The 260,166-nt window shown below is 39.0% G+C and overlaps 1 protein-coding gene across 1 annotated transcript; it reads right to left on the minus strand.

Annotated features, from left to right (window-relative positions):
• Nucleotides 1-24,017: 24,017 nt before the first annotated feature.
• On the minus strand, nt 24,018-152,122 carry MET (MET proto-oncogene, receptor tyrosine kinase). Its single transcript, XM_060156814.1, has 21 exons — nt 152,005-152,122; nt 117,099-118,315; nt 82,567-82,758; nt 72,001-72,135; nt 70,824-70,997; nt 65,599-65,759; nt 63,529-63,631; nt 63,281-63,417; nt 62,442-62,603; nt 61,577-61,676; nt 57,782-58,000; nt 50,612-50,758; nt 48,402-48,558; nt 48,064-48,204; nt 44,811-45,041; nt 42,808-42,888; nt 39,950-40,131; nt 36,888-36,997; nt 35,514-35,679; nt 26,357-26,493; nt 24,018-26,251 (listed from the first exon to the last, which is right to left on the minus strand). The coding sequence occupies exons 2-21, from the start codon at nt 118,299-118,301 to the stop codon at nt 26,041-26,043; spliced, it is 4,149 nt and encodes a 1,382-aa protein (XP_060012797.1). The 5' UTR covers nt 118,302-118,315; nt 152,005-152,122; the 3' UTR covers nt 24,018-26,040.
• Nucleotides 152,123-260,166: the final 108,044 nt, after the last annotated feature.

Genomic DNA, 260,166 nt, shown 5'->3' on the forward strand with positions numbered 1-260,166 from the left:
TGCTCTTGATAACCATGTCAAAATCTATTCTGTGTATTTAGGTCTTCTGCCCATTTTTAAACTGGATTGTTTTTTTTTTGATATTGAGCTCCATGAGCTGTTTGTATATTTTGGAGATTAATCCTTTGTCTGTTGTTTCATTTGCAAATATTTTCTCCCATTCTGAGGGTTGTCTTTTTGTCTTGTTTGTGGTTTCCTTTGCTGTGCAAAAGCTTAATTAAGTCCCATTTGTTTATTTTTGTTTTTATTTCTGTTACTGTAGGAGGTGGGTCAAAAAAGATCTTGCTGTGGTTTATGTCAAAGAGTGTTTTTCCTATGTTTTCCTTTAAGAGTTTTATAGTGTCTGGTTTTACATTTAGGTCTTTAATCCATTTGGAGTTTATTTTTGTGTATGGTGTTAGGTAGTGTTCTAATTTCATTCTTTTACATGTAGCTGTTCAGTTTTCCCAGCACCACTTATTGAAGAGGCTGTCTTTTCTCCATTGCATGTTCTTGCCTCCTTTGTCATAAATTAGGTGACTATATGTGTGTCGGTTTATCTCTGGGAATTCTATCCTGTACTATTGATCTATATTTCTGTTTTTGTGACAGTACCATACTGTCTTGATTACTGTAGCTTTGTGGTATAGTTTGAAGTCAGGGAGCCTGATTCCTCCAACTCTGTTTTTCTTTCTCAAGATTGCTTTGGCTATTCATGGTCTTTTGTGTTTCTGTATGAATTGTAAAATTTTTTGTTCTAATTCTGTGAAGAATGCCATTGGTAGTTTGATAGGCATTGCATTGACTCTGTAGATTGCTTTGGGTTGTATAGTCATTTTCACAATATCTTCCAATCTAAGAATATGGTATATTTACCCATCTATTTATGTCATCTTTGATTTCTTTCATCAGTGTTTTATAGTTTTCTGAGTACAAATGGAAGACCTAAATAGACATTTCACCAAGGAAGACATATAGATGGCCAAGAGGCACATGAAAAGATGCTCAACCTCACTAATTATTAGAGAAATACAAATCAAAACTACAATGAGGTATCACCTCACGCCAGTCAGAATGGCCATTATCAAAACATCTAGAAACAATAAATGCTGGAAAGGGTGGGGTGAAAAGGATACCCTCCTGCACTGTTGGTGGGAATGTAAACTGATACAACCACTATGGAAAACAGTATGGAACCTCCTTAAAAAACTAATAATACAACTATCATATGACCCAGCAATCCCACTACTGGGCATATACCCTGAGAAAACCATAATTCAAAAAGAGACATGTACCACTATGTTCATTGCAGCACTCTTTACAATAGCCAGGACATGGAACCAACGTAAATGTCCACTGACAGATGAATGGATAAAGAATGTGGCACATATACACAATGGAATATTACTCAGCCATAAAAAGAAACAAAATTGAGTTATTTGTAGTGAGGTGAATGGACCTAGAGTCTGTCATACAGAGTGAAGTAAGTCAGAAAGAGAAAAACAAATACCGTATGCTAACGCATATCTATGGAATCTTAAAAAAAAAAAAAAAGAGGTACTGATGAACCTAGTTGCAGGGCAAGAATAAAAACGTAGACATAGAGAATGGACTTGAGGATGCAGGATGGAAGGGGGAAGCTGGGGCAAAGTGAGAGTAGCATGGACATACACACACTACCGAATGTAAAATAGTTAGCTAGTGGGAAGCAGCAGCATAGCACAGGGAGATCAACTCGGTGCTTTGCAATGACCTAGAGGGGTCGTATAGGGAGGGTGGGAGGGAGGCTCAAGAGGGAGGGGATATGGGGACATATGTATGCATACGGCTGACTCACTTTTGTGTACAACAGAAACTAACACAGTATTGTGAAGCAATTATACTCCAATAAAGATCTATTAAAATAAAATAAAATAAAAATAAAAACCATGGCAACAGCAAAAAAATCTATTCTGTGTCTGGCAAAGAGACTCTATTTAATAATTTTTTGCTGGTCAGCCTTTAGTCTCTCCGTTTACACTGCCATTTATTTCTACCTCAAGTGTGTTTGGTCTTCAGTTGCCCATTCTAATGTGTCTACCATTTTAATCTGCAGTCCGCTGCATGTTGGGTCTATTCCATCCTGGTGTAGTAAGTACAGGCAGTTCTGTGTTCATGTTGTTTCTTATGTTTCCATAAGCAAAACATTTCATTACTGTGGGTTTCCCTTCTAGTTCTGACATTTTAGGAGGAGTTCTTGATTTTTTAAGGTTTTCTCACACTTTTAATGAAAAAGCAAATGTAGGGTGGTCTCATTCAGTCAGGTCCCATGTAAGGCATTATAAATGAAGCCTACTCCAAGCTAGGAACCCTATATTTGCTTTTAATCTTTGATGCTTTTGCAGGTCATTAACTTACGAGTTCTCACTTTGTCACTGCAAGATAAGCATAAAACAAAGACTGCTTTTCTTTGGAGACTGAGAATCATCTTGAGCCCCAGAGACTCTTAAGGCTTAATCTGTAAAAATTAATCAACAGAAACCTCAATTAAATACGGTTGGGAGACCAGAGGGGGTGCTCCCGCGCCCTGCAATGATAGTAAAGCCCTGCTGGTAGAAGAAAGACTCTTCTTCCCTGGAAAGACTCAGCCAATGAAACAGCACAGACTCTTGGTTTACAATAGTCCTCCCAACTTCCTTTTCCCCCCTATAAAAGAGTTCTTCCCTTACCCTGCAGGAACCTGCCTGTGGCTTGCCATGCCTCCAGACCCCAAATTGGGATTCTCTACTGATCCCAAATAAACTCCTCTTTGCTGAGAAATATCTGGCACTCTGTTTCAGGTCAACAAACCGTAACTCTTATCAGGGTGTCCTTTAGGAAGCCATTGCTCTGGTTCTTTCACATGCAAGTTTTCATCACATCTGCTATGTAAAAACTGAGGCCTGCTTTAGTCAAAAGTAGAATGAATTTTGCCTCCAGTTGTTCTTCCTTTTTCAGCCTTCCTTTTCTACCAGCAACTTCTTACCCCTTTTACCTCTTGAGAGCTGGTTTCTCTTTGAAAATCTGACAAACTAACACAGCCAACAGAGTAATCAGAATTAATTTTCACATGGGATAAATCTTCCTAGGTGCTTTTTAACAAGGATTTTAATAAATATAATATGCTAACTTTAATGGTAGGAAGAACAGGCCTTAAGGGGTAGGGAAGATTATTTTCTGTTTTGTTTTGAGCAGGAGAGACCTCATGGTACAGTTTAGATGTACATCTTATATTAGGTTTTCAGATATTTTTAGAGGATAAAAGTAGAAAAAAGAGGCTTGTATTTATAGTGTGCTTTTCCAGTTAACACTGACTGTCCAGTGCAATGGTTCTAGCATTTTCAGGCTCCACCAAAAGAACATCAAGCATCTCCCTTCCTTTTGGTGTCTGCTCGGTTGCTCTGTATTTCCAAGGACTATTAGAAGAATAGTCTAATAGTCGGTTCAGGAATTCCAAAACAACCCAGAGCTCGGTGTACTCGGTTCAGGAATTCCAAAACAACCCAGAACTCTCATAATAAGCAGAGTGCTGGCTATTTTTTCAATCAAAGCAAGAATAAGATGCGTGCAAAATAAAAGACTTTGTTAGCTGGCTATTTTCAAAGTGGCAAACGGAGGGGAGAGGCACTGTGCTGACAAACAGTTCTCAAAACTGTGTGATTTCCAAGTCTTGGAGCTTCGATCAAAATTATTAAGCGGGTTTTCAGAATATATAATTTCTATTTTTCCATCATTCCTTTCTGGTAAATACTGAAGAGTAATAGTGTATGACATCTTTTATTGATGCTTTTTAAATGATGATTTGGAAACACAACTTATTTTTTATAATGCATGTTTGTTGGGTTGTTGAATGCATTTATTTTTAGCTTCTTCGTTTTTCTCTATCAGCAAATGTTTATTAGTGACATTTTATAGCATTCCAGGACGAGTGCTAGAGGTGCAAAGATAAAACATAGTTTCAGACCTCAAGGATTTCACAATACTGTATCAAGATAATAAATAATTATCATATTGCTTGAAAAGTAAAATAACAAAAGTATGTGTATGTTAAAGAGGCCACATAGGACAAAAGGACCAATGTGGATTTGGTAGACTGGAGAAGATTTTGCAGAAGAGGAGATCCTTGAGTTGGGTATTAAAGGCAGATCATGAGTTTAACATACAGATGAGAAGTGTATAGGCCGGTGGAAGGCATTTCCAGAAGGAGGAATAGTCTGTACCAGAGCAAAAAGGCGGAATTTGGAAGCCATTTGAAAGTCATTTTGGAATGGTTGGAGCACAGGAGCATCTGTTAACTGTGATGCACACAGAAGGCAGGGGCCCAATCGCAGAGGACCTTACTAAGGAATCTAAGAAAACGTGGAAATTCTGAAGGCTGTTATCTGAAATTTGTGTATTAGAAAAATTGGATATTGGATTTAAGAATGATGAAACTGGAGGGAGATAGAACAATTAGGAGACTATAATGTTAAGGTAAATAATGATGAGATCCTGAGGTTAGGCAGTAGACATGTGTGGGGGAAGACAAGACAGAAATAAGAGATGTTTAAGAGACAGAATTTAACAACTAGTTGGGCCTTGGGAAAGAGAAGAAAAGGCATTTAGGTAAAGCAGAAGGAATGGGTTAAGTAGCAAAAACTGAATCAAGAGAGGATGATATTCCATAATACCTGAATCTCAGCTTTGTTCATGGGTAGAGCAATAACAACTACTGTTCACTCATTCATTCACTCATTTGACATATTTTTGGGAGTCTGTTGTATGTCAGCCTCTGTCTAGGTTCTAAGGGTATAGAGATGAATAAGGGAGATCTATCATTGCTTTCCTGGAGTCTATAATCTAGTGGAGGGGAGACAGATATAATACAGAAGTAAACATATAGATAAACAAGATAATTTCAAATGCCTATAAATAATAAAAGAAAATAAAGCAGGGTCATGTGATAGCGCATGACTGATGGGGTGAGTGCTATTTTGGACTGGGTGATCACGGAAGGTCTCTCTGAGAATGATGAGAAAGGACCAGACATGAAAATATCTGAGGCAGAGAGTTCTAGGCAGAGAAAAAAACTAGGGCAAGACGCTGATGGGGAAACAAGCTTCGAGGAAAGAAGGAAGGCTGGTGAGGCGGGAGAGTAGTGTGCTACAGGGGGTGAGTGGAATGAGAGGGGTTGGAGAGGAAGCTGAGGCTCAATCATGTAAGCCTTCATGAATCATGGTAAACAACTCAGGCTTCATTCTAAGTGCAACAGAAATCCATTGAAAGATTTTAGACGTGAAAGTGATGTGACATGATTTATTTATTTATAAAAATAAATTTATTTTATTTATTTGTTTTTGGCTGTGTTGGGTCTTTGTTGCTGCACGCGGGCTTTCTCTAGCTGTGGCAAGTAGGGGCTACTCTTCGTTGTGGTGCGCGGGCTTCTCACTGCCATGGCTTCTCTTGTTGCAGAGCATGGGCTCTAGGCGAGTGGGCTTCAGTAGTTGTGGCACGTGGGCTCAGTAGTTGTGGCTCGTGGGCTAAGTTGCTCTGTGGCATGTGGGATCTTCCCAGACCAGGGCTCAAACCCATGTTCCCTGCATTGGCAGGCAGATTCTTAACCACTGTGCCGCCAGGGAAGTCCCATGACATGATTTATGTTTTCAAAAGTTCATTCTGGATGCCATGATTGTAGTGGAATCTTGGAGACCATTTGAGCAGTAGTCCAGTAAAGCAGTGATGGGGTCTTGGGGTTTGGCAGCACAGATGAAACAGTCTGTGGATATATTTTGGAAATAGAGTTGATAGTGTGTGCTGGAAGGTAGGACTTTGGTGGAGTACCATTGGGTGGATGATAACACCATTTTACTAAGATGGCAGAAGACTTGAGGAGTGGGGGAGGTCAAGAGTTCTACTTTTTATCTGTTAAACTTGAGGTGCTTATCACATGAAGATGTCAAGGAGGTGCTGAATGTATTACTTTGGAGTTCAGGGGAAGATGGAAATTTGGGAGTGTATAGATGTATTTAAAACAATAGGAGTGGATAACATTACTTTGGAGAGAGTGAGGCCACAAAAGAAAAACGTTTCTAGGACTGAACCTGAGATATTGAGTTTGAGCTGGGAAAAGGATCCAGCAAAGGAGACTGAGAAGGAGCTTTCCATGATATATATATAGGCAGGAAACCAGAATGGTATGGTGTCACTGAAGCCAAGAGAAGACAGTTAATCAATGAGGGAGAAGTGATCACCTGGGTCAAATGCTGCAGAGAAGGGGTGCAAAACTGAGGACAGATTTAACACCACTGATGATTAGACAAGAGGAGATCCAGTGGAATTGTAGGGATGGGAAACTTGATTGGAGTCAAGGAGAGAAATGAGGTATGAAAGTAGAAGTGGTGTCTTTCAAGACATTTTACGGTGCAGTGAAGGTAAAGGAATTTAATGTTGCCACTATTCGCTGAGCACCATCCTGTGCTAGGCATGTTTTGCATATATTATCTGTAATTTTCACAACAACTCTACCAGGTAGGTATTTTAATTTTCATTGTTTAGATAATCAAGCAGAAGATGAAAAGAACAAGAAACCTTCTTAAAGCCACATAACTTGGTGATGAGAGAGCAGGAGTTCAAGCCCAGGTCCGTCTTGGTCCAAGTTCTATCTCATTCCAGTTCGTCATATCCCCACCAGAGTAGCAGATCACTCCATAGGCATAATTTTCCAGAACCTAAGAAATCCCTCTCAATTTCTGGCCCAAAATATTCTTCCTGAAAATTACAATGCTCCTGAAATTTCACTAATAGGGATTTTAAAAATCCATTCTTGATAGTTTTCAGGCTTGTAATTGATTAAAATGTCAACAACCAAAGGAAAACTAATATGCAACAGCTTAATGTGGATTCCTATGGTTTTAAGTACTGTCAAGACATCCCAACTTTTTTTTCTTCAACCTAGAACTTTCCTTTGTGCTCTGGGTTCACACTTCCAACTTGACATTTGATTGCCTTACAGGCATTTAAAAATCAACGTATCCCAAATGGTAGTCTTGACTTCCAGAACCCCTCTTCCAATTCCCCACAAAGCAAGTAAATAGTGAGACAGTCCTTTCAGTTGTTTATTGCAGAAACCTCGTAGTCATCTTCTAATTCTCTTTCCTTATCCCTCTCATCAGATCCATCAGGTTATGCCGGTTCTGCCTTTAAGGGAGACCTTAAATCTGTCTTCCCTTGTCCATCTTCAGGATCCCACCTTTACTTCTACTACACCATCCAAGATGGGTCTCTCCTACTCTATCTTCTCACTTATTGCTATTAATTTCCTTCTAGCACTTATGCTGTGCTCTTATCATTTGGTTTAATTTTTTGTTTACTGGTTTATCTTTTGTTTATATCTCTCCTCTAGAATGTAAATTCCATAAGGACAGGGACTTCATTTCAATTACATTGTATTCCCATTGTTTATCATGATTAGCACAATGCTAGGCACATGGTAGATGCTCAACAAATATATTAGTACTTGAATGAAAAGATGGATGAATAAATAATTTCCATGTGGTTGGCAGGGACTCAAGGTAAGGAAATAGCCCCAGCCACCTGTGGTTGGAAAAAAAATGTGGCAAAACCCATGGTCATCAAATTCAGGCTCTCCAGTGGTTTTGAGGCACAGAAGCAAATGGGGTTGGCTCCCTGCCAGTGGCACACTTTCCTTCTCCCTCTCCTGAGTGAGCTGTACATTACTCTTCTCTGACATGGCAGTAATACAAACAACAGCTTATTGTTTGGTAGTTCACAAAGCACATGCAGGTATGTTACTTTCATAACCTGCGAGATGGGGACTAGATTTTACAGATGCGAAGATTGAAGAATAAGAGAATATGTCATAGGCTTGCTAAGAGCTGAAACCAGTGTTGGGCCTGCATCTCTGATTCTGGGTCTCCTATGCATTCCACATGCTACACTTATATTTTCTATCTACAGGACATCATCCCCACCTTCAAAGTACAGCAATCTTGCAAGGTCAATGCCAGGTGATCTTGCCTAACTATAAACCCTTCTGTTGAAAAGGGACATCTACTTTAGAATTTTACCTAGGATGCATCTTGCTCATTTCTAAAAACTAGGAAAGAAACCGAAAACTGTAATGATTTATAACTTACTGAGATTTTTACATACAATGATCTCAGTCCTCAAAATGACCTAGGGAAATAGGTAGAATAGGTTTATTATCCTCATGTTCCAGATAAGTTATCTGAATCTTAGGAAGGAAAGGGCTCAGGGTTACCCATTTACAGAACACTGATTAAAAGCATGGATTCTTGGAGGAACCCTGCCTGTTTGATTCCTAGTTCAACTATTTATTAGCTATGCAATCTTGGGCAGGTTCCATAACTCTCTGTGCCCAAGTTTCCTCATCTATAAAACAGGGCTAATAATAGTATGTACCTCATCAGGTTATTGTGAGGATTATATCTGTTAATCCATGCAAAGCATTTTGTGTAGTGTCTGGCACACAGTAAGCTCTCAATAAACACTGGCTATTAAAAAGTAACTGAGCCAGGCCTTGGCCCTATTTGTCTGGCTCCAATTCTAGTGGTCTTCCTATCATTCAAGTTAGTCCGCATCTTAGAAAAACAAGTCGAAATAGATTTCTTTTGAAATGCTCTTTTCGGGAGCATCTGAGCCAAAGATGTTTTGTTTAGATTTTTACTTAACTCGTGACTGGATTGCGGAGTAGTGATAAGAACTTAATGTGGGTACATCTTATGAAATCACTGCATAGAATGTAATTTGGCAGAGGGTATGCTGAGGATCCTAATATAAACATAAAGAGTTCTTCTTTTTCATTTTAATTTTCTTCTCCAGATTTTCAGATCTGGAGCAAATGTGCCATGTCTTTTCGTAATGAAACATGCTCGGATTTACTGGGTGTCAAAAGAGAAAACTTCTCTTTCAACTTCAAATATTTAACACAATATTAGAGGATGCCCCAACTATTTATTACTTTTCTGTGTGTTTAGGGCTGCATCTTAGAAGAATAAAAGGCTGGCACATTAGATTATACATTATATATGAGAATATTTTTTGCAGCATCGTTTCTAATACTAAACAAAACAAAACAAAAAACCTGGAAACAACCTGAATGCCCAGGAGGAAGGATACGATTAAGTGAATTTAGAAACACCCATTCTAAAGAATATTAGGCAATAAAAAAGACTGAGCTATGTACTAGAGGAATACCTGTGATATATTGCTAAGTGAAAATAAATCATGTTGCAGATTATGTACATAGAATGATCCTATTTTTGTTTAAAACTTCTAAAATCAACATATATGTATATTTTTCAGTAAGTATGAGAAGCATGAAGGTATGAAAGTGACAGTATCTATTGGAACAGGGTAGTACTGGAGAGGATTGCTAGAATCTGCAGGAATGCTACTTTTTAAAAAACTACATCTGACATTATTTTACACACAGGAAGCATACATTACTTATGTAATAAAAAGTCTAACAAGAACAAATTTAAAAAATGGTTTTCTTTAGCAGTGGCCAACTTACACATTCACTCTCCTGAAGCCCACCGAGGAAACATTGATTAGATGCCCAGAGGCACCCAGCAGTGAAGCTGTCTATCCTGTTTAGAAATCAAACCTCTGACCCTGGTCTCAATAGTATGAAGCTCCAAATGAATTAATACCCCCTGTTTATACATAATCATAGCAAATTGTAAAAATATACACTGATACAGGATCACACCTGTCCTTAATTAAGCATGAGTTAATTGTTAGCCTCTCAATTCATAAAAGTTATGATACTTGAATTTCAGTATATTGTGAAGCTAGAACTATAAAATCTCAACCTCAGGTATAATAAATGTAATTGCCTTTTTTCCGCTGATTTACCGGTGTTCTTTAAAATTTGTGTTTGATGTCATTTAAGCCATATCTGCTATTGTCACAACCGACTATAGGTTTCAAATTAGTAAAGTCTTTGAAATATGACTCTGCTCAGTAGAAAGGAATCTGCAGCACTTAGCATAAAGGTTATAATCTTTGGCCTTTCTGTGGCAAGATTTACAACTGTGACCTTAGGCTCTACACTCTTTTGGAGTGTAGTCACTTTAAGTTACCAGTGATGATTGCTTTGAGTTACTAGGTCAGTGTGAATTGCCTAATATAATGTCAGATTCGTGCTTGCCAAGGGCTGGGCAGTATTAGGGACATGAAACAAAGTGAATTTTAATGTCTGTAGAAGGCAGTGCTCTGATATACGAGCGGCATCAGTAACAGTGAATTTCCACGGCAGGAGACTTTTAACACCAGTTCTTAACCTCTTCCATGCTACTCATTCTTTAATTCATGAAATATTATGAGTTCACTTTTAATTAGGTGAAAAAGTCTGAAACTACCCAGTTAAAGAGATGAAAAGAAAGAGTTAAAAGCTAGCTCTATCTTAGAGCCAACCTTTTCCCAGTATGATAAAAAGAGAGAGTTGTATAAGGGCTGATGCAAAGCTGCAAACAGTGCCCTCCAATTCCGTTAACGCACCACTACCTAGAAGTTGAACTTAAGCCTTCGTCCCGCCGCAGTTCTAAAATGAGTACTTTGTTTAAAATTCAGAACTATATCTGGATGACAAGCAATAAAGGCGGTGGAAGAATTTGCTTTTTAGTAGTCAGACTTTGCCTAGTTTTTAACAGGAAGTCACGCACAGTATCTGAAACCAGACCTTTCTTTGATACACTGCACTTAAATATGTTACAAACACTAGATGGCACTCTAGGGTCACTTTTCTAGCGTCTTCCTCCAGTACCAAGTTCCTTCAACCTTAATTCCCTCCTTTAAAAAGAGCAAACATGCTATTTAAACAAAGGTCCCTGTAGTTGCTCTGTAGTTCTGTTTTTATATTTATAGTCATGTAATCAATATGTTGGAAGAGTAATTAATTTTTAACCTCAGTCCACGGGGAGATCAAATGTTAGTGGAGTTAATGGATGGAACAGACTTCATTATTCTAAAGTAACACTAATGATAAGGCAGGGAAGAAAGTGGAGGGTTGTAAACAATTGTGTCATCAAACACCATCATAAAGCAACAGTGCAATGTGAGCACTGGGTGCTGACCTATTGTCACTCTCCATCAGTGCAGCTGTAGTTTCCACTTTAGTTAACTAGACAAAATTGAAATCGTCTCCTAATAGAGCTTTTAAAATATTTCCTTTTCCAATCAATGCTGTTGGAGTTATTATTCCAAATAACAGTTCTGATTTTGTTGCCCCTCTGTTTTGAAAGCATTTTGTCATTCCCCATTCCCTAACACCTTAAGGTGATATGAAAGGCCTTTGATGATTTGAGTCCTCTGTGCTCCTGGAGCATACACCCTAGCTGCAGGAGAGCCATGTGAGCCTTCAGCCACAATATTTTTCCAGTGCTATGTGCCTGACTGCGTATTATGTTCTTCCAAGAGAGGTAACAACCGAGTGCCGCTTCTGTACTGCATCATATCTGTGGGCACGGAGGGTTCTGGATGGGCTCGTTCACAGGACAGGAGTGGGGTGGCACGGCCAGAGATGAGAGGCTGGAAGCCAAAAAGGACAACACCCACACTCTCTTATCCTGATTGTATCCTCCCATCACCCAACCCCACCTTGGAATTTCCAAACACTTCCCAGAATCATGAGAGAATAAGAAATATTGTTATGTTGCAGGCAGTGGAGGCTTACAGTCAACCAGGCACCAAGGCCTATTATCAATAGACATATTATTATGTCTTCCCAAATATTATTATGGTCAAATGAATCTCTCTTGTTCCTTAACCATTCTTGTACTTTGCTGACTTCTTTGCTGATATGACTCTCTCCATTTGGAATATCCTTTTCAGGTCTATCCATCTGGGCCTAATTCACATGCATCTTCTTTTACAAAATCTTCTTTAGCCCCTTCTAGCATAATGAATTGCATTCTATCTGAACTCTCAGATTTCTTAAGTTATATGCCTATTACAGTAATCTATTGCAGTTAGGATTTCTGTCCTTATTTTTCTTTTCTAATAAAATTGTAAATTATATGAGAATTTGTAAATCTTTGTATCTCCTACACTGTTTAACCAAGTGCCTCATACAACGCTGACAGTCCATAAATGTTGAATTTACTGAAATTAGGTAGAATAAAACTGGATCAAAGGACCCAGGGTGGATGGCTGTGTCTTTTTCTTGGATTAATCATTAAAAGAGGATGATGAAATGGTTTATTCCATAAAAAACACTGGTTGATACTGGTCTTGTAGACACACTGTGTAAGAAACTATTAGTTACCTATCAACATCCATTCTCCCCTTATTCCTTAACAGAATTCTGGTTTTTAGCTGGGCCATTGCTGTGAAAAAATAAAGGACAACATTTCCCAGCCACCCCTTGCATCTAGCTGTAGCTCTAAGGCTACATTCTGGCTGAATGTAGCAGGAGAACAGTTTTGAGGCCTTTCAGGGATGTTCTTAAAGAATGCTGATTCACATGGACATAGAGAACAGACTGGTGGTTGCCAAGGGGTAGGGGGTGGGGGAAGGATGGAGTGAAAGACTGAGGTTAGCAGACGTAAGCTTTTATATATAGAATGGATAAACAACAAGGTCCTACTGTACAGCACATAGAACTATATTCAATATCCTATGATAAACCATAATGGAAAAAAATATAAAAAAAGAATGTGTATATATACGTGTGTATAACTGAATCACTTTGCTGTACAGCAGTAATTAACACAACATTGTATATCAACTATATTTCAATTAAAAAAAAGAATGCTGATTCTGAAACTCAGGAAGCCATTTGCACCACAAAGGAGACCTTGAGGATAGAAGCCATGCATGGGGATGGCAGAGCAGAAAGACTAGAGCCTGGGTCCCTGACAACATCTTGCAGCCTCCATCCCAGTCCTCCACTACCTGTCTCCCAACCTGTTTTGTGTAAAAGAAGGAAACTCTTTTCTCATTTAAGCCACATTGTTTTGGGATTTTCTGAACCTAATCCTGATGCACAGAATCTAGATTAATTGTGGACCATTACTTTTTTTGTTTTCGGAGATTTTCTCTAAGTATGATAATGATCGTATAAATTTATCATCTAAGTATGAGCAGGAGTTGAGGTGCTCAAAGTGAACACGTAGATGCAGGATGCACAATTTTCCATTTCAAAATGAAAGAAGACAAGCTTGAATATAATTTGTTAATTATATCTGGATGGTGGGAGTGGGTGTGCAGGGAGAGGGTTAAACAAAATGGAAGAAATTAACAATTGTTGAGGGTCTTTACCAGCTAGTAGCAAAACATACATACTTTTATTTAATCTTTCCAGATGATAACTTTGCATTTCATGATGAGGTAACTCCTTCTCAAAGTCCCTGACCTCTAAACACTGTAGTGCCCTGAGGTTCCATCCTTGGCCCTCTCTAGCTTCCATCCCTAGATGACCTCATCTGGTTCCATAGCTTTATACCACCAAATGTTGATGTTTTTGCCTCTCCAGGCTTTAGACCTACATATTCAAATGTCTACTTGGCATTTCCACTTTTTTGTCTAAAAGGCATCTGAAACTGACTTTTCTGAAGTAGAACTCTTGATCTGACCTGTGACTCTCCCCGCTTTCTCTCTCAGTAAGAGGGGACACCACGCTTCCAGTTGCCTAAGCCAGAAATACAGGAATCATCTTTGATCATTCCCTTTCCCTCCTTACCCACATATAATTCATGAACACGGTGCATTCATTTTATCTTTAAAATGCATCTCGGACTTCCCTGGTGGAGCAGTGGTTAAGAATCCGCCTGCCAATGCAGGGGACACGGGTTCGAGCCCTGGTCCAGGAAGATCCTACATGCCACGGAGCAACTAACCCCGTGCGCCACAACTACTGAGCCTGTGCTCTAGAGCCCACGAGCCACAACTACTGAAGCCCATGCACCTACAACCCGTGCTCCGCAACAAGAGAAACCACTGCAATGAGAAGCCCGCGCACCGCAACGAAGAGTAGCCCCTGCTCACCGCAACTAGAGAAAGCCTGCGCAGCAACAAAGTCCCAACACAGCCAAAAATAAATAATTTTATATTTAAAAAAATGCTTCTCAAATCTATCCACTTAGCTCTACTTCCAATCCCTCTATCCAACTTCAAGCCTGCCCTTATCTCATGCCTGGCGTTATTCAATGGGCTCCTGCTTCTCTTGCATTGCTACAATCTATTTTCACTCTGCAGCCAGACTAACCTATTAAAAATAAATCATGTCCTCTCTTGCTTAACACCCCTCAGTAACTTCCCATTGCTGTTAGGATAGAAATCTAAGTGGTTCTTGCTTACATTTCTAACTCTGCCTCATACCATGCTTCCCCTTCAACATATTACTGCCGTGCAGGTTGGTTTCCGGGGTCTTCAACAGGCAAAGCCCTCTTCTTCTCCAGAAGCGGACTCTGTACAGGTGTCCTCCCTGCCTTGACTGCTCCGCACCAGCTGTTCACACTGTGGGTTCCTCTTCATCTTCAGGTCTTAGCTCATGTTTTGATTTCTTAGAGAGGCCTTTCCTGATCCCCCTGTGCCAAATAGTCATTTTAATCTTCATTTTATTATCCTATTTGTTCCTTTTGTAGCACTTATAACAATTTGAAATTAACTTTTGTATATCTATCTCTGTGTATCTATCTATCTATCTATCCATCCATCACCTATCTGTCTATCTATCTATCTACCTATCTCTATCATCTTTCTTTCTCTCTACTTTGGGATAAAGGCCCTATGGGGGCCACAGTCTGTCTAGTATACCCTCTGCTGCATCTTTCCTTCTTAGAACAGTGTGTGTTATGTAGAAGGCTCTCAATAACATGTTAAAATGGAATAAGTGGACAACCATATTTGTTTACAGGCAAATGGTGAGTAGATGGCAGAGCTGGGATGGGAACCTGGCTCTTTCTTGCTTTCAACCCTTATTTATTCATTACAAGATCTTCCTATCAGCCAACCAGGACTCAAGAGTTCTTCTCTCTGGGCTTCCTTGGTGGCACAGTGGTTAAGAATCCACCTGCCAATGCAGAAGACACGAGTTCGAGTCCTGGCCCTGGAAGATCCCACGTGCCGCGGAGCAGCTGGGCCCATGTGCCACAACTACTGAGCCCACGTGCCACAACTACTGAAGCCTGCACGCCTAGAGCCCATGCTCCGCAACAAGAGAAGCTGCGACGGTGAGAAGCCCACACACCACAACGAAGAGTAGCCCCCACTCACCGCAACTAGAGAAAGCCCGCGCACAGCAACGAAGATCCAACACAGCCAAAAATAAATAAATAAATAAATTTATTAAAAAAAGAGTTCTTCTCTGAGCAAGACTATTTTATTAAAGCAAGGACTATTTTAGCTAAATATACTGAAGAACTGCAGTAATAATTTGGATAACTGTGTTTACTCTATATGATTTTACCTAAATATCACAGGTGCTTTACTTTTATATTTTATTTGAATTATTTAAATAACTGCCTCAACTCTCATTTTTCTTTGCTATCATTTATTATTCTTTCTATGTATGAAGAACCATTTCCTTTTAAAAATAATGTTGTCCATACCCTTATGAACTGGTTAATTTTCTTTCCAACATTTTCTTTTGGGCTGTGTAGATATGACCTAACAGTCACCACAATAATGCTGTTATTTCAAAGGGTAAAGACCTTTTTTTCTTATAAAAAATAGAATGCGAAAAAAAAAAAACCCACCTCATATAGTGTGAGAATGCCTGTTTTTCTTGGTCATATTTCATTTCCTTAGCAAGACTATTTTCTTCTGCTTTCCATTGTCAGCAGACAAAAAAGATACAATTAAATCAAGGAAACCTGGCAGAGCCGATTTTGGAAAATAAAGTGAATTCATTTTCTGATTTGAACAAAGAGCAATTTATTATGTTGGAAAAACACTGCCGTGATGAGATTCAAACTCAATGTGTCTCATGTTAGCTCAGGACACCACTTCAGATCTGCATTTGTGTTTATCTTTGAGAAGGGGCAGTGATTTCACCCCAAACTTTAAACTCCGAAGAGGACGTAGAGTTGTTTAAGGGTCAGCAAGCAATTAGCACCCAGAACCTTTGAGCGGAGGCTGGGGCCAGATTTGCAGCCTTCTCCAGTCCTGAGCTGTTTGATTCTAGGCACAGATTTCTGCAAACAACTCCAGCCATTCTGTTGGAGCAAATGAAGCACTAGGGTTGGTTAGAGGGAATTTTATGAATCAGATGAGTTCTAAAATATATTTAAAATTGAAAATATATTTTAATGAATCTAATAACCATAATAATACCATGTATTTGTATAAAACATTATATCATTTAATATTAACAACCAGCATTGTGAGGTATAATTATCTTCATTCTTTATAGACAGGAAAAGTGCAACTTGAAAAATTAAGGGACGTTGAGAGTCACACAGATAGTAAAGTCAGCTGGGACTAGACTAGGACCCTGTTCCTAGTGTCACGCTGGTATTACTAAAAAGGATGAAGAAAACTAGCGTCTGTTTTCATAACTTTTTCCTTCACATATTTCTAGATTGTGCCAAACTTTGGACCTGTTTGATGGTAATTTTATTCTACCACCTTCCATGTAGAATCTTTTTGTGGAGAAAGGCAGGTAATTAATAATAATAATGAAGATGATAGTAAAAATCAAGGTCCCCATAAATATTACTGCCACTTCATTAAAGTTTTGAATGTATCATTTCATTTAATCCTCACACAATCTTATGAGGAAGCCAGTTTGTATTTTCATTTTACAGATGTGGAACTGAGGCTTAGGGGGGTTAAACAACTAGTCCAAATCACGTCACTAGTAAGTGGTGGAAATGATGAAAACTTAGAGTGTCTGATTCCAAAGTGTGTCCACCTAAGCTCTACGCTATAGCACTTCTATCCAGAATAAGGGGGTGGGGGTGGGGGCTTGCCAGGTCAGTGGGCCCTGAATTATGACTGGATTAAGTCAGTAATATGATGTCAGCCGATTCAGGTTTCCACATGCGGCCCCTTATGAAACGGACAAAATTAGGCTGGGCATGCTCCTGCCAAAAGGACAGTTGGAGTGAAGCAAAGTAACCTGCTACAGTAAACAGCCCATCTCTGTGGTGTATGTTTACCACGTGTAAATACAGTTCCACTCAGTTAAAAGTTGTCAGCTGAAATTCTGAAATAACCCTCACAGAATGCTGCTTATCAGGAATGGGTGTTTTATTTTTATTACCTAAGCTGAAACCTTTATAACTTCCAAGGAGTCTAGTTTTGAATATTGCAAAAGAGAACTAGAATTTTAGAAAAATGTAATGTTTTGTTGATTTTTTTTAGTATGTTGATTCTGCTCTGTTAAATGGAAATAAATAAGTAAATCTGTTCTTTAATTATTTTTATTAAGAGAAAATCATTGAAATCTATTTAAATAAAGATTGAGAAAATATTTAGAGAACATCAGTTTGAAGGGAAACCAAATTATCAGCCAGCTAGGGAGTGGGGGGAGCATGGTCCAAATAGCTCAGTCTAGCCCTCTTTACTAAAATCAGAAGGGGGATTTCAGTGGAATTTCAAAGTCACAGAGGTTGAGAGACAGTTTCCTTGACTGGGGAGATTATGCTGAGTAGTAGTTTGGTCAGTAAAATGGAGGCTTGTGAAGGATGTTCTGAAGTGTCTGGCTTAGTTTTAGAACTAATGCAGGGTGGAAATTTCTGGAAGAATATACATGAAAGTGTTAACATCAGTTACACTTAGGGAGTGAGAATGGAGCGTGTGGGAGAGTGGTCAGAGGATATTTCCTGTCCATTTTGTATGTTTCTGTCCAATTAAAATTTTTTTCCATGAGGATATATTTTGTAATAAAAATAAACAAAACAAAACGAGACATAGCAACATAAAGACTTGATGCAGGGAATGTCTAGGAATGGGCATAGGTTTTCAAGCAGGAAAATGACATAGTCAGATATATAATTTTGGCAGCTGGTTTTAGATTATAAGAGTCAGTATGGAGAGGGCAGAATAAGGAGGTCAGTTGTTAGAATAACCTTGGAATAAGATGTTGAGTAATGACTTCTAAGCCAACTATAATTTGGAGGCAATATTCTAAAGCCCACATGTGGAGGATCCACATTTTCTTCACATCAGAGTAGTTAAAATAAAATGATTCAAAGTAATCATAATTTAAAATTTGATATGCTTGCACTAGAGGGAGTTACATTTTTATTAAGAGCTTAAATCTCTGTCAGTATAACAATCCTTAAGCAAACATATCCTCAGAGTAAAAGTAGGAGATAGATGTATGAAAAAAAAATATAAAGGATATATTACAATTGAATAGAAAAAATGAATAAGAGCAGCACATGACTCATTAACTTTTTTTTTCCCTGTGAATCAGGCAGGCTCGATGGTGGCAGCTCTGTTTTTTTACTTTGTCATTATAAGCATTCGTTTACTAAACTAACAGCATTTTATCAAGCAAGACTAATTCCTGAGAGCATTACCTTAGCCCATTAGCTTCCAGACAGTCATTAATTCCTATGACATGTCTTGGGATGAGATCATTATTATTATCATTATTGTTTTATCAATTAAGTTCATTTTCAGAAAAAGTACCTATGTAGTTTTAACAGTGGGTATTTTGTTTCTGAAACATGTTTTTATAGTATCTTTGTGATAGTGATTTCTTGCTTTACCCATGTGTTTCCATAGATCTTTTGGCTACCACTGAAGCTAGTTTAAATTCATTACATTTAATTCTCATAACCTAACAAAAAATCAGAAACAGGTTTGCAAAAGTATCCTGATAGGATATTTGGGTTTCTCTGTATTTTTCTTTATTGGTACTTCTGAAGTAATCTCTAAAGGTGATCATGTGCCTGACTTCAGAAGTGTGGGACAGGATTTCACAAAGGCTCTGAATTTGGCATTTCTTGTTTACAAGAATTGTTGCCACTGATGAATATGGTGGTTGTTTAGTCACAGTTCTGTGGAAGGGAAGGCCCTGCTTGACTATAATGGAAAGAGCAGATGTCACCGTAACAGTGGCAAACATCAAAGTGATGGCTTGGGTTGGCAGACAGCAGTCTGTCCATTACCACTTTCCAACACTTCTAGAATTAGAGACAGAAAGAAAACTCATAAAACAACTGTGAAAAGTATAAACAACCAAGAAAGGTAAAGGAAAATGAGATGAAATATGGTGCTTAAAAATTCCAGGCTGCCCAATAAAAGCAGGAACTGATGTTACAGACCCCATGGACCATGATGGGGAACACAAATGGTTTGGGGAGTCAGTGAAAAACGGTTCTGACATGTTTGGATGCCAAAGATTTTTAAAGTTGATCTCTTTTGGCTTGGTAAGATTTTATGCATTTTTGTCGTTCCAGCCCAGAGGTCTAAGGATTAGTGGACGTTTCTGCCAGCCTGGAACTCGTGTGGTGGAAAAAAATGTACCCATGTGACAGTGAAAGAGTGAACACATAAAGACAAAAGGCTTCTTTTCAAGAAAAGGATAAAAATTAATTATCATTGTAATCTGGGACCAGTGCTTCAAAATAATGTTAAATTAGTAGTTTACTTAAATTAAAAATTTCCGTTTGTGTATCCTAAATATGGCCATTTTCATCTCAGAGTTGCTTCCTTAATGCTAACTAGTTTTTGTGGAATGCTTAACCAGGTAGGATTTAACTGCCCAGGAGAGTGGGACTTGAGCCCTATTCTAAATTGAGTTATATGGAGAACTAGCTCTTTGTTAAAAAAATAATAAAGGATTAGGAGCTATTTGGATGATTGATGCTACTTTTATATGGAAATAATGAACTAATTAATTCCTATCCGTTTTTTAAAAAAACCTATACCTTTAGTGATAAGAGGGAAAACACACTCATCAGAGTAGCTCAGAAGCATGCAATGGAAAAAAGGGTGAAGACAGAAGTACCTTCTGTTTCTAGCATTAGTTAAATATTTGCCTTGATGCCAACACAGTACTAGTTGGATGACAGGATAGTACGTTCTATTAATGATGGGCTTTTCATTATCGTAGATATGCTTTTGCAATTTTCCTAGATTTCTGCTCTAGGGTCACATGGTAAGTCAATAGTAGTTATAAACCTCTCAGCATTGTGATCAATACCTTTGGCTGACGTAATCTAGACCTCTGGTGTAATTTACAACAAAGGACAGTTTGGGCGAGCCTCTATTTTATTACTTTCAATTCACCAACTGAAATATTTCACTGGTTTATGACTGGAGTTATTTCCAAGTTTTGATAGATAGGGAATTGAGATAGTCCTGAAGAAAAATGTCAGGTATGAAGAAGAAAAACACTTTATGGAATTAAAAGCAATAAGCATTTCTTCCTTTGGGGCATAATGTCTGCATACCTTTCTCCTGAAATTGTCTAAAGCACCACGAGAGTGCATTCTACGTGTCTGCATAGTCAGCTATGTATGTCTAGTCATCCAGATGGATTATATTAACGAAGTATTCCTTATCTCCCAAACACACTCCATATAACATATAACACCATATAACAATACTGTACTTAGTCTACTTTTCCTGAGTTTGAATAATCATTAACCACCCATTTGAGCAAAGCAAGGAACAGTAATACTCTCAGTAATACTCAGTAATTCTCAGAATTGGGATTCCTGTCCTTGTGCCTTCCTGCAACTTTCCTATAATTTAGACAGGTTGTTCTTTTCCATGTCTGTTGTGAATTCTATGTCTGAAGGCTAAACAAGAAAAAAGGAAATTAGTCATTGGAGAAGTGATTAAAGGACTAATAGAGAGTTTGGAGAAACAAGAAGGGATAGAGGTAGTCTTTGGGTGATCGGCACTAAGAGGAAAGGTGCCACCATCTTGTCATTGTTTTGTCATGCTTCTCAGCCCCCACCTGTACTGTCGTATCAATATTCAAGGACGAGGTAGAATCACAGCTTTATTTCCACTGTATAAAGCTGGTATGACATGACGGATGGGGTAAGAATTTGTATTTAAACATCTGTAAGGTTCCTTTCAGGCTTCATTTCCCTTTCATCAACTGCAGGCTACATTTACACGGGCTTTTACTGAAGATAATAATAATATCACAATTACTGAGCAACTATGGTATCCAGGTGACTATACACACTATTTTTTAATCTTCGTACAACTTTGTGCAGTAAGTAGGACTAACCTACATGACAGACAAAGAAACTTAGGTTGAGAGAGGTTCAGTATTTTGCTCAAGATAAGTCAGAGCTTGATCTATTTGCTTTACTAAGAAGCTTCACTTGGTATGTTTAAACTGTGATACCCGCCTTGATTTCAAACTATTTTACAAAGCTATAGTAATCAAAACAGTATGGTATTGGCATAAACCTGTCACATAGATCAATGGAACAGAACAGAAATCCCAGAAGTAAACCCACGCGTATATGGTTGGTTAATTTTCAACAGAGGCACCAAGGATATACATGGAGAAAGGATAGTCTTTTCAATCAGTGGTGCTGGGAAAACTGGACAGGCACATACAAAAGAATGAAACTGAACCACTATGTTACGCCATTCACAAAAATCAACCCAAAATGGATTAAAGACTTGAATGTAAGACCTGAAAACGTAGAACTCCTAGAAGAAAACATAGGTAGTAAGCTCCTTGACATAAGTCTTGGTAATAATTTTTTGAGTCTGGCACCAAAAGCAAAGGCACCAAAAGCAAAAATAAAAAGTGGGACTATATAAAACTTAAAAGCTTCTGCACAGCAAAGGAAACCACCAACAAAAGGGAAAGTCAAACTACTGAATAGGGGAAAATACCTGCAAATCATACATCTGATAATGAATTATATCCAAAATATACAAAGAACTCATACAACTCAGTATCAAAATAACAATCCAGTTAAAAAGTAGGCAGATCTGAATATACATTTTTCCAAAGAAGACATATAGATGGTCAACAGGTACATGAAAAGATGCTCAACATCACCAATCATTAGAGAAATGCAAATCAAAACCACAATGACGTGTCAGCTCACACCTGTTCGGATGGCTATTATCAAAAAGACAAGGGGAAAAAAAAGGCAAGAGGTAACAAATAATGGTGAGGATGTGGAGAAAAAGGAACCCTTGTTCCCTACTGGGAATGTAAATTGGTGCAAACACTATGGAAAACAGTATGGGGGTTCCTCAAAAAATTAAAAATTAGAACTACCATACAATCCAGCTATTCCACTTTCGGACATTTATGCGGAGAAAATGAAAATTCTAACTCAAAAAGATATATGCACTCCCATCTTAGCATTATTTACAACAGCCAAGACATGGAAACAATCTAAGTGTCCATTGGTGGATGAATGGATAAAGAAAATTATATGTATATATATAAATCAGCCATAAAAAAGAAGGAAATCTTGCCATTTGCCACAACATGGATGGACCTCCATGACATTATGCTAAGTAAAATAAGTCAGACAGAAAAAGACATATGATCTCACTTATATATGGACTCTAAAAAAACCCCCCTAAATCCCAAAACCAAACCACAAATAAAACCCCAGAAAAAGAGCTCATAGATACGGAAAACAGATTGGCGGTAGCCAAAGGGGATGAGGGGGTGAGAGAAATAGGTCAAGGGGTCAAAAACTACAAACTTCCAATTATAAACTGTGAAGCCCCTTCTAGATGGTTTACAGATCTAAGAAAATGCACAGTTCTAATATTCACTAACTGTGTAATACTGTTTGTCTCTTCAATTAAATTCCTTGGAGGGGGAGAGACTGTTTATTTGTAAATCTCCATTACCTAGTACAATGCCTGACATATGCAGATGCTCACTACGTATTAGTGGAATTAAATTAAATACTAATTAATTTCTTTTACATAATGTTAACTTGTTTCCTGAACTAAACTGGGTAAATTAACAATGCAAGACGTCAGCAATTAAACATTTAATGTGCTTGTACAGGTTTTGTATCCTTTCACCATATTTCTTTAAGGATGCAATCTCCTGTGTAGGTCAGAGAGAGCAAAAATATAATTGATGCCTACACTGTGGAGTGAAAAATCCTGTGGTAATTAAAAATACAGAGCATCAAGCAAAACTTTGTAAAGGGATATCTTTTTATCCCTCTCTCCCTAGAAAGATTCCCTTCCACCCCCCATGTCAGTGATTCACCAAACATCATGGGAGCTACCTAGGTAACTCTGTATCTGTGGTGGCTTAAAGTGATTGACTGAAGACAAGAAAATCCTGTTTCAGTAGAGCACTGTTTGATGACATGCTAAAAAAGTGACAGACACTTGGGATATAAAGATGACAAGTTCTTGTCCTTCTGGGCATGGGGTCTGATTGAAGTTCCTCTGGAAATGCATCTCCTGGAGGGGAGGGAGTTTGACTGGGTACAGGTGTTAAATTCTCTTTCACTAAATAATCAGCCCCCACAAAGTAGTGCCTACTTTGTAGGCACTAGTTTAAACTCAGACCTTTTTTTTAAAAAAAATTTCAGACTGCCCCAAAGCGTAGATGACTGAAATTTCACCTTTGAATCCCTTTACCATTACAAGAATATTCATGGATATAACCTGAAGGTAGTTGCTCTAGTCCCTGGGGGCACCTGAAGAGTGGGAACCTGTGTAGATGAAAAGAGTAGTTTTAAGGGGGTAAGAAGGTCTCTCTCCTCCAACACCCAACTAGCTATCTCTGTGCCAACTGTGGGGTTACAGCTCCATTGTCATGTCTTCTGGTCCAAGGATGCACCTTGCTGGAGAAGAGGATCAAGCTGAAGTAGGGGCCGGGTGCTCCAGCGGTTGAAAGGTTGTCAGGGAAATGTTAGGTAATTCAGCAGCGCAGGGGAAACCACCCTTAGAGAGACAGACTTCCTGAGAATCAAGGATGCAAATTCTTTTAGATGTCTATGCATTAACTTGACTAACACTCTCATAAATGGATGAGTCGGTATAGTCAGGTGAAATCAATCTTAGGCTTCCTCTGTCATTATGTAAATGGAGTAGGCAATCAGGCATGACTAGCAAAAACCAACTCAGTATACAAGATGATACATCACTTTAATTGTACGATTTATCAGAACAACAACTATTAACATACAAAGTACCATTCAGCTCAACTGCAGGTATAGGCAGTGACAAGTATCTAATTCTTCGAAGAATCACTTAACTCCCACAATCTGTCCAGACACATTAACCTAAGGACACGTTTATAAATAGCAAACATGATTTTCACATTGTAGCTTTCTCAAGCATATATACAGGTGTGCAGTCTTGTTGATGGGTTGATTACATAAGCACTATTCTCGATGTATTCATTCTCTTGACATCGGTGGAGACAGTTATTTCTTTCTGCAGAGTGGATTTTTTCTTCCTCATCCATCATTTACAATATTCTGTGAATCAGTATTACTCTTTACACTTCTGAAATAGTAATATTTGAATTGAAGTATCACTGCAGTACAATTCCTTGTGTCTTCTGATAAGTTCCACCATTGTCAAAGAGCTTTTGGTTGTAATCACTCTCTCTAGCAACAAGAGCTCAACTCTACTATTGGGTTTTAGCATAACACACCCTCTTTATAGCTTGCTGTGTTAACCCTTGGCTTCAAGTCCTGATGATGTAATGAGGGTGGGGTGTACTGGCAGTCAGTACATTTCCTTATCACTATTTACAGCCATTTAAAACCATGCTGTTATTAATCCAAGTCCGACATACCTTTTCTGAAATGTTCACAGTGCAGTATTTTTGTGGCCTAACAAAAGTTTTTTTACATCATTAAAAATAAACCTTTTTATAAAAATATAATACTTTAAATGTTTACATCGACAAAACCAGTTAGAGTATACTGTGCCACATGCATTATACAGTAGTAAGCACAAAATCCCACAGAACAAAACATCACAAAAGTCCTGACCAGAGTAACTGTTCATCCAGGTGAAATGGCCAGAACTTTCAATTGCCTTTTTTTTTTCCCCTAAAATATGTTTTGCTTAACACAAAACATGTCCTAATGCAAAACTAGACTCCTCCTGATTTTATTGTCTCCAATTGTTTGTGGGGTGGAAGGCTGCCACCTGAGAAAGAGGCTAATATTCCCAGTCCATCAATTCTTTCTCGGCTCTACTTATGAGCCATGATTGGAACCAATAAAGTTTTAGTCAGATGTATTTTGCTTTAAAAACATGCTGAGTTACCTTTAAAAACATTTATCATCACAAATTACTTGTTTCATTTTCAGAGTCATCATTAAAAAAAAGAAAACAGACAAAACTTCTAAATGTCCACATCCAGATCAGAAAGGCATCATTCTCAAACAGTTGATTTTTAAATGACAAATATTTCACTGTGACTAAGCTATTTTATGAAAGCCTTAACGTTGTCTATGTACATATGTAAATATTCCTACTAATTTATAAACACATTTCATGTCCTGCTGTTTTGAAATGTTGACCGTGTTGTCTATGGATAGTTCTCCAATAAAAGGAATGTGTAGACAAAAATTTAAAAGGGAATGTTTACCTAATGGGCAAATGACAACACCAGTAATAAAAAAATGTGCTGTTCATACAACACATAAAAGTTATTTGAAACGCTTTAAGTCTAAATGAGTGGCCTGGTCCCAGGGCTGCCATGTCTTTCCTGGACATGATCACTTCTTTTGAATTTTCTGTGATCAAGAAGCCCTCAAAATGCATTGCTTCAGTTCCCCATATGAAATCAGGTGGGATCCCGATTTTTAAAAATTTCAACCCAGCATTCAGGTTTTGGCCTGAATGTGACAGGAGCGTCATCACAGTTGCAGGATTGCTGTTGGTCACTGGCCTGTGGGACCAAGCTTCTGGCTCCAATGCTTTGTCAGATGAGAAATTCCGTAGAATCCAGTCATTTTAAATAACAATATAAGGTCCTATAATAGTGCAATTTTGGCAAAAGCAAATAATACCTGGTGGCCTTTCAGTGGCCAGGCAGTGAAAAAAATATTGGACAAACTGTGGACTGTTGTTTGGACAGTTCAGTAATGCTTCTCAGAAGGGGGCTGGCGGTACACGTGCCTCCATCCATCATGTATCCCCCTCGCCATCAGCATTATCTTGTGATGACAACAGAGAAGGATATGGAGCGACACATTTGACATTCACGTATGTAGCGTTCACATGGACATAGTGTTCCCCAATGAAAGTAGAGAATATCGCTGATATCCTGGAGACCAGTTCAGAAAAGGATGGGCGCAGTTCAGCTTTAGGGTGCCAGCATTTCAGCATCACTTCATACCTGTTTCAGAAAGGAAACAATGCTGTAAGGACTCTGAAGGCAAGTATTTCTGTAAAAGAAAAGAACGTAAGAGCTACAGAAGATCCTGTTGGAATTCTTACTTACAAGGGATCTGGGCAGTATTCAGGTTGTAGGAGCCTTCTGCCTTGCAACAAATATACTGTTATATCAAAGGTGTTGACATCAGGATAAGGTGGTGCTCCTCTTGTCATCAGTTCCCAGAGGAGCACGCCAAAGGACCACTGGTCAAACAAGGGAAGGGAGAATCCAGGTGAGGGAAGGGTGACCACACAAGTATGAAAGGTGATCAGCAGGTCTTCATAACTAAACTTGGTTTAGTGTATTTAATACTATTGCTGTTTTGGGCAAAATCTTCCTTAAAGGCAATCAGTAAGCTACATAATTATGACTCGTTTAAACCAGAATTGGATAAAGTTTAGGTTACAAGTAAATGTAAAGTTTTCAAAGTCCACATGATGATTAACATTTCATCAGTAGTTTGTAGAGTGCATTTTCCAAGTTCTCTCTTACAGGGTCAAAGCATTAAAACGTTTCTATCCTTCTTTTTTATAATAGCTTCACTACAATTTTAGATTATTAGTAAAAAAGAAAAGACAAGGCTTCCAAAATTTAAATGCGTGGGATTTCCAAATGAATGTAAATACTCCTTAAGAAATGTAACCATATCTAAAAGTTAATGCTAAAAGAGAAGGTCTAAGTCAGTAAAAGTAAAAATCCATATTAAAAATCAGAAGTAATAAAACTGTTAGGCATCAAGGCTCTCAACTGAAAATGAATTTCAATAAAATATATTTTGAAAATGTTAAAGGAGGAAATTAATATAAAACAGCTGTAACAGTACTTTACAGGATGATCACAAGGCCACAGAGAGGTTGACTGATTTGCTAAAAATTCCCCAATAAATCTGAATTCACACAGGGATGAACATTTAAGAGTTCTTGACTCTTGGGTCTTGCTTGGTCTACTAAACTTCACTAAGTATGCAATTTCTTGATTTAGAGCACTCTCCTTGGAATAGATCAGGTCATACATATTATCTCGCCCTGGACATGTGCCAAGGTGAGAATGACACAATGAGAGTAAGTCAGCACGTGTGGGTCACCGAGGACCAAGGAAATCAGTTCTCCCCTAGCAACACTTCCAGGACACTCACAGACCAAGAAGCACATGGCGGCAGGAATGAGGCACTGAGAAAAAAGAAGCTAGGAGGGCAAAGAGAATACAGATCAGACATGCAGAGCAGGAAAACATAACACTGAGAAGCAAGTGTAGCTCATAACTCTCAGCAAGAAGGAGAATAAAGCTTGTGTTTCTGAAAGAAAGAAACCAGGTAGACACTGTGGTTGCCGATACAAATCTCTATTAATGACTTTTTCCCTTTGCCCGAGTGTAAGAACCCTTTAAGTCACTGACTTCCTTGATCCAAATAGAGAAAACAAACTCCTTCCCAGGTGGGCACTAGATAACTTTGCCCTTCAAAGTCAAAGTTTCCAATGCCTAAAAATCTTATGAGTCACTTCTGACAGCTTCATTGTGTTAACCTTCAAGTTCCAGAATTTGCATTAGAATTTAAATCAATTTAACAAGTATCTACTGATCCTTGATGATGCACAAGTAGGTCACTGTTCAAGTTACTGGATAGGCCCCAAGGCTGATTTAACAGGGTTAAGAGTATTATGCAATTAACTGTCACATAGAACAATAAGATCTAATAACTGATACAGAGCAATTATAGAAAAGGGGTACAAATGTTGTGAAAAGGCAAAGGGATAATAGTGGGGTACTGAGAAAGGCTTTAGGAAGAAAGTGACAGTATAGCGGGTCTTGAGGAACAGGGAGAATATGTTAAATAGATACGTGTATTGTAAGGGCAGAAACAGTGTTCTGGATGGAGGGAGTGGGCCCAGGGGTAAGAGTACTTGTGTGTTTTTTTGAACCATAAGGACAACAGGTCACTCTTGATGTGTGGAGTAGATGAAGGGACGATGGATAGATAAGGTTGAAAGGGGACCATGTTTTTGAATGTTGAACGTGGGTTAAACTGAAAGAGATGGGATGTGACTGGGGTCGAGCTCCAGGAGATTGCATCTGTAAACACTCTGCTTTAGACAAATAGGGGAAGCCCATCCACAACATGGAGACCAGTTAGGAGGTTTCTGAACAGGAGTAGGTGAGGGCTGCTACTGTTTACTGGCAACACAGAACCTTATGAGACTGAACTCCTGAATTAGAGTGGTGGGAAAGAGTACGTGTCATCGAATGAGCCTGCCATGGGTGGGTGTCATGCCCTTTAAAAAAAAGATTGTCTTATTTAATCTTTATCAACAACCCTGTAATGTAATCAGTTTTGTAGATGTTTTAAGGATGAAGAAACCAAAGTTCTGAGAGGCTGATAACTGGTGTGTGATCAGGTTTCCCTAACCAACAGCCTAAGCTATAGGACGCCTGGAGGCAAATTTGCAAAAAAGGGGAAAGAGTTGGATAAGTTTATAAGGAATGATAGGGCTTGGACAATAACTGGGTATCAGAGGAGTGTTGGAGGAATCATGGGACAGAAGAGGTGAGAGGGAGGCAGTTTCCATGAACAGTCTGCATTCCAAACTCCCCATAACGGCTTGGACCGCCAGGCTTGTAGCGGGGAGGGGCAGTGAAGGAGAAGAATGATGCTGACCAAGAAGAGAGAGGCTGATGGGGGCCAGGAGAGGGAAGGGGAGAGAGAGACAAAGAGAGGGGGTGGTGTACAATACCTGCGCGTTGAGAAAGATGGGCACAACATTGTAAAGCAACTATACGCCAATAAAAATTAATCAAAAAAGAGGAAAAAAAAAGAATGATGGAAACAAGTCAGTTTAAGCTTCAAGACAGGAGAGCGCTGCCATTCTTGCTTATTGTGTGAATGGTCAAGTCTTTCTGAATATCTGAGCACCAGCAGTGAGCTCACCTGAAGAATCTCTGCCTCACTTTATCAAAGGTGATGCTCAAAGCAGTTATTAGAGGTGAGAGATTGTTATAAGCTATAAAAAGTGATAGAAAGGCACACTGCTGAGGCAATCAAGGAATAGACACAGCCAAATTTGAGCAGTCGAGAGTAGGTAAATTGAGATACAACACAATTTATAAAAAAGCACAACTGATTAAAAAATGGATAAATTGATAATATTTAACAACTGGTAAATTGATAACATTTTCAATAAAATTTAAAACTTCTGCTCTTTGAAAGATACCATTAAAAAAGTGAAAGGCAAGCCAAAGACTAGAAAAATATATTGGTAAAAACACATATCTGATAACATGTACCTGTATCCAGAATATATAAAGAACTCTCAACAGTAAAATAACAAACAACCCAATTTAAAAAACACCAGAAAATAAATTCTGAAACTTAAAAAATGGGGAAAAGACTTGAGTAGACGTTTCACAAAAGGTGGAATAAGGATGGCAAATAAGCACATGAAGAGATGTTTAACATCATTAGTTATTTGGGAAATACAGATTAAAAAGAAAATTAGACGCCACTACAATCTATTAGAATGGCTAAAATCCCACAAACTGAAAATGGTAAATGCTGGTGAGGATGCTGAACAACTAGAACTCTTATATATTATTGTTAGGGATATAAAATGATACTGGCACTGTGGAACAGTTGGCAGCTTCTCATAAAGTTAAACATACACTTAACTTACAACCCAGTAATCTTACTTCTAGATATCTACTCAAAAGAAATAAAAATTATGTTCACATGAAAACCTTTAAGCAAATGTTAGAGCAGTTATACTTATGTATAAGCAATTGCCTAAAACAGGGAAGAACTCAAATGTCCTTCAAGCAGTGAATGGATAAACACAATGTGGGACATCTGCACAATGGAATACTACTTAGGAATAAAAAGGAGTGAATTATTCTGCTATGGAAAAGAGTATTCAAAAAATTAAAAATAAAATTACCATATGATCCAGCAAGCCTACTTCTGGGTATATATATTCAGAGGAAATTAAATCAGTATCTAGAAAAGATATTTGCACACCCATGTTCACAGCAACATTATTCATAGTAGCCAAGAGACAGAAGCAATCTAAATGTCCATAGACAGATAAACGGATGAAGAAAATGTGGTATATACATACAATGGAGTATTATTTAGCCTTAAAAAAGGAAATCCTGTCATATGCTACAACATGGATGAAACTTGAGGACGTTATACTAAGTGAAATAAACCAGTTACAAAAATACAAATACTGTATGATTTCACTTATAATGAGGTATCTAAAGTAGTCAAACTGTTAGAAACAGAAAGGAGAATGGTGGTTGCCAGAGAGGCTGGGGGGAGGGGGAAATATGGAGTTGTTCAGTGGATACAGAGTTTCAGTTTTGCAAGATGAAGTTCTAGAGATCAGTTGCACAGCAATATGCATATAGTTAACACTACTGTACTGTACCTTAAAAATGGTTAAGATGGTCAATTTTATGTTTTTGCCACAATGAAAAAAGGAATAACTACTGATACATTGATACTACTGATACCTCTCAAACACATTATGCTACGTGAAGGAGACAGACTCATATTTACTGTATGATTCCATTTATATGACATTCTAGAAAAGTTAAAACTATAGAGACAGAAAACAGACCAGTGGTTTCCAGGTCTTAGCATTAGGGCAGGGGTTGAATACAAAGAGGCACAGGAAATTTTCCGGGATGATGAAACTGTTTCATATCCTCGTTGTTGTGGTGGTGAATATACAACTGTATGCAATCTTTAAAACTTAAAGAACTGCACAATAAAAAGGGTGAAGAATTGGTATGTTGCACAATGGTGATACCATTAATAGAAATAAAGAAGTGAGGCATTGACAGTTGGCAGGAAAGAATTTGACTTTGAACGTGGTAAATTTGTGTTGCTAATGAAGATATCTAGGAAGAGAGATTCAAAGGGGACCCTTGATGGGAATGGTTGAAATCGTTGAGAGAGGCTGACACCTGGGGACCAAAATCCTGGGGGAGAGTTGTGTGTAAGGCTGTGAGAGAAGAAAGAGAAGCTGTCAAGGTAAAGAAAACACAGCCTAAAAGCAGGAGGAAAACAAGATGGTACAGTGTCCCCCGAAACCAAAGAAGGAGGAAATTTCAAGAAGGGAGGAGTAGTTGACGATATTAAACACTGCAGAATGGTGAAGCAGGATGAAAATGCCAGTTGGTTGAACAACTGAGAAGTCAGTATTGACTTTAATGGAAGCATTTGTACTAAGTGTGAGACACTGTGTAATACTGGGTATGAATAACTGCACATATAGAGACATTCCAATTTTGTCGGAAAGGGCTTCAAGAGTATTCAGACTTTAGCTGAACTCCATCTGGGCATTTGCAAGACAGTAGACCTTTCTACAAACAGGCAAGTTTTTGCTTGTAGGTCTCAACATACATATGGTTTATTACATGCTTTTGGAAATGTTCCATGTCAACATTCAAAAGATTGTGCTGTCCTGGAAATGAAACTTTATGCAAATTTATCCATGCAATCAATAACCATTTTCCAAAGCAGCACTGTATGGATTACTCAGGTTCACCCTTTATGTAGTACAGTATAGTGTCTTTCAATAAGAGGGAGAAAGACATAGCACTTCGTATCTATAGAAGCCTGTGTAAATTTCTAGTCAAGTATCTGAGTGACAGCTGTTTTATAAGAAGTGCTAAACCTCCCTGCAGTGTGCGTGTATTTTTGTGGAGATAGTAGTGTGTGTACAGGGTTGTCAAAAAGCTCAGAATCCCAACTCTTGCCTTGAGCATCCAAAATTTCATCAGGCTTCTTTTGTTTTAATAACTTTGCTGAGGTATGATTTATATATCATAAAATTTGCCAATTTTAAGTGTACAGTCGAGGATGTTTAGCAAATTATATATAGTTGTGCAGCTATCATCACAATTCAGTTTTAGATCAATTACAACACCCCAGAAACTTCCCTCATGCCTGCTGGTAGTCAATCTTCGCTCCCACCTTCAGCCCCAGGCAACCGCTGATCTATTTTCTGTCTCAATCTTTTGCCTCTTTCTAGAAATTTCACATAAATGGAATCATTCAACGTGTAATATTTTGGGTCTGCCTTCTTTAACTTGATACAATGTTTCTGAGGTTTATCCATGATGTAGCATGCATCAGTGGTTCCTCTATGTTACTGAATAGTATTATTCTGTTGTATAGATATACCATGTTTTATATACCCATTCGCCAGTTGATGGACATTAAAATCGCTCCTGGTTTTTGGACATTATGAATAACACTACTGTGAGCATTCATGTGCAAGTCTTTGTGTGGGCATGTGTTTTCATGTGCTTATTAGCTAGCTCTTCATACATCTCCGTGGTAAATATCTATGTAATCTTTTGCCTATTTTTAAAAAATGGGTTATTTTGTCTTCTTATTGAGTTGTAAGAGCTGGTTCTGGCTCTTACCAGTAGTCAAGTCTGGATGAAATGTATGTTCTTTGAGGATGAGTTAATTCTCCCTACCTTATGCCTTCACTTGCCACCATCATTAATGTGTCCTCAAGCCTACCTCTCTAGCACCTGCTTTTTTCATCTTTTTCAGAGTCTTTTAGGATCAGAATCCCAGGCATTAAGCTCTAGCATGGGCTATCACATCCTCTTACCAATCTTATCCACCCTGAAGTCCCATTCCTCCACCTTGTCCTGTGATACACCTGCTCATTGAAAAGACTCCCAGTCACCCTCAACTTATTCTCTAATGACTCCCCCACTTCCTCAGGAACTGAAACTCTGCTTTCACTTAAAGACCACAACGTCTTTGAAACTCTTACCAGTAGAGGCCACACCTCTCTTTCTTGCTGACTCACAGGGAGGAGGCAGATGACTTCCCACCTCCTAACAATGCACTCAGATCCCGGTCCCCTATTATACCTTAAGAGCTGCCAACCCTTTCTCTTTTGCAATCTATGTCCTCCATTAACGTTATTTTCTCCCAATCTTGTTTGCTGATGTCACCAGTTAACACTTTTCCTGTTTTCAGTTGTTATACTCAAGGACTGAGACATTAACATTTTTCTAACTCCACATATCATAGTCCTCTTGACTTATTAAAGGCAAATAGAATATTCCATCCACCACCCAGGCTCCTCAGCACACTCTAGACCAAATCACTTAGGTCATTCAGCTTCCAAGACCTTTCTTGTGCACTGAGTAGCAGTGGACTCTGCTGACCATATCCCATTACTTCTTGAAACTTTCTCTTCCTCTGAGTCTCCCACCTCTCTCCTTTTCTCCCTTACTTCATGTATGTAGGTTCCTCTGAATAATTGTATTTGGACTTTCAAAAGCCTATTTCCAGCCTTGTCCCCTGCTATGGATTGAACTGTGTCCCCCCTTTCCAAATTCATATGTTAAGACTCCAACTCCCATTGTGATGGTATTTGGAGGTGGAGCCTTTGGGAGATAATTAGGTTTAGATGAGGTCATGAGGATGGGGTTAGTGCCCTTACAAGAACAGACACCCAAGAGCTTACTCTTGCTCTCTCCCTAGCATGAGGCACAGTGAAAAGGTGGCCATGTGTTTTCCTCACCAGAAGCTGACCACACTGGCACCCTGATTTCCCACTTTTACCCTCTAGAACTGCAAAAAATAAATGTCCATTGTTTAAGCCACCCAGTCTGTGATACTTTGTTATGGCAGCCCTAGTTGACTAAGACAACTAAAGAGTTTGTACAAGCTGCAGATCCACATTTCCAACTGCCTGACAGACACTTCGCCTGTATGTCCTACTCCCAAGTCAAACTCAATATGTTCAAGGTTCAATTGGTATTTTTCCTCCTAAACCGGCTTTTGCTCCTCTGTTTCACATACTTGTAATTGCACCAGTATATAACTTTGCTCAGCTTTGACTTTCAACAATTTCTTGCTAAATATTGTTGATTCTACCTCTGAGATGCCTTTCCTTCCAACTCTTTTCTGTTCTTACAATTTCTATATTATTTCAAATCCTACCTCTCACTTTGTCTTCCTGCATCTACTCCTCTCAAAACATCTTACAGAATGAAGAAAGGCTGTAGTGTAATCTGATTCACTTTAATGTTTCCACATGGCCAGAGAATAAATTCCAGACTCCCTAGTTTGCTTTCCAAGGATCTCTATGACCTACTATGAAAATATTTTTCTCAATTTAGTCTCACAAGTTCCCTTTGCGCCTTCTATTTTTGCTGAATCACTGCTGCTTACTGTTTCCTTAGAACTTTACAGATTTGTATACTTTCCTGCCCCTTTGCCTCACCTGGATTGGCATTTTTTCATTGTCCATCATTTCCATCCTCCTTTAAGGCCCATTTCAAGCACCACCTCCTCCACCAGGTGAAAGGGCAGTGTGGTAGATTTGGCTGCCCAGGTGAGTCTGCCCATGGTCTTGCCTACCCTCATAGCTCAGGTGCACGCCTTTAGAAGCTTGTTCTGTGACAGGAGGATGACCATTGCAGATAAAGGAGGGCACTTTTCTAGCTAGGCCCACACTGCTAGACGTGCCTCAGTTACAGCTTCTTCTGCCCTTGAGCTATGAGTGGCTGGACTAATCCCAGTCTACTTTGTGTGAGTTAGTGACGGATATGCCTTCCCATTCCTGCTGAGCAAAAGCTCCTGGAGGACAGAGTTCATACCTGGTTCAGCTCTGGGCTTCCCAAGGACTTAATGTGCTATTCTTCTGGACAAATGTTTCCGAATAAATGAATGAATTTATGGAAACATACTATGGGTACCTGTTAGACACTCAAGCCTGTTTTTACTTCCGAAGAAAACTGAAATTAGTGGTGCTGAAGGTATCTTTTTTTTTTTTTTTTTTTTTTAATTAACTTCCTGGGACTTCCCTGGTGGTGCGGTGGTTAAGAATCCCCCTGCCAATGCAGGGGACACATGTTCAAGCCCTGGCCCGGGAAGATCCCACATGCCGCGGAACAACTAAGCCTGTGAGCCACAACTACTGAGCCCACATGCCACAACTACTGAAGTCCGCGTGCCTAGAGCCCATGCTCCGCAACAAGAGAAGCCACCACAATGAGAGGCCCATGCACCACACCGAAGAGCGGCCCCTGCTCACAGCAACTAGAGAAAGCCTGAGTGCAACAACGAAGACCCAACGCAGCCAAAAATAGAAATAAATAAATTAATTAATAAAAAATTAAGTTCCCATAAAACTACTAAAAAAGTTAGGTATAAAAGTAAAAGAGGAGGTTGGGGTGATCAATACATTACCACATCTGACTTGGTGGTAAATTTCTGAGTTTGCAGGCTCTCTAAAGCCATCCACTTCACCGGCAGTTTTGCACCTGTTTTGTTGTGTACGCTATAGTATTCCTTATCATACACGTCTCTGGCAAGGCCAAAATCAGCAACTTTGACAGTGAATTTTTCATCCAGCCTACAGAAAGAACAAAAATTATTACTGGTGGCTGAAATAGAATAATTTACAGTGATGCTGAATCTCTAAAGATTAGAATAAGGGACTTCAGTATTTGAAATCCATAACTTCTGAAGGGAGGGCTTCATCTGGCCTGTTTTGACTAACACTAAATTACAATGGAATTCTTGAATAAAAATGCTTGACATTTACATTTTAAATTCAAGAGACCAAGGAAAGAGATTATAAATGATGCGGCATAAGAAAATCTTTTTTGCTTTCATGGAGATCTGGAGAAGTAGTAAAATTGGCTACCCTCCCAGCTTTCCTTGGTTGCTAAATCGAGTATGCCAACTGACTACCCAAAGCAATCACTAATTTTCACTTGCCAGCTTATTAGCAATACTTAGTTTTATGGGGGAGATATGAGAGGGGACTGTTATTTTCCTTTTTCATTCTCAGTGGGCTAGGCTAGTAAGTACAACTCTTATGTTCCGCCAGTGAGGTAATAGAGAAAAACGATACATAGTAAAGCATCTAGGAAAACAGCAAGGTTCAACAAAAATCAATTTCTTCTATCTGAGGCTATGTACCTTTTGTTTAAGCTGGCTTTTATGTTGTTACATTGACCAAAACCAAGGTAGGAAATTAATAGCACAGTTCTTTCATTCACAGGTACCATGAGCCATGAATCAGTGCCATGTAAGGGAAAGCACAAATCAACTACAAACTGTTGACTGTTGTATTATACAGCCCAGGCAGACAGACACAAATAAAGTTCTTTGTATATTCATTCCCAAATACCATTTTTGGTAGGGTTTCTGCAGGCTGACTTCAAATCCACTCTTGGGAAGTTACAATATGTTGGTATTTGTGTTACCAGCCCTCTCCTTTTCACTGCAAAATGCTGAAGATCAAATTCTCCCTCCCAAAAACTAATGCAGTGTGAAACCACAACACTGGGGGCTATGGGTGGGAAGGAAAAAGAAAAGCAAGAGCACACAACAGCTGTTTAAACCCCCTCTGGAGAATTCCTTTTAAATTCTGTTTGATAAAGCCTGAAAGCCCCACCTACATCCCCAGTGCTTACATATCGATTTAAAACTGTAACGGAACTAACGGACTTTTGCATGAGAAGAGAAAACATCCTCTCTAGCCTTGAACAGTGGAAAACAGATTCCTCCTTGTCACTTAATTTGGACTGCAGGCACAGAGATTCTTCTACTTACATACAGTTTCTTGCAGCCAAGTCTCTGTGGACAAACTTTTTGCTTGCAAGGTATTTCATGCCTTTGGCTACTTGAAGACCAAAGCCAATAAGATCTTTCACAGTGGGGTTCTGTAATCAAAGAGAATTGGAAACGCATAAACTAAGCATTTACTGTTCTAGCTATGAGCTCAGAATTATGAAATGTTTATAAGAATGACCTTGTTTCAAATAATAACTTGTGCCCTGTTGATAACAGCAATAATTTATTAAGTATCTGTTATTTACAAAGTACCAGGCTAGATGTCTTTATAAACTCTGGCTAATCCTTATATACTCACGTCTGTGATATGGGCTCCATTTTCCAGATGGGGAACTGGAGGTGTTTTAAAATGTAGGTTTTATTATTATTTAGGTGTGGTAAGGCCAGCAGATGGGAACAACTGCCATCGAAAAGGCTGTTACTCACAACTCCCAAGAGAAGGAGGCATGCCATGTCATACAAGGCCACTCAGGGAAGCACCAGGGTTGGTTAATAAGGAGGCAGAGGGAGCAAGGGGAAAACACAAGCAAGAGTCTGTATTGTGGTTTCTGTGGGAAGGAATGGGTGAAGCAGGCTTAGAATTGGCTGGTTTGAATAATTTCAGTGGGCTCTGGGGTATAGGGACTGTCCCTAGTAGTCTGGTACCTGGTCTTGAAGTGATCAGGGCAGGTGGATAATGTCCCAGAGTGTGAGAGCACTTTAAAGGAGGTGGCTGGGGTATGGGCTCTGGAGTGGTTGGTTTGGTGATGAAAGGCATGCTCTTTGAAGGTGAGTTGTTTAATACCTCTGGGAATTTGCTAGTCCTGGGAGGGGCAGTCTCTCCAGGGTCAGCATGTCCCCACAAGTCAGAGCATCAGAAATACACGGTTAATACAAGGATGTTCCCAGAAAAATACATCACCCCAAACCACTCAGATGCTAAGTTGTGGAGTTAGGGTTTTAACCTAAATCTGTTAGACTCCAAAGCCCACACTGTAGTGAAATCAATCACATCAGAAGCCCTCCTACTGGTACTGAAGCACCAGTGGCCTGGACCCACACAGAGAACAGGAAATCTCATTCTCCATAAGCTCAACACACAAAATTGGATGGACAGAGTAATGCCTTTAGTACCTATGAGAACTGTATCTGAAATCACATAGATGTCACTGTGGCTGATAGCCCTACTGGTGTCTGGCCATCAGGAACAGGATATCTCTTCTTCAGCAGCCACTGTGGAGTTTGTGAACTTAAGAGGCAGACAGTGGGGACTCTGAAAGGAGGGCTACAGCCCTCCTTAATGCATACAGCATGTGGAGGGGCCATTTCCTGTGTTTTAGGCTTCTTTAAGACATATCTGTTAGTGGTTGTAATAAGTATAGACTCCTTGGACTATAAAAATATAAAAGGCCATGATACTGTATAATAGGAAATCTCTATCATGCTTTAACCCTGGGGGAATAATACCTAGAGAAGATGGCATATCCAACCAGATGAACTCATCAGGGTAATGGCAAGAGTTAGAGTGGAAAAGTGGGTATGGTAAGGCCAAAGCTCTGTGCTTTGTAAGGTAAATTCATCTTATTTGCAAAAATTCACTGCTAGGGAATATTTTATTCTTTTGACTGAATGCAAAATATTTCTTTACTGTCCTAGAGCTTATTTCCTCCGAGAACCTGACCTCATGTTTATGAAGCTGTTGATCAAGAGTAAAGCTACTCCGTAACTCCCAAAGAGGCCTGATCACAGGAGCCAAGAAGCAGCCAGGGGCCATCTGTGACTTCAGTTCTGGAGACTCCTTCTTCCCTCCCTGGTCCTGGCCTGGCCATTGTTTGCTCAGCCTTTGGGAACCAGCATAAATGTCACTTAGAACCCTCATTTGCAAGCATCTAAGAACCTCTTTTGTAACCCTGAGCTCATTCATTCAACAAATATCTCCTGAGAGTCTATGTGCCAAACACTATTTTAGGTGTTACTGCTACAGCAGTGAACAAAATTAGCTACCCTCATGTGCTTGAATTCTAATGGGATGTGTGTGTATGTGTGTGTGTGTGTATACATATATTATTTATTTATTGCCTAGTAGAGCACTGTTCAATAGAAATATAATACAAGCCACATATGTAATTAAAATTTTTCTAATAGTCACATTAAAAAATTAAAAAGAAACAAGCAAAATTAATTTTCACAATATATTTTTCAACCCAGCACATCCCAAATATCATTTCAACATGTAATCATTATAAACAATTATTGATGAGATATTTTACTTTCTTTTTTTATACTAAATATTCAAAACCTGGGATGTATTCTATACTTACAGCACATCTCAGTTTGGACAAGCCACATTCACGTGTGCCTTGTGGCCACAGCATTGGATAACTCAGCCCTAGTGTATGATATGAGGGTAAGTGTGATGAAGAAAAACAAAGCAGGGGAGAGGAGCAAGAAAGAGGGCATGAGGGTGTGGTGGTCAGCTGCAACTTCAGACAGGTCAGGGAAGCTTCATTTTGAAGATGACATTACAGCAAAAAGCTGAAGTTGATGACTGAGATATGTGGATATTTTGGGAAAGAGTAGTCCAGGCAGAGAGAATAGCAAGTGCAAAGGTCCTGAGGTAGAAGAGTGGATGGCAAGCTTGAAAAATAGTAAGAGACCCATTTATAATTAATTTTCGATGTATTTCTTCCTTCTAAGGTTAAAACTCCTTGAAAGCTGAGGCTCATTCTGGCTCTACGTCTCCTGTGTGGTACATTTTCTGGCATATAGTAGGTACTCAAAGATGAGTACCTATCCAGCAGATGGTACAGCAAGGATGTTGCAGTGCAGGTAAGAATCACTGCCCCCAGGAGACCCTTCTAAGTATCACTATCTTCCTACTAGGATAGAGGATTTTGAGGAACCAGCAAATTGAAGTGGCCTCTGTCCATTTGAATGGTGCAAACATTTTATATGTGCTTCTTTGGCTAAAAGCTTTAAAAAAGGTTCAAAACAGGCACATTTTGGAAGACTCGCTGGCTTACAGCTAGTTCATGAATTAGTAAGTTTGGTAATATACTTACGTGAGTCTCATTTCTAATGAAATTTCGAAGATCCCCATGTTTCATGTATGGTAGGACCACCAGTGGAGACCCCTCACTTCGAAGGCAGATTCCCAAGAGCGAGAGAACATTGGGATGACTAAAATCTTTCATGATGATTCCCTCCGTCAGAAATTGGGAAACTTCTCCTATGTCAGTGATTCCTGAGAAAGCCAGCAGTGGAGACATTAACCTCATTACAGGGACAACGATTACTTTGTCAAGTTCAGAGAGGGAGAGCAATGGAAGGTAAAACCATTCGGCTACATCTTGCCCTGATGCCTTATCATCAGAGTGTTTCTTTACAATACTTCTGAGTGAATGATGTCACCTGTGCTGCACTTTTTTTTTTTTTTTAATTTTATTTTTGGCTGCGTTGGGTCTTCATTGATGCGCGAGGGCTTTCTCTAGTTTTGGCGAGGAGGGGCTGCTCTTCATTGCGGTGCACAGCCTTCTCATTGCAATGACTTTTCTTGTTGCGGAGAATGGGCTCTAGGTGTGCGGGCTTCAGTAGTTGTGGCATGTGGGCTCAGTAGTTGTGGTGCACGGGCTTAGTTGCTCCACAGCATGTGGGATCTTCCCGGACCAGGGCTCGAACCTGTGTCCCCTGCATTGGCAGGTGGATTCTTAACCACTGCACCACCAGGGAAGTCCCTGTGCTACACCTTTAAGTCACCACCTGTACCTGTTTTTGTAAGAGTCTAGCAATCTGTTTGTCTCATGCAGAACCATAGTTTGTCTCTTACAGAAAAAGGAGACAGAAGCAGGCCAGTCCATTTCTGTAGTGATTGTCTAGGGCAGGGGTTGGCAAACTTTTCTGTAAAGGGCCAGATAGTAAATATTTTTGGCTTTGTAAGCCTTATGGTCTCTGTTGCAAATACTCAACTCTTGCCATTGCAGCGCAAAAGCAGCCACAGACAATAGTGGCTGAGTCTCAATAAACTTTATTTATGAAAACAGGCAGCAGGCCATAGTTTTCCAATCCCTGGAGTAGGAGGATTTGAAGACCAAACGTTGTCTATGGTATCTAAGTAGACTATTTTGTTATAATAGTTTCTAATCATTTCCAGATAGAGATCCCGAGGGCCTGACAATAGTCAGCACTAATAAAGAGTTAACAACCTTTAATTTATTAATCTGATTAGTATCAGTGTCAGTGATGATATTCGTCTACAAATGCAATGCATTCCAAGACCTGGAAGTCCATCTGGACCAAACAGAGATCAGCACACACCAGGGACAGAGAAAGATTTGTTGGCATTAGGACTGTTCTGAGTACAACTGGCAGGGGTACTCTTTAGTGAGGCAAACTTATTGACAATTATACTTAATCCATCACAGTTTGTAGTTAGATTTCATATAAACTGTCCCTTTAATTACCTTGTGGTTAGCCTTTCAAAAAAATGAACCATACAGAACACTGCTCAGCATGGAGATTTATGTTTAAAAAAGCTGAAATATTTCTGGCAATAATGTATCTTGTAAGAAAACCTTTCACATGCGCATTGAATGCTTATTAATTCCAATATAAATCTGTAATATATCTTGTTAACATTTTTTCAGGCTGCCTCAAACTATGAGCAGAAATTTAGAAATGGGGGTAGAAAAGGCAAGCACACTGACCTGACATGTGAGACCTGTCAGCAAAGGTGGAGCCAGGAAAGCTCTAGTATGAGGAGTATATTGGGTTGTACAAGACAGTAATTTATGCCATAATTATGGCTCTGGGTCATTAATAAAGTCTTAGTTTATGTTTGGAAGCATTCCATGTTTCTTTTCTCTTTTTTTTAAAGCAAAGTTGAATAACATGCATACATGGGAGAGACCCAGGAAAACTGAGTAACTCCAGCATTCCCTGCTTCTTAGAAAGAGTATGCATTCCATTTTAAAAAGATTTTCTCAATAGCAGATAATATTAAAAAATATATGTCTAGCACTAAAAGAGGGTAAGTATCACTTGTTAAGGAAGTACATTTATGTGGAATACCTCATTCACCAAAAATGTGGATAAATGAGATATTACCACATTTACAATTTTTCAATTTTCTGCTGGCATATTTTTTTCCTGTTTTCTTATTTCATTTTTTATCTTTTTGATGGAAGTCATGGTTAAAAAATAATTATAGTAATGTCTCTGGGTAAAATGAGTCATTATTACTGTATGTGCCAACATGCTTCCCATAGTTTCCATAAATATCACTTGTAAAACAAATATTATAAGTCAAACATATTTAAATGATACTTAGGCTCATCCAAGAACCTCATTTCTCCTTCATTCTTACTTATGAGGGCTCTGAGGGATAATTTCTGAGGAAACATTTCAATAAGAATTTTAAAAAATAAATTTATTTATATATATATTTTTTTTAAATTTTTGGCTGCGTTGGGTCTTCGTTGCTGCATGCGGGCTTTCTCTAGTTGTGGCCAGTGGGGACTGCTCTTCATTGCGGTGCGCGGGCTTCTCATTGCGGTGGCTTCTCTTGTTGCGGAGCACGGGCTCTAGGCGCGCGGGCTTCAGTAGTTGTGGCTGCAGGCTTTAGAGCCCAGCCTCGGTAGTTGTGGCACACGGGCTTAGTTGCTCCACGGCATGTGGGATCTTCCCGGACCAGGGCTTGAACCCGTGTCCCCTGCATTGGCAGGCAGATTCTTAACCACTGCACCACCAGGGAAGTCCCATCAATAAGAATTTAGATCAAACGAATTTTCAGGATTAGATCCATAATTCCAGCAGCTGCTGATTTTTCCACAAGGGAAAGTGTAAATCAACGTTTTATTATGAACTATTTATTAGTTTGCAAACCACGAAAGTGTACTCCACTGTTAAATAAAATATAACTTACTATTCAAGGATTTCACAGCACAGTGAATTTTCTTATCATCGTTGTCCAACAAAGTCCCATGATATACACACCCGAAATGTCCTACATGAAAGAGGGAACTTGGTTAGTGCCACATTACTTTTAATTGTGCGATATTATTTATTAAGCTCTTCATGATCTTCATTTCTCTTTTTTTCCTACATGGAAAAAAAGTGCATTGTTTCTTATGCTTTTGATTAACAATACCACTATTTGTGTGTGTTTGTGAAATATGTATACGTAATTAATTTCACCCAAAGATACAAGCAATATGATTATTTAATACATGGCAAATATTTAGGTGATGTAACTGTTATTAAAGGTTAACATAATAAAATATTCAACCACAGTGGAACCACTGAAAACAGGAGTAACATCTGCCTCGTAAAAGAAACATTAGTTTTAAGGATCAAATAACATCTTTTAAATATGAAAAATGAAGTTTTACCCACATAAAGAAATACAATAAAATAAGCTCCCTATATTCCAATAAACTGAAATGAAATAAAAATGTCACCATTAGAAATAAGATTAGCATTACAGAATAAGGATTTCCCCCTTTAGTCACCAGTTAGTTTGTAATCCAGGTTGGCAGAAACTGAAAGGCAATCGCCCAAATGAAGCAAATTCACTCTGAGTCATTTCATCTAGTTCTCTGGTTTTAGCCACATCACTTTCCCAATGGTAGCCTTTCATCCAGTGGCAGTAATTTTCCCCAGAGGTGCCAAATGTCTGATAGCTGTGTAAGTCATTAAGTTGTCCAGCTGGCCAAGACCCCCTGAGTGCCTAGCATGTGAGTGTTGGGCATTAGTCTACTCTCTTGTAATGCAAAGATGACTAAATAAATGCTCTTGAGGGCTCATGTTCTACTGGGGAAAGCATATAAATAAATAATAGTTAATACTTATAGAATCATTCATGATTTTTACTTTATAAGAGAGATAATTGCCATTTTTAGCACCTTTCATGATAAAATACTAATTTTACAATATGTAGAATTAGAACATAATTAGTGAAGCCACACACTCTAAAACTGGTACAATTACTAGGATTTACAGGCTGGTAAAAGAACTATATATTACTCTGATGTGAAACACGTTTGTTAACAGCGAAGCTGCTACTTGGGAAGGGGAGCATGCTAAGGATTAAAATCTGGAGTATGCGATAGAGGAATGTGTTGATGCTTTCACAGGAAAATGGGAAGGCCTCGTGAACACAAAAGGCAAATTGTCCCATCAGCTTCTTCTGCATCATGCTGGCTGATGTCTCTGCTACCTCTTGCAGCGCACACTGAATAAAGAGGGATCAGAGGCCATTCAGTATTAAAGGTAAAAGCTTTTTAGAAAAAAAGGGAAGAGTGGAGTTCATTTCCTGGCTTCCGGTTGGTTTCTTTTCCTGCTCAATATTTCCTCAAATACTGTACACACTAGCTGTTATTGCTGCTCTGGCTGGCTTATTACAAATATTCATTCCTCTTTGTATAAAGAAATTGGAGTGCATTGTAGTGATGATGTATGTTGCTTCAGATCAAGGGAAGGCTATAAATTCCCTGTCTCCTGATGCTGTCCAGCAGTATACAAATTGCTATAAACCAGGACTTCATAGAGTTAGTCACTATTCTCAGGGTAGAGAAAGACTGGAAGGAGAGAGGAGTAAAAATATTGGAACTTAACAGAATGATTTTTAGAAGGAAGTAAAAGGCACGTTTCAAGAAATTATAGTTGTCATTATGAAAAAGGTGAGGGAGGAATGTGAGTTATTTCTAATACGTTTGGGAGATTATCAAGTTGTCTCCATGCACAGGGACAAATCCCCATGGATGTGATTTGCAGGGCTGTATGTCTGCAGAACAGAAATCAAGTGCACTTGTTATCACTGTTCTGTCAGTTGCTTTCACCATTGTCTAATTCCTAATCTGCAAAGGCAGAAGATAAAATGCTTACTGGAAAATCGTGTTTAACAAAAAGTTGAGTGGAAATACTTACCTCTTCCTATGACTTCATTGAAATGCACAATCAGGCTGCTTGGCCCAATCACTACGTGCTGAACTGCCTGGACCAGCTCTGGATTTAGAGCACTGAGGTCAATGTGGACAGTATTTTGCAGTAATGGACTGGATATATCAGAGTCCCCACTAGTTAGGATGGGGGATAGGTCTGTCAGAGGATACTGCACTTGTCTGCATGACCCATTCTGAGATGAGTTAGGAAACTGGTCTGCAAGATAAAGCAAAATTATTAGAAACAATAGTGAAACCTCACTTAGTGGGGCAGCAAACTGAATTAATAACAAAACCAAAGTTTAAATTTAAATTTAAAGAAATGATGGTTGTATCATTGAATGAGGCTAGGAAAAACCCTTACAAAGGAATTGGTTTAATAAAATTGGGAAAAGATACAGGTATGCGTGTGTGTGTTTAAAAAAAAAATTATTGATTCTCTTGTAAGAATATTAAGCAGTAACTTTGAAAGCTTGTTTTCCCTCTTCATTTCCTTAGACATTTCTCTTTTTAGGTATAGCAAAAACCCAAGCTTGAGATTTGTTTTTTAATATACTATATTCTTAAGAATGCAAAGCAGCAAAAATAGTAAGCAACTGCCTGGCTCCCACAAAAATCCAACTCAACTATAAGAAAATGAAAAAAGATGCCTTTTGAGAGACTAGTGTTTATTAATGGAATGAATTAGTATTGCTCAAAACCTATGTGGATTCCTGGTCAATGAAAAATATGTAAAATGAAATATTATATATCTATATCTCTCTATATAAATATACACCCATACACACAAACGACTAGAAATATGCAATGGCTAAAATTTCAGAACTGAAAGTTTTTCACATTTGTGGTAAGTTCTCCATACTGTGGTGATGGCAGCAGATCTAGTGTTATCACTCTTTAGAGAAAGCAGATTAGAATTGGGTTAGTGTGCCATTCTCATTGCTTACTTGAGGACACTTGGAAAGGGATCAGATCAGCATTCCTTGTAAATTGATCTTTATAACCAAAACGGTAAGAGCCTCAAGCAAGGTTCCCTTTTTCTAGGTGAATCTTTTCCATTTCAGGGGTAGGGAATTATGGGGCTGAGAATACATTTCTTAATGCCAGATAAGGCAAAAAAGCCACCAGTTGCTTCGCCCTTTCCAAAGGGAATGCATACATGTCAAGGAGAGGGCATTATACTGGCAGCAACTGACTTGAAGACTAACTAGGCTGGGTATTGAAATGTATTAGTATATAACACAGGGAGAGGGGAGAGGCTTATGAGGGGGTCCGCATTAGCACAAAAAGCTCTTTTGCAAAGGAGCAGGAAAATCAGAACTTAAGAGAGGATCATTAAAAAGAAAGTTGATGGTACCCTAAGTATTCCTAAGCCCACTTAAACATGTTTAGTATCTGCCACGTTGGAAGTTTGGTTAATACATCAATTTGGCCAGAGCAGTAAATTTCAACAGTGGTTCCAGAAAAGCTTTGGGACCACCTGTAGTTATAGTAATCACTAGCTGGAAATGAGACAGATGCAACCTTAAAAGAAGGATGTAGAACATCAGGGGAGTGCTTGAGATGTTGGATGGGTGAGGGAAGGAAGGAGCCCAGCTGGGTGTCTGTTCCTTTAATTCCAGAGTCAGGGTTTCCAAACCTTTCCTAGGGGATGGAAATGCGGATGAACCTCTGTAAACTCAGTTCCTTTGTCTTCACTTCTCAAACCTTTGCACCTAGAGATCAGGGTTCTAAATTTTCAGAGGTGCAGAGATTAAGGGAAACCCTTGATGAGGCACAGGAAAAAATCCTCTGGCATAGAAATTGTACTGACCTTTGGGCTAAGTTCAAACATGCACACAAACCAATTTAAACCATCAGTGTGTGATTCTGGTCTGACACACAGAGAATTCTAGGTCTGCATGAAAGACTGATAAGGATGCTGTCCCCACTGCACACAGAGAGAGAAGCTCTGTAGGTGCCACTTTATTAGGTGCTGGCTGTGCATTTCCTCATTATTCTATCTGGATAACTTTCTTTTGCCTATTTTATTTTTCCATATCTCCAAGGAGTAGGTTCAATGTAGGAAAGAGGATGAAACTCAAGTTTCTTAGCAATGATGACAGAGGTCTGGTGAGTAATGAGGTTGAAGGAAGATTAAATGTGCTTCTTTAAAAAAATTACTTGTGAATTCTAAAGATCTCAAATTAGAGCCATTAAATGTGAATATAAAATAATAAACAGATCTAAATTTCAAAACTATAAACTGGACTTGATTTGTCCACGTTGTTAAGGGCTTGGATTCTTAAAGGTAAAGGGAGTCACGTGGGAAAAGACAATATTAACAGTGTCTATAGAACATCTCTATAGAACTAACATAAACTTGAAAAAGTAAGAGGCAGTAAGTGTTGAAAAAGTTAAAATGGTAAGTGACTCATTGCTCTTGTACTTGTTTTGATGAGCAACTTCTAAGTTCTGCAGTATCCTCAACTGTCTGTGACTCATTTTATTTATCCACTGGTAAATATTCAACCAGGAAAATGCTTGTACTTGACTCACGTCCTGTAACTTCTAAAGATAATGGAGCAGATACAATACAGACATTTTGCTTTTACCAGGAGATTTTAAATAAAACAATGTGAAATGCTCTGGCTAATCTGACAATTATTAGGTCTAATGTTTTGCAAAACAGATGATGTTAACCCTCCCTTTTAAATAGCATAATTGAAGGTTTTTATTGGATAAGACTCAAAATATATTCAAGTCCTGGGATGCTGTGGGTAAAAAGCTGAGTACTAACAGTTCATTGAGAATCCTTCAAAGGAGGGCTAAAAGTATAATTTAAATGTTTGAGGATCCACGGGTAAAAAAATGTAGCTGTACTAACTTCTATTTCAATAAATATACGTTTCCTATCTTAACTCTTCCTGGGTTGTTAAAGAGAGCTTCACAATTTTTTAGCATTGCACTCAGATGATAAACACCTTATCTTTGCTCAAATGATTTTAAAATGAACCTTTTTGTGAGAACAGAGCTTAAAGACTCTAAAAATCTCATATAACATGTAAATGAGTTCATTTTAAAATAAGAGCTGTGTAACTCTGTGTCAAATTAAATACTTCTTTGGCCAAAGAAGAGGTGAATACTTCTTTTATATTTTTATAAAAATATAAAGGCAAAACCAAAAATAAACAACAATGCCACACAACCCACTGAGGTATATGTATAGGTATGTCTCAGAACAATAAACTGAAGTATACCTTCTGGAAAAGTAGCTCGGTAGTCTACAGATTCATTTGAAACCATTTCTGTAGTTGGGCTTACACTTCGGGCACTTACAAGCCTATCCAAATGAGGAGTGTGTACTCTTGCATCATAGCGAACTAATTCACTGCCCAGATCTTAAAACAGAAAGAGAGAAAGAGCTCGTTAAAGACTTGGCTATCATGGATCCCAGTAGTCTTTGACCCAGTGACCAGAACTCATGGGTTTTATGGATTGCATAAGACCGCACACATGAATCTGTGACAATTTTAAACTGTAACGACTGTATTCTTAAGGCAACTCCTTTAAAACAAACAATAACCAAAAAATGTACCTTTAATTTGCTTTCTCTTTTTCAGCCACAGGAAAAGCCCAAGTAATAATAAGAGTATTATTGATATTGAGACAACACCAACAATCAGTCCTGTGAAATTCTGATCTGGTTGAACTATCACTTTTCCAAGGACGGTTGAAGAAATTGCTTGCTTCCACTAAAAATGACAAATAAAAGTCAGAATTTAGTCATGATAGATACAAAATACACTACACAGTTGAATCACAGTCTCCCTGGGCTCAAAATACTACCTGGTTATTACCGTTCTAGAAGTAGCATAACTGCCTTCAGAGTATTAAGACATTCCTCAATTCTGTTTCAGTGTTCAAATAATTAGGGGCTACTAATCACTTAAGTACTTACATTATGCATAGCTGCTTGTACTTATAACTAGGTATTAGGGGGTAAAAAGATAAAAATCAGTCTCTGACCTTGAGGAACTGAAGTACGAAAGGGAAACAAATACAAAAATAAATGATTATAGTACGCTATGGTATGTACTGTAGAAGTATGAACATATAGTAAGAAAAAGAGACAACAGGACATTAATTCTGTCCTGGAGGGTAGGGTAGAGGACACAGGAGACTCCCCATAAGTAGTAATCATATTATTATTATGATGGGATAATAAAGTCTCAGAATATTTTTATTTCAGTTTTGATACATAGAAGTCTTTGACGTTCCTTCCAGCTCTAACATGGTATGATTTTTAGGATTTCTGGTCCTTTTAATTCCAAACTCTGATCTCATGATTCAGCCTTCTTTTTTTTTTTTTAATTAATTAATTAATTAATTTTAGTTTTTTTTGGCTGTGTTGGGTCTTCGTTTCTGTGTGAGGGCTTTCTCTTGTTGCGGCCAGCGGGGGCTACTCTTCATCGCGGTGTGCGGGCCTCTCACTGTTGCGGCCTCTCTTGTTGCGGAGCACAGGCTCCAGACGCGCAGGCTCAGTAGTTGTGGCTCGCGGGGCCAGTTGCTCCGTGGCATGTGGGATCTTCCCGGACCAGGGCTCGAACCCGTGTCCCCTGCATTGGCAGGCAGATTCTCAACCACTGCGCCACCAGGGAAGCCCCAGCCTTCTTTGATTTTTAACTTTTTTCATACATTCCCATTTCATAACTTTTTGGAAAACTTCAGGAACCCTTTAAAAATCACACATTCTTGGATAAACAAAATGTGGTATATCTATACAGTGGAATATTATTCAGCCTTATGTGGTGTATCTATACAGTGGAGTATTATTCAGCCTTAAAAAGGAATGAAGATCTGACACGTGCTACAACATGGATGAACCTTGAAAACTTGCTAAGTAGAATAAGCCAGACACAAAAGGACAAATATTATATGATTTCACTTATACGAAATGTCTAGAGTAGGCAAATTCATAAAGACAGAAAGTAGATTAGAGGTTACCAGGGGCTGGGGAAGAGGAGGGATTGTGACAGTACTATTGAATGGTTCCAGAGGTTCTGTTTAGGGTGATGAAAAAGTTTTGGAATTCGACAGTGGTGATGGTTGCACAACACTGTGAATGTAATTAATGCCACTGAGTTGTACACTAAAAAGTGATTGAAATGGCAAATTTTATATGTATTTTACCATAATTAAAAAAATAATGTAATATACCTAAAACCATTGAACTGTATACTTTAAATGTATAAACTGTATGGTATGTGAATTAATCTCAATAAAGCTGTTAAAAAAAAAAGAATGAAAAAAAAATCACTCACTCCGGTTCCCAGTTATATGATTTAGCTGTTTACATGAAAGAAGTTACTGTAAAATAGTTTAATTCTTATTTTACTTCATCCAGTGCATACGTATTCTTTTACTTATGGGTCTCTGCATTTGAGATCACTGTAGCAGGCAGTAGTTTGTTGGCTCTGGCCTCTTGGAGTGGTGAGAGGTGGGGAAAGGGCCCTATTGAATGTGTCCTTATCCCTCCTGAGAATTACAGAAAATTTCGGCAAGAACGTGGCATGATGGAGAGAAGCGTGTCCAGCAAGGACTTTTGAGGTCTACCCTTTGAAGCTTGGGAAGGAGACAGTGCAACAAAAACCTCACTATTTCTAAAATAACAACTAAGAAGCAAGGCTGAGATGATGAGCTAAAGCCAACAGACAAATGAGCTTTAATGATTTATGTCAAGCCTGCAAGTGACATAATTATGCTGGCATCTTTATTTACATCATGAGAGGAGAGCAGGAATCCCACCTCTATATTTAGTTCGCTGTTCAATTTCAGCAGGTCATTGGGGACCGTACATAAAACGGCTTCAGAAAGTGACTGTATATTCTCACAGCTCTTATTTCCAACTTTTAACACTTCACCTTTAACTGCTTCAGGGTCAATATCGTTTCCCTGGAAGAGAAAAAGAAAAAGGAGCTTGTTAACACTTCACAGTTTTGCAGGAATGCAAACAATTGTGAAGGAATATAAATATACTGCAAACACAGGCCATGTTGTTTACCAAGGCACATGATTTTCTGACACTCATTTTTTTTTTTTTTTTTTTTTGCGGTACGCGGGCCTCTCACTGTTGTGGCCTCTACCGTTGCGGAGCACAGGCTCCGAACTCGCAGGCTCAGCGGCCATGGCTCACGGGCCCAGCCGCTCCGCGGAATGCGGGATCTTCCCGGACCGGGACACGAACCCGCGTCTCCTGCATCGGCAGGCGGACTCTCAACCACTGCGCCACCAGGGAAGCCCATGATTACATTATTTTGAACAATTATATAGTTACATGAAGGCGTTAAAAACATTGTTCAATTTGACATATTTAGTTAATTGAAGTCACCATTAGGTATTTAAAATATCACTGTTTTGTTGAAGAAACCAATAATTAGCCTTGGTAAAGAAGTGGCACAATTTCTCATATGAAGACTTAATGAGTATGGCTATTTATTTATTATTTAAAAAATTTATTTATTTTATTTTTATTATTTATTTTTTGGCATTGGGTCTTCGTTGCTGCACGTGGGCTTTCTCTAGTTGCGGCGAGGGGGGCTCCTCTTTGTTGCGGTGGGCGGGCTTCTCACTGCGGTGGCTTCTCTTGTTGCAGAGCACGGGCTCTAGGTGAACGGTTTTCAGTAGTTGTGGCTCGCAGGTTCTAGAGCGCAGGCTCCGTACTTGTGGCGCACGGGCTTAGTTGCTCCACGGCATGTGGGATCTTCCCGAACCAGGGCTTGAACCTGCGTCCCCTGCATTGGCAGGCAGATTCTTAGCCACTGCACCACCAGGGAAGTCCAAGTATGGTTGTTTATTAAAAAGTCATTATTTTGAGGAGAGAGAGATATCAAAACTTATTAGCATTTTTCTTAGGGACAAAGAGCAGCCAGTAACAAATACAGTACTGCTACTTCGTTTCTCACTTTGTTTTACATGACCTTTAACACTTGGCAAACTAGTTTTACATACATTGTCTCATATGGATCTCGATACATTGCTAGGTCAAATATTATTCTCGGAAAAGAAGCTGGAAGAAAATACTTCTTTCTAACGTGAATTTGGAGTTAAAAAAAAAATGGATACAGACAAACTCTATCCTTACGATATTTCTAGAGGCAGTATGTGTACTCCATTGAACCAGGTCAGCCCCACAGGGCAAGTCAACGTAGAAGCACATAAATCTAATAAGTCACCTTGGGGCTTCAAATGACAACTTGTTGGTTAGGACTGAGGAGGGCTAAGGCATTGGCTCACATACTGGAGGAAATTCAGGGAATGACAAAGGAAAGAGATTAAAGAGCTGGAGGGCTTGATTTATGAGGGAATGACTAAAATGTATCTTGCTTGCTTAGATAATGATGAAGGCTGGGGGAAGGGATGAACATGCTGCGTTTACATTTCCAATACTCCTTTTAGGCTCAGGGCTCCCTAGGATGTTGCATAAAAGCTTATCTAAAACAAAAACAGGTCACAAAGCTGAACAACGAAACCCCTTTTCATTTGTGCCTACTAAGAAAGGCATAATAATTAGTGACTTACATAAGAAATTAATATCAGCTTTATATGTATAGTGATTATTTTATTTTTTTAAAATTTATCTTATTTATTTATTTTTGGCTGCGTTGGGTCTTTGTTGCTGCGCGAGGGCTTTCTCTAGTTGCAACGAGCGGGGGATAATCTTAGTTGCAGTGCACGTGCTTCTCATTGTGGTGGCTCCTCTTGTTGTGGAGCACGGGCTCTAGGCACGCAGGCTTCGGTAATTGTGGCGCACAGGCTTTGTTGCTCCGCGGCATGTGGGATCTTTCCGGTCCAGGGCTCGAACCCGTGTCCCCTATCTGGCAGGCGGATTCTTAACCACTGCACCACCAGGGAAGCCCTGTATAGTGATTATTTAAAAAATTTACAATCCAAGATATCAAAAAACTGATACTGGAAGCCCACTACTATATAACAGAGGGGACCGAATCAGGAAAAAAAAAAGGTATAGGCTAGTTTTTGTCATTTAAAATAAACATAGCTTTATTGAGCTGTGGAAAAAAATGTTTATGTTTAGAAATTTTATTATTTACTTTTTATTATTTAATATTAGCTATTATTAAATAGTAGAACATATTTACAAAATTGGATTAGTTCTTCAGTCATTAAAACAGTAATACATAGGTTTTTAAATAAAGCAAAATAAAAGGAGCTTTCTGGTCTTTAATCCCCTACACCCATAGAGCAATTTAGAGTTATTATTATCTCATTTTATCCTGCAAAGACACTTCCCTGAGGTAGGTATTATGGTCATTCCTGCTTTACACATTGAGAACTAAGGTTCAAGAAGGGACTTGGTCGTGAAGCAAATCAATTCCATTTAATACAAATCTACTTACCATCTACTACTGTGTGTTAGACAAAACTCTATAATATAAAGATGAGTAAGAATTTCTTCCCCTCACTGTAATGTTTAAATGAATATATTTCTAAAGTGAAAAACTGTTACTCCTCTGTCATATCAGGATGTCCCTTGTCCATTTCCTCTGAACTCTGGCCAGGTATGACATGTTTCTATCTAGGACTCAGGCCTGGGAACCCATGTCTGAGCTGGTTACAGAGCAGAGCAGATAGGAGTGGAAGTGGGTAGGATTTGAAAAATAGCATTATAACAGGCAGGGTCTTGCAAGTTTTCATGACTCCAGGGGGCCACCATGTTGAGTCTGGGCAAGTCAGTTAAGGCCATGGAGGGGATGGTAGCAGGACTCAGCCAGGCCACGGTCCAGGGAGGCTGGCAATAGAAAGTCAGTGAGGTGGGGTGGTGGTGGAGGGACATTTCCACTTTATCCAGAGGATATGAGCCCCCTCAGCTTGGGAACTAGGCCAAAGAACCATCACAGAAAGCTTTAAAACTAACTCCACAGGACATTAACAGGCATTTGGGGAAAAAAGTTCCCAGGTCTTTTGAGGAAAGCTGGATGAACCAAAATTAAATTGGTTTCTTCATTGGCTACTTGGGGCACTGGGAAACCACAGGTGCTGTCTATGTGCCCTGGAATATGGGTTTTTTTCCCCCACAGAATGCATATTAAAGTGTGTAGCACAGGGAAATACAGTTGACCCCTGAATAACGTGGGGGGTTAGGGGCACTGACCCCCGTGTAGTTGAAATACCACGTATAACTTCACAGTCAGCCCTCTGCATCTGAGGTTCTGTAACCACAGATTCAACCAACCATGGATCACATAGGACTATAGTATGTATTTATTGAAAAAAATCCGCGTATAGTGAACCTGCACAGTTCAAACCTGTGTTGTTCAAGGGTCAACTGTACTAGTTTATGAGCACCATCAATAAGAATAGGTCTTGACACTGGACCAAATGACCTCTAAGAAAACAGCCCTTCATTTCTACCCTGTCTGGAGACAGAACTGGCCTCACAGTGGTTGTGAATGGGTTTGGGCCTACAATTGCAGGTAGCTTAGTCAGAAGTGGGAGGAAGACAAAACTCTAGCTGGCTCTGGGCAGCAGGTAGACTGAGTTAGCTCAGAACTACTCTCCCTTCTAGATCCTTCTGATGCCCAGAAACTGACACGGGCCTCTAGCTGAGCTCTCAGCCTTTGATCTTATGCTCCTAGTATCGTAGCCTGAGCCCCTGTTCCCTGACTTAGATGATCTTCCTGCTGCTTTTCCTGTTTCAGCCAACTTCTCCAAACTGGACTTCTGAAGCATCTCTATTACCATGTATATCTGTATGCTCCAGAATAAGACGAAGCCCCAGGGCAATGTCAGGTAGTCCTAGTTCCAGCATTAAACACTGTGCTTCTCTAGTTTCCATAAAATATGATCATGAACAAAGAGTCATATAAGATAATTAGGAAAAAATTCAGGGTTTCTTTCAACAGAATTGACTTTTAGATATTTTTAGAGTTTAGAGCTATTTCACTTAAAGGATTGTACAGCTATCCATGTACCGTATGATAAAAAATTTCTCTATTATGAAAGGTATTTTGGTATTCATGAAATGAAAGTTAATATGAAAGCCTTTGTAATGTAGTAGAAAGAAGACCAAATTTGGAATCAAGAAATTTGAGTGTGAGCCCTAGTTATGCTGTTTGCTCCCTAGATGACCCAAAACAAATTACCTAATCTTTCTAAACATCTGTTTACTTATCTACAAATGGGGATGATTATCACTGACCTCCCAATCTCACAAGTCCACATGAGTCTCAAATGAAACAATATATGTCAAAGTACTGTGTTAACTAAAATTCCACACAAATGTGAGCTGTTGTTGACATGAACACCGTACCTTAATGTGTACTCCTAAAGAGATGTCTACTTCTTTTTTTTTTCCATAAATTTGTTTATTTTTTACTTTTGGTGGCATTGGGTCTTCGTTGCTGTGCACAGGCTTTTCTCTAGTTGCGGTGAGAGGGGGCTACTCTTTGTGGGGTGCGTGGGCTTCTCATTGCGGTGGCTTCTCTTGTTGTGGAGCATGGGCTCTAGGCGTAGGGGCTTCAGTAGTTGTGGCTCACGGGCTCTAGGCGCAGGGGCTTCAGTAGTTGTGGCTCGCGGGCTCTAGAGCGCAGCCTCAGTAGTTGTGGTGCACAGGCTTAATTGCTCCATGGAATGTGGGATCTTCCCGGACCAGGGCTCGAACCCGTGTCCTCTGCATTGGCAGGCAGGTTCTTAACCACTGCGCCACCAGGGAAGTCCCGAGATGTCTACTTCTGATGGCCACTGTCCACAGCTGGTCCCTAAGCCTTGGATATAAACTGCCTCCCACATTAATGGGGTTTCTGATTAGTCCTGAGGAATGACTGATCCCCGATCTCTATTATGTTCTCTTGATCCAAATTTGGCTGACCCTCTTGGCCATGGTGTAATCATTACACCAACTATTGACTAAGCCAATTCTCACAACTAGGGCTGGAAACTATCGCAGTCTCTTTTTAGCCAAGGAATTCTTGTATGCATGGCTGCTTGAGGAGCACGAACTCTTCCTGGCAACAAGAAGCAAATCTCACTCTAAACACAATTCTCTCCATAGTGTTTTCACTGATGGAACGCAAACATACTTCACATTCATGTTTTGAATGGTAATTGAACAAGCACAACATGAAATAAAATGACACCCTTTCTTTTGATAAAAAACAGTTCACTGCTTGTCCAGAAGAGGCTTTTTCTTTTCTTTTCTCTTGCTTTATGTTTCTTTGTTTCTGCCCTCAGAGAGGCAGAGGTTTTAATGTGATCAACTTTAGAAATTGATAAAGGGTTAAATTGCTGTCACACAAAGATTCTCTTATACTAGATTTCTTCTTACACATACGTAAAATGGAATATGGGAGAAGACTGAATCATGACACCAAAATAGTCCCCCAAAACTGTTCCTTTTTTCCCCAGATTGCCACTCTGTGACATGACAGGTGCTAGACCCTTGTTAGAGAAAAGAGTCATTCTGTATATAGGCAAGAAAAGAAAGTCTCTTGTGTCTGTTTCCAGACGCCTCTTGGGCCAGGTTGGGAACAGCATTGAAAGGCTGAGGATTATGTCAAATCATACTTTTCTTGGTCCAACAATTTTGTAGGACATTGAATAATGGGTATGTAATTTACAGAAAAAGGAGTTTTCTCCTCCATATAAGACTGCTTGAAAGGGTAGATAAAGAACCATTCTTCTCTAATCCTTCCATCATAGATACAGGAACAGAAAAATAGAGTTTATCTGGGTGTAAAAATATTTGCAAATAAACCTTTGTTTTCATCAAGAAAAATCAAATGGAATCTTTCAAATGGCAAACACAGTAATTGTTGAAAGCAAAAGGTCACACTAGATTAATTTTATTGAAAAAAAAAAGAAGTGATAAAAGCTCTTTCTCCCTTTCTAAAACTAATTAAAGAAGCAGATGAAAGAACTCTGCTATGGTAAACATGCTGTTCGTTGAAGCAGGCTTCCATTTAATTTCACGCTGGGCTTGCTTAATTATTGTACAAAACACAGTTGCGAGGTTAGTAAACTTGTATGAGTACGAACGTGTGCATGGGTTTGGCTGTAGATAAAATCTTGTTGAAAAAGCAGAAAAATTTTAGTAGAAACATATTCTTACTTAGATGGAGATGGTCTTTGGGAATTTATATTACATCTAAACAAGGACTATCGTATTACTTTGTGTTTGTTCATATTTGCATTCAGGCTATCTTTCAGGGGGAAAATCCTGCATGCCTAAAACATCATGTTGAAGCATAAATATTTTGTTGTTTCTAGAGACTGGGGCTACAGATAATTAAAGTTTTGATCATTTTGCCTCTTTTATTACTATTTGAAGTAAAAGTGACTGAAGCAACATAAAAGAGTTGTATTCTAGTCTTTGTTTTGCCACGATTTGATCACTTGTCAAACCACTTAACCTCTCTGGGTTTTAGTATTCTTTGTTTGCAACAGGCTGGGTTAGAAAACATGATTTGCTATTGTCCAATCAAATTATATTTAGAAGCTAATATATTTCTGAGGTAGAGGAAATCCAGCTCCATTTATAAATCAGCTTAGAGATAACCACACCCAGATACAAAATTCCAAATTAGAAGGAAGTACAGAACTACAATTGATGCGTTTACTTTCATGACTCTTACCTTTTATCTTATAATGAGCACATTTAGGTGTCCAGGGAAATATATAACGTTGGCAGAATAATACATCATAGGCAACTTTAATGGATTTGTGTCTCACATTTACTACTTTTTAATATATACACAAGAAAGAGTTTTTAAATGCTTCATTAAAAAGCAGTTCGTGATTATACATACCTTTTAGTCTTATGTCAAAAAGATTTGTTTCTCAGAGCTTAGATATTTGCCGATGTAGTAGAAGATAATGACCAAGTACAATTTTATTCACATAGCTATGAAGTCAATTAGGTGCAAGTTGATGATTTGAGAGATGATTTTAAGCATTTCTTACCTTAATTTCCAGTACATTTTTACTGCCTATTGAGATCATCACTGGCTTTTCAAAAGGCTTAAACACAGGATTATGTACATAAATGAGATCAAAGTATTTGGAATGGATCCCATCTAACATGAAAAAGGCTTTGGTTTTCAGGGGGAGTTGTAGGTTCAGCTGTTGTAGTGAAGGAGTTGTACAGCAGATTATCTCCGAATTAGAGCGATGCTGACATGCCTATAGTAAAACACAATTATCCACTGTAAACAGAACATAGCTTGACAACATCAATAGCAACTTTCACATTTCACTGTTTCAGACAATCAATTGAACATGTACAATTTTGAAAAAAATCTCCATTTAACTTCCTAATGTTGAAGAACACATTTCTGGAAACATGACAGATGTGATTCTCTAAACAACACGGCCTTTTTTTTTTTTTTTAACATCTTTATTGGAGTATAATTGCTCTACAATGGTGAGTTAGTTTCTGCTTTATAACAAAGTGAATCAGCTATATGTATACATATATCCCCATATCCCCTCCCTTTCGAGCCTCCCTCCTACCCTCCCTATCCCATCCCTCTAGGTGATCACAAAGCACCGAGCTGATCTCTCTGTGCTATGCAGCAGCTTCCCACGAGCTATCTATTTTACATTTGGTAGTGTATACAGGTCACCATATTAGTGTGTTTTAGGCTATCAATTACTGAGTGCCAGGTCCTGTGCAAAACACTTTAGTACAAGGTTGGTCTCATTTGATTCTCACAATAATCCTATGAGGTAGGTGCTACGATTACACACATAATTACAGATGAAGAAACTGAGCTTTGCAAGCTGATGTCATCAGACCAGGTCACACAGCTCTGAGTGGCAAAGCAGGGAACATAAATCCTAGGCCGCTGACCCTAAAATTCACATAACTCCCACACTGGATGGCTTCTCGCTCACTTTGTATTCTCTACTGATAAATCTTTTCCTATGCTATTTTACAAAGGCTCTGTTATTATTATTTCATGCCCTTTCATCTCTCATTTCAAATCTTCCTCTTTGTAATTCTGATTTATAGAAGTTTGGAAAATGTGGTTTCCTCTTGATTGTGCTTAGACTAAACCACCAACACAAAGTGGCACATTTAAGGTTAAATGTTTGCATTTTTTCCCCCAAGGAAAAGACAAACAAGCAACAACATCCCTCATATTTCCTTTTCTTTGACAAGTAGAGTTGGAGATAAAAAAATTACTTATGCCCACAATAGAAAAAGGACTCAGGATATACATAAAAAGCACAAACAAAATTGGATATTTGATATTTTCTTTTAAAAATAATTTTAAAAATTATCCTACATTAAAAAATGTGTGCTATAAGCAGATAAAGAAAACTGATAAATAGATATAATATGAATAAAATATTTCTTAGTTTTGTATCGAATCCATATTATAATGCTAAAAGCTATTTATTCTATCATCTTGAAAAAAAGGAAATGAACAATTTTACTGCTATTACGGTAATTCTCTACGTAACAAGACATTTGAAAACTATACAATAAACTGCTGGCTTCTGGGACATAATGCATATTAACAAATTAATATGCATTTTGTTAAGAAGGTGATTAGTATTTTTATTTTAAAATATTTGAGTTCGTTAGGCTTAAAAATTATTGTGGCTGGATTGGTATATCTAAGTCAAACCTGACCAAGAGTTTTTCTCTGTTAAATAATGAATAGGTTCAATTCATCATGGTCAGCTTCAAATTCTATAAGAAGCAGGGAACATGGAAGGAACACACGTCTCTTTAAGAGGTTTTTCACAAACAATAGTCAAATAGACCCACTGAATTTTTCATTCCTGTCCAATTTGAATGCATTGTTCTATTGTACTAATATGTTTGTGGCTAAAATAAGAGAAGTTTACATTTCCAGATATGTAAACAGATAAGATTTAAATCTTCTACCATTGTTTGAATCTTCCTTGGCACATCTAGGAGGTTTTAATAACTCTTTGATTACAAATGAATGAATGATGCCATATGTCATCATAATGCTGGTGAGGAAGAAGGAAGAAAACTTAGCCATTATTTCAATAACGCAGGCTCGGTGTGAATTAGATAAACTAATAAGTTCTCAGATTTCTACTTTAAAAAGTCACATGCCAACACCAAAGAGGGTTACTGTTATTTTTATAGGTTAATGAAAAATTGCTATGCCTGGCTGTGGAGAACCGATGTCCTTTAAATTAATAGCGGCGGTATTCTAACTTTGTTTGTGGCCATGTGCAGGGATTGGTTTCAAAGCTCTCTACTTCATACGGTGACTCCCTGGAGTACAGTCTCTCAGAAATATTATAAAAATCTAATAATACTCTTTAGAGGTGATGCAATGTGGCTGATTGAGAAGGTCAAGAAAAATCTCATTTGAGATGACCTTATTGTTTGGTGATTTGGCTTGACATTTTTAGCCCCAAATTGGTTTTTGTAATTAAAGCACACTGTGGTCTTAGCCTTCACAAAATATTGGATGGGAATCTAAAAGGAAGTGCTGTAATTCAATCTATTGCCTCCCCAGTTAAGCCCCTGCTTGAGAGGGGGCACTTAGAACTTTCATTCTAAGTTGTGTGTACAAGTCCAACTAGATTATGGATATTTTATATCAAAGAAAAACAACAAAAATATGAAATCTTTGTAAATAACTCCAAACTTCCTAAGGTCTGAAGTAAAACTACCATTTTAATGTGATGTCCCAAAATTGTTAGAGCACAAAATAGGTCAATCACTTTTAAGGAGGAATTCAGTTAAATTCTGATTGACCTTGCAAATAAAAGAAAAAAGGTGGAGAAATACCAAACAATGTACACAATCTAGGACATAAATATTCTAATGGTCTTTCTCATTATTTGATAACGTGCTAACCAAGGCACAAGAGGAATGGTAAGAAGCAGGGATGTGTAAGAAAACAGTACCACTTAGGAAGACAAGGATGTACCACTTAGGAAGACAAGGATGTACCACTTAGGAAGACAAGGATGTACCTTGTACCACTTAGGAAGACAAGGATGCTGTGGCAAGGTTAGAGGCTTTACCCAAGGGTTTTATTAGAGCAAAAGGGTTGATGTTCTATGGGATATTAAAAAAGGGGGGGATAGGGAAATGCAATGGCCTGAATGATTGCATCCTCCCCAAATTCATATGTTGGAAGCCTAATCCCCAGTGTGACTGTATTTGGAGATGGGGCCTTTGGGAGGTAAGTAGGTCATGAGAGTGAAGTTCTCATGATGGAGTTAGTGCCCTCATAAGAAGAGACACAAGAGATCTTGCTGCCTCTTTCTTTCACCTCCATGTGGGGATACAATGAGAAGATAATCATCTGCAAACCAGGAAGCAGGCCCTCCCCAGACAGCCAGATCTGCTGGCACCCTGGTCTTGGACTTACCAGCCTTCAGAACTGTGAGAAATAAATGTTTGTTGTGTAAGCCACCCAGTCTACGGTATTTTTGTTATAGCAGCCTGAACTGACTAAGACAGGGAATGACGTGGTTTGCCCTTGTACTGACTGTCTTTAAAAAACACTGCCTCAAGTTGATAATCATTATTTGTGTCTAAATATTATGTGTGTGTGTGTGTGTGTGTGTTTTATAATGTTAGCCTGAGACTAGATAATTTTAGTTGTTGAATAAAAAATACTATTTGACCCATGCTGCAAGGAAGATAACTAGCAAACATTAGAGGCAAAACTGAAATGTCTCTGCTACCCTGAAAGCTGGTGGCAGAAGCAGAGATGCTGAGCTCTAAGCACAACTATCACTCAGAGGACTTACCACTGTAAAGTTCCTTCCTGCTTCGTGCACATTTATTACCATCCTCAGGATACTAACTGAATTCAGGTTTTTTCCAACACCTGTTATTGTGCTCCCACCACTGGCAAAATAAAATAGAAAAATAGCAATATTGAGAGGTTCTTTCTCTATCAAGTATTTTAAGAGAGAAATTAAATTAAATCACACGTAGTGACTGCAAGTTATAGCCACAGCCAAAGTCAAATGAAAGTTCAGTGGTAGTTTTTCTTTGGCAATAACTTATTTAACTTGAAAATGTTTTAAAAATTCATATTTCATAAGCTGAAGAAATGCATTTGTCTTTTTATTCACAAAATATGCAAAAGAAATATTTTTTCCTGTCTGAAAAAAATACAAAGGAAAAATGAACTTAACTGTTGTTGCTAGACTGATAGAATTAACAGAAACAAGGCAGACTGAATTGGATCCAATGAGATATTGATTCAGAGGGAGTCTGGTATAGGGAAAAGCTGTGTGTAAAGTAGGCAGGGCAAAAATACACTGAAGAATGAAGAGAAAAAGGTGATTCCACTTTTAGGCACTAAGGTTAGTATAGAATTAAAATGTACATAATATAAGTGCATAAATATCAAAACTATGATGTCCAGTTAAACTGTTTTAATGAAATCTATTTAGAATAGGATAAAATGGCATGAACTAGCACTGATAAGGTCAAATTGTACTCAGAGCCTGAATGTAGTTTTCACTCCCGAATTGGAAAGGTAGCCTTCAAAAAAAATGCAACAGTATCAAATCCAGAGATAAAACTGTCTTCCTTTTGACTATTCGACAGCCAGTCATCCTCATGTTCATTATTTTCTTATACCCATCAGAAGCTTTTACTTACCTAACAAAAGATTTGGTGGGATGTATTTCATAGACAATGGGGTCTTCCCGGTAAATGAAGCTGTTCATCTCTCGGTTGGCTAAGTCAATTTTCAATTTAATAGGAAACTCAGTTGGAGTGCTTTGGGCTGGGGTATAACATTCGAGAATACTATCTGAAACACTGAACAAAAAAATTAAGAAAATGGACCTTTGCTATTAGAGACACACATATATTAGAATTATATACATAAATCAAAAGGGTATCAGTCAGTGGCTCCTAAGTGGGAATTTTCTGATGTGGTCTAGAAAAAAACTCTTTCTAATCTAGAAATTGTAGTCAATTTACAATTGACTGGATCCCAAACTTAGGTCATCCTTGACTTAGAAATATTTGGGATTTTAAGCAATTTTAAAGTATCCTTTTGGCACTTGATTAAACTGAGCTCTCCCAAATCTAAGAAGCAGAAACATAACTTCCTAATCCAATCTCCCTCATGCTTCTCACCTCCCCAAAGTGATCTGATCTAATTGTAAATCTTGATGGAAATGTTTATCTTAATTTATTGCCAATTACCAGAATCTCACAGCTTATAGCATAGGTGGGATACTAAGCATAACAATAAAGAAGGTGGATGGGAAGACAAAACTTAAAAGTGGAATTAATAAACCATAAGGGAAGGGTAGAAAAATCAGCAAAAAGGAGTAGATGGATTTGGGAAGGAGAAAGTTTTGTAAGATGGAGAGTAAATAATAAACATCTTGATTTTTCGTCACAAAAGAAGAACAATCTTTTCTTGATTTGTTAGGTATACATATTAATCCGTCTTGACTGATGCAACACAAAATAAACTACAACACCTTTTTAAAGTACATGTTTTTCCACCAATTGAAATGTGTCTAGAATTTCCACTGTTTAGGTGCTTTCCAGTTAATGTAAGTAAAGTGCCACCAGTTTTAGGACCATAACTTGGAGAAATACTTGTTATTATAGGATCCTGAATGAGAGATAGAAACAAAACAAAATAACTTGTTAATTTTATAACTCTAAGTAGATTAAGTAATAATTAAATATCCTAGTTCATGAGAAAATTAATGCCTAGACTTACCACATAGGAAAATGTACTATAATGTACGGTCCCTCGACTGTTTGAAATAACTATGGACATATTGAAATGTTCATTCATTGCAGGACCAACTGTGCATTTCAACCTGAAAAAACAAAGTTTTATATGTTATAAATCCAAAGGCATTTTCTGGGTTGGCTGTTTTATATTATGGGCCATTATCTCTAAACAGTGAGCTGACTACTCTAAATAGCAAGCAGAGTTTACAGGTAAGCATTAGAATTGAAAATTGTATAATTCTGTTTCTGTACTATTATGCTAAACTTTATACTGACTGTCTTGTATTATTCATACAGACAAAACAGGAAATGTTAAACCTCATCAATGCAGACCTCACCAATTGAAAAGTTCATTATAATATAATAATATACAATTATAGGCACAATGTTTGGCATACTTAAGATGGAGAAATGGTGCTTCAACAGCATATGAAACAATGGGCTGATTACAACTAAGCAGAATCTCTTCTTTAAATTATGTCAAAAGATACATTTCGGGCTTCCCTGGTGGTGCAGTGGTTGAGAGTCCGCCTGCCGATGCAGGGGACACGGGTTCGTGCCCCGGTCTGGGAAGATCCCACATGCTGTGGAGCGGCTGGGCCCGTAGGCTGTGGCTGCTGAGCCTGCGCGTCTGGGGCCTGTGCTCCGCAACGGGAGAGGCCACAACAGTGAGAGGCCCGCGTACCGCAAAAAAAAAAAAAAAAAAAAGATACATTTCTGGGTTACACGTGTTTATTTAAGTTACTTAAAAAATGATGAAATTGTGATAGGCTTTCCACAGAATTATTTTTGAATTAGTAATCTTATTATAATCCTAAAAAGTATAAATATAATTTGTTTTATTAAATAACTTTTTAAAAAAATTTTATTTTTTTATATAGCAGGTTCTTATTAGTTATCCATTTTATACATATTAGTGTATACATGTCAATCCCAATCTCCCAATTCATCCCACCACCACCACCTCCCCTGCCACTTTCCCCCGCTTGGTGTCCATACATTTGTTCTCTACATCTGTGTCTCTATTTCTGCCCTGCAAACAAAAGAGGATGAATTATGTTTCACTTTTACAGGCTCTAATTTACAATGCAATGAGCAAGAACTTACAGGGGGGATTTCTAGAATGAATTTGTTTTGCCATTAAGCTAAACAAGTGTGACATTATTTGATGTTTTGCCCTCTGTAAAATGAGTAGATTTAGATCTTTGTATAACCCTGAAAGGAATTCTACTAGGTATAAAATAACCACTTGAAAGAATAGGTTCAACTATAAAACTTTAAATGTTTGGTTGTTGTTACTACATAACTAAAAATTTCTGGGTTCTCTGTTCATTATGGGATTCAGATCCTATAGAAGTTACATGTAGAATACAGTAGAACAGGAACAGGTCTTGAATCATGAGAGCTGAGTTTGAAGGCCTGTTCAGCTCTTACCCTCTGGATTACCTCTGCTAATCTACACTCCACCTTTCTGAACATCTTTGTAAAATAGGGATAACATTGCTATTTCCCAAGATTTGGGAATGGTTATATGAGATACACTCCCTCCATTACAGTGCCAATAAATATCAGGTAAATATAAATTTAAACTCATCATAAACAACAAGTCTCAAAAGTGTGATTCAGCTGCTTCATTACATTTCTGAGGTTTAGAAAGTGAATTTAGAAGAGAGGGTCCATATTGAGTGGTTTCTGATTTTTATAGAAAAAGCTGTTTGAGACTCTCTTTATTTGAAGACTTTAAAGATGGAACGACCCCAAACAGTGCTATTCTTTCAAATCTACTCAATTTCTCAAGAGTTGTTACAAAAATACTTCAAAAACTCCCAGATGCTAGATTCTTCTTTTCTTCACCTGAGTAATGTCACCTTTCTTCTTCCGTAATCCTGGTGAGTAAACAGTTTTAAAAACAAAACAAATCCTCAAGGGGAGTGATGGGCCAAGACCCTTTTTAACTCAAGAGAAAGACATTTGGGGAGAGTCTTACAAGATTCATTCAAAGACAAAACCTGTTTTCCAAGCACACCCTGGCTAAGCGATTTCATGTCCTTACATGTTTATCGTGCTCTCACTTAAGGTCAAGGTGCAGCTCTCATTTCCAAGGAGAACTTTGGTTTTCTTCAAGTCAAATTTATTATTCCTCTTGAATCCAAAGTCCCAGCCACATATGGTCAGCGTTGTCCCTCCTTCAAGGGGGGCACTAGTTGGGAAAACCTATGAGGACAATATAGAACTTAAAAAAAACCAGTATATTATTATCTTTCATAGGTGTGGAAAACAAAGAAACAAACAAACAAAATATGTATACTCAAAGAGTCTGAAATCCTTCCCTTCTCCCATTATCTAAAAAAAATGAATTTTCACTATAGGAAAAAGGGTCACAAATTTTAGAGAATCTGGAACAAACATTAAAACTATCTGACAGGCTGATGAAGCAAGCTGTTTTCAGGAGATGCAGAGATGGGAAGGAGAGCAGATTCAGCCTGGGTGGGGATGAAGGGCCCTCTTGGGCATAGACACACTTTGGGCCCAGACTTTTACATGCTTATAACCCCTTCATGGGCCTTCAGATTGAACTCTGATCAAAACTCTTTTACAGGCCCTAGAAGCCAAGCCCTAATATATGCCTTGGTCTGTATGCCAGGTGGGTGTGTGCTACATTCATGTTGCTATGGTATTCCCCACCCAGAGGAGAAAGTCACACAGTAAAAATACCTCTTTCTGCACCCAGTGTTTTCATAGCTGCATTTATCAGCTATCATAATATCAACCACATTTATGATATTCAATACATATCTGCCATTCATTCATTCACTCACTGTAAATCATCTACTGCAGGCCAGGTATCAACAAATGAATAAGTGAACCCATTCCTTTATACTTAATTCACATTTATTACTAATCTGCCACTTTTATTTTTTCTTTAAATATGGTCACTATTTGATATATACCAGCTGGTTAGTTGACAAACTAAATGATGTAATATTTAATATATTCAATATATTATTTCTATTAGAAGTAGATAAAAACAGAATTGGAGAGAGCCCCACATGAGATCTGTATTGTAGCAATGTTTCTAATTATCTCCCTTGGCATCACCGTACATCTCATTTCTAGGACTGACTTTTTTTCCTCAGGCTCAGTATTAAATGAGTAATAGGTTCCTTTTATTATTGCAGGCTTATCTTTGGTGTATTAAAAGTAAAACCTGGGCCTCCTGGGTGGCGCAGTGGTTAAAGAATCCGCCTGCCAATGCAGGGGACACGGGTTCGAGCCCTGGTCCGGGAAGATCCCACATGCCGCAGAGCAACTAAGCCCGTGCTGCACAACTGCTGTGCCTGCGCTCTAGAGCCCGTGAGCCACAACTACTGAGCCCATGCGCCACAATTACTGAAGCCCGCGCGCCTAGAGCCCGTGCTCCGCAACAAGAGAAGCCACTGCAGTGAGAAGTCCGCGCACCCCAACAAAGAGGAGCCCCGCTCACGGCAACTAGAGAAAGCCCGCGCACAGCAACGAAGACCCAACACAGCCCCCCCCCAAAAAAGTAAAACTTGAATTCATTAATAAAAATTTGGCAACTGTGATATAAGATCGCATTAGGCTCTTATGAAGTCTATACAACAACTATTCTTAGGCTAAAACTATTAAAACAAAACAAGTTTCTATGTTAAAAATAAGCTTCTCCTCAGCAGCAGCTTTGTGACAATTGAGAAAGGAAATGCTCTTTTGGGGGGACATATTGTAAATTGTGCTGTAAAGTACAATGGTGGGAAAACACAGCACCGCTACAGAGGCAACTCAAAAGCCAGTAAAGGTATCTGCTAAAGACAAGTTAGTGAAAGTGTAAAAGTGATTCTTTTACAATTTAGAAGAGCTTTTAGCAAAATACAAATTTGCAAACATTCCCTTCCCTCCCAAGTAAATGACCACAAACCAAAGTCACACCCTTGTTGCCAAACCCCTTCAAAAGTCTTAGCTTAATGCCCTTACAATAGCTATTTTACCCATGAAATCCATTACACAGTTGTGCCTTTCATGAAAACTTACTTCGCCCCTGTCTAGCCAAATGAGAACTGCTAGAAAAAAAATATCTGTTTATTATTATGTTAGAAATCCAGGAGGAGGAAAAAAAGACATCTAACCCTCCAGGACTCTCTTCAGCCTGAGGCAGTCACACAGCTGCTGTTTCCTCTTTTAATGAGGAGTCTTGCCCACTGAAAAGAGCCCAAGGCTGATGTTGGCCTGATCCCCCTGTCTGGATTCCCCCCTTTCTATGTAAAAATTGAAGTCTGTCACTCCACATTCATCATCACTTTCTATATATAAGGCAAAGCGATTGGGTGATGATTTCAGAAAAGACACGGAGAGTTGTTTGGTTGGTGTGCTGGCAACAGAAAGAGATACTATAAAACCTCTGCTAGATCATCAGGATTTGAAAAGCCAGCTCTACTTAGCTTTCCTCTCCTGGCTGAAGTATTAGAGGGGGGCATCTGAGCTTTTCTGCCTTAGCTTATGGGGTAACGTTCACTCTTCCAGGGGAAAAGGAAGGATGCAGTCTTGGACTACACACCCTTGGACAGAACCAACAATGCGCTGGCAAACTCTGAGTTATCCTGAGGGTAGAGAAACTCTGTGAGAAGGAAATGAGTGTCCGGCATAAAGCCACAGAGGCTGTGTCTGGATATGGTAGAGCTAACCACAAAAGTAGCTACTGTCCTTTCACAGGTGAAAATGATTTAAATGATCATATTTTCAAAACCCATTAGGATATACATAAGAAACTTAAAACAACACCACTACCACCAAAAACTTTGGAAAATTAAAATTTGTCTCTTCAGTAAATGTCACAAATATATTGGTGGCAGTATATTGCAGGCGTGAGATAAGATATCTCAGGTCCCTCATTAGATATCACTGTTGCTTCTTATCTGAGTCTTCTGATCAATTAATAAACTGTTTTATTGTCTCACTGGGACTGAACTCTAATCCTACAAGAATGACAGTTTTATCCTAATAAATTCAGAATATATTGGAAAGTGTTCTTCCTTTTCTGAAGCATTTTTCATTGCTCTTTAAGTACAAGATCAGATAACATGTTTGAAACAAAATAATGGGCTTGCAATCCTGAAATATTTCATATGTGGAACTGCAAAGAATTTCAGCCACTGAACATCATGTACCTTGAAAAGCAGGTTGACTTAACATTTATTGGAATGTGAAACTCTACACATTAGCTGGGTTTTGTGCCTGCAGCGTTTAAGACAGATAAGAAAAAGATGAATAATCTGTCTTATTTTTTGCAGTAAGAATGCTAAATGTCATGCTCTAGTGCAGCATGAAATCTTCCTAACAACTATGAACCGAAAGGGATTTATGGACTCAGCTGCATTACGTTTTTTCTAACTGTAGCACCCAAGCCTCAGTGAATCGCTCAGGATGCAGTCCAACCTTTTAAAACTTTCCAGCTAGAGTGCTGGAGTTAGGGAAGGTGTGGGGTTGGGGCGGGATTCAAATATTATGGGAGATTCTCTGGTTCTTGAAAATTCTAAAATATTTACTGTTTTTAACCATTTTAATATAGCTTTCATTACTAATAAAAGGAGGTACATGGGTCAAAATTAAATGTTTCATTTGTACAAGTTCTTAACATGCTCTTTATTTAAAACATCAGCTTGGCTGTTTTTGAAATGAAATTGTGATTTAGTTGCGCGCACACACACACACACACACACACACACACTCTCCCCATATCTCTTTCATGGAATAGCTGGATTCAGAGGTCTGGTGTCTCAAATTGCCACGGCTACGTGTTTTAAAACGTATAAAACTGCATGTGGTTTTAAAAGCATATTAAACACACAAAAAGTGCATAAATAATACAGTATAGATTTAAATTTGTTTTCTTAATATCTCCTAGTTTATTCTCGAGCTGATCAAGCTAAGTCTTAATAACTGTGTAACACCTAACATAAAATGATTTGGTTTAAAACCCAGTCACCTGGTACAAATCTTTCCCCAAACCGTAGCTAAATGAAAACAGCCATGCTCTTGGGGGTGGTTCCTGTTCTGACTCCTACACTTTGTTTACTTGGGCTTGAACCAGGCGACCGACCAAGACCTTTAACTTGAATCTTTCACAGGAACCACTTAGTACTAAGTCCAACTGTTCCACATGCAGGCAGAGAAAATATACACTGGGTCCTCACCAGGGAAGTAGCTTCAAGCAAAATGTGTCTGGATCAAGAAAAAAATTTAAAAAAATTGCCATGGAGGTTTTCATAGTGCCAAACACATGCTTAAGTAAATAAGGCAACAGAGAGTTAGAGAGTGTGGCTACAACATCATGGCTGAAGTCCACTTCTAGAAGCTCAGTTCTCTAAGAGCAGGAGGCACTTCTGTCTTGTCTGGGACTGTATCTCCCCATTGTCTAGAAGAGTGTCAGCTGTGTGGTATGCACTCAATAAATGTTTTTGGAATGGATTAAATAATGCATTGGCTTACAGAGTATAGAGGTTAGTGTAGTCATCAGCTGTGCTTTTACTTCTCTTCCAGGAACTTTGAGAGAAGGCACACAGTCACCCATTTGTCCACCATCCACTTGCTTCCCACCTTGCCCTGAGAGGTAACCTCTAGACTCATCAGTGATGAGACAGCCATCATCTATGTGTCAGACAGAACGAAACCTCCTGTTTTGCCTGCTCCAGCATGGCTGGGATCTCTAGCTTGCACGGTCCAGGTTAGGGTTCTGGATTATGCCATGAGTGGATCCCCGTGTGTGATGAAGGCTCATGCATGGGCACCTGGTAGATAAAGCAGCTGGTGAGGAATCAGAGAATGGGCAGGCCAGAAGGGAACAGCTCCCAGTGTGAGGAAATGGAGAGCAGTATTGCTCTCTAGCCACCACTCTTTTATTCACATAGCACTAAGGGAGAGCAACTGCCCAAGGAGAGTGTGAAGCAAGCACTTCAAGTGCAGGGCCTAGGGGCATGTGCCCAAACACCACTCTAAAGGAAAAACCTGGGGGGTAGGATTTCCCTGGTGGTCCAGTGGTTAAGACTCTGTGCTTCCAATGCAGGGGGCGTGGGTTTGCTCCGTGGTCAGGGAACTAATATCCCACGTGCCACGTGTTGCGGCGAAAAAGAAAAAGAAAAACGTGGAGGGAGATGGTGCTTGGGCTGATGGCTCACAGTTAAATGAATACATTAATTTTTGAATTTTTCCACCAATGGGATTTATGATTTCCAAAAAACACACATGACAGCTGACAGAGACTTCTACCTTGTAGATCGTAGGCAGACAGGTCTCTTGAGTCCATGTTCCACCAGGGCATTCCTCCAATCGCACACATTTATCACGGCACCAGCCACACTGCACAAAGGAAGGGGCGGAGAGGCACTGACTGCAGGACTGGAAATGTTCACAGCCCAAGCCATTCAGCGGGATCTTGGTGATCTGTGAAGACAAGTGATGGAAAGAGCTTCCAGAGGGTTTTTTTGTTTGCTTAATAAAAACTAAATACATCGAAGACACATATAAATATAATTTTACAGAGTCTGACAGGGATAGCACCTATGTGTGCTAATCGTAATAATGCTTACGTGATTAAAATAAAAAAAACAAATTTCTTCCTTCCTTCCACTGTTGGTGCATATGTGATAAAAGTTACCATTACTGTCCAGTGAACACAAGCATTACCATGCAATATTAGAGGTCCTATTTATTGGGACATTTTGCTCTGTCTGAGATGATTTTATTTTTATTATTTTATTAAAAAATTTTTATTGGCGTATAGTTGACTTACAATGTTGTGTTAGTTTCTGCTGTACAGCAAAGTGAATCAGTTATACATACACATATATCCACCCTTTGTTTGATTCTTTTCCCATATAGGTCATTACAGAGTATTGAGTAGAGTTCCCATGCTATATAGGTCTTTATTTTCTATTTTATATATAGTAGTGTGTATATGTCAATCCCAATCTCCCAATTTATCCCTCAAGAGTATAAATTAAGCTGCTGGAAAACACACTTGAACCCCCGGGAAATTCTAAGTAAGTTTACATATCATTCTGGCATCAAAATGCACCTCCTCTCAGAGAAAAGGGATTACTGGCCAGTGTCAGATTCCAAGGTACACTTCAGGGTTTATCTGCCGCACTAGAGTTCTGCCCTTAGGGCTGTAATTCTCATTCTGAGTGTTTATTCTTCTCATTGAGAAATAGAGGACAAAAGGAGAAGTTCACATCATGAAGAGGACCTAACATAGGTCCAATCTTCCCCGAGTAAAAATTTAACTTGATTTCAGAAGATCTCTGGAATACTCAGGAAAGAACTTGATAGAAGAGAGGCGAATCCAGACGAAGAGAGAAGTTAAAAAGGACCAGATGACACTGGCTGTAAATATCCACTGAGGAGGAACCACATTCATGGAACCTCCCTGGGGAACAGGGCTTACCTTCTTCCCAGTGACAACGAGTGTATAGCCATTTTGGTTTAGCGGGTTCTCCACAATTGCTTCAGGAGACACAGGGTGGGAATCCAGGAGAAAATTCACGTGTGGGGTTAATGATCCTGATCGAGAAACCACAACCTGAGGAACAAACCAGGAAGCACCCTTAGTCCAACAAGCTCAGTTTAAATATACTGTCAGGGGAAAATGTGGACGATAATGGTAATACCAGATTAGACGAGCTCATGGGTGTTTGAACTATAGGCCCAACAGTTCATCTCACTGTAAATCAATATGACATCTTCTAATCTCCTGCCTTGAAGACAATTCATCTGCACCCCCAAGACAGAGTTTTGCCTATTATCTTTTAATGATTTCTAGGGAAGGAGATCTTCCAGTCAATCAGCCAGCACATGCAGACAAATCCTCATGATTGTATTGGGAACCGGAAGAGCCAAGCACAGAAGACCTCCTTTATGCTACAAGGATTCTGGATTATTTTTTAATGTAGTCTCCTGACTCACCCCACTGAGCAGCTTCCCTTGATGTAATGGAAAGGGTAGTGAATGGGAAGTCTGGAGACCTGGATTTGGTTCCAGCTTTGCTATTCTTAAGCCATATGTATAGATCTTTTGAGGTCAAAATAGGCCCTCAGCTAACTTAGAAATGGTGTGCTGTCATTTCTTACAGACCATTGTCCCATCATACTTTTTTACTTTGATTATAACTAAAGTTCTGCTTCTTGGCCTGGTGTTACAATAAGGCCTGATGGTTTTAACAATGCCTTGGAAATGAGGTTTGATGACTGGTGTGATTCTTGCTGTTAGGTATTTCTAATTTGGGATGGTTCTCAGTTATATAATTTCCATCTGCCCAGCTGCTAGAACCCAGTAATAATGAAGTCCAGGTATAAAATCAGATGACTATCTGAGATGAACACTCAGACTATAGGAGAGTTTAGGAGCACTCAGAGGGACTCTCATTCTTAAATAGGGCATAAGGTTGTATCTACAGGAGGGTACAGGAGGCTGAGCATAGCTCTGGGCTTGGAATTGACTTTGTGAAATTGCCTGACATCCAAATACCCTTTTACATTTCACTGAAAGTGCGTTTATTTGCCATGTGTTTGAAATCATGGGACAAACGTGGGCAGCTGTGAGATTAGGATTAAATAATAAATAACTACCCCTTCTACCTCAGCTTTCTTATCCATAAAATGGGAATGAACTGCGTAGTACTCTAACAAACACACAACATACAAATGCTTTGGGGAACCAGTAGTAAATTTTTTCTTCAGTATAATAAAGGAGTCAAGTTGCCTGAAACAATTTGGGAAGATTCCCAAAGTCCCTAATTTGCTCCCAGAGAGTGGACTGTTGATAGAGAAACCAACCACGCTCACACAGAACTATAAAAATTAAACACCATGACATTTTTTTTCTAACATTTGTTCTATCCCAAACACTCAACACTTTCAAAACAACTCCATTAAGCAGGGTGGCTATATTTGCACAGAAGTTAAGTGACGGATCGAAGGTCATTTGGTCAGAATGGGAAAGGATGGAAACTACTGTTATTCCTAAATTTAGGGCCAAATAGTTATTTGTGACTTTTGTAAGGAAGTAAAAAGAAGTTCAATTACCAGTCCTACCTCCCTTTGGGTGCTGGTTACAAGCAGACTATCAGAACACCAAACTTCTGTCCCAAGTTATCCAGATTTCAGTTAACCAATTTTTCTATCTTGACGTACTTCTGGTGCTCACCACCTTTTGTTTTTCCTACCCCTCACTCCTCCCTGCCCCCCAATTTTTTCATATTTCCCTGATTGTTGTCAATCACTTCAAACTGAAAAGGTGAAAAAAATTTTCATTTTCTCACACACAAGTAAAAACCAAAACAATACACCAGCCTCTCTTAATAACCTGACTCTGTTCTCTGCCTCATTCTGTGCTTTCTACTTCACTGGAGATCATTCATCCCTCTGAACCTGCCTATAGGTATTTGCATTTTGTTTCTGTCTCTCTTATACCTTCCATTCTATTCAGACCTGCTACATAACAGTCACCTCCTCCTACTGTTTTGTCTCCTATCTTCTTGCTCTCTTTAATATCATTTCCCCTATCTATAATAAGAAATCCCTTCTTAATTAATAGGTCATCATCTTTGACTTTATCAACTATCTTAAGCCCATCCAAATATTCATTTCCCAGAAAGGATTAACATTACTCTTTTCATAAAGGAGCTCTTTGCACCTCTGGAACTTGGATAGATTGATTTGGTGCATTACCAGTTAAGACTTTTTGTCTGAAGAAGACCATATATGATGGTAACTGAGCCTTTAAATGGGTATTTTATTTACTCCTCACAATAATCCTACAGGGTAGGTACTATTGTTTTCCATAAAGAAAAGATGACAGAGAATCTCAGCTAGAAAGTACAAGAGTCAGGTTTCCAAGGAGCTTTATCTCATGCCAGAATCTGTTTGCTTGACCTCTTTTTAAACACTCAACTGATCTACTCTTGGAGCACCAGAGTAAATACCAATAAAAAACTTCAACTCTGAGCTCCCAAGAGCCACTTATGAGTCAAAGCATTAAAACAAATTTCACAATATATTTGCCTTGCCAAATACTCCTTGTTTCAGTAATCTTGGCTGCACAAGTTAAGTGTGCCTAAGGAGAAAGACTCCACATCTAACTAGTTTTTGACGGCACAGAGGAAATGTTATTAGTACAGCTGGCAAGCTCAACTTTTGATCATGAGCTAGGATAAGTGTGGCTTGTTATAGAAAAAGGAATGAACCAGAGAAGACAGGAAGGCTGTGTGGAAAAGTGAGACGACTGCTTGGAGTTTCAAGCAGAGGTCATATCACAGATGCAGATACATTTTTAGTTGATCATTAGCCCTTTCTCTGGAGGGATACCTATTGCTATTGTTTCTATCATTAATTCCTCACTTTCTCTTATTGCCAGAATTCTAAATGAGTGGGTAACCACTTTAACTCTCAAAATACTCCCGAAGCAATGTTTGCAAGAAGTTAGGAGTTCCTTTTGGTTGTCATGGAGATATTTCTAAGGACAGAACAGAATCCAGCATTTAAATTTAATTCTTATGATAAATCACCTGGCAGTCTTAGGACAATGAGCAAGAAATAGAAGACTGGCAACTATCTTTTGAGTTTCTACTGTGACAACTAATCTTTAGTGTTTAGTTCTCAAAACCATTTTCTTTAATGTTCTTGAAAATACAAGACTAGGGTGAGGGAGTAGGGAGGAATCTGAATTTACTTGACTGTGGTGGCTATGATCTCAAATTACCTGGGGGAGGACAGGGGAAGAAATATATGTAAAAATAAAATAAAACCTTGTGGCTAGGGCCCTAAATTCATGACCCTGAACAAAGTAATTCTATGTAATATATCTATAAATACATAAAGGCCAGACCTCTTCACCCCACAGACAGAGTTCTATTTTTTATTTTTATTTTTTGCATTACACGGGCCTCTCACTGTTGTAGCCTCTCCCGTTGCGGAGCACAGGCTCCGGATGCGCAGGCTCAGCGGCCCTGGCTCACGGGCCCAGCCACTCCGTGGCATGTGGGATCTTCCCAGACCGGGGCACCAACCCGTGTCCCCTGCATCGGCAGGTGGACACTCAACCACTGCGCCACCAGGGAAGCCCCAGAGTTCTACTTTTGATTAAACTGTTATAGAATTTAATTTTCTTTAGGAAGGATGAATACGATTTAACATGAGATACTGTTTCTCACATAACGTGAGATACGTGGTTTTTCTCCTCATTTTTTTAAAGTAGACAATTCAGTGGTTTTTAGCATATTCACAGATTTGTGCAACCATCTTCACAACTAATTTTGGAATATTTTCATTACCTCAGAAACCCCAAACCCCTTAGCCATCATCCACCCTAGCCCATCATACCCTCCAGTTCCTGGCAACCACTAATCTACTTTCTATCTCCCCAGATTTTCCTATTCTGGACATTTCATGTAAATGGAATCCTACAATATGTGGTCTTTTGTAACTGGCTTCTTTCACTTAATGTTTTCAAGGTTCATCCATGTTGGAGTACGTATCAGTACGTCATTCCTTTTTATTGCCAAATAATATTCCTTTGTATGAATATACTATATTTTATTTATCCATTTATCAGTTGATGGACATTGGGTTGTTTCTACTTTTTGGCTACTGTGAATAATGCTGCTAGGAACATCCAAGTCTAACTTTTGGTGAGAATATATATTTTCACTTCTGTTGGATATATACCTAGGAGTGGAATTGTTGGGTCTTAACGGTAACTCTATGTTTAACCTTTTGAGGAACTGCCAGACCATTTTCCATATGGGATGCATAATTCCACATTCCCACCAGCAATGTATGAGTGTTCCAATTTCTTCACATCCTTACTGACATTTGTTATTTTCTGTTTTCTTGATTATAGCCATCCTAGTAGGTGTGAAGTGGTACTTCATTGTGGTTTTGGTTTGTATTTATCTGCAAAATGTTTCCTTAAATTAAGTAAAAGACAAGTTTACTTCTGAAGGTTCACAGCCTTCCATCCATTCCTCCTGCCTGAGACTGACACTTGGGCATCACCTGCTCAGCCTCCCAACCAGTTCTCTGAAGAACATACCTCATGGTCAGACTGGACTTTTGTAAAACAGAGATCTAGAGAGGCTGGAGGTGGGGGAGGGGTAGAAGAAACAAAAATGGATTCTCACTAGGAGAAGCAGAGTGGGAGATGCAGCACATTCCCCAGTGAATTGAGAGAGGGAAAAAAAAAATGTAAGTGAAGGAGATGACACCATTAATAAACAAACTGGGTTATAACTGGATGTGAACTTACAGATCCAGGAAATGAGTCTGCTTTCTCTCTAGTTTCTAGTACAGATCTGGCACATAGTAGGTCCAAAAGGCATATCTATTGCTTAAACATATGAACAGACTGAATAATTAATAATAATATTAATATTATTAATTATTAATTATATTAATATAATAATAATAAGCCTACGTAAGCCTTGATGAAGGGATGGTTTTTTTTTTTAATGCTTCAGACATTTAGATAACCTTCAAGAGTTTGGTTTGCATTTTCAAGGTATGGTTTCTGATGCCTTTTGCAATGTACTGAATATTTGTGTCCCCCCCCCCAAGTTCCTATGTTGAAATCCTAATCCTCAGTGTGATGGTGTGAAGAGATGAGGCCTTTGGATGCTGCTTAGGTCGTGAGGGTGAAGCTCTCATGAATGAGGTAAGTGCCCTATAAATGGGACCCCAGAGAGTTCTCGTGCCCTCTTTCCACCACGTGAGGACACAGTGAGAAGATGGCAATCTGTGGACCCGGAAGCAGGCCCTCATTAGACTCCAGATCTGCTGGCACCTTGATCTTGGAATTCTCAGCCTCCAGAACTGTGAGAAATAAATGTTTGTTTTTTTAAGCCACCTAGTCTATGGTAATTTGCTACAACAGCCCGAACTGAGTAAAACACCAGCTATAGGTGTATATCTTAAGTATGTGAGAGAAATCGGTATTTGTTTAGAAAGAAATCAGATATAAAGAGTTTTGTTTCAACCAAGGTAAACATCTAATTTTCTGGAATTAAAAAAATGAAACATAAGAAGTGGAAATTGCTGATTGGTGCTGACAACTCAAAATTAGAAGTAGTAAAACAAAGTACCAGGTGGCAAAAGTTGAATTAAATGAAACTTTGCTCTGTTCTTTCACTCTTTTTTTGGTAAGTGGGCACAAGAGCTTCTATACCAACCTGACACTATAAAGGCCAGGGTATGTACAAAAAGTAAAACAATTTTTTTAATGATTATAATACCGATGTGTATGTGTGTTTCAACTTTTTGAAATGAGTCAGAGTGAGTCAAAATGAGTCAATACCAAACTGAGAACTTTGTAAAAAATTTCAAGCATCTAAAAACCAAATAAGCTAGTAAATTTGTAAAAATTAAAAAAAATCCAATACTTTCAAATCAGTATTCCAAATACAATGATTGTGGGATTCGCCAATCTATATATAGAGTATATCTGTCTGAATTTTGAAAAAACTACTGATAAATATATTTTCTGTTTTAAAATGTCTCTCCATTTTTTCAAATAAGCACCCAAACAAGAAATTCCAGTTATTCCCTGCTACCAAAAAACCCAAAACAAACAAAAGGTTAGTACTTTCCCATGGTTTCAAATATGTATGGTGTTTTAAGTTTCTATGCTATAAGAGTTTATAAGATATATATATTTCAAGACCATGCATTAATTCATTTTAGGAGACTATATACGAGCTGGGCTTAATTTTTTGTTATGGACATAACTCTGAAATTATTATTTACAACAGGTACTTTTTCTCCCAAAAGAAATTTCAGAACCCATGAAGTATATTTTCCTCTAAAGAAATATAGCAAAGCTACCATTCTTTAGAGATGTAACTAAATCAATCATGTGCACCTTAAAAACAGGCAGATGATATTTTTATCTGAGCATTTTATAAAGGAGACGGGTAAGTTAGCAATCGCTGAAAAGGAATGTTCAAGTTCAAGCTTTGTTTGGCTGTGTCTCTGCAGGCTGCTCACAGCACTGATGAGTTGATGATCTGTGTCTACATAGTCTAAAATAGCAGTAATCCCAAATGAAATGTATGCTGTAGGCTTCGAGCACAAAGCACTGACATGCCATGATGGCAGCACAGGAACTGAAGAAATTTAGAGACAGGAGGTCAATAGATGAATCGATTCTTCTTACTAGAAGTGAGTAATTATTGTCAAGTTCACTGATTACTAACATAATCCTTTAAGTGATGGTCATAAGTAATGATCATGAGCTAACGATGTCTTTTTAGGTGGTCCCTACCTCTTGAAGTTTCTTGCTTAAGACCAACTAGTCCAGTTAAGAGGCACAAGAGAAAAGGGGTTATGGGTGGTAACAGCATCAAGGAATTGGGGAGAGGGGAAAGGGTGATGGGAGAAGAGCAAGGATAATGCCAAAGAACCTAATGAAATCTGTGACAGTGCTCAGGCAGTGGCCACTGTATATAGACAAGGTAGCTGCCCAGTGAATGTGGAGCTGAACTTGCAACAAGTCTTGAAAGTGCCTCCCCACTCCCACCCCACCCCCATCCACTTGCTCTCCCTGGCCTGACAGTCATGCACAAATATTTTAATAACGATGCTTGCATCTAGAGATTAAAGGCCTTATATAAGTGCTGTAAAAAAAAAAATCAAGCAAGCATTGTTTTTGGATGTAGATTAGATGAGGAGCTCAGAAGGGGAGATGTGGGCAATCCCTGTGATTAGTCCTGTGATCTTCATGAGTATCCTGCTTCCCTCTCCCATGTAGCCCTGCACACTGTGCTCATGTTCCCCAGCCTTGTTCTTTTCTACATCCGCTCTGCCTCCAAAATTCGTAAGAAGGCGTGTTCTTACTGTTTACTTATACTATCTCAAACATTGCTTATTATATTATTTTACTTCAGAGCATCCCAGAGTGATCACACAAATAAAAACTGTTTTTGAAATCTATATCTACACTGACATAGCTCTACAGATAGACTTGAATGTATGTACACATTAGTATATTTAGACATAGCTGCACTTGTGTAAGTTACACGTTTAAATGTTAAAAACATGTCAAAAATGTCTTCTCTTCCATACGTATAATATTGTTAGCTAAACAATATAATTCTTTCTAATCAAATAACCACTGTGAAATACCTGATTCACTTTGCACCCGACAGCTGGGGCTGAAGCTTGTATTCCCAGTCAGAGTTGAACATAAGCACAATAGGAAAGGCAGAAACAGCTGCAAACTCTTGGGAGAAAACATTTGCAAAGCAACTTTGCCTTTAGGCTTCAGGGTAGGAAGGAAGTAAAATCATTTTTCTATTCCTTTTCATGTATGGCAGCTGTCTTTGGGAAAATTATGTCCCTTCTATATTGTAACAGAAACTTCATAGTATTATTAAAACATGGGTTGTAGAAACTTAGGCTTGGCCACAGATTCAGCACTTCAGTGCAGTCAAAACATTTACAGAACTTGGCAGGTTACCGCTTGGATAGATTAAGCTGGATGGTCCCCAAATTTCTGCTGCACTCCTGACTCCGCCTCCACTTTATTTGCTGTAAACAAACTGGGTTTCAGTGATGTTGACTCTTTTATCCTTTAAATGGTTGAGGTTTATTTACATAAAATTTTACTAAATAGAATTCTTCTGGGCAAGTGTCAGAGAAAGAGATCCTCTCTTTGTGGGTTTCAGTAGCCCTGTGTTTTTTATGTCTTTGTTTTCTCTACTCTTCGTGTCAGATACATGTTTTTATTTCCCCTACTGAAATTTCAGTTCCTCAGAGGCAGGTTCTGTGTCACTGCTTCCTTTGCTGCACTTACTTGCCTAGTAAAGCAAAGTTAGTACCTTCTTGATACATATTTGATGAATTAAGAGCCACCTGGTTTAAAAAAAAAATCAAGGATATCAGTGCTTTTCATAAAATAAATATCTACTCATATACTTATTTTCATCTTTGGTGTTATGGATGCAAAGGTGTACTATGGCTTCTTTTATGAAAATGCTGGGAGACAAGAATAAAACATTTGTTACATTTTTAATAGAAATGTTAAAGCATTTCTATTATAATGAGACTGATGTATATAACATATCACTTGGGTTGTGAAATCTGTCACACAGTAGAATTTACTTAGCTATTTTTTTTTTTTTTTTTTTCGGTACGCGGGCCTCTCACTGCCGTGGCCTCTCCCGTTGCGGAGCACAGGCTCCGGACTCGCAGGCTCAGCGGCCATGGCTCACGGGCCCAGCCGCTCCGCGGCATGTGGGATCTTCCCAGACCGGGGCACGAACCCCGTGTCCCCTGCATCGGCAGGCGGACTCTCAACCACTGCGCCACCAGGGAAGCCCTACTTAGCTATTAAAGCAATCTATCTAAAAATGGAATTCTTTAGAATCTGGAAATAGGCTAGGAACCTTATGATGTGAAAAGGTGTCAGACCTAAAGTGACTGTAGAAAGTTTATTAATATGGAACTGGATTGGTGAGGTATTAGACAATTAAGAAAAAAAGAAAAGCAGAAAAAAGATAAAGGGAAGCAAATCAACATAGTGAACACAATAGGAATTCAATAGAGGAATTCAGTCATCCTCCTTTAGATTTTTCTTGGAATTCTACAGAATAACATCAACGTGAACTAAAAACACATATAAACATCACATAACAAACACATTTTACAAGGATAATAGGTACGATCATATTTCAAATATGTTAGAGTGCTTGTCTGTGTGGGAGGAGACTGGGCATCTCTCCTTCACATTTTGAGGAGTTAAGGACAGCATTGAATGTTCTGAAGTGGGTGAATAAGAACACTGGGCTGGGGGAGTGGGAGCAAAAATGTAGTTAATTGTGAAGCAATAGGAGGAGGGGAGACCAAGTGTGGGATTATTTAGATAACAGGATCTACAATATATGATTCATTTTGAGGTGGGAAAGTTGTATTTACACGTTTCATGATTTTGAAAAAATTCCACCATGCCCACTAGTAGAAGAAAAACATTTGATCAGTACCCAGACTGCTATAAGACAGTGTATATTTGTTAAAGAATACAGATAGAGAATGTACAGATGGGCAAGTCATAGGAAAACATCATCGTCCTCAATACGTTTACTAAAAGTCATTGCCGGACTGGGCTGTTAATTATGTCAGATGATTATGAAATAAACATCCTTCTTTAAAAGAAATTTCTAGTCTTTGTGGAAAGTCAACATTTCCAATTGATACCATCGTCACTGTGCCTTAACCAAGAATCTACTAATGAACTCATGTTGAAAGCACTACCAATAACTATTAAAGCAGCAAAACAGACCCAACACGAGAGCATTTTAATTTCTGCAAAGTGCTAGGGTTCTTGTATCTAGGGGACACGATAACTGCAAGTCTGAAATGTGAACTTTTATTGTATGGAAATACTGTTGCTATTCATTAAAGGTATTTCTTAACAAAATCCGGATCTTTTTTCCCCAGTGTTTGCACTTTTTTGTGTCTGACCCCATCATTTTGCAGAATCAGGAGAACTGGAGTTACAATGGGATTTTGATGATAACGTCCCTTCCTAACTCCTGCCAATATTTCTCAATGATGTGAATGTTTCTTCTCATGGAGACGCACGGTTCACACAATAGCTCTCTTTTGATCCGTAGCTTCCCTTGAAATAGGAAAACATCGCCTGGAAGCGCTTTAATTGTTTCATTTTATTTTCCAATCATGTGATAGAAATCATGAATGGAAAAAAAAACCCCAAACCATTCCAGGCAAGAAAGTTAAAGCAACCACATTTAAACTGAAAGCTTTAAGAATTTAACAACGGAAAATAGGCCATACATTTCATAAAAAGTGGACCAAGCTTCATTGTTTTGCTTTCAGTCTATGCCTCTAGCTTCCACTGTGATTCTCACTTACAGTATTTGCAAACACCTCACTGTAAAAAGAGAAGGAAATTAACTGCATAACACCGGATAAAACAGACACAGCCACTCTCAGAAAGTATGTACCTGCATGAATCGACCCTCTGACGTTCCAAGATTAGCGATGGTGAGGTCTCCTTTAATAAAGGTGGATATAGATGTTAAGAGGACTTGGTTGAACTGGCCCATGAATAAGTCAACGCGCTGCAAAGCTGTGGTAAACTCCGTTCGGTATTCATCACTGCGCACTTCGCAGCCTGATGAATTTCTCAAAAGTGTCTGGAATAAAATATGGTCATAGAATTAATGTGAGTCCAGATGTGAGCAAGCTATTAAGAAACCTTTTTGGTGTGTCTTTTTAGAGCTTGGAGGGAATGGCAAGGATAATAGACAGTTTGCAAATAGACAAATAGTCCCGGAGAGGCAGAAACAATTCTAGTGACCTAAATGACTCTAGTACCAGTAGGTGCTGCTGTGTATATACAGACTCTAAAACCAGGGGCAAATCTTTCCCTCACAGTTTGTATCATGGTTTGATATGTACGTACATAAAAATGGAACTTAGCTGATGCTAGTAAAAGAAAAACAAAACTATGAATGTTTCAGGCCTGGACATGAAGGTAATGCTTCTAGCAGGCAAGTCCAATGAGATGAATATCAACTCGAATAATCATAAATGTCAGAATCACACTAGGACATTGTATTTTAAAACGTGTGCATTTGTGCGCAGTGGGGTGGTGCGGATAATTCAGGGGGAAGTGGCAGAGCACAGACTCCAGACCTAGGTGCCTGCATTAAACCCTGGTCCTTAATGGTTACTCGTTGTATGTAATTTCTATAACCTCCCTGTGTTTGTGAAATTCATGTTATCTCTGTTATAGTTCCTCCATTTGTAAAATTGAGAGAATTACAGAAATGTACTTACCTTACAGAGCTGTTGTAAAGATTAAATGAGCTAGTTTACAGAAATCTCTTATAATAGAACCCAGCACAGAGAACACAGAGTATTTGTCCTCATTATGGTGAAAGGCTCCAAAAATGTAAAAGTTGTGCATCAAATGCTTTGTTAACCAGCTAACTAAAAGGCAATTACCACTAAATCAGGTATTTATCTTTTAGCTTTAACTTTAAGTGAAAGGATTTAAAGAATATTGTTCACTAATACATGACAATTTAAGTACTATGGATCCCTCCCTTCACCTTGACACTTCAGTCTGCTGGTCTTCCTTCTACTACTTCTCAGATTGTAACATTTGTCTCCTTTGCAGGACCATCCATGCTTGCCTGTCAATGTTAGAGTTTCTCAAGACTCCATCCTAGGGCTGCTCCTCTGCTCACTCACTCTTCATACTCCCCACCCAGGATATCTCAGTTTTACTCTATTTAGTTGACACTCACATTTGTACCTCCAGGCTAACTTGCTCCTCTGAGCTGACTGTGCATTTATCAAACTGCCTATGAAATCTGAACTCAGATGTCTCAAAGACCTCAGGCTCAACATGACCAAAGTAGAAAACACAATCTTCCCCCATGCCTGACCTTGTGATATAATGCACCCCAGCAAATGGCTGCACCATTTCTCCAGGTGCACAAGTCAGAAATCTAAGTGTCATCCGTCATTCCTCCCCATACACAGTCCATCACCAATTCCCATCAATTGCACTTTCTAAATATCTCCTGGGTCTCTACAGTTTTCTCTATCTCTACCACGGCAACCTTCATCGAAGGCACCTCCATCCTTTCCTGAACTATGACAATGGCTTCTTAACTGGACCTGCCCCGTCCAATCTCATCTAATCTCTTTCTAGGTCCATTCTCCACACTGCAGCCAAATTTTCTTTTTAAACCACAAATCTCATCATGTCACTCTGCTTAAAACACTGAACATTTCCCCACTGCTCTTCGGGATCAAGGACAAAACTTTTAACATGCCCCATTGGATCCTGCATCATCTGGTTCCTGCTCAAATTCTCCAGACTCACCCTGCGCTGTGTTCTTCCTTGCTCTCTATGCTCCAGTGAGCTGGCCTTCTCTTAGTTCTCTAAATAGCTATGTGTCCTCCATGACAGGGCCTCTGCACATGCTGTTCCCTCTGCCTGGAATGCTCCTTCCACCTCCAATGCCTCCTTCAGATCTCAGCTTGTCATCAGTTCCTCAGAAGGCCTGCCCTGACCCCAATATCTAGGTCAAATGCTTCTATTATAGACTGTCATAATACCATTTACTATGTGAAATAGCACTCATTATAGCTGCAACTACTATTCGCTTGTGTGATATAAGAGTGATGTGAGACTTCTCCCAAGTGGCTCCCTGTCTTTAGGGACCCTGCTTGTTTACCACTGTATTGCTAGTAGTAGATGAAATATCACACATAGTAGATGTTTAATAAATACTAATTGAATAAATGAACAAGTAAGTAAATCAATTATGGGTAGATGGGGAATGAGTGTGAAGATATGAACCAATATTACTAAAGCTATTTTTTTTTTTCAGGAATAGGGATAGTTTATGAGTTTATAAGGGACAAATGGAGTGACTGACCCCGACTGTCCTGACAAGATCATTGCAAATTGGTAACTTTGGGGAAGATAATGGGGGGCAAGAAGGTGTATAAAGAAGACAAAGTCTAACTTGAAGAAAGAGGGAAACAGCTCAGTTTTACACATCTTTGTATGTAGCTACAAGTCCAGGAAAATGATTTGAAGATTAGAGATTTTCTATTATTGTCCTATTATATTTGTAATAATCAGAAAGTTGTTAGAGCATATTTCAAACCAACTTAGTGCTTAAGAACAAACTGAAATAAAAAATTTAGTTACCCTTATGTAAAATAACCTTACTCCTTAATGTCAAACTTCTGTCACATAGAATGCAAAGTTCTTACATGTATTAACTTTTATGGTTAAATATCACCTAACATCCTGTTTTATACAGCAACAGCTACTTTTTTATTTTAAATGGTGATACGTTAGCAAACAGAGAGGCTCAGAGATGCTAAACCTATGACTTTTAATAAGATGTTCTAGTTCTAGACATTTTTTGATATATTTATGAGTGCTATTTTACTATTTAATTGGAAACTTTTCTTCACTAAAGTGCTATAGATTGCTCTGAGGAGTAGCAGATAACTGAGATGTACTGTCAGTTCAATAGTTACCAATTAATTGGTAATTAAGTTTCCATTGGTGATCAATCATCCATTTTGCAGAGAGTGCTAGAACCAGGGAAGCTTCTTAAAGGAGCAGAGGACATTTTTAAATCAAAGCCCTTCTGAAGTATTCCGTTACAGAGGTGGCTGCTCTTCAGAGTCAGCTTCTGTGATTTTGTTCATTTCTTGTTCTCCCTTTTTTCCAATGTCTAGGTGGCATTCTGGGAACTTTAAAGCCTCAGACTTGACTTGGGGTTCGGTGCTGGTGGAGATATGATGGATTCATCAGCATATAAAACAATTGGCAAATTGTGGAGTAGAGTCTTAGATTGTAAACTAGTAGCAGCCTACTATCAACAAGAGTCCAGGAACTGTCTCATTTATCTTTTATCCCCACTGTGTACACTGCCTAGCACACTGTAGGTATTTAACAACTGCCTGCTGAAAAATGAATGCAATTATACTCCAGTTTGCAAAGTAACCAGGCATAAAGCTCATTTGCCTCCCCAGCTTGCTTTGTGGTCTGCCTTGCTGAATAGGGCGAGCTGGAGAACAGAGGTTTAGATGCATCTGAGTGTCTGCAAACCTGCAGGACCTCACTGATCTTTTCTAAATGAAGGGAGAGAAACAGGACCAGAACTTTAGCTTCTATGTGTCTGTTTTCTCACATGTAAGGCTTAATAAGTGTAGAACTCTGCATCAGAGTTAATGCAATATTTATACTCCACACTTCAAGGCTTCTCCTTCAGGAAACAGTAAGGTCTCTAAATGGTACTTCCTCAAGGACTGAGAGGGATTCCTGTCCTCCACCCCCCACAAACAAATTCCAAAGTATAGAAACACTGAACAATGTTGGAATAGGATGTACAGAGCTCCTTGATCTTAAAAAATTGTGCAATGGAGCCGAAAACCAAACATCATGTCAGGGTCAAGTGGCATTCAAATTTCAGAAGCCAGGGGACCCCAACCTTTTTCTTTTTCATTTTCTCCTCAGCTGAGATCTGCAGGAGAGGGGCACTAACTTCGAGGAAAACGTAACATTCCAGTGTTCACTGCAGGAGAGGGGGACTACTCCTTGTCTCTTCCTGCTGAGAATCCTGATAAACTCGACGCCTGGGGTCAGTGTGGCAGGAACTGGCTTACAGAGCTGCGGGCTGTCGTTATGCTTGAATAGTTAGACCTTTAACTATTAGAGGGAGCCTTGGTTTAAACTCTCAGCATTGCAAAGGTAAGGTATCTTGTAAATACTCCATCTGATTCACCATGTCCCTTACAGGTAACGAGTGAACGTGTTTGTTGCTCATTTGTGCAGGAAAGATGGGGTGACTTCTCACCACTTTACACACAGTTCCTGGTGTGATGTTGGAGTGGGACTGTGTCCAGCTGGAAGAACAACTACAGACCCACTACCCTCTCCTTGCCACTCGTGCTTCTCTTAAAGCCAAAGGTCTCGTGTTTGAGGGTAAAAGTGAACATATCTGGTGAAAAGCAGTTCTCTGGTACAACAGCTGCTTTGGGGCACTGCAGAAGAGCCTACAGAGAAAGTTTTCCCCCAGCACCAGTTGAGGAGCCAGACTAATGCTCTCTCTTTGGTAACAAAGGGAGGAAGAAGGAAGGAAGGAAGGAAGGGAGGGAGGAAATCAATCTTTACCCTGCACCTACACTGTGCCAGGCACTGAGTTGGGCATTTTCACGTACAAGCAGACTCACAGCAGCCCTGGGAGGTTTTATCACACTGAGTTTCAGGAGGAGACGCAGGGCAGCCAAAGGTGGTGGCCACAGGTTCACACTGGAACAGGCATTCGAATTTAACTCTCTCTGACTCTCAAGCTCATGAATTGCTTTTGCTACTGTTTACTATTCTGGGCAAAGTTCCGAGAGTTGTACAATTAGAAAAATGGAAAGGGCCTTAGAGACCATCTTACTCCAGTCCCTCACTATATGTATGAGAAACTGAAAGTTAGGGAAGTTGTAACTCTAAGAGAGTTGGAATCACTTAACGAAAGTTATCATTTAACACGTAAACCCACAACGCTTCAAAGAAGGAAATGTATTGATAGATTTGCCCACCCCTGATTCCTCTTCTGAGAGAAAGGCTGGAATTAATCATTATTTTCTGGACCACGGCACAGAAATGACCACTAGCATTTTGGGCTGCTCTAGTTAGCGTGGCTCTCAAATTTACCTCTTTGTCACCTATTTTGGTTAACGAACATTATTCCATCCTGGTCACTCGAAATTTCAGCCATCACCAACTCCTCTTTCTCCAGCATCTCTCACATCCAAGCAGTTGCTAGGTCTCGCTCAACTCTGTCTGCAGTGTCTCTCCTGTGCAGCTCTCCAGCCACCCCTGCATGCCTGCCCCAGGATAGGTGTTCCTCACTGGCCTTCCTGTCTCCCATCTCATCTGCCTTGAAGCAGTTACTTCCTTCTTCAAAATTTTAATTGCTTCCCAGAGGCCTGCAGGAAAAGTCCAGTCTCCTTAGTATGACATCCTAACCTGCCTTGATTAACATGCTTAGTCTTTTTTCCACTAAGGCATTAAGATTTTCCATTAAGATGGTCAGGTGACCATCTAGGACACCATGGGGATCTCAGAGTGACTATCCTGACACAAGACCCTTCCCATTTTTGGATTCTTGCATTTACTTTGGCAGCTGATGGCCCCCTCCCGCTGGCCACTGACACCCACTCCCTGCTCATGTAAACCTGAAGGCTGGCTCTCTCCTAAAGTCTCTCTTTACGATGTCTTTTGAATGACAGAAGTAATGTGTTTTGGGACTTCCCTGGTGGTGCAGGGGTTAAGAATCCACCTGCCAATGAAAGGAACACGGTTCGATCCCTGGTCCGGGAAGATCCCACATACCGGGGAACAACAAAGCCGGTGCATCACAAATACTGAGCCTGTGCTCTAGAGCCCGCGAGCCACAACTACTGAGCCTGTGTGCCACAACCACTGAAGCCTGTGCCCCTAGAGCCTGTACTCTGCAACAAGAGAAGCCACCGCAATGAGAAGTCTGCGCACCTTAACAAAGAGTAGCCCCTGCTTGCTGCAACTAGAGAAAGCCCGTGCGGCAACTAAGACCCAACTCAGCTAAAAAAAAAAAAAAAAAGTAATGTGTTTTATTGGATGGGGGAGGGGAAACAGTGACAAAGAATAAGAATAGTGGATAGTACAAGGGCACAGGAAGATACCATAGAGCTCTAGATACTTGAGTCAAGAGGGAAAAAGAAATAAGAAATAAAATCATCCAGTACAATACGTTGTTTAGGTTATACACATGTGTAGCACAAGTAAAGGCAAGGGAAAGATGAACAAACAATTCACAATTGCCGTTTACCCACTTTTCTGGGGCAGGAAGGTAGGAATAAGACTGGGTGCGACACATGAGGCCTTCAAAGGCATTGGTAATATTCTCTTTTTACAGCTTCGTGGTAGAGAATCAGTATCTGTTTTATTTTGCATACACACTCACAATACACACATGTATATAGTACATTATTCTTTTGTATATATTAATATATCATTATAAAAATGAATTTTAAAGAAAACAGTGAATAAATGGGAGGGAAGAAAGTGAAGAGAGCCGATTAACTACTCTCTCCACCCCAACTTTTTTTTTTTTTAACATCTTTATTGGAGTATAATTGCTTTAAAATGGTGTATTAGTTTCTGCTTTATAACAAAGTGAATCAGTTATACATATGCATATGTCCCCATATCTCTTCCCTCTTGCGTCTCCCTCCCTCCCATCCCTCTAGGTGGTCACAAAGCACCGAGCTGATCTCCCGGTGCTATGTGGTGCTTCCCACTAGCTATTTTACGTTTGGTAGTGTATATATGTCCATGCCACTCTCTCACTTTGTCCCAGCTTACCCTTCCCCCTCCCCGTATCCTCAAGTCCATTCTCTAGTAGGTCTGTGTCTTTATTCCCTAGGTTCCTCATGACAATTTTTTTTTTTTAGATTCCATATATATGTGTTAACATACGGTATTTGTTTTTCTCTTTCTGACTTACTTCACTCTGTATGACAGACTCTAGATCCATCCACCTCACTACAAATAACTCAATTTCGTTTCTTTTTATGGCTGAGTAATATTCCATTGTATATATGTGCCATGTTTTCTTTATCCGTTCATCTGTTGATGGACACTTAGGTTGCTTCCATGTCCTGGCTATTGTAAACAGAGCTGCAAAGAACATGTTTGGTACATGACTCTTTTTGAATTATGGTTTTCTCAGGGTATATGCCCAGTAGTGGGATTGCTGGGTCATATGGTAGTTCTATTTTTAGTTTTTTAAGGAATCTCCAAACTGTTCTCCATAGTGGCTGTATCAGTTTACATAACCATCAACAGTGCAAGAGGGTTCCCTTTTCTCCACACCCTCTCCAGCATTTATTGTTTGTAGATGTTTTGATGATGGCCATTCTGACCGGTGAGAGATGATACCTCGTTGAAGTTTTGATTTGCATTTCTCTAATGACTAATGATGTTGAGCATTCTTTCATGTGTTTGTTGGCAATCTGTATATGTTCTTTGGAGAAATGTCTATTTAGGTCTTCTGCCCATTTTTGGACTGGGTTGTTTGTTGTTTTGATATTGAGCTGCATGAGCTGCTTGTACATTTTGGAGATTAATCCTTTGTCATTTGCTTCATTTGCAAATATTTTCTCCCATTCTGAGGGTTGTCTTTTCGCCTTGTTTATGGTTTCCTTTGCTGTGCAAAAGCTTTAAGTTTCATTAGGTCCCATTTGTTTATTTTTGTTTTTATTTCCATTTCTCTAGGAGGTGGGGCAAAAAGGATCTTGCTGTGATTCATGTCACAGAGTGTTCTGCCTATGTTTTCCTCTAAGAGTTTTATAGTACCTGGCCTTACATTTAGGTCTTTAATCCATTTTGAGTTTATTTTTGTGTGTGGTGTTAGGAAGTGTTCTAATTTCATTCTTTTATATGTAGCTGTCCAGTTTTCCCAGCACCACTTATTGAAGAGGCTGTCTTTTCTCTACTGTATATTCTTGCCTCCTTTATCAAAGATAAGGTGACCATATGTGCGTGGGTTTATCTCTGGGCTTTCTATCCTGTTCCATTGATCTATATTTCTGTTTCTGTGCCAGTACCATACTGTCTTGATTACTGTAGCTTTGTAGTATAGTCTGAAGTCAGGAAGCCTTATTCCGCCAGCTCTGTTTTTCTTTCTCAAGATTGCTTTGGCTATTAAGGGTCTTTAGTGTTTCCATAAATATTGTGAAATTTTTTGTTCTAGTTCTGTGAAAAATGCCAGTCGTAGCTTGATAGGGATTGCATTGACTCTGTAGTTTGCTTTGGGTAGTATAGTCATTTTCACAATGCTGATTCTTCCAATCCAAGAACATAGTATATCTCTCCATCTATTTGTATCATCTTTAATTTCTTTCATCAGTGTCTTATAATTTTTCTGCATATAGGTCTTTTGTCTCCTTAGGTAGGTTTATTCCTAGTTATTTGATTCTTTTTGTTGCAATGGTAAATGGGAATGTTTTCTTAATTTCACTTTCAGATTTTTCATCATTAGTGTATAGGAATGCAAGAGATTTCTGTGCATTAACGTTGTATCCCGCTACTTTACCAAATTCATTGATTAGCTCTGGTAGTTTTCTGGTAGCATCTTTAGGATTCCCTATGTATAGTATCATGTCAACTGCAAACAGTGACAGCTTTACTTCTTTTCTGATTTGGATTCCTTTTATTTCTTTTTCTTCTGTGGTTGCTGTGGCTAAAACCTCCAAAACTATGTTGAATAAGAGTGGTGAGAGTGGGCAACCTTGTCTTGTTCCTGATCTTAGTGGAAATGGTTTCAGTTTTTCACTATTCAGGATGATGTTGGCTGTGGGTTTGTCATTTATGGCCTTTATTATGTTGAGGAAAGTTCCCTCCATGCCTACTTTCTGCAGGGTTTTTATCATAAATGGGTGTTGAATTTTGTCCGAAGCTTTCTCTGCATCAACTGAGATGATCATATGGTTTTTCTCCTTCAAACTGTTAATATGGTGTGTCACATTGATTGATTTGTGTATAATGAAGAATCCTTGCATTCCTGGGATAAACCCCACTTGATCATGGTGTATGATCCTTTTAATGTGCTGTTGGATTCTCTTTGCTAGTATTTTGTTGAGGATTTTTGCATCTATGTTCATCAGTGATATTGGCCTGTAGTTTTCTTTCTTTGTGACATCTCTGTCTGGTTTTGGTATCAGGGTGATGGTGGCCTCATAGAATGAGTTTGGGAGTGTTTCTCCCTCTGCTATATTTTGGAAGAGTTTGAGAAGGATAGGTGTTAGCTCTTCCCTAAACGTTTGATAGAATTCCCTTGTGAAGCCATCTGGTCCTGGGCTTTTGTTTGTTGGAAGATTTTTAATCACAGTTTTAATTTCAGTGCTTTTGATTGGTCTGTTCATATTTTCTATTTCTTCCTGGTTCAGACTCGGAAGGTTGTGCATTTCTAAGAATTCGTCCATTTCTTCCAGGTTGTCCATTTTACTGGCATAGAGTTGCTTGTAGTAATCTCTCATGATCCTTTGTATTTCGGCAGTGTCAGTTGTTACTTCTCCTTTTTCATTTCTAATTCTATTGATTTGTCTTCTCCCTTTTTTTCTTGATGAATATGGCTAATGGTTTATCAATTTTGTTTATCTTGTCAAAGAACCAGTTTTTAGTTTTATTGATGTTTGCTATCGTTTCCTTCATTTATTTCTGATATTTATGATTTCTTTCCTTCTGCTAACTTTGGGGTTCTTCTTTCTCTAATTGCTTTAGGTGTAAGGTTAGGTTGTTTATTTGAGATGTTTCTTAAGGTAGGATTGTATTGCTATAAACTTCCCTCTTAGAACTGCTTTTGCTGCATCCCACAGGTTTTGGGTGTTGTGTTTTCATTGTCATTTGTTTCTAGGTATTTTTTTGACTTCCTCTTTGATTTCTTCAGTGATCTCTTGGTTATTAAATAGTGTATTGTTTAGCCTCCATGTGTTTGTATTTTTTACAGATTTTTTCCTGTAATTGATATCTAGTCTCATAGCATTGTGGTCGGAAAAGATACTTGATACGATTTCAATTTTCTTAAATTTACCAAGGCTTGATTTGTGACCCAAGATATGATCTATCCTGGAGAATGTTCCATGAGCACTTGAGAAGAATGTGTATTCTGTTGTTTTTGGATGGAATGTGCTATAAATATCAATTAAGTCCATCTTGTTTAATGTATCATTTAAAGCTTGTGTTTCCTTATTTATTTTCAGCTTGAATGATCTGTCCATTGGTGAAAGTGGGGTGTTAAAGTCCCCTACTATGATTGTGTTACTGTCCATTTCCCATTTTATGGCTGTTAGTATTTGCCTTATGTATTGAAGTGCTCCTATGTTGGGTGCTTAAATATTTACAATTGTTATATCTTCCTCTTGGATTGATCCCTTGATTATTATGTAGTGTCCTTCTTTGTCTCTTGTAATAGTCTCTGTTTTAAAGTCTATTTTGTCTGACATAAGAATTGCTACTCCAGCTTTCTTTTGATTTCCATTTGCATGGAATATGTTTTTCCATCCTCTTACTTTCAGTCTGTATGTGTCCCTAGGTCTGACGTGGGTCTCTTGTAGACAGCGTATATATGGGTCTTGTTTTTGTATCCATTCAGCCAGTCTATGTCTTTTGGTTGGAGAATTTAATCAGTTTACACTTAAGGTAATTATCGATATGTATGTTCTTATTACCATCTTTTTAATTGTTTTAGGTTTGTTATTGTAGGTCTTTCTCTTCTCTTGTGTTTCCTGCCTAGAGAAGTTCCTTTAGCATTTGTTGTAAAGCTGGTTTGGTGGTGCTGAATTCTCTTAGCTTTTGCTTGTCTCTTAGCTTTTGCTTGTCTGTAAAGGTTTTAATTTCTCTGTCTAATCTGAATGAGATCCTTGCTGGGTAGAGTAATCTTGGTTGTACGTTTTTCTCCTTCATCAATTTAAATATATCCTGCCACTCCCTTCTGGCTTGCAGAATTTCTGCTGAAAGATCAGCTGTTAACCTTATGGGGATTCCCTTGTGCGTTATTTGTCATTTTTCCCTTGCTGCTTTTAATTTTTTTTCTTTGTATTTAATTTTTGATAGTTTGGTTAATATGTGCCTTGGTGTGTTTCTCCTTGGATGTATCCTGTATGGGACTCTCTGTGCTTCCTGGACTTGATTAACTATTTCCTTTCCCATATTAGGGATGTTTTTAACTATAATCTCTTCAAATATTTTCTCATCCTTTTCTTTTTCTCTTCTTCTTCTGGGACCCTTATAATTTGAATGTTGTTGCGTTTAATGTTGTCCCAGAGATCTCTGAGGCTGTCCTCAATTCTTTTCATTCTTTTTTCTTTATTCTGCTCTGCAGTAGTTATTTCCACTATTTTATCTTCCAGGTCACTTATCCGTTCTTCTGCCTCAGTTATTCTGCTGTTGATTCCTTGTAGAGAATTTTTAATTTCATTTATTGTGTTGTTCATCACTGTTTGTTTGCTCTTTAGTTCTTCTAGGTCCTTGTTAAACGTTTCTTGTATTTTCTTCATTCTATTTCCAGGATTTTGGATCATCTTTACTATCATTATTCTGAATTCTTTTACAGGTAGACTGCCTTGTTCCTCTTCATTTGTTAGGCCTGGTGTTTTTTTGCCTTGCTCCTTCATCTGCTGTGTGTTTCTCTGTCTTCTCATTTTGCTTAACTTACTGTGTTTGGGGTCTCCTTTTTGTAGCCTGCAGGTTCGTATTTCGTGTTGTTTTTGGTGTCTGTCCCCAGTGGCTAAGCTTGGTTCAGTGGCTTGTGTAGGCTTCCTGGTGGAGGGTACTAGTGCCTGTGTTCTGGTGGATGACGCTGGATCTTGTCTTTCTGGTGGGCAGGTCCACATCTGCTGGTGTTTTCTGGGGTGTCTGTGGCCTTATTATGATTTTAGGCAGCCTCTCTGCTAATGCATAGGGTTGTGTTCCTGTCTTGCTAGTTGTTTGGCATAGGGTGTCCAGCACTGTAGCTTGCTGGTCGTTGAGTGGAGCTGGGTCTTAGCATTGAGATGGAGATATCTGAGAGAGCTTTCGCTGTTTGATTTTACTTGGATCTGGGCGGTCTCTTGTGGACCAGTGTCCTGAACTTGGCTCTCCCACCTCAGAGGCACAGCTCTGATGCCTGGCTGAAGTAGCAAGAGCCTGTCATCCACATGGCTCAGAATAAAAGGGGAAAAAAAAAGAAACAAAGTAGAAGATAAAATAAAATATAATAGTTATTAAAATAAAAAATAACTATTAAAAATTTTTTTAAGTTAAAAAAAAAAAAAAAGAAGAGAGCAACCAAACCAACAAACAAGTCCACTGATGATCACAAGTGCTAAAAAGTATACTAAGAAAACAAAACTAAACTAAAAAAAAAACAAAAAACAAAAACGGACTGACAGAACCATAGGAAAAATGGTAAAAGAAAGCTATACAGAGAAAATCACACACAGAAGCATATACATACACACTCACAAAAAGAGAAAAAGAGAAAAAAAAAAATATCGTTGCTCCCAAAGTCCACCTCCTCAATTTGGGATGATTCATTGTCTATTCAGGTATTCCACAGATGCAGGGTACATCAATTTGATTGTGGAGATTTAATCCGCTGCTCCTGAGGATGCTGGGAGAGATTTCCCTTTCTCTTCTTTGTTTGCACAGCTCCCGGTGTTCAGCTTTGGATTTGGCCCCGCCTCTGCGTGTAGGTCACCTGAGGGTGTCTGTTCCCGCTCAGACAGGACGGGGTTAAAGGAGCAGCTGATTCAGGGGCTCTGGCTCACTCAGGCTGGGGGGAGGGAGGGGTACGGATGTGGGGCAAGCCTGCAGCAGCAGAGGCCAGCATGACATTGCACCAGCCTGAGGCCGCCGTGTGTTTTCCTGGGGAAGTTGTCCCTGGATCTCAGGACCCTGGCAGTGGCGGGCTGCACAGGCTCCCAAGAGGGGAGGTGTGTATAGTGACCTGTGCTTGCACACAGGCTTCTTGGTGGTGGCAGCAGCAGCCTTTGCGTCTCACGCTTGTCTCTGGGGTCCGTGCTGATAGGCGCGGCTCACGCCTGTCTCTGGAGCTCCTTAACGCGGTGCTCTGAATCCCCTTTCCTCGCGCACCATGAAACAGAGAGGCAAGACAAAGTCTCTTGCCTCTTCGGCAGCTCCAGACTTTTTCCCAGACTCCCTCCCAGCTAGTTGTGGCACACTAGACCCACCTCAGGCTGTGTTCAGGCAGCCAACCCCAGTCTTCTCCCTGGGATCCGACCAAAGTCTGAGCCTCAGCTCCCAGGCCCCACCCGTCCCGGCGGGTGAGCAGACAAGCCTCTCGGACTGGTGAGTGCTGGTCGGCACTGATCCTCTGTGCACGAATCTCTCCGCTTTGCCCTCCACACCCCTGTTGCTGTGCTCTCCTCGGTTCCCCACTCTGCCACTCGCAGTCTCTGCCCGCCAAGGGGCCTCCTAGTGTGTGGAAACCTCTCCTCCTTCACAGTTACCTCCCACTGGTGCAGGTCCGGTCGCTATTCTTTTGTCTCTGTTTTTTCTTTTACCCTACCCAGTTATGTGGGGAGTTTCTTGCCTTTTGGGAGGTCTGAGGTCTTCTGCCAGCGTTCAGTAGGTGTTCTGTAGGAGTTGTTCCACATGTAGATGTATTTCTGATGTATTTGTGGGGAGGAAGGTGATCTCCACATCTTACTCTTCTGCCATCTTGAAGCTGGAGTCCACCCCAACTTCTTGATGTCCTAAGCAGGCTTTTCTCAGCTCACAGGAGCTCACAATAATGGTGTTAAATAGCATCTGCATGGTGGATCATGGTTTTCAAAGTACATTATCTCATCTGATCCTCTCAACAAGTCTGTGAGTTGGGTTTGTTATGATTATCATATTTCTACAGGTGAGGAAATTGAGGTTCAGAGAGTTGAGAGTAACTATCAGAGCTTGAATCCAAGGTGTTGATTTCAAACCGTGTCTTCCTTATACTGCATCGTGCTACTTACTTACAGGCTCCTAAAGTATTTCTGAGGCAAACGCACACTCTAGGGATAGTCTAAGGACCAGGGAGGGAAGAAAAACTAGCATGCCTACTCGATAGGACTGGTTCTACCCCAGCTAGGATTTGATGAGTCCCATGAACTCAGGCAAATCACGTGATCTCTCTCGGTCTGAGTTTTACTTTACTTATTTAATGAACATTTGTTCATAGTGTGTACAATGTGTCAGACATGGTTCTAAGCACTTTCCAAATATTCACTCACTGAATCCTCTTGACAATCCTAGGAGGAAACTGAGGCACTGAAAGGTCACACGACCAGCAGTGGCAGGACAAGACTGCTGAGTTGATGACCTAGGTCATCTGGCCCTAGGGTCTTCACTACTACATTAGGCTACCTACTTCTTGTCTGTAAAGGGAGAGGTTGAGAGAACTGATTTCAAAGTTCTCTTCCAGCTCTACCATGCTGTGGCTCCATGGGTGACTTTCCAAAGTCCCCCTGGGCTTGGAATCACCAGACTGCCACCAGCCCACTGTTGGAACAAATGATTGCTCACGATGTTTAAGATGCCATGAATGATCACTGTCCCCCAGCCACCAGAGGCTGCTTCAAAACACAGATTCCGGATACATCTGCCTATTCTATAAGTAGTTTTGAAAGCATTTAGCTTTGCAAGGCTTATCCTCTTCTAAAATAATTATGTGACATCAACTCTGAGAACCAATGGTAAACATTCTGTTCTGTTTTTCTTTAAACTTGTTAAAGACTTGCTTCCTTAACCTAAAAGCTTATATACTGTCATAGGGCTAAATAATAGGAATTACTCTACAATTCATAAGCCTTGAAACAATAGTTTAGTTTTTCTTCACCTTTTCCCGAGCACTGGACATATTTTTTTAACCTGACTCAGATGTATACTTTTTTTTTTTAATGAAAAGAAAACTGAAGTGCTATATACCTCAATGTATTTGATTCAAAATGTTTCCCCTAATTAAAATTATGATGCATGCAGTGAATATGCAATTACATTTAATTCAGTATAATTAAGGATGTGATATATTTAAAATAGTGATTCTTCTAATTGATCTATAGGACAAATTTAGCTCATCTATAGATAATTTAAACCAGTCTTGCAGATAGACTTTTTAAAATGTACTATCTTGTGAGATCTTTGACAGTTCACTCATACCAGCTCTCTTCCCTACTTGCCCATGACTAAATTAACAGAAGTAATTTAATATTACCTTTATTCATAATTATACTTTGTACAAATTCTTTGGACATGTAATAATGGTTTTCAGGGGGATACATATTTCAAAATAGAAAGTCCCTCTTTGCCTAAGGCTTGATATATAGTTGGCTAAAAACTCAACTGCTTTAATTTCAGGAACTCCACTTTGCTTATTTCCCTAAATTTCATTCATGTGCTCTCTTCTCTTTGTTATATGGGACTTGGAGGCAGGTGGTGTGGAACTGACCGCAGGCAGAGACACAAAGCTTTGAACTTAGGGGTCTGCTTATGCTTTGTTCAACTTCTCTCAGTCTGTACTCAGATGTCTAAGATATTAACACTGAAGCCTGGATTCTTTGTAAAATGCAGAATCTCCCTGGCAGAGCAGGCCCTTCCCTTTGGGGTCTTTAATGCAAGGCCAGACTATTAGGATGCTATGGTCAAACCCTAAGAATGTGACTACATTGTTTTGTGCTATGAAGAGGATGCCTGATGTTGGCCTTAGTCATGATTTAAAAGAAAGATGCTTCCTCAGTATTTTTGCTGCCATGAATTCCCCTTGATGAAGTGATCTCGCCTCACGGCTTCAACAACCTGAAACCTCAGTTGGAGTTCTAGCAGAGGAGCAAAACGGGGGATCAGTTAAAGAAAGGTTGATTGTCTCTAGGAAGGAAAAAAGGGCATCCTCTCGGGCTGTGTGTAGAGCCTCAGACAGTCATGAACGTAGCATAACCAGGCATCTGACGTAGCATAACCAGGCATCTGGCTAGCCAGCTGCTGGCTCAACACTGGTGATTCACGAGGTGATGTATGCTGCCTCGTGATGACTTAACTTCACACACCCAAGCGCATTCTCTGTTGTGAGGACCAGCCCAGTCTCTGCAATTGCCTTCAGGCCAAGTTTGAATGTACCATTGATGACACTGAAACTCATCGTTTTTCTTTCCAAATGGACTCCCTTTCTAGCTTCCTCTTTTTTTTTTTTTTTTTTAAATGGGAGTATAGTTGCTTTACACTGCTGTGTCAGTTTCTGCTGTCCAGCATCTCGCTTCCTATTTCTATATGGCATCAATAGCCACCCTCTCCCTAAGCCTCAGGTCTCAGACATCTTTAACTCTTCTTCTTTTCCTTTATTGTTTATATCCACTTACCAACTCAAAAATTTTTCTACTGAATTAAAGGAAATCTCATACTTAGCCTCTGACAGTCTGATTTCCTTGATTCCATAATCTCCTTCCTCAAGTCCACTTCTTAGTCATGTCCATTGGTAATCTCACAAGCCTAGTGGAGAAGAGCAGGCGTTCAGGGATGACCCTGCCCTTATTGTCTGTGTGAACTTAGAGTGGATACTTAGATCTCCAAGCCTCAGTTCTTCACTTGTAAAACAGAAAAACACACACCTATCTAATAGAATTGTTTCCAGGTTCAAATGAAATGAATCCAGTGCCAGCAGTATATTAAATGGTCACTTCCTTCCTTCATTTAGTCATTCGAAAATATTTACTAAGCCTGTAGTAGGGTGAATAGAGTTCCCCCGCAAAGTCATATATCCACCTGGAACCTCAAAATGTGACCTTATTTGGAAAGAGGCTCTTTCCAAGTAATTAGTTAAGAATCTTGAGATGAAATTGTCCTGGATTTAGTGTGAGCCCTAAGTCCAATGTCTGGTGTCTTCCCAAGAAAAGGAGAGGACACAGAGAAATACACAGGGAAGATGGCCACGTGAAGATGAAGGCAGAGATTGCAGTTATGCTGCTACAGCCTAAGGAATGCCTCGAACCACCAGAACTGTAAGAGGCAAGGAAGGATTCTTCCCTAGAACTTTTAGAGGGAGCACGACCTTGACGGACATCTTGATTTTGGACTTTTGGCCTCCAGGACTACGTGAGAAGAAATTTCTGTTGTTTTAAGCCACCAAGTTTGTGGTCATTTGTTGTGACAGCTCTAGGAAAGTAATATAATGCCATACCACAGTACTGTTCTGGATAACTGGAAGAATACAGAAGCAAACAGAAAAGGCCTAAGTCTACGCCCTTGTGCTTAATAACTTAAATAGTTATTGTTATTATTTTTTGTTGGTTGGTCTAATGGGTCTTCATAATACCTAGAAGGACAAAGTCCAAAATTCTTATTATTTAGATTAAGAAAATAATCTAAAATGGAAACACTCACACCCATTTAATAGAATTATTTATAGATAGTAAGGTCAGACTTGTTATCTGTCCACTATTATTTTTCATTATTCTCTAAAGCAGGGATTGGCACCCTTTTTTTGTAAACGGTTAGGGAGCAAAAATCCTAGCTTTTGAGTGCCATTGGGTCCCTGTAGCATATTTTAGTTTAGTCTGTGTGTGTGTTTTTTAAACCTTTTAAAAATGTAGGGGCTTCCCTGGTGGCGCAGTGGTTGAGAGTCCGCCTGCCGATGCAGGGGACGCGGGTTTGTGCCTCGGTCCGGGAGGATCCCACATGCCGCGGAGCGGCTGGGCCCGTGAGCCATGGCCGCTGAGCCTGCGCATCTGGAGCCTGTGCTCCGCAGCGGGAGAGGCCACAGCAGCGAGAGGCCTGCGTACCGCAAAAAAAAAAAAAAAAAAGTAAAAACCATTCTTAACTTGCTGGGTGTACAAAAATAGGTCATAATTTGCCAACCCTAGCAAATGCTTCTACCTATAGTCCAGCCTGTTCCCTCAATATCCCTTGAAGGCACACAGGGAGACAAGAGGTAGACACACGAAATAGCTAATAATGCAAAGTACAGTATAAAGAACACTGTTGATAGATAAGTTCTGAAAACACAGGTAGTATAGGCTATAAGAGTAGATAAGGATGAGATCAGAGTGGGCTTAAACAGCTGGGGAAGGCTCATGGCAGAGGCTAAAGTTGAGCCTGGTCTTGATACACGGGAAGAGAGAAAAACTTGGAGCAGAAAATATTTTATGTGTATGTGTGTATGGACTTACACACACATGTGTACAAATGCATGTATAAATAAGTGAAATATATATATCCATTCTCCTCATGAGATATCCTTAGGATTCAAATTCTCAGAATTCTACAATGATAGGGGCTTTGGAATTCCGAATGTTAAAACGTTTGCTTCTTTATCATCATTTCCTAAGGTGAATCAGACCTAAAACAGACCAAGTCCATGTGGTTTTGGTTAGCAGCCTTCACATTGCCCTTCAATCACAATCAGGAGTGACAGAGTGATTCATAGAGAAAGTTGTTCTCAGTGAGGCAGATTTGAATGCTGAGTGTACAGAGGTTTTCTGCTTTTCTTTATTCAGTTAACAGAAAAAATTTAATGTACTTACTCATAGAAATGTAAGAGATACTCAAAAGACAGAACACCAGGTACCCTGCACTAATCAATAAAACAGAAGCAGTTCCTCCTGTAGAGTGTAAGAGCCATGGTCTGTTTGTGTGTCTAACAGTGTCACACTCAGCAGAAACAGGCTGATGAATGTCTTAGTGGAAAGCCAGGAGAGGTGAAAGATGGATGAAACCAGAGTCCTTCAATTGTGCCCCAATATGTTGTTTAAACCCATGACTGTATTCTAGCCTGCCATCGCTGTCATCACCTCTTATCCCTTCTTTCCATCTTATCATTGTGCAGTGAGACTCTTCACTCCTCTTCTCCACTTGTTCTTGCCCAGAACTGTTTATCAGGAACCTCAATCCGTGGGCCACCCTTCTCACTGGCCAAGGTCCCTGAGGCCCTTACCAAACTCTCTTCTAATTTTACTGCAGCTACATCAAGTCCAAGCTCAGGAAAGTTGTGTACATAGTGCCCATGAAGTGGTGCCACTGTGGAGTCTAATTCTGTGGCCACAGTAAGGGTGGTATTGAAAAAGACGTTCAGGCTCAACTTCTTTTCCTTAGCCCATACATTTCTACTTGAAATCATAGACTGGTGGTCAGTAGTGAAAATCTATGGATTCCAAAAGCAAACTTCATGGGAGGGCGCTTCTACTGGTACCACTGCTTGAGCAATGACCACCAGAAGGCATTGCCTAAGTCCCTCTTACAGACCGTGTCACCCACTCAAAGGGGAAGCTCTGTTGAAAGGCTTGAGAAAGCCTTAAGGAGCACAGAGGTTACTCTGTCTTTCTCTTTTTAATGGCTTTAATTGTGTTTTCCCAATTTTGACTAAGTACGAAGCTCTGGAATTTCTGTCTATTCACTGTCCTTATCTTCATCTTTTCTTCTCCTTTCATTTTTCTCCCTTTTGTTCTTTGATTCATCTTCCTCCCAAACTGGTGGATGGAGGAGAGTGCGTGTAAGTATGAACGTGTGTGTGTGTGTGCGTGTGTGTGTGTGTGTGTAAGGAAGGGGGCATAGGTTATGGTGAATAGAACTTTCCAGAATTTCTTCAGTGCTCTTTAACTCTTGGAAAGTCCCCAATTCTATAAATTAGTTTTCAGGGATCTGGGGGAGAGAAAGAAAAACTGTTTTATCTAAGATTATTTTTGCTAATCAGCATTTTATTATATTATTTGAAATATGAGGATTTGTCATAACTAATTGCTCTTTTGATAAATATATATTTTGTTCAAGCTATTTTGTTAGGTACCAGAGGTATGGAGATAAAAGCTATAGGCCACATCTTCAAGGGGCTAATGAAGGACCAGTGAACATATTATCAATACTATGAAGTATGGTAAAAATATGATAGAAATAAACAAAGGGTGCTAACTGGAGTACACAGGAAAGGCAGCTTATCCAGAATGAGGAGTTAGGGGAAAGCTAGAGAGGAGTTTCTGGGGAAGGAAATGCTTTAATGGGTTGCAAAAAAATAGGGAGAAAATGTTAACCTGACAAAATGAGTGTTAAAGGGAATTTGAGGTAGGTGAAATAATATGTGTTAAGGCAGGGCTGTGAGAGAGACTGATGGATTCTGGGAACTGCAAGTATGATAGGTTGACACATATCCAATAAGGGGTTAATGTCCAAAATATACAAGGAGCTCATACAACTCAATAGCAAAACAAAACACAATTAAAAGATGGGCAAGGAACCTGAATAGACATTTTTCAAAAAAAGACACAAATGGCCAACAGGAACATGAAAAATTAATCATCAGGGAAATGCAAATTAAAACCACAATGAGATATCACCTCATACACATTAGGATGGCTATTATCAAAAAGACAAGAGATAGCAAATACTTGTTAGAATGTGAAGAAAAGGGAACCCTTGTACACCTTTGGTGGGAATGGAAACTGGTACTGCCAGTAAACACTATGAAGGTTCCTCAAGAAATTAAAAATAGAACTACCGTATGAGCCAGCAATCCCACTTCTGAGTATCTATCCAAAGGAAACAATACCATTATCTGTAAGAGATACTTGTACTTCCGTGTTCATTGCATAACTATTCACAAAAGCCAAGACACGGAAAAAACCTAAATGTCCATCAATGGATGAATAGATCAAGAAGATGCGGTATATGTGCATATATATACAATGGAATATTATTCAGTCTTAACAAAAGAAGGAAATCCTGTCATTTGTGACAATGTGGATGAACCTGGAGGGTACTATGCTAAGTGGAATAAGTCAAAGAAAAACAAATGCTGTGTGATATCACTTATACGTGGAATAAAAAAAAAAAGTTGGATTCATAGAAACAGAGAGTAGAAAAGTGGTTGCCAGGGGCTAGGGTGGTGGGGGAATACGGAAAGACTGGTAAAAGGGTACAAACTTTTTTTTTTAATAGATCTTTATTGGAGTACAATTGCTTCACAATACTGTGTTAGTTTCTGTTGTACACCAAAGTGAATCAGCCATATGCATACATATGTCCCCATATTCCCTCCCTCTTGAGCCTCCCTCCCGCCCTCCCTATCCTACCCCTCTAGGTCATCACAAAGCACCGAGCTGATCTCCCTGTGCTATGCTGTTGCTTCCCACTAGCTATCTGTTTTACATCTGGTAGTATATATATGTCGATGCTACTCTCACTTCGCCCCAGCTTCCCTCTCCCACCCCGTGTCCTCAAGTCCATTCTCTATGCCTACGTCTTTATTCCTGCTCTGCAACTAGGTTCATCAGTACCATTTTTTTTTTTAGATTCCATATATATGTGTTAACATACGGTATTTGTTTTTCTCTTTCTGACTTATTTCACTCTGTATGACAGACTCTAGGACGATCCATCTCACTACAAATAACTCAATTTTGTTTCTTTTCATGGCTGAGTAATATTCCAATGTATATATGTGCCACATCTTCTTTATCCATTCATCGCTACAAACTTTCAATTAAAAGATAAATAAGGTCTGAGGATCTAATATATAACATGGTAACTATAGTTGATAACACTGTATTGTAAAATTGAAATTTGCTAAGAGAGTAGAAAAAAGAAAAAAAAAGAAAGAGTAAGAATGAGACAAAAAAAGAAAGTTGAGAGTAGGGTAGGGTGGCAGTGGTATGCTTGATCCATCTTGTACCACCTTACAGAGCCAACTGTGAACATTTCTTCTTAACTCTTATTCAGTGACTTTACCTTCTTTGCTTGAAATTGGCTTGTGGGGGTATTTACACCACCTAAACCGGTAAACATTACAAATCAGGGGCTTCTACTCCCCCTGACCCCAGAGTTAAACATTTGCCAGAACACCACTGAGTGTGGGGAGCACCAGGCAATAGCCAGGGCCAAGCTAAGAAACCCTTTGAATATCATACTAGAGGGTGTGGATTTTACTCAAACCATTGGGGAACCCTCAAATTATTTTAAGGGATGCAGTTACATACACGGGTTGGCTTTCAAGAAATATTACTCCAGCAGCAGTCTGGAAACAAACAGATTGCTTGGGGACGAGGATGGAGTCAGGGAGATCTAGCTTTATCTTATTGGTATTGTTTTCAACACACTAATAAAACAAAAAAACTGTAAGGGATGATAATATACAATTTTCTGTTTTCTGCTTTGTGTATATGCAGAAGGCGAGAAGAAGTAAAGATTTTTAAAGTTCGTATTTACTATGAATGAGATCAGGTTTTCTTCTGGAGAAGTCATAGAAGAAGCAGACTTAATTAGGTTGTGTTAATGAAGAATGTTGAGATAGGTAAAATGATTTCTTTGGAAATATTATTTCTGGATTAAATAGGTGTTGTTAGGTGCACCCAAAGACCAGCAGCTGGTACTTAAGAAGGTCTTAAATAAGGCTAGTGCACAGACTGAGAATGTCCACATGGGTTAATGAATGGGAGAGGTTGTGAAAACTATTACTTAATCCCAATTGAGAGTTTCCTGAGCCACTGGGGAACTGAGTTGACGTTGATAGACAAGAATAAGGTTAGAAGGAAACAGAGCATTAAACAAACAAAACAAACAATAGTTCAGTTTGACTTGTGATTTACCTGGAATTTAGAAAGCCTTGCTAGTAGCAAAAAATGTAAAATGAAGCTATGTCAACATTTTTATTAAAATAATTGTCCAGCCATTCACTGGAACAGAGACTTTATTATATACTGGCAGAGAAAATAGAAAATTTGACTGTTTCTTAACTAGTTCTTGAATACCCAGAATACAGAGTATTAAATAATGCACTGGGAGCATAACAGCTGGTTCTGAGAGCCCAGAGACTGCAGGGAAAGCTTTAATAGCTAAAGCTCACACAAATACTAAATTAATACTTATTTATGAAAATTTAGGTGTTTACTTTTCAAATCTTTAATAATCCTTTTTTCATGAGTTGATCTTCATTCAATTGGATTGTTATCTTATCACCAGGGTCAAAAGATACTCAATATCATATAGTTTACACCATGGTTACCCTGGATCCTGTAGGATTTTTTTTTTAAAATAAAGAACTTTTTGTTAGGTGTGGTAAAGTCCTGGTGTATACTTTTCTAGGATCTATAACTGTGCACAAAAGGTGAACTTCAAATTTTCAACATTGAGGTGAATATGTTTTCCTGTGCAGAATCCACTAAAAACAAAAGGAGATAGGAGAGGAGGCATGGGGGCAATTATTGCACCATCATATCACATACCCAGGATCATAAAAAGTACTGTTTGCCTAAAAGTCTGAAATTGCTGCTTATGTTTTCATAAGCATTTGATTCTAAAAAAGTATCTAGATAGAAAATACCATAATCGTCAAAATTTGCTCTATCATGTTTTTTTTTTTTTTTTTTTTTTTGCGGTACCTGGGCCCCTCACTGTTGTGGCCTTTCCCGTTGCGGAGCACAGGCTCCGGACGCGCAGGCTCAACGTCCATGGCTCACGGGCCCAGCCGCTCCGCGGCATGTGGGATCTTCCCAGACTGGGGCACGAACCTGTGTCTCCTGCATCGGCAGGCAGACTCTCAACCACTGCGCCACCAGGGAAGCCCTGCTCTATCATTTTTTAAAGCAGGCACATATTTTAGTTCTCTTTGTACATGTCAAAACCCTGTACTTTGACCTTTCAATGTTTTTTGCTTTTTTTTTTTTTTTGAGATGCTGCTTGGTCAAGCACAGTGGTTTTCTTTTTTTATTTTTTGAATTTTATTTTATTTTTTTATACAACAGGTTCTTATTAGTTATCTATTTTATACATGTTAGTGTATATATGTCAATACCAATCTCCCAATTCATCCCCCCACCCCCCGCCGCTTTCCCTGTTAATTACAAGTAATACCTACTATTGTTAAAACACCACTTACATATTACTCATCATTTTGCAAACACTGACTAGGATCCCTACTACTGGACCAGTAACAGAACTGATCTTGTGCTTTGTCTGCCCAATTCTACTTGGAATCAATAGTTTTCCTATGACTCTTCCGAAATGAGAATGAGTTTAGTTGAGAGTATGAAACACTGACCATTTTTTTCCACATCAGCGCTAGATAAACACAATGTAACTGGTGTTTTTCAAATTAGAAATACATCTCAATTACTCTTACTAATATATTGACTGATTCTTGTTTACCATGATGTTGAAGCTACAAATAAGTTTATATTTAGTGAATCATCAGGAATATTATATTTTATTATAAATTCCTCTTCTTTATTAATTTAATTCAGTTCCTTAAGGATCACCTAACTTCCAGGATCACCTAACTTGACCTCATATTTGCCTCTGTTATTGCACTGTAGAACATTTCCAGAGTCTTGGACCTTCTCATATTAGTGACTATGAAGAAAAATAATTTCACCTTCCTATTATTTCTGAGGTTTTGTATAACTCCTGCTCACGCTGTACTCTTATAAACAATCTCTTATATTCAAGATTCTGGTCACTTTACTGGAAAATAAACAGTCCTCTGCCTGTAATTACAGCCTTCAGGAAGGGGCAAGCCAGTGACCTCTCTGACTTTAGGCACAGGAATAAGCCCTGAAGATTAAATGCCTCCTATTCCCTCATCTTTTCCCTTGGCAAACTCTACTTCATTCTGGGCCAAACAAATGTGAACAAAGTGAACAGAGAAAAAGGTGAGAATTTCTTTCTACTCTTCATACATATTTTTTGCACCTGCATTTCAAATAAATCTTTGTGGCTTGTGGAGATGACAAAAACAATGCTTTCTGTGATCCAGTCACAAAAATATATTTGCAGATTTTATCAAGGACTTTTATCCAAACACTGCAGCAAATCAGACGGTCTCTGTTTACTGTGTAAATATATATACATATTTTTTGGAAGACAAAACTTTTTGTCAAAATCAACAGTAATGTCTATGATGTGCAAAGCACATGCTTAGGTACAAAAAAGCATGACGAAGTGCCTAAGACCTTAAACCTATTTAGATATTTGCAGGATTAAATATATATAGATAAACATGAGTGTAACAAAAGAGAAAGGCAAAATGTGTCTGCAGCTAGAGATGCATTAAATCAGCATAAAGGCGGTACTAACCAGAGCGCATGCCCCTGTACATTCAGTAGGTGCTCATGACATCCTCGTGAGTCCTGGGAGCACTTGTCTCTCACTGGGCCCTCTAGGCCACATGATTCTCATGAGAAGGAAATGGTCTAAAATGGATGTAGTTGTGTAGAGGACAGTCCACAGATGTTGAAAGACAATGAGACTCAGCATCACATTCCTTTGAATTCTATCAACTTTTATAACTTTGACAGTTTCAAAAGACCTTATTTTGTGTGTTTTCATAATTATATGATTCTTTTGTTTTGGTCATAGGACTTACTGGTAACAGGACAATCCCTTCCATCCCTAAGAAACACAGGTTTTTCTGATGAGTAGGGTCCCAAGTGTTGGCCACAGAAGACTGAAGAGGGGGAGAAGAAAGAAACAACTTTGATTGATATAAGAAATTTCTGCTTTCAAAGAAGGTGATTAAAGTGATAGGCTATGAGAGGCAGTGAAAGTGAGAGCTACCTAAATTATGTCCTTAGCTTCTAGAAATTCACACATTATCTTCTTCACACTAAGAATTACTTAACGAAAAGTGTCTATTTAGAAATCAAAGAAAAGACAAAGTTCGGAAACATTGACAACTTTTCTAAAAAAGATAAAGTGTTTAAAAAAGTTAAATTCTCCAGCACAGTTTTACCTCCTGTGATACATTTCTCTAAGTTTAAAGTAATATGCACTCACAGTCAGAACCCACTTTAAAAAGCTGCTTAAATGCCACAGCAAATAGTTAAGACCTCGAGCTTATGATATAGATAAAAATTAGTTTGTTAAATACTGGCTATGTACTTGACCATGTAGTGAAGACATAACTGCTTTTTTTGTGTGTGTGTGTGTGTGCGGTACGCGGGCCTCTCAACGCTGTGGCCTCTCCCGTTGCGGAGCACAGGCTCTGGACGCGCAGGCTCAGCGGCCATGGCTCACGGGCCTAGCCACTCCGAGGCATGTGGGATCTTCCCGGACCGGGGCATGAACCCGTGTCCCCTGCATCGGCAGGCGGACTCTCAACCACTGCGCCACCAGGGAAGCCCCATAATTGATTTTTTGAGCTTTATGTAAGTTAACTTTTAGCTTCATGAAAAAGTTAACTTTCACCTCCTCAGGGTGGCCTTTTGTGACTATACTACCAAATTTAGATCTTCCTCCTCATTTGCATTCACAGATGTTTATTTCCCTCGCATTATATTTCATGAATTATTATGATGTATTTGTTTGCTGGTATGACTGATTGTCATCTCCTCCCCAGTAGGTTTGCTTCATAAAGACAAGAACCAGGCCTATCTTACTCACCATTGTAATACCAGTAGGTTAGACATTTAGTAAATTCCTGTTGAATTTCTTGTTGAATCTTAGTTGTCTGAATAAATCCTTTCCTCTGTCTCTTGCTGAAAATGATGATTACAAGTTTCTGGCCATTTTATGCACTAAATAAAATGGTTAGGATTCTAGCACTTGGCTTAAACTAATAAGATGAAAGAACAAGCATGTAATGTAATTAGCTTAAATTAAATGGAAACTATTGCACGTTTTATTGTCAAGATAATTTTTAGAGATATTCGTTTTTGCTATTGACTGCTACTGCATTAGTGCTTGTAATCTGCTTAGTGCATTAGCACTAAATACTATTGATTCACTCAGAGCTAACAGACCAATTTAATCTTTGCATTTTTCCCATTTCCTGAGTAGCACTTCACCTATAGTTTAGTTAGCAGACTGGTTGCTAGATGCAAGTGTTAATCAGATTTTAAATTTAAAATGTCATCAGAAAATTTAGTATCCTACAGATTTATATTTTCTGGTACATGGATTCAAATTCTAGCAAATCATGAATAAGCCATAGATTTTTAGAAGACAACTAAGCAAGTTTAATTTTCATAAAATCAGCTCTAGAAAAGAATGCTTCACAAATCAAAACTGACCTTAATTCATGCCTTTTACTTACAGCACCATTGGAAATATCACCATTTCAATGTCCTTCGGTTGATGAACATTTTGGTGATTTACCCAAATCAAACAACTGAAGTCAGACTTTAGCCTGAATTCAGAATTGTTATTTTTTGTTTTATAGTTATATACTGTTCATAAAACACCTTCCCCTATGAGTGAACATCAGGAATAGTTAAAAGAAGCCTTTGCCCTATATTAGCATGCATTTTTAAGATATTTTTCTGTCCTCTTGTTGAAAAACTAGAGAATATTTTTGAAGTATAAAAGGTAGACACACTTCATCTGCCCCACCTTAGCCTAGGTCTAGGGTGAAGTGCAGGAAACGTCTTTTCCAAGGACTTTACTCAGCAAGTCATTCATATGCAAATGAACCTGCCCGGACCATTTTAGTTAGAAAAAATATATAATTATCAGACTGGAATGTAACCAGGATCCTAGAATCACTTACCACATTCACTATTATATTAAAAAAAAAATAAAAGAGTTTTAATGACTTCTAGAGTAGCTGAGCCATCGGTTTCATTTCCCTGATAAATGAGCCCTTTACAGTCCTCCCTGGATGCTGGAGATGTGACTTACAGCACATATCTGGGCACTGAGTCATCCTGGATGCTGGGTGCCCATTGATTCAGTATCTGTGCCAATCTATGAATAAGCAACGGCAGAAATTCCTGGTGGATTTTCTATCCAAATTCTGGCAGCTCCTCATTTTTCTTATTAGAGTGAGGAGATAATAATGCAGGGCCGGATGCCATCAATGAGATAGAAGTCTGAAGTAAGGGTGTAACACCCAAAATTTGATACATTATTTGGAATAAAAACTCCATTATTACTCAAGGAGCTTAATATTCTTATCAAAATGCAAGATCCCGGGCTTCCCTGGTGGTGCAGTGGTTGAGAGTCCGCCTACCGATGCAGGGGACACGGGTTCGTGCCCCGGTCCGGGAAGATCCCACATGCCGCGGCGCGGCTGGGCCCGTGAGCCATGGCTGCTGAGCCTGTGCGTCCGGAGCCTGTGCTCCGCAACGGGAGAGGCCACAACAGTGAGAGGCCCACGTACCGCAAAAAAAAAAAAAAAAAAAAAAAAAAAGCAAGATCCCATATGCTTTCAGAAGTCTCTAATCATGTAGTAGTATGGCAATGAAAGTATGTATCAGAGCTGTGGCTTCAAAGTTTTATTAACACTTCAGCTTTTCAAAGACCCACTTTAAGATTTATTTTTTTGCCCGAACTCCTTATTGTTTGCTCCACTAACTTTACCAAATGAGTCTCCATGTAGAAATCAACTACTTAAATAAAACACAGATCACACCACTTGCTTCAAAGGATATTAAGAAAAATGAATTAATTTACATATTAGCATGTCTTATCATATACGATAATATAATCCACACGTTAAACTTATTTACGTTTTTGGCGACAGTTTCAGCATTAACTGTGTTTCTTTGCTTAGTTTATTAAAACGTCATGTCTTTGCTTTTTCATTCTTTCCTGGGCTGTACCTGTGAATAAACTATAAAATGGTTTAAAGAAGGGTTAGCAGGAGGACGAGAAAAAAGCAAACGGCTTTAATGGCTCGCTCTGTAACATGTTTTCTAATACCCCCAGGGTGTGCCCTGTGATCTCAGAAAGTGTTATAAATTCTGGAAAGAAAATAATTTAAAATTCCTCTTAATAAACTAATGCAATATGGCACTTTTCATGGGATGGATAGCATGAAGAATTCAAGTAAATAAGTTAGGGAGCAGCGACTCCCTGAGCCTGGGAGACAATAAAGAAGAGTTTACAGAAGGAAAGGAATCAAGTGTAAAATTAATGAATTTCTACTTAATTTTTTTTAAGTATATTGAATCCTTAGACCTCAAGGATTTTCTTTCTTGAAAGATTTTGCTTTGGTAGCTATTACATTTGGCATATGGTCAAGATATTTGGTGTTTAGAATGAAGAATCCTCAACATTTTTCGTATAGGATAACATTCTCTCATTTCGAAGCACAGGAAGTAAAAAACCCTGAAATCTGACTGCGCATTTTTCATCCCTAATACAAAATACGTTCTCTTGAGAGTGCTAGACTGTTTAAATAAGACATGCCAAACCAGTATAATTACATGGATGTTATTTGTAATGTTAACTCCACATTCCCAGTTCAAATGGTGTGGTGTGGGAGATTAGATATATGGCCTATAAAGAGTTATAAATCTTTGTTTATTTTATTAAATATTATGAGACATGCCCTGAGGATGACAGATCAATAATGGTCCTTGTGGTTTCCTGATGGAAGGCTGCAATTATTTTCTTCCATTACAACTTGAATGTAACCCAATTTTACTCATCTATCATCTTTATAATAGTAATAAAGAAACATCACTGTATGTTTATTTTTATGCCTATTCCTATTATCCCTTGTTTGCATCTCGTTTTGATTTTGTTTTCATTCAAAATTGTTCTAATCATTTTACTTTCTTCCTTTGATGGTTCTGAGTGGTGACCCTTTAACTTTGGCACTCTTTAAAACGGAGATGGAAAATTACTACTTTAAGTTTCCTTTATTTTGGGAAGCAGTTGGCTACTCTTTGAATTAGAGTATAAATGATGTTTAAAAACAAGGAAGCTTAGTACAAACAACCTGTGAGGTTAACTTTTTCTAAAACTGCATTATCTGCAAATTCTTGAATGCATAAGATAAATTACATTAGCATAGTATCTTATAGTGCCATAGGTAGTTAGAATTGAAAGTCAGGTAAAGGAGCACCTTACACCTTTTAGCTTGACTATATAGCACAATTCTGATTTAGCTGACTTTCTCTTCACCCTCCAAACCACCACCACTCCCATATTTCCCTTTTTTTTTTTCTTTTGGAACTACTAAGTGTTAAGGAGGACTTACACAAATTAAGCATTATGGAGGTAGGTCCCTCATAAGTTAGTGGGGGAAGTAAAAGACCCTCGTGAGCAATAGAACCAGAATGTGTCTCTTCCAGGAAACAATCCAATAATTTGAGTTTGACTTTCTTTACACAAACAACAATACAATAATAGCTGTTAATTATTACGTGCCAAGGACAAAGTTAGAGCCTTTTAAACATTATTGTACTTGTCCACACCATAGTCCTGCATGGAGGAAAACGGGTTCAGTGAGTTTAAATAATGCCCTCATGGTCAGGCAGATAGAAAATCATGGGGTACAAGTCTGAACCCAGATCTCTTTAATTTCAGTCTTGTTCCATTAGGCTATGCTGCCTCCCAAAGAGATAAATTTATGGTCATCTTATTGTGCCAGATACTTTATATTTATTATCCCACATTTTTACAAAAAGGCTGAGAAGTAGGTATTGTTATCTGCATGTTACGAATGAGATTGAGGCTCTAAGAATTAAGTAACGTGGCAGAAGTTACACAGCTGGTACGCAGGAGACCATGAGTTCCAACCTGGTGAGTCTGGCACCAAATTACATGCTTTTCCCCTACAACTGATCAATCACTGGTCATAAGATGACCAAGATATTGGTAAAAATATTTGCTACCAGTCTATTTCTATTCTTTCAAATGTTTATATGTAGAAAAAAACTTTGGTAATGGGATTGCAAGAAAAAGTATAATGTCGTAACTATATTTCCTGGGTAGATGAGAGGTATTTCAAGGACCCTTTTATATTTCAACTTTGATTAAAAATCTTTCCAAAATGTATAACTCCACTTCTCTTAGTAAATATAATTTAGGGAACAGGATCTTTGTTGATTTGAGGACAAAAAATTCCCTTATTCAATATTCATTCTTATTTGGAAGAAACTGGGCTAATGTGTACTGATTCTAGTTTTTTCCTGGAATAATTGTCATGTTACTAAATCCCTTATATGATACTGTTGGAGATTCAGTTAATGTGCTTAAAATAAATTTTTAATAGTTTATCCCCAAGTAGAAGGTGAGGTTTTCTTATGCTCAAATTTGGGGATTTACGAAGTCTCCAGATTATGTGGCATTTTTTCAGTTACTCTATTTTGAATAATAATGTGCTGTTTAGGGAACATACATTAGCCTAAAACAACTTCAATCACTATTAATTTAGGATGCTTATAGAGGTCAAATGATGAATGGGTACAAAAAGGCGGTAAAGATATTTAAGACTGAAGATTTAATTATTTGTGGGTGTAGAATCTCATAATCCTAAATGTTGGAAATCACCGTGAACAAACCCTTTAGGAACCACTTTCAAAAGCAACATAGAAAATGGTTACACTGCAAAGATCAAGAAGAACAACTAATAATCAACACTGTATTACATGAATGGATATCTGTGGCTTGGGATAAGTTTCCGAAAACAGCATCATATGTGGAATTAATAAGTTCTGAAGCACAAATAACTAAGAGGTGAAGATGATCTGCTTTGGAAACTATCAGATGACTCAAAAGACGGTTTTAGTGATGTCATCAATATAAGAAGTTGTACATGAAGAGTTTGCACAGATACTTTCATAAAATGTGAGAGTGGAAAAAGCAACATAATATGTGATCTAATATGTGATCTAAGCAAGTCAGGTCTGATACACCTGTTGGACCCACAGAATCTAAAAGACCCTTTCTTGGTCCTCTGTCTGATCCTGTGATAGAGACACATTTTGCGTAGGGTGGAAGCTCACGGAAGGCCAGAAAACCCCTGCTGCTGCGAATGTGCTCTCTAAGTCCTCGGAAGGTTACTGTTGCAGTTTTCTTAACTTTGTCCACAGAGCACACAATGGTCCCTCCATAAAGATCTGACTGATTAGTTTTGTTAATAACAAAACTACAATATATATATCTATTCACTAAACGTTATGCCAAAATAAAAACTTAGTTCCAAGAAATTGTCAGAAGGGTCACCTGATATCTTTGCCAAGACAAAATGAAGTTGTATTGCTTAGAGTATTTCCAAACTTTTTTTTTTTTTTTTTTTTTGTGGTACGCGGGCCTCTTACTGTTGTGGCCTCTCCTGTTGCGGAGCACAGGCTCCGGACGCGCAGGCTCAGTGGCCATGGCTCACGGGCCTAGCTGTCCCACGGCATGTGGGACCTTCCCGGATGAGGGCACGAACCCGTGTCCCCTGCATCGGCAGGCGGACTCTCAACCACTGCGCCACCAAGGAAGCCCCTCCAAACTTTTTTGATCTTGTAAATCATTTTGTTTTTGTGTGAGTAACAGCTCTAGGTGCCTTCATTTTAAGATAAAGCTGGGAAATGACTGTATGCTGACTATTGGAACAATCTGAGGTCTTTCTGTGGCGGGTATATGAAAACTGATAACGTGGGTAGTTTCATTCTTGGAAGAATTCTGACCTTTAGTAACCAGAGAAGATAAACAGGCAAATAAATAGAAGAGATTGGAAGGTATCTGTCTCTGTGGAATTTGGCTAGTGTAAAAGTTGCCTTCCCTTGTAAGAAGATTATGTTGGCCAGTTCCACCTTGTTTCCCACAAGAATTTTTGTCATGGGAGTGATAACAGTTTCAGGTGTGGTTGGTGCATTTTGGGCATTTTTCCTGGGTGATAAACCTGCCCTGAATTTCATTGGGTAACCCTGCCTTTTTGTTCCCTTTGGAACACTAAAAAAGTCAAAGGGGTAGGATAAAGTTCAGCTGTGTTTTGAGAATTTCTAGAATTGATAAATACTTTTACATCTGGGGGCTGAAATGTACAAAATAAAACAATGAGATAAGATATCAGTATACCCTTGTAAGGTAAAGTCTCTTTAATTTTTAACAGAACAAGATTTAAATAGCAAAGTCGTGTGCTTTAGAGGCTCTGAAGGAATTCCCAGTAGACTCTTTTTAAACTTGTTTCTGAAGCAATTCATTGGATGCAGGAAAAATGTTTTCTCTGAAATGCTATTAATATTACTCTTTTATGTCCTAATTCCCAGGTTTCTGAAAGTCTCTTTGTTTCCTTTCATTCTTTGTCTTTTCCAGTGAGGAAAAGGGACAGCCTCATGAGCAATCCCATTGCTTCTTACAGATTTTGCAACATATATTAAATGTATCCAGGGAGAAATAAGCCTTAGTTGGGATATATATGTATGTATATTATGTATATTCATAGACTTTTGAGAGAGAAGAAAGTTATGTCTTTAGTTCACTATAAGATGGATTCATTTTCTCAGAAGCACTTTTATAACTTTATAAATAAATTACTTAAGAGTTTCCATCTGGAGAAGTATCCTAGACATTTCAGCAAAAGTGAAACAAACGTTTCTGAATTATTATGCCCTTGTTATCCATCTGCAAATTATATACTTTCTTTTATCAAGGACATGTTTAATGTTCTTCCTGCTTGCAATTATAACCTTTACCACTTAGACTGAAAACTGCTAGAGTAAGTGAGATGTACATTTTCAAAGTCAAATTGTCTTTAGAAAAGCTATAGAATTTGTTCATCCAGTTATGATCACTAGTGGTCATTATGTTAGGAGGCATAACCAGGTCTGTATGTTCAAATCTGGGTCCCCACCAAGAAAGCCCAAGGCCACAGTGGACTCCCAGTTTGATGCTCTTCCTCTAGCACCAAATGATCTGAGGACTAGCAGGATAAATCCTCTGGGTATAGCTGGTAGCCTTTACTATATCTAAATCGAAGCAATAAAGAATTTCCCTAACGATCACAGGGAAAATATCATTTCATGTAAGTACAAACAATCATCAATCGAGAATATTTATATCTATAAATATCAAATGCCAACCAGGTAAAAAGCAACAAATTAGAACTTGGTAGACACCTGCCCATTCAAGCACGAAGTTTATGTATTAAAGTCAAGATCCAAAGTATGGATTTGAGAGCAAAAATTTCCTCTGTAGTTTTCTAATTTATTCAGAGAGGTATATTAGTGCATTTAAAAACGTTTAATTTATCAACATTTTAGAAGAGTTTTTTTGTTTGTTTTTAGTGAAGTTTCTTTAAGTAATGCCAAGAATAGAGACTGTTCACTCATATATCAGTGAGCGAATGGGATCTCATTAAAAAAAAAAAAAAAGCCTTCAAAACCTAAAAATTAAGCATCTTATTCTAAATGTTGTAAAGACTGCATGGCATCTCAATAATTGTGCTTTACAGGAATTGCTGTTGTGTTAAACTTTATGTACATCTGACCAGAACTACTAAAGCTGATATGAGAAACAAGGTTAATAATCTGAAAAATACTGGCAAACCTGTAAACCCAAATTGTAAAAGTATTTTATATTTTCTTTTAGTTATCACATTAACTTTTTCTCAAGCTATGATTCTACCTTTAAATGAAGATTCAATTTCTAAATTTTCTTGGAGAGAATTGGCAAATATTTGGATAAAGACCATTTACCAAGCACCAGAAAGCCCTTTATATTCTCTTCTAGACTGATACCTATTATGACTTGTACCTCATAATTTGTAAGTAGGAAACCTGTATGACTTACCCTATTGAAGCAGTGGTCGTGGTTGGGGCCATAAAAATGCTGGAGACATCTCACATTGTTTTTGTTGACGATCTTGTTGAAGAACTCATTGACATATTTGACAGGGAACGCACAGACAGCAGAGCGATTCATTGGTTCGACAGAATCTGGTTTGCTTTGTGCAAACACCCCGTAGAGAATATCATCATTCAGGTTGGCACCTATTTGCTTAGCGAGCTGGGTCCCAGGCTTACTGACATACGCAGCTTGGAGAATATTAAACACTTCCTCCCTTGTGGATCTCTTTCTTCTCTTTTCTGTGAGAATACACTCCAGAGGCATTTCCATGTACGAATGCAAACCAGAGTCTACGGAACAGAACCTGATTATTCTTGTGTGAAAAGTCTGAGCATCTAGAGTTTCCCGTTGGACCGTCAAAAAGTAAATAAAATGGTTGCTTTCAAAGGCGTGGACATACTTAATGGGGTAGGAATCTCGGAACTCAGGTAGAACATCAATATAGGATTGGTCTGTCAAAAACTTAAAACCATCTTGCGTTTCCTTTAGCCTTCTCACAGATATCGAATGCAATGAATGATCTGGAAGGTAAGAAGAATTTATGGTATTGCCCACGAAGAAGTTGATGAATCGATCCTTTTCAGACAGCAGGACTTTGGTTCCCAGGGCACTCACCACACAGTCAGGACATTGGCTGGGTTCTTCATCTGCCTGTGGAGAGTACATGCAATGAACCTCTGACTGTATGTTAGCAGTATTGTCAGGTGGAAGGACGTGTCGCTGGCAGGTCCCTCTGTGGACACTGCCGCAGCTAATGAGTTGGTCATCATAGTACGTGTCAACAAGCAGAGCCATGTTGATGTTATCTTTCCAAACACCACCTGATAAATTGGCTTTGTGGCTGCAATTCTGACATGGGAAACAATCTGGGTGTTCTAGCACAGGCCCAGTCTTGTACTCAGCAACCTTCTGAAGGTCTTTGTCATTTAAAACGTAAAGGTAGTTAATGGCACCGAGGTAAATGTGATGCTTGTGGGAAACGACATTCTGAATGGGTGTTTCTGCTGTGAAGTTAGGAAGCTGATACTGCATGTTCACATTCATCTTGGACTTTACTAGTGCCTCTTTACACTCCCCATTGCTCTTCTGCACCAAGGTAAACAGAAGCACAAGGATGCCAGGTGCAAGTACAGCAGGGGCCTTCATGGTGAGAAGTTTATCTGCCAAAACATGTTCAAGGCAAGAGCAGTTTAGTTGTCATTAGAAACAAAGAAGAAACTGAAAGAACTATACCAGTTAAACTATTAGAAACAAATCTTCCTAACTGGAATTTTTACATTGAGTGAAAACAAAAAACTCTAGCTGGTTTCACATAAAGATGCATTGTGCAGTTGGACATGACTCTACATAGTCTAATTTTAGAACTCAAGCCATGAACAAGTAATTTTAGAGAACCATTATGAGATGCAAACAATGTTCTGTTCTGTAACAGCAACTAGGTTAGACGCATTCAGCAGCGAAGTCAGAAAAATAGCAAACTTCTTTCTTAACCTTTTGCTGGTTGTTTAATGTGGTTTAGTATCTGTGGTTAATGACTAGGTTGATATTTAAACTTTCTCAGTCAAGTAAAGGAATTGTGGTTCAGATTCATTTATTCTACAAGTCACAGCAGGCATTGTTTCCTTGGGAGCATGTAGAATTACTAGGCTAAATTTAGCTTCCTTTTGGTGGAAAACAATCATAAATTCTAGAAGCAATATGATCACATGCTGTTTATAGGATTTTGTGTGCAGAGGAAAGGTATGGTTATAATTTGGCTATAACTGACCTATTGTTTTGGATAGACAAATGCTTAATGTAAGATCACTGGGAATGTAAAAACAGAAAGCTAAAAATGTATAAAATAAAATATAATCTTTAGGACTAAAGTCCTAGAATTATTCCTCAGGGAAAAACAACATATTGTTCGTTACCAAGTCAAAAGTTATTTAGTTAAAAGAACATTATTTTAACATTCCATTGTATGCACACGGACAGTATTTCTACTAGGAAGCATAAGTGGATTTGTTATTCAGGTTTTAAAAAGTTAAGGTGCACAAGTTATAAACATTGTGAGTTCTACTTATAACAGCTATAGGCAGGGTTAGAAAATAAAGGCCTTAGAGAAATAGAAACCAAATAGTTATTACTTCTTTCCCCCTTTTGAAAAAATGCATAATTCTGACAGGACAAAGGGAGCCTCTAAAAACATACTGGGCATTGTAACTATGCCAAAGACTAACTCTAGGTCCACAAAAACACAACAGAATTCACTGTGCACGGCTCTGTGCTTACACTATGGGAAATGGGACATGGCACTTACCCTTCAGTGAACTTACAGTGGGGTTGAGAGATAATACATATATGTAAATTACTATAATACATGGTATTATAATTTCCTGCATAGCAAAAACCAAATGTTAAAAGCATCAAGAGAGGAAGGCATGGCCTGTACTTAGGATTACTATGATCATGAGAAATATGGATAAGTCCAATACATTTCAGGTCCAGAAGACAAAGACAATGTCTGTTTGGTTCATCACTCTATCTCAAGGACTTGATATAGAACCTAGAACAGAGTAGGTGTTCAATAAATATATGTTGAATAAATGAGTGAATAAAAATTAAACAGTAAGTTCAAAGTCGCAGAACAGATAAGAGTAGTAGCCAGAGATTAAAACCAAATTTACTGACTCCAAAATCAAAGATAATTTTACCCTACCAAACTGATAGGAATTATAGGCATTATTTAAGAGGTAATAGAAAGTCATTGAAGGGTTTTGAGCTGGAGAGTCATATGAGCAAGGTTTTACTCTAGGAAGATTGATCTGGAGGAAAAGTGGCTTAGAGCAGGGAGAACCTGGCAATGAGAAGACCAGATGACAGGCATTATAGCCCATAACCAGGTAGTAAGGGCCAGAAGCAAGATGGTGGCCCCAAGAATAGAAAGGAAGGGATGAATGAGAGACATATTTGAATAAATAAGACTGGACACCTAAACTGGTGGAACACAAAAGAGAAGGTAAAGATAAGCAGCGTCATCTGGGAAAAAGTGGAACAAGTCACAAACTAGGGTGGTCAGTAGGAGGAAGTTAGGCTAAAGATCAAGGAATATGATAAGCTGGTTTTGAACATGTTGAGTTTGATGTGTTATTGAAATGAGTGAAAACGTTCTACTACAGGAATGACTAGTAGGTTTTACATTGTTTCCAGCAAGCAGGTTATCTGAAGTGAAGAATGAAGATTCCAAGCAGACAGCATATGTGCCAAGCAACAGAGGAGAATAATGAGAAGGATTTTGAGGCGAAGCCTGCTCTTACTGGGAAAGTGGCACAATTGGTCTTGGGTGGCACAATTGGTCTTGGGATGAGACAGAGGCAAGTATAAGCATAAGTGCCAAGTATCTGCCATCTGTGCATTAGAAAGAATGAAACTTCAGGACTTGATCTTAGTGGGGCAATTGGGATTCTAGTTGGAATAGAAATAAACTTTGCATGTTATCTGCACAGAGGGGATGGTTAAAACCAAGAAAGAGTATGTTCATGGAGGGAAAAGGTGAAGGAAGAGAAGACAAATGAACCAGATCTCGGAGAATACGCACATTGGAGAAACTAGTGAAAGAAGCAAAGAAGGTAAGTTAGTTCAGGGAGGCGTCATGAGAGCCAAAATTGCACTGTGTCACAGAAGGCAGGCGAGGGCCTCAGGAAGGTGGATGTAATCCACACAAAAGCTCCTTGTTGACCTTTACAAGAGTAGGTTCAGCAGATTCAACAGTGGTATCAGACCACTAAATTGCAAGGGTACATGTGATGAGGAAGTAGAATGTTTGTCAAAGGAAGGACAAGCAGAAGGCAATATCAGGGTTGAGAGGACTTTAAGTTGCAGGAAAGACATACACTTATTTGTAGGTCTCTTTTTCTTCTACTAACGTTTGTTGGGTATCTACTAAAGGCCAGGCACTGTGGTAGGTCTTGGAACCCAGAAACACGATACCTTTCCCAGGAAGCTCACAGTCACTTGGTGGAGGCAACGGGTTGACAGAAATTATGGGAATGTGTAGTAAGGGCAGCCAACCAGACTGGAAATGAGGCTAGAGCTGAGTCTTGAAGGAGGATGAGGAATGGAAATTCCTAGTGGAAGAGCAGTTTGTGCAAAGATATAGTGGCAGGAGAGAGCATATGATACAATCAGGAAAAATGCAAGTAGATGGGCCTAAAGAAGCGGGGAAAACAAAAAGAGCAAATGAGGGAGATAAAAATTGTTCAATCAACATTCCAAGGGATCAAAAGGAGGCATTTCCAAGAGCCCTGAAACATAAGAGAAGTCACTCTTTCTGAGACAGCAGGAGAAGATGAGAAGTCACATAAAGATATAGGGACATTTAAGGAGTTCAGGGAATATGATCTCAATGTTCGAAAAAATAAATTAGGGTATATGACCATCTGCTGAAATTGATGGTTACAGAAGAGTGACCAGGGACTTCAGGGTAAAGGAGGAGGTTTAGAATATCTACAGCAGGGTATGCAAACTGAGGTCAGCAAGCAAGAAAGGATTGTATAGTAGCTCTGAGGGCTTCCTGAAGACACAGTGTATATGACTTCCTCTTCACATTCATGAGATATGGAAGAAACCCAAGAAAGAAGGTCAAGGACACAATGATTTTAAGGATCCAAATGAAGACATCTGATTGAGGATATAGGCTTTAAAGGCTACAAAATTATAGTTGGACCAGAGGGCAAAGCAGAGCTTCAGTAAGGTATAAACCATATAATAATAAAAATAACAATAACTTGTATTGAGTGTTTACCACGTGCCAGGCATTCTGCTAAACCCTCTGATATACTCTTTGTAAACATCCTGTGAAGTAGGAAGTATTATTATTCTCCATTTCTAGATGAGCAAACTTGCCAAAAGTCACACAGAACCAGATTCAATCCCATGTCTGACTGACAGGAATCTGTCCGGGATGTTGAATGCTTCACTAACACTGGAGTGGCTTCCTGAGCTAAGAGGGAGAGTGCACTGGAGCAGAAGTTAGACAGAGCTCTGGTTCTGGCCCTTTCCCTCTCTAGCTGTATGACTTTAGGCAATTCATTCACCTCTGATTCCCAGGGTCCAATAGCCTCACATGACTTCTTTAAGTATCTTATCCTTGAAAGCACTTTGTTTGTTACATAGTGTATACGTGTGTGTGTGTGTGTGTATACACACTTAAACATGTATAACTATATGATTGTTACATATGTGCATATATATGTATATATATGCATAAACTTGCTGTTTTTGAATGTAAGTCTCACTATTTTAAAGTATACTAGAAAAGTTTTGGCACTGGTAGGGGGAATAACAAGGAGTAGAAGAAAAGGATTTGGGACAAGTTGTTCTATTACAAGACAAATACAAACTACAAACTACAAATATGTGTCTAAACCTTCTAGAATACATTATGCAGAAAAATTAAATGCACTTCTCAAAATGCTATCAGTGTATCTTCTGAAATTGGGAACATTAGCCTAGTACATGATTTATCACTGTATTTTCTCTAGGAAAAATAATACGGGAAGAAAATAAACAAACTCTCATTGTCAAAAGAAAAAAAAGCATTGCAACAAATTTGCATCTTAGTTGATGCCCATTAATGCAGTGTGGAGAATGACTTTTTTCTTCTAGGCTTTTTGAGGGAACCTTCAACATGATCTTAAAAAAAAAAAATCTGAGGTATTATGTTTAAAAAATAAGTTTCCTATCTGAAGGTTCGTACATGTCTTTCATGGTACTAAACCTCAATCAACTAGAATCCAAGAAAATGTACAAACTGTTATCTCATTTGATGAGATGGCAAATCATAAGAAAACCAGTAGGGAAGGAGAAAAATTTTTTCTATTTAAGGAAAAAACCCTGCAGAATAACCCTGGAGTTAGTAACCCAGTCTCCTATACTTTCTTCATATTCTCTTGATAGCAAATGGTGACGCCATTTTTCAGGTTGAGAAATCAAAAAAATGTTAATTAAAAAATTATTTTTTATTAAAGCAAAAATATAGGACTAGGGCCCATTGTCAACAACAGAATTTTTAATTAAAATATGGGTTCTGTTTAACCCTCAGCTAACGAGAAAACTTAAACATCCTGTTTTATTAATCATTCCAATTAATTGAGGCCCTTCCCTGTTATCAATGGTGTGTGTTGGTCAGATTAGATCTTCTCCAGGAAATGTTTGTGTCCCTCAAAAGGAATGGAGGAATACTTTGGGAAATATCTGTTGCTGAGCTATGCACACTGATGACACTGCCAGTTAACTGAGTGACAGCTGAGTGATCAAGTGCACAGGCTCTGGAGACAGACTGCAGGGTTTGAATCCATTCACTGTCTGTGTGACCTTCGGTAAATTTTTCTGAGCATCTATTTTCTCATTTGAAATATCGGAGTGATTACAGTACCTGTCTCACTTACGATGGTTACTCTGAGAATTCAATGAGTTAATGAACATAAACCACTAGGAGCAGTGCTTGGCACAATAAATATTCTCTATTATTGCTTGTTCATGCCCTCAACAAATAGTTTTTGAGCATGTACTGTGTTCCAGATACTGTGCAGAAGATATGAAAATAAATAAAGCACTTTCTAACTGTGAGATGAAGAGGCAGACAAACAGACTACAGTTTAAACTCAACGTGGAAATGTCTATGGGAGCCCCTCAAGGGGAACTTACCCAGGCTAAGGGAGTCAGGCAAGTTTACTAATCAATCAGACGTAGTCCTTTCCTCACAATGCATTCCCAATACTGAAGCTCAGCATGGCGGGCGAGTGGGGTGGAAACCTGAGTTTTGGTTGTGGCAGTGCAGCTGAATGGTTGTATGACCCAAAGCCAGTCACCCAACTCCTTTGGCCTTAGCTGCTTTCTTATTTGTAAAATTACAGTGTTGAACAAGTTGTGTGCTGGAGGCCCCTGGAACCAGCTAATGACGGCTTAGCGTATGCATCTCTTCCCAACCCGTGTTCAGTGACCTCATCTTGGTTGCTTGAAATCAGCCTTGGTGGGAGTATTTACCCCATAGAAGTTGGCAAACACTAAAAATCAGGGCTTATTTCCCCCCTGGAGGGATGGTTGTTAAATACTTACAAGCATACCCCTGGGTTGAACTAATGAATGCTGAAGTATTTTCCAACTCCAATAATTTTCAACTCTGAGATTGTTTTCCTACATTTTACTCCAATGCCATTGAACTGGCATATATTGCTCTCTCTTCTCTATCTATATCATCTGCCAGATCAGGCTGTGTGAGCAATTTTCATATTTATATTGGGAGTGACTCCAGAACTACTTTCATCTTTTATGTATTTTTGCCTTGATACATTTATTCCTGTGATGTGCTTGGATCAGGCTTTCAATATAAAATGTCTTTTTACTGTTTGTTTTTTCTTTCTTTCTTTCTGAAACAGCACTGGCCATTTAACCAACTTTGAGTTCCTTACTAAAAGGAACACGTAAAGATGATTCAAACAGACTGACTAATTCATTCTCTTAAAACGTCATGCACGTAGCAGGTGAAACTGAATCACTCATAAAACATTTCCGTATTTCTTTTCAGTTGATAGTTAAGATAAACTCACTGGCAAAACATTTCCTGGGAGTGATTATCTCAGTGGCACCTTGGTCATTAAACTATTGGTATTTAGGGGTATTTCCTTTAAAGAGGGCTGCTCTATTAGCTACAAATACCAGCTTAACCTAATGGTAAGACCACATACTCAACTCTGTCTGCCATCTATCTACCTCTAGTTTTCTCATTTAACTAGCTTACATTGGGCTTTTCATGCCCTAGAAATCTAGAAATACAGTTAATTCTCTAAGAGTTATTGAGTAACTACCTGTGCCTATCACCACTACTACTGTCACCATCATTGCCCTCATCAACAAAAACCTGTCTCAAAGCATATACCTGTGTTGTAAGCAAGTACTGATGGCTCATGAAAAAACACAACAGGTGTCATGGAATAGCTTTTTAAAAGAGAGGGACTTTCAAAACTTTGACACAGGTAACTCTGCTTTCCTTAGGAACTGATTTTTCTTAGAAATCATAATATTTTATAACTATATATATAGGTAGTACCTTATAGTTTACAAGATGCTATCAACTACATCACCTCTTCTAATCTGAACATTTTCTTAGAAGGTAAGCATTACTCCCATGTTTTCAGGGTAAACTGTTTCAGGGGAAACTCCCATGTTTTCATGACAAAACTGAGATTCAAAGAGGATAAAATATTATCTAAAATATGATAAACATGCAAGCTAGTTCTTATAAGTGTATTTCTAATTTTTTTAAGTATGATGCTTATTTGAGCTGTTTCAAATTATTTGCATTTCCTGGAAAAGATTTTTGTTCTAAAGGCACAATATTTTGAAAACTTTTTCTGCATTTACCTGCCCAGCCCCTACTCTACTACTGGCAACTCTTTTGAAAACTCTCCCCTATCTAATGGGGCTGTCAACCACCTGGCTTATCTCTTCCCCACAAGGTGAGCTTGCAAACCAGGCTGGCCTTTTAGTGAATTCTATTCTTTGACCCAGAGCTTGGACAGGGGTGAGCATGTGACTAAAGCAAGGCGAACCAGGGTCTTTTGGGGTTTAATATAGATACTGGGAGGGGACCTCTCTCCCTCAAAAATCACTAGCACTAAGAATGATATTAACTTGTACTGTCTGATGACCATCTTTGTCACTGTGTGGAGAAAGCCTGCCTGAGCATGAAAGTGACCCAAGAGGCAGGGGAATCCTAGACATGAAGAAAGGCAGGCCACTAATGCTATTGTGTAAGCATCTGCATCCACCATGTCTTCAGCTAATGAGAACCAGTAAATTTTTCCTTTCCTCCTTTTCTTCTCTTTCTTTTTTCCATCAGCAGTTTCATTGTGATTTTTTAAAAGATTTTAATTAATTAATTTTTAAAATTAATTAATTTATTTTTGGCTGCTTTGGGTCTTCGTTGCTGCACGCGGGCTTTCTCTAGTTGCGGTGAGCGGAGGGGCTACTCTTCGTTGTGGTGCGCGGGCCTCTCATTGCGGTGGCTTCTCTTTGTTGTGGAGCACAGGCTCTAGGACTGGGGGCTTCAGTAGTTGCAGCACGTGGGCTCAGTAGTTGTGGCTCACGGGGTCTAGAGCGCAGGCTCAGTAGTTGTGGTGCACAGGCTTAGCTGCTCCGCAGCATGTGGGATCTTCCTGGGCCAGGGCTCGAACCTGTGTCCCCTGCATTGGCAGGTGGATTCTTAACCACTGCTCCACTAGGGAAGCCCCTCATTGTGATTCTTTTATTCCTTGTGCCTGAAAGTCCTGACTAAACAACGTCCACTCGAAGATTCTACAAACTTGTGAATTCAAACACAAAGTCAAGTGCATAAAAGCAACTTTATAGAAAACATTCAAGTAATTGGCAAAGACAGTTTCTTTATTTACTTGAATAATTTCTTTAAATATTTCACTTTGCATTTGGAGATATATCTACTAGTTAAAATTTCTGAGGTGCTACACTAGCTTTTTTCTGCTCTATAGTTTCAAATTCTTCTACAATATTTACTTAACATAATCTCAAGATAGAAATAATGTATCTAAGTGAAGAGTCAAAATATAAAAACTAGAAAACATTTCAATCCTGCTTATAAGTGTATAAAGGATTTATGATGATGGAAAATGGCCGAGGCCCCGTATTAAGGAAACTGCAGTCATAAAAACAGTCATGGCTAAATTCTCCAGGAGGACTTGCCAGAGTGAAATCCTAAGGAAAATTCTTAGCCCTTTCTACATTTATATTATTTCCATTAATTTGAAAAGTAGGCCCATAAAAACAAAGCTAAGGAAAGAAGATTCCAATAGGAGATTCCTGATGACATTTAAAATACTGTATTTATAAACACTCACTGCTTATGAAGAGTCATATTATATCACATAATATTAATCAAATATTTGTGAGCTCCCATTGCATACCATGCCCTTGTCTAAATACTGAGAGTTTCTACCCTCAAAAAGTATACAATCTGTGGATTTGAACATAGCAAGATAAATGCTAAAAATCTAAATATGTAACCTACATTGAAAAGTGACAGATCTACTGGGCTGTCGAGAAAGCAAATTTTAAAACATGCCTTGTTCAACATTTGATTCCTAGGCCTAAAGCTTTAACACTTAATGTTATTATCATCAAAAAACCTAAGCTGGGCTTCCCTGGTGGCGCAGTGGTGAGAGACCGCCTGCCGATGCAGGGGACACGGGTTCGTGCCCCGGTCCAGGAAGATCCCACATGCTGTGGAGTGGCTGGGCCCGTGAGCCATGGCCGCTGAGCCTGCGCGTCCGGAGCCTGTGCTCTGCAACGGGAGAGGCCACAGCAGTGAGAGGCCCGCGTACCGCAAAAAACACAAAAAATGAAAAAAAACCTAAGCTGACTTTAGAAAGATAAAACAATACATGTCAAAAATCCCTTCTAATGTAGACAGACACTACCTTGACAATGATTTCTAACAGTAAGTCAAAAGGACAGAAGTCTTCAGGATTTTTCAGCCCACACAACTGCTCATTTATATGACCACATTTAAATGATTCAAAATACCCATGAGTTAATCTTATGCCTAATATTTACAGACTAGTTTGCTTAACAACATTGTTCCCAATAACTCATAAGCCTTCTGGAGAACAGGTGGGTGTAGTGGAGAGAGCATGTGCCTTGGTGTTATCACACTCTGATATGATGTGAATCTGGGCTTTACCATTTACCTACCTTCTGACTCTGAGTGTCAGTTTCTTCATCTAAAACATGGGGATAATAATGGTACACATCTGTGGGTTGGCCAGGAGTGTTAGAGATGAATTATGAGACACTGGCATTCAATTATGCAGCATACACTGGCATCCAATAAATGTAGCTATTATGCTTACCCTCCTAAGTTGTGTCTTAGCCAGTTTCTGCATACCTTCATCAAATATGAGGAACTTGGCACAGTCCACTATGTGAGCCCACTCCAAATACTTGCTATTTCATCACCTTGGCCCTCTCATCTACAGTTTAAATAGTGTTATTTCTTATTTTCCCACCCTTTGGCCATCTTGTGGTTTTCCTCTAAAGCTGTTTCAAGTTCCTGAAGTCCTTCTTAAATTATCCTCCAAGAGATATGGGGATATATGTGTATGTATAGCTGATTCACTTTGTTATAAAGCAGAAACTAATACACCATTGTAAAGCAATGATACTTCAATAAAGATGTTAAAAAAATAAATAAAATTAAAAAAAAAATTGTCCTCCAAGACATGGTAAGGGCCTTCCACACTAACGAAGAACAACAGATAAGGAACCATTACTTTACCTCTTTAAAGAAGAGCAAACCCATGCCCCCACTGAGGTTTAGGAAATGAATATATAGGATGCTCAGTTAAATTTGAATTTCAGATAAACAATGAGTAATTTTTTTAGTATAAATATATCCCATGAATGTATATTATATGACATTATGAGTTGTAAGCAAATGGAGAAAAATAAGGGAATAATCACCCTTTTTACTAACAGAACTTAGATTGAAAATATTTTGGCCAAACCTATTTATCTGTTGGAGTAGAACTGTATTTTTAAGGTTTTTGTAGCACATGTATGTTGCAAAACTGCATACGGTTTTTTTGTCGTTGTTGTTGCTGTTTGGATGCTGTGTGTCTAAAACATGCTGTTTTCAAAGTGATTATCAGGGTAACCTGTTCCTAACAGGTGGTTTTAAATATCATGAGAAGGTACAACTATGTAAAAGGAAGATTTTTTTTTTCTACTAAAAATCAAGGAAAAGATTTGTGTGCTTGTAGAGAAAAGTTATAGTGTATACGGCAACCTGTCACTGACATTAATTTCTGAAACAGAAAAAGTATTCCTATATTAATATGTATACTTTATTTATAATAAAAAGCTTATTAAAATTCATATATAGGTCACTATAGGAGAAAACAAGTTAAACATGGTACAAAAATAATTTTCATGTGTTATAAATATTGTTTTAGCAGCTCCTCTAAACAATTACTCTTGATTATTATACAAATGTTGCTTCTTTGAGAGAAACCTAAATAGTGCTCTTATTCAGATTCTTATCTAATATTGTATCCCTTCTTCCAATAAACATTTTAAAAGTTGAAAATGACTGAATCATAGCACAAGAAAAAGCCAACATGCATTTTCTAGTTGTCAAACATGATCAAGATAATTGTCCAACTCTGATATGGTAACAGTAAAGATAAAAACAACAGAATTCCATTATATTCTCAAGATTATCCCTCACACAGTCATAATCTGTTAGTAAATATCTTTGTCCTTTTAAGAATGGCTGAAAGTATTCAACTTCTGGGAAATAAGAATAAATGGACATTTGTTTTATCATTGTGCATATTGTAAGAAGTCCTGTTCAGAAAATACATTGAACTGTCAGTCTTGATTGATGGACAGGCTTTTGTCCCATTAATAAGCCGTAGGTCAGATAAGAATGTTTCACTGCCCTTGAAAATGTGAAGACTGAACTTTCAATGTTAAGAAAGTACTAAGATTCTTGAAATCCTATAAAACTATTTAAAAATATTTTTCAGCCTAATGGATAGATGTAATTTTATAATTCAGATCGTGTAGAAGTGCTACCAGATTTTATTCAATTAATCCAGGAACCCTGAATAACATGAATCCACAAATCACATTTGAGAAACATTTTTCTAACTACACAAATTAAAATAAAAATGAAAAAAAGCCTAGCAACCTCTTCCAGTTGCATTCAAATACAGGGTTTGAACAGGATAAACCTGACTGAATGGTCAGAATGTGAACCACAAAAGGGAGACACAGAGAGGAAGCCGGTACATCACTCATTAATAAATCCGACATTTCCCTCCCTCAGTGTTTGAAAATGTCCTCGGCATAAGGCACGGTGAATTTCAAATGGGAAGAACTGTGCTCAGGATTGAGTTTATATAACTGATCAATCTCCTCTGGTGTTTCCCAAAGCAGAAATCAAATGGCTGCAGAGAAATGCTGGTGGTTAGTGGACCCCATTCGTGTCATGGCCGCTGTCACATAAAGAAAGAGAAATCAGCATCCAGGGAAAGAGAGAAAAAGAGGAGACACATGAGGATGCCAAAGGGCAGGCTGTGACCCTGAAATATGGAGTGGTCAAGCAAGGGGGGCATTCTCCTCTAACACTATTTGCACCTAGCTCTTAGGGTGTGGCTGAATTTTATTTTGCTCACATCTGAGAACTTTTCTTCAAAATCAAAGTTAACTAGTAGACTCTCTGGCAGTGAAGTGAACTAGGGACCCTTTTCAAGGTGAATTTTGTCAGTATATGATGTTTTCTTCTCAAGCAAAGTAGAAAAAAAAACTTTTAGAAATCATGAAAATAGTATGAATGGAAGAAATAACAAAACTGGCCATATTTTGTATAGATGTGGATTCCTTGGGTGAACATAATGCAATTCTAACAGTGTTGAGAGAAAAATTAAAAGCACATAAATATCACGACGTTGAGATCAATATGTAATCAGAGAATAAAAGAACCAAATAAAACTTTCTACAAAAATCTTAAATACTTTAAAATGAATAAAGAACGCCAAGCAAAGCTATCCTCATAAAAACAGAGCAGTACAGAAAAATAAGTACAGAATCCAATATCTAAAACTCCAGATCCTTGAAAAATTGATAAACTAAAAGGTTAGGACAACTTAAAAACAACTGTGCTCAGGACTGCATTTATATAATGGATCAATTCAAGAAAAAATAATACAGAGTGTGTGTGTGTGTGTGTGTGTGTGTGTGTGTGTGTGTGTTTTAGGGAGAGAGAGAAAGAGAGAAAAGAGAGCAAGGCATTAAAAAACTTTTTAACCATATAGGTGCTGCCCACTGGTTGGCAGTCCCAGCCTCCTGGCACATTGCCCTCTAGTTGTGAACTCCAGATGGGTGCACATCTCTGGAGGAATACAGGGAAGGAGAGTTAACTACAGCAGACAGAGGCAGGGCCAAGTAGTATCCCAAAGTGAAGATATTACTTGCAGGATAAGCTGGAGTTGCTCAGGCACAGTGGAGACGGGACAGACACTCGGGACTGAGAGACCATACATGCAGGCACCTTGGGGAGAATGTGCAGGGCTGGTCAGGAAGATGTAACTGGCACAGAGGCTATGTGGGCTGGGCTGGGTGTGGATGAAGCCAGAAGGTTAGGCTGGGGCATATCACAGAAAGTCTTATGCATTCTATTGAGGGGCCTGTACTCTTTCAGTAGTGGAGAGTCCCTGGGAGGTTTTAATCAGAACACGGAAACCAGAATACTTATAACTATATATTAGACAACTTTGGTGACAGTGTGGTGAGTGGACTGGAGGGGAAAGGAGCTACAGGCCAGAAGACATAACGGAAGGTCACTGAATCTTCCAGGCACTAGAGGATGAAGACTTACAATAGAGTGAAGACTCCCAGATCTGCATCCTCATCTCTTTAGCTCCAGAGAGTCCAGAAATCCATCTCTCAAGCATCAATTTTGTATGTTCAACAGCTATTCAAGACTAAATTTGACAAATATTTATTGAGGAGCTAATATGTGCAAGGTGCTTGGGGGTACACCAGTAAACAAAACAAACATTCCTGCTGTTGTGGAACTTGCTCTGTAGCAGGTGCTCCAGACAACAAATACATAAAACAATTAAGTCAATCCTGTACTATATTAGACGTTGATAAGTAAATGTTGGAAAAAATGCAGGGCTGCATGTGAAAAGTATTTATTCTATTTGTTAACTGTCCTCAACAAATAAAGAAGTTTCAGAATGTGAAAAAAAAGAAGTTGATGAGTGTTACAGGCAAAAAAAAAAAAAAAGTAGCATTGGGGGATCAAGAGTGCCTGGAGGGGAGGTGGTGGAAGAGGTCTGTAACTTTGAAAAACTGGGAACGGGGAGGAGCTTCAAGATGGTGGAAGAGAAAGACATGGAGATCACCTTCCTCCCCACAAATACATCAGAAATACATCTACATGTGGAACAACGCCTACAGAACACCTACTGAACGCTGGCAGAAGACCTCAGACCTCCCAAAAGGCAAGAAACTCCCCACGTACCTGGGTAGGGCAAAAGAAAAAGAATAAACAGAGACAAAAGAATAGGGATGGAACCTGAACCTCTGGGAGGGAGCTGGGAAGGAGGAAAGGTTTCCACACACTAGGAAGCCCCTTCGAGGGCGGGCAGAGACTGCGGGTGGCAGAGGCGGGAAGCTTCGAAGCCACGGAGGAGAGCGCAGCAACAGGAGTGCGGAGGGCAAAGCGGAGAGATTCCCGCACAGAGGATCAGTGCCGACCAGCACTCACCGGCCCGAGAGGCTTGTCTGCTCACCCGCCGGGGCAGGCGGGGGCTGGGAGCTGAGGCTAGGGCTTCGGAGGTCAGATCTCAGGGAGAGGACTGGGGGTGGCTGCATAAACACAGCCTGAAGGGGGCTAGTGCGCCACGGCTAGCTGGGAGGGAGTCCGGGATAAAGTCTGGACCTGCTGAAGAGGCAAGAGACCTTTTCTTGCCTCTTTGTTTCCTGGTGCACTAGGAGAGGGGATTAAGAGCACCGTGTTAAGGAGCTCCAGAGAAGGGCGTGCGCCGCGGCTATCAGCGCAGACCCCAGAGAAGGGCATGAGACACTAAGGCTGCTGCTGCCACCACCAAGAAACCTGTGTGCAAGCACAGATCACACCTCCCCTCCCGGGAGTCTGTGCAGCCCGCCACTGCCAGGGTCCCATGATCCAGGGACAACTTCCCCGGGAGAACGCACGGCACGCCTCAGGCTGGTGCAATGTCCCGCCTGCCTCTGCCGCCACAGGCTCGCCCCGCATCCGTACCCTTCCCTCCCCGCCGGCTTGAGTGAGCCAGAGTCCCCGAATCAGCTGCTCCTTTAACCCCGTCCTGTCTGAGGGAAGAACAGACACCCTCAGGTGACCTACATGCAGAGGGCAGGTCCAAATCCAAAGCTGAACCCCAGGAGCTGTGCGAACAAAGAAGAGAAACGGAAATTTCTCCCAGTAGCCTCAGGAGCAGCGGATTAAATCTCCACAAACAAGTTGACGTACCCTGCATCTGTGGAATACCTGAATAGACAACGAGTCATCCCAAATTGAGGTGGTGGACTTTGGGAGCAATGATATATATATATATATATTTTTTTCCCTTTTCCTCTCTTTGTGAGTATGTGTATGCTTCTGTGTGTGATTTTGTCTGTATAGCTTTGCTTTGAACATTTGTCCTAGGGTTCTGTCCGTCCGCTTTTTTTTTGTTTGTTTTTAGTATAGTTTTTAGCACTTGTTATCATTGGTGGATTTCTTTGTTGGTTTGGTTGCTCTCCACTTTTTTTTTTATTACTTAAAACATTTTTTAATAATTACTTTTTATTTTAATAATGTTATTTTATTTTACTTTATATTCTACTTTGTTTGTTTCTTTTTTTTCCTCCCTTTTATTCTGAGCCGTGTGGATGACAGGCTCTTGGCGCTCCAGCCAGGCGTCAGGGCTGTGCCTCTGAGGTGGGAGAGCCAAGTTCAGGACACTGGTCCACAAGAGACCTCCCAGCTCCAAGTAATATCAAACAGCAAAAGCTCTCCCAGAGATCTCCATCTCAACACAAAGACCCAGCTTCACTCAACAACGCTACAGTGCTGGACACCCTATGCCAAACAACTAGCAAGACAGGAATACAACCCCATCCGTTAGCAAAGAGGTGGTATAAAATCATAAGGCCACAGACACCTCAAAACACACCAGCAGATGTGGACCTGCCCACCAGAAAGACAAGATCCAGCGTCATCCACCAGAAAACAGGCACTAGTCCCCTCCACCAGGAAGCCTACACAACCCACTGAACCAACTTTAGCCACTGGGGACAGACACCAAAAACAACGCGGACTACGAACCTGCAGCCTGCGAAAAGGAGACCCCAAACAGAGTAAGTTAAGCAAAATGAGAAGACAGAGAAACACACAGCAGATGAAGGAGCAAGATAAAAACCCACCAGACCTAACAAATGAAGAGGAACTAGGCAGTCTACCTGTAAAAGAATTCAGAATAATGATAGTAAAGATGATCCAAAATCTTGGAAATAGAATGGAGAAAATACAAGAAACGTTTAACAAGGACCTAGAAGAACTAAATAGCAAACAAACAGTGATGAAAAACACAATAAATGAAATTAAAAATTCTCTAGAAGGAATCAATAGCAGAATAACTGAGGCAGAAGAATGGATAAGTGACCTGGAGGATAAAATAATGGAAATAACTACTGCAGAGCAGAATAAAGAAAAAAGAATGAAAAGAATTCAGGACAGTCTCAGAGACCTTTGGGACAACATTAAATGCACCAACATTCGAATTATAGGGGTCCCAGAAGAAAAAGAGAAAAAGAAAGGGACTGAGTAAATATTTGAAGAGATTATAGTTGAAAACATCCCTAATATGGGAAAGGAAAGAGTTAATCAAGTCCAGGAAGCACAGAGAGTCCCATACAGGATACATCCAAGGAGAAACATGCCAAGACACATATTAATCAAACTATCAAAAATTAAATACAAAGAAAAAATATTAAAAGCAGCAAGGCAAAAACAAATAACACACAAGGGAATCCCCATAAGGTTAACAGCTGATCTTTCAGCAGAAATTCTGCAAGCCAGAAGGGAGTGGCAGTACATATTTAAAGTGATGAAGGAGAAAAACCTACAGCCAAGATTACTCTACCCAGAAAGGATCTCATTCAGATTTGATGGAGAAATTAAAACCTTTACAGACAAGCAAAAGCTAAGAGACAAGCAAAAGTTAGGAGAATTCAGCACCACCAAACCAGCTTTACAACAAATGCTAAAGGAACCTCTCTAGGCAGAAAACACAAGAGAAGGAAAAGACCTACAATAACAAACCCAAAGCAATTAATAAAATGGTAATAAGAATATACATATCGATAATTACCTTAAATGTAAATGGATTAAATGGTCCAACCAAAAGACACAGACTGGCTGAATGGATACATAAACAAGACCCGTATATATGTTGTCTACAAGAGACCCACTTCAGACCTAGGGACACATACAGACTGAAAGTGAAGGGATGGAAAAAGATATTCCATGCAAATGGAGATCAAAAGAAAGTTGGAGTAGCAATTCTCATATTAGACAAAACAGACTTTAAAATAAAGACTATTACAAGAGACAAAGATGGACATTACATAATGATCAAGGGATCAATCCAAGAAGAAGATATAACAATTGTACATATTTATGCACCCAACATAGGAGCACCACAATACACAAGGCAAATACTAACAGCCATAAAAGGGGAAATCGACAGTAACACAAGTATAGTAGGGGACTTTAACACCCTACTTTCACCAATGGACAGATCATCCAAAATGAAAATAAATAAGGAAACACAAGCTTTAAATGATACATTAAACAAGATGGACTTAATTGATATTTATAGCACATTCCATCCAAAAACAACAGAATACACATTCTTCTCAAGTGCTCATGGAACATTCTCCAGGATAGATCATATCTTGGGTCACAAATCAAGCCCTGGTAAATTTAAGAAAATTGAAATCGTATCAAGTATCTTTTCCGACCACAACGCTATGAGACTAGATATCAATTACAGGAAAGAATCTGTAAAAAATACAAACACATGGAGGCTAAACAACACACTACTTAATAACCAAGAGATCACTGAAGAAATAAAAAAATACCTAGAAAAAATGACAAGGAAAACAGGATGACCCAAAACCTATGGGATGCAGCAAAAGCAGTTCTAAGAGGGAAGTTTATAGCAATACAATCCTACCTTAAGAAACAAGAAACATCTCAAATAAACAACCTAACCTTACACCAAAAGCAATTATAGAAAGCAGAACAAAAAAACTCCACAGTTAACAGAAGGAAAAAAATCATAAAGATCAGGTCAGAAAGAAATGAAGAAAACGATAGCAAAGATCAATAAAACTAAAAGCTGGTTCTTTGAGAAGATAAACAAAATTGATAAACCATTAGCCAGACTCATCAGAAAAAAAAGGGAGAAGACTCAAATCAACAGAATTAGAAATGATAAAGGATAAGTAACAACTGACACTGCAGAAATACAAAGGATCATGAGAGATTACTACAAGCAACTATACGCCAATAAAATGGACAATCTGGAAGAAATGGACAAATTCTTAGAAATGCACAACCATCTGAGACTGAACCAGGAAGAAATAGAAAATATGGACAGACCAATCAAAAGCACTGAAATTGAAACTGTGATTAAAATTCTTCCAACAAACAAAAAAGCCCAGGACCAGATGGCTTCACAGCCAAATCCTATCAAACATTTAGAGAAGAGCTAACACCTATCTTCTCAAACTCTTACAAGATATAGCAGAGGGAGAAACACTCCCAAACTCATTCTACGAGGCCACCATCACCCTGATACCAAAACCAGACAAAGATGTCACAAAGAAAGAAAACTACAGGCCAGTACCACTGATGAACATAGATGCAAAAATCCTCAACAAAATACTAGCAAACAGAATCCAACAGCACATTAAAAGGATCATACACCATGATCAAGTGGGGTTTATCCCAGGAATGCAAGGATTCTTCAATGTAGGCAAATCAATCAATGTGATACACCATATTAACAAATTGAAGGAGAAAAAACATATGATCATCTCAATAGATGCAGAGAAAGCTTTGGACAAAATTCAACATCCATTTATGATAAAAACCCTGCAGAAAGTAGGCATAGAAGGAACTTTCCTCAACATAATAAAGGCCATATATGGCAAACCCACAGCCAACGTTGTCCTCAATGGTGAAAAACTGAAACCATTTCCACTAAGATCAGGAACAAGACAACGTTGCCCACTCTCTCCACTGTTATTCACCATAATTTTGGAAGTTTTAGCCACAGCAATCAGAGAAGAAAAAGAAATAAAAGGAATCCAAATTGGAAAAGAAGAAGTAAACCTGTCACTGTTTGCAGATGACATGATACTATACATAGAGAATCCTAAAGATGCTACCAGAAAACTACTAGAGCTAATAAATGCATTTGGTAAAGTAGCAGGATACAACATTAATGCACAGAAATCTCTTGCATTCCTATACACTAATGATGAAAAATCTGAAAGTGAAATTAAGAAAACACTCCCATTTACCACTGCAACAAAAAGAATAAAATATCTAGGAATAAACATACCTAAGGAGACAAGAGACCTGTATGCTGAAAATTTTAGACACTGATGAAAGAAATTAAAGATGATACAAATAGAGAGATATTCCATGTTCTTGGACTGGAAGAATCAACATTGTGAAAATGACTATACTACCCAAAGCAATCTATAGATTCAATGCAATCCCTATCAAACTACCACTGGCATTTTTCACAGAACTAGAACAAAAAATTTCACAATTTGTATGGAAACACAAAAGACCCCGAATAGCCAAAGCAATCTTGAGAAAGAAAAACGGAGCTGGAGGAATCAGGCTCCCTGACTTCTGACTATACTACAAAGCTACAGTAATCAAGAGAGTATGGTACTGGCACAAAAACAGAAATATAGATCAATGGCACAGTATAAAAAGCCTAGAGATAAACCCATGCACATATGGTCACCTCATCCTTGACAAAGGAGGCAAGAATATGCAGTGGAGAAAAGACAGCCTCTTCAATAAGTGGTTCTGGGAAATCTGGACAGCTACATGTAAAAGAATGAAATTAGAACACTCCCTAACACCATACACAAAAATAAACTCAAAATGGATTAGAGACCTAAATGTAAGGGCAGACACTATCAAACTCTTAGAGGAAAACATAGGCAGAACACTCTATGACATAAATCACAGCAAGATCCTTTTTGCTCCACCTCTTAGAGAAATGGAAATAAAAAGAAAAGTAAACAAATGGGACCTAATGAAATATAAAAGCTTTTGCATAGCAAAGGAAACCATAAACAAGGCGAAAAGACAACCCTCAGAATGGGAGAAAATATTTGCAAATGAAGCAACTGACAAAGGATTAATCTCCAAAATGTACAAGCAGCTCATGCAGCTCAATATCAAAACAACAAACAACCCAGTCCAAAAATGGGCAGAAGACCTAAATAGACATTTCTCCAAAGATATACAGATTGGCAACAAACACAGGAAAGAATGCTCAACATCATTAATCATTAGAGAAATGCAAATCAAAACTACAATTAGATATCATCTCACACCGGTTCGAATGGCCATCATCAAAACATCTACAAACAATAAATGCTGGAGAGGGTGTGGAGAAAAGGGAACCCTCTTGCACTGCTGGTGGGAATGTAAATTGATACAGCCATATGGAGAACAGTATGGAGGTTTCTTAAAAAACTAAAAATAGAACTACCATACGACCAGCAATCCCACTACTGGGCATATACCCTGAGAAAACCATAATTCAAAAAGAGTCATGTACCAAAATGTTCATTGCAGCTCTATTTACAATAGCCAGGACATGGAAGCAACATAAGTGTCCATCAACAGAGGAATGGATAAAGAAGATGCGGCAGATATATACAATGAAATATTACTTAGTCATAAAAAGAAACGAAATTGAGTTATTTATAGTGAGGTGGGTGGACCTAGAGTCTGTCATACAGAGTGAAGTAGGTCAGAAAGAGAAAAACAAATACCGTATGCTAACACATATATATGGAATCTAAAAAAAAAGGTCATAAAGAACCTAGGGGCAAGATGGGCATAAAGACACAGACCTACTAGAGAATGGACTTGAGGATACAGGGAGGGGAAGGGTAAGCTGAGACAAAGTGAGAGAGTGGCATGGACTTATATATAGTACCAAATGTAAAATAGATAGCTAGTGGGAAGCAGCCGCATAGCACAGGGAGATCAGCTCGGTGCTTTGTGACCACCTAGAGGGGTGGGATAGGAAGGGTGGGAGGGAGGGAGACGCAAGAGGGAACAGACATGGGGACATATGTATATGTAAAACTGATTCACTTTGTTATAAAGCAGAAACCAACACAACCTTGCAAAGCAATTATACTCCAATAAAGAAGTTAAAAAAAAAAAAAGAAAAACTGGGAAGTTTCCTTTTAAGTAAAGAGTTGGAGGAAGAGAGGACTTAGCCATCTAAATACAGCTCTGCCTGGTGTGTCTGAAGCACAGCAATGGGGCCAGTAAGCCTGGACCTTGGTGATTAGAAGATGAGATCAGAGAAGACAAAGAATCGGATCAGGCAGGGCCTTGTAGGCCACTGTGAGACCTTGGCCTTTATTGGAGTGAAATATGAAGCCACTGCAGAGTGTTGAGCAAGGGACTGATTATATCTGAATGGAATCACCTTGAGTGGGTGTGGGAGATTGCTGGTGGCAGGGGGCTGGGATAGGACTAAAATGGAGAAGTGAGGCTGTTTGGGAGCTGGGAGGCTGCTGTTAATAGTGTAGGTAAATGATGGCAGTGGCCTAGGCCAAGAGGAAGGAATAAGTGATGAGAGGTGGCTGAATTCTGGTTATATTTTGAACGCAGCTAAAAGGATTTGCAGATGGATTTGGAGATGAGGTGTGTGAGGAAAAAAAGGAGTCAAGGATTTTGGCTTTTGTAACAGGGAGAATGGTTCTGCCAGTTACAAAGGAGCTGGAGGGTGGAGCAAGTTTGGCAGAGATGTGTGAAGATCAGTAGTTTTGTTCATGTTTGACATACTTTTTAGACATCTAAATGGAGATGTTTACTTTGCAGTTGGATATTTGAGTCCTGGAGTTTAAATTAGGACGTTGTCTGCATATCAATGGTATGAAAGCCATGAGACTGGATGAACCACCAAGGAAAGGAGTGTAGGGAATGAAGAGAGGAGAACCGCGTGCTAGGGCTCACTGAAGCCAACAGGCTGGGGAGAGCAGGGTGACCAAGAAGGAGCAGTTGGGTATACCGTCTGGCACCTCCGTCTACTCCCATGAAACTTGCTCTCCCATTCCATATCCTATCTCGGTGCCGAACATTTCCCACATTTCCAAGACATCATGCTTGACTCCCACCTACAGGTCTTTTAAATATGTCCACCTGCATCCATCCCCAGGGCAGTATCACTTCTTACCTGGATTATTACAACAGCTTCCTACCTGGTCTTCCCTCTCCATTCTTGTCCCTGATCATCCATTCCCCAACGTAACAGAGGTATCTTTTTAAAAAGACAATCTGATTATGTTATTTTTATGTCTAAAAACAGTTCAACTCCTTAGCACAGCTTAAAAGCCATGCATGATTTGGCTTCTGCCTAATTCTCCAGCCTTGCCACTTGCCATCTCCTCCCTAGAAATCTAGGCTCCAGCCACCCTGTCCTTCTTTGAGTTGTTGAAGCAAGCCATGTGTTCTTCCACTCTGGGTTTCAACACATAGATCCCTCTTCATGGAACACCTCTGCCCTCACCTTCACCTGGTTAACTCTTACTCTCTCTTCAAGTCTCATCTTAGGGAACATTTCTTCTAGGAAGCCTTCTCCAATGCTTCTCTTGCCCTCTAGGAAGGGTTTAGGAACTCCCCCATGTGCTCATACATCAAACCTGCCTCCGCCTTATCTAGACTTTATAATGTTGTGTTGTAATTTACTTATTCATACTTCCCACTAGACTATAAGCTCCATCTTTAGCCCCTGGCATACTGCCATTACATGGCACTTGGTAAGAATTTGTTGAAGAATAGATAATGGAATGAATTAATACATGAAAGAATGATCCTGAATAAAAACTCTGGCAGTATGGATATAACAGAAAGAAAGGACTAGATTAGAAATTTATGTGACAATGATGCAATATCAATACTGACCATTGAGGAGACTGAGAAATCAAAGATGGCTAAAAAATGTCTACCTTGGGTGTAATAAACAAAAGTAAGGAAAGTAGGCAGAGAAGAGTTTTGGGCAACAATAATAGTTCAGTTAATAACTGAGTGTCTGTTGGTCATTCAAGTGGCAGTGTCTTTAAGGTGACTAACAACATGGGCACAGTGGTTTAGAGAGAAGAGGGAGTTAGAGATAGCAATTGGTGAACCATTGGTCCATTAGTGTATTTGAAGTCATGGAGGTAAATGAGATCACCCATGGGCATGTTCAGTAAGAGAAAGGAGGGATTCAGATGGAACCCTAAAGACCAGAATCTAAACTTTATATCTAAAGGCTGAAGGAAAGGTTTGAGTGGTATTTCAGAAGCTTGAGAAATTTCAAGAAAGGAAAAGCAAGATGTATAGTGTCAAATCTCATAGAGGGGTCAAGTAGGATAACAGAAGTGTCTGTCAGATTTGGCAATGAGGTTTCCAGTGATTAGAGTGAGGATATTTTCTTGGGAGTGGGGAAGAGACTGCTTGAGTTGAATAAGTTAAAGAATGAATGATAGTAGAAAAAATGAGATAGTGATCTTCAAGAATTCTTTATTTAAAGGATAAGGCAGAAATAGGAGTGAATACTTAAGGTAACTGTATATTAAGGATCTTCTCAGGATGTGTGTTTCTTTCTAGAAGCAGCAAGTTGAGTAAGGGCTGAATGAAAAAAGGCGATGGAGATTTTAAAGATGAGAGGGATTGATAGGGAAGGTGGGATAGATGGAGCAAGGTGTTGGAAGATGTGGGGAAGAATGGGATCAAAACCATAGGCTGAAAAGACCATTTCATCATTTGACAGAGAAGCAAGGAAGTAATAACGGGTGACATAGAAACTATTCAGGCTTCTGTTTGCTCTCTAAACTATGAGGGAAGATACTACACTGAGAAGAAGGGGAGCCAATGAGATTCAAGAGCTTGAGGGAATAGTGGAAGTTTGTAATCATTGTGGTGGGAAAGGGTAAAAATGAGACTAAAGACAAGTAAACAGATTTGCTGGTAAGAGAAGCAGGTGCTATGAATTGGCCAAAATGGGCAATGGCCAAAACAAGAATAAAGTTCTCTTGAGATAATACTTATCCTAATGCACAATGCTCATTTTCATTGAGTATCTAAACAGTCAGCATGGCAGATTTGGGGATTAAATGGTCCCATAATCATAACCTCTGTAGTGAATTCTTTGTAATGTTTATTAATTCATCAGATCTATGAACGTTTATTAAGAGGAAATGCCAGCATTTGATTATTTTTATTTCAAAACCATTATTATTGAAATCTGTAAGGAATAACTTCAGGGAAAAGAAAAACATATTGAAACAGATACTCTGTTCTCTTTTCAATAAGACCAACAGTCTAAAGATGTTAAAGAAATGAATCAGATATAATAATTATCTAAGTCTGAAAATTAAAACCCATTTAGGAATTGTGAGGGAGACTTGATCCTAAATACAAGTCTTGTTATTCATTTAGAATCTTTAATAACATTTGGAAAGCAATTAATCAAGTTATGACATAGATTCAAGAGCTGTCGCCTTTCATCATCATTAATGAAACTGGGGATTTATCTGCACTTTTCTGGTGATTTAAAGAACAACTTTTTGGTAAGCTATTTGAAGACTATAAGAATGTTTAAAGTCATTGGACCTTGACGTACAAATTTCAATGAACAATCCAAATGTGTGTTAGTGAGACTGAAATAAAATTTAGAAGTATCTTAATTTTGACATGACAGAAAGTGAATTTTAAGAAGTCCAAAATGCATATTCATTTCTGTTAGGAGAAAGCTTTCTTCTGTCAACAACCTTTGCTTTGATTGCTTCTTTATATAATTCAATAGAACTTAAAATATTTTACTGTACACTTATACTCTCAGTTAAAAAAAAAAAACAGCTAGGGTAATATTTTAGGTCCAAATTTCCACACAGGCCCTGAATGATTCTATTTGTCTGCTGTCTTTATCTTAACTAGAGAGTGGTCAGGCCACGAGCTCAGTTTGGACAGTGTGCCCTTCAGCAGGAGCTGGAGGGATTCTGCCTGAATGTGAGGCCAGAATCAGATGACAGCTGCTCACCTAAGACTCTCAGAGTAGCAAAAAGACAGGAAGTGAAGGCAGGACTTGATATAAGCTTTCCTTAATTCTTTAGGCTACTGTATAAGTTTAGAACATGAGAAGTACAATTCTTACGCACACTAAAGCATGAACTCTGTACAATCAAGACCCAAAGAAATGGTCTCAAGATAATATCCCCAAGAAAAGCTAATATACATACACTGCAGATGATATCCCAATGGAAAATAATTATTGATATAGTTTTAAGGGCCATAACTTTTGATCCCAACAGTAACAAATGGATTATAATGCCCTGATACGCTAGAAAATTTTAGTCATGAAAATGGTATAAAACATTTGTAAGCTGGGTTTTTCTTTTTTTGCGGTACGCGGGCCTCTCACTGCTGTGGCCTCTCCCGTTGCGGAGCCCAGGCTCCGGATGCGCAGGCCCAGCGGCCACGGCCCACGGGCCCAGCCGCTCCGCGGCATGTGGGATCCTCCCGGACAGGGGCATGAACCCACGTCCCCTGCATCGGCAGGCAGACTCTCAACCACTGCGCCACCAGGGAAGCCCTGGGTTTTTCTTTTAATACTGTGATTCCTTCTGAGAACACAGAATTTCATTTACAGTGTTTGAGTAGCTAAAAGAGTGCATAGGACATGCCTCTGACACTCAGAATAGAAGTCCCTCTTTTTCTGCTACATATTCCTGCTCTTCTTACTGGTAGCTAAGGGTAGGATAGACTAAGAGGGCTGATTTAGAAATGGGTAGATGATAGCCTAGTTTCTCCCAGAATCAAACCACCTGTGACAGAGTTGGAGGAGGCTTCGACTTTGCTTATCATGTGCCTACCATTTTCCTGTGAGCTTTCCCTTGATTCCCCACTCAGTTTTGACCAGCCTTTTTCCTATTTGGAAGGTGGCAGCCTGATTCCTAATGGGACACTCTCTTCATGACTTGCAATGCACCCAAATCCATGACCCTTAAGCGTATCCACCCACCTCTCCATTCCTTTAACCTTGCTGACCCATTACCCTGGCAAAACCTGCAGGTCTTCTCCTTCATTATCTACTTCCTATATTTGTAGTATGAGAGTTATCAGAAAAATGTCTTAAATTGAATTACATTTTTCCAAATGTACAAATACATTGGAATACTCTGTACATTTTCCAAATGTACAGAGGCATTTGACTGCTCATTTATCAAGCTGTGAGACCTTTTAATTAGAGTTTAAAAAATTCTCTAAATGTAAATGTGTACAAACACATGGATATATAATTATTACTGATGGTTTGGTCAACCACTGAAATTGAAATTAAGCATGTGAAAACTACATAAATAAGTTACTCCTTATACAGTGCTATCTACAATTAAATTTCAAAACAAGTTTTAATGATAATATATGTATTCAGCAGCAAACTTTCAGATTCACGTAACCTCCATTTCAAGACCATAATAGCACAATTTTCCTTTTTGTTCCCACCAACATATAAAAAATTGAAAAATTCTGGCACCTCAGTGTCATAAAGAAACAACACACTTTTGATCAGGAAAGGTTTTCTGGGGACACAATGTGATGAGTTGTTAGAAATTCACAACATGATATCAAGGAAAATGTCAATGACCATGCCTTCTATGCCTTCTAAATACTACTTTCTTTCTTTTAGAGAGGAGTTGCTGTCTCCATAGCCTTCAGTACTCTAATCATGTGGATTTCAATTGCACTTAAAGCTACATATTTATTTCAAGTCTATATGGGAAGTCTAGTTACCACAAAATACACACTCACAAACAGGAAATCTAACTACAGTAAGAAGGTGTTTTTTTTCCCCCACACAATAGAGTTCAAAGATGTGTCATCTATGTAATTTGGAGCAAAACCCAACACCACTATTATTGTTGAGTACCCCTCTCTCCCCTCCTATATTACGGCAACTTATGATTATATCATTATGTTTTCCAAGCCTGTTTGAACTTGCTGCTCTTGCTTATAGATACAAATGACCTGCCCTTTTCTGTGCAAAGCTTTCAATCAGTAAGCATGTCAAGGTGGGAGGAAGGATGGCAGGAACAGTAAAAGGGAAAAAAAAATCAATTTTCAGAAAGCATATGGTAACAACTGAATATTTAATCAAATTAGCCTAGAAATTCCTTCCTATTTTCAGCACTCTTTGCAAGGCTGTTGTGTCATGGTACAGAATGAATTTCAATAAATGTCATATATTTAGTTAGATGGCTTATTTTTAAAATTTGTTGAACCAGGTCACTGACTCAGAATAGATCTCATTCCAAGACATGACAGATGGACACTGATACTGAATAAAAAGATTGACATTAGCTGGAAGGTTCTGGGCAGAAGAAGAAGTCATTCATTTAACATTTAACGAAATATTTACTGAGTACCTACTGTGTGCCAGGATAAAATGATAAACATTTGGACTTTATATTATAATAGAAAGAGGAGTTGTTCCAAAATAATTTCCTTGGGGTTAATAAGGATTACAGTGGAATACCAATAGTGAGCAAGGTCCTTAAAAGTACTTACATTTTTCACATTGCATCAGAAAAATGCATTAGTACTCATTCAAACATCCATTTTGTTATGGTTGCAGGATTTTAGACCTAACTCAGATTTTTGAAGATGCTGTTTACTAACCCTTAACAAAAACTAACTTCCTATTTTTCTGGAACAAAAGGGGCCTTACATGGTTTCAAAGATTTCTTAGACATCAAAGAGCTTACAGAGACATACAGTTTATGGGTAATGATTTAGCATTTAGTGAATCAAAAACACATGGATTAAATTTCCTTTAAAAGACCCCTAGGTTTAAATTTTAAGAGGTAAAATGTTGGTCTAAACACACATTAGTCCTCAAAAAGCCAAAATTTATTTTTAAAGATAGTTTGAGCTGTCTTATGGACCTAAAACTTGGCTGGGTTTTACTTTCCCACATGATTAGGCCTCAAAGGAGACAACCTGCCTTCTGCTCAACAAATTTACTCCACCTCTCTCATTTGTGAAGACTACATTACTTCAAAGGTCTCTAGCTCTGAATGCTCTTCTTGATATTTTCAATAAAATATTAAAAACCAGAAACAACCCATGGTCTTATTGAACAACTGGAGTACATTTTAATTCCTCCAAGTCAATTATGTTTTTTTTTACATACAACTTTAAAATTGGACCTGAGATTCTAGGTGCTAGGTTCAGATTTCCAGCTATCAGAGAACAAGAGATAATTTGAAAACAGGAAAAGGCCACTGATCTTAATATGTGCACTGTTTCATGACATATTATTATATTTGCATTTAAAATAGTAGGAAGAAATACAGTACATGATCTTCCGTTCTAACACAATGGCTTTCCGGAAGGCCGCTAGCTTGGGTATTTCACCGAGTTTTTAGGATTAAAGGAAACAAGTTAGTGCACAACCTGTGAGCTTTTATTCCTTTGGAAAAATAGACTGCAACACTGATCTAATGGCTTTTAAAGGGTACTCAAAACCAACACAGTGCACGTTTTGAATTTCAGTGGTGGAGGAATAACAACTGGTGAAGTCCAGGCAGGTCTTAAAAATCAAAACAAAACAGAGAAAGCACCAGCATTCTAAACGGAGAGTTTATTCTGAATGAGAACCTGGAAATGAAATAGGAAATCTACATATAAAGTTATGATGAATTTAGATTTCAGGAAATTATTGCTGCAGTTTAAGAATGAAATGACTACATTACTCTTATAGTTTAGAAATATACATAGTTTGATAGAAAGTATGTGGGTTGATGGGTTTAGGAAAATAAGTATGTGCCGATAGATGATGAATTTTCCAGTGAGGAAAAAAGGCTGAGAACTCTACAAGATAAAATACTTTTCAGAAGCAGTCCTGGGGCTTTTGGGCTGTGCGTGCTGCTGAATTAAACAGCACCTGCGGGTGAAACAGGGGACCACTTGGCAGGTATAGTTGTGGCCAAGACTGTAAATCTGGCCTGCAAATATTTTGTCTCTCTAGCTCAAACAATTTTAAAGATGCTGAGTCAACATGTTAAAATTGAGAGATTTCTAGCTTCTGAAAAGCTGAAAGACACCACCACATGGGCCCGTGCCACTCACTGAGCCTCACGGCAACTCTGATGATGCCAAGCAGTGGCTGCTCCCCCTTAGGTAGGACTTTTTCTGAGCAGGTTTTTGGTCCCAGTTTTTGGTTAGTTTTACTCATTTAGGTTACCTGTTTGCAAATCTTCATACAGGATATAGACAAGGCATAGGGGGAAGAAAGAAAAGAAGAAGAAAATCCAACACAGTGGTTTAACACTGGAAAGGGAAAAGGAAGGAGAGAGAGAGAAGGCAAGAAAGAAGTACACAGCAGACAGAAGCTGTAAACCATCAGCAATTGTCTCCTTTGCCGTCTCCAGATTTATACTATGAAAGCGATCTGTGACAAAGCCATGGGTATTAGTCTCAACAAATTCCACTGGGTCAGGGTCATTGTGTAGAAAATAAGAAGGAAAATTGTCTGAATGGAGCAATTTCCCTGATCAAGGATGGGGTGTGGGGATGGGACCAGGTAAATGCAAGAAAATTCCATGGTTCTTTTCTTTCATTGCCCTCAAACCAAGGGATGTGGGCCTCGCCTTCATCTTCACCTTAGAGACTGTAATGAAGTATGGCAGGCACTGTCCAGGTACTTCCCATAAAAGACCAGGGACTCCACGTACAGTTGTGCAGGCTGTGCATTGCACAATCCCAGAGATAAAATATGAGAATGACACTCCCAGGGAATGCGAAGGAGAAGCTCTGCCTTATTCTTTCATCTCCTTCAGGTTCTAGCTCAAAGGCCACCTTTGAATTAAGGCCTTCTCTGACCCCACTACTGAATTTTTCAGTCACCAGCCCATTATTCCCTCTTAGCCTTGACAGTCCGTACTCCTCTTTCCACTTTATGCTTCCGTATAGCTCTCATTACTTCACATACATCTTATTTATGTGTTTTTATTTACTGTTTGCCTTCCTCATTATAGAACAGAGCATCATAAGGCCAGAGGCTTTTGTCTGTTTTATTCTCTGCTGCATTGCCAGAGTCTAGAATCATGCCTAGTAGGTGCATAACAAATTATCCTGAATGCCTAAATCCTTAGTCACATTCTTAGAGTACAGGAACCTGGCTTTCACTAGAACCTGTGATTCTCTGACCATTTTTCATAATTGCTTGGGACAGATTTCCTAATAATCCTTTGTTATATTAGAATAAATACATTTCAAATCCTATGGACCATTATATAATCTATATGGCTCATAAACTTTTATGTAATTTCTATTTGCCCTATAGCTACATAATTTATCATAGAAATTTAAAACAACAGGAGTAACCTGTATACTTGCACAAATTTATACAATCACAGGAGAAACATGTATACTTGGGTATGCAATTAGCCAGTTCACTTTTTTTTTTTAATTTCACTGTGCTCACACCTCCTGTTACAAATGCCACACGAGTGATTTTTCTCTCAATTATATTTTACAGCTTATAAAAACACATTCTTCATTTTGTCCCTTGAAAAGCAAAGTAGTCAGATTTTACTGGATGTTTTTATTGAAACAAATCCCAAGGGGAATATACTAAACTGTTAAACACAGCTGAAGAGATATCTGAGAATGCGCTTTCTGATAGAAGGGTAGATTACAAAATTACTCACAGCTCTTAATCTGATAATAGGAGAATGCCCCACACATATGAATGGAGCTTTTTCTTGGTATGCTTTACTACAAAAAGAGAAAGGGAGAAAAAGAGAACTGGAGAAACAGAAGGTGAGAAAAACTCCGGAGACTAGAAATGTTACAGTCATCATTTATCACTAACCTAAGGATCCCAATGTACGCCTCAGTGCAAAATGCTTCAAAGAGTTAAACTTCCTTGATGGCTGGGCAGAGGCTGTGGTGCTGTTGAGACAGCATGGGGGCTAGGCTCATGCACAGGTTCCCTGTCTATAACATGGGGAGGTTAAGATAGTGAAACCAGCCTTGCCTATTCTGTAAGGTTGTTGCAGTATCAGAAAGATGATATACTCAGAAGCAGCTTCAAAATTTTAAGAGTTAAGTTCCCATCTTTTGATTTAAAAAAAATTTCTATTATTTAATAGCAAGTGGGATGGTGTCCAAGGCTGTCACTCTTTTGTAACAATTACGGACCTTGATTCCATTTTGCACGAGATTTATTTATCTGAATATCTAATTCTTCAAAGGCAGATATTTCGCTTCTTCCTTTCTAAAAATGTTCCTCTACTACCAGACACATATGATGTTTAACCTACAGTTCTTAGCTATTTTTGCTGAAGCAAATGTGGGCCTGGCAGCAACTCTGTTAAGAACAGGGAATCAAAGTGATCCTGAATTGACATTAGTTAGTATATCTATCATTTATTACTAAGAGGTGACTATTTGTTTTGCACTGAGCAAAGCCCATGAAGAAACTCTGCCCTGAGGGCTCAGAGTCAAAGACACCAGTTTCAACATACACCAGTGAGGTAAACTCCCTGGCACTTGAGTTGCTGCATATTTTCTCCCCTTAAGGTAGCACAATTAGGAAATTCAGTATCCCATGAACAAACATAGCAGCTCAAGAAAAATATTGGGGATGATGGGAAAGGAAAGCGTAGATGATTCTGGTGAGACTAATGACAGTGAAGAAAACATGAAATTAGAGGGAAGAAATGGGGGCACAGAAAGCTTGGAAGCAGCTCTGACCAAACCAAGGGGAAGAGATGAGGGGGAAGGGGGCAGAGAGATGGGAGGTGCTCTGAATTTGTAGGGAACTGTTACTCAACATGGGTGTGTCACTATAGGCACTAGTGCAGCCACTTAGAGAAAGGTGGGTGTCCTGAGAGAATGTTAGCCCTTTTGAATTATTCACTTTGTTTTGAGATGACCACATTTGAGAAAAAGTTTATTTGAGGCTATCATATAGACGTGCAAAAGGAAAATCAGACTAATGCTATTTTGGACTATTTATTTTCTTTTTTAACCAACAGCTAAGGAAATTGATTTTTGAAATGTATTTCTTAGTCTAATTCTCCTTGGAACAAATTTTAAAGAATTTCAAGATTATAGTGGGTCATAGTCTTAAAAGGGATTTATAAGATAAGGGTTTTTCTGCTGCTTAGAAAAGTGTCATTTTTCTTTTATCATAGGTTTAAAAGTCATGAAAATATTAGTTACGAACTTTCATACTAACTGGCTATGGTTAATCTTATACATCTTTATCATTCAGATAAACCTCAACCACTAATTCTGAAGTCATGGAAAGTACATCTAATGTAAACCTCTACTGTGATGTATTAAGAGTAAAGCAATCTTTTAAAAACCAGTAGTCAGCAGATCATCTTCTAAATGCCATAAATTCCATTATGTTAAAATCAAAATATATTTAGGTTAATAACTATAGGTTTATGCACTGTTAAGTTTGAAACCTGAACAGAATTTTTAAAACACCAGTAAATTTTATAGGCAATCAGCCACATTTTTGGTACTACAAAAATTTCTTATGAGTGATGTAAATTTTACTTGTATTATTCAGCAACTCAAAAAGAATGAACACTGAATACACCACAGACTTGCAGTCTACAATTGGAACCAAAGCACCTCACTTTCTGTTCCATTATGGAAGTTTACATGTTAAAACAAAGCCCAATAAGCTTGGAGCTAGAAAGAAAAACTATGTACCTGTAAATAATCCAAGCACCACTTACAGTTTACATAAAAGCACAATTTATGTCCTAGAGGCACAGAGAAACGTGATGTACATCATTTTCAGATCATCTTCATGCAGAAAAAATTCATTAGTCAGCTATAATAGTTTAGCTGTAAAGGAAAATGTTTTTCTGAATCCATTTGCATGGCAATGTGCATGTGTCTGCCTGATGGAAATGACAAAATAAACCTCCACCCAACTCTACAAAATGTGAACAGTGTTCTTAAAATTCAGGAGAGGGTCCAGATAGTCTATATTCTCTCCAACGTCAGTTTTTACAATCCTCTCATATTCACCGACCGTCTTAACTTGGCAATTAAAGTATCCTGATTATTTTGCCTAAGAGAGTTGACAATATTTCATTCTGCCCCAGGACTCCTTTACACATAAAACTGTGATAAGGTAAAACACACTGGGCAGAACTATTCACGCATGAGCCACAGGAACTCTCTCCAACTGCCAAATTAGTAAATGGCTCTTTTAAAACATAAAAGGTATGAAATGGGAAACAGTACTTTGGAGTAAATTCTGCATTTTAGATAGTCTGTGAAAATTCTTTCGTTCGTGCTTTAATTATTGGGTAACAGTCGTAGCCAGATTGCCCGACCTCTGGTTCTAATCTATTTCACCTAATAAGACAGATGTCCTCCACAGAGCCCCAGCAGAGAGATAAGGTAAGATTGAAAACGATAGGTCACAACAAGCCCTGTGTATTTGCCAGAAATTAAGAATTCAGACCCTCACAGAAACACCTGCCCCTTGGAAGGGGCCCCACGTAATACAGATATAAAGCAAGGATGGGAACAAGGAAACTGCTGGCTCGAAGCTTGCTGGCCACATCACCCTCCGTCAGGGTGACCGGATCACTTTTGAGTCAGATCACAGCCTTGAAACTTGCTGGGCCATAACAGTCATACACCATCGCCCACCCCTGCGCCCCTCTCCTGAGTCACACAGGTGGCTGTCAGAAGCAACCCCCTAAAACGAAAAGCCCCATTCTAGTTTCGACCTCGCCCCTGGGGCCACAGCTCTTTAGTTTCTGAAGCCCCTAAACTCTTGCCCACCTCCCGGGTCTTGCCCTCTGGAACAGCAGTAAGGTCTCTTAGGGGAACAAAGAGCAGAAGGGCAGGGGCGAAAGACGGGGTGCAGGATACGAAAGGGGCTGTAGTTTTTACCTTGCGGCGCCCAGGAGCCGGCGGAGGAGACGTCAACCGGGCAGGGATCAACCGCGTAAGGACCACCCGCGCGCTCCGCGCCTCCCTGCCTCTTCTCAGCAAGTCAGCTGTCGCCCCGCATCTGGCTCGCGCCCTCCGCTGGGCTTCGCATCTGGTCACAAAGCGCTGTGGGCGCCGGGGGCGGCGAGAGCCTCCGGGTCACCTGTGGCCGGGCCCAGCCGAACGCCCCGTCCTCCCGCCGTCCGTGCTCCCTCCGCCCCTTCCCACCCGCGTTCCCTCCGCCCCTTCCCACCCGCGCGCTGCCCGGGCCGTGACTCAGCCGGGCATCGGCGCGCGCGGCCCGCGGCGGCCCGGGCGCGTCCAGCCGGGAGGAACGGCCAGGAGACCCAACTCGTGCTCTCGTCCGCCCGCCCCTGCACGTGTCCGTCTGTCTCGTGCGCTGTCCGTCCACCTCGTCCACGGGTCCAAGGACCGCTGAGGTGGGGACTGGCAACAACACCCTGAGGGGGAAATCGGCCCCCGCCCTTCCTGCCGCCCGCGCGCCGCGCCGGGCCCCGCGGGGGTCGCGTTTCCTCCGCCCCTCCCCCGCCCACAAGGTGAAACTTTCTAGGTGGAGTAGAAGTTTTCTCGCCCTGGCCGCGCGCACTCTCTCCCCACCAGCTCTGGCAGTTTGAACTTAGCACAGCGGGAGATAAGCGGGACCGAGTCTCCCCCTCCTGGTGCCCGTGCAGCCAGCGGCCCTGGCGCACCGAGAGTACTAGGCGCGCACACGGCGCCCCTCCCCCCCCCGCCCCGGCGCGCTGCCGGCGCGAAAAGCGCGAGGCTCTGCTGTGAGGACCCTCTCCCGCGTCTCGTCTCGGTTAGCAGCCGGGCGCTGACGCGGGGACGCGGAGATTTGGCCACCACACAAACAAGGAATTCATTGTCAGGGATGGAGGTAGGAGTGGATGGACGAATTGTCCCAATGATTTAATTATGCAGCGATTATCCCCGACTGTAATAACTGAGATTTCTGGAAGGAGAAACAACACAGGAGTTTAACCCTGAGGAAACTTGCTGTTTTAACTTTCTCCCCCCCCCCCCGTTCATAGCAGGAAACAGGCTGATTAAATAACAAACAGCAGTGAGGAAGCACAACTGCACAAAAGTTTAATTCTTGAATGTTGAAATCTTATGATATTAAAAAAGGTTGGGGGTTTGGTGGATTAATGTGCGTTAGGGTAGCTTTTAATATCTCACGTGTCTGAATATAAAAATTGGCATTAACCTTCAAGAGGAAATAAAACGCAGGTAACAAGCTCAGAGGAACAGCCTCTCCTGTGAGCACTTAGCTCTCCTTTCCTACTCTCTCAAGGGCTGGTCAGATAATGGCGGCTGTTAGTGAGAGTCAAGGGGCGAAACAACATTTACTATGTGGATTCGGGAATGACCACAGAATGAAAAACAGAAAGTATAGTTAGGATAGTTACCGTTTTCCTGAGAGCTTCTTATCTGCCATGAACTACACAGAGCACTATCAACCCTCAAAAGTGATTACCTCATAAGTCCCCAGTTTTGTGGAAAAAGAAAGTTCTCGTTACATAATACTAGAGCCCTGCATGAATCCATTTCTAGATGAGGAAACTGAGTGCCTAAGAGTTCCTAAGAGGGTCACACAACTGGTTAGTAAAAGAGGAGTGATTAGAACCCAGCTATCAAATCCCAGCCAGGTGTTCTTCACACTGTGCCAAGAGGCTACAGGCTAGCAAGTTTGCATAAACAACCCAGTCCTACTGAAGACTTCCTCATATCACCTGACACAATTTAACAAGGACTACTTCACATTAAAATGCAAATTTACTGGTTGAAGGGCACTGGTCCTATTTTATGGACAGATCCGTTATATATTTGGGTTCAGGACCAACTTTAAATAAAAGGTGAATAAACTAATGAATTTAGACAGACAGACAGACAGACACACACACACACACACACACACACACACACACACACACACACACACACACACACACACACACACACACACACCTAGCCATAGCTGTCCAAATGAATTAGAGTGTTGTTTCTATTTTTTCTGTTTCCTGGTTTCCATAGCAATATGTTAACTGGATTTTTAGATTGCATTATGTAGTTGCTGTAACAGGTTTTCTGAGTTTGTGTGCTAAGATAAAAATATAAAAGAAAAAAATTACAATTAAAGTGGTAGACCCAGCAAAGCCAATGCAAACTGGAAAATAAAATAGCTTATAAATCCACATAACCTATTCTGTATTTTCAGCCCTGAAGTTTCCTACTTTCTAGTTACTGACAAATTTCAATTCAGTTTTGAAACTGGATTAAAAATTGTCTTTTTGATTTATTAACCATAAATAAGGAGAAAACATTTAATACAAATAACGTAACTAAGAATAACGTAACTAAAAAGTATCTGAGTGTGTGAAAATCAAATAGTTTTTACACACTACTAGATAGGTTTCCCTTTCAGGAAAAGGGTTAGAAGTATGATTTCACATGTTTGGTTTTGGATAGAAGCAGATACTTTAAAAAAGCAATAGGAATTCTACAATTCCATTTCGGTTTTGTGGCAAACTCTAATTGTTGCTGTTTAACTTTCCTTGGGTCCATGGCATGGGTGACATGCTGTATGATGAAGTTCTGTTGGTATTTTCTGAAAGAAACCAAACCCTTGTGGCTGACGCTCTTGGCTGGCTAGGCCAGCACCTGTTCCTAACTAGATATTCCCTTGCTTCCCTCCACTCTTAGGGCTGGAAAGGAGAAATACTTGCTTTCCCAGACTCCTTTGCAGTCAGACATGGCCATGTAACGGCACTCTGGCAGTGAGATTAAGCTGAAGTCTGTTTTCTGATTAAAGGGATGTAATAAACTTGTGCCACTCCTTCCCACTTCTTGCTTTCTTGATTTTATGTATAATATCCGGCAGAGAGCTAGCTAGCTTGTGACCATGAGGAGAGAAGTTGGCTCTGACACTGCTGAGCGGTAGCACCAATGCCAGTAGACACCTGCTTCCAGATTTCTTGTTTTGTGGAAAAAATACTCATTCCAGACACTGTTAGGCAGGGTTTCTGTCACCTGGGGCCAGCAGCCTTCAAAGCTGATGTACCTCTCAAATGGGAAGCAAGACATCTCCAAGACTAAGTCTAGCACAGTAGTTAAGAGTGTGGGTTTTAGAACGAGACAGCCTGGATTTCAATCCCAGTTCTGCTGCTTGCTAGCTATGTAACTGTAGGTCAGTGGCTTAAAGTCTCTGTGCCATATCTGCAAAATGGGGAAAATAATAGTGTTATTGTGAGGATGAAATGAGAAGCTATAAGTGAAGCGCATGAAATAGTGTCTGGTAAAATATAAGTGCTCAAAGGCATGAGTTATTATTTTCCATGTATTTGTGAATAACACATAGTGCTAAACTATAAAGAGGATCCCATCTCTTAACCCTGAGGTAGGCCTAGTGGTAGCCATGGTCAAGAGGGAGAGGAACAGCTGCTCTAAATCTGCTCTAAACATGCCACATCCTTTCTGCTCTCCCTTCAACAGATACCAATTCGGATCTTTGATGGCACTCTTTAAGTTCATTCACATGGCACTGTTTTTGAAACAAAAATGAAAGCAACCTTCTTAGAACAGCGGCTTCTTGCTGGCAACCTGTGGAAGGCAGGGCCCACAGACATGCACAGGCCCATAGAATGCTTTCTAAAGTTTGAGTTGTGTAGACAGAGGATATGTTCTGCAGTTTGCTGTTGTCTTCCCAGTGGTTTGCCATTGTTCTCCCATCTTCTCTTGTAATGCATCCAGCCTACCTCTGATCTTGAGGTCACTTTCTTAGGCATTAGGATTTGTGTCCCCTCTCTTATTTACTCTTGGATTCTCTTTGCTCTCCTCCCTTCCCCGGCCCCAATGCCCCTATTACTGTGCTTATGGAAAATGTGTCTCCAAAATGACAAGAAGAGTTCAGGTGATAGTTCCTCAGGTCACCTCCGTTGGCAAATACAGTTTGGGGATATAGGACTCCTCTTACCTTTTTAGAGATACATCATGCAAGTTAGAATATTGAAGATTCTGGAAATTCACATGGAAAAACAACAACAGAACAAAAAAACCCCCAAAACATGCTTTTTTTCCTCTTAACATCTTCAGTAGCAATTTTCTATAAAATTAGTTCAATAGGTAACGTATTTTGGGAAACCTTGCCTTAAAGAATGGATATACCAGCTACAAAGGGTTAGAAGAGGGCACTTTCAGTATGAACTGCTTTTATGTTGATTTATATTGGTCATTTGTTTGTGGCTGGGCTCTCTAAAAATAAAACATGCAATGTTAAGTTATCTAAAAATATAAGTAAGCATATTCAATATTGAGGACAAGTACAAGACTGCTAGGCTCTTGAAGTTACAAGTATCACGATTTTAATCGGAAGGTCTAGGAGACTGGAGGCAGAGAAATTGAAAATAAATTACCATCTCCAACAGGGTGCTGCAATTTTGTTAGTGATTTGGTTCATTTTCACATCTGGCTTATTGCCTCTTTCCCCAAATCAGGCAAAGGTATAACATACTTCGCTCTCATTTATTAAATGTCTTCTATGTATCAGTCATGTCTTTGAGTTCTACTTAAGTCCTCATAACAAAAAACTCCAGCATGGGTGTTATCCTTCCCAGTTTATGTCCAGGGAAATGAAGCTCAGAGAGATCATGTAACTTATCCAGGGTCACACGACAGGCCTAAGTCTGTCTCTTTCTAGAACTCTGCACTTCCCCTTGCAGCCATTATAAACTGTCCATGGTCCTATGGTGAATGATGCAGTTCTTAACGTGGGGCAGGATAACTTAAGGCTTCCTTTAATTTTCCCTTCTTTTCCATCCACAAAGTCAGCCACAACCTAAGACACGGCCACCCCTCTTCTTGACCCTTGAGGACTGGATGTTGCCATGCAGAATAAAGGTGCTGACACCACCTGCATTGTTGGTCTATAAAACACTACACAGGTTGGATCATGGGTCCTAGGCAGTCTGGATGGCCTAAGTGGTGGACTATGGGTGCATAGGGCCAAGACCTCCCACTGTGAAAAGGAACAGGAATACCCTCTCTCCAATGTCTCTGTTTTCACAACTCCTGAGCTCTCCTTTGGGGACCTGGGGAATGTGAGAGAGAAAGGGAAGCACCAGATGACAGAGAGCCAGGAGTCCTAAGAGAGGGTCTTTGGAGAGTCTCTTGTCTTTTCAGAAGATGAGAAATAAAGACCAAAACTTGCAGAAAGTCCCAGAAGTCTGCCCTCATAATTCTTTCTATCAATACTTTCCTCCCTGAAACTGTATTAATTTTTTTTTCTTTCTCTCCTCACCTTTCTTCTCCTCTCCTCTCCTCTTCTTTTCTGTTTTTTACCTTGTGGTAAATTGGTAAAAGCATTTTGGGAAAGAAAACAGGAAAAAAATCTTTCATTTTTATACAGCGTAGTACAGCATTATTTCCCAACTATCTTATCCATTTCATCTGTTAATCTAAATGGTTTGGCACTAATACAAATGGATTAACCCATCTTGTGAAATAATGCACTAAAAAAAGTGTTTCCTTCATTGATCAACTTTTCTTTATGAATAGCCCTTTACAAATGTGTATGTGTGTTTGTGTAATTACTGCAATTCTAGGCTTTACCATTAACTTGATGAGGGCTTTGGCGCTTAACCCTTGTGGATCAGTTTCTTCAGCTATAAAAACAGTTCCAAAGTCTGATGAAAATGACTTAAAAAAATTAAGTATCAACTAAAATTTTACTGAAACCAGTAAGTTTGGAGCAAATATAGCAAACAATTTACTAATTGTATTATATATAAGGGGACATTATATTAGAAAGAAAGTACTCCAGTGTGTGGTTCTTATTAACTACTGCCTTGTTCAAATATGATAAAATTCTTTTTTCTATTCCAATGACTGACTGATTTAATGACTCAAGGATAATATATTTAGTGAATCCAAAAGTAACTTTGGTGATTTAGAAAAGGCTACAATATTTAACAGTTTAAGCAGGAATATCTAGGTTTTAGTGACATTGAAAAATGATAGAATGTTTGAAAGGTTTAATTAGAGTCACTGTAACTATTACACATAACTAATGTATTCTGATTTATAACAAAGATGGTTCCAACACTTTTGCACTGGCCAGATTTTTACCTTTTGTTTAACAACCTCAGAGTCTAAGCATAATTACTATTAGTGTATGTACGTGGAAGGAAAGGCACTAACTCTGGATTAACCTTGGTTTGCCAACAAAGAATTAAAAAAATGAGAGCACAGACAAATGGTGACCAGTCAGAGGTCATGTTCAGAAAGTCAGTGGTGATGCAAACTGCTTCAACCTTGCAGTTTTTTGGTCTATTATAAACATTCATGCCTTTACTTACTTTGAAAAACAAAATCCAACCAAACTGCCCCCAAAAGGCAATTGCAAGCTAACCTCTAGACAGAACAGTCAGAACTAATAAAATCATCTGCAAACATTCTGCTTGTGTTGAAGGAACTTTCAAGGAGTGTGTAACCTGAATTAGAAAAGACATCTTTTAAAGCTTTCCCTGAAGTGTCTGGGCCATCTGTTTTGGCCCAAGCTCCCCATGTTAGAGCTGTTATCAAGTACTGTTGGCTCTCCCATTGCTACTGTTAACAAATGGATTTGTCACCCCAAAGTTAAGAAAAACCAGATGTTTCCTTTGTTGTTCTATATTCCGATGGCAGGTCAAGAGGCTGTTTAAACAGCACCAGTGAAATTGAGATTTAGAAATTGAGATCTTATTAATCTGGTCAGTGAGGTCATATGATTTAGGGCTGTTTCAAGATTTAGACTGAATTTCAATATTTGGCCGTCCACATATACTGGATTACTTCCAAATTAATTAGTTCTTTATAAATATAAACCTGTATTTTATGGGAATCATAATTTGTATGCAAGAAGTTATAAATATGGAATAAAATATTTAAACATGTCAGGTTTTGTAATCCATCAACTAAATTTCTAACCAAATGTTTATTGAGCCCCTGCCATGTGCCAGGGAAGTGTTAGTGTCTGGGGCTACAAAGATGAATGAGATGTGGTCCTTAACACTGAGGGGCTCATAGTCTAGCACAGAAAACCGGCATGTAAATTAGCAGACCTGATACAATGTGGCAAGTGCTAAATACTGTTAGGAGAGTGTTATGGACTAACTGTGGAGATCAGGGGGAGGTGAGGAAACATGGAAGACGCTGCAAGGGAGGCCACATTTGAGCCACATGTGAAAGGATGAGCAGGAGTTTGCCAGGTGACTGTATTTACAGGGTGATGGAGGTGAGGAAGTGAATCCTTAGCAGAGGGAGCAGGCACACAGGCTTAAAATAATTATATATTCAGCATTCTGCAAGTAGTTCAGAATAGTTGGGAGCACAGTGTGTTTGGGACAAGGGCAGGAAACGAGGCTAAATAAATAGGTGAGGATCAGAATATGAGGCATCTTATATACCACACCAAGAAAGAAAATCTGTATGGTAGGTGATAAGGAGCCACTAAAATATTTTAAGTAAAATAATTAGAATTTTACATTTTAGACAGGCCACTCTGGCTTCATTTAGGGTTTGGAGCAGGGTGAGTTGAAGGCAGGGTGGCAAGAGGGAAAACTATTTCTTTAATGCAGGGGAGCAATGATGTAAGTTTGATGTAAGGCAGAGACTCTTGGGTGCAGGACAGAGAGAAAGGTTTGATAGATGCCTTGGGTGTGGGACACACAGGACCACGTAGAAATAATAGAAATTGAGCGATATTCAGAAAGCTTGCTTTTTATTTGTTTATTTTTTGTTATTTAATGAAAATCTGGGACACGATGACACTTTCATTTTGGACTTGTTGAGTTTGAGTGTTTGTATGGCCCTGCACAATGAGTTGTTGGAGGTCTGGTAGTTAAGTCAAAATACCAATGTGCCAGATTGTTCTATTGTCTACTTGGTTATTCTGGTAACTACGTTTCTCAGACTCTCCTTCTCCATGTAATTCCAGATTGGAGTTGGCCTAAAGGTAAAAACTGTGTGAGTTCTGGGACGTGGAAGAGAAGCAGCGGTCATTATATTCTGAAGGTTATCGTCAGACCCAGGGGTGCTGCTGGGTGCCAGTTTGTTCTTGCTCTTCCCGCCTTCCTGATGCTGGCCTTGCCCATCAAAAGTGACCTCAGGCCTCCACCGGACGCTTGGCTGACAACTCAGAGAGGTGGCAGCTATGAAGGGCCAGCAACCTTCCATAGCCTTCGTGGTCTCGTCCCAAGAGTAGGATGTACTGGCTCCCTGCAAGCTCTGACACGTTTGTGACATTTTTTCTGCTCCTTCAACTACATTTTTTGGATCTTTATCTTCCCAGCTCTTCCCACAATCGTGTAAGTACTAATTCCTATTATAAATTCCTTCTTCCGTATCACTCATAGTGGTTCTGCTTCCCAGACTGAATCTTTTTAAAGCTGCAACCAAAGTGTATTTTGCAACAGAACTCCTTGTAAAAAGCACTACATTTAATACCTGAAACTTATCGTTTGAAGTTGTTTTGATTTTGAGAGTTTGTTTTTTTCCTGACTTCTCGATAGTGATCACTGGTGCAGAATGATGATCTCACTGTGTCTAAATAGGAGAAATTGTCAGGATAACTAAGAGGAATTTCAAGAAAATTCAGCATTTCGTTCTTTTGCTTTTAAAAGAAATCATCATCATTATTATTTGTATGTGAACATTTTAATACAATCTAGTGCTCTAGAACTGTCTGGACCAAAGAGAGCCAGGCATGAAGATCTCAGGTGCCTTGGAGACAGGGAGGGAGGACCAAGGCAGATTGTGGCAGGAAAAGAGGTTTTCTTCCTGCTGGCAAGTGGAGCCATTCTTGGGGTGAAGTGTGTGGCATGTAAGTTCTTGTTGGAAGAACAGCTGTGGAACAGAGGTCCTGATGCTATTGGCTCAATGAGGATCCCATCATGAGCAGCTCAAGAACGGGAATGAGAGGAAGGGGCTGTCCAAAACTCTGGAATAAGCATTTGGGTTGCTCTTCTTAGACCACTCCTGCCCTGGGAAGAGGGTGGAGTTTAACTCCAAGGATGAAAACGAAGAGGTATTGACTTTGTTGTCAGTTATGGGAAATGAGAATTGATCTAGAAAGGTGTGTGCCCTGGTGAGTACTTTTTTTCCCCCCTGCTTTTTTTGCCTTTCTCCAAAGCCAGCAAAGGAGAACATGGGTATCTTCTATTGCAAGAAGAGACTGGCAAAGGAGGCAGTGTCAACAGCCTTGTCAGCAAAGGCAGTGGTATTGGCATTATTTATTCCTCTGGTGGGAATGACCTTCCTTCTTTTATTTGCACGGCAAACTTTGACTCATCCTTCAAGGTCCAAACCTAATGTTGGAAGGCTTCCTTGACTGGCCCTCTCCCACTCCACCTTGTCCCACACCCTGGGCAGGCTGACAGGTTGCTTCATCTGTTTTCCAGGGGCACTTCATACTCCTAATTTAGCATATCTCACACTGTATTACAACTCATCTTTTTTGTTGACAGCATAACCGCATGATATATTAATTTATGTGATTTTTTTCTATCTTCTCCTTTATGGATCAGAAAGCAGTAATGCAAAGAAAATGAGAAAAGCTGTCAGTGGGGCCAGGGGGAGGTAGGAGGTTTTACATCTCTTAGACTGCTGTACATTCAGAAGGGGCTGCCTTGCTGCAAATACAACATAACCTGGCTTTGCATTTGCTTGGTTAGGCAAGACACCAGAAGTAACACCCTTTTAATCCATTTGCCTAAAATCCTTGGTATCTCTGTATTTACAAAGTTTTAAAACTGCATAAGCAATTCTGGAAATTGGACTATGTCCTCTGCATGCTACTGTGCAGGCATGGCAGGCATTGGAGACTGGGGGCAGAGCCTTCATATGCAACCTGCTTTATGGGTCTCATGACCCTTGACCCATGCCTTTCCCTTCTCTTGGGAAACGAATAGGATTTGTTAATTAATAATCTTTCCCTTCTCTTGGGAAACAAATGGGATTAGCAAATGGTGCCAATGTTGATTATTCTTAAGGAAGTCACACTGAGATGGGTGTCTCCTCCCCAAAGGACGTAGTTAGTATACGTACTGCACGAAGGGGGAGTCATACAATATGTGCAAATTCTTGGACAATTTTTGTCCAGATAACATGCTTGCTAGCTGTTTTCTATCAGATACTCGCAAGGTATCCACTACTTAGTGCTGAGGAGGCAAAAATGTTGGGAATTGGATGTGTCCATTAAACTTATCACAAATGAGGTAAAGTGTGTGACTAGAGGGTACAGTCTTGTGGGCCTGGGGAAGGAGAGTTGTGCCTGGATGTCACCCAGGACTCAGAGTACACCTGTCCCTTTGATGTACTTGTGATCATGCCCATGACCCCTGGCTATGGGGTGGGGAGAAGCCCTCTTGCCACCTGAAGGCTAAGTGAGCCATGACTGCTGGGGTTCCTGTACTGCTCAGGCAGGTAAGACTCCATCAATCTGTGTTTGTCTCTTGCGGTCCTGAAATTACTTTCTCATTATAATGAAAAGAAGTGAAATGAAACCTGACCTAGGAAGAATCCCTAATTTTGGCAACATTCAAAAACATGTAGCGAGGGCTTGGCTTTTGAAGGACAGCACAATCCTTCTGAAAAGGTGCTAATACACAATTTGCTGAAAAGTCTTTCATGGTTATATGATTCAAGTCCCATGGGGCTTGTCTGGGACTTGGTCACTGGGGTGAAGTAACTTAAACAGAAGTCCTCATGAGGAATTGGGCACAGCATAAGGTGCTGCAGGTCAGATAGCTCAAATAAAAGATTTACTTATTTACCTGTGATGGCCATGGTAATGTAGCCAGAGTATCTGAATTAAAGTTGAAAGGGGAAAGACAAAGGTAAAAATTAAGAGGCAGTTCTTTGTGTCAGGACTAAGGGATGAAGCAAGGGCACATCCTAGGCATGAGCCAAGAGGGCAGCAGTGGGATGACTGGCATTTCCATTACCTCTCACCTGTTTCCTAGGTCCTCTGTTTTCCTCTTTCTTGGTTTACTCTTTCATTTTTGGTGCAACACTTCCTCCTGTACCCTCCTGAAAAAGGGTGCATGTGATTGGTGCATGTGGTATGGTGACATGTGATTGGTAACCCCAGATTGGTGGTTACCAGAGGGACAGAGGGTTGAGGGGTGGGTGAAATGGGTGAAGCAAGTCAATTATATGGTGATGTATGCTAACTAGACCTTTGGTGGTGATCACTTTGTAGTGTATATAGATGTTGAGTTATAATGTTGTGCTCTTGAAACTTATGTTAATACCAATTTTACCTCAATTAAAAAAAATTAAAGGGGAAGAAAGAGGATGCATGTGACGAGAATTTTTTGAGACCTTGCAAGTCTAGATATGTTTTTATTTTACCCTATTGCTTGATTGATAGCTTGTCTGGATATAGAAGTCTAGGTTGAAAGACAAGTGTCCATTATCTTCTAGCTTCATTCTTGTTCTTGAAAGTTTGATAATTTTTTACCTGATTTTTTTCTCCTCCTATTCATTTTCTCTGCTCTCTCTTCTGGGACTCCAGAATTCAGATGTTAAACCTGTGGGATTTATCATATAATTTTTTTCATATGTATACAAAATATATATGTATATATGAAATAAATACCATGCCCCACATCTTGGCATCTTTGAGGATTAACAAAGAGGTCAGTGTGGACAAAGAAAAGTAAGTGAGGAAAATAGTCTCAAACATATTTATCTTAATTATTTTAAATAAGTCGAGGTCTTAATTTAGTAAATGATCTTTGACAAGAGAAGTAGAAAGAAAAAAATTTTTTGGTAAATATATTAAATTTTCTCTCTTGTACTGAATATTATCTGTTTCATCTTTAACTCTGAAAATTTGCTAGGGTAACTTGCTGGGTCACTTTGGATGAGTCACAACCTGTGCGTTTTCATTTCCCAGATAAAACAAGCAATTGGGTATGTGTAATCTTCTATATCACATTTGGCTTTAAAAGCTGAACTTGCATTGGGTTATCTCAATACTAATTAATAATTCTATTGAAAGAAGGGGCACAGAGAGGAAGTTAAACTTAAGTTGTTTAATACTGGTGCTCATTCAGCATCTCAGGAGAAGGGTTGGTTAGAAGAGACTCACACCTCTAAGGTTCATTTTTATTTTTTTAATTTATTTATTTTTTATTTTATTTATTTATTTATTTAACATCTTTATTGGAGTATAATTGCTTTACAATGGTGTGTTAGTTTCTGCTTTATAACAAAGTGAATCAGTTATACATATACATATGTTCCCATACCTCTTCCCTCTTGCGTCTCCCTCCCTCCCACCCTCCCTATCCCACCCCTCTAGGTGGTCACAAAGCACCAAGCTGATCTCCCTGTGCTATGCGGCTGCTTCCTACTAGCTATCTATTTTATGTTTGGTAGTGTATATATGTCCATGCCACTCTCTCACTTTGTCACATTTTTAGATTCTAAAGTTCTTCTATATTCATTACATTCAAAGAGAAAAAGATCACAGATGCTACTCAGCCAATGTAGTTCTCATTTGAAGAATATAAATAAGGTTTTAATTTAGCTATGATCATTTTAAGTGCACAATTAATAAAACATTTGGAGCATTTAATGTACAATTATATGGCATAGCTCACTATCACAAGCATTGAATGAGTACTCTTTGTAATAAAAAGTGTATGGAAGAAGTTCTTAAAATCAAATCCAGTCTCAGGAGTTCGTACCCACACTATTTTTTCTGGCTGTGCCATGAGACATGTGGGATCTTAGTTCCCTGGCCAGGGATCTAACTCTTGCCCCCTGCACTGGAAGCATGGAGTCTTAACCACTGGACCGCCAGGAAAGTCCCTGTACCAAACACTTTTAATGTACATATTGCAAGCTGAAAAGAAGAACAGTATTTACTCTGACCTCTCTTTCCAAATTTATATTCTATTACTTGGCTCTCTGCATTCTACTTTATACTACTCAGTATGTTTTGACTTTCATATGTCCTGGCTTTGTTTTTGTTACCTGGAATCCTTCCATCACTACTGTCCACCCTAAGACTCCAAGCACCAATATCTTACCCATCCATCAAGGCCCATATAAAGTATTTTCTTGCTTAAGCAACCTTTCCTGATTCTTCCAAGAAACTCAATTTTTTTCTCCTTTAAAGTTCATAGCACATTTTTTTTTTTTTTTTTTTTTTGCGGTACGCGGGCCTCTCACTCTTGTGGCCTCTCCCGTTGCGGAGCATAGGCTCCGGACGCGCAGGCTCAGCGGCCATGGCTCGCGGGACCAGCCGCTCCGCGGCATGTGGGATCTTCCCGGACCAGGGCACGAACCCATGTCCCCTGCATCAGCAGGCGGACTCTCAACCACTGCGCCACCAGGGAAGCCCCTAAAGTTCATAGCACATTGACTGTACTTTTCTAACGATACTTATGTTATTCTCCCTGGAAATATACCTCCTTATCTTCCTTTTTCATTGTAAGCTTCTTGAGTGCAGAACCCATGTCTTGCTCTTCTCCATATCTTCTACTATACTCAGTAGAAGACTCTCAATAACTGTTGTTAAAATGAATTTCATATTACTCATATGTAGACAAAAGTCTATAGCTTTATTAAAAAACAAACCAACAAAAACTTTCTAATCTGTATTGGAAAACATGTATATGTATCCTTAAAAAGTGTTATATCCCTGGATAAAGCTATTTCCCATTCTATCATAAATTACTATCATCTTTTCTATTCCACCTTTATTATTAGCAGAGACTTTCCATGTTTATCAGGTTTTGATGATGAGAATTCTTTTCCTTGGGTAAGTCATTAAAGTTAAATTTGATATTCCTTTGGAAAAGTACCCCCCACACCCCTGCAACCAAATAAAATAACCCATAAGTTTAAACTATTAGCTTTGAGATGGCTTTCGTTAGTTAGCTGGCTTAAAACTCTAATGTTTTGAGCGCGTCAGTCCACAGGAAAGGGTGAGCCAGGTGGAATGGAATCCCAGTTCCCTCTAGCCTAGCCAGGATAAATGTCCTAGGAGAAATTTTCCAAAAATTTGTTTTAAGTTTCTTGTGATTTGGAAAATGAGCAGCTTCAAAAGATCTTTCAGGATATTGTCCTATATCTAAACTTTGGATTGCCTTTATTCTAAGGGTTTAAAAAAATCTATTTAAGGAGCATTTTGGAAAGATCACTGACGAAAGTCTGAGCTAAAAGCCATTGGTTCATATATCATTAGTCTTCATGCTGTTTGTCATCAGTAAATCTTGTATTGGATACTTGTCCAGTCCTATAAAAATAAATAACACGCTTGCCTTTATTTCTATATTTTAACTTCCATTAAAGTGAGGCTTAGACCTCATTTTTTTTCGGACATAGATCAGATTACAAGAAGTAAGTGTAATGTTAAAGCTTTTATTTAGTGACTGAACTAACCTTATCTGCCTCTTTAAAGGACCACGGTTGTATTTCCTTATGTATTTGGAAAATTAGTTCAAACATACAAAATGCATATAATTAATTTCTCCAATGAATAACAGTTTTGGGATTTTAAGTATTGTCAAGATGTTTCATGTCATACTGAGAAGTTAGCTCTTTGGATAGTGTATTCACAGTATTTTACCATATTTTTATTATTTATTCATCACTATAACTCTAAGATAGGTCGAGGAAGTACACATAACATACATTCATATATAATTTGGTTATTTTATTCAGAGAAATCTGATATGTGCTCTCCTTTCCTGACACGTGAAATGAATAACTTTTTTTAACAGCTGTTCTTTTCAAATTTAATCTAGAAACAAATGGCATCAAGCTTGGTGCTAAAAGTCTATCTGATGAGAATCTTTCCAATTTTATTTTTATATTTAGATTTATAGATAGAAAATTAGATATCAGTCATTTAAATTGAAGGAGCATTTTCAAAATAAAGTGTTTCTTTTTGTGTTTGTTTTAGTAATGTGACTCTGCTTGAATTGAATATAGGGTAATAATCACTTGCCAGCCTAGAAGTAGCTAAATACTCAATTTTCAGATTAACATTAAGTTTATAGTACTGCCCATTTGATGTCATTACGAGGCTGAAACCACATAAGCTCCATATTGCTTGATCGTAATGTTCATCTGGCTTCCTGCCATGTAAATGGATGTATTAATTCTCAGTTCTCAAGAGTGTTGTGAAGTTCAGTTAATTAATGTTTATAAAAGCTTCTTGAGATTGTCTGCTGAAAGATATTATGTGCATTAAAATTATATAAAAAGCAAACATGTAGAGCACTCTAGAAACTGTTGCTTACAGATGTAGAGAACAAATGTATGGCCACCAAAGGGGGAAAGTGGCAGGGGGCAGGTGGAGGTGGTGGTGGTGGGATGAATTGGGAGATTGGAATTGATATATATACACTAATATATATAAAATAGATAACTATTAAGAACCTGCTGTATAAAAAATAAATAAAATTTAAATGATAAACAAATAAAATAGAAACTGTTGCTTAGCCAAGATGAAAGTGCCCTGAATATCTATTAGCCATGTCTGAATCAATGACTTCTGGTTTCTTTATTATAGTATTTCATGACTGGTACATAAAGATGACTTAAAGATGCATCATCTCATTTCATAATTAAGAATTCTTTATGAAATTTTGGTCAGAGAGGTTTAGGTAAAGCATTTGTCTGGAGTTCATTCAGGCAGAAAATTCAAATCACTGATCTCATATATAGTAAAATGTTAGCTGGAAGATTCATTCTTGCTCCCAAGTGAGTGCTCCTGTGGTAAGCATACTAGTTGTTCCCCAACTTGTAATCTCCATTTCTCTCTCATAACAATAGAATACCGAATTTTTTTTCTGGGCACGTGGACATCCCGAATGAAGTCTACATATTGTCCACCTTTCTTATAGCTGGATGTGGCCTGTAATAACTAAGTTCCAGCCAATAGAAAGTGAGCAGAAGTGATCTGTGAAACTTTAGGTTGCATCCTGAAAGGGAGGGCATGCCCTTCTTTCATCCTATTGCTTGGAATGTAGATGTGGTGACAAGCCACCTTGGACATGGGGGTGAAGAAAACAGCCTAAAGATGGAGGAATAACAAGACAAAAGGAACTTGGGTCCCTGAGCAACTTGCAGAAGAGAGCTGCCAAAGCAGCCGTATAATGCCTATTTGTGAACGTGTTTAAGACATTATTAGCTTGAGTCTTGGTTGTAAACCACCTATTATGTCCTAACTTATGCCTATCTTTACAGAAAGCAAGAGAACAAAAAAGTGATTCAATTTTCAGATCTCACACCAAATTGCCCACTCATGGATCAGGTCTCATTGAAAAATCAACTGTAATTTTTATTTGTGTGCTGGGTACATTAAAAAGTTTTAATTTGGGGGTGTGACTCCTCATCCTGAAATGGATAAAGAAAAATGTCTTTAGTTGTGCCTCCAAACAGGCTAGGGAGCTCTACTTTGAAATGACTTCATCCTCTGAAAGCCCTGAACATTATACACGTAGTAAAACTGAAAGAAAATATTTAAACTAAAATTATACAATTCTGATACATTAGACAGATAAACCATCCTGACTGACCATTGCACTCTATCCTGCTCTGTCTTATTCTTTTGTTTATCAGCTGGGTGGTTTAGTGGCAGTAACTGATTCCTCTAAATGGTAAAACCCAACAGAGCTAGCTGTACATTGTTAGAAAAAATAGGTGATCTTTATTCTAAATTCCTTCAGAGTTCAAAAGTTATTCAGAGTTCAGGAAGGAGATACTATTGTATCAAATGCTTTTCAGGTATAATTTTCATTTGCTTCTTAAATACTTTTTGCTTTCATGTGAATGAGGAATATATATACCCTTCTAGATATTTTTTACCAAATATTTGTGTCACTGGCTCTGTGCATATAGCATGATAAACTACAAAGTCAAGTACTAGTAATAAATACAGTTTGGCTTATTGTACTAAATAAAGATAGGCGGCATGTTCATGATATTTATATTCACAATATTTGACTACTAAAAATTCATTTGTATTTACATTTCATTAAGTCATCATTCATTTCTTTCACTGAATGTAACCTATTGCTGTGTAACAAACCACCCAAAACTAAATGGCTTAAAAATGTAACAGTTATTTTGCTCACAAATCTGAAATTTGGGCAGTGTTCAGAGGGGACAGCTCATTTCTGCTCCATGAAGCATCAGTTAGGACAGCTCAACTGAAGGTAAAGGATCTACTTATGAAATGGCTCCACTGAAATGCCTGGCAAGTTGGTGCCAGCTCTGAGCTGGAGGTCAGCAGGGCTATACACTAGTGGCCTTGATTCATTTCTCTGTTGGCCTCTCCACAGTGCTGTTTGAACTTCCTCCTAACATGGTGACTAATTTCCAAGAGTATGTATTTGAAAAGACAGGAAGAGGAAGATACCAGCCTCTTAAGGCTTGGGCCTGAAAACTGGCACAGCAGTGTTTCTGCCATGTGCTATTGGTCAAGCAGTCACAGAGCCCACTCAGATTCAAGAAAAGTGGCACAAACCTCATGAAATTGAACTGATGATTGTCAAAAAAAATTGTGAACATCTTTGATCTACTCTAGTATTAAACATTTTAAATTAATAATGAAGACACAACAACAGAAAGAAAAGTAATTAAGATAACAAGCAGTTGCATTCACGCTTCCTGTAAAAAAGTGACAAAACACTGTGAAAAGAAGTAATAGAATGGATTGGTGAGTGTTCAGAAATGTTTGGAATCTTGTATTCCAGTGGTTCTAATCTTTGTGAGCACATGATATCCAGAGAATAGCAGAAATTTTAGTGACGATATGTGGCAGACACAGATGGTTGCCTACCCTGTGCCTACTCTCTGCTTCTTCCTTACTAAGAGAAAGTAGACCCTACAGTCTACTCTAGATTTCTTTAAACATGATGTAAATAATCTTGTATGTGGGTAGGCCACAGCAGTTGAGTTTCTGTTGCATAAAGTCAAATCCAGTTTCTAGTGGAATTATTAATCTAAAAAAGTCAGCAGTAATTATAATATAATGACTGCTAGTGAATAATCGTATACCACAGGATCTGTAAAAGCATTCACAGACTTGCCTCTGTTCACTGTGTTTCTTTATGAATGGAGCTGTTACTGCTTTGGCTGCCTTCTTGCTTATACTTATGAGGGAGAGTTTTGGCATGTTTAATAAGCGTGGGCTCTTTGTGCCAGCATTACATTATGACATGCTTCTTACTTCTTATTTGCAGCATATTTAATCCTCCTTTATTATGGGCAACATAGTCTACTCAGCAGAACATTCCATCTACTAGTAATATAGTTGTTTATAGCAAAAATAAATTTGATGAAGTGCTTGCAGTATGTCAACGATGGAACCATTTTTATAACTGATGAGGTACAATTTTGGCTAAGTTTGAAGATATTTTATACTACATTAATTTTAAGAGCTATACCCAAAGAGTAGAGTAGTATCAATAAATGAACATATATTCGAAGTATTTGACTACTAGAAATTCATTTATGTTTACATTTGGATATGGATTTGGCTGCTTAAACAGAGACCAAATAACAGCGGCTTAAACATGATAGTTAATTTTTCTCTCATGTAAAAGTCTGAGAGGTAGGTGGTCGGGGGAGGGAGGATAGGCAGCTCTAGTTCACCAGGAAATTCAGGTTCCTTCTATGTCACTGCTAGGCCATCTCTAGGCTAGAGTGTTGTCATTATCCACATGGTAAAAGATGGCTCACTACCACCATGTCCATATTATAGACTTCAGGAATGGGAGAAGTTAGATGCAATGGGCAAGTAGCCTCCCTAAAGAATCTGATCTAGAAATTGTCCACATCCTTTCCAGTTACATCTTACTGGCCATTTTTTAACAAGTTGCAACCAGCTGAATGGTCTGTTAGAAATGGCTCTAGGTGGGACCCCATTTGTCCAGCTAAAATGAGGAAGTCCTACAACTTAAAAGAAGAGGGGAAATGGATGCTGGATGACAATTACCTGCCACTTTTACAATGAATATGTCATCTGCATTCAGAGGAGGGATGGCCTATCATGCTGGCCCTGTTAGGCTTTTGGCTTTTATAAGGAGATGTTAAAGTGAACACTTGTAGATCTGGTATTGAAATCCAGTGAACCTGGCCTCAATCCGCATTGTTTTTTGCTCTTCAGTTCTCATTAATACCAGTTAGCTTACAATTGCCTGATTTCCTTTTATTCTTGGCTTCTGGATTCTTCACATTCTGTCACTGTCTTGCCCCACTGCCATCTTGACTGAAACTTAACACTCTTTGCTTTCAATGTGTATTGAAATACCCAAAGCAATTATGAGTTTAGCAACTCTACTGAGGACTGGGGGTGGTGGTAGGTGACGAGGGATCACTTGTTCACAGAACCTTCCACCTGTTCAGTAGCTTTTGCTCTCCCTTATTTCCTTTCCCACCTCAGCTCTGAGGTGAGTTCACCCACTCATTTCCAAGTTGTCCTAAAGACCTCCAAATTCCTTTTCTTCTATTAGACACAACTATTTTCCTATTCCTCTGAGGCCTTCACAGCCCACACTGAACCCTTCTACCCCAACCGTTATTCTCAGCAAAAGTTGTTTTCTCCCTTAAAGGAATTATAGTGCCATTTGTTGAAATAATAAGTCTCCCTACCTCATTATAAAATGAAGCCAACTTCTGGATTTGCAATAAAAATGTTGCTGAGGGCATTGTCCATTGCATCATGCAATTTCCCCTCTATAAAGCACCACAGCAGAAAATTCTTTTAGATTTCAGTGCCAGAAAAAAATCTGCTTCTCCTAAAGCATGCTTCTTCCTTTCTGATAACAAGAGCTATATAACTTATCATGCTTTCTGAACCATACAACTCCAGGCCAAATTTGCAGCTCTATCATTGCAATAATGTTAAGCATAGGATTAGCATATTTGTATTTCCCTCATTTGCTTGGGCCATTATATGTCTATCACATTGGTCTTCCTTTTCTTATAAGCCATTTCAAATCCTTTAAAAAAATAAAGATAAAAAGTAAGTTGATTGTTAATAACTAAATAAGCAGCTTAAAGGTCATTTAAGGCAATAGTGTGCAGTATTTTTGACACGCCCCCCCACCCCCTGCCACTACTTAAGGCAAAAGGGTCTGTGGACCACTTACCTTCCTCACTTCTACTTTCTGAGGGAAAAATAACTCAGTGAACATGCTCCCTTTAGATTTAAGTATGAAAAATTTAAAAATTTAACATTGGCTAACTCACGTGGTAGTCTGTACCAGACACTTCTGTACTGTTTTAGATCCCTTTGACGTCAGTTGTCTCCAAGAGTCTTTGGTCTCTCATTCCACTCACTGCATCTTGGTAAGGGTTTCAGCTGATTTCAAGAGAGTACCGCTCTCCTTAAAACACCTCTCCTTACACCTTCCCATGCACTACTCATCTTCTGCTCTGGGGCTTCCTTGCTGATGGTGAGGAAGAAGACACTATGGGGTCTGCTTGGTGCCCACATATGTGTGACCTAGAAATGAGGGGGAGCTAACACCCTGTAGTTAGTTCTGGGCCACTCACTAGGCAAGAATTCCAGACCATCCAAAGCTGGCCAAGAATGAGTGAATCTAGAGTGGATGGTGAAGGGGGGAAGATAAGATGATGAATACCAATTATGGCCTTATGAGACCAGCAATCGATGTAGGAACTGAAGCTGGTTTCACTAATTTTCTTGCCGTAAGTCTCCTGCTTTGCTGAACTGCACTCTGTAATAAAGTAGTTGCACGTGTGCTTTAACTTCTGTCTCTGCTTTCCAAGGAACCTGGCTAAGACTATGGTCTTTGGAAATTGGTCCTTGGTCCTATATACAAATGAAAACCTATAGAGGTGCGTATCATTCCCCTGTAAGAGACTAGGAAAGATTTTTGTCCTTTCTTGGCTCATGAGGAGAATCCTCATTGCTCACTCACCAGTGGACCATACACCATTCTCTGAGAACCACTGACCCATAGAATTTTATCAAGGATTGTCCCATAGTGCTTTCGAAGTTCTAGAGTTGGAATTCTTTGGACAATTTGTATAACTTAGTTTTCTAACAACTTTGGTTGATGAATTGTATTTGAAAAGTATTGCTGAAATATCTAAAATTCTCAATAGAAATTCCAAGAAGGAAGGTAGCTCTGGGGCAGCATTATTATTGTTGTTTTTGTTGAGGACAAGTTATCACATTGGAGCTGGGAATGAGCATAGATTGGTAAGGCAGGGTTGGAAGTCTGGATTGGGTTAGTTAAGACAACATTATGAGTGAAGTTTATGGGAATGATCAGAATTAAGAAATCATAGAAACTTGGGTGAGACTATAACAGATGCTCTGACATGAGATCAGTAGTCAAGGTCCAGGAAGCAGTCCAGGATTAGAATTCAGGAATAAACAAAGCCACAGGCTGAGGTGATGCACCTGATAAAAGTCAGGGTAGCAATAAAGGCATCCCATTAGGACACTTGGAAATTGAGACAAGATCTTTAGACAGGCCAACCTTTTATAGAGTCTTTCTAGAGTTCCAGAGAATTAGTGACCCAGGGTCTGAGGCTTGAAATCTTACGAAGTACAGCAATTCCCTACACAAGGAATTGTGAGAATTTTAAAGAAAAAGAGTTTCTTTACCTTCTGGAAAAATTTCAGTAACTTAGAGTAGATCCTGTCAAAGGGAGGGCAATGCAGAGTATGCACAGACCATGCTTTGTCTTAGCCTTCCTTTCGTCTTTTCTGGAGCCCTTGGCTTTTTATTTCCGGCTTGTTCTTTGAGGTGCAGACACCTCTCTGGGGACACAACATGGTAATTGCTCAGCATTTAGTTCTGACATGAACTAATTTAAGGTAAGACTGATAATGATCTGCTTTCTTCTTGGTTTATATTATAAACTGTCCTCCATCTGCTCCTGGCGACTCCTGCTAATAGGAAGTAACTTGCCAGAATAAATGGGAAGCATGCTACTGTTTTAGAAGACAGACTGATCATCTATAGTATGAATTATTATTTCTTGTCAGAAGCAAAAAGCATGGAATCCTTAGTTTCTAAGGGAGAGAAGAACTTTCCTTGTATATTCTTATCTTGTCTCCTTTAATTGTAAGCGTTGCTAATTATTCTACCCATGTGACAGATGAGAAAAGTGATGCTCTGAGAGCTATACACATTGTAGAGTTAGTAAGTACAGATTTGACACCAGGTCTGTCAGTCTCCAAAGCCTGAGCTGTGTCACTATGTCAAAGGCCCTCTGATTATTTTTATAAGTTGTCTATGCACAAATGACAAGAGAATCTTTATGGAGTTTTCTTTTTGAAAAACTCACTCTTTTATCACTACTCCAAAATTAATGTGCATTTGATTTGGAAGTTCAGAAAACACTGAAAAATTTAAGTGAGGCAATATCAGTGAAATTGTTAGAATTATTTAGTACTGTCTATTCAAATATTGATCATATTTAGACAAGAAAAAGGACAAAGCCCCTTAAAAACTAATTTGGTTTTAACAGAAAGTCATGTTGTAAAGTGTAAGGTCTAGCTAAAGAAAAGTCTTTTTGTATAGTGGGAGCATTCATTAGAATAGGAAAAATAATGAGGATATATATGTTCAGTTTAAGGGAAGAATCATGAAGTCTTGGTTAACAGAGGCCTGAAACGTCTGAGGGACCCTACTACTGCTGCAAGCAACTTAAACTCTTGGAAATTTAATCACAAACAAGCCCTACATATTATTAATAGAAGCTACCACAATAAACTGACCTCTAGGGCTTTATCAGCAAATCCAATCCTATGTTGGTATTAGAAATGTCCCAGTTAAAAACAAACCGTATCTAGATACCTTTTGTAGCATTCTTTCTGATCCATAAATATCAGCGGTCTGCAAATATAGTTTGGTCTATTCTACAGTAAGAATGAGTTATATCAGATGCTTTCTAATCCAGAGAGACTGAACATGAAAATGAAGTTAGGGATATTATAACAGATGCCTCATTCTTTACCTGTATTAAGAGAATATTTTCTTTTCCATATCTTTAAGAGTAACATAGACCCCTATTTTTAACATAGAGCTCATTTCATGGTTCAGTTATATCATGTAGCAAATCATATCATCAGCTACCTTAAAGTGTATATAGAAATATTTAATATTACACAGATCAGCTGTAAGAAATAGATGGTTTACATTTACTACTGAAAGTCTTTTGGTTCTAATCATGGAAATTTTTTCCCCAGAAAATGTTGCTAAACATTTTGTGGTATAACTTTTTAAAAATAATCCAATAAAAAACATGGCATAGCATACATAAGGGGCTTCTTTATTAGAAAGTTATTTAGGGAGTTTTCTTTAAAAAAAATTCCCAGAAGGGAGACAACTGAAATGACCTGAAGAACACATGAATAAGCAAATGTTTTTAAGGAATTCTAGGGAAAAAAGCTAACGGATAGGTTATTCAAGTGTGTTAATTATTCTGTAGTGAAGATTTCTTTTTGAAAAATGATAACATTCAAGAAGAATATTAGGATTTATTTATATTCTTTTTTCTTTTTTACAATTTCCAAAGATTTTTCTATAGTACTTATCCTGATGTAGGTCAAAATATTCTTAAAAAGTCAACTTCGAATGGCATTATTGATTTTTTTTTAACCATGTCAAAAACCAGTATTTTCTGCAGGTTTTCACAGGGTGAATGAAATCTATAATCTAATTTAAAAACATCTATAGGAAACAATTTCAGGAAACTAAAAAATTTCATTAAATGATACTGTACCTTAGTAGAAATGTTGTACAAAAGTGCCTCAATTGATGAAAATATTTGGGTATATGCTATTTTGTTTAATTACTTTTTTAATTTTTAATTTAAGATGAAGTGTTTCACTTTTAATTCTTACTGAAAATCTTTTAGAAATGTATTCACAATCTTTACTGTCATGGGAAGTACAAAAAGTGTATTAATCTCCTTGGCCACTGTGAATTTCCAGTGTCTGATATTGATCTTTCTGAATGTCAGTAATCATTGTCTGGTCAGAGATTGGGATGAATATATATATAATTTCAGCACATAACCAGGGAATTTATTATTTGACTAAATCCTTCATATAAACTTCCTTTCTTAAGATGTACTTCTTTTTCCTTTTCATCAAAATAGAGTTCTAGTAATGGTTTGGGACTGGAATTGTTTAATCAGGGGCTTAAAAGCCCTGATAGTTGATGGATAGATAGATAGATAGATGTTTGTTCAAATAGGATTTTACTGTATTCTTGATGGGATTTTGGTGAGTACAGGACTAGACTGCAGAGGCCTAGTCCATACACTGGCAGTGATTCACTCAACAGGGTGTAACTCCCAGTTGGGGAATGGATAGGAGGAAATGACCTGGATGTAGAGATGGGCCTTGAGTGAGGGTAGTCTGTTTAGCATGCAAGCACTGTTGTAAACTCTGGCTTTACTTTGGAAATAGGAGTTCAAATATGGTGGGATTGCTACCACTAGGAAAGTTAACCAGGTGGACAGTGGTTGATTGGTTCTGAAAGACTTTTTTATAGTGGTGCTTGTGAGTGGAAGATACAACATGGGGAAGGAAAGCTAGGAGACATTAGGGCCCATACATATGAGCTGGATTTAGAAAAGGGTCCCAGTGCTAAAGGGGGACTGGGAAAGTAAATAGGATCACCAGATGTGACTGTACATCACATCTGTTACACCAGATGTAACTGTAAGTAGTGAAAGGAGATGACAGTGAACATCTTTTCCTCCTGCTCCTAGTTATGGAAATACTGGAAAAAATGTATATTTTAAATGTAAACCAAGCTTGAAAGAAAGAAAATAAAAATCCCTGGTGCCAGAAATGAGGAAGGAACATAAAGTCAGATTTGCTAGGAGAAGAATAAAGCCATAGAGGCTCACAGGGATTTCCCAACCAGACAGATTTGAAAGTTGGGACTAGAGTCCAGTTCAGAGACAGGAGATGGGGGCCCAGTGAGACAGACACTGGGTCAGTCTCCTGCATCAATGGAGTCTTAAAGGGCTGCTCTTTGTATGAAATGGACTACAGAAACTCCACCCTCTGGGACATGCCTGAGATGGGTTGGGTAAAAAAATCTGCAAGGAATTGGAAACTTAAGTCGGCACAAACAGGTGTGAGTCCTGAATTTATAATACTCTCAGGGTGCAGGAATTCCAAATAGGGAAATTAACATCAGTATTGGCACTAGAACTCATGAACCTCCCAGGTCTCTGGAAGAAACAGGAGTGGAACAGCTCTTAAAGGATCATCCTACAAAGCAGAGCACATGGGAATTAAAAAATATATTAGAAAACAAAACGCCATGAGGGAGAGAGAACAGCTGCAATAACCAGGAGAATTTGCACTCCAAGAACTAGAGATTATAGAATGATCTGAAACATAATAGGCACACTAAAAAAGCTAAAAGAGATTAAAAAAGAAAGAATAAAAAAATAAACAAAGTGCTATAGAAAAATAAAAGGCATGGGTATAAAACACACATAATAGGTGAAATGAAAACTCAAATGTTAAGCAGCAGATTAGGCCCAGCCAAAGAGAGGATAAGTGATTTAGGAGCTATTCTGAAAAAATCAATTAGAATATAGCACAGGAAGATAAAGAGATATAAAAAAAATGATGAAGAGAGATGGGGGAGGCCCCGCATAGGGATTTCAGAAGCATAATATTGAGATAATAAGAATGAAGTTGTATGACTGAAAATTTTCTAGACCTCAAGCAAGACAGGAGTCCTCAGTTTGATAGAATACTAACATCTGAATGAGATAAATGAAAAAAAATCCAAATCTAGTCTCCTCAAGAACAAACAAACTCTTAGAAGCCATCAGGGAGAAATAGAAAAAAAAAAAAAAACTTAAAAGAAATGACATTTAGACTGAAAGCGGTTTTCTCACTGAAAAACTAGATTCAAGAAACAATGAAATGCATTTTTAAATGTTGAAGTAAAAAAGGGGTGGAGTGTATTTCTTTACTGCTTGATTCTGAGCTCAGCTGTGCAACTTGCTGTAGCCAGTAGAATAAAGTGAAAACGACAGTGTACCAGTTTCAAACCTAGGCCTCAATTGTGAGTTTTTTCTGTGGTAATGCTATCGCCCTGGAGAAGAACATGCCTGAGCCACCCACTGGTCCCAGGAGGAGGATGAGAGACATGAAGAGCAGAGCCACCCCAAACTGACCGTGGAGGAGATAAGCTGACCCACAGATTCATGAAGATAAATCACTGCTTTTTACGTTCTTGAGTTTGGGGATGGATTATTGTGTTATTGTCCTATTACTGATGTAACAAATTAACACAAACCTAGTGGCTTAAAACAATACAGATGTATTCTCTTACAGTTTTGGATGTCCAAAGTGTGTCATATAGGGCTAAAACCAAAGGGTTGGCAGGGTTGCTTTTTCTGGATGCTCTAGGGCGGAATTTGTTTCCTTGACTTTCTAGCTTCTGGAGGCAGACTGCATTCCTTGGCTCATCCTTTCTTGTGTCACTCCACTCTTGTTCTGTTGTCACATCTACTTCTGTTGTCAAATCTCTTTCTACCTTCCTCTTATAGGAGTACTTGTGATCACATTTAGAGTGCACCTGAGCAATCCAGGACACTCTTCCCATCTCAAGAACCTTAACTTACATCTGCAAAGTCCCTTTTTCCATAAAAGGTAACATTCACAGGTTCTGGGTATTAGGGTGTGGACACTTTGGGGTGTAGGCATGATTTAGCAGACCACAGTTGTTATATAGGGTTTTATTTTAATTTTTATTTATTTTTTTCAGAGAATCAAAGTTTAAGAGACTTACTGGGCAGAGATCAATACGGAAAGAACAACTAAAGGATGTAGTTAATAGATAGCATTAGTATAGTGATTAAGCACAGGGATTTTTTAGACAGACTGCTTTGGTTCAAATACGAGTTTTGCCACTTTCTATACGTGCAAACTTAAGCAAGTTACTTACCTCCCTGTGAGCCCTGTGATTCAGTTTCCTCATGTGTAAAAATGGGAATAATGATGGTAGTACCTACCTCATGGGCTTCTTATGAGGATTAAATGAATTAATATTAGTAAAGTGCTTCAAACATTTATAAGGCTTTTTGTAAGTGCTATCTAAATGTTTGTTAAATAACAAAATAAAAAGGAAATAACCCAGAATAAGGGAGTGGGATAGATGAATCATTTCACTACCAACCTGGTAGCAAAATTTAAAATACCTGACATCAGCAAGTGCTGGAGATACTGTGGGGGAAATGGGAACTCTCAGATGTAGGAGTAGTTGTATAAATTGATCTTACTTTCTAAAGCAATTTGGGGACATCTAATTGAATTGAAGTTAAGCCTATCCTACTAGGCAGCAATTTTGGTATATACCCAAACAACCCCCTAACACATCTGCACGTGGAGACCCACGAGGACTGCCACAGAATTTTATAATAGTGTTTGTGATAGGGACCCTGTCTGAGATCAGGTTCCTCAGGAGCAGAGTCTGAGACAGCCCTGAAGATATATGCCATTTTTTGTGGGTGTGCTCACTATGAGGGAGTGAGGAAAGCAGGGGCAGTGTGGAGAAATGCCAGCCAGATTGTGGTCTTAGGTGAAAAAGTCTAGTTTTGGTCAGATCCATGAAGGGCTCTGGGACATAAATCATATCAAAGAGTACCTCCCTTGAGGTAAGGGGGTTGTTTTGTACACCATGCCTGGCGTGTGTGTATGGGGTGAGGTGTTGTCATCTCCAGGGCAAGGTAGCTCCTGTCAGCCAAGAGGGATTTCTGGATAAAGGGGTAGCTGTGAGCTGTCAGCAGTCAACCCTTAGAGTAAGCAGCTGGGGTAAATGCACTGTCTGGAGGAAAAGGGTGGGACACTACAACTCCCCTAAAAAATGTAATTCAACAAAACCTAATGTTTATCAATAGGAGAATGAGTAAAAAATTAAGGCATATGCATGCAGTGGAATTCTATATAGAAGTTAAAATGAATGAATGAAATTTACATGTTTAAATTTACGTGGTTAAATCTTGAAAGCACAATGTTGAATGAAAAAAGCAAGTTGAAAAATGGTACATGTAAGTTGTATCATTTATGTATATTAATAACACACAGAAGAATATTTATGTGTTACTATGGTTGCACAATATGTAGTAAAGACATTAAACTGTGAATTCACATTGACTTTGTTAGGATAGTAGTCACCTTTCAGAATGGAAGAATAGGAATGAGATTAAGAGGGATACAGATGAGCCTTCAGCTATATCTGTAATGTTTTATTCAATATGACACAATGTTAATATTTTGTTAAGCCTTGAATTGGGTACTTTTAAAAAATATTGTTCTCTTCAATTTTCTTTATATTTGAAATATTTTATGAAAAAGAAATAAGAGAAAACAATCAAAGGAAGAGGACCAGATCTGTGGGCTGTGCCAGTCTAGAAGGGGATTGAGAGGGTATAACTGAAGCCCTTCTTTCACATAATTCGGGCTCCTGGCACCCAGCTTATCCATCAAGGAGATTTTGGGTGCCCAGAAGCTATGTTTGGGCTTCTAATCATATCTTGTCTCTAGAAACACTGAATCAGGAACTAGAAAGGCCAAGACTTAAATGGTCAATCAGTGTATCAACTTCAGGGAGCTGAACTGGAAAAAAAAGGGAAAAGCATAATAAGATAGCAGTGTAATGACAATATCTTGAATAGAAATGTTTAACAAGTACTTACTGAATCCTTAATATGTAGCAAACAATGTGCTAGGCTGGGGAATCAACGATGGCTGACACTGCTGCCACCTTAAGGGAGATGAGGGTCAAGTGGGAATCTTATAAGAAAGGAGAGCCTGGAATCAGGAACATCTTTCCACTGGAGGCTAACAAATATATTTGTGGCAAGTGTCCTTTGTTTCTGAATTAAAAATCCCCAAATGATTTCTGTGTAACTCGAGTCCTCTGAGACGTTCTGTGAAAAAAGGGGCTTTAGAGTCAAACATTTGAGGAAATGCTGTATGCCATATTCCCTTCTTAGAGATTCACAAGGCAGTTAACACAGGAAAATTATCAAGATGAGTTATGGAGAAGAAACCTGTAAAGAAACTTTGCATCTCCCCAAATTATTTGACACCAAAATGAATTTTTCGGAGGGGGAGGGTAATGCATATGACTCTAAAGTAATGCCTATGACACTGAAGGACCCTTTAGTGTTTGGTAGAATTCACTTTGGTCCTATGTATTTACATTATTATTTTCCTAATTTCCTTGAAATGTTTCTAAAAGGTTTATTTAAAAAATTTAAACTTTCATTCCATTATTTCTATTTAAGTGTTTAAACTCTAATATTGTGCTTAGGTTTAGTATAGTTATTTTGTTTGATTTTGTAGAAAGAATTAAAGCCATGAAGTTTTCTTCAAGTTATTTTAGGTCTTCAAAATAACAGCAAGGCAGGGGTTTCCCTGGTGGCGCAGTGGTTGAGAGTCCACCTGCCGATGCAGGGGACGCAGGTTCGTGCCCTGGTCCGGGAAGATCCCACATGCCGTGGAGCTGCTGGGCCCGTAAGCCATGGCGGCTGAGCCTGTGCTCTGCAACGGGAAAGGCCACAACAGTGGCAAAAAAGAAAAAAAAGCAAAAAAAAACCCCCAGCAAGGCAGAGCATTTATGATAGGCATATAGACCATTGTACTTTCTGAAATTTGATTTTATTGTACCTCATTAAATGTCTAGTATAACACTCAGGCTTTAGTCTTTTGAACAAACATATCAATAGCCTTAAATTGGACTACCATGCTGAAATATATCACTGTGTCACACCCATTTGCAGCTATCCACTTAATTCCATCCTATAAAATGAACCAGGAGGTATAAGTTTACAAACATAACATCTGAGGTGGTGGTAAGATTAGAGTTAAATAACATGTGTAGTTTAAATTATCAATATAAAGCCATGAAGGGCTGTAATTTTAATATACTGCTGACATGGGGCACTTGAGAATTAATGTGCATTCCCAATAAATATTTTCAGTATTAGTATTATATAATACAGCTTCAGTTTTATATATAATGCTCACATACACATATTTTTTTGCATCTTTTGCTGGAGCATGGGAATATTCAGCTTACATATTGTCTAAGTTTAAGGAAATAATAAAAACATTTCACTCCATAGGATAATTCTTGGCACAAAATGGTTGCTTCATGACTATTTTCTATGTGGTTAAAGGTTTTTTCTTGTTTGATTAATCTAAACCCACTCCTCCCAGAAATTTCACTGAATTAATTAAATATGGGATATGAAACCAATTTTTGTTTAATGAAATGTACTGTTATTTATTTTTTACTTATTTTTATTTATTTATTAATTTGCACAATTATCTGTTTTCAGTCTCTCAAGTTTCTCAAGTTAGTGAAAATTTTTCTTGTATGTGTGTGACCTTGGGTTTGCTACTTATGAGCTGGGTGACTTTGGACAAGTTATTTAACCTTTCAGTGTCTCTGTTTCTTTGTCTTTAAAACAGGGATTGTTGTTGTGACTATTAAGTTAATGTAATACATGGAAAGTGTTTAGAATACATGAAAGTGTATGGCACATAGAAGTATACCATAGGTGTTAGCTGTTATTACTATTATTCTGAGCATACACTGGGAGACTGTAAATTATTAGCAGTACACCATTACTTCCACCAAAATCTACAATCACAGTTGATCATGATCAGATGTATTAGCCTAACTCATAGAAACAGTCTAGGTTAGATGTTATGCATAATTGCTTATTTGTTTATTCATTTTTGAAGGAAAATTTATATTAAGAAATTGGGTAGGTGTTTAAGTTTGGACAGGAAGGGAAGGCTATTGTTGGTTAGGGAACACAGATACTAAAAATTCTCCTACTTCTTGTTCTGCTTAAAGTCTGTACATTAGTTTCTAGTTAGTATCAAGAGTTCAAGAGCCCCATAGCTTACACCCGTACTTTCCTCATCTATCTCCTTTTATGTTTAGCCTTGTTTCTATCTCTCCTTAATAGCCGATCCCTGATTCTCTTCTATCCCCTGCTGGCAAATATACCAGTAGGCAGAATCAACAAGCATTGGGAGGCAGCTGGGGGTGGTGATATAGGTGGGGGCTGTGTAAATGGTATATTGTAGGCGAGAGTAGAGCTGGGAGAAATAGGTTGGCTTCTTTTCATCCTCCCATTTAAATCTCTGAACTTAGCAAAATGTTTCTTCATATATTTTATAGTCATCCTAAGTATACATAATTTTGTTTGTATTTTCAAGGCTATACTCTTAAAGAAAAGGCAGACAAGTTATACAGAAACTGCTCACTGAACTTTAAAAGAAATTAATAAAGTGAGACTATCACTTAAAAAAATAGAACAATGAGTAGAAATAGTGATAGCTATTTTTAAAAAATATACTGTATTAGGAAATGAGTTGCAATGTACACAAATATAAAAAGGAACCATAAACATATTTCTTAACATATAATAGGGAACATATTCCTTAACTACATATAATAGGGAACATATTCCTTAACTAAGTGGAAAAGAAGAAAAACTACAATTGGATTCCTACAATAGTATGTATTTGGATATACTATGCATCGATTGTGTCATAAATATATACTAAAATATACTAATATTAACTTCAGGCCTTTGTTCAAGACACCATAAGAGCGTAGGACAGAGCTTGGGACAAGAGTTAAAAAGGGTGAAAAGATAAAATGTTCCAATCCTTATACTTTCTTTCCAACTTCCATTCTAAACATATTGAGACTAGCGTAAGGCAGGAAGTATACATATTAGAAGTGGAAAGTCACGCTAGGATTTGGAGGACTTGGCCCTAACCTGTAAAATAAAATATATTAAGATATTTATGTTCTTTAGCATTTTAATAATAAACTAAGTAACTGTAGTGATATAAGTTACCAGTCTTGAGGACAGAGGATGGAGAGGTTACTGAATGTGTGTGTGTGTATGTGTGCACACACACAATAATAGAGGTATTTTGCAGCTAAGGGGGAAAATATACATTAGCAAGAATGTAAGTCATGGAGAAATTCACATGACAACAGTTTAAAAACTGTAATTCTGTCAGCACAAGCAATACTGACCTAGATTCATATTTTATTCTTTATAACCAAACAGCTGACCTGGGTACAAAGTCCTATTCAAGGTCATTGGAAACTTTGAACGTGGATTGGCTCCAGGGGGACATTGGATAACATAATGATTGTCCTCCTGAGTGCCAGAAGTTTAGTAAGATTCAAAGCTGGTAAATATTTTTTTTTTACAGAAACTCAACTCACTGTTTCTTACCATTGGGCTATTCCAAAATTTACATTTTACAGATTAAAACAGTGACTACGAAAAAGACATAGTACAGAGGCCATAAGTATGAGCTTGCTCTTTAAAACCCTTGAGAAGCTAATTTCCATGTCCAAGATAATGTTTCAAAGAGATTTCAACATGTTTTCTTAGGAGGACAAGATTTCAAAGAGGAAAATTAGCAAAGCAAGGTAACTGTGATACTGCCATCTGGAGTTTTCAATTAGCATTTCTGACTAATACTTTGGCAAAATTACTGACAAATATTTCCAGAGTTGAGAAATAATCTTGTGGCACTTTCTGTTCTTATTTTAAGGACACTAAGGCATCTAAAATAATACAGAGGGGTTTGCAAATGTCAGCTTTCTGGAGTGTTCTGTTTTTATTATCATGTTTAGTTATCCCATATTGCTTGTATGTAAAACAACATAACAGTATTTAGAACCGGTAAGGGAAATTATTGGCCCAAAACTTTTAATTCAATGACTAAAGTTTGATTAACATATACAATTGTGTAAAAATAGACATATTAGACCAATGGATGATTTAAAACATTATTATTGGATTTTAATTTTTAAAAGTGAGTATTAGCAAAATGAAATGAGCTAAATGGGCAAAATGAAAAACCTTAGAAGCACAGATTGAAGAACTGGAAAGTGCCTTAGGGATCAACGTTTCCATTCGCCTCATTTTACAAGAGAGAAATCTGAGGACTAGGGAAATGAAGTGACTTTCCTGGGGTCACATCAAAAGTCAACAGCAGAGCTGTGATGGTACTTAGATCTCCTAACCTCCTGGCTATGCTCATTCACCAAGAGTGCTTCAAAGAATGTTTGCAACATTTAGTCACAGTTTATCTTTTGGTTAATTCCACACTTACTCCTATTTTTGTGGCTGTAAAAATAGTCCAGAGTAATATGATTTGCTCCAGTTCAAACAGATATTAAGAAAAAAGGTAAAGCTTTCGGTAGTCATACTTCTCATGTGTAGTTCTTTATGTGTGTACATATATATTTGTGTGTGTGCATATGTGAGTGTGTATCCGCAACCTCTTATTCACCATTCCCAAATCCAAAAAGCTCTGAAAATTGAAAGTTTTTTCATAAATTTGTGACAAACTTCACGGGTGGTGAAACCTGGTGTGAACTAATGTGAGATTACTTATAGACTTCATATATACCAGAGAGTGTGACTCCTCATGCATTTCATTTCAGAAATAGTCATATGTTTGATTATAGTGCACTGCCCCAGACTCTGGATATGATGTATAACACAGCCTCCGTATAATTTATTACATTTTCAAATCCTGAATAATTCTGAATTCTGGCCCCAATGGTTTTGGATAAGTGATGGTGGATCTTCAATTTATCTATAATGTATTTTCCTTATATTAGCTTAGACAGTTTTGGCTTATAGTCAGGCAACTCAGAAATCCCTTTACATATATGATTCCTTTTGGTTCAAAGTATATGAACCAAAGAGAATTATATGAGATAATCAGAGAGCTGTCTATGTGGGAGTAGGATATAAAAATAAGGAGCTTAGTTTCACCAATATTATTTTGGTCAGGATGCCCAGGATAAATTTGGTGTTCAAGTGAGGCAACTGCCTCATCCTGGGTTTCTGATAAAATTATCTGTGTCTTTTTCCTTTTCCTCCACCTTTTTGTAACCTGTATTTTATGGTCTCTTTTTATATATGTTTCTTTATTCTAAGCTGCATCTAATGTTAGTGTATATGTGGGGAATGAATTAAAGATTTTCTACCCCAAGTCTCATAGTAACTCTGTGTGCTATCATCTACTCAGTAGTGAAATTGAAGACTAATCAGTCAAATAATGTCTATAGATTAGAGTTTAGAACATGTATGCTGAGTTTAAATGGATTAGAGTTTAAATGGATTTGACCATATCCCACATGATGTATTCTTCCTTTATATTAAACCCTTATATTTAACCAAAGTCTAGATAAGCTCAGTGTCCCGATGAATCTGTGCTCATCCGGAACAACATTGACTGCAGAGTCCTTGGTACTGGATCTCATCCCAGTTGGAGTTCCAGCTTGACCAATGGCAGATGGAAAGGAAGGGGCAGTCATTAGGGCAAACTCACAACAGGGCCAGCCCTTTCCTTGTTTGCAGGAAACTTCACCAATTGAAAATTGTGACCTGTCAGATCACAATTTTGTGACCTGTCAGATCACAAAAAGCCTGTCAGGATAAACACACACACACACACACACACACACACACACACACACACACACACACACACACACACACACACACACACACACACACACACACACACACACACACACACACACACACCAGGTGGATAAGAGTTGACAGTATCTTAGATTTTTCCATGCCCTTATTCAAGATCCTAAAAGTAAATTTTATACATAAAAGTCATGCTTTTGGTGAGCATTGCTCCCATCATAATTTTGGACGTATTCATAGAGACGAAGATTCACTTTCTAGGCAGTCAACTTAAATGTAAGACATTTGCTGATTTCACCATATGCATATCTCAAAGAGGAGGGTATTCCCTCTTTTTGTGAATGGTCCCTATAGTATGGTAGTTGCTTAGATTGTATTATTTAAAGAGACATGTGTGACATAATCCAACACTCTCTCTTTGTCCCTGGATCAAAATGGAAGAGAATAGTAGGATCAAATGGAAAAATCCTGGACCAGGCAGGAATCAGGTCCCTCCCAGATGCACCATGACCTAGCTGTGTGACCAAGCCATCAGCCTCTATGGGACCCAGATTCCTCTTGTATAAAATGAGAGGACTGTACCCGGTTTAGCTCTAAAGTGTTACGATTAGAGGTGAACATCAGTAGGGTCATAGTCTCTTTTGGATCTTTACTGAGAGGAGCCCCCTCAGGTAGCAAGTTTCTTCCAAGTATGGGACAACTTTTCTTTGCCTGAGGAGAAATTTTTAAGCATGGAGTTCTGAAATGGCTGGAGGGGAAGGAAGAGGCTTGCTGATAAGCCCAGTTCAAGAGTTCCTAAGTGCACGCATTGTAGTCTTGTGGCTACTGAATGACTCAGGGGAGGAACACATCATAGCAGTCAAGCCTGTGACTCTGCTTGGTTAACCGACCTACTAGATGACTGGATTCTGCATCTTGGAAGAGTTCGTGAAAGTGGCCATGCTGAGCCTGAGGGCTGGAGAGGAGCAGTCAGAGTGGGCACTCTGGGCAACTGCTTTGTGGCAGAGCCAGCTCTGTCTAAGAGAGGTGGGAGTGGGGAGCTGCTAAGTGAGGAATCATATAAAAGAGGAATTTATGAAAAAAACAGGATAGTAAGCTTTGTATAAGGGATGGGTAGAAAAATCAACTACAAACAATTATAAAAGAGAGTAAATCCCTTTAAGGAAGAACCCATTTTATAGATTTCTTCAGATGTGATTCATATCCATTGGGTAATGAGTAGCAATGGACTGATTAATTTATTTCCTAAAATAATAATAAAGGGTTTACCAAGTACTATTGACAGCCACTCTGGAAAATGCTTTATATCCACTAGGTCTTCTAATCATCATTATAACCATATGAAGTAGGAACTATTGTTTTCATTATACAGATAAAAGAGACTGAGGTTTAGCGGACTCAAATAATGCCCAATGTCACACAGCTAATAAAATAGGGGGATCTGAGATTTGAACCTAGGTAATGTACTTCTGCTATACTGCCTTCCTCTTCCTTCTTTTCAGAGTATTAGAGGTAGGCTATGGAGTCTATTCCTTTCTCCTCTTCTCTTCTCTTTTTCTCATTTTAATTCTCTCTTTCACTCTCACTTTCTTTCTCCTTCTCCTTGTTCCCTAATAGCATCATCATAAAGTGGGTTGACTGTGTTGTTGCAGGGTGGCAACTTCTCACATTTATTGGAAAGATAATTGTAGGAAGTCTTTTTTCCTGTACGTTCTTAAAGATTATTTCCAGTTATTCCACTGGAAAATGTAAAATTGAGATGCCAAAAAAATTGCTGAAGTCAATTAATAGAAAGTTAATTTTCCGTAAACTAACCTCCACCGCACCCTGTTCTTCATCATTACTATCCAAAAGATTTTAAGGGCTATAGACCAAGGTTAGCTGTTATCACAATAATTAAAATATTGTTAACTCATGCTCCTCAGAAACAAAATTGAGATTTATGCTGTCATTTATATAAACAAGAAGATGTGATGAGTTATTTTTTCTATTCATCAGAGGAGAAAGAGAATAACAAAGCCATAAAGCTTTCTTCTTTTCCTCCAGTTGCAGAGGCCCTACTCTCTGTTGGCTTTCAAGATAAGGTAGTTCTACTTTGAGTTCCCAACTTGCACAGAGAGAGAATATCCTCCTGATATAAACCCTAGAAACTCCCTGGCTTCATAATTGTGTTTGGGTTAGTTCCAGGCATCACCACTTGTGATGAAGGATGCTGTTCCCTCTCTAGAATCAGGCTGTAAAGCAGGGGCAACTGAACCACTAGGCCAGACAGCTGGGGTCATAGCTAATGAGATGAGATCCACAGCCACAATCTTGTCTGTGGCGATAGACTGCAGTGATACCTCTTGTAGGTTTCATTGCTATTGTTAGCAGTTCCGATCTTGCCTAGTGCATTGTGATTCTCCAACGTGCTGAGGGAAAATTCCCACCTTCCCCTGCTTTCTCTCCCCGTCCCCAGCCCCTTCAGTTCATTCACAGAGCCACTTCTTTGGTCCACAAGCCTGATCCAGGAGGGCAGGGCTGGGCAGTCTGCCCTTAGTTCCATCATAAACCCATAACCATCATTCCCATCTGACTCCCATCAGCCACAATATTGGACTGAGCTTTACTCTGCCTCCCAAGTAACTTTATTTTAGTTATCTGTTGCCTTTTCCTGTCTTTGGGTCTTGATTGAAACCATGTTGGTCTGTCACAGCCTATTTCAATAATTTTTAATCTTAGGGAAGGAGATTGAGCACTAAACATTTCTTCCCAGAGTGCCCTGCTCTCGAACCTTTATTCCTCTAGTGTCCCTCTCAGTATCCCAACTTCTTTCACAGGGATGGAAGAAGCTTCTGGATCCCAGATCATGCACAGGCAGAAACCAAGACCCATACCTCGTGCAAATCTCCCTATATACCTTCCTTCACCAACACTTCTAAGCCAGGTTGGATGTTGCTCTAGGTGAATGCCAGGCCTCTTTTCCAGGCTTGTAGGCCCCCCTCTAGGCTGTACCCAGGTAAGTGGCATACTTGCCACAGTGTTCCCATGTTCTTTCATTCCTTTCTGGGCTTTGTTACAGCAAACCCCTTTCTACCAAGATTTTAGGATAGAGAAGTTATGGTGTAGATTATGGATTAGTTCCCTTGGCCTCCAATTCCAACCTCCTTTTGTCTTGCCTTCCTGGGCTACGAGTGTTGGAAAACTAAATACTCAGTTTTCCTAGTTATCTGGTCAGAGGTGGCCATGGGACACAGTTCTGGCAAAAAAGATGAAGCAGAAGCTGGAAGGATTTCCTTTCCTTAAAAAAAAAAAACAAGGCCACAAGAGGAGTAGGTTTTTTACTTCTTCACCTTTAACCCTGTGTGGAATATGGGCATACTGAAGTTTCTTAAGATCATTAGAGAGAGAGAGAGAGAGAGAGAGAGGCAGACAGACAACAGACAGGAAGGGAAGATGAGAGAGAGAAGAGAAAAAAGAGAGAGAGAGAAAGCTACAGAATAAGGACGTGAAAGCAGAAAGATAAAAGGATTCTAGATACTTGATGACCTAGGCAGCTACATCAGCCCTCAGCTTCCCACTTCAAGGATTCTTGTTACAAGAAAAATAAACCATTTAAACCACCATAATAGGATTTTCTGATACATGCAGCCAAATGCTTTCCTGATCAATATAATGGGGATGTCAGGTCAAATGTGTATGCTTACTTGTTTCCATTCACTTTCTCCTTCATCTTTGCACACATCATAGGACTCTTAGCTCAGGGTTTTTCTTCTCTCCTGTGGTGATAGTTTGAATTATTGTGCAGCAAATTTCACTCTCTTCCTTTCCCAATCGGGGCAGAGTATACTTCCCTTAACTGTGGAATATTAGTAGACATGACATGGGCAGAAGCTTTAAATATGCTGTGCAATGTGGCTGGCCTCTTGCATTCTGCTGATCCACTATGAGAAGAACATGGCATGGCTAGCTGCTGCCTCATTAGCCTGAGCCCTAGAATGAGTAGACATGAGCAAACTTGAATGGACTTACAACCTGGAGCACGGCCCAGCTGGACCTCAGCCTGAAGTACAGTCACCCAGCTAAGCCCAGGCTAGATCAGCTGAACCATAGTTGCCTTCTAGGCATCAAGAAGATGAGAGTGAGTTCTTATAGTTGGAAGCCACTGAGACTTGAGGTGGTTTGTTATTCAGCACTAAGGTAGCCATAGCTAAGATGTCATGTAGGGAATACTTCCCTTAAGATATATCCTGAACTTTCTTCTTTTGGCTTAGTGAAACTAAAGGTATCAGTCAGTCAAGCCAGTCTCTTGGTATGTAAGTAGGAATTTAAGTAATTTTTTAAAAGTTTCACTCTCTCAGCTATGCTTGGCTTTGATGTTCTGATCTTACTAAGAACTGAAAATGTTTATTTTGGGAGTCAGTATCTAAGCGTAGATTCTTTCTTCTCTTTTCATTTCTGCTAAATAGTTCTAATCTACCCCCAAGGCAAATAGATGCCTTTGGCCAATCAAGGAGAAGTTCAAGTAAAATGAAATGTAAATTGAAGAAGCACATTACAATTTTTATTGTTACTGGTTTTTGCTTTCTTCTGCTTTTTAACTCTTTGGTGGCACTAGTAGAAGTCTTTTAGTCAGCAAGCTATGGTGTGCAGGCCAAATCTGGCCATCTGATTTTGTACAACTATAAGGTAAGAATGGTTTTTACAAATGAATATTTGTAATTGATTTGACGATAGGGGACTCTAACTTTGAACCTCAATTCAATGAATTGTTATTCCCCCCAAAATAATTTCATTTTTCTCATTAATAGATCTGTTTTTGAAAAAAATGTACTTAATTATTATCACTATATTTTGAATTTTGCCAATAAAAAATATGTGGAATGTGTTTTGTCTCTTATTGTTTAAGTATCCACATATTATCCTTGATTTTGCTTCTTGTCTCACAAAGGCTAAAGTATTTACTACCTGGCCCTTTCCAGGAAAAGTTTGCTGACCCCTGTCCTAAGGTCTTAGGCTTATAATTGCTATCCTAAGAGAGATCTCTGTTCTGCATGTCCGAAAGAGACAAACTCTAAGGTGAGCAGAAGCTAACTCCCCTTCTCTTTCTGTCATTGACAAAGGACAGTCTTTCTTCCTAGAGAAATTTTAGAGAAAAATCAGTGCCAAACAGTTTTCATAAATTTTTGTGTGCTTTTTACTATTCTTATAAAAGCTTTCTTCTGGAAAACCTAAACAGGATTGCATAGATACTCATCGGGCTGATGCTCACACTGTTCTGCTAAGGGAGTTAATGTGTACCCAGCTAAGTCATGTTTAGAAATAAACTCCAACTGGTTTATTTAGAAATAAACTCCAGGCCTGGTTCAGATCACTTAAGTAGAAATAGTTGAAAGAGCACCTGAACTAATTCACACTTGGAATTAACCTCTTTTACTTGTATTTTTCATCATCACAACATATAACTTCAGGTAATCTCTTTTGTAGCTGTGACTCTTTTCCTAATCTTCATACTTTATCACTCCAGTTAGTTGTAGTAATTACGAGGTGTGCTCTACTTTAATTTTTCCTTAATTACTCATATTTCCTTTTAGTACTCCAAACAGTGAAATGTGTTTTGTTTCCACTTTTCACATCATACATAGATCCATCTGAATGTACCTTGGCCTTTATTGTGATGAAAGTAAACATTTTTTGTTTATCCTTTTAAAATTGTTACAGTTATTTCACAGTTGATATTATATAGGTTGGTTTTACTGATTTGGTGCGTGCATAATCATAGAATTTCTTCACATTCAAGTTTTTAAGTTTTTTACTGAATAAATATTTTTTAGAGCTGTGTTTATTTTCCTGTTGGGATCTTCAAAAATCACTTGTGAAGAAAAAAAAAAAAAAAATCACTTGTGATTTACATTTCATTTTTATTATTTCACTTTGTTAGCATCTGTTTGATAATAATCATAGTACTTCCTATAATAACATTTCAGTCATTCCAGATTTACCCACTACTCCAAAGCAGGCTGGGAAGTCTACCAACCATGCCAAGAAGTCTCTGTTAGAGGAGAGAGTTGGGGGTGAAGTTAATAAGCCTGCCCTGACATTTCCCAAGAGCTTCTCAAGGGTTCTTTGCTCTCAGTCTACAGAGACTGCAGTTTTGATCCGAAGGGAAAAATTGATTTAACTCCTGCATTTACATTTTTATGATGGTGTCTTTAAAGCCTATTACCGTAATAATACCTCCCATATGCCCACTATTTTTCAGAGCCAGCACTCCATGCTTGTATTTTGTAATCAAATTTTCTTTTTGATTCCTGTCATTGTTCATGGACTTCTGAAGTTTTCTGCATTAGGGAAAACTTATGCATGTAAGGAGCTGAGCACAGAGCTTGACACCTACCTAGTGCTCAATAAATGGTAGCTGTTGTTATAATTTGATTTTATTTGGCTTAAAATCCCTATGCATTTTTACAAAAATTCATTGAGATTATTTTTACAGTGAAATTCAAAAGTCTGTGGTTGGTAAAGTTCTGTATTTCTCAAGACCTCTAACTGGGGAATGCACTAATATCACTCTAAGCATGAAAGAGAATCGTTCTGATCACTGTTAAATAAATCCTTGCACAGATTTATTCTTGCCTGGATCTGTTCTATAATAAAAATAGGTTATTTTCAAAAAGCTGCTTGTTTAGAATACCACTTTCTTGGGCCCAGTGGGTAGCTGAAGTGTTACTCTGTATTTACGCATTGTGGGTAAGAATTAATTTTAGGGGATCTCTGTGGTGGTGCTGAAGACTACATAGAAAGGCCCAGAAGGAGGCTCATGCTTTTTCTGGATGAGAGAAACTTTTCCCAAATATTTACCTACTTTTGTGAAGTTAGCACTGGAATCCCAGGAATCCTGGATCTCAATTTACTTCTGTAATCACAAGTTCACATGTCCTTTTATCAATGCCCTGGACTGTAATTACAACTTGAAAAAATCACACAAATTAAATTGCAATTGAAAAAAATATCCTAATTAATGAAAATATTCTGCTAATGAAACTACAAAGTCAAATAATAAATTAGTCTCAAGGAGTGTAAGGAGTTTGGTGATATTATTAACTTCTTATTTCCCCTTTGTGGTATCAAAACAGCTCAGCAGATCAAACCCAAAGAATACTTGCTAAATTCATCTATTTTGGTAAATAGTTGACGCTCCTGCTTGTCTTTTTTTTGTTGTTGTTGAAGTGTAATTGGTTTACAATATTATATTAGTTTCAGGTGTAAGTGTAGTAGTTCAATATTTTTATAGATTATACTCCATTTAAACTTATTACAAAATAATGGCCATATTTCCCTGTTCTGTACAATATATTCTTGTAGCTTATTTATTTTATACGTAGCAGTTTGTATCCCCCATCTTGCCCCAACCCCTTCCTTCTCTTCACTGGTAACCAGTAGTTTGTTCTCTATATCTGTGAGTCTGTTTCTGTTTTGTTATATTCATTTGTTTGTTACATTTTTTAGAGTCCACATATAAGTGATAACATAGAGTATTTGTCTTTCTCAGTTTGACTTATTTCACTAAGCATAATACCCTCTAGGTCTATCCACATTGTTGCAAATGGCAAAATTTTATTCTTTTTTATGGCTGAATAATATTCCATTGTGTGTGTGTGTGTGTGTGTGTGTGTGTGTGTGTGTGTGTGTGTGTATATATATATATATATATACACACCACTTCTTCTTTATCCATTCATCTGTTGATGGGCCCTTAGGTTGGTTCCATATCTTGGATGTTGTGAATAATGCTGCTATGAACATGCATATATCTTTTCAAATTAGTGTTTTCATTTTCTTTGGATATATACCCAGGAGTGGAATTGCTAGATCATGTGGTAGTTCTATTTTCAGTGTTTTGAGGACCCTTCATACTGTTTTTCGTAGTGGCTACACCAATTTCCATTCCTACTAACAGTGTTCTCTTTTCTCCACATCCTAGTCAACATTTCTTATTTATAGACTTTTTCATGATGATAGCCATTTTGACTGGTGTGAGATGATATCTCATTGTGGTTTTGATTTGAATTTCTCTGATGATTTGCAATGTTGAGTATCTTTTCATGTACCTGTTGGCCATCTTACAAGTGAGGTATGGTTAGGTTTGAGTCCAGGGGATACCTAGCATGCAGCCCAGTGGTCTTCAGCAAGATCATTTTCAGCAAGATTAGTCTTGTCTTAGTCCACAAGAAAGCAATTTATTTAGCAATCAGAATAATTTACATGAAGATAAAAAAAATAACAAATGGCCATAAACATCACCAGGAAAGCTTTATTGGAAACTCCCTTGGAGATAAAATACTCACTAGCCCAGCAAATGGTCCTCTAGTTACTAGCTGTTGCAAAAACAGCTAATATGTATATGGGTGGCTTGGCACCCACTTCTGCCACATTACTGAATGAAAATTAGCTCAAGTCCCATGAATTTCATGAATTTCTTAAACTATGTTGCATGTGAGAAACCATTTTTGTCCACTGGGGCAAACACAGGTCATTGTTTATTCATTTAACAAGTATTTATTTGAAATATACTCTGTGTCAGGCACTGTGATAGAGGTTAGGAAGTTAGCAGTAAATAAGTCAGATAAAAATCCTTGCCCTCACAAAGCTTACAATCTAATTGGTCAATAGTGTAGTAAGTGCTGTGTTTGGGGAAGTTCAGATTATCGTATGACCACATTTGTAATTTAAAAAGATGGATCTGCTCTGGCTGATGACTGGATCCAAGTGTTGGGTGGTTGAATTGCTGGCCAGGGGGCTCTTATGGGCATTGATTTTCCCCAAAATTTTGATTCCAAGTGTGGATGGAGTCAGGATGTCCAAGATTTTGGTGAAAAAGGGAAAGTGACTGCAAGCTGGTAGATAATAGGAACCAGGATAGGTAGCAAAATGCCATGAGCCTCAAAGAAGTTAGAAGGTTCCCAAGGATACTGACCCCACCTACCAACTCAGCTTGAGAGGGTATAGGGAAAGCACTGTTCTCTCTGGCAGGCCAGGAGGTGGAAGGAATGTTTAGTGAGGAGGCTGGTGGACTTTGTTAACCACTGAAAGGAGTTCTAGGGGTAAATGAGGTTTAGGAGACCCATGGAAGATGTGGGAGGAGAAGAGCAGCAGAATGTCGGGTCAGTGGAGAGGAAGCAAAGAGTATGTTGGGGGTTGTGTCCTGGGGCAGACAAATGATTGGAGAAGCTTTTTTCTTGGAGGGTGACTATGGTTTGCAGGAATGTGAGGCACAGGGACCCTCAGATCCCTCTGGAATCACTCTGGGGGGGGGCGTCAGTTGAATTGCACTTTTGAGGGACATCTGGTCTTACTTGGGAGACTTCCCACTTCTTTAAGCTGTCAACCAAGGTCTGGATGGATTGTGTAGGCATAGTGAGTGGTTAGCAGCCATGTTCGTCTGGCCTCATGTGATAAGGAGCTTGGAAGCAGTAAGAGTCCTCCATGATAGTGTGCAGGGTGGGGATGAGAACCCAGTAAATTTTGTCTAAATCTTGCTGATGTGGTAAAGTTCAATCTGAAAAGATCACCATTGCTTATGCTTTTCTTATTGGTGCCTGTCTTCAAAAAGGGATTAGAAGAATCTAATAATTTTCTCCAAAATTATGATCTATTAAATAATTAAGGGTGTAGGGGGGAGTCTGTAAGCAAGCACTGGGGAGGAGGAAGAGATGGATAAAAGCTGTGAAGGGAAGGAGAATATTGGGAAAAGCAGCATAAAGCTAAGACAGAGGAGCAAGCAAATTGCAGGCTACCTGTATCAGTCATTCTCTGTGAAAAGGTACTCTACGTGAAGTCCAAATTGGTACAAAGCTGTGGAGGAAATGGAGGATTAGGGCAGGTTTATTCCCAAAGCTTCCACACCCCTCCTAACGCTGCCTTTCAGGTTCACATACCATGTGTTGCAACTTCTTTAGAATGTCCCCAGAAGTGCTGTTGGCAAAAGTAGAATCACTCAGGATTGGGTCAGTCTCTGTGGCCTGAGTTGAGTTTTTCATGTTTTTATCCTTTCTTTCCTAGGCTTTTGTGCAGGGGAAAAATACATAGCATGATACTCAATTGCTAGTGCTAATATTAAGCATCTTGAAGTAGATGAAACTCTGCCCTCTCCCTCCTTTCCCCTTCCCTTCAACTCAGGAAATGGGTTGGCTGGGCAATGTTTTGCAACCTTCATCCAGAAGCCTTGGGTGTGACAGGCTACAGAGACGTGACTTGAGATCCTGGACAATTGCTTAAGGACTATGTTTACTTACCAGTGAACCCATACTTACTTTCTGGTCACATACTGTGACTTTCTGGTCACAGTATTAATAGTACTAATAATAATAATAACTAATAATAATAATAGTGATAACTCTCTCTACATGCTTCATGTGGAAGGCACTGTTCTAAGCCTTGTGAATTTTAGCTACAATATAAGCTCTATGAAGACTGAGATTTTTGCCTCTTTTATTCACTGTGAATGGCACCTGGTTCATAGAAGGCAATCAGTAAATATTTTTTGAGTGCAATTATTTATTACATTATCACCACAATCATTTGAGGTAGATAATATTATTGTCTCCATTTTACAGATGAGAAAACTGAGGGACAGAGTGGTTAAGACTGCATAGCTAGAAAATAGCAGAGGCAAGTTTTGAACCAGGCAGAAATGTGAAAGCACATTTGCAAAAATGTGAAAACAGTTTACATAATAATCACAAAAGAAAGTTGGGTTGTATGCAAAATGGAATGCACTTGGATAACCTCACTTTTGGATAACCAAGCATTCAACAAATTATATTGAATCCTTTACCATATTTTTGCCACATAAAGACTATTAACTTAATAGTCTTTAGTTGTTGTTTTTTGAAGTAACTTACATTTTCCACACTACCATTTTGAATTGTGAGCTATTTTTCAGCCCTTAAGAATATACCTCATTTTGTTAATCCAGATGGCATTTCTTGAGACTGCCAAAATACACAAACAGCATAAAAATATTAACATTAAATTAAGATATTTTTAAGGGAAAAATATCTTCCCCCTTCTGAAATCTCAATAATTCAAATTCTGGAAGCCTAAGAATGCAAATCATCAGCAAGTTCACCTATTGGTCATCAGAAGGACATACTCTTTTAAAGTATCATATTCCATAACATACACCTGATTTCCAAAAGTGTGGAGAATGAGAAGTTCTATGCTTTTCCATATTTAGAAGTTTCCAAAGACTACATCATAGCAGATGTTATAAGTAGCATTGAAAAGATGAAGTAATTAAATGGCCCTTCTTTATAGCTGAAATTAAAGATGAGTTTAGTGTGTTCTTCGATAGATGAAAGAATACCTGACAACTCAGTTCTGGTACCTCATGGAACAGTGCATCTTTCAGGGCACGCTTGTCATCAGATTTCTTTGAAGCAACACAAAACAGTTTGTAAAATGATTTAAACAAACATGGAAACATTCAAGAACAATCTTTGTTCTTAGCTCTAGGATACAGAGATGAGAGGTACTGTGTCTGTCCTTCAAGTAACTCATATCTAGACGGGAAAGCAGAAAGGAAAAGTGAACAGAAACGTAAAAAAACCCACATCATAATAAAAACAGTGCAGGTACTGATTTAGTGGGGGAAATGCCTACAGGTTTCTTGGTGGAGATGTCACCTGAACTGAGGTTTGAAAGGCAAATCCAGGCATTTCTAAGATGGAACACTTAGTAAAAGTACAAGGTAAGAAGGAGGAAAGTGCTGGCAGGAAACTGCCATTACCTAGGTATTCTGGAGAAGTCATCAAGAGCCACATTGGGAAGGACCTTGCCCAAATGCAGGAAGACTGAATTTTGTCCTAGGGATAATTGAGAAAGAATGAAGGGTGATCAGCTGGGGAGGATAAGTTAGTTAAATTTGCATTTTTAGAAGGATAGTTTATTGAATATTTGTTGGGATAATATGAGAGACTAGCTGATATTTTATTTTGTCCCTGCATTTTCCCCTTTCTCTACTGTTTGCCTGCCTCAACCTGCCAAATTCAGACTGCTGTTCCTGTCCTCATTGCCTTAGAGTTGTAGTGAGAAATAAAGCACCAAAAGTCTAAGAAACTCTGTCTCTGAAACCTAAACCTTTTATTGAAAGTTTCAGAGGATTTGTGGAAAAGGTAAAAGGAGTTTAAGAGGATACAGCATATACTCAGGATGTCTTGGCCAGAAACATGAAGGGCTGAAGATTTTTTCTGAAAAGATTCTAACTCTCTGTGAGATACTAAGTTATGTTTTGTTCTCCATGTATTTCTTTCTCCTTTTCTATTTCTAGAAGGTGGCCAGGATTTTGTATTTCTTGTCCTTAGGGAGTTTTGGGTCTTAGCATCCTAAAGTAGGGCTGCCAGAAGAAATAAATCTTACTGGGATGACACCTCACCTTGTTAAGGGGGTGGGCGGAGTAGGGAGGCAAGTGGTCCACCAACCTGGGAAGGGATAGAGGTCTTTAGCGCCCATTTATACCTGTGCTCCTTTCTTTTATAATGACCTAGGAAGCTGTACAGTTTAGGAGGGGAATAGGGTGCGGTGCCCTTAGAAAGTTGAACTCATGGTAATGGGTCTACCAGCTTCAGCAAAGATTCCTATGCTTTGGGAGAACTAGCTGTGCCACCTGTCATCAAGGGATCATATTTTAATCTACATAAAACTCTTGGGATCCTCACACAGTCCTGAAGTGAAGGGTTGGGGAGATTAGGAGAAACTCAGTAGCAACTACGATTAAGATTTTCTGCTCAGAGTTAGATTTAATCAGGTTTTAGGGAAAATAATTTGGTATTTTATCTGCACTTAAATTGGGGTCAAAATTCACACCCACTGCACATTATAGAATGATTTCTCTGGTGTCAGAAGAAGTACTCAAAAACATCTAAACTGGAAGGAGGGGACTTGTGCCAAAAGGTAAACTAAGAATGACAGGGGTCTAAATGCAGACAGGGACTCTGGGACTGGCGAGAAGTCAAGATCTGAGAGAGGCTCAGGAGGTGGAATTGAGATGGGGAGGTGTGTTAATCAGGCTTCAGTCAGGAGACAGAAACTACACAATGATTTGAACAGGGAAAGTTTAATATAAAGAATTATTAACTTATAACAAGGGATTAACTACTAAGGGGTAGAGAAAACTCTAAAGAATACAGGAATAGCAGATATAAGGAGTAGCCGCTGCCCTTGGGGATGAGGCAGAGCACCCGAGGAAGGAACAAATTTGGAAACACTTCCATTCCTCAAGGCTGAGATTCAGATCTCAGCAGAGAGGGGTTCTGTAGCCCACTGATGATGAAGAAGTCTGCTGCAGTACAGCAGCCTGAGGCTGGCAAGCAGAAAAACATTTGCTCTGATAAAGCTTGCCATAAAGCTGGCTTCGGTGCTGGAGGAACTTGTTGGGAAGCTGTCTGGAGGAGTGTTGCTGGGGAGCCACTTCATGACTGACTTTGCTGGGATGCTGGTTATGGCACCAGTGGAAATCACTAGAAAACTGTCCACATTGAGGCTGCTGAAACTCTCTGAGGGTGAGCACCACTGTGTGTCCCTCACACTCGACAGGTAGCAAAGGAGCAAAAAGAGAAAAGAAAATGAGGCAGGAAGAGAAACCCCTTCCTTCTGCAGTGTCCCTCCATTTCCCTCCGCTGACAAAGCTTACCTTTGGGCCAGCTTGCAAAGAAGAAGTGTTCACAGGACCCAGCTTCAATATCACAAACAGGGAAATGAAGGATGGATTTAGAACTTGAAGGCAAGAGATTGGTATCTGGCATGAGGTTGGGGGAATCTCTAAGACGATGTATAGGTTTTTGGTTTGAGTGATTGAGTTTATGTTGAAGCTTTTCAGTAAGGAAGGAATAGGAGTTTGGGGGGAAGAATTGGATGGATTCAGGTCAAATTTTGCGTAACAGTAAGATTGCATGTTGAATGTAAAAGAAATACGACTGATCACTGAAACATGAGAATACCAATATTTTAGGGGTAGGTGAGGGAGAGACCCCTATGAAAGAAACTGGAAGAAGGAAGTTTATAGGGAGTACAATTAGGAGGGAGTGGGGTTATGGAAGCCAGCAGAAGAGAGATTTAAAGAAAGAAAGGAGAGGTGAATGGTGCCAAATCCTGCCAGGTAAAAAAAGTAAAAATAAGAACTGAAATGTGTCCTAAGATTTAGGAGCTAAGAGATCTTGTGTAGAACCTTATCATTTACAACGTTAGTGCTAAAAATAGATAAAGGAGTAAGGGTCATGCATGTTGAACTAGTCCATACTCTAGAATTTTGTGAGATGGAGAGATGTATAAGATGCTATGACTGTTTTCAGAGAACTTACTTTAGAAATGGAGGAAAATATGCAAAATATACAAATAACTCCAATACAAGGTGTACTTCAGTGAATGCTGTATGAAACTACAAATGAAGTGTAATTCGACTATGAGGGAGGGGGAGCTTGTTGCATGCTGAGAGTATCATGAGAGGCTTGATTTCGAGGATGTATTTAAATTGGGCTTTGCAGGATAGGCAGAGTTTCAGGAGGCAGGGAATGGTACAAGTGAAGGTACTGAGGTGGAGAGGTGCAGGATGGGCGGGGGGAGGTTGTGAAGTTTGACCTCTGTGTGATATGTCTAATGGCAAATATTGAGGGTACTACAGGAAAAGGAGGCAGAAAAAGAGGGATATTTATATGGCTGTTGACCATTTAATGTATACTCAGTAGGCATTGGAAAGCCAATGAAAGTTAAATCAGGACTTGACCAGCACTGTGCTTAGTAAGATTGCTGGGGACAGATGCATGGAGGACTGATTGGATGAATGACAAAACGGAAAGAAATATACCATATCAGGAGGCTGCCAAAGTAGGCAAGGGACTACCCCAGCCCAGGAACCAAGAGCTTTAATTGGGGAGTAGCTGAGGAGGTGGCTCAGAGGAGAACTAAAGGGGTTCTGCAAGTGACAAGAAGTAGTATTGAGATGCTGGAATCTGGTCGAGGGGGATGTGGAAAAGACACAAGAGTTTACAGAGATTGGTCCAAGGAATGGTAATACTATTAGTCACCATAAGAAATGGAGAAGAAAAATATGGGTAGTTTGGGTTGGGAGGAGCTTTAGTTCTGGACAAATTGAGGAATTTTAGGAGATTAGAAAATTTTGGTTCTCATCTTTCTAGTCTTTAATATAGTAGCTACAATCCATTGGGTGTTTATATGCTATCACCTGTGTGGAGGGCTTTGAGAATGGGCTCTCACCTAGTTCTCAGGACTACCTGTGATAATATTTTTTCTGTTTCACATGTAGGGATGTGGAGACTTAGAGAATCTGTTATGTGACAGATGTCCTACAGGGCTAGGTTTCAAGGTCATGTTTCTCTGTCTCCACACCCAGGCTCTGAACTATTACATAAGACTCTACTTGTGCATATGTCTCCTTCCCTTAATCTACTAACTTAATTCCTGGTGACCAGGAATCATGTCTTGCACTGCTTGATAGCTCTCAGACTGCTAAGGACAAATTGCTCAGTTTAAGTATTCAGTTAGTATCTGTTGAATGAGTGAATGCTGAAGTCCACTTAATGGTCCCCAAAGGGCTCGAAGAAGTGTGAACTCCCATATTTACCAAATAAATATGTGCTTGGACTTAAGAAAATACAGCTGGTTAACTCGGTTGATTTGAGCATGATACTAATGAGGCCAAGGTCATAGGTTTAATTCCCTCGTGGGCTAGTTCACTTTGCAGTATTTTCATGCTCTCAACCTTAGACTTTCTAGCAAATACGAGTACATACACATGGTTCTAAGGGAACCAGCAAAAGAAAGGAGCAAGAATGAATCAGTGCAAATCCATCACCACTTTTGGAAAAACACCTTGAATAATATTACCTATTTATGGCTGGTCACCAGTGTCATTTATGTTTACATGTGAAGAATTGCTCATAATTATTATGTGCTCTGCTTGAATTCGTTATACTGAAGTCCAAATTAGTACATGTGCCTTAAATATAAGAGAATTTAATAATTTAAACAAAACACTATTAAAATTATTTGCCAAAGAATTTATAGCAGAAAGAAACTGCTCTTGGGTCACTTAAAAATTAATTTGGTTTATACGTAAGAACACCTTTACTAGGTTAAGTGATATATTCCTGAATAGTTTCCTAGTCATTGTGATACAAGAAATTTGCTTTTGGAATAAAAGAGGAAAGAAAGAGAACTTTGGGGACTGATGTATTATGGTGGAAAGGTTATGACGGCTCTTCAGGGCAGATATTCCTTGAATATGTGACTTACTGTCTGTGTGATTTTGGTCAACATACTTCGTCTCTCTGAGTCTCAATTTTTTGCCTGTCAGATAATCCTATGGACCGTACATGGTTGTTCTGTTTGTATCTAAATGTGTCTGAAATGATATATGTAAAGCATGTTGCATACCGGTGATCTTAAAAAATATTGTTCCCTTTTCTCTTTATTTCTCAAAACTCCTCAGAGTTTCTCTGAATTGTAAGTGGTATGAATAATTATATTGTTGTAAATAAAATGGTAGCATTTAAAAAAATCCGCATTATCATATTAGCATCAAGTATATCTTTTAAGAAGTTGATAATTTTTTTCGAGAAATTTTTATTTTAGTTGGTTTATGTTCTCTGTGTGAAGTATTTGTTTTAGAAATAAGGAAGTACAACTTCATGTAATGGTTTTGCCTTTTGTTTGGCAAAGGTGTATTTTATTTTTTTCTGAAGTAGTATAAATGGAATTGCAATTAAATTGGTAGATCCTTTGAGGAACAATAACTCTTCTCAAAAGGGACTGTGAAATACAGAAGTTTTCATGCCATTATCTGCTGAAGAAGATCATATCGTAACCCATGATACAGTGGAGAGTTTAGTTTATTCCCTATCTGTAAAGAACAGACTGAAGGATCAGGCATTATGTTTGCTGGGGTCAACTACCCTCTTTATAGCACCAGTATCATTCTCCCCAAGAAACAGGCAAAGGGGCATCTTTGTAAAATTAGATTGGTCTCAAACACCGAAGGAAAACATAGTGATTAATGTAAGACTCAATTCTTCCTAAATAAGGTATTTGGAAACATTCATAGAAAGGAAGGAATCGGCCCACATCTACCTTTGGGTACCAGTCTCTCTAAGGTTTCTAATATGCTTCCATTCTGTAGCACAGAACACTCACTGTACTGAGCCCTTAGGCTCTAAGTGGTATCTATTAATCTCTGTTACTCATATTCTCGTTTTTCTGACTGATGTTGTACTTGTCTAAGGAAATTTACCAGAAGAAAGAATAAAAATGTAGTATGTGGCGGGGGGGAGGGATGGGGACAAATATATGAAATAGATGGAAGAATCAGAAAAAAAAAATCAAAGTAGAAGCATTAAGATGAAGAATTTATGGAGTACAATTTGTCATGAGTTATATTGACCAATAAAGAAAATGAGAAGTTTGTGGATTAATATTTTAAACTCATAGCCTGAATTAGAATCCAGCAAATCAATGCCAGGAACCAGCAAATGTACTTAGCAATTAGCAGGAGGGGGAAAAAGTGAGCTAGTTAATCAGCTTTGGAACCTACCATGGTTCAATTTTGCATTCTGATTAAACAGTTTCAATCTTGTTGTTGTTTACTTTTAAAGTGCTGGTACGAGGAGTTTGCTGTAAATAGCAGTACTAATTGCACAAACTTGAGCCAAACACAGATACTGCACGCTGTGTGTATTTGTCTTTCGTTGTGTAGTTCTGCCAATGGACCTGCTGCTGCTGCTCCTACCCTTTCCTTTCTTGGGCACAGCACACCCAAGAAACGTTCTCTGGTGTGTACATAGGTGTGAATGTGTGAGTGAGTGTGTGTGCGTGTGTGTGTGTATAGTATGTGTGCATGTACTCTTATAAGTGAATAATAGCACAGACATTGAAAACAATTTCCTTTCATTTATTTCTAGGTCTTCAACTCTTTTTTCCTAAATGTGAAAATCTACTGTGCTAGCCTAATGAGCCACTACATCCTGGTATTACTTTCATTCTTTTATAGATGGCTTTCGTTTCTCTTCAGTTTCATTATTTTCACTAAAAGGGTTAGCCATTGCATTGCTGTGCACTCCCACCTCTCTCAAGCTTCTGCTTGTCACTGAATCGCTGAGTTATAACTGAGAGAACCCTTTATGCTAACTCGATGGAATTGCTGATAATTGGGGACTGGTATGTCAGTCTCAGGTTGGGGCAAGACCGAAACCTGGGCTGAAACTGAAAAAGGCATAATCATCTAAATCTAACTGCATGTATACTTCCAGGAAATTCTTGGAATGTGAATTTGGTAAGTTATGAAAAGAATTGTAAAGAAATGGTTTACACACATCACATACCAACTGGCAAGAGATGAAGTAGCATTCTTTTCCTTTTTTAAATTGAGCTTACTAAAAGTATTTTCATAATGTGGACTAATTGCAGCCCACTGAAGATGAACAAACACATGGGTGAATTAACACCAAACCTCGTTTTGACTATTGACAAGGAAGGTGCCCCTTTTCCTGCTCCATCAGGGTAAAGGTTAAATTTACAAAACAAATGCATTAATTACCATTTATTTCAAAAGTACTTTATTTTATTATGGTGTGCAGCATTCATCACCTAGACAACCAGCTCCTTGGGAAGGCCATGCCAATAAAGGAAAGTCTAGATAAAGCTCAGAAGTCAATATTGAGAGTACAGCATCCAAATCAAATTAAAGAAACACTGCTGAGGTTGCCAAACATTTGACTTGTCTATTGCGTAGGTCTCAGACACCAGGGAACATGACATCGCAGAGATTTCTTTTTGATATACATATGTATCTGCCTTAAATGAACTGTCTGTGTAGTGTTTACCGGGTCCAGAATAGAGTTCTCTCTGATTGTTAATAAGTTCAAATCTTTGACACTACCTTCATCATTTAATTGTTTTGTTTCCCCTTAGTGTACCCTGGGATCATAGAGGAGACTCCTAACAAACACGTCTGGGCACAAAGGAAACACTGGGCTCATGAAGAATAGCTCTTGCTATTCTGCTCCCTGGTTGCCCTTCCTGAGCAGCCTGCACACCTGCAACCTCAGCTGGGAGAAAGGAACATAGCTTTTCCCAGTTCATTTGTTACTAACTAGCAGTGAAGCCAAAGCCTGGGCAGTGTGATAATCTAAGGCACATGTTTAGGCAAATGAAATATAGTCTTACACGGTTTTCTTATTTAACTGGGACGGTTAGGTAATCCTTTTTCATATTCCCGTCCTCACTCTGAATAAAGATTATCTGAGAGAATCACAAGTAGTGGGAAGGGAAATCAGGGCTGAAAATTTAATTCTCCCATCCAAACCTCACATATAATTTGAACATGAGTCATTGGACATGGAAGGGACGGTGGCATCTGTTACGTCAGACACATCATCATTTATCAGGGGTCTTCTGGCTTATGTTTTTAGTTGCATTCGAGATGCTATTATTTTGAAAAAATTAGAGCTGCCAATGAGAAGGGCAGGTTTTTTTGAAAAACAGTTATTTTGGGGAAGGCTGTGTTTTGTGACTCTGAAATCAGTAATTCAAAAATAAGAAAGTTTTTTCCCCCTAGCCATTCCTATATGTGATCAATATGTGCAGTTTTATCAGGAATATCAGGTCTTCACGTGAAAGATCCCCACAAAGACAAACATTCAGGAGAGCATCTCGGTTTCTCTTCATTTTATAGAGCTAGTTTCATGTTGGTGTTCTTAAATGTGCAAGCCCAGACTGTGTATAATTAAATGAATTAATAACTTATACTTTTAAAAAGTCAAAGCACTTAATTTTACTCCTTTTTATTCTTTCTTTTAAAGATTATCAATAATATTTTCTAAATTACCTACTACATTTAAATAATCCTCATTCAGAAGCAGTTCTTTCATTGCTATCCATTAGCTTTATATATATACCTTTTAGTCATTAAAACATACGATATACAGAAAGTAGTTAAAGTCTTTTCTCCATGCTCAGGTCCTACTGCCTCAGTAGTATTTTCCACAGAGGGACACCCACCCTCTGCTCATTTATCCATTAATTTCTCTGTCCTATGGCTCTTTCCTTATTCTTCCTTTGTAAAATTATTTTGGCCATCTACAGTGGTTCCTTACTTGACCAAGAAGTCCAGAGTGAAGGTAAGTAGTGGGTGGAGGGCACTGGATGGTCATGGAGCCTTACTAAATCTTTACCATGGTGGAGTGACCATTGCCCAGAGTCTTTTGGGATGAGAACTCTGGTTTCAGCTTCCAAAATTGACTTAGCAAACCTTACCCCCATGGAAAATGTTACCAGAAAGTGATGCTTATTAACTTGATTAAGTCAAACTGCAGTGAGATATGGAAGAACATGGGGTGCTGGATACTCTTTTCTTCCGGTCAATGTGTTCTCTCTTTAAGGCAAAGTGTGAGGAAGCCAAGCTACCATCAACAGGTTGCATAGTGAGCCTGGGGCAGGAAAATGAGATGCAGGTTTTGTTATTGATCTTCACAATGGGCATGTATATTCTTGGTCTGGGGAAAGCATGTGTTCATGGGCCAGTGTTCCTTCTTCCTATGGGTAGTGCTTGGAGCTTGGATGAGCACAGCCACTATATGTCTCTGTGGCTCTTTTTCATCTCTGCTTCATTAGCTGATTCCCATCATAACATGTCCCACTTTATGCCCCCCTTACACCTTGTACATATCCCTACACCTTAACTGTTTCTTATGAATGGTCTTTCAGTACAGTCATATCTTCACATATATGGGAATCGTTCTATCTTCTGAGTTATTAGAAGCAGATTCTATAAAGGGTAACTAATTTAACTTATAGAAATCTCATTTGTGATCTTATTTCCATGATTTCCAAGAGAAATAATGATTGTCATAGGTTCCTCCTTCCCTTATTTGTGCTGTCCCTCATGTGATGTTGTCATGTAGTCAGAGGAGCATAGATTTTGCAGTCACAAATTTTCAGAGACAAATTTCCTTTCTGCCTCAGGCTAACTATGAGATCTCGGGTAAATTATTTATACTCCTGAGCTTCAGTTTTTTCATTAGTAAAATGGATTATAATAATAACTACCTTTTAATGACTTCAGCAATGTGGCTAATTTCCACGTTCTTCTGTCTAGTCCCTATCGTTCTTCTGAGGTCCAGGACTCTGTTACCAATTGCTTACTAGGAAACCCTACCTGGATGTCTTACTAGCAACACTACATATCTCATTGGATGTCTTCAGAATATTCTGAAGGTGAATCTTCTCTCTCTTCAACTTGCTTCTTTTTCTGTATAATGGGATGGTAATAGGTGCTGAGTGGAACTTATTTCAAAATTGTGATTAAAGTTCAAAGCTGGAAAGAGAAGATTCTAAGTAGTCCTCATTCTAAATGCAAAGAGCATACTATTGTAGGAGTCAGGCACTTTCCCTCAGGGCTTGACGAATGGTTTCACTGAATCTGTTGTGTGCCCAGCCCTCTCCAACTCCCCAGCCTTTCACCTGCCTACATCTCTCTCCAACCTCTTTCTCCATCTTTGTCCTAGAAGCAAAAGAATAGTGTAAAATTTGGTCTGGAGCCATAAAGTAAGGAGACTTCTGCCTCCACTGTCCCTCCTCCCCACCCTAAGACCAGAGGAGAAGCGCAGGAGATGAGGGGTGGGAGACATGTGTGAAACAGACTTTGAAACAAACACCCTAACCTCCACCCCAAGCTTCTGGAGCTGCAGGTCTAAGATGGCATGGAGAGAAAGGGGTATTCAAAAGAGCTCTAAATCCATCGGATATTGAGGTGTCTAAATTACCAGGACTGAATTTAAAGAAGTAGAATTGAAAGTGTTGGGGAAAAAAATCAGATACCGAGTATTGGAGAGAATATGAAGCAGCAGTCTTTCTAATATCTTGCTAGAGGGAAGTGAATTGATAAACTGATTTGGAATTATCTCATGATGTTGAAGATATGCACACCCTATGACCCAGTAATTCTATTCCTATATATTTATCCAAGATAAACTCAGGAATATGTGCACCAGGACACAGGTACAAAAATGTTTGTAGCAGCACTGTTTGTAGTAGCAAAAACAAACAAACAAACAAAACTCTGGATTACAAAAATGTTTATGGCAAAAAAAGGGTAAATGAATGGCAGTTGTTCACACAAGAGAATATTATACAGCAGTGAAAATGAATTAATTATAGCTATATCCAAAAATGGTCATGAATAGTAATAATATAATGTTGAGTTAAAAAAAAGAAAAGCCAGACCTAGAAGATTGTGTATAGCTTGATTACTAAACTAGCATTTGCAATACATTATTTTTTTAATCAATGGAATGATAGACATAATTTGGGATAATAATATCAGATAAGAGGAGGCAAGAGGTAGAATGGGGAGGTGAACATAGATGTAAGTTTTGTCACTTTTAATTCTCCAATTGGGTGGTTGATTTATGGGTATTGATTACATGATTAATAAATGCATAACAGGGACTTCCCTGGTGGCACAGTGGTTGGGAGTCTTCCTGCCAATGCAGGGGACATGGGTTTGGGCCCTGGTCTGGGAGGATCCCACGTGCCACGGAGCAGCTGGGCCTGTGTGCCACAACTACTGAGCCTGTGCTCTAGAGCCTGCGCACCACAGCTGCTGGGGCCGCTGCGCCTGGAGCCCGTGCTCCACGGCAGGAGCGGCCACTGCAGTGAGGGGCCTGCGCACGTGGCGAGGAGTGGCCCCCGCTCTCTGCAGCTGGAGAAAGCCCTCGCACAGCAATGGGGACCCAGCGCAACCAGGAATGAATAAATACATTTATTAAAAAAATGCATAACAAATAAATAGAGGGCCATGAATCATGATAGTATTTAATGAAACAAGTGTTATGCTTTTTCCAATGTTGTACTCCTGAAGTCCATTAAAAAATAAATAATAAGAAAAGTTATGAAGTGGGGTGGGGATAAATTCAGTGAAAATGAAAGGTGAGTGACAGACCATAGCTGAAGGCAGTTATTGGAAAAAATTAAGTTGTTGTAAGTTTATTCCCCAACAAATTGAGACTTCTCAATAAAATATTTTCAAATGCATGAAACCACCATTCTTCCAATTGCCTGGGTTTTAATCTGAGTCATCTTCTTTGTTACCATTATCCAGTCTAGTGTTTTTTTAAACCACAGGTCATGACCCAACAGATTATGAAATCAATTTAGTGGTTTATTCTCAGCTTTTAAATAAAGAAAAGAAAGAGAATAAAAAATAGAAAATATTAGTGTGCATTAAACGTAGTAATTGGTGTGTTTCTGTGAAAACTTTGTCTCATTCATGCATGTGTATATGTGTTGAATTACGATATAATTAGAGGGTGCATTAAAAAAGTTAGTGGTGGCCAAGTTCTATAGGTCCATTTGTAACAAACGTGTTCTCTCCTTCATTCTCACTGCCTCCACCTTTGGGCAGGTCCTCCACTACCTCACCTGGATATAATGGCCTTCTAACTGATATCTTAATTCTAAGCTATCCTCTCTTCAATATGCCATAACCTCTGGAAGAATCTAGCTAAAACGCAGTTCTGATCATCACTTCCTTGCTCAAAATCTTTCAGTTATTTCCTTTCAGTATTTGCTGAAGTCAATACAGAGCACTCCACCCTGTTAAAAACCCTCTGAAGTGTAGTCCAAACACACTCTGTAGACTTACCCACTGATACTCTTCTTACTGAAGCCTCTCTAGATAACTTCAATTTCACAATATTCTTGTAGTATTTTTACTCTTTAACAGTAATAATTTAAATACATGTTTTATTCTACTATTGTATTCGAGTTCCTTGACATCAGTACCTAGAACAGTGCTTTGTACACAGTAGTTGTCCAATAAATATTTGTTCATGTGAGAAATAGAACTTGTAATACAGTCTTGGATTTCTATTTATTTATTTATCTAATTTATTTTTAATACAAGAATATCCATAGCAACTTTATTTATAATAACCAAAAACAAACCAGATATCTACCAATAGGAGAATGTACAAACATACTGTGGTATATCCATACAATGATTGCTTCTCAATGGCAAAACAGAATAAACAACTGATACGCGCAACCACATGGATGTATCTCAAAAACATTACGGTGAACGAAAGAAGCCAGACACAAAGAGAGTGCCTTCTCTGATGATTCTGTTTTTATGAATTTTTTGAACAAGCAAAACTAATCTCTGGAGGAAAAGAAATCATATCAGTGGTTGCTTCTAGTGAGGTGAGACAAGGGTTTACTGGGAAGGAACATAGGGGAAATCTAGGGTCATATAAATGCCTTATTGATAAAGTTCAGGTCACATAGTTGGATACATATGTCAAAACTCATTGAAAGGACGGCAAAACTATGTAAATAGTGAAAAGATCAGTGGTTGCCAGGGGCTGGGGAGGGAGGAGGGATAAATAGGTGGACCACACAGGATTTTTAGGGCAATGAAAATACTCTGTGTAATACCATAATGATAGATACACGTGATTATACATTTGTCTAAACCTACAGAATATAGAACACCAAGAATAAATCCTAATGTAAACTGTGGACTTTGGGTGATTATGTGTCAATGTAGGCTCAGTTGTGATGAATGTACCACTCTGGTGGGGAAGATTGATAATGGTGGAGACTATGCATGTGTGGGGGTAGCGGTTGTGGTAGATGAGAACTCCCTGCACCTACCTCTCCATTTGGCTGTGAACCTAAACCTGCTCTAAAAAAATAAAATCTTTAACAACAACAACAAATAGCCTCATTGAATGGTACATTTAAGATTTGGACATTTGGTTTATATTAAATTTTCTTTAAAAACGTTATAAACAAATATTCAATTATAATTGATGGTGTACATGCTGAAACACTTAGGGAAAAGAGTATTCATGTCTGTCACTTACTTTGAAAGGCATCAGAAAATAAGATGGATTGATGGGTGAGTAGAGGGATACATGGATGGATAGATAACAGATGAAGTAAGTATAATACAGTGTTAATGGTAGAATCTAGTTGGTATAGGTGGCTACCATAAACATTTTCAAATATTCTGTAGTTTGAAACTTTTTATAATGAAATCTCTAGTGGGGGAGGAAACAGGTAGAAGAATTTAAAATGCCTCTGGTTTATTTCCTTATTAGTAGTGGATTTCTCTCTTTCTATGATGTGCCTGCCTTTATGGTGCCAGGGAAGATGGGAGGATGGGATATAAGAAGTATATTCAGAAAAGTGGAGGTGGAGATAAGGTGGGGAATGTTGAATGGGGAGGGCTGGGGAGTCAGATGGCAAGAGTGTTGGGGAGTGTATCAGTCGGGGTTCAAGCAGAGAAGCAGAACCAGTAGAAAATATTATATAAGGAGGTTTATTGCAAGGTATTGATCTAATGAAATTTTAGGGGCTGATTAGGCAAATCCTAAATCAGTAGGGCTGGCTGTCAGGAAAGGCAGACTGGAAATTCTCAGGCAGGAGCTGATGCTGCAGTTCCTGGGCAGAATTTCTATTTCTGTCTCAGAGTTCTTAATGGTCTAAAATTTGAGTTATTTAATTAATGAGAACAGTGGGAAATCTTTAAATGAATTTACCCAGTTATAAATTCTCAAATTTGCTCTTTATACAATTATATTAAATGACTTGAATGCAATTGTCATCTAACTTTCCCAATTATTGATAATTTACAGTGCACATAGCAAAAGTTATTAAAAATGAGAAAAACTTTAAAAAAAGTTATAGTGGATGTTGTGTTTACATAGGTAAAATAAAGTACAGAACTGGCCAGGCTATAGAGAGGAGTTTTGTAATAGCTGGAATCAGAATGAAGAAACTAGAAAATTCCTCACTCTTGTGGAGACAAGTTTTCTGAATATGCTTAGCTATTTGGTTATGTAAAGTCCCAGTAAAATATCCTGACTAATATATGTGAAAGGCAAATATACATGAGTTTTAAAGTAAAAAACCTCTTTGTACCATGCTTCTTTTGTACTCTATTAGAGATATTCTAGATTTGGATATTCTAGAAATGGAATCAGCATCTCTCCAAGCTAAAGAAATAGAAGCGTGCTCATAAATTTAAAGGATCAGGCAGATGTTCAATGAATATTCTGTTCTCTAAATACCTCTTTTTTAAAGTTTCATTTATATTATTTTCCTCTCCACAGTTTGACTAAGAAAAGTCTTTAAATGATAAACTTCATTAAACATAGGGTTCTGAGATGCCCCAAGTTTACTTACCACTTATACTGTCTAGTTTCATTGCTAGAGTTTGTTTTCCCCTTTCCTTAACAAGACAAAGGATGCAGAATATTTCCCATATGAGACTGTGTCAATAGTCCAGGACGTGAAAAATAACTTAGAATTTTACTTGCCACACCCAAAGATTGTTTGTTTACTAATTTTTCCATCCATTTCAGGATGAACTTTTAAGGTGTACGTAACAGAACTGGGTGCTCTGAACCTGACCTCTTGCATTTCCTCCAGGGGAGAGCTGTAAAAGAATGACATGATCTACTAGATCTCAGATATTTATGTTCTAACACATATATAATTTTAACTTGTGGCACATAATGGCTCTGTAAGAATGTTTATCTTTTGGACCTTTGATGATGCGAACTTTATTGTGATATTTCATAAAGTCGCTGCTTTCTCAAGTTTCAAGGGATAGCTCCTCATTCTCATGTGCCAGAATTTGATGAAAGTTAATAATTTCTGTGTATTCATCAGGTTCACATAATTATACAACTTCAATAAATAATTAACAAAAAATAAGGTACAGAACTAAGACAAAATTACAGAAAAATGCAAGTACTAAAATATTTTAGGTGAACTAGCATTTGCATTGATGCACTTGTTTCTTTTTAACTTACCCTGATTGACTATTTATTTGAACATCATTTTTTTTCATTTTGCCTAAATAGGAAAATATCTAAGATTTTTTCATTATAAAGTTATTACTAATAACCCCAACATTCTTTTCTTAACAAACAGTAACAGAAGAATAGTGAAATAATATAAAATAAAGACAGAGAATCTGGAAACCCATGTTAGTCCGTGGTTTGGACTTTTCCAATCAAGTTACTAAGTGATTAAATAAATACTGAGTAGGAAATTTGAGCTAGATCTTGCACTCCTTATTCAAACTCAGTGGTTGTGACTAAAAGCAGTAAAATGCCCAAAATTCAGCCAAGGAAAGAAGATTCTGGAAAAACAAGGTCCTTTAAAAAAATCTCTGATTTGGTTTATCAATTACAAAATCACCAAGACTTGGCTGTATTTAAATCCTATCAATCGTGAGCTTAAAAAGAATTAACTATGTAGTCTACTTGTTTTTATAAATAATTTTCAGTTCTGTTAAGTAAGATTTTGCAGATTATGTGGTAGCATTTCAAGGGTTTTTTATTTTGGTTTATATGAAAATTTTCCAAATGGTTTCTAGGCACCAGGGTTTTCAATTAGGTAAGAAATTATTTAGCTACCCAGTCTTCCTTTTGTCTTTTGAAGAAAAATAAACATTATCGAAAGGCCTTTGGTAGGTATTTTTATACAGACATTAAAATTTTTTCCAATTCTGTGTTATAGGCCAGCTATAAGTCAAGCTATTTCAGCTAATGAAATTTGCTTTGATCAGAGGAGGCCAATCATCCTTCAAAGCATAGTATTTTGAAATGCAAGCAAGTGCCTAATAAATTGAGGGTGCTGCAGTAAGCAGCAGATCAAAATAGAGGTTGATGTTTCATTAGATCACATTAATACCTGACAAAAGGGATGACTACAAATCAATGGGGAAGCCTGCTCCTATGTGGGTCAGTGTAAGGGGAAGGCAGACTTTCTCCTCCCTCTCCTTCCCCACCTCTCTCCCACCTTTCCCCTGTCTCTTTCTTTTTTTCTCCATTCCTTCGTCTGTTTCCCACTTTTGCCAAAGTATTTTAGACTACAGAAGTAGTGACTTAAGGCCAAGTATTCTTTATTTTTTATAGATATTTAGAGTGCTACATATTTCAGTGGGTGATAGGACAATAGTTGGTAGAGAGAACACTTTAAATATTGGGACTTCCCTGGTAGCACAGTGGTTAAGAATCCACCTGCCAATTCAGGGGACACAGGTTCAATCCCTGGTCTGGGAAGATCCCACATGCCGCGGAGCAACTAAGCCCGTGCACCACAGCTACTGAGCCCGCGTGCCACAACTACTGAGGCCTGCGCGCCTAGAGCCCGTGCTTGGCAACAAGAGAAGCCACCACAATGAGAAGCCCGCGCGCTGCAATGAAGAGTAGTCCCCCTTCGCCGCAACTAGAGAAAGCCTGTGCACAGCCAAAAAAAAAAAAAGAAATATTATAATAGTTTTCATAACTACGTAAAATCTTTTATACCCCCCCGAAATAAATATGTATCTATTCTCTCCTGAGGAAAGAGGCTTTAAATAAATGTTTTCGGAAGATGCAGATTCCTTGTGGAAAATTTCAAATATGACTTTAATAACAAATGACATATCTTCTCGTTCAAAGAAGGGTCAGATGACCTCGGCAAGCAAGATTGGAGAAATTCTTATACTTCTTTGACACCAGCTGGGTGTCCCAGAATTCAATTCAATTCTGACACTAACTACAAGGAGTTATTAGCACAGTCCCACGAGAGTGCCCTCACTTCAGACACCAGCTATAAATGGAGTCCCCAGGCTACCTACACTTCTGCCTGGTCAACTACAAATTCAGAGGTTCCTATGACTGCTCCTCAGGTTCAGTAATACGCTAGAACTACTCATAGGATTCAGGAAAGTTCTATACTTACAATTACAGTTTTATTTTCAAAGATACAACTCAGGAACAGTCAAATGGAAGAGATATACAGAGCTAGGTATCGAGATGGGTGGTCCAGAACTTCTGCACCCCTCTGGGCATGTCACCCTCCCAGTACCTCAATGTATTCATCAACCAGGAAGCATCTCAAATCTCATTGTTCAAGAGTTTTTATTAAAGGTTCATTGTGTAAATGTGATTGATTAAATCATTGACCATGGTGATTGAACTCAATCTCCAGCCATTGTCTCTTTCCCAGGGGTTGAGGGGTGGGGCTGAAAGTTCCAACCCTCTAATCATGTACATGGACTTTCTGGTGAGCAGCTCTCATTCTGAAGCTATCTAAGGGCCCACTATGAGTCACCTCCTTACCAGCTCAGGTATAGTAGAAAGGGTTGGCTATGAAAAACAAGACACTCCTATCACTCAGGAAATTCCAAGGGTTTTAGGAGTTCTGTGCTAGAAACCAGGGGCAAAGACCAAGTTATGTGTTTTTTATTATACCACAGACATACATCCTGTTTGTAGAGTCCTGGTGCTGTTTCCTCTCTTAGATTTTAAGGCCTAATCCCTTAGCTGGCGCCACTTGAGATCAGCTTCATGTATTTATAAGAGGTGAGGTTAAGTTGGCCTGAGACTTAAGGCCACGGTGGGAGGGGGTGATGGGGAGGTGCTGAGGTGAGTGGTGGTAGTGGGAGGGCTGTTGATACCAGTACCTGCCTCACAGAGTTGTTCTGAGTGTTGAGTTATACATGTGAATTGCTCAGAACAGTGCCTGGCAGATGATGGCTATATAAGTGTTGGCTATTATTATTATCTTTTTTGTTATTATTATCACTACTCTCTTTATTTTGCACATGAGAACACTGAAGCTCAAGAGGTAAAGTGAGTTGTGCAAAGCCCCAGTGGCTCTTACATACCTGAAGCCCAGGTATAAGCCACACTTCCTGGATAAGAATTGGAAGTGACACTTTTAAGAGCTGGATTTCATTTGAGGGTCTCATTTAGCCCATGGTTTAAGCAGTTACAGAAACTCACATTGTATAACACTTATATACCACACCACATGCAGAGAGCTATTCATGATGGGGTTTTATGGCTGCTCTTGGCATGTACGAGGCATTGAAGTAGTGTAATCACCACGTTTGGAGCTCTGTAGTGGAACAAGAATTTTCCTGTATTGACTATTAGAATCTCATACTAAAAGCCAGTAACTTGGACTGTGGTGTAAATGAGTCTGTGATGATAGTAATTTAATGGGAAAGTTATACTGGAAGCTAAGTTCCCTTTCAGTTGCCTTAAATTTTACCTTTATTGTCTCATTGCCTTTTGCATCTGAGCTTGGCAGTTAATGGTCTCTGTAATAAATTCAAAGAAGAGAGTTTAAAACAGTGGGGGCTGAATTTTCCTTTTTTGGTGGCTACATAAAACCTTCATAACCATTATTACTTAGGTTCTGCCCTAGCAGTTTTCATCAACTTGATCCTTTTATCTTTCTGGCCATATAATTAATAATTTACTAATTAAAATTTGGATTGGGTGCCAGTAGCAGATCGCAGTTTACGCTTAAGAATTTGAAGTCTCTTAGATGTTTCCTCTTTTGTTGCTACTTCCCCTTACCAACTTCTAAAGCTACAAAAAATACAAACTCCAGTAAGAGTAGGACTTATATCTGCAACCTCTTATTTTGTGATTCTTGAACTTAACTTCAAGCTCATAAAAAAACACTGAATAGTGGGAGCTGCCTTGGAAAACATTTTTGCCTGAATAAGAATGCTTTAAAACTATAGCTCTACTTAAGAGGAATTGATAAAGAGGTCTTCATTATTAGCGTGCTAAATATCGCAGCTGTGTTCAGGCCATAAACCTTTACCACTTGCCTCAATCCTTTGCCTGATTTCTTTAATGCACAGCAATATGTGAAGTTGGAGCGAGAGAGATGATGCAGCCAGTCTCCTTTTGGCTGCTTTGATTCTGTCTCCTGACCTTCCGAATGGATATGAATAGCTCTAATGCCCCTCCCACTTTCTGTTCTCTTTCCCCTCTCTTTATCCTTTCCCTGTCAGTAAGGGATACGTGGGCAGATATCCTGGTTTCTTTTTTATCTTCACCTCAAGTATTGACAAAATGTAGTCTCAATTAAAGAAAAAAGCTATAGATCAATCACACAGACTAGCAATCTGAAAAACACGGCTTACTGAAAATAAGGACCATTGTAGCCTTTTTCTCAGATTACCTTTAGCTAACTGACTCTGTCCCTGGAAAAATCACCACAGTGTTTTGTCTTTATTGGATGTCTATTTGTAAATAATTTGCCAAAAAGTTATCTTGCATGCATGAAATAATGTGCTCAAATGTTTGGAATTCATTGGGACAAAGATGCACTCTAAATCAAATTAATCACTACTACCACAGGTAACATAATTTTCAAACTGAAAGCTGGTCTTTCATTCAGGCATTACACTTCCACCACCTCGAGAGACCATTGCTGAGCAGCCATAACAGGCAAGATCCTGAAGGGTTGCTGTGGGTGGAATGAGGGAATATAAAGCATGATCTCTGCTCTGAAAAGACCTAGCTGGGAAGACAAGGAAACCTTTAATCATAACACAGAATTAACGTGAGGATGCCAAAAATGTTCTGAGTAGGGATGTGATTTACCGGTATAAGGAGACTTTTTCAGGGGAGAAAAGGCAAAAGATGTTAAGCAGAAGGTATTGCAGAGACCACAAGTTTCAAAAGCTACAATTTTCCTGTATCAGCCAAGGTGCATGGTTGCAGGCTCCTCTGTCCATCATGAGGAGGAGGAAGTTCACTGGACTGATGTGTATGTTGAAATGGCTAGATATAAAATTTAAGTTGTGTTTTTGTGATGCTACTCTGTGTGATTGATCCATGGCTTTTTTTTTCTTTAATTAGGACTATTATTTTATCAAAATTTGAGGGGCACACATGCCAACACAGGAGTAAAGGGCCAGGCTTGGAAGAGGAAGAAGCATGGGAATTTGGAGGTCTGGGTTGGAAAGACCATGGTGTATTTATTAATCAGGGTTTTCCAGAGAATTTTATATATCTATCTATATATCTATATAGATATAGATAGATATAAAATAAATCGAGAGATTTATTTTAGGGGATTGACTCACATAACTATGGAGGCTGGCAAGTCCAAAATCTGCAGAGTAGGCCAACAGGCTTAGGAAAATACTGATGTTGCAACTTGAGTCCAAAGGCGGTCTCCTGGCAGAATTCCCTTTTTCTCAATGGGAGGTCAGTAGGCCTTCCACTGATTAGGTGAGGCCCACCCACATTATGGAGAATAGTGTGCTTTATTCAGAGTCTATTAATTTAAATATTAATCTCATCTAAAAAATACCTTCACAGAAACAAATAGAATAATGTTTGACCCAGTATCTGCCTACCATAGCCTAGCTAAGTTGACATATAAAATTAACCATCACAAATGGCAAAATCCTCTGCAGATGTGGCCTGGTTAGCCTGCCACGGGTGAGATCTGTGAGGAATCTTGTCAGTCAAGGATCAAAGTCCTGACTGGCCACATATCAGTCATATGCCCACCTTCCCGCTACAGCAGGGTGAGGAGAGGGAGGCTCTTGACCACTGGTTTCCATTGTGGGAGCTGGCTGTTCCTTCATCAAGAGGTTTCACTTAAACGGAGACCAAGTTGCTCAGGGGAAGGGAGGTGATATTCTGGACAGCTGAAGAACAAACACCTACTCTGTTTCTTTGCTGTGTGACCTAGTGTTCCAAAAGTTTTTGTATGTAATCTATTTTTTCCTTGAATCCTCAAAAGCCATGTATCTTGTTATTTATTCACTTGTTTATCACTTAACTCTCTCCTCCAGAATGCAAGCTTAATGAGGGGAGGGATCTTGTCTCTTTTCTTCACCACTGTTATTTCCAGTACTGCCTGACACATAGTTGGTGTTCAATATATATTTTCTCAATAAATAAATACATGGATAAATGTTTGACTATGGATAGTAGACAGTCTATGCTGTAGACTGAATGTTTGTGTACCCCTCAAATTCATGTGAAGAAACCTTATCCCCCATATGAGGGTATTTGAAGGTGGGGCCATTGGGGAGTCTGATAGGACACTAATCCCCTCAGGAATGGGATTAGTGCACTTATAAAAGAGACACCAGAGAGCTCCCTCTCTCCTTCCACCATGTGAGTACAGAATAAAAAATGGCCATATATGGGCCTTCCTGGTGGCGCAGTGGTTGAGAGTCCGCCTGCCGATGCAGGGGACGCGGGTTCGTGCCCCGGTCCGGGAAGATCCCACGTGCCGCGGAGCAGCTGGGCCCGTGAGCCATGGCCGCTGAGCCTGCGCGTCCGGAGCCTGTGCTCCGCAACAGTGAGAGGCCCGCGTACCGCAAAAAAAAAAAAAAAAAGAAAAAAAATGGCCATATATGAACGAGGAAGTGGATTCTCACCAGACGTCAAATCTGCCAGTGCCTTGATCTTGGACTTCCCAGCCTTCAGAACTGTCAGAAACAAATTTCCATTCTAAACTACCCAGTCAATGGTATTGTAATAGCATCCTGAATGAACTAAGACAGTCTGTAAATAACTGTATATGGTTACAAGTCTATAAATACATATATAAAGTTATATGTCCTGCTTGACTTTAACTGCTTGCTACTGTGATAGAGAAATGATGAAAATAGGGCTATCAAAAATTTTATCCTTATGTTTTAGTTGCACAGAACCAAGAGATTTAATAGAAGTTCGTTTTGTTTCATACCCATAAATTCATACACATATAAACACATATGATATATGACACTCCATATATGTTAAGGGAACATGAAATATGAAAGTCAATTCCATATTTATGGATCTTTGTCTTACACTTCATAGATTTTTCTAATCTTTTCCACAGTTTGGACAGTTTCTCATCTCTTGTTCAGTGATATCTGTACAAAGGAGGCTCTTTAGTAAAAGTCATGAATGTAACCTAGACCTAGGAGAAAACTGTTTTTGCCTCAAAAGAAAGTGAAAAACATCAGTAAGATACTGATAAAGCTTCTTCCAGATGATCAGTGTTTTTCACTAAAGAATGGTTTTTATGTTTTCCATGGCAGAGAATTCCACATCCAAATGTTCCACCGTTGCCAGTAAAGGTTTTCCCAGCCCAGCATGAGCAATACTCAGTTAACAATACCTAGCAGTGTGTATATTGAGTCCCTCAGCCAATATTTATAATGGAGAGACTTACACTTGGATGACTTATGCGACAGAATACACTTTTCAGCATTTTGTTGCTGTTTGTCTAGGATGATCCAAAACCTTACTTTTTTAGAGCCTTTGATCTCTTAGCCCTCCTGATTAATTTCCCATTATCTTTTGCTGCATAACAAATCACACCAAGCTTCTGGGGGTGAAGGGGGGTGAAGCAGCAACCATCTTATTGTGCTCACTGATTCTCTGGTCAGGAATTGAGAACACAAGCAGGGATGGAGTCTTTGTCCTTTGATGTCTGGGACCTCAGCTGGGAAGACTCAAACAGCTGAGAGTGACTGGAATGGCTGGGGGCTGGAAGACCCCTGTAATCCAAGGTCCAAGAGGCTAGTACAGTACCTACCAGTGGCCTCTCCATTGGCTTGAGCTTCTCACAGCATGGTGGCTGCATTCCCAGGGGAAGAACCACAAGAATGAACGGTCCACATTTTGAATCTCAGAAAATTGTTTTCTTTGAGGCACATGTTATTGTGGAATCAGACATGGGTTTGAATCTCTATTTCACTGTCTAGCTGAAAGAACTTGGGTATGTTTTCTCCTTTCTCCTTCCCCTCTTCTTTGTTATAACTTCAATTTTTTCATCCGTGTTGGGAGAGTCTGGCAACATGGGAGGCAAACATTCTTCTTTCTCTGTGAGATGAATAATAACTATTTTGGAATAGAGTAGGTAATTTTGTAATTTTGCATAAGGAGCCCAGAAGACTCCAGGGAGAGAAAGGGCCAAGATTACTTACTGTCCACACCCTTCCCCGCAAATTCCAATTTTTCTATGATTCAAATTAGCAAATCTATCACAGTGGACCAGGGTTCCCTAGAGCAAGACCCAGGGATGGGGATAGGTGATATGACTCCCAAAATAAAATAATGATGAGTATAGAAAGAGAGAACCACTGGGCAGGTCATGATCACTGGTTCAGGGAATCAAAGGGGAGCTTGCTTTAGTAAGATTTCTCTGTGAACCACTTGAAAGGGCTGCAAGGTTGAGCCTGAGCTGCTTTGGCTTGGAGTCTCAGTGACTGTACTTTGTACTAGGAGAGAGGAGGACAGATACCTTCTGCTCTTCCTTGACAGAGCTCAGGGATGTGGAGCATGGTGGTGGTAGAAGTACAACCATGGACAAAACAGGAACAATGCCCTCTAGCGGTGGAGGAGAAGCCCTTGGTCTGCCCACTCTGTTCAATGGCCTCTCATTTTTGAGGCAGCACCAGGAGCACTGGTTTACTCTGGAGCAATGTGCTTCTGGTGTCAATTATGAGATTCCCCAGCCTTAATATGGCTCTTCTGAGTTGTAGCTCCAGAGATATCAATAGGTCTGGACCTTTGAATATTTTAGATACTGACCAGAAACCTTGAGCATATCAGAGAAGAGAGTGTGAGGGTGGGTGAAAAGGGACAGGAGGGGATTAATGTGCTGTCACACCTGTGTCAAATTTACACAGGAAACCACAGTTACAAATGTAAAGCATAACAAAAATACCAACTGAGGGGCTTCCCTGGTGGTGCAGCGGTTAAGAATCCGCCTGCCAGTGCAGGGGACACGGGTTCCAGCCCTTGTCCTGGAAGATCCCACATGCCACGGAGCAACTAAGCCCATGCGCCACAACTACTGCAGCTCGCGTGCCTAGAGCCTGTGTTCCACAACAAAGAGAAGCCACCGCAATGAGAAGCCCGCGCACGATAACAAAGAGTAGCCCCCACGCGCCACAACTAGAGAAAGCCGGCACACAGAAACGAAGACCCAACGTAGCCAATAAATAAATAAATTTTATTTTTTTTAAAAAACAAAAAAACAACTGAATCTGTTGTGAAGACTACATAATAAAAATAAATATATATGTAAGGTGCCTAGCACAGTAGTTGGTCTCCATTAGGAACTCAACATTGTTTCCTTCCCATTCTCCTCTCATCTCTCTCTTCTGTCTTATGGGAGGAAAGCATTAGTTTGGGGGTCAGACAAATCTGATTTTTGAATTCTGACTTTTTATTTGTTAGCTGTGATCTTGGGCCCATCTTTTACCTTTCTGAGGCTTGGTTTTGTCATTAGAAAAATGATTCAAAAATAATTATTTTACAAGTTTAGTAAAATTAAAGTAAAATTATAAAAACTGAATAAAATGATACTTCCACCCCTTTTCTAAATCTTTCTCGTATCTCCCCTTTACTACACACTCAACAAAAATCCATGGCCATTTTATAGTTCCAACTTCCAGGGGAATTTCAAATGCATTCCTCTCTACTTTTCCTGAGTGGCACTATCCTTGACAAGGATTTCTTTGGGACTGTCCACGTTTCCTAGACTGAATTTACCCAAATCTCCCTGACTGAACATAACGGGCCATATTCACTTCCTTCCTTTATCCAGGAACAAGGTCACCTCCTGTAAATTTTGGAATGTGTCCATTTGAGGCCTACTCTGCCTTTTTTTTTTTTCATTTTTGCGGTACACGGGCCTCTCACTGTTGTGGCCTCTCCCATTGAGGAGCACAGGCTCTGGACGCGCAGGCTCAGCGGCCACGGCTCATGGGCCCAGCCGCTCCGCAGCATGTGGGATCTTCCCGGACCGGGGCACGAACCTGTGTCCCCTGCATCGGCAGGCGGACTCTCAACCACTGCGCCACCAGGGAAGCCCCCTACTCTACCTTTATGTTTATCACTCAACTTCCACCTTAGAGAAACTAGAGAGACCACAGGATTAAGCTTGAGGGTTTTGTTTTTGTTTTCACTTGGATGGCACAATGTATTATTATCTTCAGGGATGCTAAAACAATTAGGTATCCCACAAGGAGCATGCAAGTTCTCGGCATATGCCATAGTCAGCATTTATTGGGTGACCAGGAGCTGAAGGGCTCCCTATGATCATAGTACTTAAACCTAAGGGCTCAGATTAGCCTCAGAGTTTACCTGGCCCCAACCCCTGCACTCAAGGGTTTCCTTGAACTGAGAGCAACTCCACTCCAGATTCTAGTGTCTCATAATGATATAAAATTCACTCAGACTTTTGAGTTCTCTATTTGAAACCCTTGAGTAGTTTTAGAGCTTTCCATAGCTATCCTACCATTGGACTAGATTTGTTATGTAGCATGTTATTGATACTAATGGGCATTCATCTTCTGCATTTTTTCTAGCTCCTGTACAAATGCAACTACCCTGAGATAGTACAGATTGCTGACTTAACCAGGCAGTTACTCGGTCTTTTATTTTGGTATTGATCTCAATGAAGAGTCTTCTAAGTATTCAAATGAAAGGTTGTGGTGAATGAAAGGTGTGAGAATGACATTAGCATGACATACACTGTCTTGCATTGTGAATAGATGATTTCATTATTTAGGCCTGTTATCTCGGTACTTATTCAGAGCTCAAGTTCTGAAAAGAACAATACACACACACACACACACACACACACACACACACACACACACACACACACACACACACACACACACACACACAGAGAGAGAGAGAGAGAGAGAGAGAGAGAGAGAGAGAGAGAGAGAGAGAGAGACCAGGCAGCAGGAAACCTGTCCACTCTCCCCAGTCTTCTTTTTCTGACACTATGATTGAAAGAAGAGTGTCCTGTTGATACAAGGGACACATGCTTTGAGGTCAGTCCCATTTTCGGGATGTTCTGGATCTCTTATGTGTTAGTAATAGTGATCAGCTGAAGGTTATTTAGGACCCCCCCCCCCACAATGAGGACTTAATTAATCTGTAGATTTTAACTCTCCAAAGGGGAATTGGAATAATAATACCCAAATGACATTTATTAATAGATCGTTATCACCTGGAAGAGAAGTTCCAGGTGGTACCATGCGATTTTGTCCTTTGCCTGGATCTCAGGAAAATAAATAGGGACACATTGGATAAGAGAATCCGGAACCAAAAAGGTACTGAGAGGAGTGATGAGCCAAGTTTCACAGGATTAAAGGTGATGGTGATAAATGTAAAAATCTGTGCTTGGGTTCAAGAACCTGATTATAAGGGGATTCAGACAGGCATGTCTTAGCAATGTCATGTGTGGGAAAGTCTTTTGTGTCAAAGGATGACAATGTGGCAGGCACGTAGAAAGTAGGTAAACAGAGGGTTTGGTCCTGATTTGCTCGGAATTGGTCACAGGATGACCGTGACACACATTACAAACCTGGAGAAGCAGAGAGACAAGCACGTTGAAGCATGCTCAGAAGGATTAAGGTGGCGATAGGGCTTGAAATAAAGGAAACCAGGGGTTCTTGGACTGGGAAGAGAAGACTCATGGGCATATTAGTGTTCCAGACACCAGTCTGTTAATGTGAATGTTTAATTTGACTTGTTCTGCTTGGCTCCATGTGGTTGATGATGAAAAATGGATAGACTGTCAAGGTGATAAATATTTAGTTTACTTTAAGAAAAGGTGTTTCATAACTAAAGAGCTAATGGGTGATCTGAGAGTTGGTAAATTTTCTGTTATCGGGGGGATTTACTCAGAAGCTGAAAAAATCAATTACAGTAGGGATTTAGGCATAGGAAGCATGATTGGACTAATAATCTCTAAACTCCTATTGAAGTTGGAAATCCTGAATATATGATTCTAACACTTACTTGCCTAACTGAACATTTGTTTACTTGTGAAACATTTGAATCACCGTGACGAAGAAGGTCCAAACCCAAAGTTTTGTATATGAGATTTAAACATTGATCTGGGTAATTTTAGCCAAAGATTATTGGTAGTTTGGAACGTGTAATGGGATTGTATTTTACTGTGATGGTTCTGAGTTCCAATTCTGGTCCAGTCATTAGTGAACTCTGTAGAAGTGTGCTGGAACTGGCTTGCACCAGCTTGTGAGAGTTGACTGTGTGCATTTCCTCCCAAGTTTGTGTGCAAAGACTTCATGTTGGCAGCTTGTAATTGGCCGTACTGGGAGTGCTTACAGCATGGGAAGTGGAAAACACTACAAATCAGGGTTTTTTCTACTCTTTAGAAAGCTGGTTGTTAAACATTTACCAGTAGAACCATTAAAAATATATTTTTATGTGAACTCCAGTGTATGAAACAGATATACAACGAATGAAGCTAGCGGAATGGGGCCATAAGCCATACCCACTTAGCTTTCCCTCTTGCCAGGGCATGTCCTTTCCCAATAAAAGGCTCTAAGGCTCCCCTGTGGCACCCTATAACTCCATGGAATTTAAAAACTTCCAGAAAAATGATCCTTTTTACTCACTCTATGACTGTATTCTTTTAACCATTATTTTAATTTCCCTAGATCTAGGAATACAGACACAAAACAGCAGGGTTTCCTTCAGTTTTATAAGATTGTCTTTAAAATGCAGAGCCAAAGGTATCAGTTTGAGAACATTGGAAATCTGATTCCTATAAATACAAGAAGAAATGCACATAGGAAATAGTGAGTTTCCTAACTTTGTAAGTGTTCTTAATGTAATTGTGGGTTTTCTCTTGTAGTGCAGGGCTAGCCCAATGTGTAGTCATAAGTTTATGTGACTACTTAAACTTTCCTTTAGCATATTACCTTTTTCTTTCTTCGTTAGCTAGAAACTTGATGCCTTGAGGGAATAAGATTTGGTGGAATATTGTAATGTGTGGAGGAGGGGATATGGAAAGGCAGTTTTAAATGATCCACAGACTTTTGCATGGGCTCCTAAAAAACGGTGAGAGGGCATTAAAAGGATAACTCCCCAAGGGCAAACTTTGTCCGCTTTTTTTTTTTAAAGAAGGTGTTGGGGGTAGGAGTTTATTAATTAATTAATTAATTTTTGCTGTGTTGGGTCTTCGTTTCTGTGTGAGGGCTTTCTCTAGTTGTGGCAAGCGGGGGCCACTCTTCATTACGGTGCACGGGCCTCTCACTATCGCGGTCTCTCTTGTTGCGGAGCACAGGCTCCAGACGCACAGGCTCAGTAGTTGTGGCTCACGGGCCTAGTTGCTCCGTGGCATGTGGGATCTTTCCAGACCAGGGTTCGAACCGGTATCCCCTGCATCGTCAGGCGGACTCTCTACCACTGCGGCACCAGGGAAGCCCCTGTCCACTTTTTTTTTCCTAACTGCATGGCTTGCTTCCTACAGTACCTGAAAATGTCCCTAGGAGGATCATTATGATCATAGGATCATAGGCTGTTAGGCAACTGGAACATAAGTCTAGGCATCTAGAGTGATATGCTTGAGGTGACCCTGATGTTTCCAGAGTGTCCATACATCAGAAAATAGGAGCACGCATGGCATGATCTGCTGCAGAACTTATCAAGTCTCAAATCAACTTTATCGCTGATTGTGGAATTCCTGTTCTCAAATGCTAAAGTGATATCATCTGCCCATATTTTGGTTTGAATATTTTCATCTGAATTTCTCTGGTGCTCTGAACTCTGATTTCTTTAATCTCACCTTTCCCATTTTCCCAAGAATTAACAGTGGGTTCATGGGTTCATTTTCCTTTCAAGGTCTTCTAATTCTATTGCCTCTTTCCTTGACTTTGTACCCTGATTTCCCTTATACCAAGTTTTCATCTTCAGAGGGAGGAGCAGAGTCGTGGCTGGCTAGATTGTAGCCCTTATCTCTACCTACACTCCTTCCTGTTTCCTTCTCTTGCCAAGCTTCCCTCTTCTCTCTGCCCTTCAGTCCCTGAGCTGGCTTTGAACTCACAACCTTTTCTGCCACATGCTCCTCATGTTAAGCCCCTGTCCTAATCTGCTTTGCCATGGACTGTCTCCTTCCTCTGCCTAAATCCTTCCCTAGTGTCCTTGGTCTTCAACCTGCTATATTGTCTTCTGCCAGCTGGGGCTAGATCTCTATTTCTTGACTTACATTTGTGTCTTTTTCCATAAATTATCTAGAGGAGAGACTTTCTATATTTGCACTGGAGCTATGCCACCTTTCAGATATTCAGCACACAACATAAGGTGAAGTAAGATGCCACCTTAAGTCTCTTTAAAGTGAAGAAGCATTGAATATTTTGGTTTCTTCTCAAATGCAGAGAAGAACAATTAAAAATTTTCCCAATTAACAAAAATCAATTTAGTAAATATTATTCTCTTCTTAGAACACAGAAGTAGGGACCAACTGATTATATTGCTCCAATCCGCAGGGACAACCAAGTCAAACAAAGCTAGTTTACCATACAATATAATTTTTAATGAGCTTTGGAAGACAGATAATTTTTTATCAAACCTGTAATAACTCTGTGTTTATCAGGTTTAACTTTTCAAATCTAATGATGTGACACCTAGTGTTAGTTTTGAGTACTGCTAAGTATTTCACATAAAGTGTATTAAGAGTTTCCATTTTAAAAATTTCATTTAATTTCTTTATATACCTTGTGAGATTTATTCAGGTTATGATATAGTCTCAGGACAGATATAGCTTACTCTTTGGTATTCAAATTGCAGAATAGGATTTGAAGTCAGAAGGCTGGGCTCTAGATGTGGAGCTGGCTAGCTCCTGTGTTCTTGTGCAAACTATTTTCCTCTTCAAGTCTGTCTGAATGCCCTCATTGGTAAAATGAGAATGATGAAATATCTTATTTATCTATAGGCCCTTTCAAACTCTAGTACCCTGTGAGATATCTTTTTAAAGCATTGGATATGTATGCCAACTCCATTTTGAAGCTTGGTATATGTTCACCCAATAAACTGGCAAATAAAACAGTTGTTAGTTGGAGGAGTATTGTTATTCTTTTGCTTAAAAAAAACTGATGTTACAAGTTTTAACAAAGAAGTAAAATAGGATTTTAATGATTTATATTAACACTGTCTAATAGAGCTTCTGTGATGATGAGAATGTTCTATATCTGCTTTGCTCAATACTTGGCACTTGAAATGTAGCTAGTGAGACTGAAGAATTAAATTTTAATTTTATTTACTGTAACTTAAATTTAAATTTAAATAGTCACATATGGCTAGTGACTGACATCTTTGACAATACAGATTTATAGAGTGTAGGAAATATGGGAACTTCTTGATGAATTTGGGGTGGTATTCACCAATATACTTACTCTTGTTACTATATTTCACATTCACCATCCTCCCCCTTTTTTTCTTGCCAGAATTAACCATACAAGTGCTTTAGGATTGATTCCATAATTGTATCTTCCCTCATGGTTTCAGTTATGTAGGTCTGGTTTAATTGAATTAAGGTAAAGCAAAGATTTTTTTTTTTTGGTTCACAAACAAAGATTAAAAGATGCAAAAATAGAGAACACTTTGTAACACTTAGTAAGTGTGAATTTCAATGCCTAACCCCTACAGTTATTTTTCTAAAGTAATTTTCTGCATTTGAGAGTTCAGGTTAAAAAAAAAAGGCTTAGGAGTCCCATGAGCTATCGAAATATATGCTTTTCTTCTTATTATGGTGTCTACAAAGAAATAAATACTTTACAATTTTTAAAAATGTTATTTAACTTAAATTTTAGCTTTCTTAAAATCTACTCTGAAAACACTCAAGTATTTTGAATAGAAACTTCATCCCATTTTATTCATTCCAAATTATTTATCATTAGGTATACTTTCTTTTGTGCTCTTGCAGTTAAAATTAAGCCCACTCAACTAACTCTTTCATTAGTGTATAATGTCTTGATTTCTATTATTGGCATCATAGAAGATACTTTAATTTAACCCCTATTGCCAGATAAACAACTCCAGCAACACACACACACACATACCCATACACATAGACATATACATTACACATACATATTCACAAACACATATACGTATACATTCATACACACACACACACACACACACATTTTTCTAAGATTTAAGATGACTGGGAGCAACTTAATATATTGTCATTGAAAGGACCTCTCTAACAAGGAATATATGCATAGGAGGATCTGGTCCAAAATAAGTAGAAAAATGACATGTGACTTATAAAAGTTGGTTGTACTATCTATAATGAGTTTTATCTTTTCCATACCTAAGCCTGCTATACCCCAAATTTCTGCCTTACTATAAAGTTACTTTGCAAAAAATCCCACCTTGCCTCTCCCATATGTATGTACTTTGAACATTTAAAAATGCAAAACTCTTCTATTTCTCTGCCATCCAATCAAAGGATAGCACTTATCTATCCTGAGTAACAACAGGTCAAAGCTCAACTAAGTGTATTTTTTACAATATTATGAAAAATAATGTTTTCAATACTGATTACAAGGCAGTACAAAACCCTGGACTGCCTTCTGAAATGAAGGTTGAACTTTACTTATGAAAAATTCAGCATTGTGCATGTGACTTGAGTTCAATTTCTTTGAAAATGATAAGCTTCTGTAAATTTATTAAGTGTGTACACACTTATAATGTATGTTTTCAGAATGTGTGATTAGACAGAATGTCCTTTTCTGCGATCATTTTAGAAAAAAAGAAAAGCTCCACATATCTACTTTTACTTTGCCACAGGAAGCATGATATGAGTTATCTCTTGTCTCTGCCATATCAAGTAACCACATTTTGAAAATCATTTTATTAGCTTGAACACAGCTATTCTATATTCATCAAAGTGGCAGATGAAAACTCCTTAGTAACAAGTATTTCCAGATGGAATATTGCTGTGACTGAATATTCTACTAATTTATTCCATTCAGTCATTTAGATACTTATCTTTATTATAAAAGTTAATAATATTTGTGACATATTTTTCTTTTACAGATCCTGCTTAAGTTATTAAATTCCCTGGTCCTAGAGCAGTTTAGCTAGCTTTCTATCATAAATGCACAGTAGATGGCAGTCTATGCACTAGAATTCACAGAACATCATCTTAAACCCTTAACTGCAGCTTTTTAAAAATCTTCATTTTGGAAATTCTGTTGAAGTTTCACACAATGAGGTTGAAAGTCAACTTTAAGCTACCTCCTGATTCATTTTTGGCCTTCGAGAACCATTATAAATGGAACATATATTTGCTTTTTTGTTTCATTTTGCTTGAAAACAATTTTGGCACAAAAAAACAAGAGAAATTATTAAATTAAAGTGTCCACAGACACTGAAATGATAAAGTCGATAAGCCAATTTTCTGTGAGTTTTCTTGATTTTTTAGAAAGGAGCAGACTAGAGGATGAAATTCCAGACCAAGATCTGTCCTTCTAAATGTGACCAGCAACATACAGTATGATACTTTGTTCTTCTAGAAAGTTTCCCCTATGTGTTGAAGACACAATTCACGGGTAATTGTAGGAAGAGTTATTAATGTTCAGTACTGAAAATTGGCTAATATAGGGTTCCAATATGATTTATCAAAAGGGAAATTTGAAAAGAGAGAGAGAAAATTATAATGGAATGTTTTCTCCCAAGGGACAGGAGTTTCCAAGAGGGCCTTTGCCTTGGGGGCTGTTCTTGTCTACCTCAAAAGACTTGGGCAAGGTAAAGAACCTATCCCAGTCCTCTGGAGAGCAGAGAGGAAGAATCACTGTTTCCAGAAGTCAGTGCATTCAGAGCATCTATTGTGAGTTTGTCAGAAATAAGCCAAGTATGAGGCTGCTGGAGGTGATGAGACGGCTGCTGCTGGTGGGTCAGAGGAAGGGTCAGAGGAGGGTCAAGGAGAAACCTTTCCTGGACAGAGGATTTGGGAAGTACCGGGTGGCATCACTGACTCTGTGTGAAGCCAAGGGCTGAGTGGACTGATGTAGAAGAGCATGTAGCAGAAAATAAGGGAAGGTGAGAGGAGGTGAAATCAAGTGTAAGTCTTCACACATGACGTTTACTTGACTTTGAATGCTCTTCTCCCCTCCACTTTGCACTGGCTGTCATCTTCTCAGTCTTCATGTGTCAGCGTCACAGTCAATATTTCTTCAATAAATGAATGAATGGATGATCATGCAGAAAAAATTAACATTCTAATCATTACCAAGAGTTTGAAGGTACAGCAGAGACAGCAACTACAGCTTTGGTAGTGGTAGCAGGGGAGAGCTCTTCCATGGGAAGGGTAGCAAGCTCTCATCACCCTGAGAAAAGCCACAGAGATTCTATAAGGAGGCATGGAGGTCAGGTTGAGAGCTTAAGAAGAGATCAAGGCAATTCTATGTCTGAGTATTTATCCAAAAGAATTGAAAGCAGGGTTTCGAAGAGATATTTGTATACCCGTGTTCATAGTAGCATTATTCACAATAGCCAAAATGGAAGTGATTCAAATGTCCGTTGACACATGAATGGATAAACAACATCTGGTGTGTACACACCATAGACTATTATTCAGCCTTAAAAAGGAAGGAAATTCTGACACATGCTACAACATGGATGAACCTTGAGGACGTTATACTAAGTGAAATAAGCCAGTCACAAAAAGACAAATACTGTATGATTCCACTTAAATGAGATACGTAGAGTAGTCAAACTCATAGAAACAGAAAGTAGCATGGTGCTTGACAGGGGCTGGGGGAGGGGGAAATGAGGAGTTGTTGCTTAATGGGTACATAATTCCAGTTTTCAAGATGAAAGTTTCTAGAGATTGGTAGCATGGCAATGTGAATATGCTTAACATTACTGAACTGTACACTTAAAACTGGTGAAGAAAGTAATTTTTATATTATGTGTATTTTACCATAATTTTAAGAATGTTAAAAATAAAAAAAAAAAGAGGATGGTGCAAGGCAGAGTGCTTCAGCCAGCATCTGTATCTACCTTTTCCTTGGGGCTGAGATAGTTCAGCCTTGTTGAAATCTTAGGGATTTGAGAATTTTAGCACAATACTCATGCCACCTATTCTCTAGTTGGGTCTTGACCTTATAATATTACCTTCTTGAATTTTTGTTTTGTTAACGGGTTCTTAATTTCCTTAAAAAGCACTGGCTTAACGTCTCTAGGGCTGCGGTCTGCCTTGTTCTTACAGTCCCTTCTCTTCTCAAACTTCATCCTTGTCCAGGAGTGGAGCCTAACCTTGAGACCCTGACTTCCTGCTAATTGATTTCCTTAAAGATAACTCTTGCCTGCATTGATTTCCCAGATGCTCCAGATAGGCTGACCAACCATCCAGGGTAGCCCCGGACTGTCTCGGTTTTAGCAACGCAATTCCCATACCCTGGGAAACTCCTCAGTCCTGAGCAAGCTGGGACAGTTGAGCATCCTACGTGTAACTGTCCTCAGTCTGTCGGTGTGTTCTTCACTGTTGGACCCTCCAATGCCTGTCCAATAGCCCTTAGTGGAGGCAGGGGTGAGCCTGGCCAGAGTGCCAGCTGCACAGCCTAGAGTTAGAGGCAGTGCCCAGAGCCATACCTAAAGCAACTTGATACGGAAGGACACAGAGGATGAGGAGAAGCTTAAGTATTTGGAAGGTACTGAAGTTCAAAACTGGGAAGCCAATAAGAAGATATTTGGTGCTAAGAGCTAACATTTAAGAACTATGCTGAGGTTTAGACGTGAATTAACCAATTTAATCCTGACAGCCTTATAATACACATACAGTATATATATAGACACTGTGATTATCACATTTTATAGGTGAGAAAACTGAGACTTAGAATAGGTAATTGGTTTTGCTGGACTCCTAACTCAGGGCATCTGATTTTTAACCGTTCTCCCAGGGAGCTTTAAAACAGACTGATACCCGATTTCACACCTAGAAGTCCTCATTTAATTGGTCTGGGATGAGAACTCAGTATTGGGATTTTTACAAACTCCCCAGGTAGCTTTAATACGATTCCAGAGTTTAGAATCACTGCACTAAAGCCTGATTTTTAAATAGCTACTTGATTCCACCTTCTTAAAGTCAATGTTCAGAAGGTGGGCAGAGCTGGGGAAGTTGGATTGAGAGCAAGGATGGAGTCATGAGAAAAGGTTCTCAGCTCATTACCATGAACACAGTCACATGCTATTGCTTCCTTCTGTTGGCTACTGGTGATAGGTGAATCAAACAGGCTTAGACATCGGTGATCAGGACAAATGCCACTGGGGTATTTATTGCCTCTTGACCTCTTCCCCGATGTCATATTTACTTATACACAGGCTGGATGCCCCCGACTCTGTACCTGACCTTCACAACTGGGCTGGATCAAAATCAGGCCTTGGTCTCTTTCATAATTCCTGTCTTATAAAAGTTAGACTGACTTAAAGAGAAAAAAGACACTCCTCTTTTCTCATCCAACTCCATGCTTTTTGCCCTATGAAAAGAGACAGAACGAAGACCTAGATTTTGAGATTTTACTTGGGATGGTAAGAATTTACCATTTCCTTGGGAAAAATGTATTAGTTATACATGCCTAAATGAGTTATTTATAAGCCTGCATTCTGTTATCAGGTAGGTAATTCCTTTTGTTATTTTCCTAAAGAACTTCAGCCAGGTACTATGAAAACAGAAATGGCCACACTTTGGGTAGACCACTCAACCATCCATTAATATTTTTTTAGGCAAGAACTAATTGAATCTACCATGCTTCCCATTCCACAAATACTGCTCACACACCTCTGGGTGTGAGTGCTTCCTGGAAACCAAATCTTGTATAATGGCCCCAGAGCATGGTCCATCTATAATCACAAAAGCCGGGTCTTACAAAGGCCCAACTTCATAGAAGTTGGCTAAGAGTCCAGTTCCTGTTGGTGGATGCAGGAGTTGCCAGAAACTTCATTCTGTCTTCAGATTCAAACTTAAAAAATAGCAGTTATTTCAGATTTCCAGTAACTTTCTGTTTCCTACAAAGTTAAAATTTGAAGTGATATACTGTGGTGCTGGTAGAAACACAGGGATAGGTTCACTTTCTCTTGCTTGGCTTTCTTGGACAGGACAGGGATTTTGAAACAGCCTGCTGGAGTGCGGGTGGGGGGAACATCCCTGGCCATAGGACAGGGTGAAGCCCTGGGTAGTATTTGTGAGTGTGACCTCAACAACACTGGCTCTGACCACTAAGTCAGGGATCAGCAAACTGTGGCCACAGGCCAAATTCAGCCTGCCGCCTATTTTTTCCCCATTAAAATAGAGTTTTATTGGAACACAGCCAATGTGTGGAATGGCAAAGTTGACTAGTTGTGACAAAGACCATATGTCCTGCAAAGCCTAAAAATATTTACTATCTGGCCCAGAAAAAGTTTGCCAACCCCTGCACTAAGTTATTCACAGATTTAGAAGAGATTGGGTTGAAAAATATTCAGTTTGTCTCTGACCTCTTTTGGGGGTCAAGACCAAACCAAAACAGGCCACCACTTGGCTTGAATGTGGCACCTCTGCAATTTGTAGTCAGCCTCTCAAAGGCTATTGGCAGTGAGACATAATGCTGGTCTGTGGTCAGTACTAACAGTTTTTTGTTTTGCAAATACTCATTATTAAAGTAGGCTTATGTTTTTCAGAAATCATTGGAAATTATAAACTAGTGTTTGGTGCAATTTGGGTTTATGCTCTAGTGAAAAAAGAGCTTATTAGAGGCCTCCTGGAAAACTTCTAGGACTGTCACTTTTTTATTCAGCCTATAAAGGAATGCTCAACTGTTTCTTTTATTATTATTATTATTTTGGAATTCTCTTGTCCCCTTGGGTCTTATTGTTCTCATATATTTTTTAAAACTAGTGAGTCAGAGCCTTGCTACAATGAGAAAAACGTTCGGTCTCACAGGCCTTTGCTAGCGTGAGAGATGGCGTTGAGGTGCAAAGATGTCACTGGACAAACTAAATATAGGCCAAGCAAAGCACTCCCAGGCTCATCGTTTCTCTGTAAACGGAGGCCTGCTACGTGTCATGAGCCTCCTCCCCCTTTCTTTGCCCTGTGCCTTTTGCACTGCTCTGAGGAATCTTTCTCCTCAGGGTAAGGCTGATGAAATGTTCCTAAATTCCCTGAGGACACACAAAACTGCGCGAGCTGCATGAATTCTTTTTTGGAGGAAACAAGCTGGTTCTGGTGACCAGGCACAGAGTCCGGAGCCTCAAGACACCCTGCTAGCACAAGTTTTCTTCCCAGTTCTTAAACTAATTTGCTGTGCATTTGGATGGCAGCACTTAGCAGCTAAGTGTGGTGACACCATAGGGTGGAACTTTTCAATTTGCTTCTTTGTATAAGTGAGTCCGGACTAAGTAATTTACAGATTAAACAATGAGAATATGCATTTCTAAAAACATGCAGATACTAATGGGGTAAAGTCACTTGGGAGAGGGAGTGAACAGTGCTATATTTAGACCAGCTGATTTTAAACTTCCTCACTTGTCTGAGGCTGGTGGGCTTAAAGTCTGCTTGGTGGTCTACGCTGGAAGGTAGAATCCTAATGTCATGACCCTTCTTGTGATTGATTCCCCAAATCTCTCAGCACAGAGCGTAGACCCCATCCTGGAGGAAGGGAGATGCCCTAGCAGAGGGAGAATACAAATCCTTGCTTTGCCTCTGACTCACCGCATGACTATGGAAAATTCTGGTTACAAAACATGGAAAAGTGCAAGTTTTTTCCCTTGTGAAACAACTCCTTGACAGTGTCTCGCAGCCATCTTACACACCCCATATGTCTAAAACTACCTCCTTTGGCAGTCAAGAAAGCTGGGACCTCCACAACTGCGAGGAAGAGGGGAGCAGGCTGCAGACAGCTGGGGTAACCAACTTGGCTGTGAGCCTAGCCTCTGTCATGGGGGGCTGTGTTGTTTAATGTAGGTGCAGCTGCTGTAACAGATAAACCCTGAAATTTTAGTAGCTCAGCTTTAATTCCTGTAAAAGCCCATTAGTGCTGGAGAGTGGGGTAGGGTAAGGTATGGCGCTTTCCTCCCCACAGTCTTTGGAGGACCCAAGCTGAGAGATGCTCTGTCGTTTCAACACGTGGTTTTCATAGATGCCCTTAGTCTAGACATCCAGCCAAAAGATGGAGGAACATATGGGAGTTTTTTTTCGGTCTGGAAAGAGAGCACATAATTTCTTCCTAGATTTCAGTGCCAGATCTGAGTCACATGGCCACTGCAAGAAAGGCTGGGAAATTTGGTCTAACTGTGGGTCCAGGAGGAAAGGGAAAAAAGTTTCTTGCACAAACTAGCCAGTCTCATGCACAAACTACGCCACCTGATGGAGAGGAGTCTCTAATGCTTTATCAGAGTCCATGGAATTAACCCTGGAGCTTATTAGGGCAAAGGTGCTGAATTTCTTCAGTTGGTTGGAGTTGAGGAATACAGAATTACATACTCCCTTTTTCTCTTTCTTTGAATCTAGTTGACATTGTGGTTGAGTCTCCAAGGTTTATTTCACTACAGATCTAAACCCATCTTGGTAATTATTTATTTATTTATCTGGTCAGACAACTTGACAGAGCCAGGAACTACCTTGTGAATCTGCAGCTGAATGAGTGATGAGAAAGTATGGAATTACCAGTCCCCTTGGTAGTCCTGTGGAATTGTTCCACACCTATGAGTAACACCTCTCACAGGTGAGACATTCACTGCCTAGGATATGGAGATGCCTTGGATCTGTCCATCTTAGCTCAGTGAATCCAAGTGACCATGGAACTTCAGCAAATCCCCCTCCCTTCATGGTGGCAGGGTCCCAGTATCTGCATTTCAAGGTACAAGGGTTTTTTTTTTTTTGGTGGGAGGAGTGGAAACTTCTCTGCCTCACTCTGCCCAGCAGCAGGGCAGGCTAGAAGTGCCAAGGAATTAACACCTGCCACTTCCACCCCCCAGCCGCAGCAGCAGGCTTCAGCTGAATTGGAAATTGGATATAAATGCCTGCTGTCTTGCTCCTTGGGTGGGATAATTCTCTGGTGTGTACTGTACCATTTACCTGAGTTTCCCATGTACTTAAGCTGACCATGGTAACTGACTCATAGCTGTCTTCATTTCTCTGTATCACTTTCCTAGCTCCCAACAGATGTTCCCTGCTCTTCTCAAATAAACCATTTGCAAGTGAATTCTTATCTCAGTGTCTGCTTCTGGGAGAAAGCAAACTAAAACTCTACTATTCCAGAAAATAGCCTGGGCTTAATGAGGGGGTTATTCTGACGCTTTAAAAATAATGTTTTCCCAGGCAGATATTTTGGGATCATAGTGGTATTTACTCCCAACTTTCTTCTCTAGCTAATTTTAGTAGGTACTTGGCAGTTTCCCATTAGAACTATCTTTTATTTTATTTGGGACCCAAAGAAAATTTATCTCCATATAACTTATGATAGTGGCTTAAAAGATTTTTTTGGTATTATCCTCAGAAAGAAATATGCTCTATATTGCAACTCACTACACACACATACCCACACTCATAAAAGTGAAACAAGTCTTACTGAAGTCATTCTATTACCCTTGCTATGTGTGATCTACTCTGTTATTTCTTTTTTTTTTTTTTAACATCTTTATTGGAGTATAATTGCTTTACAATGGTATGTTAGCTTCAGCTTCACAACAAAATGAATCAGTTATATACATACATATATTCCCATATCTCTTCCCGCTTGCGTCTCCCTCCCTCCCACCCTCCCTATCCCACCCCTCCAGGCGGTCACAAAGCACCGAGCTGATCTCCCTGTGCTATGCGGCTGCTTCCCACTAGCTATTTACCTTACGTTTGGTAGTGTATATATGTCCATGCCTCTTTATCGCTTTGTCACCGTTTACCCTTCCCCCTCCCCATAACCTCAAGTCCATTCTCTAGTAAGTCTGTGTCTTTATTCCTGTTTCACCCCTAGGTTTTTCATGACTTTTTTTTTTTTAATTCCATATATATGTGTTAGCATACGGTATTTGTCTCTCTCTTTCTGACTTACTTCACTCTGTATGACAGACTCTAGGTCTATCCACCTCATTACAAATAGCTCAATTTCGTCTCTTTTTATGGCTGAGTAATATTCCATTGTATATATGTGCCACATCTTCTTTATCCATTCATCCGATGATGGACACTTAGGTTGTTTCCATCTCCGGGCTATTGTAAATAGAGCTGCAATGAACATTTTGGTACATGACTCTTTTTGAATTATGGTTTTCTCAGGGTATATGCCGAGTAGTGGGATTGCTGGGTCATATGGTAGTTCTATTTGTAGCTTTTTAAGGAACCTCCATACTGTTCTCCACAGTGGCTGTATCAATTTACATTCCCACCAACAGTGTAAGAGGGTTCCCTTTTCTCCACACCCTCTCCAGCATTTATTGTTTCTAGATTTTTTGATGATGGCCATTCTGACTGGTGTGAGATGATATCTCATTGTAGTTTTGATTTGCATTTCTCTCATGATTAGTGATGTTGAGCATTCTTTCATGTGTTTGTTGGCACTCTGTATATCTTCTTTGGAGAAATGTCTATTTAGGTCTTCTGCCCATTTTTGGATTGGGTTGTTTGTTTTTTTGTTATTAAGCTGCATGAGCTGCTTATAAATTTTGGAGATCAATCCTTTGTCAGTTGCTTCATTTGCAAATATTTTCTCCCATTCTGAGGGTTGTCTATTGGTCTTCTTTATGGTTTCCTTTGCTGCGCAAAAGCTTTTAAGTTTCATTAGGTCCCATTTGTTTACTCTTGTTTTTATTTCCATTTCTCTAGGAGGTGGGTCAAAAAGGACCTTGCTGTGATTTATGTCATAGAGTGTTCTGCCTATGTTTTCCTCTAAGAGTTTGATAGTTTCTGGCCTTACATTTAGGTCTTTAATCCATTTTGAGCTTATTTTTGTGTATGGTGTTAGGGAGTGATCTAATTTCATACCTTTACATGTAGCTGTCCAGTTTTCCCAGCACCACTTATTGAATAGGCTGTCCTTTCTCCACTGTACATTTCTGCCTCCTTTGTCAAAGATAAGGTGACCATATGTGCGTGGGTTTATCTCTGGGCTTTCTATCCTCTTCCATTGATCTATCTTTCTGTTTTTGTGCCAGTACCATACCGTCTTGATAACTGTAGCTTTGTAGTATAGTCTGAAGTCTGGGAGCCTGATTCCTCCAGTTCCTTCTTTCGTTCTCAAAATTGCTTTGGCTATTCGGGGTCTTTTGTGTTTCCATACAAATTGCAAAATTTTTTGTTCTAGTTCTGTGAAAAATGCCAGTGGTAGTTTGATAGGGATTGCATTGAATCTATAGATTGCTTTCGGTAGTAGAGTCATTTTCACAATGTTGATTCTTCCAATCCAAGAACATGGTATATCTCTCCATCTATTTGTATCGTCTTTAATTTCTTTCATCAGTGTCTTATAATTTTCTGCATATAGATCTTTTGTCTCCTTAGGTAGGTTTATTCCTAGATATTTTATTCTTTTTGTTGCAATGGTAAATGGGAGTGTTTTCTTGATTTCACTTTCAGATTTTTCATCATTAGTATATAGGAATGCAAGAGATTTCTGTGCATTAATTTTGTATCCTGCCACTTTACCAAATTCATTGATTAGCTCTAGTAGTTTTCTGGTAGCATCTTTAGGGTTCTCTATGTATAGGATCATGTCATCTGCAAACAGTGACAGCTTTACTTCTTCTTTTCCGATTTGGATTCCTTTTATTTCCTTTTCTTCTCTGATTGCTGTGGCTAAAACTTCCAAAACTATGTTGAATAAGAGTGGTGAGAGTGGGCAACCTTGTCTTGTTCCTGATCTTAGTGGAAATGCTTTCAGTTTTTCACCATTGAGGATGATGTTTGCTGTGGGCTTGTCATATATGGCCTTTATTATGTTGAGGAAAGTTCCCTCTATGCCTACTTTCTGCAGGGTTTTTATCATAAATGGGTGTTGAATTTTGTCAAAAGCTTTCTCTGCATCTATTGAGATGATCATATGGTTTTTCTCCTTCAGTTTGTTAATATGGTTTATCACATTGATAGATTTGCGTATATTGAAGAATCCTTGCATTCCTGGAATAAACCCCACTTGATCATGGTGTATGATCCTTTTAATGTGCTGTTGGATTCTGTTTGCTAGTATTTTGTTGAGGATTTTTGCATCTATGTTCATCAGTGATATTGGCCTGTAGTTTTCTTTCTTTGTGACATCCTTGTCTGGTTTTGGTATCAAGGTGATGGTGGCCTCGTAGAAGGAGTTTGGGAGTGTTCCTCCCTCTGCTATATTTTGGAAGAGTTTGAGAAGGATAGGTGTTAGCTCTTCTCTAAATGTTTGATAGAATTCGCCTGTGAAGCCATCTGGTCCTGGGCTTTTCTTTGTTGGAAGATTTTTAATCACAGTTTCAATTTCAGTGCTTGTGATTGGTCTGTTCATATTTTCTATTTCTTCCTGATTCAGTCTTGGCAGGTTGTGCATTTCCAAGAATTTGTCCATTTCTTCCAGATTGTCCATTTTATTGGCATAGAGTTGCTTGTAGTAATCTCTCATGATCTCTTTTATTTCTGCAGTGTCAGTTGTTACCTCTCCTTTTTCATTTCTAATTCTATTGATTTGAGTCTTCTCCCTTTTTTTCTTGATGAGTCTGGCTAGTGGTTTATCTATTTTGTTTATCTTCTCAAAGAACCAGCTTTTAGTTTTATTGATCTTTGCTATTGTTTCCTTCATTTCTTTTTCATTTATTTCTGATCTGATTTTTATGATTTCTTTCCTTCTGCTAGCTTTGGGGTTTTTTTGTTCTTCTTTCTCTAATTGCTTGAGGTGCAAGGTTAGGTTGTATATTCGAGATGTTTCCTGCTTCTTAAGGTGGGCTTGTATTGCTATAAACTTCCCCCTTAGAACTGCTTTTGCTGCATCCCACAGGTTTTGGGTCGTTGTGTCTCCATTGTCGTTTGTTTCTAGGTATTTTTTGATTTCCTCTTTGATTTCTTCAGTGGTCACTTCATTATTAAGTAGTGTATTGTTTAGCCTCCATGTGTTTGTATTTTTTACAGATCTTTTCCTGTAATTGATATCTAGTCTCATGGCGTTGTGGTCAGAAAAGATACTTGATACAATTTCAATTTTCTTAAATTTACCAAGGCTTGATTTGTGACCCAAGATATGATCTATCCTGGAGAATGTTCCATGAGCACTTGAGAAAAATGTGTATTCTGTTGTTTTTGGATGGAATGTCCTATAAATATCAATTAACTCCATCTCGTTTAATGTATCATTTAAAGCTTGTGTTTCCTTATTTATTTTCATTTTGGATGATCTGTCCATTGGTGAAAGTGGGGTGTTAAAGTCCCCTACTATGAATGTGTTACTGTCGATTTCCCCTTTTATGGTTGTCAGTATTTGCCTTATGTATTGTGGTGCACCTAAGTTGGGTGCATAAATATTTACAATTGTTATATCTTCCTCTTGGATCGATCCCTTGATCATTATGTAGTGTCCTTCTTTGTCTCTTCTAATAGTCTTTGTTTTAAAGTCTATTTTGTCTGATATGAGAATTGCTACTCCAGCTTTCTTTTGGTTTCCATTTGCATGAAATACCTTTTTCCATCCCCTTACTTTCAGTCTGTATGTGTCTCTAGGTCTGAAGTGGGTCTCTTGTAGACAGCATATATAGGGGTCTTGTTTTTGTATCCATTCAGCCAATCTGTGTCTTTTGGTGGGAGCATTTAGTCCATTTACATTTAAGGTAATTATCGATATGTGTGTTCCTATTCCCATTTTCTTAATTGTTTTGGGTTCATTATTGTAGGTCCTTTCCTTCTTTTGTGTTTCTTGCCTAGAGAAGTTCCTTTAGCAGTTGTTGTAGAGCTGGTTTGGTGGTGCTGAACTCTCTCAGCTTTTGCTTGTCTGTAAAGGTTTTAATTTCTCCATCAAATCTGAATGAGATCCTTGCTGGGTAAAGTAATCTTGGTTGCAGGTTTTTCTCCTTCAACACTTTCAATATGTCCTGCCACTCCCTTCTGGCTTGCAGAGTTTCTGCTGAAAGATCAGCTGTTAACCTTATGGGGATTCCCTTGTGTGTTATTTGTTGTTTTTCCCTTGCTGCTTTTAATATGTTTTCTTTGTATTTAATTTTTGACAGTTTGATTAATATGTGTCTTGGCGTATTTCTCCTTGGATTTATCCTGTATGGGACTCTCTGTGCTTCCTGGACTTGATTAACTATTTCCTTTCCCATATTAGGGAAGTTTTCAACTATAATCTCTTCAAATATTTTCTCAGTCCCTTTCTTTTTCTCTTCTTCTTCTGGAACCCCTATAATTCGAATGTTGGTGCGTTTAATGTTGTCCCAGAGGTCTCTGAGACTGTCCTCAGTTCTTTTCATTCTTTTTTCTTTTTTCTGCTCTGCAGTAGTTATTTCCACTATTTTATCTTCCAGGTCACTTATCCGTTCTTCTGCCTCAGTTATTCTGCTATTGATCCCATCTAGAGTACTTTTAATTTCATTTATTGTGTTGTTCATCGTTGCTTGTTTCATCTTTAGTTCTTCTAGGTCCTTGTTAACTGATTTTTGCAATTTGTCCATTCTATTGTCCATTCTATCTCCAAGATTTCGGATCAACCTTACTATCATTATTCTGAATTCTTTTTCAGGTAGACTGCCTATTTCCTCTTCATTTGTTAGGTCTGGTGGGTTTTTATCTTGCTCCTTCATCTGCTGTGTGTTTTTCTGTCTTTTCATTTTGCTTATCTTACTGTGTTTGGGGTCTCCTTTTTTGCAGGCTGAAGGTTCGTAGTTCCTGTTGTTTTTTGTGTCTGTCCCCAGTGGCTAAGGTTGGTTCAGTGGGTTGTGTGGGCTTCCTGGTGGAGGGTACTAGTGCCTGTGTTCTGGTGTATGAGGCTGGATCTTGTCTTTCTGGTGGGCAGGTCCACGTCTGGTGGTGTGTTTTGGGGTGTCTGTAGACTTACTATGATTTTGGGCAGCCTCTCTGCTAATGGGTGGGGTTGTGTTCCTGTCTTGCTAGTTGTTTGGCATAGGATGTCCAGCACTGTAGCTTGCTGGTCGTTGAGTGAAGCTGGGTGCTGGTGTTGAGATGGAGATCTCTCGGAGATTTTTGCTGTTTGATATTATGTGCAGCTGGGAGGCCTCTTGTGGACCAGTGTCCTGAAGTTGGCTCTCCCACCTCAGAGGCACAGCACTGACTCCTGGCTGCAGCACCAAGAGCCTTTCATCCACAGGGCTCCTTAATTTGGGATGATTCTTGTCTATTCAGGTATTCCACAGATGCAGGGTATATCAAGTTGATTGTGGAGCTTTAATCCGCTGCTTCCGAGGCTGCTGGGAGAGATTTCCCTTTCTCTTCTTTGTTCTGACAGTTCCCAGGGGCTCAGCTTTGGATTTGGCCCCGCTTGTGCGTGTAGGTCGCCGGAGGGCGTCTGTTCTTTGCTCAGACAGGACGGGGTTAAAGGAGCCGCTGATTCGGAGGCTCTGGCTCACCCAGGCCGGGGGGGGGGGGGTAGGGAGGGTCACGGAGTGCGGGGCGGGCCTGCAGCGGCAGAGGCCGGCGTGACGCTGCAGCCTGAGGGCGCCGTGCGCTCTCCCGGGGGAGCCGTCCCTGGATCCCGGGACCCTGGCAGTGGCGGGCTGCACAGGCTCCCCGGAAGGGCGTGTGGCTAGTGACCTGTGCTCACACACAGGCCTCCTGGCGGCAGCAGCAGCGGCCTCAGCGTCCCATGTCCGTCTCTGGGCTCCGCAATCTTAGCCGCGGCTCGCGCCCGTCCCTGGAGCCCTCTCAAGCAGCGCTCTTAATCCCCTCTCCTCGTGCACCAGGAAACAAAGAGGGACGTAAAAGTCTCTTGCCTCTTCGGCAGGTCCAGACCCCTCCCCGGACTCTCTCCCGGCCAGCCGCGGCGCACCAACGCCCTGCAGGCTGTGTTCACGCCGCCAACCTCAGTCCTCTCCCGGCGCTCCGACAAAAGCCGGAGCCTCAGCTCCCAGTCCCGCCCGCCCCGGCGGGCGAGCAGACAAGCCTCTCGGCTGGTGAGTGCCGGTCGGCCCCGATCCTCTGCGCTGGAATCTGTCCGCTTTGCCCTCCGCACCCCTGTTGCTGTGTTCTCCTCCGCGGCTCCCAAGCTCCCCCCACTCCGCCTCCCGAAGTCTCCACCCGCGAAGGGGCTTCCTAGTGTGTGGACACTTCCTCCTTCACAGCTCTCTCCCGCTGGTGCAGGACCCGTCCCTATCCTTTTGTCTCTGTTTAGTTTTTTCTTTTGCCCTAACCAGGTACGTGGTGGGTTCCTTGCCTTTTGGGAGGTCTGAGGTCTTCTGCCAGCGTTCAGTAGGTGCTCCGTAGGAGTTGTTCCACGCGTAGATGTACTTCTGGTGTATCTGTGGAGAGGAAGGTGATCTCCGCGTCTTACTCCTCCGCCATCTTCCCGCCCTCCTATCTACTCTGTTATTTCTATTCTACCCTATCGTATCCCATCCCATGCCATCCCATTCCATCTCATGCCTTCCTATGTCATCCCATCCCATCCCATCCTGTCCCATTCTATTCTGTTCTGTTCTATTTTCATTTAAGAATGAAAGCCATTAACCATTAAATCAGTTTTACAATTCTGTGATAGATCAGCACTCACAGTTTGAGAAACACTAGCTGAAGGAGACACCTTTCAAAACAGATACTGGCATAACAGGATTCTTAAAGAAAGAAAGTTCAAGAAGAGGATTTGCAAAACTGTTATTCATTGTCCCTCAGGATAGCTGTGCAGTGACCTTTGTTGATAGAATCCACCATTTATTAACATCCTCTGTTCCTGGAAGAAAGAAAAAAAATCAATATATTGCAGCTAACAGGATTCTCCATGTGGGGATTTTTGCAGGTATCCCCATTCCAGCGAGAACAAGCACTGTGAGGTTAAATGGAACAAATAGATAACTGGAAACTGCGAGGCTCTTGAAAGTTCGGAACAGTACGACGGGGCTTGCACTTGCTTTTAAGAATGGGTCCAGTGTTTTGGCTGGGAAAACCAGGAGCAGGGCATACACAAGCTGTGTACTCATCATCATCTCACATATATGTGGTTATCAATAGCCAGCCCTGTGATTCACCAGAGACTTATTTGTATAGGAGACTTAGAGGAAAGACAGCGAAGGGGAGCTCTGAACTCTAAGGTTAAGCCCTATGACTGGGAAGAAGCAAGAGTTCAAACCTCTTAGCCATCCAGGAGAGAACTCTTCAGAAGGGAGAGCAGTACTATTGTAGTCTCCGAGTTACTTTATAATTCTTTAGCACTAACAGAGGGATATGTGTGTGTATGTTTAGAGTGGATAGTGGTGGATAGTTAACTTCTGAAATACTGGACTAAGGAATTTATACTCCGGGGGTAGTCAACTAGCATTGAAAAACCATAACCTGCAATCCTATTAAAACTTTATCTCCAATAAATACAAGAAGGTTTGCTAGTTTGTGTAAGGGATACTAGAATGGTTTTTCATTGGTGAAAGAGTGGTGATCGAGTTATGTGGATTAGCTGGAAATGTTGTACATGCATTGCTGCCTTTGTATGAACATCAGGGAGTAAGAATCTAGAGAGAGCCTCATAGGGGCCTTCTTGGACAGGTCTTCATTCAGGTTTTGTTCAACAGCTTAACACAGGATCCTGTGGCTTGACTTCTGACCAGAAATTTAGCTGAATTCTTCACTAGGACACTGATGCGTCTGCCTTGAGTGACCATTTTATACATAGATAGTGTTTCCTGGGACTTCATTGCTCATGTCAGGTTATCTAGTTGTTTGGGGGCCTTATTGTAATGAGTATTTGAACAGGTGGCTTCTTTGATCTGAAATGTGTTTTCAGTATAATATATCACTTGGTAATGGATTGTGGGGGAGGATAATTACAATTCTCACCCATAGCTACTGGAGGTGACCGATATCTGCCAGAATAACCTAAAACTCATGAGCAACCAAATTTGCTTGTCAATTCCTTAGGTACACTCTCTTGATCTAAGAAAATTGTTTGAGGGTTGAAGAGAAACAGTGGTTTTTGAACACAGCCTAGTGAGTGTAACTGGGCTTGTTTCCAGTTCAGCCCTCACAGTTCTATGGAAATAGAGGCTTTGACGAAGGGTGGGTCAAAAAGCCACCTCACTATGGCCTCTATAAAAAATGTGGAGTAGAAGGAAGCCCTGCTTTGAGACACAGTAATAAAGTTGATAGCAGCATGATTTTTCTTCAAAACACAGGATATGAGTAATATTACATTTCTTTCCTTTTCCTAAATAAATTTAAAATGCTCCAAGCTCCCGTTTAGCCTGACTGGTGGAAACGTCAAACCTTGTCATGATAAGGTCTTTTTTGTTGCCATGCGAATGTCCTGAGGGTCTCTTGTACTTGGTCTCCAAAGATCACAGCTGACGTAGTAGTCAGTGTTCAGATTTGTACCATTCCATATCCTTCTCAAACTCTTCCAAAAAAAAAAAGATAAATAAAAATAAAAAAAATAAAAGACTCAGATTTGTTCCATTCCTCACGGCTGGGGGTTCTCCTGGGGGACTGAGGTCATTGCCAAGGCCAGGAGCTAGGTGCCCAGGGTCCTGCCTCTTCAGGAACTTTAAGATCCCTTCTGAGGTCCTGTCACATATCGAGGCACTGCAAGACATCGGGAGAGGGACTCCCAGTGCTTGTGGAGTGTACACACAGCTGCTGTCTGCCTAATCTTGAAGGATACTGTCCAAATTGCCTTCCAGTCTTGCTTTTTCCATTCCTTTCACTTCTGAGAGGAGCCCATATAATCATTCTTCAGGGGGACCTTTAGAAAAACAATGTGAAATCTCCTTCTTGGGGGAGTGGCTGGGAAAATAATATGCCAATACATTTTTTTTTTTCTACAAACACAGATCCTGTAACATAACCCTGTTGTGCCAACAGCCACATCCAACAATGTTGAGAGATGGGTGAGAGGAATAGCTTCAGAATTGTCACTTGAAGCCACCCAGTAAGCAGGGTGTGACCTTATGAGATAGGAAATGGCGGAGAAAAAACGGAATTCAATTTAAAGTGGAAGAAAGTAATTTGACCTTTTTGGAGGGCACATATATGTTTTTCCTGTGCAAGAAAGTACATATCCAATCATTTGCTAATAGCACAAGCACCATTACTATGATAATCATTATTTTTAGATATTACTTAAAAATAAGTAACTTTTAAACCTTTGTTTAGCATTATATATTGTCACATTATAGCATTGTATATATAGCATTATATATTGTCACACATGTGATCTTATTTGCTGTTCACCACATCCTGGGAAGTGGGCAAGGCAGATAAGATTCCCTCATTTTGCAGATAAAAAAAATCAAGTGTTTTTTATGCTAACTGAGCTCCAAAGTATATCAGGCAGTAGACAATTCAGTGGGATTAGAACCCAAGTAGATTGTTTTTCTACTTGACCACTCTGCCCTAAGCTATAAGACTGGGATTGAAAATATGGTTTGTAGATGACTTATTCTTAAGCAAATCAGTTACTTTTAAGTGTATCTTTCAAATTAGCCACAAAAGGCTTTCCTCACAATATCCAGAGAATGATCAAATTCACTCTTCCTTTAGATCACATATTTAATCCCAACTCAGCCAAGTTAATGATTAGGTATTGAATGCTTCCAGTACTCTGCAGCTGACAGCTGTTTGGAGGGATGTGGTTTTGGGAAGGATTAGGTAGTCATTCATTCATTCAGAAACATTTGAATAGTAACTACTATGTGCCATGCATCACTTTAGACTCCAGTGCTGCTCTGTCCAACATAGTAACCATGAACCACAAGTGGTGACTTAAATTTAAATTAAATATAATTTAAAAATTCAGTTCCTGGTCACACTACCACATTTCAAATGCTCAGTAGCTACATATGGCTGGTGGTTTCTATTGGACAGTGCAGATACAGATTTTTAGAGGAAGAAAGTTCCTTCAAGTGCTTTCCATTTATTATACTGGAAATAGAGCATTTCTATACTTGAAGAAAGTTCTATTGTATAGCACTGTTCCATAGTGACAGAGATGTAAAGGGATCAGACTGGGCCCCTCCATTTTAAAAACATAATTATTGTATGCCTGTAGCACAACAGAATATATCATGGTAAGTTCTATAACGGAGGGTCAGTTCAGTTTAGCAGATATTTATTGTCAGTCCTTATGCTGACCTCTGTGGCCATACTGATGGCTAAAAATTGGTCTCTGCCCCCCAGTAGCTTACAGTTCAGTGGAGATATGAATAAAATGTCTCAAGGCCTCGAGGGCAGAGCAACTGTCTCTGCCTGGGAAAGTTACAAGAGGAAAACACAATTATGCCCATTTTTTTTCATCTTCTCTATCCATGAACATGCATTGTTTCCTGAACAACACAGAAAACACTTTAATAACTATATTATGTAATAAGCAATTATTATAATTTTGCATTGGCATTCTCAAAGCACTGGACTCCCTTTGCTCTATTTTACAAATGAGCCTGGACCATAGGGTGGGAACCATGACAACTCCCAAATTCGCTTGGCGACATTATTCATAAGGCAGGCTATTAGACCTCATCCCAATGATGCTTCTCTTTGCACTCTGCTGCTTAAAGCTGGGAGAACCTTCCTCCCATCTCCTCCTCTGCCCACCGTGGGTCAGGTGCAGAAGACATTTATGTTTAACATGGTCCCAATGTACTAAGAGTGGCCAGCAGTGATCTTTTATTGAAATTTCCGACAGCGGCTGTTTTGTGTCTCTTCTCCTTTTATCATGTGTCATTTAAATTTGTACAAATAATGAAATAGTTGTCCTTTAGAGTAAGATAAATCCTCATTTAATTTGAGGGTAGTGGCTGAATATTAACTGTGTTTTCTGAGACTTTTATGAAAGAGACTCCTATTCACTGGCTGAATTATGGGGGGAAAGTTCTCCATTGCCCTCTAGGGTTAGTGCCAAGGATTTAACCCTTAGGTTCTTTCCTGACTGGCATTAATATAACTCTACAGAAGGAAGTTGCCCAGGAGTGAAAGCACAGCATTGTTGAGACACAAGTCCATTTCAAGCTGATTTATTCCATTTAGTGAGCTGGGGTAGTTCCTTCTTCTAGTTGTGCCTGTGTTTCTGTCTTTACAATTGATACTGATTCAGCATTTGTTGCCCTTGCTGTATTTAGAAATCTTTGCAATCTTAATTGTTAAAGAGAGACCAGGCTGCCTAAGCTCTCAGAAAATCTGGATTTATTTCTTGCTCCACCAGTCACTCATTAAGTGACCCTAGGTAAGTCTTTTGTCCATGTCGTTTTATTCTTTCCATATGTAGGTTACGGGACACCTCCATTCCTATCTCATGGGAATATGGAGGACACAGATGTGGAAGAGTTTGGAAGATTAGAGTTTTATGGATATTTAGATTGTAAGAGACATGTTTGCTGGTTTGCTGGCCATATCCCTATTTCTAATTAGCTTCCCTTCCTTCCATAACCCCTTGAATGGATAACCTTTCAAACCAGGTGACTCTGCTGCCATAGCTGTCACTGATAGGATTAGAATGGACAACAAATGTAGGAGAAGCCAGTCTATGATCTAGGCTGAGCCAGTCAGATGTCCCTCCTCTAGTATGAATATAGAGACAAGAAATGGAAGTCGGACAATGATAGGTCCTTGAAATAAAACGTCGGGTAGATTTTGGACATTTTGACTCAGTCCATATTGATAAGCACAAGAAGAAATATGGTTTATGAAGACAGGCAAGAGAATGGCTAGGATGTGTGTTTATATATATATATATATATATATATCTTTATTGGGATATAATTGATTTACAATGTTGTGTTAGTTTCTGCTGTACAACAAAGTGAATCAGCTATATGTATACATATATCCCCATATCTCCTCCCTCTTGAGCCTCCCTCCCACCCTCCCTATCCCACCCCTCCAGGTCATCATAAAGCATCGGGTGCTATGCAGCAGCTTCCCACTAGCAGCAGCTAGGTAGCTTCCCACTAGCTATCTATTTTACATTTGGTAGTGTATATATGTCAATGCTACTCTCTTACTTCGTCCCAGCTTCCTCTTCCCCCACCACGTCCTCAAGTCTGTTCTCTACGTCTGCGTCTTTATTCCTGCCCTGCCACTAGCATCATCAGTACCGTTTTTTTAGATTCCATATATGTATGTTAGCATACGGTACTTGTTTTTCTCTTTCTAACTTACTTCACTCTATATGACAGACTCCAGGTCCATCCACTTCATTACAAATAACTCAATTTTGTTCCTTTTTATGGCTGAGTAATACTCCATTGTATATATGTGCCACATCTTCTTTATCCATTCATCTGTTGATGGACATTTAGGTTGCTTCTATGTCCCGGCTATTGTAAATAGTGCTGCAATGAACATTGTGGTACATGTCTCTTTTTGAATTATGGTTTTCTCAGGGTATATGCCCAGTAGTGGGATTGCTGGGTCATATGGTAGTTCTACTTTTAGTTTTTTAAGGAACCTCCATACTGTTCTCCATAGTGGCTGTATCAATTTTTATTCCCACCAGCAGTGCAGGAGGGTTCCCTTTTCTCCACATCCTCTCCAGCATTTATTGTTTCTAGATTTTTTGATGATGGCCATTCTGACCAGTGTGAGGTGAAACCTCATTGTGGTTTAGATTTGCATTTCTCTAATGATTAGTGATGTTGAGCATCTTTTCATGTGTTTGTTGGCAATCTGTATGTCTACTTTGGAGAAATGTGTGTTTAGGTCTTCTGCCCATCTTTGGATTGGGTTGTTTGTTTTTTCGATATTGAGCTGCATGAGCTGCTTGTAAATTTTGGAGATTAATCCTTTGTCAGTTGCTTCATTTGCAAGTATTTTCTCCCATTCTGAGGGTTGTCTTTTTGTCTTGTTTATGGTTTCCTTTGCTGTGTAAAAGCTTTTAAGTTTCATTAGGTCCCATTTGTTTATTCTTTATTGTATTTCCATTTCTCTAGGAGGTGGGTCCAAAAGGATCTTGCTGGGATTTATGTCATAGAATGTTCTGCCTATGTTTTCCTCTAAGAGTTTGATAGTGTCTGGCCTTACATTTAGGTCTCTAATCCATTTTGAGTTTATTTATTTATTTATTTAATTTATTATTGTTTTTGTGGTACGCGGGCCTCTCACTGTTGTGGCCTCTCCCGTTGCAGAGCACAGGCTCCGGACGCGCAGGCTCAGCGGCCATGGCTCACGGGCCTAGCCGCTCCGCGGCATGTGGGATCTTCCCGGACCGGGGCACGAACCTGTGTCCCCTGCATTGGCAGGCGGACTCTCAACCACTGCGCCACCAGGGAAGCCCTTGAGTTTATTTTTGTGTATGGTGTTAAGAAGTGTTCTAATTACATTCTTTTACATGTAGCTGTCTGTTTTTCACAACACCACTTATTGAAGAGGCTGTCTTTTCTCCATTGTATATTCTTGCCGCCTTTGTCAAAGATAAGGTGAACATCTGTGTGTGGGTTTATCTCTAGGCTTTCTATCCTATTCCATTGATCTATATTTCTGTTTTTGTGCCTGTACCATACTGTCTTGATTACTGCAGCTTTGTAGTATAGGTTGAAGTCAGGGAGCCTGATTCCTCCAGCTCCATTTTTCTTTCTCAAGACTGCTTTGACTATTTGGGGTCTTTTGTGCTTCCATACAAATTGTAAAATTTTTTGTTCTAGTTCTGTGAAAAATGCCATTGGTAATTTGACAGGGATTGCATTGAATCTGTAGATTGCTTTGGGTAGTATAGTCGTTTTCACAATGTTGATTCTTCCAATTGGATGTGTTAAGAAAAGCAGGTAAAGTACCCTGAGACACTGGAAAGAATGAGATAGGGTGATGGAGTGAAGGGTTGTTTAAAACTTTCTATTTCCCATGAGGTCTGGCTCTGTTTTAGGCATTTTTACTTTTTAATTTGAACCACAGTCTCATGAGATAGGAGGCATTATGACTGCTGATTTAGGAGAACATAGTTATGTGACTTATCCAAGGTCACATAGTTGGTTTTGAAGTTGGTTGAGGATTTTTTTTGTGTGTGTGTGTGGTACGCGGGCCTCCCACTGCCACGGCCTCTCCCGCCCTGGAGCACAGGCTCCGGAGGCGCAGGCCCAGTGGCCATGGCCCATGGGCCCAGCCGCTCCGTGGCATGTGGGATCCTCCCGGACCAGGACACGAACCCGCGTCCCCTGCATCAGCAGGCGGACTCTCAACCACTGTGCCACCAGGGAAGCCCTGGTTGAGGATTTGATTACAGTTCCCTGCTTCTAACTTCAAAGTTTTTTCTGCTACAGTATTTCTTATTATTTACATTCATTGTTGTTTAAGGTTGAAGATGAAATAAGAACTAAAGAAGTTGTTTTAGTCCAATGTAGATACTGAAGGCTGATATTTTATTTGTAAGTTACCTGAGCAATATTTGATGTCATCCCAGATATTTGTCCTAATGCCAAAACCTCACTGTTAAATTTGTTTCCTCCTCAGGAATATAAATGACGCTCCTAGTTTTTTCCTATTCATCCCACTCAAATTATTACTCATTTCTGTTAGATCTGGAGTATGAGAGTTTACAAGGCTATTGTATATTTTTTCATGGTTTTGATAGATATTTTCTGAGCTTGGTCATCTCAGTTTAGCTTGGATTTTCAAAAAAATATTATTAGGACATATTTGAGTAATAATCACAAAAGCAAGCACTAGTCTTTCATTTAAGATCTAAGTTGCTATAAAAGATGTATTTATTTCATCAAGGCAGTGGTTTTCAAATTTTCTTAGTGATGGAACTATTTAATCAAATAAAATATTATGCTGAAAATTAATATGAAAAGAAATTAAAATGGACCTTGTTTGTTTGAGGGAAAGTGGTAGATACTGTTCCTCTCATCTCTACCCCTAGCCCACCTCTTTTCTCTTAGGGGATCTATCAGTACTTCTGACTTCTATAGTTCTATATTCCACAGTTTTAAGGCCACTATACTAAACCATAAAATTTATTGTCAGTAATTTTTATTTTACAAAAAGCTATTTTCTCAGAGAAAAATAACAAAATATTAATTCTAAGAGTCACTTTCATTGGTGCTTCACTGAGCTTCCTTGAAGACAAAGGCCTTTGTCCTACCCATTTTGTTTTGCTTGTTTTTCTATTTTCTACTGTACCAAATAGTTGCTTCCTGCGAAAGGAAGAAAACGAACAACTATGTGAACAGAACCTTGGACTAGGGAATATATTATCTGCATGGCTTTTAACCATTTACTGTCTTTTTTCCCCCTTGATGACACTATTTTAATACTGCCAAATAGTACTTCCCTTTTGCAATTTCTCCCAAGAACATAGTGAGTTTCTCCATAAAGAAGAGCTTTGGAGCTAATAGTCATGGGTGTTAAACTTTCTGGGAAACCTTGAGTAATCTATTTAACCCCTCTGAGCTTCTGTTTTCTGATCTCGAAAACAGAGCAGTGGCATCCAGTTGACTTAGATAAGGTCACATAAGCCATAGGGTTGTTGTTAGGAATATTTGTAAAATGCTTAGCATACTGCTCTGCCTTATGTGCTCAGTAAATGAAACCTATTTTTATTTTGAGGGCAATAGGAAAGGCAATCAAGAAAAGGACAAAATCACAGTGAAAATGCAAAGTCAGCGTCAAGCCAAATTATATCCATCAATGTGAACATTGTGCTGTGTATTTCACAGAGTGCTTACTTGTGTTATACAGTTGATAGAAATTTGTTTTAGAGTTGGCGGGTAACTAAATCTCACCTTTTCCAAGTGTTCGTGCAATGTGATGAAGAGCTTAAAAAATATCCTCTCAAAAAGGACTTTGACTAATGCCTGGGATAGTTATTATCTCATTAATAGTTAGCATGATATTAATACAAATGAAGTAGAGGAGTAGGTTTCTTCGTTGCCCATTCATAGAGTGGTTCAGACTGGCAGCTGTTACCTTTTTTTAATGACTGCCTTCTTCCTGCTTCAAGTACCCCACCCTTTATGCCAGTTTCCACATGTTTTTCACTTGTTCTGTTAAAATACTAGGTAGATTATAGTTTTTTCCCTTTGACGTATAAATTACTCAACTTTCTATAGCATCAAATCTGTCACTCCAGTTGATTTTATTCATTTTCCCCTATCTAACTCTTCCCACTCCTCTCTCATTACAATAATAAAATTCCTCTTCCTTACTTGTAACTTTCTAGCTCTGTAGAAGTTTGAGTGACTCATCACACAGTGGAGTTGATGAAGTCAACAGCTGCTGGAAAATCATCTTTTTCCTTAATAACTGTATCAACATGTGTTTGCCATTATTCAAGTAAGAAAAACTGTATATATCAAATATCCATGGTAGTCCTTGCTAAAATTTTCATAGGGGAAACTCATGTTTTAACATATCAGAGTGTTCAAATGGGTACAATAGAGAAAGTTTCAATGGGGGAACAAAATCATGGAGAAAAGAATGAAGTTGGGGAAGAAAAACAAATGGCAAGTATGTTGTTGGTAATGCTATAATTTATTTCACAACAGGTTAGGTGACCTTCTTCATGACACTATTAGCAGTAAAGCAGAAACTTGGCACTTCATGCCTTCATATTTTCCATCCATCTATCCAGCAATCTATCCATCTAACAAATACTAATTGAATGTCTATTATGGTAACAAATCTCTGCTTCATGCAGTTTGTATCCTAAGGGAGGTAAAGACAAAAAATTATAAACCGAAAAATAAAATAATTTCTCAATATTATGTGCAGTGAAGGAAATAGGCAAGAGGCTAAGATAGAGACTAACAAGGGAGGACTTGCTTCAGATAGGGAAGACATGGAAGACCTCTCTGAGGAGTGATATTGAGGCTGAGACTTAAAGGATGAGAAGGAGGTAGCAAAGTAGAGAGGAAGGTATAAGAGCAGTCCAGTCTGATTGAACAGCTGTGCAAAGTCCTGTGATGAGATGGGACTTAAAATGTTCTTGGGAATGAAAGATCAGTGTGTCTGGAGGACAGGTAGTAAGGTGGTGGTGGTATGAGCTAAGATGGAAGAGACAGGTAGGGTCTGGGTCATGTAAGACTCTGTGGGCCTTGGTAAAGGGATTGGATTTTATAATGAATACAATAAGAAGCTACTGGAGGGTTTTAAGCTGTGTGTGTTTCTACATATGTGTGACAGTTTGTGTTGCTGTGTAGCAAAATGACCAAGTGAGTTAGATTAGGGGGCAAGAGTGGAAACAGAAAAACTAGCTAGGATAGTTCAGGATTTAAATGATGGTTGCTTACACGGAGGTAGTGACAGGGGAGATGAGGCAAGAGTTTAAAAGCACTGGAGGTGGAACTGACAGAATCCTATGAGTTAATGATAAAAGAAAAACCATCCTAAGAAAAAATTGCTCAATGACATATAAGTGATATCATATGATATTTGTCTTTCTCTGTCTGACTTCACTTAGTATGATAATCTTTAGGTCCATACATGTTGCTGCAAATGGCATTATTTCATTCTTTTTTTTGGACACAGCAGTGAATTTATTTATTTAAAAATTTTTTATTTTATATTGGAGTATAGTTGATTAACAATGTGTTAGTTTCAGGTGTACAGCAAAGTGATTCAGTTATACATAGACAAGTATCTATTCTTTATCAAATTATTTTCCCATTTAAGTTGTTACAGAATATTGAGCAGAGTTCCCTGTGCCATACAGTAGGTCCTTGTTGGTTGTCTATATATTTTAAATAGAGCAATGTGTACATGTCAATATGGCTGACTAATATTCCATTGTATATATATACCACATCTTCTTTATCCATTTATCTTTTGGTGGACATTTAGGTTGCTTCCATATCTTGGTAATTGGAAATAATGCTGCTATGAAGATTGGGGTTTGTGTTTCTTTTCAAGTTAGTGTTTTTGGTTTTTTAGGATATATACCCAGGAGTCGAATTGCTGGATCATATGGTAGTTCTATTTTTAGTTTTTTGAGAAAGCTCCATACTGTTTTCTACAGTGGTTGTACCAATTTACATTCCCACCAACAGTGTAGGAGGGTTCCCTTTTCTCCATATCCTCTCCAACATTTGTTATTTGTGTTCTTTTTGATGATAGCCATTCTGACAGATGTGATATAATATCTCGTTATGGTTTTGATTTGCATTACCTGATGCTAATGATTGGTGATATTGAGCACCTTTTCATGAGCATGTTGGCATCGGCATTTCCTCTTTGGAAAAATGTCTATTCAGATCTTCTGCCCGTTTTTCAATCAAGCTGTTTTTTTTTTTATGTTGAGTTTTGTGAGCTGTTTATATATTTTGGATATTAACCCCTTATCAGTCATATCATTTGCAAATATTTTCTCCCATTCAGTATGCTGTCTTTTTGTTTTGTCAATGGTTTCCTTTGCTGTACAAAAGCTTTTCTTTAAAGTCACTACACTGATTCTTCTTGAATAACTTTGGCATAACTTTGGCCAAGATCTGACATCCTGCCACGGTCAAAAGCATGTCTCCACACTGCATACGAGAAATGGATTTACTGGGTAAACACAAATGCCAGCCTGGGTTACTAAATAATCAGCCTCAGTGCTTGCTTGGGAGCCCAGCAAAGGGAAGGACTCTGTTAACAACATGAAAGGAGTTTCAGGGGGAGAGAAATTAGGAGAAGATCCCTTTGCAAAAATTTTTTTTGGAAGCTGTGATGGTTAATTTTATATGTCAGCTTGACTGGAGTACCCAGATATTTGGTCAAACATTATTCTGGGTGTTGCCATGAGGATGTTCTCAGATGAGATTAACATTTAAATTGGTAGACTGGGAGGGCAGACAGCAGAAGCAAGAAGAACTACAATCCTGCAGCCTGTGGAACAAAACCCACATTCACAGAAATACAAGATGGAAAGGCAGAGGGCTATGTACCAGATGAAGGAACAAGATAAAACCCCAGAAAAACAACTAAATGAAATGGAGATAGGCAATCTTCCAGAAAAAGAATTCAGAATAATGATAGTGAAGATGATCCAGGACCTCGGAAAAAGAATGGAGGCAAAGATTGAGAAGATGCAAGAAACGTTTAACAAAGATCCAGAAGAATTAAAGAACAAACAAACAGAGATGAACAATACAATAACTGAAATGGAAACTACACTAGAAGGAATCAATAGCAGAATAACTGAGGCAGAAGAACGGGTAAGTGACCTGGAAGACAGAATGGTGGAATTCACTGCTGTGGAACAGAATAAAGAAAAAAGAATGAAAAGAAATGAAGACAGCCTTAGAAACCTCTGGGAAGACATTAAATGCAACAATATTCGCATTATAGGGGTCCCAGAAGGAGAAGAGAGAGAGAAAGGACCCGAGAAAATATTTGAAGCGATTATAATCGAAAACCTCTCTAACATGGGAAAGGAAATAGCCACCCAAGTCCAGGAAGCACAGAGAGTCCCATACAGGATAAACCCAAGGAGAAACACACTGAGACACATAGTAATCAACTTGGCAAAAATTAAAGATGAAGGAAAATTATTGAGAGCAACAAGGGAAAAACAACAAATAACATACAAGGGAACTCCCATAAGGCTAACAGCTGATTTCTCAGCAGAAACTCTACAAGCCAGAGGGAGTGGCATGATATACTTAAAGTGATGAAAGGGAAGAACCTACAACCAAGATTACTCTACCAAGCAAGGATCTCATTCAGATTCAATGGATAAATCAAAAGCTTTACAGACAGGTAAAAGCTAAGAGAATTCAACACCACCAAACCAGCTCTACAGCAAATGCTAAAGGAAATTCTCTAAGTGGGAAACACAAGAGAAGAAAATGACCTATAAAAACAAACCCAAAACAATTAAGAAAATGGTCATAGGAACATACATATCGATAATTACCTTAAACGTGAATGGATTAATGCTCCAACCAAAAGACACAGGCTTGCTGAATGGATACAAAAACAAGACCCATATATATGCTGTCTACAAGAGACCTACTTCAGACCTAGGGACACATACAGACTGAAAGTGAGGGGATGGAAAAAGATATTCCATGCAAATGGAAATCAAAAGAAAGCTGGAGTAGCAATACTCATATCAGGTAAAATAGACTTTAAAATAATGTTACAAGAGACAAGGAAGGACACTGCATAATGATCAAGGGATCAATCCAAGATGAAGATATAACAATTATAAATATATATGCACCCAACATAGGAGCACCTCAATACATAAGGCAACTGCTAACAGCTCTAAAAGAGGAAATCGACAGTAAAACAATAATAGTGGGGGACTTTAACACCTCAATTACACCAATGGACAGATCATCCAAACAGAAAATTAATAAGGAAACACAAGCTTTAAATGACACAATAGACCAGATAGATTTAATTGATATTTATAGGACATTCCATCCAAAAACAGCAGATTACATTTTCTTCTCAAGTGCGCACGGAACATTCTCCAGGATAGATCACATCTTGGATCACAAATCAAGCCTCAGTAAATTTAAGAAAATTGAAATCATATCAAGCATCTTTTCTGACCACAATGCTAAGAGATTAGAAATGAATTACAGGGAAAAAATGTAAAAAACACAAACACACGGAGGCTAAACAATATATTACTAAATAACCAAGAGATCACTGAAGAAATCAAAGAGGAAATCAAAAAATACCTAGAGACAAATAACAATGAAAACACGACAATCCAAAACCTATGGGATGCATCAAAAGCAGTTCTAAGAGGGAAGTTTATAGCTATACAAGCCTACCTCAAGAAACAAGAAAATTCTCAAAAAACAATCTAACCTTACACCTAAAGGAACTAGAGAAAGAAGAACAAACAAAACCCAAAGTTAGCAGAAGGAAAGAAATCATAAAGGTCAGAGCAGAGCTAAATGAAATAGAAACAAAGAAAACAGTAGCAAAGATCAATAAAACTAAAAGCTGGTTCTTTGAGAAGATAAACAAAATTGATAAACCATTAGCCAGAATCATCAAGAAAATGAGGGAGAGGACTCAAATCAATAAAATTAGAAATGAAAAAGGAGAAGTTACAACAGACACCACAGAAATACAAAGCATCCTAAGAGACTACTACAAGCAACTCTCTGCCAATAAAATGGACAACCTGGAAGCAATGGATAAATTCTTAGAAAGGTGTAACCTTCCAAGACTGAACCAGGAAGAAATAGAAAATATGAACGGACCAATCACAAGTAATGAAATTGAAACTGTGATTAAAAATCTTCCAACAAACGAAAGTCCAGGACCAGATGGCTTCACAGGTGAATTCTATCAAGCATTTAGAGAAGAGCTAACACCCATCCTTCTCAAACTCTTCCAAAAAATTGCAGAAGGAACACTCCCAAACTCATTCTATGAGGCCACCATCACCCTGATACCAAAACCAGACAAAGATACTACAAAAAAAGAAAATTACAGACCAGTATCACTGATGAATATAGATGCAAAAATCCTCAACAAAATACTAGCAAACAGAATCCAACAACACATTAAAAGGATTATACACCATGATCAAGTGGGATTTATCCCAGAGATGCAAGGATTCTTCAATATACGCAAATCAATCAATGTGATACACCATATTAACAAATTGAAGAATGAAAACCATATGATCATCTCAATAGATGCACAAAAAGCTTTTGACAGAATTCAACACCCATTTATGATAAAAACTCTCCAGGAAGTGGGCATACAGGGAACCTACTTCAACATAATAAAGGCCATATATGACAAACCCACAGCAAACATCATTCTCAATGGTGAAGAATTGAAAGCATTGCCTCCAAGATCAGGAACAAGACAAGGATGTCCACTGTCACCACTATTATTCAACATAGTTTTGGAAGTTTTAGCCACGGCAATCAGAGAAGAAAAAGAAAT

Source organism: Lagenorhynchus albirostris, chromosome 8 (genome assembly GCF_949774975.1).
Source record: "Lagenorhynchus albirostris chromosome 8, mLagAlb1.1, whole genome shotgun sequence".
NCBI lineage: Eukaryota > Metazoa > Chordata > Mammalia > Artiodactyla > Delphinidae > Lagenorhynchus > Lagenorhynchus albirostris.

Excerpts from the sequence above, each read along its gene's own strand:
- MET (XM_060156814.1), bottom strand. The coding sequence starts at position 118,301 with ATGAAGGCCCCTGCTGTACTTGCACCTGGCATCCTTGTGCTTCTGTTT. Across the intron at positions 45,042-48,063 it reads CCGAGCTACTTTTCCAGAAG|ACCAGTTTCCTAACTCATCT; the intron begins GTATACTTCAGT and ends TTTATCTTGCAG. Across the intron at positions 26,494-35,513 it reads TTACCACCAAGTCAGATGTG|TGGTCCTTTGGCGTGCTCCT; the intron begins GTAATGTATTGA and ends TTGTTTGACCAG.